Source organism: Myodes glareolus, chromosome X (genome assembly GCF_982192425.1).
Source record: "Myodes glareolus chromosome X, mMyoGla1.1, whole genome shotgun sequence".
In the NCBI taxonomy this organism is placed as follows: domain Eukaryota; kingdom Metazoa; phylum Chordata; class Mammalia; order Rodentia; family Cricetidae; genus Myodes; species Myodes glareolus.
This window is the reverse complement of record NC_142053.1, coordinates 113,334,310-113,622,667: the sequence shown is the minus strand read 5'-3', so window position 1 is coordinate 113,622,667 and position 288,358 is coordinate 113,334,310. Positions and strand designations below refer to the sequence as shown.

Here is a 288,358-nt window from a genome sequence, read left to right as displayed (position 1 = left end):
AAAAGAAAGCACTGAATTTTGCACCTCAAGAGGAAAGGCATACTTCTACCATGGTCACAGGACCTATACCAACAGCCTACTCCTTCTACCCAAAATGCCTTACTTCAAAAGGCCATCAGAAACAGTTGTCATTGGCCAGGTGAGATGTCACACCTTTAATCCCAGGGCTTGGGCAGTAGTGGCAGGTGAATTTCTATTAGTTCTGTGCCAGCCGTATAGAGTTAGGCCCTGTCTCAAGAAGAAAATCATTGTTTGAGAAATGTCTAAATCTGTCACTTTCCAGACAAATATTCCGTCCCCTGTAGCTCCTTTCTCGGGAACCAGTCAAATCATGTTTCTGTCAAAACCACAGTTCTCACCTCAAAGGAATAAGAGAATTTATTCTAGAATCAAATTTGAGTGACCATAACCCAGGAACATATACATTCAAGTTGTCTCAAATATTTCCCTCCAACATACTAATAGTTTTATGGAAGTTTTATAGTTAGAACAAAAGAAAGTCATAAATCAAGACATTTCAAATACATTGATGGCAACAGGTAGATAGACCCAGAGGGAACATTTCTACTATAGGTTTCATATGCTGTCTGATGACAATTTTAGTGGAAGGCAAGCTTCACTACCACCAATAAGGCTTCCCTTCTGCAACTGTAGCCCCACCATCCTGAACCACCACCGAAGCTATGCCTGCCAGGCCTTCCTCCAAATCTTTTCAGTAAGTTTAGTTCCATTCCACCATTAAAGACAGAATATACCCTTTTGTCCTCTGAGGATACAAAATGGCAAGAATCCCTGGCTTTGCAGAGACAACATCATTGCTCTCATCAGTTGGGCATGTACTTTTGATGCAAAAACACGACTTTCATTTTTGGGATTGCTTATTTTCTTTGATTGCTCACTTAAAAATGGGACTTCCTTGGTTTCCCTCCAAAAAAAAAAAATAACTGGTCCTAGAAAGCTCCAAAAGTAAATATTTGGGGTTTTTCATAGACTATATACAAATAAATTGGCATGACTGTGTTCCAAATGAATTGGAGAGCATGATGTTAACTTAAATAACTCAGAGGCAGACGACAAATGTCACATGCTTTCCCTCATATGCAGAATTCAGACTGAATATTCCATCTCTGTCTCTCCTCTCTCACACATGACAATGAAATAGAAAAGAGATTATTTTCAACTTTTGTATTTATCTATTTTATCTTGTGTGTATGAATGTTTTGTCTGCATGAAAACAACGCTATTGTCAAAAACGGACACACCATACTTTCATTCCCAAATTCTTTATCTCAGTTCTGGATTTCCCACAAATCCTAATCTGCTCACTGAAAACATTTTTACTGCTTTTTAAAAATTCGGACTGGTTCTCAGAGACTGTGGCTCATGTGCTCTTATCCCTTTGTGTGCAGACCTTGACTTCCAGGACGTCCTGTGAGGCTGACAAGAAAGTTGCTTTGGCCTGTCCTAAATCTGTATGGAAGGGAAGAGATGACCATTTGAGGAAATGAAAAGACACATGTGTGTCTGCTGTCTGATATACAGGTTAGCAAAGGACATTGAAAGCCCTGGAGTACAGACAATTCTAAGTCACCATGTGTCTGCTGGGAACCAATCTCAGGTCCTCTGAAAGAGCTGCCAGGGCTCTAAGCCCTGAGTCATCTCTCTAGACAAGCCTGGGCATTATTTAAGAAGAGGAAATGAAGCAGGAGAGCAGGAACAAGAGAAAGGATTGTGGATGAATATGATCAAAGTACATAATACGCATATGTAAACATAATGAAGCCTGTTTTGTGCAATAAATAGAAACACACTCATATATATATATATATATGTGTGTGTGTGTGTGTGTGTGTATGTACATATACACACTACATGTATTATTTTCAGGTATTGAACATAGTTTGCTAAGCCACCTATCAGATAATATGTGTTCAAATACTGGTTAAACACGTGAATATTTTTAAAAGAATTTTTTTACTTTTATTTATATGTATCTATGTAAGTGTATGACATGGTTCATGGGTACCTATGGTGGCCAGAATAAGGGATTAGATCCCTTGGAACTGGAGTTACGGGTGGTTGTGAGCTGCCTAATACTGGTCCTCTGAGCTTGGGTCCTCTGAAAGAATAGCAAGTGTTTTGTGGGGTTTTATTCGATTGTTTTACGTATATGGGTGTTTTGCCTGCATGCATATAAGTGTACATATATGCCCTGCCATCACTTCCCTTGGAACTGGAATTACAGACATTTGTGAGTCACTACATGGGCGCAGGAAATCAAACCCAGTGCTATTAATTGCTTTGCCATCCACCTTTCCAGCCCAATGTGGATATGTTTAAGGGCTGGAAGTTGAAGACTAAATTATTTTAAAAATTACTGCACGAGCTTTCATTTCCTCAAATGGTCATCTCTTCCCTTCCATACAGATTTAGGACAGGCCAAAGCAACTTTCTTGTCAGCCTCACAGGACGTCCTGGAAGTCAAGGTCTGCACACAAAGGGATAAGAGCACATGAGCCACAGTCTCTGAGAACCAGTCCGAATTTTTAAAAAGCAGTAAAAATGTTTTCAGTGAGCAGATTAGGATTTGTGGGAAATCCAGAACTGAGATAAAGAATTTGGGAATGAAAGTATGGTGTGTCCGTTTTTGACAATAGCGTTGTTTTCATCAGCTTCAAGGCCCTGCTTGCGGGAAAAATGCTGCAAGATGTACCCCAAGTTCAGAGGTGTCAGAAAGAACAAAATAAGTGCCAGAGAACTGAGGAAGATGACAATATGTTCATTTGTCCAAAAACAAACTAATGTAAAGGACTATATAGAGATGACCCATAAGTCCCCAGTCCTTAAGGACTTGAGCACAATCTGAGTATATGTATGCAGTTCCCACATCCACTTAATTGGTTCATTGTCCTATTTGCTTATAGAGAAGGGACTACTGGGCAGAATAGGTATTATAATACTATGTGCAATGCCTTAGGGAAGAGAATGGCCTGGTCAAGAAGCTAAATATGGTTCATAAGGGCCATTCCCTGTAATTGATGGCCCCACACAGACTTCAGACATCACCGAGTGCAGTTCTCAGTCCTTTGTTCTTTCCCCCCCAAAAAGAATTTTCTGATCACAGAGTTCATGTTACTGCAGTTCAGAAAACTGAATCTCCACTAAATGTAAGACACACATATCTCTACTAAAGCCTGATCCTCTGTCCATTATCCTATCCATCACTAGTCAGGCAGAACGCATCACCCCAACCATCCCAGCACTCCAGAGACAGAAGCAAGAGGTTTGTCATGAGTTCAGGGCCGTCCTGGGCTCTATAATAAAGTCCAGGCCAACCAAAGGCTTGTTTCAAAAGAATAAAATAAGGCTGGGTGCAGTGGCACACACCTTGAATCACACCATTGAGACAGGTGGATTTCTGAGTTTGAAGCCAGCCTAGTCTATCTAGTGTGTTCCAGGGTAGCCAAGGCCATATAGGGAAACCCTGTCTCAAGTAAACAAAGATACCCAATTTTACATTGTCAAATATGGGTCACATTTGTTATGGTGGTATGTGTGCTTGAAACTGATAAAATCTGTACTTTGATACCCGACAGTGATTTTTCAGCAAGACTTGATATCTGTGCTGAAAGGGGACACCTACAATGATCGTTATCTCATTCATTATATGGAATGAGATAGGAGAAAGCTTGTCCTAAAGAATATTCCAGGTGAAACCGCAAGTCATGTTGTCAGCAGCGGCAGCCTGAGAAATTGCTTAGACAGGGACCTCCATTCAGGTAGAGCTAGGTCCTTGACTAGGCTATCAGAAAGAATTTCTGGATGAGTTCAGGTGAGATGAGAAATAGTGTGCAGCTGAAGTTTAAGCATGGATATTTGGCGATGGAGAGGGAGGAGAAACGGATGCTTAGGTGTCTTTGCAGTGGCAATATAGAATTCTGTAGTTTTCTAAAGTGGCTTTCTTCAAAGGATGTAATTCACAAGGATCAAAGATGAAGCAAAAATTCAGTGTAAAACTACAAGTTGGTTTGGTTTGGCAGTTGGGAGAGCTTGCTGCTCTTCCAGAGGACCTGAGTTCAGTTCCCAGCACTCAGCTCACACAGGTCTGTAACTCCAGCTGGCCTCCAAGGGCCCCTGGACACATAAGTAAAAATAAGGTAACTTTTAAACGCAAGGTGGTTTACTTTTATTCCCTGCCCCCCTCTTAAACCGGGTCTCACTATATAGTCCAAGCAGGCTTGAAACATCTTATGTAGAGCAGGCTGGGCTACAAGTGAATCAGAGAGATTCACCTGTCTCTGCCTCCCAAGTGCTGACAAAGACTGATATATGCCACCAGACTGTTCCCTTTTTCTTTTATTTTAAAGAAGTTTCTGTGTGGTGCACACCTATAGTCCTGGTACTTGGGAGACATAAGCAAAATGATCACACCCAAGTTTAAGGCCAGTCTGGTCTCTGTAGTGAATACCAAGCAAGCGAGGGCTACATAGTGACATTCTACCTGTGATCCTCTATCTAAAAAAGCACCACAAACAAAAATGCATTTTTTTTCTTTTGTGAATGAAAATGAAGGGTACATTGTTTAGATCCGAGGAAGAGAAAGGAGTTCTGATGTGTTTAAACTCAAGGCCACAAACACTGTAGCCTTAAACAAGCATAGTTTCTTTGTTACTTCAACATTCTTGCTGGAGATATCTTGGGAAATGAGTGCTCCAATGGAGACAAAGATGATTTTTTTTTTATCCACCCTGTTGAAGTTTCTGACTCCCAGCCAGGTTCTGGAGTAAAGGGTGTCTCCTTGCCTTGTCCCTGTAATTTTTCCCTGCCTCAGTGGGAAAACTTCTTATCAGAGAATGTGAATGGTGGTCAAATCTGGAGAGAGGGTGGGGCAGCGGGGAGGTCAGCTAAGAGCTAATGCGGGCATGTGAAGTCACGCAGCAGTCAGTTGGAAAGTTCTCCTTTGAGAGCCCCAAAGATGAGTTAACTCCTAAGCAAAGCAACTTGATAGACCCTGGCCAGATCTACAGTTCAGTGAGCTACAAAGACCACAGATTGGGGGGGGGCTGCTATAATAGGGGTAAGAGGCTACTTTTCTTCCTCCTGGGACCCTCTTTCCTCTCAACATGTGTTACAGTTGGCAGCCACAGTTCATCCAGGCTCAGCACCCACTGGACGTTCTGAGGACTCCCTCTTCCTTCTTTCCATACTCAGTCCTTTCTTCAGAGCCAGCATTTGACACTCTGACCCTCTGGAGCAGGAGGGAGCAGTCCGTGTTTCTGGTAGTGTCTGAGCCCGCTGTTTTCCCGCTTAGCTAAACGCTTGACCTGACACAATTGTAGGTAACCAAGTTTATGCTTTGTCTGGGGTTATGAGTCGGGCTTCCACCACCCCCTTTTCTTCTCACAACTGATTTGTGGCCAATTCTAGCTTGTGAGGATCCCCTTAAAGTCTGTCTGACCTGAACAACCAGGTAGCTTTGGCTCCCACATGAAACTGAGCTTTACCTCCACCAGTCAAGAGAATCTTTATTCTCAAGGAACGTCCCACTCTAAGGGATGATTTGAACCAGTGCAATGACCCTTGGTCTCACAACTGACCCTGGGGAGGATTTGTCTTTTAGGGATACCTCTTTGATGAACATGGCACTTCTAGTCATACTAGAGTCTTGCCCCTTCACCCCCCCCCCCCCGATTCATTCCTGGGATGTATGCTCAAAACTGGGTCTAAATTTGATCTTCAGACCCTCAGCTGTGAGAAAGATGATTACATACGGCCATGCCACACCATCTCCCTTACACTCAGTCCCCAGTGATATCCTTGGTTAATCTTCCCTTTGTGGTCATTTGAGTTCAGGCTTAACCTCCAAGCTTCTCTACCACCCTTCTACCTGACAACTCTGCTCCCACCTCCCTGTCTGTCTTTGCTACTTGTCTCCCCGTCTTCCTCTCCATCTCAGACCCTATACCCAACAGCTCCTCCTCCATACCCAGATACACTCTTTCCCTAATGTACTAGCTCAAGACCTTTGTGTAGGGGATTAGTTCAAACTCAGCTCCCCCTCTCGGAGGACATCCTTTCCCTTTGCGGGGTCACTAATGGAGACTTCGGCGTTATCCAGCGATGGTATCCACACTAACAAATGCTTTCTGTGCATCCCGCCATGCATACTCCCTGCAGCAAGTCTCCCATTCAGCCTACACTTCTGGACTTCCTCTTCCCTACCACTTAGGCCTTCAGAAAAAAAGGGATCCGTTTGCTGCGTATCATTTTCCAGGGGAGCAGATGCCTTTGGCACCCCAAACTGCAATTACATACAGGATTTGGAAAGAGAGATTTTTTGACTCTCTGTGTACTTTTTTCTGTCCTGCTTTTTATTGCTTAGACGAGACGGTTTGCTGCCCAAGGTCATTGGGAACTTTGTTATCTTGGCAAGTTCTTGCTGGAACGTGAGATTTTGTAACTCTGGGGCTCATCTGAAACCGTGACGAAAAGGTCTAAAAGAGCCCTTTAAAAAAAAATCCAAGCAATAATAAAGTCTGCCCAGCACCTGCAACAGACAAGAACTTTATAGTTGAATAGAGTGTTGCGGACAAGTTATCTTAGGTTGTTATTTTACATCGTGAATATAAATTTCACTCCCTTTCAATAAGTTACTGAATGTGTTTGTTCGGCTGCACGGGCTGTATTTTTGAGAAGGGGAGTATCGCATGGACCTGTGTGCTGTGGAGACAAACACGGGTCTAGTCACTCTAGCTAAGGTACTGATGACAAACTGAAGCAACTGTCCCACTCAAGTCTAGCTTGGTAAGCCAGTGATTCCAATGAGAAGAGTTGCCTGGAGGAGGAGGGGTGAGGGATCATTTACAGGACAGTACACAGGTGACTACACGCAGGTGTCTACACTACTGAAGAAAATGTCAGGGTCATTTCCAGCAACCGTTGGTAACTGTCAATAGACCTTCAGGGAAAGGTGGTGCCTCCTAAGCCCCTCCTGCTAGCAAACACTAACTGCCTACACATCCTTGGAAGATGAGCAAGTCCCATGAGCCTCTCCCCTCTCCAGAGTGGCCCATTAATGGCTCAGTATCACACAGTTTTTATGTGGGTAATTATAAATGTTAAGAATTCAAACAGACAGTGGCCATTGTGTGCTCAGAGGACAGCATTCTACAATATTCCACCCCTTCCTCCATCTCTTGCATGCATTGACGTTCCCTGAGGCTTGGAAGAGGCGACTTAGATACCTTCCTGCTCTGGACCAACCTAGAGCTAAGGGGGCCCTGCTGTCACCTGCTGTGCCTGCCCAAGAACTCTGATCCCAAGCTGCAGCTAACTACTGCCTCTTGCCATATTTACTTTGAAGTGACCTACACAGGCCCCTTTGTCTGCCTTTTCTTTGTCTCAGTCCTTCTTGGTTCCTTTTGCACTTTCTGATACCAATTTACATGCCAGCTGGTACCATTCAGATCTGCCAGGGTCTCTCCTATCTTGTAAAGACCTTGACCCACCTGTGCTAGTTAGGTTTTAGTGTTTGTTTTTGGTTTTGTTTTGTTTGTTGGTCAACTTGAGAGAAACTAAGGTTATCTGCGAAGAGAGACCCTCAATTAGGGAAATGCCTCAGCTGGGCATGGTTGCTCATGCCTTTAATCCCAGCACTCAGGAGGCAGAGGCAGGTGGATCTCTGAGTTCGTGGCCAGACTGGTCTACAGAGTGAGTTTCAAGGCTATACAGAGAAATCTTGTCTCAAAAAAACAAAAAAAAAGAAGGAGAAGGAGAAGGAGGAGGAAGAAGAGAAGGAGGAGGAGGAGGAGGAGAAGGAGAAGGAGAAGGAGAAGGAGAAGGAGAAGGAGAAGGAGAAGAAGAAGAAGAAGAAGAAGAAGAAGAAGAAGAAGAAGAAGAAGAAGAAGAAGAAGAAGAAGAAGAAGAAGAAGACAGAGAAGAAGAAGAAGAAAATGCCTACATCAGATTGGCCTGTAGGCAAGTCTGTAATTTTCTTGGTTGTTGGTAGATGTGGAAGGGCCCAGCTCAGTGTCTCAGTGTAGGCAGTGCCGCCTCTGGGCAAGTGGCCCTGGCAGGGGGCAGAGATATAATGAAGATACCTGAGTGTAAGCCTGGACCGCAAGCCAGTAAGCTGCATTTCTTCATGCTTTCTGCCTCTGCTCCTCCTCGAGATCCAGCCCTGGATCATGCCCCGTAATGAAATGTGATCAGCACATGTAAGACAAATAAACCCTTTCTTCCCTCAAGCTGCTTTTAGTCGCGCCGTTTATCATAGCAACAGAAAACAAACTAAGACACCACCATTGGACTCAACAAAGCAACTAAAAGCCTCCGTCAGTCTCAGGATGCCGGCTGAATTAACTATGTTCCGAACTGTCCTGTGGAAATGGGCTACCCTGTCTGTAGCTCTGGACATCTAGTCCCACCTCTCTCATGACAAGTTTCCTCAGTAATGCCTGACTGCCAGTTCCTGATATTTATGGGTCCCTCCACCAGAGACTCTTATGAGCTAGTATATTATGTTAATTTTCCTCAAAGTGTCTCAGGCTATACAGCCTTTGTCTTAACGAGGGATGGGAACTTAGATTGCTCAGTTCCTCCACTTCCACAGCACTCAGATTGATCCCATCTGCCACCATGCCCCATCATGAGCCAGGCTGTGAGAGGCTTACTCATTTCTCATTTCAAGGTCTTTCCCAGTTTCTGAACTGGGGCATTACTAAGGTCTCCATTTGTTTGCCGTAACATGGACTTTCCCCTTCCTTAGTGTTAAAGGTTGGTCATAAAGGTTGCTCCTACCACTTCCAGTGATCTTCCTTCTCATGTCCAATCCTTTCCATAGGTCCCATGGTGGGGGAGGACCCAAGGAAAGTCTGTTTAGCACAGATCTAATTTGACACTCTTACCCTTTTTCCTTTATCCTCCATCCCCTCCATTACCTTGCCAGCTATAGAAATAACAACCTGGTACCTCCATCTCAATCTCTCTGGGTTTTTTTTCCCTGCCAGTTCAGAGGTTATTGCAGAGGCTAGCACCCGCACCTTCCCCTTTGTGTAAACAAATTCTCTGAAGGCAAACAGCATAGTCTGGTTGCATTCTTACTGCATTGAGCAACAACCATGTGACTACCAGCACAGAATGCTTAAGATCCCACGCCATAGTGCTATTTTCACAAGCTGGAATGCATTTTCCAACCCATCAGCCATTTTGAGGGTGCCCCCTATGCTTACTGGTAGACCACACACAAGGAAGTTTAACACTCACACCACTTAGAGGAAGATGGTCCTCTTGAGGTTCCCACCTTCAGAAGGTGCAGCCTTAGTTGCATGTGTTTCTCCCACAGCAAGGACAATACAATTGCCACTGTAACAAGAAGGCATGCCATTCCACACAGCAGAGAATAGGGCAGCACTATAGGACTGACCCTGAGGACACGCCACACTCACACAACTTAGCTTCAACTGTGTGTCTCATCGCTCACAGCAGAGACAATGCAAGGAAGTGGTCCTCCCCAACTCATCTCTGGTTCTGTCCTGCCCCACTTTGGGTGCTAAGTATCATGCGGATCTTTGCTTGAGCCAAAATGTCCATTCACCCTAGAAACGTCACTAGTGACAGGCCAATGAGACAATTCCACTTAAGTTTATTTCGGTGAACCATTGAGTTTAATTTGGGTTACTTATAGGAGCAGAAGTGGGGGGGGTTATTACAGAAACATGGGCAACTTACAAGTGGGCACTGTCGTGGGAGTAAAAAATGTCTCTTTTTTCTTCAGCAATTGTTAATTGCCTCTACATCCTCAGAGATGGATGGGGACTAGTAAATGCCTTCTTCCAGCAATAGTTAATTGCTTACAATTCTTTGGAAAGGGAATGAGGCCTTTGCTAGCGATAGTTAACTGCTTACAATTCTTTGGAAAGGAAATGAGGCCTTTTCATCTGTCCATGATTGAGTGTTAATGGGCTCGACCTTGCTCAGTTCCTGTACAGGTGATGACTACTTCAGGAGTTCAAGGGGGCAATGGCCATTTTATGAGTAGAGAAAGGAAAACGGATTCTTTTTTTGAATGAAGACTTTTGGATGGGAAAATAAGATTTTATCCTAGGATAAAATGGTTGACCAAAATGGAAAAAGAAATATGAAGGCAAAACCAGAAATCTCAAACACATTTCAGAAAGTCTGAGCAAACTATCCAAGATTTGTGAAGGATAAAACTTAAAGGTGCCCTACGTATGATAATTAAAGGTAAATAAAATTTCTAGAGTCAAAATCAGATACATTGATGTAAAGCTAGAATCTGGTTGTCTGTTTAACAGTGATGCCCTCTTAAGCTATTGATCTACCCTTGGGAACTTTTACAAAAATGACTGTAAAGAACAAGGATTTGGAGGGTGTCGAGGCTGAGGACCCCAACACAGGTGTGCTCTGAGACTCGTGTTGCTCTCAGTCTTCATCAGAGACGTTTCTTTTTGCAGTGGGCAGTGGCCAATGCTGAGACTCACAACCGGTGAAAGCGAAAAATAAGTGCTGGTTGCTTGGCCCTAAACTAGACGTCTGTATCTCCACGTCAGAGACTCGGGGACCATCCAGAAGAAAGAAAAGGATGAACGTAAGAGCCAGAGGCTGGGGAGGCTGCTTCAGAGTGTCTTCTCCACACTGTCCTCAGGAACTCACTGCTTCTAAGGTTATCTGTGCAAGATTAGGCCCATCGCCATTTTGTCATCCATGAGGTCATGAGGGAGAGAGTTATCCATGTTTCGATAAATAAGCCCCCACACACTTACACCCAGGCAAGCAACCATAATTAAACTCAGTATGCCAAAAACCGAGATTTACCAAAGCCATGACTTACTTAAAGGCCCATTTGGGCTCTTTTCTAAGCATTGTCGAACTTTTTTTACATAAGACAAAACTATAAATCATGTAAAAACTATTCTTCTGCATGTTTAACAACCAAAACAAAGAAGACGAAGTCAAGGGGGTATATAAGGGACTCAAAGAACAGCAAATATGTTGTCCACATCCCCATTAAGTCAGACGGGAATCAGAGGACTTTGGGTCTCATCTAAAGAGGCAATTCCAGTAAACCCACACGCTCTCTTGATTAGAGGCCAGGAAGATGCTGGAGGCTGGACCCTCCCTCCTGTACATCCTACAAAGAGGAGGGCCATTAAAAGGAGAAATGTCTCCTTTGCCTCCAAGGAAAGCCACATAAAAAGACTCCAGTCCATCATCCCTTCAGATGGCACAATTGGTGGAGGAAAACCTAAAGAAGGCAAGGGGCTCCTCCCAAGTCCCTAAAAGTAACCCCTAAGTAGTTTTGACTGACTTTAACAATAAAGGAAAAGGGTTAGTTTTTAGTCACATACCTGGTCTTGAACACCCAACTGAAAATGCATAATTCAAAATATGACCCGGGTCAGCCAGGGGATCTGTTGCTCATAAAACCCCGCAGTCCTTCAGGTGACAGGCCTCCGGCCATTTTAAAGGGATAATATTCCAATGGTGATCAAACTCCAGGGAATTATTTACTAGGTTTATCTCTCTCTGATAATGCTCTATTTTCCAGAAAGTACTCAAATAAGAGATGAGCGCCCTATTGAAACAGTAAACCAACTGAGAACTTAGGCTTTCTCTTCAAAAGACACCCTAAGGGTCAACTTCAGGGAAGTCCATGGACCCACGATTCACTATGTTTCTTTTTTTTGCTTGGTTTGGGTTTTTCGAGACAGAGTTTCTCTATGTAACCCTGGTGGTCCTGGAACTTACTCGGTAGACCAGGCTGGCCTCGAACTCACAGAGATATGCCTGCCTCTGCCTCCTTAGTGCTGGAATTAAAGGCACGCGCCACTACCATCTGGCTTAGGAGATGTCCTAAGAGCACTTCATGTCACCCTTACCTGTGTCCCACCAGGCAAATCACTACTTTCCCGCCATAAAAAATCCTTTCAAGGGACTGGAGAGGTAGCTTGGTGCTTAAGAGCATCTGCTGCTCTTGTTTTATTCTGAGCACCCAGGCGTTTCAAAACTGCCTGTGACTCCACATCTGGAGAATCTGATGCTCTTTGGGCCTCTACAGGCCCCTTCACACAGGTCACACACAACACAACATACACACACACATTAAAATTTTAAATTGAAAAAGAAATAAGTTCTAAAACTTCCTTTCAGCAGTTCTGATCTGTTGTCAAAACAAAGCTGTGTGGATCTGAGATAACAAAACTGCAACCCTCTGCTGGTTTCTCGTCTGTTGCTAAAATCCTCATGGTAACTCTTGTCCTCAGGCTTCTCCTCAGCCTTGCCCTAGATTGTCTGTACGTCAGTCTTTAGTATATAGCCCTCAACTCCTCCTATGAACCTAGAGCCCGTCCAGCATAGGGAAACTAAGATGGAGAAAGGTTGGCAGATAGATTTCACTCCCGTGCCTCCATGCAAGGAATTCAAATATCTACTAGCTCTGGTGGATACTTTCCTAGGATGGATAGAGGTGTTCCTTGCTGAAACAGAAGGGGTCTCAGAGGTGACACTGTCTTTATAGAGCACATTATTACTCCTTTTGGGCTCCCCTAGACCCTAATGTCTGAAAATGGCCTTTTATTTCCAATATCACCCGGGGAGTAAGTAATGCTCTCAAAATTAAGTCCTTGGCACCATCAGTCTTCTAAAGGATCAAGGCAAAATAACTCATGACTCATGCCCTAAGCTCCTTCCAGATTCAAGATTTCTTGGCCTGCTCTTCTCCCATTTGTACTTGAAGATCCTGCATTAATCCCACATCTGCACTCTACCTCAACCCTTTCACGTGCATTAGAGTAGGCCCATCCCCCAAGAGGACTTCTTTTCCATCCAGAGACTCATTAACTGTGTTGGTATACAGCAATGGTACAGAGTGTCAAGCCATCACCGAGTACCAAGATTAGTAAAGTCCCAAAGCTCTTTGTGATGTCCTCAGGGCGTTAACCTGGAAGATTAAGTCTATCTTGCTGTCCCACAGCATAAAAGGCTAGCCGAGGCTATCTGGACCGAACACTATCAAGTCCCATTCCCATCCCCAACTGTAGTCAGTTTATAAGGCTGTCCCATGAGTTAATTTGCTGTTTCTTCCCCCTTTCAAACAGCCTATTCCTGTGGACCCCTTGAAGAAGACCTCCATCTCCTTTTTAAATAGTTGTATTTAACATTTATTCATTTGTGCTTGTATCTCTCTCTCTCTCTCTCTCTCTCTCTCTCTCTCTCTCTCTCTCTCTGTGTGTGTGTGTGTGTGTGTGTGTATGACTTGAGTGGTTTGGTTCTCTCCTTCCACTCCATGAGTTCCATGGATTAAACTCAAGTTATCAGACATGCATGCAAGGGTTTTTACCCACCAAACCATCTCACTCATCCTCCCTTTCTATTTCTGATGCAACTCAGGTAAACCTGATCCTCATGAACCTCCAGACCCTACCGACTAATCGCAGTTCAGTTTCTCCCACCTCTCTCGGTTTTGTGATATAATTCTATAAAGCATTCTCTTCCTATCCTGTGGATGTCCCGCAGTACCTAACTCTTTCCTTGGAATTTTAGCCAGGACCTGTTCCTCTAGGGAAACTTCTTATATTACTATTTCACCGTGACCAACACTCACCTCAAATCATGGAACCTGCCTTTGCTTCTATTGCCCAATACATCCGGGCACCTATATTGGATCTAGGGTTACTCTGCATCCTGATAATCACTGTCTTTATGTTCTTCACTTGCCATCCCTAAAATCACTCTGAAATGACATCTCTGGTGTTTTCTCTGCTCTTCTTTGTCTTAGCACTCTCTGATTTGCCCTAAAGGATAACTAATATGGTACTGTAATGAGAAACCTCCTAATAACTAATTACTCTCCCAGGAAAGCCCCCTACTTGTTCGTTGCTTGAATCTGAGACAAAGTATCCCAAGACAGAAATTTGCCACAGTTTGCCTATCCTGAGTATCTTATAAACTGTTTCAAGTCCTAACCAATCGTAAGCCCCCCCTGTGCCACCTCCTGGCACTCCCCCCACATTGTTGGTATTTTCTTGCTACAGCAGAGAGACAAGAGAAACTCGAACACAAGGGCTTAAGTCAAAAGGCAGTTCTGAATCCTTGACTCATAAATTCCAGGAAGCTTTTCTAGACAGATTTGGAGTTTCTTGGGAGCTATATTCACCTTCTTGATGAATTTCTGCCCTGTGTCTTGAGGCCCTGTTTACTTAGCCTTCAAATAGATACGATTGCTATCTTCCCAATACCAAGACTTTAAGCTGTCCCAAGTGGTAAGAATATCAACATTCCCACTGACATCCATAACTGAACTCTGGCCTCCTGCAATCACTATTCTTGCCTTCTCTAAAGCGCGTCTAAAGCAGTGGTTCTCAACCTGTGAGTCGTGACCCCTTTGTGGTCAAACCAGCCTTTTGAACCTCTGCCTGAATGACCACATATAAGCTACACACATGTACAAAGGCCTCTCAGAAAGCTTCTGTACTTAGAATTTCTCTTTAATGTCTTGTCCGATACACTGTACTAACGTCTACTTTTCTGCCTTTTAACTCATGGGTACCTGACCTGTCAAAACTACCTCTGCACAGAAGAAAAAGGAGAAGAGAAAAAGAAGAGGAGAGGAGAGAAGAGGAGAGGAGAGGAGAGGGGAGGGGAGGGGAGGGGAGGGGAGGGGAGGGGAGGGGAGGGGAGGGGAGGGGAGGGGAGGGGAGAAGAGAAGAGAAGAGAAGAGAAGAGAAGAGAAGAGAAGAGAAGAGAAGAGAAGAGAAGAGAAGAGAAGAGAAGAGGGAAGAAAGGAAGGAAGGAAAGAAAGGGAGATGGAAAGAGGGAGGGAAAAAGGAAGAAAGAAAAGAAAGAAGGGGAAGAGACAGAAAGAGAAGAGGGAGAAGACAGGAAGAGAGAATAGGAAAAGAAAGGAAATCTTGGACCCAGTAAAGCTAAGGAGGTTTTGGCCATGGAATACGGTTTAGGAATAGTAGATGGTTGGTGGTGCTCACAGTTGCTGGGAATCTTGGTGCTATAGCATGCAGTCATCACAAAGTGTCATTGTGTCTTAAGAGGATTGTTCAGGCTGCACTGTACCGGTATGTATGTCTGCGCTGAGGTGGCAAAAGAAATGCCTTTTCTAGTCTTGTCTCCTACTCACTATAAGTAGACATGAAGCCCAGAGCGTCCTTATATTAGGGCCCAAGAAATTAACCCAAGCTAGAAATGAGGCACAGGAACACCTCCAACGAGAAGACGCGAAACCAGACTCTGGTCTATTCATACTCTTCATAAGGGCGGGGGGGGGGGGGTGACAAGCGATCACTGACATGGGCTAGAAGCCCTGTAGAAACAAAGTCCTCTAGCAATGAAGATCATAGGCTATATTAGTCTAGGTTTAAGGACAGGATGACAAATTAAGGATAGACGAGTGGAGCCTGAATGAAGCACAAGTAGGTGGGACTTTGGGAGCTTGATCTAAAAGGGAACCAGGATCACACACACACACACACACACACACACACACACACACACACACACACACACCTGTTCTTTTGTGGTGCCGGAGATTGAAACCAGGGCCTCATGCTAGCACATTGCCACTGAGCCACTGAACTATATCCCCAGATGAACAAATTTTGATGTCCACGAACACTTTCTGGATCTTTAAATATGGGCCACTCAGTTAATAGTGGATTCCTTTCAGAGCACTCAGAAAGCAGTAGGCCTAGCCTACTGGGAAGTCCATCCCTCTGCCTCACTCTCCCAACTGCCGGGGAATCCTTAGGGTGGCAAAAGAAGCCAATGCAGACTTGGAGGGCACAGAAGATGAGTGCCTGTTAAATGAATGGCCTGGCGCTGAGGAGCCAATAGCGACCTCCGAGTGGGATGGTCACCACCCAGCAGCGAGTACACCTGCGATTATTCCATGGCAAAGCTCATTCTCAGGACTAAAAGGATAAGACGGGAACAAGCTATCCAGGCAGAACTGGGCAGACAGTACCTGAGACAGTCGGAGGAGAAAGTAACTTGTATGGATGAACTTGAGGAAATGCACATGAGAGTCTGAAGAGATGGAGCCAGAGCCAGAGTGTGAAGAGAGTTGATGCTGAAGCTAAGGGCTTGACGAGCTATGAGAAAATACTGCATGGGGGTAAGCAAGAAAAATGTCCTAGCTTTGTCTATTCATTCATTCATTCATTCATTCATTCATTATTACCACAAACATTTATTTTGCAAAAAGTTGAAAGGAAAATGTCCTTGACTTGTTTTTTTTTATGCTATAGTAAGATAGGCCCTCCGCAGTGGGAACAAGAATTGCTTTTTTTCTCACATGGCCACTATTCCAATACTGTTCCGATGTGCACTAACTGTCATCTCCACGCATTCCATCACACGGTGCAGAAAAAGAGAGAAGTCCCACTATATCCCTTGGATGTCCATCTCAACTTCACGTCATGAATCCCCAGTCTCTCCTGTGTGCACACATTGGCAGCTCTAACTCTATCATCACCACTAAATCGATGCCTGACATCAACTAACGTGATGTTTGTTTCTCTCTCTCTCTCTCTCTCTCTCTCTCTCTCTCTCTCTCTCTCTCTCTCACACACACACACACACACACACACACACACAAATATGTTAAAGTAGGCTTTTTCCACTGGGCACTCTTAATGGTGTAGGATCAGCTGATTCTTTGCTGGGGGTTGTCTGTGCGCTCTAGGCTATTTAGCAGCATTCCTATCCCCTAGAGATGCCAGATACCAATGATAGCTCCCTCCCCAGTTGTAACCAACTGTCCAACTGTCCTTTGGGAATCCCTTGGCTCCTTTCTAAAAACTTCCTGTGCTTTGTTGAAGATGCTGTACCAGCTAAAGCCAAAGGCACATATTAGCCAACTACTCGCCCGAGGGAGGGGGATTCTTTTGTACATGTAAAATAAACAAGTCAATAAACTTCCATTGGGTTTTTCTTTTTCGATGTCAACATCAATTTTGTTCAAAGAAACCTTTCCTATTTAGAACCTATAGAGGTGATTCTTCTAAAGTTATATTTGAGGTGCCTGTAAGACTGTAAAACTGAATGGAGAGATCAAACAAGCATTTAGAGAAGCTCAGGATAATTATTCTGGATAAGAGTTCTGGAGTTACCAGTCAATATTCTAGCAGGTAGTACTAACTGGACTCAATGGGAGAAAGGAAGGAAGGAAGGAAGGAAGGAAGGAAGGAAGGAAGGAAGGAAGGAAGGAAGGAAGGAAGGAAGACAAAAGAGGGAGGAAGGGAGGGGAGAAAGGGAGGGAAAGAGGGAGGGAGGAAAAGATATAGGAGGGAGGGAGGGAGGGAGGGACGGAGGGATGGAGGGAAGGAGGGAGGGAGGAAGGAAGAAAAACAGGAACAAAAGGCATGAAGGTGGGAGATACATGTGTTAGGGGTGTCCAGAGGGAGTGGGAGGAGGCAGTAGGTTGGAGAGACTCTAGATACGTTGTATACATGTATAAAATTTCCAAAGTCTAAATACATTTTTTTTTAAATCAGGAGTTCAAAAAGTCTTCAGGGGTCTTGCCACTACAGGGAAACCTTTATGACAGTTATGGGGCTAACTATCTGCTTTCTGGTTGAATTTTAGGGAGAAATCCATGCCTGCTAATACAAACTTAGCAAAAGCCCACATGATAGGCCTGGGTGGGGGCTACTACTACTGTTTTGCTCTATGTACATGATGTCAAACCTTCTGAATGTTTGTGGTTATACCCATAGATCGGTGCTGCTCTCAGCCTTGATCGGGGAAGCTTCGGTTTGAAACAGGCAGTGACTAATGCAGACTCATAATGGGTGAAAGTGCTGAAAAACCTGACTAGTGACCGCTCGTCCCTGAATGAGACATCTATATCCCCTCCTCCAAGGTCCAGAGAACATCTGGAAGCGAGAAAGGAAAGGAGGTAAAGAGTCAGAGGATGAGGAGGAGAGCTGTAAGTTGTCTTCTGGGGATAACGTGGCTGTTGTACCCAGCCACTGTGGCGACCTTCATAAGACCTGCACAAGGCTGGTCCCATCGCCGCTTCAGCTATCCACGGCGGGGAGGGGCTCATAAGCGCCCTCCCTCAGGAGTTTCAGGCAGTTAATGGTTACCATGGAAGAGGAGTCATAGTCCTCAGTGATAGCCACTGACTGATAAATTGCCACTGCTGAAGCAAAAATCCCCCACCCGGTCTCAGGCAGGCAACCTTAATTAAATGCGGTGGACCAAGCCAAAGAGACAGGAAAACAGTAAGAGCACTTGTAGGGAAGAAGATGTTGAGGGGGTCCTGGAAGAGGATGAGGGGATGCTAGGGGAGGCTATGAAATACATTGCATCTGTATAATGAACTTGTGAAAAAAAATAATTCTTTAAACAAGAAACACATCCTGGAGTTCAGGGCTAGAGTGTGCCTCAGTAGGGAGATGCTTGTCTAGCCTGCACAAAGCCCTAATCCATATTCCACTCCCAACACAGGATAAACGGACTATGGCAGGGCATACCTGTAATCCCAGTGCTTGGGAAGTGGAGGCAGAAGGACGAATTCAAGACCAGCCTCAATATAAGAAGCCCATGCAGTTTACCTAATGGCTCGTGTTGTTCCCTGTGCCTCAGACAGTGGAGGGGAGAAAGGGTAAGGGTAAACCTTCTGAGTATCTACCAGGGCAATTCTGGGTAGGATGTTTGTTTGTTTGTTTGTCTCACCAAAGGCCTTTCTTTATAAAATCAGCCTTATTAGAAGGTGGACTGAAGAGGCAATCAGCTGGAGGGATGAGGGTTACAGTTAACTATAGTTAACTATAGTTAGCCCTCAGAGGTACATTTGGGAAATTTACTGTTTGTTGCCGGTTTTGATGGTATTTTTTAAGTTAACGTTTAAATTCACAGACAAAATAATGCTCCTCATCAAAACATTTTCATGATCAGACGTCATTGTGCTCCTCACCCCCCCCACACACAATACCTTCCTCTGTCACTCCCCGCTTCTTTCCATGTCTCCCCAATCCCTCCTCCCTCTCAAACCCCCTCATCCTTTCTCCCCATTCCTTCTCACTTCCATCCCTCCTCCCCTTTTCCATTCATTTTCCTCCCTCCTCCCTACCCCTTCCCCTCTGCTCATCCCTGTTCTTTCTCATCTCTCCTCCTCCCCTTTCCCACTCACTACCCTCCCTCTGCCCTGCCCCTCCCCCTCCTTTCATCCCAGTTCTTTCTCATCCCCCCTTTTCCCCTTTTCCACTCACCACCCTCCCTCCTCCCTGCCCCTTCCCCTCTGTTCATCCCTGTTCTTTCTCATCCCCCTCCTCCCCTTTCGCACTCACCTCCCTCCCTCCCTCCCCCTTTCCCTCTGCTCATCCCTGTTCTTTCTCATCCCCCTCCTCCCCTTTCGCACTCACCTCCCTCCATCCTCCCTGCTCCTTCCCCTCTGCTCATCCCTGTTCTTTCTCATCCCCCTCCTCCCCTTTCGCACTCACCTCCCTCCATCCTCCCTGCCCCTTCCCCTCTGCTCATCCCTGTTCTTTCTCATCCCTCCCCCTCCTCCCCTTTCCCACTCACCTCCCTCCATCCTCCCTACCCCTTCCCCTCTGCTCATCCCTGTTCTTTCTCATCCCTCCTCGTCCCCTTTCACACTCCCCTTCCTCCCTCCTCCCTGTCCCTCCTCCTCCTCCTCACATCCCTGTTCTTTCTCAGCCCTCCTCTTCCCTTTTCCCATTTCGCCTACCTCCCTTCTCCTTGGACCACCCCTACTCCCACCTCTATTCTCTCCCACCCCCTCCTTTTCCATTCACCTCTTCCCTTCCCCTTCTCCCATCATTCTTCCCTAATCCCCCTCCCCATTTCCATTCCTTTCCCTCTTCCCGTTCCCTCCCTCTCCTCCTCTGTTCCCCTTCTCTCCCACCATCCTCCTCTACCCCTCCTCCCCACACCCTTCCCATCCCCTCTTCTGTTCCTCCCCCTTTCTGATCCCCACCCTCCTTTCTTTTCCCCCATCCCTCCACAATCCCTCTCCCTCTGCCCACCCTCCCTGGTCTTCTTGTCCAAAGGACTAAGTCTCAAGGTAGCGCCTTTGATTTTCGATAAAAGAAATACTAAAATAGGTCAGACTGATTACTTTTATTTAAATCACATCAAGTTATTGAAAGGATGATTTCATGTAAATTGTCCCTTAGGAGCAATTGTAGAGCTGAGGAGAGTCTCTCTAGATGTTGAAAGACTCCTCAATAGCAATCTGGAACTGAGTTTCCTCGTCCAGCTGAAGATTCACGAAATCTCCATAATCAAACTGATGCCTCTGGTTTAGATGACTAACGAAATTTCTGGTAAGTTGAGTAGGGTTGCCCCACGGAAGAGAGAGGCAAATCGGGCAAATGACAGGAACAATCTGAGCTCTGTGGTGGCTGTTGCAGTGGTCCAGCAAACGCTGTCTGGTCAGGTTTACCTCTTCGCACAGAGGACAATCAAAGGTAGGCTGATCAGTTGGGTTCGCGTTTGCTTCCTCTTGATAAGCCTCGGCATTTTCTGAGGTGGACGCCTCACTGTTGCTGTTGCCCACGGACTCTGGAGACAGTTGGAAGCTTGCAACAGTTGAAGAAGTCCCGAACTCATCTTGGTACTTTTCGCAAGTTTTGTAATGTTGTCTCATGCGATAGAGTTCAATGCGTTCAGAACAGCATCGGCAATTACCAGGAAAACTTCTCATGATTGTCTCGAGGTCCAGGGCCCTCTCTGGACACGCTCTTTCTCTTCTGGTCACATTTCCACGGCACAGGGGGCAATGATGCCGGCTCTCCTTCATTGCAGTCAGGAAACATTTCCTGCAGAAGACGTGCTGACAAGCCGTGACCCGAACCGGCGTCTTGAAGACTTCTTGACAGATAGGACAGTAGAAATCATCTTCGGTGTAAGACGTGGAGGCAGACCCGTTCTCAGCCATGGTGGTGACGGGTGGGGAGGCCCAAGGCGATGGCGGCTGTCGGCTCGCGGCTGCCGAGGTGGCGGTGGCGCCCGGAGCTCGACTCCCTCGGAGCCTCCAAGCGGCGCGCGTCAGGTCAAGCTGCCTCTCTCAGCGGCCGATCGGTAGACAGGTGGCCCTGTGCAGCGGTCCGATTTCAGTCCGCTTCTGTCCTGCAGTTGACTGCGCTTTAGAGCAGTGGATCCCCAGCAAATGAAGGGTGGCGCTCTGTTCTCATGGGCCCCAGAGCCTACCAGACCCCAGGCTCATGATAATGGGGAGACCTCCCACTCCGCGGGCAGCTTTCCTGTGGCTGAGAGCCGGCTGCTGCTGCCTGCCTAGCTGGTGGTCACTGCGGAGTGGATAGCCACACAAGAGCCGGAGGCGGGGTCACTAGGACTGCCTCCATAGCAACCAGCGCGTCGCGCCTTCAGCTGGTTGTGACGTAAGCTGCCAGGTCCGTTTACTTTACCAAGATTTTTTTTTTTTTTTAAATCTAACTGGGCCTGGTGGCGCAGGCATGTAATCCCAGCCAGAGAGGGAAGCTGAGGCAGGATGATCGCGAGTTCAAGGCCAGACTGGGAAACTTAGGGAGCAACTTAGGGGAGCCCTTGTCTGGAAAAAGTAAAACGAGGTCTGCGGATAGAGCTCAAAGATTCCGTTGCATGTGCAAAATGCTAGGTTTAATCCCTAGCACTGCATAAAGTCCCCTAAGGCCCTAAGTGTTTCTTCTGTGTGGCCAATTAAGGACCACTGTTATCAGGCTACTGTATCTAACAACGTATTGGCTCTCTCATCTACACCAAGTTTCTTCACTCCTCAGCTACGCGCGCACACGCACGAGCGCGTGCGCGCACACACACACGTACTCACATGCGACTTTTAAAAGGGCCAACAGAGAAAGAGCTAAGTGCATCATTTAAAATTCCTATTGAGGCTATTACCTTCATTAATTCAGCTTTCCAGTCCTTTCCTTTCATTGATGGGAGCTGAAAAACCTATCAGCCCTTAAACTTGACAGGTGAGACCTCTAAGTCCAAGGCAGGAATCTATGCCCTAAATAGCTGACCTCTTATCAGACCCCTGCTTTAGAGTTTTCCCATCTGTACTGCAAGCCCAAGCAAGGAATTGTGTGAACTTTAGAAATTATCCACGCTCAGACCCAGGCAGGTGAAGTGCTTTCTTTCATGCCACCCAAAACGCCAACGATGTCCTAGCTGCTTTAACAACATTGGCAGCCTGACTCTTTGCCATCAACTTGCATTTCAGAATAGAATCAATGTCCTTAGTCACCTGGAGCCACTGACAGTGTCAGCAGACGTCTTCGGAAGATTTTAATTTTGTTCACTTAAGAAATTCCCACCCAAGCATTAGGTTAAAACGTCCCTTTTACCTTCAACATTGCTGCCTGTCTTTCTACGCGGTGCCAGCTCTGCTCCTGGCCACTCATGTGAGGGTGCTCAGGTACACTAAATCCACAGAGGGAACCGTGGGGGAGGGGGTGGGGAAAAGGGTTGGAGTACAAAAGACACTAAAAGGACAGGTGTTTCTAGTCCAGATCTGCCTCATGCCTCTGATCACTCATCTGTGTAGTGGCACCATGAGCAGTGATTGAAACAGTTCACGGACTTCTGGAAATATCAAATGAGATCGTGCTTATGAAGCTACCCCAAACCTCTCCTTATATTCACGGTGCTTGTTGCCTGTTTGGACCAGTTACTAGATGTGCCTGTGAAGTCAAGAGAAAAGAACAAAGCCAGAGACACACCGACGGATGCTTTCTCTGGGGAACCATTTCCTGGACAACAACATCATGTTAACCAGCTACCCAATATGCTGTAACATATATTCCACAATTTTCCCACTTGCTGTAGGATGTCTGGAACAATTGGCCTGTCATATTTTTCAAATGCCTTTCAGACATCTCTGGATGTACAACATGCATATGTATTTCTGCAATGGAGCCCGAGTTCTCACAGCATCATGCAGTCTCCAAGACTTCAGGTTTCCATGACTCTTTCTTTCATAATCACAAGCCTTGTTAGGAAATGCACGTCTCTAAGCCTAAGGGATGGGAGCAATGCTCCGCTGTTAACCTGGAGAGGACAGCTTAGTGGCCATTGATAATACACTTGGGAGTTCTCTTCTCTGGCTCAGAGAGTAGAGATGGTTCCAGATTTGCTGTTCAACTTCAGTAAGGTGGTATTGCTGCCAACACTATGTTAAGTGGCAGTGCCAAAGGAGTTGTTCTAGCCCAGTCCAAAGGGAGCAGAAAGAAGGAGAGCTGGTCCTAGTGGACAGCAGAGGCAGGATCTGCAATTGTTCTAACCCTTGGCTGCTTGGACATCACAGAGAACACAAAGCGAACGCTTTTCTACAGTTAGATGACCCAGCTCTGGCCCATGAGACAGAGTTGAATTTTTTGGCTTCTTTTCCTTTCCATAGGGCATATGGCAATAAGAATATATACTCAGACTACCCTGCTTTAAAGTTATTTGAATCATTTCTTCTGTCTGTGATCTTACCCCTAACTTACTCTAGCTGAATTTTATTTTATGTTTGGGGCTTTGCTGTCAGGAAAGAGTTTGTATATTTTTTAGAGGTGTGAAAGTAATTGCAATACTCCAAAATTAGATCTACAAAGCAGGGTATATGAGATAGGTCAGGTTGGGGCTTTATCTCCCCTACTCAGTTTCCTCTGCCCTCCTTTTAAAACGTGTTTTCCTGAGCTGGAGAAATGGCTCCGTGCTTGAGAGGACATACTGCTCTACCAGAACCCATGTCGGGCAGCTCAAAACCAACTGGAACTCCAGTCCTATTCCTCCTCTGGCCTCCTCGGGCATCTGAACACGCGTGGCACACAAGCATACAAAAACACATAAACATAAAAATAAATCTTAAAACCTTACAGAAAATGTTTCTGATATGGGTCTTACAGTGTCGCTCTGGCTTACCTAGTCCTCACTAAAGAAGGCTGGCATCAAACTTGTGAAAATCCTCTAGTCGCTGCCACCCAAGTGCTTGGATTACAAGCATGTATCACCATACCTCAGCCTCAGGCCCTTCCATATTTAATCAATGGAAATTTTATGGAAATGTTTCTTTTTTCCATTGATTATTTTATCAAATATGTCTATCAGCATGGACTTGTAGAAAATTATTTCGCTCATTGTATTTTATTCTGTGATTGTTTGTTTAACATCTCATATTGTCCCCCAGTAGTGTATTGAAAGCTTCACCCAAAGTTCAGGGACCTCAAGGCCGTAGGCATGGACACTTGTCCCAGCATCTCAAAGAGCTGTGCGTTGGTGAGGAGCAGAGAAAGGAACATAAACACGGCTACATTGAGAAGACCAGATTAAAAGACTCAGTGGCTCCCAAGTCTATCTTTAAAGGGCTGACAGGAAATGTAAGATTTTATAGGTAAGAGAAATGAGAGATAGTTTCTGTCGGCTGGTGGTTTACTGGTCACTATTGCATTCTCCAAGGGGTTCAGCACAAGCTGTTGTCAGTGTCATCATTTGACACTTGCTTAGCTTGCCAGAAGCTCTGGGTTCCATCCCCAGTACCGAAAAACCAAAGCAAAACAAACAAAAAGCTGGGCACGGTGGCACACTCCTATAATTTCAACACTTGGGGGGCTGAAACAAGAAGACAAAGAGGAGGAAGGGAGAGAGGGAAGAAGGAGGGAGGGAGGTAGGCAGAGAGAGAAAAAAAAGGAGCAAGAGACAGGACAAGAGAGAAAGAAGCCTCCTGCGGCGCTAGAAGAGTATGTTAATAGTCACAGTAGTTATGGGACTGTCAGATGTACTATGTCACGGTAGTTACCTGTGTTTGTCAAGTCTTATAGTCCAAGACACCAAAAGGACTGAAATTTCCTACATATAATTTGCTGTTCGGGGGAGAAAAAAAAGACAAAGAAGGCAGCAGATAAGAAATACAATCCGTTTCTAAAACTACAAGCCAGATTCTGTCTTGTAAAATGCTGCCCACAACGCTGTAATTATCCAAACTTGTTTATCTATAAGGACAAGGATGCCTTTTCCGGTACTGTGACTGTGGGCCCTGAAATAGCCTGGAAACATCATGTGGACAAAAATCCCCTGTGTGTTTGGGACAGGGTTTTACAAGGGAGGAAGAGCAGAGAAGCCGCTTGTCTACGCCTGCGAAAGGTGTAAGACGTCAACCCTGTTAGCAGGCTGAAGGCCAGAGCTCTGGAAATCATTTCAGAGGCACAGGTGGGCTGATGATGTCCTCTGAATAGAAGGCAGGAAATCTTGCCCAGCTTTGTTCAAGCCGGTGAGTCATTTCGAGTGAATCTTTTCAGAACAACAATTCCTTAGGGCAACGGGCATCACTCATTACCAAGGCTGCGAAGAGATGGCAGCCCACTCAGAGGAAGAGCTTTCTCCTCTGTCCCCTTGAAAACCTGAAAGCGAGCATGTTCTCATCCGTCTGTCTTTCTCCCTTCCTCCATCAGCCTCTCTATCAAGCACAGATCCCTCGAGCCCCTTTTGTACTGATGAAGCCAGAGACTGATCGACTGACTACAGTCTTTAGAGACAAAAAAGGACAAAGATAAAAGCAAAGCCCCCACTATAGCAATGGAACCCTAACTGCTTGGAACCTGACTCCGTGACCCATGATGCCTTATACAAACAGCAAGAGCCTAACTCCTAGTGAACTCTGTTGCCTATCCCCAAACAGCCAATCCCAAGAAGGAGCCTGGGGGATTATGAAACTTGCTTCCTGATACCTGCAAGATGGTTCAGCTGATAAAGATGTTTGTAGGCGAACCTGCATTGCTAAGTTAGATCCCTGGGTCCCGTGTGGTGGGAGAAAGAGGTAGCAGATTTCGAAAGTTGTCCCCTGACCTCCACTTACATAAGGCAACGAATAAACATAATTTTAAAAGCAAAGAAACTTATTTCCTAACAAGGTAGTGAGCTACCCTCGCTTACCTCTTCCCTATCCAAATAGACCCACACAAATGATCATGAGGTAAAGCCAGGTAGTTTTATTATTATAAAAAGACCCCCATTACTCTACTGGGAGGAGACACTCACTCTCTCTGTCTCTTTGTCTCTATCTCTGTCTCTCTATGTCTGTATCTGTCCGTCTCTAAATGTGTGTGTGTGTGTGTGTGAATGTGTGTGTGTGTGTGTTTCTGTACACAGTGCCCATTTGTTAAACTTACTTCAATTCTGGTCTAGTAAACATTCCTACCCTGCCTCTTACTTGGGCTCCCCTTTCCCAGCCCAGCATTTGGTGGCTTGGCCAGGAAGCTGTCCTCTTGCTCCCTTTAGATATATGTTATGAGGTATGTTGACGTGATAAAGTTCCCCCCAAAGGGTTCGGTTCAAATAGGTCTCCATGCTTTAAAAGCTTGCAAGTTTAGTCTAAATTTCTTTTAATTCATGACTTAAACAAATCTAACAAACAATTTCTTTTAAATGTGTAAAAATAAGATAACTCAACCTCATACAAATGATGTCACTAGACAAGTTAAATCTTAAAGAGACATGACCAGTAACTGACAATATAAGCTTTAATACCATTCTCCCGCCATATCTATTATATGAAAGACAAAAATGATCATTTGTGCCCTGTGTCCAAGCATTTTCTGATTTGAAGGTAGTTTTGTTTTGTTTTGTTTTGTTTGTCTGTTTGTTTGAGACAAGGTCATGTATATATATATATATATATATATATATATATATATATATATATATCCCTGGTGGTCTGGATTTTGCTATATAGACCAGGCTGGCTTTGAACTCAGATCTTTCTACCTCTGCCTCCCCAGTGGTGGAATTAAAGGTATGCAACATCATGCCAGACAATGTTTTTGGTTTTTGTTAATGTTATTAAGTTTCAGATTATATTAGTTATTTTTAAAAGAAAAGTAAGATAAAGAAACTAACAAGTGTGAAAAAGAGATACAGAAATTTCAAGAGTAGAAATACAGTTCTGGTTTTAAAAAAATGCTTTGAGATGAGAAAGGATTTTACACTTTATCAAGATTATTGCTTATAGTTTGTACTGAATTTGTCAGGCTCCATACTAGTTAAGGACATTGAGTCTTCACAAACTCAGGATTCATTTTAAAACCTCCTCGGGTTTGGTATCTGTTGTTCAACAGCTAAATTTTAAACCACATCAAGTTTTCAAGACTTGTGTAACTTGCCCTGAGAGTGTTCAACAGTCATGTTTAGAGGCCAAAAGCAATTCAGATAAAAGAGCTAAGAGAACGTGAAGACTTTGGCCCTTGCCTTCCAAGGTCAGCTGGCTCCTAGGCAACCAGGCTGACAACAGAATATTTCTCAAAGGGTCCTGCAGCTTCAGTGAGTCACCTGTTCTCTTGATCAACCACGGGGACTACTGAAGAGTATTCTGCCAAGAGAAGAGTCATTACAGAGAAAATCTTCACAGTGCTTCCAGGGGAAGCCACATGGTCCAAAAAGCCATGACCCCTTCCAAGAAATGACATGCTGGAAGGTAATCCTCATGGAGCCTTAAATGACTAACAAAAAGAAATGAAGTTTTTTAGCAATCTACATGGCCTTCAGCACCCAATAGGAAAGTACAACCAGTAATAATATTATAAAATAAAATTCTACCAGCCCCCAACATGAATTCTTAGACTGGGATGGATAAGCTGGAGACCCAGTTCTCTTAAAAACCCCACCAATACGGTCATTCAAGCAAGCAAATTTGGCCAGTTGAAAAATAATACAGGCCTTTTCAAGTACTCAAATGGCTGCCAAACTCTGGGGAGTTACTAAGTATGCTCATCTGTCCAGAATAAAACCTCTATTTATTTTATAAATCACTCAAAATGAGATATGAGGATACCTTATTAGAGCACTAAACCAGCCGAGGACTTCCATTCTCTCTTCCAAATGATCCTTTGAAACATTTTCCAATTATCCAAATCAGAGATGTCTAGCTATAGCTTAAGGTCACCTTTATGTAAACCTAACCAGAAAAATCCTCTCTTCACCATCAGTTAAAAAAAGGATTTGTCTGGAGAGATGGCTCAGTGGGTAAAGGTACCTGCCACCAAATCTAACAACCCAACTTCAATCCCTGGGTCCCACTTGGAAGGAGAAAAATGACCTCTACCCTCCACCATGTGCACACACATACACACACACTAAACAAATAAAATGTAACTGAAAATTTTTTATGTATTTAAAGCTATCCTGTGGGGTTACTAATGTATTTGGGCTCTGTGTGCATAAAATTACAACGCTAACGTTTCCTCTACCCACTTCCACAAAAATGTCCAGCGCAGCTCTTAACTTCTTCTAGGTAGGTGACTCGGATCCCAGAAGACTCCACGGGGCCCCAAAGCACCACTGATAGATTCTAATGGATCATTTCTAAACCTTTCTCCTAGGTTCACTGTCTCTTGCCTCATAAAAGCTCCTGAAAATAATATCCTCTGCCCTATGACACCGCAGGTTCTGGCCTTCCTGTTCACTTCCTTCATGGGTTAAACTTTTCTTTCCCGTCAGGCCTATCGCCCTGTCTTCGTGCTGCCAGTGTTTCAAACATAGTTTAGACAAACGTGGCCACAGTTTGTCTCTCCCACCATGCATATTCATTATTAAAACTTTTCTGTCAGCTCTAGTCTGATAGATACTTTTATCCCACACACTGGGTTATTTGTTTTGAGCAGAGCACAGCCCAAGGCCACAACTTGTCTGTTCCCTACATGTCTGTGCCCTCTGAGAGAAGTGAAGGATTTTTTTTAAAAAAAAAACATTTTAATGACTGGAAAAACATCAAAGAACAATAATACTTTATGAGATGTGAAAATTATGTGAAATTTCAGTTCTGTTGTATGTAAATAATTTTCCTGGAACAAATGCATACATACTCATTTCTGTACTGTGTGTGACTGCTTCAGCAACATTAGAGTCAATGGCAAAGTTGAGAAGCTTCTAGAGTCCAGAATCTAGACAAACCACTCAGCTAACAAAACCTAAAATGTTTATCTGACCTTCTGTAGTTAAAAAAAGAAAAAGGTTGCCAACTACTGATTTGGGCATTCTCATTCTGTTGTCTCTGTGTTGATGTCCATACATTTATTTTAAAAAGTCTCAGTGGCATCTTCTCCGTGTTCTATCATGTTACCATGATGTCATAATACCTGGTTGCTCCACCACAATACTTTATGCTGTGTCTAAACAGGATAAAGACACATAGCCCCACAACAGAGAAAGGAAGAATTTGAGGAATGCAGCAGAACCCTTTGTGTTCATGGACTGTGTACCAACAGCTTCAAAAAAATATTGACCAAAAATATTTGGAAGAAATTTGCCTCTGTTCTAAATATACACTGCCAGGACTCCCTAAATAAGAGAGCTATATACACAGCATTTACTTCATAGTCAGTATTATAATTCATCTAGGTAAGAGTTAAATTATAGAAGATATACTTATGTTATACCCAAATGTTATAGTATTTTACATAACGGACTGAAACACCCATAATTTGAGTATGTTCAAGGGTCCTGGGACCAGTCTTCTGCAGATCCTGAGAGATGACTGCATGGTAAGCACATACCTTTTTTTTGGCAGTACTTGGGATTGATTTTAGGGCATTATACATGTGAGGCAAGCATCCACCATTAAGCTACTGCCCCAACACTAGTACACATTCTTACAAGAAATTTGTAGTGCCCTAAACTACAACTATTCACTAAATATTACTTGGGTCACTCAACTCAAAAACAGTCCATCAACTCCAGAAGTTTCGCGAGCTTCCAATTTAAATACAAGTGTCACAACCATTTCCAAAGCTCTGAGAATGAATTCCATCCATTCTAGGCGTTTGTTCACTCACCGTCTTACACTCTTTCTGTGGAATATTATTTTAAGATGTGTTGCATTTGTTTATGCTCGGCAACGTTTGTTTAATGATGCAAAAATTTGTTGCATTCTTTTATGATTCATTTGTTTAATTCTGTGACGCTGTGTTACTTTGTCGAACACACCTGATTGGTCTAATAAAGAGCTGAATGGCCAATGGCTGGGCAGGAAAGGATAGGCAGGACTGGCAGGCAAGGAGAATAAATGGAAGCAGAAATCTGAAAGAAGAGGAAGGAGCAAGAGACCAAGGAGAGGAGGACGCTAGGGGTCAGTCATTCAGCTACACAGCCAGCCACAGAGTAAGAGTGAAAACAAGGTATACAGAAGTAAGAAAAGGAAAAACTCAGAGGAAAAAAAATAGATGGATAATTCAAATTAAGAGAAGCTAGAAAGAAACAAGCCACGCTAAGACTGGGCATTCATAAGAAAGAATATGCTTCCACGTGCTTTTATTTGGAAGCTGGGTGTCAGGTCCCCTAAAGCGTAAAGAGTAAAAACAGCCTACAACAAACTCTAGCATCACTCTCATTTTTTCTGATACTAATCACATTATGAAGGCAGATGGTACAGCAAAGAATGCTGCATCTAGGATAGTATTCAGAATCTAAATATCTACATTCGAATCTTGGTCCTACCACTTACGTTGGATGAATTCTAAAACATCTTAAAGCACTGGTGTCGATGTCTATGGAATTGGAATGAAAATCACATCTTATGGGACTTCTGCAAGATTGTAATAATTATATAAATGCATTATGCTTAGATGATGATGATGATGATGATGATGATGATACTTGTTTTCATCTTATCTCCTGGCCGCTTTCCTTTCCTCAGCTTCACTAAAATAGTTTAACTGCTGTTGGGAAAGCCAATCTGTTAAAGAGTTTTTCTCAATCAGTGTGGACAGGAGATCATTAAAAATATCAATTGGTTGAACTTTTTGATTAATTATTCCTATATGCTCACTTGACTAATATTTGGTCCCCAAGCAAAGACTAAACAGATTAGATTGCTTTCATTCTGTGTTAACAAAAATAGGCTCATTTTCAATTAGCAGGGTCAAATATATCTCACTAACCAGAGATGATGATCAATTAATTATGAGCTACATTGCTATAAGGAGAAAATCTTTGCTTCCTTTCCACAGTCTTATTATCTTTGAAAAACATTATTGGTCAGGCGTGGGAGCTCCTGCCTGTAAGCTCAGCATTTGGAAAACTGACATAAAATGATCACCAGGAGTTTAAGGCAAATCTGTGCTGCGTAGTGAGCTCCTGTCTCAAAGAAAACAAATAAACAAAAACAAGCAAAGACTGATGGGTTTTATGAATTTGAAACAATTTAAAGTTTGATTAACAAGTTCCATGAAGGGGATGGCAAGATAGTAGGAGCAGGTAAAAGTGTTTGCAGCACAAGCCTGGCAACCTGAGTTCCGTTCCTGGGAGCCACCCAGTTAAAAGGGAGTTGACCACCCAAAGTTGTTCTCTGACTGGCTCTACATGCAGGCAGTTGGCACCCGTGCCACACAAACATCTCTCTCTCTCTCTCTCTCTCTCTCTCTCTCTCTCTCTCTCTCTCTCACACACACACACACACACACACACACACACACACACACAATAATGAGTTAATAATTCTTCAAAAAAAAATAGCCAACGAGATGCCTCAGCAGATAAAAGCATTCACCACCAAGCCTGACAACCCGAATTCAATCCCTGATACCCACATGGTGGAAGGAGAAAACCACTGACATCCACACAGACCCTGGAGTATGTGCATGCTCATAAACATGGTAAAGAGATACAATAAATAGGTTAGTGAAATGCAGGAATTTAAAATAAAGAAAAAATAATCTCCTTTGAGAAAATCCCCATTTAGGGCCATAAAGGGACAAATACAAATAGATGGTGGCATGTCATTTACTCGCAGCTGCTAAGAAGGCTGAGACAGGAAGAGTGTAAGTTTGAGGCTATGCCGGTTAGTTTGGGGGCAACTTTACAGATGCCAGGGTCTTCTGGTAAAGGAAATTTCAATTGAAGAAACACCTCCATACGGTTGGCCTATAGACAAGTCAGTGAGAGGCATTTTCCTGATTGAGGTGAGAGGGCCCAGTCTAATTTTGGTGATGCCAACCCCAGGCTGGTGGTTCTGGGTGCTATAAGAAAGCAGGCTGAGCACCCAGTAGGCAGTGTTCTTCCATGGCTTCTGCTTCTGTTCCTGCTGCCAGGTCCCTGCCCTGCTAGAGCACCTGTTCTGAGTTCCCTCAGTGATGGATTGTGATCAAAATATATATAAGCTAAACAAATCCTTTCCTCCCCAAGTTGCTTTTGGTCATGTTCTTTATCACAGCCATAGACACCTCACTGACATAGAGGTTACCCTGAGCAGCCAAGTAAGACCTTGTCTCAAAAAAAAATTAAATTAGGGAGTGAATAAATGAATGGGTGAATGAGGGAAGAGAAAAGAAAAGTAGTAACACAGTGACAGAGAATTTACCTAGCATATCCCAGATCTTGCATTTAATGCACAAAACCAAAACAAATAATAAATAAATGAAAATAATAGAAAAGGGACAAATAAAATGATCTAGTTGCTGTGCACATAAGTGCTGATTTGATTGGTGTTGGGAAATAAACGTAACCATTTTATATTGAGAACACTCACCTTTCTAAGCACTCTTCAGAGCGTTTTCTTCGATAACTGATTTTTTTGTTTGCTGATCTAGAGTTGTTTGGTTGTCTGTTTTTAGAGACAAGGTTCTCTGTAGCCCAAACTCATAGTAATCCTCCTGCCTCAGCCTCCTAAAATGCTGGGATTGTAGGCATGAATGAGCCAAACGACCACAGTGGCTTGATTATTGATTTACTACTGGAGTCCTATTACAATGGAACATCGGTTTGCCCTTGACAAGACTATAGAAAAAAATGGTGACTACATGTGCCCAGGCTTCCTTCCAAAGACTGTACCACAGATAGAAGAGATATGTTAATGATGCCAGGTAGATCCGATTGGGAAGCTTGTTACAGGTAGCAAGTTCGGAGACCAATTACACTGTCACCTTTGGCCAGTATATTTGTTCAAATGTCTCTGATGGCTTTTTAAAATCCATTCAATAACCGTTCCCTGAATAGCTACTGGATTTTAGGCCATGAGATAACACCAGGGACAGACGGACACTAATCTGGGAGCCAGCAGTATGGGCTCTGATCCTTGATCTGGCACTAAGCAGCTGTGTTAAAGGTGGTTTTGAGCTCACTAACGTGCGCTCATTTCAATGCAACTCTTTACAGATAGCTTTTGACTGCTCTTGACCCCAGTTAGGAGGCCATTTTCTTCTGGTAAAGCAGTGACTGAAAGTCTTGTCAAATGATGTCCTCTGGGCATAAAATGGCCATTGCCCTCTTGAACTCCCAATAGCTATGATTCCACCTACAAGCACTGTACAAGATTGGGTCCATTTGTGTTCCATCATGGGAGGGGAGCGGGCGTGTGAAGCCTCTTCAAGGATATGCCGTTAACAGTTGAGAGGAAGGAGACTCACAAGACCCTGGCCCTTCCAGAAGATATAAAGGCAGTTAACTGTTGTTAGAAGGGAGGGGCTCACGAGGCTCCGCTCCTCCTTGAGAAGGTATAAAGAGCTAACTATTGCTAGAGTAGAGGCTCATAAGTGCCCCCTCACGATATATAAGCAGTTAACTATTAGAAGCAAGGGATTCACGAGGTCCTGCCCCCTTTTGAGGATATATAGGAAATTAATAGTTGTTGAGAGAGAGAAATTTTCTTCTCTGATGTAGGCACTTCTAAGATGCCCATGCTGGTACATCAAGCCTTCATTCATGCTTCTGTAAACTGCTCTAACTCAACTCATTGATTCACCAATGTAGACCTGGGTGCAATCAGTTCTTTGGTCTGTCTCTGGTGCCATCCCTGGCGTGACTAGACCCTTGTTCATCTCCCTGGTAGAAATTCACACAGGAGTTGGCTCTCAGTGTGGGCCACAACAGAGCCAAAGATGAGTTGCAGAGGAATGTTTATTTGCATTGGCTCTGCTGTGAGTGGTGAGACTTGCAGCTGAAGCGAAGCTGCGCGAGGGTGGAAAGTCTGCAAGAGCAGTCCCTAGGGATGCCTTTTCCCTAGTTGCATGGGCTTGCATGTACTCTTGTTGCAGTGGTATTTGTATTGTCCTTGTTGTGGGAAAAGACATCCAACTAAGGCTGCTCCTTCTGAAGGTGGGAACTCCAAAACCAGTAATTTTGCTACTGTTATAAGTTGTGATGTAAATATCTGATGTGGGGGATGTCTAATATGAGACCCTAAAGGAGTCACGACCCACAGGTTCAGAACCACTGGTCTAAGTCAGATGGCATCATAAACTTCTCTGACAAAAACAAGCGAACATGCTGACTTACCTGGACTGGCTGTTGGACTGGAAATGAGTCAGATTCTGTGAAAATGGCACATACGGGGTGCGATCTTAAGCAGGCTGTGATGTCAGTCACAGGACCCTTGCTCTGGGCAGGAAGAATGCACCTGAGGCTGATGTGTCTGCTCAGAAAATGCTTGCCTGCGTGAGGGGAAGAAAGGCATGGCGAGAACAAAAGATGAGCGGATGCTGTTCTCTGCATTAGCCTCTGAGCTGGCAGGAGAAGCCAGCAGGAGAGAGAGAAAGAGAACGACATGGAGGGAATGGCTTGCCATTTTTTAGCAGGGGGGGGGGGAGTAACAGAATGAGTAAAATTGTATTGGTGCCAAATAGCCTTTTCTGGGACTCCTGAAGGCGTTGGGAAGAATTAAACAGAAAAGATGGGGAAAGTCGGGTAGAGCTAGAAGACTTTGGAATTCTAAAGGACAGTGGTCAGAAGCAGTTAGGGCTTTTAAAAAAAAACAAGTCTCTCTTACTATACTGAAGATTTTATATAATGCAAATCTGATAGTACTCATAAAATCTCTCAGCCATCTGCTTGTGAAGTTTCTTTGCTATAATTGGCGCCTCTGAACCAGTAGCAAATACACTACCCTACCCTCAGTGAAGAGCATGCTCCCTATTTGAGCCTTAGCATCAGACAAAGAGATCCACTTTTTCATTTCTTTTTTATTATTCTCTCATACAATACATCCCTACCACAGTTTCCCCTCCCTCCACTCCTCCCAATCCCCCGCGACCTCCCCTCTCCCTCAGATCCTCTCCTCCTTGTTCTTTAGTGCCAGAGATGATTCAAAGTAATGACCTCTGAGAACAAAAAAGAAATGGAGGAGGAAAAATTAATAGGATAAAATTCTGAAGGAAACAGATATGACAAAATACTCAGGTGGAGATTCACTGCATATAAAAATATATTTTTGCAGAAAGAAGAAAATAGTAAGAGAATAAAAGAAATAGAATAGAATTCTAATACGAAGAAGGCATTTGAAGTGGACAGAAGAGGAAATGACTGGTTTCAAGCTAATAGCTTATCTTTTCCTGGAACAGGTAAGAAAATCCACTGAAGTCAAGAAGTCCATTAGTGATAAAAATGACTACATAGTGAATTGTATAGAGAGCCTACACAGTGTGACTGAAGTATTTCCCCTTCCTTTCTCCTTTCCTTCTTTTTTCTTTTCTTTAAAAAGATTGAAGTTTTTACTCTAATTTACTCTAAGTGTGTGTGTGTGTGTGTGTGTGTGTGTGAGAGAGAGAGAGAGAGAGAGAGAGAGAGAGAGAGAGAGCAAAATAAAGTAAAGGTGTACCTATCTCACATCTACTGCCACATACAACAAAATTTTAGTCTATCCAGATGCACCTGTAGAGCCCTTTGTGTGAGACTTAATTACGATGTCTGTCACATGACGTAGTCAAGGTCTGAAGTAACTTTGCTAGTTTTCCCTAGTAGCACCTTGCCATGTCTTACAGTAGACAGCATCTTTTATGTCCTTTTCTACACCTTGCCTTGTCCAACTAATAGTCTGATAGTCTAGTCATATTTTGGACAAAAACATTTAAATAATAAACCTAATGCAATCCAAGGCTAAGAATTGGTCTCAGTATTATAGCCAATGATTCACCTTTGCTTTCCTGCTCTCTCTCCAATGCATAAAATCATATCCAAACCTAGTATGGTAGCACATGCCTCTAATTCTATCACTCAGGAGATGGAGGCAGAAGGAGCAGGGCTTTCAGGCCAGCCTCTGTTACATCAGTAAGTTCAAACCAGCCTGGGCTATATGGAAAGATAAAATATAACAGAATAAAATGAAATGTAAGCTCCCATGAATATTTCAGTGGCCACCAAACCATTCAGCGCTGTTTCTTTAACTGTGAGGTGTTTGTAGCTACCAGTTTTAACACTACAGATTATTTTTAAGTCCCTAAATTGCTTTAGGATTTCAGCAAGGGCTCAAAAAACCGGCTCAACCTTGATGTGGTGCCAAATGCAATCAATTGAGACTTCCAGCAAGTCACAGCATTGTTGACCAACACCAGGGCCTTCTCAGCAAGGTTACTCATGAACTATCTAAATTTCTATAGAAGGGCATCTTTCCTTCCTTGCTTGATTCCTTCCTTCCTACCTCCCTCCCTCTGTTTCTTTCAGTTTAGACAATATCTTACATTACTGCCCAGGTTGGCCTGCAGCTTGCTATGTAGCCTATCTAGGCTAACTTAAAACTCCACAGAATCCTCCTGCCTCGGCCTCCCAAGTGCCGTAATTACAGATGTGGGCCACTATACTCTGGTAATATTTCCCCTTAAAGCTTATTATTACTTAAGAAAATTTGGTTTCAGATTGGATTTTTCTTCAGTCTCTTGCACAATGATGCCCAAGCAAAGAACAACCCAGGGTTCCCAATGTTACTAAATTTCTTCCTGGCAGTGGGAAAGCATTGAGCTGGTGGAATAAATAGCTCAAATCTCAGAAACCTATTAGACTGACACGCACTCCTGTATGCTCCACAACCCTAATCATCAACTCATTTATATTCTCAAGGATTGAAAGAAGCACATTAAGGAAGGACATTCTTGCCCTGAACAAAACTGTTCCATTCCAATAGCAAGAAAGATTGAAGACCCAAGAAATATCTTGGAAGCAGCTGCTTGATTTCTTGAAGCACATCAGTGATGCCCAGAATTTATCAAGGTCACGGTTCCACATCTCAGACTTTGAAATCGACTAAGCAGTGTGCATGGTTTCGAACATTTTTTCTGTCTTATATTAGGAATAATTAATTGTCATCAAGAACACATAGCTCAACTCAAAGTCAGGCTGAGAAAATAGCTAGTATGTTTATTAAAAGTGAGATAACAATCAACACAAAACCTTCAGAAGTCTTTTTTTAATTTTATAAACTTTATTATTAAAAACAGCTTGCAAATAAATAAAAGTATCACTCACTAAAATTACCCAGACCCAAAGTCTACACAACTCAAGGAACGTCTATGTAGGCAGAATTGACATTCGGATCAGAAGCTGCAAAGCTTCCCAGAAGACTTTCTACAATGTTGGACAGATCAGAAAAGTAGTACAGTCTACCTTTAGTAAAGTCTAGCTTTAGCTCTTCCCCAAACACCCATGTGATGGCTCAGCTGTCATTCCTGCAAAGGCAAGAAGCACCCGCAGGAGCAAAATGGCTAACGAATTTGAACAGCTGGAGAGGGAGGGAGAAGGAGAAAGAAGGAGAGATTGATGAGAGGGAGAATAAAAAGCATGAACTTAAGGTATCAGGGGCTGAAGACACCATACAACCTTTGCTGAAAGCTCAATTTCTTTCTTTCATATCAGAACACCAATGCAGAGACAGAAAACAGGACATTTTTCAACCAGATAAACCTTACTGGACAAAATAATGCTGAGCTAAATTCACTCTCAATGACCTTAGACAGTGATTGGAGGAATGCAAAAGAAAAATTACTCTATCAAATGACAGTGCTCCCTGACATCAGTTCCTCCCGTGGCTAACATTAATCATGAGCTACTATCCATAGAGGATTTTTAGTTAACAGCAAAAGAAAGCAAAGCCACCTTACCTTAGTGCCTTGCCAGAAAGAGGTTTCAGAATTCATTGGCATGGACTACATGCTGAGTCAGGCACCCTGAACTTGATTTTGATGTTGAAAGGATTGTAAAGAGTTGTCACGACAAATCAGAGGAGGGAGAGACTTTGAAATAGAGGCTGAAGCAAGATTGAAGGTGATTGTGTTCCTCTGACTCTCCCTTTTCATCAGCGTCTATAAATTATTGGTCCCAGATACATAAACTCTCTTAGTGACCAGAGAAGAGTTATTTCATCCTAGTCTCTGTGACTTTGATGGGTTCCAAAAAGATCTAGCTGAGGAGTCAGTGTTGAGGGGCTGATAAGGTGACTCAGCAGGTAGAGGTAGGTACTTGCTGTCAGGCTGGATGCCTTGAGTCTTATTCCCAGAGCACATATGGTGGAAAGAAAGGAGAGACTCCTGAAACTTGCCTTCTGATTGACACACAGGTGCCATGCATGGTATGCAAGCAAATATACACACCCCACACAAAAATAGGTAGGCAGACAGACAGGAGTGTAAAAAAAAAATATTTTCTAAAAAAGAGAAGAAAAAAAAACAGTCAGTGTAGGCCTAATAGGGATGGCACTCCCTCACGATTCTGCACTTTTCACATCATTCCAGGAGAAAGATTTGTCCATGAACTTGAGTAACCATATCTCCCAGCCCTGGTATTCTCTAGGTTCATGTAGCACAGACTCACAGCCTCAGTAGTAGGAGGGTGGGCCTATCATAATTTGACTTCAATTGCTGGCAGAGACCAATTCATGTTAAAAGAGTAAGGAGAAGCCAGAGATGGCAGCTCATGCCTTGTGCTGATTAGTTTCTGTCAACTTGACACCAACTACAGTCTCCTAGAAAGAGGGAACTTCTGAGGAGTTGCCTGCATTAGATTGACCTGGAAGTATGTCTGTGCAACCTTTTTTTTAATTAGTGATTGGTGTGGAAGGGCCTAGCTTCTGCATTGTATAAGAAAGCAGGCTGAATGAGTTATGGAATAAAACTAGTAAGCAGTCTTATTCCATAATTTCTACTTCAATTCTTACCTCCAGCTTCTTTCCTATAGGTTCCATCCACTCTTTCCTTCCCTTGATGGTGGGCTGTAACCTGTTAGGTGAAATAAGCTCTTTTATCCCCAAGTCGATTTTGGTAAGTGTTTTATCACAGTAACAGAAACCAAACTCTGACACACATAGAGTCCCAAAGCTTGAGCTCAAGAAGGATCAGGAATTCAAGGACAACCTCAGCTGTATAGTGAATCTGAGGCCTCAAAACAAACAAATAAATAAAAAGAACCAAGGATATAGCCTGAGGAGTAGAGGACTTGCCTAGCCTCCGCAAGGCTGTGGGTTCAACCTGCAGCACCGCAAAAAGCTGTGCAAAATGGCACCCACATATAACCCCAGAATTTTGAAAGGGGAGACAGGGCAAGCAGATGCTCAAGGTGATCCTTGGATATATAGCAAGTTCAAGGCCAACTTGTGGTACGTGAGGCCATGTCTCTAAAAAAAGGAAAGAAGAAATGTAAAAAGAAAAGATTCATGAACCAAGCCATAACGGCAGCATCTGTGGAGAGAAAATGTAAACAAATGAGCTCTTAAAGCATCTAGAAGGAGTAAAAACTCATTGGGGATCCTGACCTCCAGACTTGCAAGGCAGTAAAGTTGTGATAAAATATGCATGAGGAAGTGTGTCACTTTGGGGACAGGCTTTGGGGTCTCTTTTGTTGTGGGGGAGGCTATCAGTTGACTTCCTGTTGCCTCTAAGTAAAGATGTAGCACTCTGAGCTCCAGCACCACGTCTACCTGCTCCCTGCCATGACGATGCTAAACTGAACCTCCAAGTGAGCCACCCCAGTTAAATGTTTTCTTTATAAGAGTTTCTGTGATCTCTCTTCACAGCAATGAAAACCCTAGCTAAGACAAGAGAAAGGAAAGCCCAGGTTTTTCTAAAACTTTCCTTATTCTTCTACTGCCAATTCACTCCTCTCATAGTTCCTGGGCTCCGTCTCTCCACACAAGGGACCACTGCTGACCTTGCTGCTGGTCACACTTGCTCTCAGGACCCGATTTCTGTGCCTTCCTGCTCTGCTCGCTTCTATTCCTTTGCCCAGAGTGTGGCTATGATCACCATCTTTCATTCCAGAATGTATCCTGAAATAAGACAATAATAAAGAAAGCAGTAAGTCAAAAGAGTAATCAGTGACGACAAAAGTGTACATTGAAGAAGGTAAAACATCTTAGAGATTCTCACACATGATTTAGGGGAGGTCAACCCTGAGGAGAGTAAAGTATGTTCTTTGAGTGAGATGTGGTCTTTTCTCAGCTCTTGGTGGCCTTAACTCCAAGAGCTTAGAGTCATGGTAGCCACCAAAGGCACCATAACCAGTGGGTTTTGAATTCAATTTCTCAGGTCCAAGAAAAATAAGAAAACTCAGACAATGAGTAAGTAGAACAAATGGGTTTACTTTTAAATATTTATTTATTTAAATTTATGGGTATGTATAGGCTCGAGGAAGCCCTTGGAAGTCAGAAGAGGCATTGATCCAAACCCTTGGAACTGAAGTTAGAGGCAGTTGTAAACCCAAATGTGAGTGCTGGAGACCAAACACATGTCCTCTGCAAGAGCAGCAAGCACTCTTAAACATTAAGCCATCTCTATTGCCTTAAACATAGATTTATTTAGGAAAAAAAACCCTGAAATACTCTTTTTTAAAAAAATTAATTTTTCATACTAGCCCCAGTTCTCCCTCCACTTCTGTCATCTCCCTCACCTTTTCCATCCCATTCCCATCTACTCAGAGGAGGGGGTAAGGCCTCCCTTGGGGAGTCAACAAAGTCCTGAATAGCAAGCTGAGCCCTCCCATATCAAGGCTGAACAAGGTATCCCACCACAGGGAATGGGCTCCAAAAACCCAGTTTATGCACCCAGGATAAGTATTAGTCCCACTGCCAGCCCCCCTCAACAGATCAAGCCATATAACTGTCACCTACATTCAGAAGGTTTAGTTTGGTCCCATGCAGGTTTCCCAGCTGTCAGTCCAGAGTCTGTGAGCTTCCCTCCCTTCAACTAAGCTCCAGGAGCTCAGCCCAGTGCTTCACTGTGGATCACTGCATCTGTTTCCATCAATTACTGTATGTAGGTTCTATGATGACGGTTAGGATAGTCATCAATCTGATTACAGGGCAAGGCCGGCTCAGGCACCCTCTCCACTATTGTTAGGAGTCTTAGCAGGGGTCATCCTTGTGGATTCCTGGGTATTTCCCTAGCACCGGGTTTCTCCCTAGCCCCATAATGACTCCCTCTATCAAAATATCTCTTTCATTGTTCTCCGTCTCTGCCCATCCCAGCTCTGCCATCTCAAGCCTTTATGTTCCCACCCCTATCCCCTCCCTTCTACTTCCCTTCCCAATTTACCCAGGAGATCTTAACTATTTCCTTTCCTGGGGTCCTCCTTTTTGCCTAGCTTCTCTGGGGTTGTGGGCTGTAGCCTGGCTATCCTTTGCTCTGTATCTAACATCCTCTAATGAGTGAGTACCTACTGAATGAGTGATTGTCATTCTGGGTCTGGATTACTTCCCTCAGAATGGTTTTTTGCTAGTTCCATTTGCCTGCAAATTTCATGATGCCACTGATTTTACCACAGAGTAATACTCCATTGTGTACATGTACCACCTTTTTCTTATCCATTCTTCAGTGGAGAGCATCTAGGTTGTTTCCAGGTTCTGGCTATTACAAATAGTGCTGCTATGAACATAGTTGAACAAATGTCTTTGAGGTATGAGTGAGCATCCTTTGGGTATATGCCCAGGAGTGGTATTACTGGGTCTCGAGGTAGACGGGGAAACAATACTCTTCGGAGTAGGAGGGGTTTCAAAGCAGTCACCTTGACCCACTAAGTGGTCTTTTATGGGGTTTATAGTGGGAATTGGATGGATAAGTAACTCCCTCTTTAGGATGAAGGAACATGCATGGAACATGTACACACCTTACTGGCTTGTTATGATGAGTTCAGAAATGAATAGCCTCAAAAAAATAATGAGTGGGACCTCAACTTCATCCTGACTCCACTGGAAAATATAAAGTACAAATTTCTCTAGAAAACAGACTTCTGGAAAAAGCAGAGGGCCACTGTTATCTGTTCTTCACTGACCCCAGTCATTGGCAAATAGGGTAACATTAACTCATAGAAAAAGAGGCTCTCTTGGTGAGAGCACCAGAGATAGCTATGAGCTGGAGACAGACAATATTCTCGGAAACTGATGAGTGCACAGACTTTTCAAGGGACTCTGACTCAGCACCAACAGTATCTGTGACGATGGCATATAACTGAGCTCAAAAGTGGTCCTTTAAGAAGTGCTATGAGCACTGCCAGAAAGAGCAACATCTTACTCCGCTTCTCGTTCTTGCCCCATATACTAACAAAGATGTTTTTGAGTTGCCTCTTTTTCCTGGGGTCAAAGAGCTTCCTCCATTAAAAATCTCACCTTTGGCTGGGCAGATGGTTCGGCAGTTAAAAGCACATGCTCCTCTTGCAAAAGAACAAAGTTAGGTTTCCAATACCCACATCTGGTGGCTCATAACCACTTGTAACTCCAGTTTCATGGAATCCAATGCCCTCTCGTAACTTTTGCAGGTACCTTCACACTTGTGAGTGTACCACACACCCTCTATACACACACACACACACACACACATGTGTATACATAATTTAAGCATCAAAAAAATAAATAAATGCATCTCCAAATCTTTGTTTTTCAAGGTGATTTAGTGTTCTCACTCTCCTATTACCCCAAGAAGCACATTGGAACACAACAGCTCAAACATTACTATGTATTTCTAAGTCCGACTCACATAAAAATGAATTATATGAATGTGCAATGCCAAAGGCCCTATTCATATTGAACCAAGTTCATGGGCTCTGTTCGATTCAGGGAATGATTCTTCCTGAACACCTTCAGAGGTGACATAGCTCTATGAATACCTTGATTTGGAACTTTTATAAGTAGAAGAAATAAACTTCTGTTGTGTTAAAAGCCCACATGGTTTGTGGCAATTTATTTTAGCCCCTGAAGACAATTAATTCATAGGCTTTCTTGCTTTTTCTCTAAAAGTCTTAGGAAATATTTTTATGTATCTGCTTGAATATTCATAAAACACCTCTGGAAATTTAATCAAGAAACTGACAACACTAGTTGCCTTTCAGAAAGGGAGCACAGTACATGCAGGATAAGGAACACTTGTCCTCAAAAAAAAAAAAATTCAGTCGTGTGATGTTATCTGCTTTTAAAATAAATGAAATGCACATTTTGAAAATCTTACATTCAAAATCAAGCAGCCTCCCAATTCTCGCCACAGACTGCATTATTTCATTTGTTGTCATTATGAACTTGAAGCAGAGTACATTTGAAGAAAAGTTTATCCTGGCCTATGGTTCTGATTGGAAAGTTAAGAAGCTACACTGGCCATGACTTTCTTCTGAAAGAGTCTCAGCATGGCACAAAGCTTCGTCTGGCAGAAGACAGGGGGCACAAGTGTGTCTTTCTGATGCTCTCTTCTTGCAATGAGAATTGCAAGCCACCAGGATTCAATCATAGTGGGGAGAGGCAGGAGGTGAATTACAACTTTAACCCTAACTGCTTTCCAAAGGCCGGACACCATAGTCATTGCTTCTAACTTCTTACCACCTTACAATGGGGGTGGTGTTTCATCACATGACTCCTTGGAGAGAGCTCTAAAGCATATCAAGCATATCCAAACCATAGCAGTACATTCCGTTTTGATTTGGTTTCAAACAGGGTCTAAACACTGTAGCTCATGCTGGTATTGAAACTCACTATATAACCTATGCTCGACAACTTACCAGTGGCTACACCACTAAAAAATAATGCCTCCCCATCCCAACTCCTCTGGTTTCATTCCTATGAATGCTGGCATTAGAAATAGCCGCCAACGCAACCAGTCTTTTTTCTTTCTTTTTCTTTTTCTTTTTTTTTCTTTTCTTTTTTTTTTTTTTTTTTTTTTTTTTTGAGACAACGTTTCTCTGTGTGTAGCCCTATCTATCCTAGAACTAGCTCTGTAGACCAGGCTGGCCTTGAACTCACAGAGCTCTTCCTGGATCTGCCTCTCAATTGCTGGGACTAAAGGTGTGTGCCACCAGCAAGTAGACCATTCCATTTTGGTAACAAGAGGTACAGTTCTAAGAAGCAGCTCCTTTCGTCACAGAGATCCCATGGTTCATATAGCCATTTTGCTTTTTTTCCACTAAAAACATGGGAAGACAACTGTCTAGTCTTATCAGAAAATATCTTTACTTGTCTTCTTTCAAGTTATTACTTGAGAATAAAGAGCTCATGAGGGAAAAAAAAAGCATACTGAAAGCTGAGATAATGTTGCTATCCACAATGTCATTTAATGACTGACTTAATAAAAATCCATTGTCACATATCCACACCAAAAGACATATTTTATGGGTAGAGAATTTATAGGGATGATTTAAAAACAAACTAATCAAACAGTTTGAAGCTAAATCTAAAAAGAAATGCATTGCTAATTACATCTCCAGAAGTGTTAGACAAAATGGGCCCAAGGGTCTTTCAAAGTCAAAGCCACCTATGGAGGACATGATGTAGCCTGTGTACTTAGGTAAAACACTCCATAAGACAGCTTGATATACTATCAATGATCAATACATGTTTCATGGGTTAAATTAAATTAAAAATATAAAATATAGAGCTAGAAGTTACTGGAGCTATCAGGCAAGCTGTCCCTGTAAATCTCTAAAAATGGGAACCAAGCCAGGACTGGTGGCACATCCCTGTAACCTCAGCACTCAGGAGGCTCTGGCAAAAGAACCAAGAGTTCTAAGACAGCCTTTACTATTATTATGGAACACTGCCTTTGGGGTATAACATGACCATTAGCCATCTTAATCAGTACAGTGGTGATGCAGCTGCTCAGGGATCGCCCAGACTCTTATAAGTAACCTGGTGATACGATGCTGTGCCCTACTTCAAGTTACGCCATATCCTGTAAAACGATGGCTTTCTTAAGTTTCACCTTACCCTGGGTGACTTCACATTGCAAAGTAGCACTGGGCTCATTCTAAATGCAAACACAGAGGCAGGATGGCTCGGTGAGTAAGGCGGTTACTGTGATAACACGAGCACCTGAGTTTGGATCCCTAACATACAAGTAAAAGCTGGGTGTGGCAGTATATATCTTAACCCCAGCATGAGGAGTGTTAATAGAAACAGGAGGATCCTGGACACTTGCCGGCCAAACACTCTAGCTCAGAGGTTCTCAGCCTGCAGCTCGTGAGCCCTTTGGTGGCTGAATGACCCTTTCACAGTGCTTGAACATCAGATATGCTGCATATCAGATATTTGCAGTATGATGCCTAACAGTAGAAAAACTACAGTTATGAGGTAGCAATGAAAATAATTTTATGGTTGAGGATCACCACAATGTAAGGAAATATATTAAAGGGTTGCAGCACTAGGGTATTGAGTACCACTGCCCTAGCTGAAACAGCAAGCTCCAGATTCGATGAGAGACTAAAAACTGAGGGGTGGGTGTTGATGGACCCCGTCTTGTGCAGGTAACTATGGCTGCTTTGTATGCATTCATGTTTGCAACGACCATGTCATATCCATAGGTAGCATGTCTTAGCAATCCTCTGCCCCACCCTCCAGCCCCCACAATTCTCCCATCCCCTCTTCTGCAATGCTTCCAAGGCCTTGAACTATGTGATCCAGATGTCCTATTTAGGGCTGATCATTCAACAGTCACTTAGTCTCCGCACTTTGATCATTTAGATGTCTCTGCAGTAACTGTTTCAGAGTGCAAAAAGAAGCTTCTCAGACGAAAGCTGAAAGTAGCTTTAATCTATGGCTATAAACATAATTATTTAGAAGGCAGTTTGGTGGGCACAGCGTGTCCATTTAGCAAAATAACAGTAAAAGCTTCCCCAGCGGGGCTTATGACCTCCCAAACCACAGGTTTGGAGCCAGGTTTATAGCACCAGGAACAAATTCCTTCTCTTTCAGGAGCTGAAGCCCTGAGACTGTTGCTGGGCTCCAGTGCAGAGGAAACAGGAGGTCTCCCTATAACACATAGTGCTAGGGCTTGTCTCTTTCATAAAGGCCGTAAACCATGCCTCCCACATTCTTCCATTCACAAGATCGGGGCTCGGTTACCCCCTCATCACTCTGCACCACCTCTCTAGTGCTAGGACATGATTTCTTGACAGAGCTGCTTCCTCAGCCCCACCACTATACACCTCAGGCCTGGCCAGCCTTCAGCCCTGCTTCTTCTAGGTGTTAGTTCAATGACCCTTTATCGCAAACCAGCCTCAAGGGACCCAACCTTCTTCCTGTCTCTGCATTTTTCCCCCAGATGAAAGCCTTCTGTTGCCTTGCGTGGGTCCTAAAAAGATATCAGAAGCCCCTTTGAGCCATTCCACTCTATTGGCAGCCTTGGCTGTCAGGAGGGAACCCAAGACTTTAAAAGATGAAATCCTGGTGACCTTTATTTTCAAATCTTCAGAATGGATCCTCTGCTTTTTTACCCAGGAAACCCCCCTCCCTTCTATTATGAAACTCCAACCTGGCCTCTGGCAAAACTACAGGCCTTTGTCAGGGGATATAGCTTAATAGCTCCTTCTTCCTTATAAGGGCTTATGAGTCTTTGTCCCTGTTGTCCAGATGTTTTAAGATACCATACTGGTGACAGGCCTCTGAGCACAGAGAGGAACTGCATTGTTCTGTGGTGACTCTTTCTTGTCCCCAGCACCTCATCCATTTGCAGACGACTAGCAGAGGCCTAAGTCGCAAGGATCTCAGCATTCTCCCACACCGGGACTAGAACACCTAGGAAAGGGGACCCCAGATTTCAGGGAGAAATTCTCTAGGTCTAAAGCTTATCAGTAATTGGACTACCGGATGATCTGGAGTAAAGCACAGGCAAATGGAGGAGGGGATCAGGGATCTGGCAGGAGTGATCCACGGTCAGACCAGTTGCCTGTGTATCACAAAGGAGGATCATCTATCCCAAAAGATGCCTGGAAGACTCCAAATGATGCCCTTAAAGAGGCCCAACCATGTACAAGAGGGGTGTGCCTAACCATGGAGGCCCGAGTAGAGAGAAACACATCCAGCAGGCATTGCCTACCCTGGTGATTCCTCCTCCGCCCTCCCCCGTCCCCCACTCTCCCTTCCCACCCACCTGTCCACCCACTTTCAGATAGAAAATTAGGCCTCCATCTTACCAAGACACCCCTTTGGGCATTTCTAAAGAACTGAGCAAAACTTAACCTAGACTTTCTCAAAACACTGGTGTACTATTTTCTTCTGCAATACAGCCTGACCACAGTATAACCTAGGAGATAGAGAAACATGGTCACTAAGTGGCACTTTCGACTCTAACACCATGTAACAGCAGGCTTTGTTTTGTAGGCAAGAGGGGAAACAGAATAAGGTCCCACATGTTCAAGTTTTTTATGCCTTGAGCAACCAATCTGCTCTGTCTCTCAAATACTGGATTAACTCCTTATTTATGACCACAAGGGAGACCCCTATACCATCACCCTTACCCTCCATGTGCCTGGGAAAAGAGGCCTAACCCACTGAGGAACCCTTGAAACCTTCTCAACCGTCATTTCCACCACCCTGGTCTCCTTCTCCGGGGGCTCCACAAAACTTCCATCTCTGGGAATCAGAAATTGAGTTGGGCCCAATCCAAGGATATATCCCGATCTCCTTAAAAGATCTAAAGTGCACAAAGCAGGACCCAAGCTGACTTCCAGACAACTCTGACAAGAACATAGAGGTCTTCCCCATTTAACTCAGGACTTTGAGTTGACTTGGAAGGATACTACTATTATTTTAGGATCGATCCCAACCAGATCTGCAAGACAATGGATCTTGGAGGCTGCCCAAAGGTTTAGGGATAACTTAGATACTTATTATGGATTCCAGTATCTGCCCAGAGAGGGACACAGAAATTCTTTCCAAGGACCCTGATTAGGACTATAACCAGTAAAGAGACTTCAGAGAGCTTGCCTAGCAGAAAGACTAACAGACTAACAGATAGCCAGGCCAAGCCCCTTAGTTATAGTAAATTGTCTACCATAGATCATAGGACATAAAAGAATCTCACTGCTTTCCTGGGAAGGTTCGAAGAGGCTCTTATAAGACATGCACCACTACCTCCTGAGGGTGTAGAAGAACAGATAATTCTTAAATATAAATTTATCACCCAGTCAGCTCTGGACATACACCAAGAGCTCCAAAAGTCAGCCTTGGATGTGGAGGCTTCTCTTGATGACCACTCTGTTTATTCTAACTGGAGTCATGAAGAGAAGGAAATAAAGGCTCAAAGTGAACGTACGAGGGAAAAAAAGGCAAGCCTAACTCTCGGTCATCCTGCAGACAGGAAAGGTATCACCTACACCCTCCAGGCAACTGCCAAATACACCACAGATCAGGCCATTAAAATATGTGCCCAAATATGGCCAAATGGGACGTTGGCAATGGGGCTGTCCTGAGACCTGAATGATGCCCAGGATGGACATGATGATGACCGAGTTCCTTGTGACCATCCAATAAGGCCTATGGCCCCTGCTGACAGCAAGTACTCCTATTTCTATCAACAGGGAAGAGCCAGAGTTGACCCTGAATGTTATAGGTAGGTCCATTATATTCTCATATATGAGTGCCTCCTACTCTGTTTTTGCTTTTCTCCTAAGAAACTGACCAAAGTTTCTCATCAGGTCATTGGAGTTGAAGGAAAGCCCCAGACTCAAAGCTTCATGGTCCCTATCTTTTGTCTCAAAGGAGCTTAGAGTTTTACTCCTTTTTGGTGATGTCACAGTGTTGTCCCACTCATTGGCTAGGGGGTCCTAACAAAGTCAGGGGGAATTTGTTTTCACAGATGTTATGAAGGCATCTTTCATTTTTTTCAGACTTTGGCTCAGATGCCATCTCCCCTCCTCCCCACAGTGGAGAAGAATTAATCGGAGGTTGATGCAGCTGTCTAGGATACAGGAATCTCTGGTAAGGCAAAAACTGTGTCTCTAGTAAAAAATCAGCTGAAGAACCCTTCTGTGTTTCCCTCAAGAAATAGTGCCTTTTAAGTCATAAACCATAGCTGGCATCCAACTCAAGCAACCTCTTGCCAATCAGCTTCTTCAATATGCACTTTTGGTACCCTGTACCTTTCATGCAGCATCCTCATCTTAGCAATAAAGAACACTAGTATTCATTGGTACAGGATCTCAAGATTGTCAGTGAGAGTGAGAGCATTATTCTCCTCTTCCTAGTGGTATCAACCCTTAGTAGGAAACCATTGGCCTTCAATATTTATCACACCTGAAGGATGTGTTTTTCTGAAAACCATTATGCCCAGATTCTTAATATATATTTGCCTTGAGTCATTTTTGCTGGAGAATGCCAACACATGACTTGGATTGTCCTGCTGCGTAGGTTCCTGGATAGCCTTCACCTGTTTATACAGGCTTTCACTCAAGATCTGAGGAATATGTCCCGACTGGATGAGGCTTACTTTTTACAATATGTAGTTCACCTTCTGATTTATTCACCGTCGTGAGATCTGGTCAAATGGCATGCGAGATCACCCTCAGTTTCCTGGCTGATTGAGAGTGCTGAATCTTGAGGGGAAATGACCAATTATTGTCTCAAAGAGTAGCATACGTGGGTCTTGTCCTCACTCCAAGAAAACGAACAATCTCTCCCATTTACATCCAGGCAATTCTCCAACTGTCATTCCCCAACTTAGGGCCTTCCAAAACCTGACTGACTACTGTCACTTGTGGATCCTGGAATCCATAGAACTGACAAAGCTACTACAAGAAGAGGAAACGGACTCTCTAATTTGAATCTCAGAACAAAGTTCTTCATTCAACCAACTGATAAATGACTTTTGCCTGGCCTGACCCTTTTATGTCCCTGAATGAAAAGGGGTGGCCCTAAGTGTTCTCGCTCAGAAAGTGGAGCCACTTCATAGCATGTAGGACACCTATCAAAGAAGACTCTGTGGCCATGGTTAGCAAGACTTTGTCTCAAGACTTTGGCAACGGCATCTCTCTTTGTGGGGAGTCCTTGACTATGTACACACACCATCGTGTCTCTGACCTATTAAAAGCTAAGGGAATAATCTGACTTGCTGATAGGCACAATATGAAAGTAGAAAACCCAAAATTAACAGTTGGAAGGTATAATGTCCCCAGTCCATTCATTCAGCCTGTTTCTTTTCCCAGAGGATATAGAGTCGCCTCTCTATGGTGGCCTGAGGTCTTCAGTATTGCCTACGTCAACAGTCTGGACCTTACGGAAATACCTCTTCTCAATGTATACTATGTCTGCTTTTATAGCCAGAAGCCATCTTCTTCAGTATGATGTCTGCAGAGTCGGCTATGCAGTAGTCTCGTTGGCTGAGGTCACTGAAGCCAAGTTTCTGCTGGGGAAACCTCTGCACAGCTGGCTGAAAGGATTGATTGCTCTGACCAGGGCATTTTTTTCTTCAGTAAAAACAAAAGAGTCACTGTTAGAACTGATTCTAAGTATGCCTTCCTGGTCTGCCATGCCCATGTTGCCATTTGGGTGGAAAGGGGTCTACTAAGAACCCAGCTAGAAGAACCTTTGTAAAATCTGGGCCTCACAGGCATGGGATTTATTACCAATGTATAACTAAATTAATAGAGCAACAAACTGTCTTCTAAATACCTATGCTTCTATATAGACAAAAGAAGCTCCTAGTCTTAACAAGAGAAACTTCTCCTTAAATAGAACTTCATTGAATGTAGAGACTCATGGAATGCTAAGATGTAAAAAAAAAATATGCCATGATTGTAGATACAACCTTAAAGAAGACATTTATACTGCTCTCTCCAAGGTCCAAAGAATATTGTATAGCAGAGTCCAGGAAGTAAGTAGGAGAGGAAACCCGAGCTGGGCAGTAATGATGCATGCCTTTAATCTAAACACTCAGGAGGCAGAGGCAGGCAGATCTCTGTGAGTTCTAAGCCAGCCTGGTCTACAAAGCTATTTCCAAGACCAAAGTTACACAGGAAATCATGTCTTGAAAAACAAAACAAGAAAATGGGAGACAAAATGAGGAGCTGCAACATGCTATTCTGTAGGCTCCATATAACCATCACAATAACCATTATTGTGGTCACCTGCAGTGGGCCATACATGACTGGTCCTTTAAATCATCAGTCTTGAAAGGGAGAGGGCCTCGCAGGGCCCTATCCTTTACCTCTGAATGACTATTGTCTCATGACAGATGCTGGGTGAAGGGGAGTCATTGTGTGCCCACTACTACATCCACCAGTCTCAAAGAGATACTTTCAAAGCTGCGGTTTCATGAAGGTGACCCTGCTTAAATTCAGTGGATCACAAAACAAAACAAATCATGAATGTAAGAGAGATTTATGGAAAAAGAAGGCAGACATTGGGTGGTAAGGAAGTCAGTATGTACTTCCTACCTGTGCAAAGAACAAATGTATTTAGAACAGATTTCATTGATAAAATATTTTAAATGGGTCTCAAATTGTTGAGCTTCTCTGGAAAGTAGCCATTCCTATCAAAGCATACATTGCTGAAATCATTGAAATGTGGACTTTGAAGAAATTCAAGGCAACCATTGAGCTGACAAACTACCAGAAATGCAGTAATGATCCCCAAAGATCCAGAAATGTCTCTTATCTATACCAGTCCTACCTAGTTATACATGCCAGCTTATACGCCAGAAGAAGACTGGGCCACCGTGAAGGGATGTCTCCATTCTCTGACAGGGTGGTACCAACAGTGTCAGGTTCTCCCTCAGAACTCACAGTGGAAGATTCTTAAGGCAATCCAAAATGGCTGATATTTCATGAGGGAAAATCTGCAGTCTCTGTAAGGGGAAACTGTCACCGAAGAGTTCTTATAACGTTATCAATCAGGTCTTTGAGGCCTTTGAAGCTTGTGCAAAAAATAATCACAGCAAGGGAGGTCACCTCTCCTGGTGTCCCTGCCAAGAGACATGGCCAATACCCAGGGGGAGACTGACAATTGGATTTTATCCAAATGTCAACTTGTCATGGATTTGAATACTTGTTGATGACGAGCGATTCCTTTACTGGCTAGATTGAGGACTTTCTCACCGACAAGAGAGGCTTCAGAAGTCATAAAGACCATTTTTCAGAAAATTAAACCTCATTTGGCCTGCTTCTACCCACTTCAGCTTGAGAATGGGCTTGCCGTTGGCTCTAAAGTCACACAAGATGTTTCTAACTTTGGGCTTACCTTCTACTCTTTACACTCTCTTCTGGTGGCCTTGGTCTTCCAGTAAAGTAGGTCAATGAATCCCTTAAACACCAAATAAAAAAGAAATTTGACTAGAAATCTTTCCACCCTGGAGAAAGTTGTTCCCCCTGGTCTTACTCAGGACCCAGATTGTACTTTAGCCCCTAAGAAGCCCTTTATGGGAAGCCACTTCTTAAAACTGAATTCATCACTAACGAGTAAGAATTGATCTTCATTCCATTTGTCAAAAGCTATAATAATTTCAAAAGAACTTATAATAATATAGGCCAAGGAGGGTATGTGCACAGTAACAAAACCTGATGGCTTACTTCAACAACTCTAGTCAAGTAAAAATATCAACAAGATTTCATACTGTTAATATCAAACAGTTATTATGGCTAGACCACTGCTATCAGCTAACTGATCTCAATGTTATCTGGTCAACCATTTGAGTATCCCTACTTTCCTGTACTTCGTTTCTGTCTTCCTTGGGGTCTCTGATGGCCATCACTTTTATCACTTTCTATTCCCTGTTTATTTAACCTAACTATTTGATTTTGTCTCATCTTGCCTCCAGAAGCTCCACCTTCAAATGGTACTTTACAAAAAGGACACCTGGCATCCTAATATTATAACGACATCTTCTCCAGCAGAAAGTAGCCAAATGAGTCATACCTTTATTCACTGAAGGATTCAAGGGCCCAGATCCTAATGGGTGGAGATATTGGAGGTTGGTGCTAGGAAGAACTATCAAGAAAACTCAACAAAATAAGACATGAACAATGATGGTTGGTAGTGACCAACCCTAACTGAGCCAGCTCAGGGCCCTCAAAACAGGACACAAAGAAAAATAGTTGGTGGTGATAAAATTTAACTGGGGCAGTTAAAACTGGCTTCCGAGAGAGCATGTACAGCATACTGTTACCCTCTCCCTAATGATATTTTCAGCTTTAGATGTTCTTAAATCCAAATACACAATCTTGCATTTTATTCATTTATCTATAACAGACTGAATACTAAGTAAAATGGGCATCAAAAAATCATACTCCTTCCCTGGAAGTACCCACCCTGGGAGAGACACCGATTTATCAGGAAATTGGGGTTCCATTTTTGAGTTCTTAGTCTAGTTGATAGAGTAATTTTAAAATGAACTCAAAAGTGAGCTTGGGCAATTTTTTAGAATTTGAGGGAACCGTTGCAACAGAGCAGACTAAGTAAATCTTGACAGCTTCTGGAAGGAAGGAGAAGGAAAAAGGAATACAGAAAGCCATACCCTCGAGTTCATGCCTGCGAGGATGATCTTCAAGTAGCTGTAGAAAAGTTTGGGAGGGTCTTCAGAGATGTGCTTGAAAACATCCAAAGTGTCAAAGCATGCATGCTTAGGATTTGTGCTGGTATCTAAGGAAGAGCTGAGAAAGAAGAGGGGAAAGTTTTCCTCTGAAAACTCAGGAGGGCAGGCTTAGTAGCAAAGACTGGCAAACAATTGCTTTGAGAGAGGGACTTCGGGGTAAAAAGGATAAGTATTCATCCCATCTCCTTAGTGTGCCTTCTAGTGAATCAGCTTCCCCAAGGGGTCATGTCCCGGGTCCGTGATTGTTAGGACTAGTTGGAGTAACTCTTAGGGAGGAGATAACACTAAGCAATGTTCAGGGCAAATCAGAGCACCCTGTCTCTGCCCAGGGCTGAAAGTAGGACTCAGAGTCTATTTTTTTTTTTGATCGGGTGGAAGTATTTTTCTCATAATGGGCTTGAACAAAACCCTGATACTTACACCTTTTTCATTTTTTTAAATCTTAAGTGGGAGAAATTGTGATACTTTCCTTTCTACTGTTACCAAGGAAACAGAAGGTGGCATCCAAAGCTGATTATGAGGGAGGGGATTCACCCTTATCATCTCTAAGCCTACTAATGCCTGCCTAACTACCCAACAATAGGGGAAGAGATAGCAGAGAGAAAAGAAATAAAAGCCTCCATAACTGTCCAGATTTGTGCCAATGCTCTTTTCCTAAAAAGTATATTCTTGCTTTCTTGTTTGCTCTATTTAAGCTGGCTGTTTGCTCTACTATTGTGGTCTATATGAATTCTTCTCTTTTGGGAGTTCAAAAACCAAAATTGTTTCTGCCTTCAAGACAGAGGAAACTGGAGACTTCCCCATAGCATAGCCAGACCCCCATCTGAAGAATAGGCATCTACTCATGTCACCCCAGGAAAATGCACATACTTTTTCTTTGGGAACCTTTTTCTGTTCAGATGACTGACAGGCCTATTTGGATTAATTCTTAAGGGATAGGACAGTAAAATGACATGTTCTTTACCAGAAAGTCTCCTGAGCTGGATAGTTATTCTATAACCTTCCAGAGAGCTCAGAAAGTCATGTATCCACCCAGGACCAGGAAGCAACTCAGATCCCATTATTTTTTATCAAAACTTAGGAAACAAAACAGATTAAAAAGAAAAATTAATAACTGGGCATGGTGCCTCCCACCTTTAATCTAAACCCTGGGAAGATAGAGGCAGCCAGATCTCTTCAATTCTAGGCCAACTGGCCTAGATAGCAAGTTCCAGGCCAATCAGGGATACACAGGAAGACCTTGTCTCAAGAAAAAAGGTACTGTCAGTCACATGAGATCTGGCAAGAGCTGGACCTGGAGAGATGGCTCAGCAGTTAAGAGCCTATACTGCGCTTTGCAGAGGAACCGAGGTCAGCTCTCAGCATTCACATAAGACGGCTCCCAATTGCCTGTAAGTTGAGTTCCAGGGCATCTGACACCTCTGGCCTCCTCAAGCACCTGAGGAGCTTAAGTGTGCACACGTGCACACACTCACACACACACTTGAAATTTAAAATAATTAAAATTTAAATTAAAAAAGAAAAAAAAACCTAAGGCCCATAAGATGGCTCAGTGGGTAAAGGCTGTTGCCACCAAGCTTAACAAGCTGACTTCAACCCCCAGAATCCACATGATAGAAGAAATGAACAGACTACAATAAATTGTCCTTTGACCTCCACGTGAGCACCAAGGCACATATACATGCATGCATGCATACACATGCACATGACCCCACAGCAAAAATAACACAAAGATTATTCTCAGCACAAGTGCACAGGACCACACCATAGCTTGCTTGCATACTCTTTTGGAATACACACTGACTTCAAGACTGGAGGGTACACCTCTGGTACTCTGCTGTCTATCGTATACCTCCCTGAGTTCTAGAAGGATCCCACTCTCATGAGAACTACAGGTAAAGTAGGCCCCTCATGCTCCAATGTATTACGCCCTGTGTCAAAATCCAATAAATATAGATCCCAAATAAAAGAAACAGCAAAATCCAAGCAAACAGAGAGGCTGTACTTCAAAGTCCAGTTAGACCCAACTGAACACCACACAACAGACCCATCCCCTAGTGCACACTGCTGAGAGAAGGAGCTGATTATATTAAGAAATCAAATCAGCCTCAGAAAGACAAACATTCCATGCTTTTTGTCATTTGTAAGACCTAGTTGTCAAAAGACACATAAACTCCTATGTGAACTGATGACACGAACGTAGATAGCAAACTGTGGAGTGGAGCAAAACATAAGCAGAGCCAATGAGAGGGGGAAGGGGAAAGAAAGAAGAGGACCAGGGGGTGCTGGGGAAAAAATATACGCAAGGTATGTCACTTGCATATATACTTGCATAAAAACAGCATCAAATAACCCAGTGTAATCAATTAATAATCACAAGTCCATAGAGAAGGCTATTCCCAAAGAAGGTCCTCACATAAAAGTACAGCTATCTGTCCAAACAGATGTAACAGAAATCTCACCATAGACACGCCAGAAATATGGACAACTCATACTTCAAAAGGATGAGGTTAAAAATAGTGGACGCATTCAAAAAGGGTATAAGTAAACAGCTGAGTGGATTAAAGAAGAAATTAATCCAAAATCTCAAGAGCAGCATGGAGATCGAGAGTCTGAAAAGGACCAAGCAAATTTTGGAAATGAAAGGCTGAATAAATGAAAGCCTCAAATAAAAGATTCCCTCAGAGATTAACTGAAACAAAGAAATTATATGAAGGCTTAAAGTCAAGGTTTCTCAAGAAGGATATGGCTGACTGCTTTGAAGGACTCTGCAGGTAACACATAATACTAGTTTTATACCTTGTTAACAGGGGGGTCTATATTCCTTTATTAGAAATTTAAGTCAACCACCATGAGTGTAATCCCAACACTTGAGAAGCGGAGGCGAGAGGATCAGAAGTTCAAGGACAGCTACGACCCCATATCAAAACAAAATGTAATAAAATAAAACCTGACAAAAAATAATAGGAACTCTACCAATCTGTCTTGGACTATGCACTCCTGGAAAAAGCATAAGGTAGGGGTAACAACCCTTCCTTCTAACTGTCAAGATGCTCAGGAACTTAGTGAGAGGGCTTTGTACCAGAGACTGAATAGCTCTCGTCAGCCCTACTCACTAGTACAGGTTAGCATGCCTATGAGAGCGTGCCTGTGTGTGTGTGTGCCTGTGTGCACGCATATATGTGTGTGCACGCATATGTGTGTGTGTGTGCCTCTGTGTGCATGTGTGTCTGTGTGTAACAAGATGGGAAGCAGGAGTCCAGCTTATTGGCACAACACAGGTTCCTCTCTGATACTGAGGAACAGGACAAGCAGAAAAGATTAAAAACAAAGGAGCCAAACAAGCTTAGAGAGGAGGCTGAACCTGATAGTGCAAGCCTGCAACCTCAGCTAATCAGAAGGCCGAGATAGTAGGACTGTATATCCAAGGCCAGCCTGGACAGATTGTCCAGACCTTGCTTCAAACTGGAAAAGAGAAACAAAAAGGACAGAGATGTTGCTGCCTGGTAGAGCTCTTACCCCGGATGTGGGAGGCCTCTAGACTCAATCTCCGGTACTGCCCCAGATGGAACAAAATAAGAAAAGATTAAAAGTGTTTCTTCTTTCTAGCAGATACGAGAGACAAACTCTGGGATCGCAGAAGGCTGGCCTCCATTCAGGCAGAGGGGCAAGAGGAAGGAATGAGTACCTTATTCCCGAGAAAGGGCTTCCTCACTAGGAGAAGGGCCCCCAGAACAAAACTTCCAAATCAATGGTAACAGACTGGAAGTCCAACAGGACAGAGATGAGGACATTTGAGCAGAGACGAAAAGAATACAGGCAGCAGGCAGAGTAGCCTTTAGTTTCCAGAAATCCCAACACTGGGACTCTCGCTCATGAAGAATTTAAGCTACAATGTTTGGGATTTCCCACCTGTTTTAACTATGGCTACCCACAATCCTGTCTTGATGAGAGCAGCATCTCAGCCTCGAGTACTCAGCAAAGTTGTCATATTACTGGGGACAAATTCAGTGACATACTTGGTGGGTTGGGGGGTCATTTTGTTTTCCTTTGTTTTGCTTTGCTTTGTTTGAGACAGGATTTCGCTATGGATGCCTGGCTGCCTGGAGCGCTCTACTATGTAGACCAGGCTGACCTAGAACTCTCAGATATCAGCCTGCCTCTGCCTCCCAAGGATTAAAGACCTGAGCCCCCACCACTCCTCTTTTTCAAAAAAAAATGAATTTGGGAATATGTAAAGGGTTGGGAAATTTATTTGTGGATTAGGGATTGAAATTTAGGCTTCACACACACCCGGGAGTCACAGCACATGTATGGCCATGTTGGGCCTTTTACATGGATATTGGGGATTTAAAGTCAGGTCTTTACAGTTGCACAGCGAATGGTCTTACGCACTAAGGGATACCCATTTTGATAGCCTTTTAGGAGAAATCTTTCTTTGAGGATTTGGTTTGGGGTTTCTGTTTGTTGTTTGGGTTTTGGTTTGCTTTTGGGGTTTTTTAGTTTGTTGTTGGTTGTCAGAACCAATGAATAATCTCAGGGTCCTACAAAGGAACATATGACGAAAATGAAAATAGCTTGGCAAGGCAATTGCTTCTTGTAAAAAGGTTTGGCTAGAACTCAAGCCCAGACAGCAGGCACATTTGGACAAGATGGCTTCTGTCTTTCTTCCCTGATGTAGGTGGTGACCGCATCCCATGCTATTGTGGGAACTCAGCTTCACAATCTGACATGGTTCGCTAATTGACACAGGGAGAAGAGGAAGGTTCAGAAAATAAGAGCCCTGCCAGAGATACTACTTTTCACAGAAAAAGAAATGTTTCTGACAGTTTATAGACAGAGTCTGTGGTAACTCAGGCACATCTCCAACTAGCCATGTAGCTAAGGATGACCTTGAACTCTTGATCTTCCTGCCTCTGTCTCCTAGGTGCTAGTTTCATAGGCAAGTGCCAACCTGACTGGCAGAAAAAGCCTTTCTCATGATCTCAACGTCTCTTCTGGATTTTTCTTTCAATCTAGCTTACGGCAAAAAACACTGAATACTGATATTAAGTAGTAAATTCTATGAGATGTTTCCTCTAATGTGCACTTGCTGCTTCTGGGCAAGTGTGCCGCCTTTCAACCAGCCTACAGTTGATTCAGTCCTACCCCAAAGTTTGAGAAATAGATAGATACAAGGGAGAAAAAGACACAAATGAAACACTAGGGCTGAAATACAAGAGCAAATCAATTGTTTCACGTTGTTAAGGTGTCAACACGAATAGGAGGGCCATTTATAAAAAAAAATTTATGCTGATCTTGGCATGGTGGTGCAGACCTGTAACCCCAACCTTTGAGAGGTGGAGGCAGAAGCATCAAGAAATCAAGGTCATCCTTGGCTGTACAGTGAGTTAGCAGTCAGCCTGGGCTATAGTAGACCTTGCCTCCAAATAAACAAGCAAGCAAATAAGCAGACAGACAAGGTGATAATCCGGAGAGTTAAGTATGTTGCCATATTTTATAGAGAAACACAAATGAGAGCTGTAGTAGTGTGGAGAGGACAGTACCATCTGGAGTGAATCACTGGTGCTCCCATCACCAGACCTACAGGACCAGAAGAGGCCATGGCAGATCACAGAAGTCGGAGGGAACTCCCAGCAAAAGACTTAATTTCCTCCTTTTCCCAGGACACATGCCAGAACAGTAGGGAAATTGGCGGCAGAAGCCAATATCTCCCCTTCTCCACCCCCCCACAGAGTTCCAGGTGGCACCTGCTACAGCTAGCGGGATCCGACAAGGTTCCCTCTCAACTCATGAAAGCTGTGCTAGCAGTTCACTGTATAAATCCGTGCTGCTCTCAGCCTTGATCAGAGAAGCATCTTTTAGCAATTGCCAGCAGTTAATTCAGAGACTCAAAGGGGTCAAAGTGCTGAGATTAAGTGACCGTGAATGCTCACTGATAAATAGGATGTCTATATCGTTCACCAAAGCTCAGTGAACAGGGTGGAAAACAGGGTAGAAGGAATGAAGGAATGCTTCAGAGCTAGAGGATAGGGAAAGTGGCGCATGACCATTGGACTCATGAACCCACCATAGCTCCACAAGACCTGCAGAAGAGTAAGCCAGTCAACGTTCTGGTATACAGTGGGGGGGGGGCTAAGCCCCACCATCACTGAGGAGCTACTGGATGTTGAGAGCTGCTAGGAAAAGAAAGGTTTTTAAAGAAGGTGTAACTCTGGTAAGTTGCCCATGCTCCAGTAGAAGGTCCCACACCCTTGTGATTTTGGACAATTTTGGTGAGTTATAAAAAGAAAAATAGAGGACATGCAGTAAGTTGGAAAGGGTGTGTTGGGTGGGTGGCCAGGAGGAGTCAGAGGGCAGAGTGGGAGAAGTATGTGATCAATATTGTATAAACATACGAAATTGTCAATGAATAAACAAAAATATTATTTCTAAGTGTGAGATACTTAATAGATACCAAAGACTCTACACATATCCACTAAGAGACAAAAATGAGAGTTTCATTCACCAAATATTCATTAATTCCTAAGCAAATGGCAAGCATCGTTTTCAAGAGCACAGTGGTTAAAGTTGAAATTGCCTGACTCCCTGTTTTAGTTACAAAAGACTTTTAAAATTCCAATTTAAATTCCCTCAAACTGTAAAAGGGGAAAAAAAAAACCACAACTACGAATGTGCTTGCTTTCTTGTTTCTTCCATGGTGTTGGCCACCTCTTCAAGCTTTGGTGATAATCTCAAGTCTGACCTTCCATTGTAGGGAAAGGCCAAGTCAAATCCCAACCTTACATCTTTACATGTAGAATAACCTGCTATGTGTCTGCAGTCCTATAGTAACACAGTCTCTCACTTGCCTTCTGGGTTTCAGCACCACAGGCCCAACTCTGGCTTGTGGGGTGTGCTGTTCTCACTTTCATGGAATGTGGTTCCCTATGGCATAGTATTTCCAAGCTTCACCTTTTTAAACTGACCAGAGAAAAGGACCATTTCATCTTCACCTACCAAATTTCAGCCCCTAGTGTCTCCTTTCAAAGTACGCTTTACCATTCTTCTGTATAGGCATAGGTTCAAAATGAATGTCGCCCTCTTCCAGGAGAAAAGAAACCACACCTAGTTGTATTCATCATTGTGCCATCAGTATCAAGCCAGTGTCTAGATAGTGAACAATCGATAAACATCCGCTGGATGGGTGAATGGATGAATGAGTGGCTGGCTAGGCAGACTTAGCTTCTAAGCCCCCACATTTATCTAATTAGCTGGGCAGCTATCAGTTTTCGGAGACTCGGTTCTCTAAACTGTGAAATGAAATGTTGGACTGGTTGATATTTGAGATCCTGTCTGAATTTAAAGTACACGATTCATACAGTGTTACTGGCAAGTGAACTTTTTAGATTAAAAAATGTGTGTGTGTGGATGTTTTGCCTCCATATGTGTCTGTGCACCATGTGTGCCTGGTGTAGGTGAAGGCCAGAAGGATCCCCTGGAACTGCAGTTACTGGAGTTATGAGCTGCCATGTGGGTACTGGAAGTTGAACCCGATTCCTCTGGAACAGCAACAAGGGCTCTTAACCATTGTGCTGTCTCTCCAGACCTTTACATTATTTGTTTATTGGGATGTGTATTGTGTGTGTGTGTGTGTGTGTGTGAATGTGTGTGTGTGTGTGTGTGCGCACGCGCGCGTGTGTGTGTGTAGACCAGTGGACCATGTGAATTCTCAGGCTCAACAAGTAAAGGTACCTGTCACTGAACTATCTTGCCAGCCCTGGAAGTGAATTTCTTGAGCTGAAAATACTGTGCCTATAAACTTGAAAAGACTACCCTTTTGAAAATGTCATCTTTAATCAGGTTCTGACTGGGCGGTCTTGTGCAGTAGTTGGCAAACTGAAGTCACTGGGCTGCCACAAGCATCTGGAGTTGCCAAGTAGCCAACATGAGTTAGAAAAACTACATGGTGATAGTCTGAGAATATATTAAATTAAATGTTAAAAATGTGACACATGAGCACACGGGAGGCTGAGACAGGTGGATCTCTGTGAGTTCGAGGCCAGCCTAGTCTACAGAGAAAGTTCCAGGACAGCCAGGGCACTTACACAGAGACACCCTGTTGTGAACCCTCCCCCAAAACAAAGAAAGAAAGAAAAAAGAGAAAAAAGAAGTAACACGTTGTGTCCTTCACCTCCATTCATACCTCCATCAAAAATTTTCAAAGTAGATGCTTGATTAGATTTAATGCAATGCTAAAAATAAAATTATATCTTTGGTTGATGTCTAATACAGAACATTATTATCATATCAAAACTCTTTATTCTGAATTTACAAAATGGCCTTGTTTGAGCTGGGAAGATGGCTCAGTGGATGAAGAGCTTGCCACACAGCGTGAGAACCTGAATTTGGACAGCTGATACCCACATAAGAGCCAGGCTTGGACACGCCCACCTGTAACCTTGCTGAAATAGTCTAAGTTGAGCCATAGACCCTGTCTCAAAAAGCATCGTGGAGAGCACTAAAGGAAGTCACCCAACACTGACCTCTGACCTCTGACCTACTAGAGCGCACATGCGCATTTTCCGGAGTTATACTCCCTTCATCACCTGACAGTGTCAACTATGGTTATATAACAGAATCATCTGGAGAATTAAATGTGTATGTATGCGTGTGTGTGCGCACACACATACACACACACGCACACACACACACACACACACACACACACTCCAATTCATTAAAATCTAGCTAAATCTTACACTTATTTTATTTAGAGTACATCCAATTCATAGCCAAGGCTTGTCTATTCATGCATTTAAAACGAAAACAGAATTCGTCTTATCACTCGACACGCCTATGAGACCCAAGATTCAAATTCCCTACCTGTCCTCCCATTCAACATCTGGATCTGAACTAGATCCATAAATAAGAAATGAGAATTTTCATCAGGCAGCTTTGCAATCTGTTCAGCATAGTCTGGGAATGCTTGATGGCATCACAAATCTCTACGTAAATTAACTGATGTTAAGACAGTTTAACTATTATAAAATACTTTATTATATTCCATATCCCTTTAAAATGGATACTTTCTAATGAAGTAAATCAAGCAAAGTGTGGACTTTAAAAGCACAGCATGAAACTGTCCTTGTAAAAAGAGACTACTCTGCTCTGGAGAGTAGATACCATTTATTCCTTACAGGTCCCCTTCCAATGCCTGGGGCAGGACTAAGCTAACTAGTCCCCCATAACCATTTCTATTTCTCTTTGGCTCTCAAAAAGCTTGGACTTCCCAGTCTCCCTCTTGGCAGATTCCTGGCCTGTGGAATATATCCCAAAACAATGCTCTCTAAGTGGGGTCTGATCCACAAAAGGAAACAAACAACAAAAACTCCCTTGCAGCCAGGCACCAAGGGGACACACCTGTAGTCCCAGCACTGGAGGAAGTGGAGGCAGGAGGCTAAGAAGTTCAAGGCCAACCTTGACTACCTGGAGAGTTGAAGCTCAGCCTGGGCCTGCAGGAGACTCTGTCTCAGAAAGCAGCAAGCCTCCCGTGTAAAACCCTCAAAGCTCCCTAAGTAGCCAAGAATGACCTTGACCTTCTGATCCTCCTGATTTCCCTTCCTGAGTGCTGGACTGACAGACTATTACCACCTTCGCTTTACAAGGTGATAACTGGCCGGGGCTTTCTGTACGCTAGTCAAGCACTCTCCGAACGGAGCTATGTCTTCAGCGTCAGGTGGTCGTTTTTTCTTCTCCACTTTTCTTCATTTTATTTTATTTTTTAATTTTTGTTTGTTTGGTTGGTTGGTTTGGTTTGATTTTGAGACAGGGTATCACTATATAGCCTCGGCTGGTCTGGAACTCACTATATAGATCAGGTTGGCCTCAAACTCCTGGAGATCCACCGGCCTCGGCCTTCCTAGTACTGAGATTAAAGGTTTGTTAGGATGCTCACCTTTAAAGACCTGTATGGATGGGGGAGGACCTTGGACTTCCCACGGGGCAGGGAACCCTGACTGCTCTTAAGACTAGAGAGGGAGGGGGAGGTAAGGAGGGGGAGGTGAGGAGGGGGAGGGAAAAGGGAGGCAGGGAAGAGGTGGAAATTTTTAATAAATAATAATAATAATAAAATAAATAAACAAAAATAAATAAATAAATAAATAAATAAATAAAGGCATTAACACACCACACCCAGATCATTTTCTTTCATTTGAAAGAGAGGTGAGAGATGGAGAGGTGGCGCCCTGACTTTGCATTACATTTCTCCCAACAGCCATCAATCCTTGTATATTTGAATGCACAAATTAGACCAGCCGCAATAATGGGGGAAACGCTTAGGGGCAGCAGACTGTTCATTTGCAGGTGTTTTAGTAACAGACCCTGCCCACTTCAAAGGAGTGTGTCGGCCCAATTACTCACAAAAACGGGTGTCAAGATGGAGTAAGACAGGCAAGGATTTGCCTGAGAAACAGGCCTAGGAGATGAAGTAAAGGGCAAACCAGAAAGACTAGACAGTCACCAGATCAAAATACAAACCCGAGCCTGGAAGAAGAAGACGGGAAGGAGAAACTTGGGTGCTAGTGTCTGAAGCTGCCATAGGCTCTAAGGAAGGTTTGGCAAGACCATCGCCCCTCCAAAACAGGCATTCTTGTCACCACCATTCTGCCATTAGGTGGGATCTGGGATTGACTTATAAAGCCTCAGCTCAGATAAGGAGATGGTTTCGGGGCCCAGCAGGTGAAACCAGCAGACAGTTTCCCTCCCCGCAGTTCTTCAGGGCTTGTGTTTCTGAGCTCTGCTGAGGTTATCCGTCTCACCTATATTTCATGTTGTCCTGACAAATGTCAGCCCTGGACGTGATGAGACGCACATCTGTAACCCCAGCACTGGAGAGGCAGGGACAGGAGGATTGCCATGAGTGTAAAGTCATCCTGGGCTACAGAGGGAGACCCATTATCAATACACACACACACACACACACACACACACACACACGCACACATGCACAAATAATAATCATGATAATAACAACAATAATAATAATAATAAATAGACCTTAACATTTTGGAAATACAGGACCAGAACAAATCCAGCCCAGTGAAGGTTTTTTTAATTAACATTTGGGGGTGCTAGGTATTGAACCCATGGCCTTGTTCAGTGTTCCCAATTAAACAGGGATTTCTTGCTGGAGGTGGTGGGTGGTGGTGAACACCTTTAATTTCAGCACCTGAGAGGCAGAGGCAAGTGGATCTCTGTGAGTTCAAGACTGACCTGGTCTACAGCGTGAGTTCCAGGATAGGCAGGGCTACACAGAGAAACCTTGTCTTGAAAACAAAACAAAACAAAACAAAAACAGGGACTCCTTAGCTACTTAGAACTTGTATTTAGCTACTGTTCCACAGACTGCAGATTTTTTTTAATGGTTTAACCAAGAAGTTTGTTTCTCTTTACTGTAAGTGTGTAAGTAAGCAAAATGGTGGGATGGTCCACGGGGTCCTCCTGGGTCAAGGTACTTCCCATCTTTATATCCCTCTATTCTTAGAATATAACTACCATGTTCAAGGTTATATTATTTTCCAAAATGGATGTTGGAGGTTCTTCATCCAGGAAGAAAGACAAGGAGTGGTGTTGGAATAACACCAGAGGCCGCTCAGGGGAAACCTGTCATCTCCTAACCAAAACAATGAATCTACCTGTAGATGGAGACTCCTGTTATTGTCCCCTCCCTCAAGGGTTAATCCAGTTGGACAGGTCAAGGACCTGGCTATGGGACCACCCCTCTGAAAGGCAGGCTCACCTTAAGTCATGCTAAAGAGATAGGTGGACTAACTATCCCTTTAATGAAAGTTTGCCTTCCCAGAATTCCAACTCCCTGGCACAGTCCCTACAAGCCTAGGGATTCTGTTGGCTCCAGCCCATCTTTCTGAGTCCTGCCTGAGAAAGGCCTAACTTTCTTCTCTGCCCTTTGGATGCTCGCCAGAACCTAAGTATGCTTTTTCTCCTACTTCAGGCTTCGGTCCTCCCTCTGTACAGGTTCCCTCCCCACCCTGTGAATGGCTGCCACCATGTGGCTGACCTCCATTACCATCTCAGCTCTGGAAGCATTGCTGCTTTCCCCTACTCTTCTTCCATCCTTCTCCTCCTAGTGGCCATTGGTCAAAATTCCTAGTTTGCTTGCCCTGGGGCTTTTCTTTTAAACACTAATAAAACCATCCTCAAGCTTCCATTCGAGTCTGTTCTTAAATTCTTCTTAGTAAGACTTAAGAACCCCAAGGGGGGACCCCCCACCTCCCCACTATCAGTAAAGCACACAAAAGGTGTTTGCTAACTCTGGGAACCTTTGGGGGAACAGAGCTATCCCTGTGAAGTTGCAGCCCTTTTCAGCATCCAGTTCCTTTGGTGACTCCCTGCTCTACTGGAAGCTGTGAAATGCATTCATTTGCCTGTGCCGGAAAAACTGCCGAGACTGCCTGCATAGACGGGGAGAATAAATTCGGGGACTGCATTCTTTGTCCCAGGCATTTCTTGAGCTCATATTTGAAAAGGTTTTAATTAAAAGAGACTGATGAGGTTTACTTCCTGTGCTACCAAATGAATGAATATTTATGAGAACCATTGATCCAATTCAGTGGCCATCTATAAATTTGCAAGTATTGTTTATTGGTTGCCTTGTGTGTCTGCCTCTTTATTTTTTACTTTCTCTTCTGGGCAAGAGGAAATTTTGCTATTATTTCTTTTAAATTTTATTATAGACCTTCTGGGCTATCTGCTCAGCCCACAAGTTTCCTTCTCCGAGAACTGCTCTCCCAACTATTAGTCCTCAACAGTCATAGTTAAAACCACCTAAGGCATCCCTTGGCCTTCAGCTATTGGGTGGCAGACAGGAAATAAGGCAATCAGAGCAAACCCGTTTCTTCTAAGACTCTCCAGCTAAGCTGAATGTAGCAATACACACCTATACTATCAAAGAGGCTGTTACAGGATGGTTGCCAAGAGTTTGGGGCCAGCCTTAGCTACAGTGTGAGACCCCCATGTCAACCTGTACTACTCTTAAAAAAAAAGAGAGGAGCATGAAGAGGAGTTAGTGCCAAACCCAGTCTCTATTGTTCATTTAACCAGACATGTCAACTCAGAAATAATGGGGACAAATCGTCATCTGTCATATGTATAAGATCAATGAGAGCCAGTTTCTGCACAGGGGAGAAAGAAAACTCACCACCACCACCACCCTGCTTTTTTTTTTCTGTAGTTATGTGGATCACTGCTCTCCATGGATATTTTCCCAAACGTAATATTCAGATTGGTGAACTGGAAAGACCATAAAGAGCTGCTGTGGCCACTATAAAGTGCTTTCCAGTGTACTTTCATTGTTATGACCTAAGTGATACAATTCCAAGCCTGTAACTTTGCAATCCTTTCCATATGTGGCATACTGGAGTCAATATGAAAACTGATAAAGTGATGTGTGGGTTCACCAGACCCCAGAGCGGCAAGTACATTTATGAGGGGGAATGGTACTTCCTGATGACAGAGCTATCCTACTTTTGTTTCTTTACACAGGTACTACACGTTAAAGGTGATGCTTAGAGTTGGGGGTCATCGGTTTGACTTATTAGACTGATTTTGAACAATTGGACTCAATTGCTGTTCTTCATGCATTGGTCTGGAAACTGCAAGGATGAATAAGTCATGGATTCTGCCAGGAACTTAAATGATTTGTGGCCCTCGGACTCTAGTGTTCTCTATGCATGACAAGCCCTATCTAGCAAGAAAGAGTTAAGACTTCTCGGTTGAAAGAAGATTCAGTAGTCTAGAGGCAGAGCAGGGGCAGCAGGGGCGGAGTGCCATTGATTTCTTCCAAGACAGAAACACATTCAAAGGGATTTTATCCCCTCCCTGGTCTGGCTTTACCTATTCCCTTGTGTTCGTCTGCACTCGGTGTTTAAAGATAGCTCTAAGAAGGAGGGGAGAGAGAGAAACAACTCACGTAACTACTTTTAGGTAGTTTCCAAGTCAAACGCTCAGAATTATGTCAGGTTATGAAAAGCCATAAAAATTTTAGTACAGGTACAAGAAAGAGCAATAATTTTTCCTAGCCTTTTCCTTTCGCTCTGGTTTACCCTCCTATTAAAAGAAAAACAAACAAAAATAAATAAAAGCATTGAATCCTCTGCCTTCTGGAACTTTCTATCAGCAGGAGGTAAGAAATCACGCAAATTGCTGAAAACAAATGGTAATGGGCAGTCATTTCTTTTATAATGGACCATTAGATTATTGTATTTGCATGTATCATTAAAATTTATTGCAAATTCTCTAATGGAATGACAATTCTGGAGATATAGCCTGCCTGATACAATTAGAATGTAGGCTTGTAGGAAAAGTTGCTGTAGATTCCCCTTGGGCAGGGGAATGTGTATCCTTGCTATGAAACTATCAGTGAGAAGAGAGAATCGATTGTGAATGCTTTTGTCCAATTTAACATTCTCCTCTCATGGAAATCGTAAGATGATTTTTCACATTAGCCAGTGATTTGAAGCCTAGCATCTTTTGAAGTGAATCTCTTTCTTTAATACAAAACATGAAATAATCAAGATCAGGTACGTGAAATTTTTTATTCTTTGATGAAAAAGGCAAATAATCCTAGGGGCGATTATCAATGAATTCTCAATACCAATTGGTAAAGGATGTGTGTGTGTGTGTGTGTGTGTGTGTGTGTGTGTGTGTGTGTGTGTGTTTACAGCTTTCGGGAATGTGTTCCTTCCGTCTATCATATGGATCCTGAGAATTGAACTCAAGTCACCAGACTTAGCCACAAATGCCTTTACCCTATGAGCCATCGCACCAGCCCAGGAACTGTAGGTGAAATCGCTTGAGCAGTGTGTCTTTGCAGCAGAGGAGAATCAGAACTGGGCACAAGGGCATAGGTTTCCTAGTGGGGCAGAGCAAGCTCAGCCTTGTTCAGAGATTCCCAGGCATCCAGCATACAGGTTTGATTTCCTAGGACAAATGCCTGATTTAATCTCTCTCTCTCTCTCTCTCTCTCTCTCTCTCTCTCTCTCTCTCTCTCTCTCTCATCTCTATGTGTCTGTCTTGTCTCTTTTCTCACCTCTCTGTCTCCTTCCTGTCTCTCTGTTTCTCTCTCCCTCCGCCACCTCCCCCTCCCCTCTCTCCAGTATCTCACTATATAGATCAGGCTAGCCTTGAATTTGCAATGATCCTTCTGCCTCTCTCTCCCAGTGCTGGGACTACAGGTTACGGGTTCCACATGTCACCGAGCCTGAGAAAAACCTCCCTTTCTCATCAGTGCTTTCAATTATTGGTTCATCACTCCCTATTTCCAATGAATTCTTAGATCATGAATATTGTTCCCTTCTATTCTTGAAAATGAGATAAATTTCTCTCCACTCCTTGCATTGTTATCACTTGATCCAGGAAAATTATAAAACTACATGAAAGTCAATTTCAATGTCATTCTGCATCAAGAATAATCAGGAAATATCTCCTGAAGCCTGTAATTTTATACTAATTTTTAAGTGAGCCTAAGAATATTGAAGACTTTATTTTGCATTGCTATATTAGCTCAGCACATTAAGTATTATGCATATATTGTATAAAAGGCAAGAATAATAAACAGGAGAAAGAAAGCTGGATTAAAAAAACAGTGCCTTTAACACGTATTTTAACTAGATGAATAATTCAAATCTGTCTCCTGGCACCAGAAATATATTCCAGAATATTTTTCAGAGATGCATCTTGGTTTATTTGATATTTCATGACACAATAAGTCTTAGCAATATTCAAATGGTTCATTAAAAGTGAAGGATGACTCGCTCGGGGGATGCCAGAACCCCAGAAGAAAGACGTGACTTAAGAATATGTGCCGCTTCCCCCACAAAGTCAGATGTAAATATTTTTAAAGTTATACTTGAAATGCCTGTGGTGTACTATATAACAAATGAGGAAACGAAGTGTGAAATTAAGTGAATTGCTGAGTGATCAACCAGTTTAAGTGTGTCAAATGGAATCTCCACCAAACTGATAATATAGCATTAATTACTCTGAAGAGAGCTGTCCCGGATTTCATACACTTTTCAATCAATGCTGAAACATGCAAAGCTATGTGGATCAACATTTTCTGCAGATGTTTTCCCCAAATATCAGATCCAAGTAAATGAAAGAATAGGACCACAGGCAATGGAGGGCCTGCTTTCTGCTGCTTTTCCAACCACCCATTTGGAAGATTGGATTTTAGTTACAATGCAGGTCATCCTCAGCTGTTATTATCTTTATTATCATCAATTTTCAGCCATTATCCAAAGAGAGTGATTGATTCAGTCTCCTGAAGTGTATATGGATGAATTTGAATTTGAAAGATGTCTAGGCTGGCTCATGAAAAGAGAGTAATAAATGGGAGCTATGTTTTCACCTGAAAATGTGTTGAGTTAGCAGCAAGAACCATGTTTGTTAAGTTGTAGACATAGACAAACAATGAGTAAGATTCAAGAGTAATTGTAAAGTATCCATGGTTACAATAAATGTCTCGTCAACACACATTGTTCTATTTATACCTTGGGAAATAAGTCATCGGGTTTCTATAAATAGAGTAGAAATTCATTCATTTCCACCCTAATCTTGTAAATCTCCAATTTTCACCACAATAAAGGGACTGGACTCTGGAGGATAATGGGGGAATGTGTCAGATATATAGAATGGGCCTTGTGTCTGGAGAAAGTGTCAACATGGTTAAAAAAGAAAGATAAAGGGGTAATAATGGGGCTCCTTAAAATCTCCAGCTGGCGACTTCCTGGGGAAGAGAGACCCCAAAAAGCTGAACAACATTAAGCTACTTCTAGGACATCCACTGAATTTTAGATACAAAACAAAAGGAAAATTTTGGTTAAATATATTGGGGAGTGTTTTCTGTTTGTTTGTTTGTTTGTTTGTTTAGAAAATCCAAAAAGAATGAGTTACTAAACCACACAGGTGGATCAGACCTATGATTTCGACAATTAGGGAGGCCAAGGCAGGCCAATGTCAAGTTTAGAGACTGCCTGGGCAACTTACTGAAACCTTGTCTCAAAATCTAAAAAAAAAAAAAAAAGAATTTCTAAGAATTCAGCTGGGAAGTGATGTTACATGCTTTTAGTCCCAGCACTCGGGAGGCAGAGGCAGGCAGAGCTGGGAGTTTGACACCATCCTAGTCTACATAATGAGTTCCAGCATAGCCAGAACAACACGGAGAAACCTTTTCTTCAAAAACAAAACTAATTCAGAGTGGGCAAAGAAAACGTGAATTCAAGGTACCAAATTCCCAGCATGCTCAGGGAATCAGAGTCATCAAGTATCCATGAAGATTAAATGGTAGAACCCTGAGGAACAGCCATAGAGGAGAGCAGGGATGCTCTGCTACAGAGGAGGGGTTCATTGGTTACCACACTCCCAGAAGTGCTATTTCCCAGCCCCTTCTCCCTCCTGGCTCTTAAACACCTGGCAGCTATGCATTGACTTTGAGTGCAAGAAAATGACCTCTGACGGAAGCCTATGAGCCCTAACATGTGGAGACTGGCAGTGGAAGATCCAGGCCCTATATGAAATAACTTACACTAAGACCCTTCCCTTGACAATTTCACATAGGTTTCACTAAATAAAGCTTTATTGAGAGCTGGACAGTGGTGGTACATGCCTTTAATCCCAGCACTCCGGGAGGCAGAGGCAGGCGAATCTCTGTGAGTTCGAGGCCTGCCTGGTCTACAAGAGCTCGTTCCAGGACAGGCGCCAAAGCTACAGAGAAACCCTGTCTCAAAAAACAAAAACAAACAAACAAACAAACAAACAAAAATTTTATCGAAACTCTGTTCGTAGATTTATTTAAAGGGCCCAGGAATATTTCAAACACATTGCATACTTTATATCACTTAATCTTCAAATTAAACCTATCAGAATTCTATAGTTATCTCCAATTAAAGTTAACAAAATGAGACAAAAATGTAGAAGGGGAACTATCTGTGAAGAGGACAGACAAGAGCTGGAGGGGACAAGACAGAACAATGGGAGGGAAATATGAACAAAATGCATTATGTACATGGATGAAATTATGAAAATGAATAAGGATTGCTATATCCTCTCTCCCTGCCCCAATTCTACTGTGAGCAAACTCCTGACTTTTCAGCATCCTAGGGACTTGAGCACATAGAACCAAATAAAAAAAATCTTAGTTTATTTGGCAAATAGTAGAGGCTGAAATGGAAAAGGAGATTTAAGTTGGGGTGATAATGGCCAAGCTCTCTATGATCAGGAAATACACAAAGAAACTGGCTAGATCCCTTCAGGGGAGGTAATGGCTCCTGTTGGATAGTTAACAATCTCTCGCCTCTTGACCTCCAGATGTAATAGAAGTAATAGCTCTACTTGTCTATTCTTGGGTACTACAGTCTCTTGTTCAGTTTCCTATAATTTCTTCCCCCTCTGCAAACACTTACTGTTAAAAAAAAATTCTCATGAAATTGTCGAATTTCATCATGCCATCCACTTCCTCCCAGAACTCTATCCACATCTGATTCTCCACTGACTAGAAAGTAGATTATAGTGTCCAATCACTTTTCCTTGCTGTGACAAGATACCTGACAAGACCCCTTGATGAGGGAGGGAAGGGTCTGTTTTGGCTCCCGGTTTCAGAGGGTTCAGTTCATGTGTAGCTGGCTTGGGGTGAGACAGAAAGGCATGACAGAAAAGATGGAGTAAGACAACAAAGTGGAGCAAAGCTGCTTCACTTCAAGGTGGCCAGTAAATAGAAACCCAGCGGGGGCTCAAAGATAAGACACACCATTCAGAGCAGGGGCTCTCCCTGACTATCTGACTGGCTTTTGGGAACCTATTCCTCATACTGGGTTGCCTTGTCCAGTCTTAATACAAAGGGAGGCACTTAGTCCTACTGCAACATGATATGCCCTGCTTTGTGGATACCCATGGATGGCCTACCCCTTTCTGAATAGAAACAGAGGAGGGGGGATTGGGGGTTGGAAGGGAGGTGGGGAGAGAGAATGGGAGAAGAGGAAGGGGAAATGGCAGCAGGAATGTAAAACAAGTGAATAAATTTAATTAATTAAATGGAATACATTCAATTAATCTAAGAAGATATATCCTTCAAAATCATATGCTGGTTCTCCAAAACCATAACCCAGGTTCTCCAAAACCCCCATCCCAACATCTAGCTATTAAATCATCAAGGGATTAATCCCCCAGTGGCCTACTTCTTCCAACTTGGCTCCACCCCTCAATAGTCCGTTCATATTTGTTGGCAAAGTAACAGTCCTCATGATCTAATCAGCTCCAACAACACCCCTAGCTGACCGCTAAGTCTTTATGAGGAACACCACATACAAACCAGAACAAGCATCTTCTTCACTAATAACACATACACGCATCTCTGTTCACTCCAAATCTCTAGAATCGTATTGTTTCGAGATGCCCCTCAGGTTAAGATAATTATATAAAAATTGAGGGGAAAAAAGAAAGAAATGAATCACTAGGTGATTTCACAAGCCTGAGTCAACTGATGATGATATTTTGGTTTGAAAACCTACAACCGAGTAAGAATTTGCCACTTCCATAAACAGATATCCTTTAGGTAATGTTTAGTATGTGTGGATAGAGGAGGCAGTGTAGGAGAAATGCGGGACATAAGGATGCTTGGCGCTTCTAGCATCCTCCAGTATGCTCAGGAATGCAGCTCCCCAAAGTCCTGCCCTTCACTCGGCTGTATTTTGAGTCTACCATCTCCACCTTCAAGCAACCATTCTGAGTATTCCTTTCAACCACACATGCTGCTATTTGGGAGGGAAAATCTGCAAACACAGTTTTCTTCACCATGGCAATGCTTTGAAGGACGTTCCAGTGCTCTGTTGCTCTCTCGCCAATGTATTTCTCAGCCACTGATACACTGGGCAAATGTCCACACCTCCTTTCACTCTGGTACCAAAGCAAGCATGGTAATAGGAGATCACTTCAATGTAGTGGGGGTGAAAGCCAACAGAAAGTAGGATGCTCAATCTTCCAGTTATCCTATGGCAGTGCCAGCTGGTCTGGTTTCACAGTAACCTCCACAGACGTTTCTCTGTGAAATGTTCAACAAAAAAAGCATTCATTTTTATTCATTGCTGGTATGAGAAGAGAAATTTTTTAAAAGTGTTTACAATGAGTATATATGTCCACTTGAATGTGAGGAATGGTCTGTAGCTTAATGAACCTCGTGGCTAGACTGCACCTACTCCCTGGGGGTGGGGTGGGTGAAGGGGACTTGCTCAATCTAGGGCTCTCCCACTGGTTAACAGTACAGGTTGTTGCTAAGAGCACAGGAGCAATGGTGACATCTTGTGTCGGGTTAAAAAGTGACAGGATCTTGATTCCTCATGGGTCTCCTGGGAGCACCTCGGATGAGCTTGGGCTACAACTCATCTGTCTTTTTATCTGCTCCTTTTAGCTGTTGATCAAATAAAGAAGACAAAGCTGTTTTCAGATGCGGAGAAGAAGACCTGCAGGAATGATGGGGGACTCCGTGTGGCACCTGACTGGTCTCAGTGCCACCTCAATAACTAGACACCTAGGAGTTCCATTCTAATTCAAAAACTCGGCCTTTCCATCATGCTGAAATACCATTAGCTCTGGACCCAACTACAAGTCAAGCAAACACATCCAGAGGTAGCTTCAGAGCCATGAAAAAAAAGATGGTTCTATTCTACTGCATTGGCAACTTTCCCCATCTCATTTCTTTGCCAGCCTTTTAGACATTCATGTATGACATGGCTGGACCCTCTGGAAGCCAGCAAGTGATGGATAATGGGGTGATGGGAATCAGCTGAAAAGCCAAATCTTTTGTTTCTTGTGCTCTCCATCAAAGTGGTACTTCTGAGCATCTTACACCGGCATCAATACTATACCTGAACCAAGTGCAAACCAGTGAAATTGCAATTTACAAGGGCTGAGCCAGACAGCCTTTTGAAATCCCTGTCTAACTGCCTCCTTCCTTCCTTCCTTCCTTCCTTCCTTCCTTTCCTTCATGCCTTCCTTCTTTCCTTCCTTCCTTCCTTTTTTCCTTCCTTATACCCTCCCTCCCTTCCTGCCTCCCTCTCTTTCTCTCTGTTTTTTTGAAACAGAGTCTTACTTTGTAGTTCTGCTGGAATCCAGTATGTAGTCCAGGTTGGCATCTAACCCATGGTGATCCTCTTGTCTCAACCCCCCAAGTGTTGAGATGGCAATCAAAAGCCACCACATCTAGCTGATCCTAGTTTTTGCTTTCTCGCCCTGGGAACACAGCCACTGTGCTGTGAAGAAGCACATGGCACATGAAGTGGCCATGACTCTACCCTGTCTGATGTCCCAGTTAACATTATCAAATACCAAAGTAATGAATGAGTGAGCCTTTGATAATTCAGATCTACAATCATCCAATCACCCCAGTTAATGCCACAGTAGATCAAAGGCAGTGCATCTCCATTAACTTTCCAATGTTAAGGTACTGAAGGGGGCCTTCACAGCACTGGATAGTTGGAACAATTTCAGCCCTGGTTTTAGATGAAGAAATGGAGACAGCGAGAGTAGAAGTTAAGCCACCTAAGGTAGGCGGACAGTAAGAGGCAGAAAGCAGAAGAGTCTGGATCAAGAGCCTAGGCTGTATCACTAGAATGCAGCTCCTGCTAAGCCAGCAACTGAAAGCAATGGTCTATTAAAAAAAACTCTGCAGAACTCTGAAAATGACATGATTCCTTGTGCCTTCAAACCTGGAGCAACCCAAGAGGAAGAAGGGGAGAAAGGTCTGTTCTTTCCACCACTCTGGGTTTTTTGTTTGTTTGTTTATTAATTTGTTTGTTTGTTTTGTATTTTGAAAAAGGGTCTTACTGTGTATTCATGGCTATCCTAGAACTTACTGTGTATATGAGGCTGGCCTTGAACTCACAGAGATTTGCCTGCCTCTGCCTCTGAATGTTGGGATTAAAGTCATGTGTCACCACTCTTTACATAAACTGAGGGAAAGCCTGGAGAAATGTCTACATATATTTTATAATGTTCATATAATTAAGGTAATACTGTGCTAGAGTCTGTTTTATTTTGTACTTAATTCCTTGGGCAACGATTGTCTATTTTACCAGTAGTCTTTGAAAGAATTGATTTGAAAGACTCATTTATAAAGGGAAAGGACTGCATTGGGGCCAGTGAGATCGCTCAATCAGTCCAAGTCAGGAGAGAACCAATTCCTGAAAGTTGTCCTCTGACTTCCACAAGCACATTGTAGGATGCACACACACACACACACACACACACAGAGAGAGAGAGAGAGAGAGAGAGAGAGAGAGAGAGAGAGAGAGAGAGAGAGAACATAATTTTAAAATACTGTATTCTCCATTGCTTTTAAATTATCTCTTTTGAGGTTATGTTGTGTTGTGTGCTTTTGTGTTTAAAGATTATATACCTTTAGAATTATTAAAGCATAGTTACTGAAACAGAAGAATCTTTTTAAGGTATTAATTCAAATACTCATTTTAAGAGTGACTAATTCAAATATCTACATTGTTTTCTTGTAATTATCTGCTTATCAAGGGGGAGGAGAACAGGCATATCACTCTAGACACATGGAGGTCAGAGGGCAATGTTGTGGAATCAGTTCTCTCCTTCAATCATGGGATCGGAGATGGAAATCAGGTGACCAGGACTGCACAGTAAGTGCCTTTCTCTGGTAAACCATTTCATGGACTTATTTGTTTATTTTAAATATGCTTGTTGCTAACTTGGTGTCCAAAACCTTATTCTGGTCTCAGCTTTCCCATCTCCTCTAGTTTCTCTTCTCAGTCTTTGCTCAATTCTTCTCTTTTTTGGAGTGTTTCAAAGCTCAGTCCTATCTCGTTTCTTCTCTGTCTCTCCCTCCATGACCTCACTCTAATTCAAGACTTCAAATTGCACATGCCTAACCTTACCTCCTGCTATATCTCCACGCACATTTCTCTCCAACATCTAGGTTCTTCAGTCCAATCACATACTTAACATGTGTGTGCAACAGACATCTCAGCATCTTAAACCATCTTCCCTAAAACATTTCCTCTACCAGTAGCCTTTCCCATCTCAGGCAATAGCAATAATTGCCTTCCAGTTACTGAGGCACAGCAACTTGAGACTTTCTCATGTCCACCCTACTCATGAAGAGACTTTGAGAATTTAATGTTGAAAATTTCCACTCTTACTTTACTTCGCCAGGATTGCCATGATCCAAGCACCTAGGCCCTTGCTTGGAAAACTGCAATAGTGCCTCTCTCCGGGATGTCTCCTTGCCTGAAGTTATCCCTGCCCCATGCTTTCTAGTAGCCAGGATGGAGCTTTCTGTAGCCAGGATCTTGTCATGTTCTCAGCTCAAAATTCTCCAATGACTCTCCTTTCCTTCCCACACTCAGTGTCCCTTATCCCATCCCACACTTTCATGTTTCCATGGCCAGTACCACTTTTTTTAAAAAAGGGAGTTGTATAAACATTTCATTTATTGATCTTTGGGGGAAATTTGACGCACCATCACTGTATGCCAATGGAGCCATTAATCTTGTAGGTTGGGTGACATTAGCTGCTTCGTTTTTATGGTGCTGCTAAGGAATCAGCTTTCTGCAGAGGCCCAAGAAGATGGCCTTTGGGGAAGTGGGCAAGTTCCTTCAAGATACTTTCAAAACTTCTGTTCCCTCTGCTCTCTTTTTCATCATTTACAACGTTTATCTTCGTGTGATTAGTGCTAACGGTTTGGGTTTGGATTATTATTATTATTTTTTTGCCTTGACACCTTTTTGGCTGGCTATATGAAATACATTCCTGGACTTCTGCCCTCTTAATTTGTTCTAAGTCGCTGTCTTTGGTATCCCATGTGGCTACTCAAGCTCTCGGTGGGACAATCTGTGGGTATAGGCAGTGCCACTTTTTAACATGTTATATGGTTTATATTTTATGTTTATGCACCTTTTATTTGTTATATTCTTGACTAGACGCTCCATGAGGGCATTTTCTTCTCTCGTGTTCCCCAAGACCCTGTGCTATTTGTTTCATAACTGGCAACAAATGAAAGAAAGGAAAAGTACTCTGGATCTTAAAAGCTCTGTAACCTATATGTAACCTAGGATGGTTAGCGCTCACTGTCAACCTCATAGAATCTACCTGGAAGAAGGCCCTCTAGGCATATCTGTGGGTGATTATCTTTCTTATGTTAATTGAGGCGGCAAGACACACCGACTGTAGGTGGCACTGTTCCCTAGGCAGGGGATCCTGAACTGCACGGTAGAGAAAGGGACTTGAATACCAGCAAGTGTATGTGCGGTCCTTTGCTCTCTCCTGAATGTGGATGTAATGGGATCATCTTCTTTACCTTCCTACTGCCTTGACTTCCCCACCATGGTACCTTGAACTACAAACTACAAATAAACCCTTCCTCCCTTAAATTTTCAGGGGAAATTTTTATTAGAGCAACAGCAAAGACATAAAACAGATAACACAACCCTATTCACCCCCCACCCCACCCTCATGAATAGGGTATTGTCTACTGGGTCCCTTACCTCTCCATATAAGCATAGCTTCTGTCCAGATACTGTCAGTCTGATGTGGATACCTACAAGTTGTCAACAGCAAAGTCTCAAATTCAAATAATTCTCATTGAAAATGTTTGTGCTGTTCGATTCTCTTTCTCATGTCCTTCCTTTGAGCCTCTAGATCAGTGGTTCTCAACCTTCCTAACGCTGCAACCCTTTAATACAGTTCCTCATGTTATGATGACCCCCAACCATAAATTCTTTTATTGCTACTTCATAACTGTAATTTTGTTACTGTTACGAATCGTAAATATCTGATATACAAGATATCTGAAATGTGATCCCACAAAGGGGTGTGGCCCACGGATTGAGAACCACTGCTCTCGACTGAGAGGCAAGCGATAGGAGTGGCTAAATTCACACAATTTATGAGCTCATTAATTATTACAACATCACTGTCAGAAAGTGTCCAATACCTCACTTTTCACACTGGATAGATTATATACACTGCATATCCGTTAAACTGAAGCAGACATGAATGACACTATAGACCAATTGGACCCAACAGACTTGCACAGAAATTTCTATCTAACAAGAGTAGAACAGAAATTCTCCTCAACTTACATTGGGGTTACATCCTGCTGTCCTCATCATAATCTGCATACGCCACACAAGTAAACAATGCACTCAACACACCTAGCTTACCAAATATCTACGTTAGCCTAGCTTGCCTTAAGTGTAATCAGACCACATTAGTCTACCGTTGAGCAAATTCGTCTAACTTCAAACCTGTTTTATAATAAAAGATGGACTATTTCTTGTAACTTACTGAATATTATACCAAGTAAAAAATAATAATAATAGCCTGGCGGTGGTGGTGCAAGATTTTTAATCCCAGCACTTGGGAGGCAGAGGCAGGAGGATCTCTATGAGTTTGAGGCAAGCCTGGTCTACAAGAGCTAATTCCAGGACAAACTCCAAAAAAATCTACAGAGAAACCCTGTCTCAAAAAACACCAAACTAATAATAATAATAAGGTAAGGTAAGGAAAAATTTATCTAAACTTTTTGCATACATATATGTGTGTGGTGTACATGCATGCTTGGGAACACACATGGAAGGTACATGTGCACAGGTATGCACATGCATATGGAATCCCAAGGCTGATATCATGTGTTTTCCTCAATCAGAATCCACCTTATATATTGAGGGTTTTATATAGTGAGGGTCTCCCACTGGACCTCAAACTTGCCATTTAGGCTAGTCTGGTTAGCTAACTTGATTTCCTAGCTTCACTTCCCACAGGATGGGATTACAGGAGGACCACGCCCTCGTGGCTTTAATATGAGTTCTAGGGATCTGAACTCCAGCCCTCACATCTGCAAAGTGTGATAGTTTAAATAGGTATGGCCCCACAGACTCATGTGTTTGAATGCTTGGCCCATAAGGAGTGGCATTATTAGGAGGTGTAGCCTTGTTGGAGTAGGTATGTCACTGTGGAGGCAGGCTTTGAGGTCTCATACGCTCAAGCTACACCTCATGTTATAGTCTCCTTCTGCTGCCTGCCGATCAAGATGTAGAACTCTCAGCTCCTTCTCCAGCATGTCTGCCTGCATAACAACCAGGTTTCCTGCCATGACAATAATAGACTAAACCTCTGAGACTCTAAGCCAACCCCATTTAAATCAATTAATTGTTTTCTTTGTAAGAGTTGTTATGCTCATGGTGTCTCTTCACAGCAATAGAAACCCTAACTAAGACACACGGTGCAGTGGTTTGTATGAGAATAGCCCCCATAGATTCATATATTTGAATACTTTGTTCCCAGTTGGTAGAACTGTTTGATAAGGATTTTGAGAGGAGGCCTTGGAAGAGATATGTCAATGGGGCCAGGCGACTCATGTAATTCCCAATGTTCTTCGTCCCTCTGTCTTATGGTTGTGGATCAACATGTGAGCTCTTAACTGCTCCATTACTCTGTCATCATGGACTCTAATTCTCTAAAACCATAAACCAAGTTAAATGCTCTCTTTTATAAGTTTCCTTGGCCATGGTGTTTTATCTCAGCAGTAGAAAACTACCAAAGATACATGGCAAACATTTTATCAGCTGATCCATCCTACCCAGCCTACTTTATCAAAATTTTAAAATTATAAAGTTCAAAACTGAACCATCACAAGTCAGGGACATCTACATACATTTTTCTTAAGTGCACATGGAATATTCACTGCAGTAGATGATAGAATAGGCCTTGTGGTGGTTTGGATGAGAATGTCCCTCACAGACTCAGATGTCTGAATATTTAATACTCAGCTGGTAGCACTGTTTGGGTAGGTTTAGGATGTGTGTCCTAGCTGGAAGACATATATCACTAGTGGTGGGCTTTGAGGTTTACAAAAACCTCATGATTTTCCCAACTCTCTCTCTCTCTCTCTATATATATATATATATATATATATATATATATATATATCCTGCTTATGATTCAAAATATGAGCCATGCTATCTGCCAACATGCCTTCACTTCTCCATCTATCTTTAACTCTCTGACACTATCAATCCAAATAAATCCTCTTTCCTATAAATTGCCTTAATCATGATATTTTGATAGTTTATCCCAGTAATAGCAAAGCAATTAATACAGACCACAAAACAAGTTTCAACAGATCTAAGAAGGTAAAAACCATATGGCATTTTCAACTACAATGCTATAAAACAGAAACCAATAACTAGAGAAGATTCTAACAAAAAAAAGTGGAAATGAAACAATATATTCCTGAACAACCAACTCATCAAAGAAGAAACCAAAAGGGAAATCAAGAGATATCTTGACATAAGCAAAAATGCAAATACACCAAATCCTGTGGGATACAGAAAATGCAGTTATAAGTTTATAACAATGAAAAAAGAAAGCTCTCCCATAACCTAACTGTGCACCCAAAAGAACCTGGGAAAAAAACTAAGCTCAAATTAAGGAGAAGGAAGAAAATAAGATCTATCATGTCAGGAAAAAAAATGGAGCAGAGACCACCCCACAAAAATAGAAAAGGTTAATAAAATAAAGAGGGGGGTTGAGAAGATAATATTGAATTGACAAACTTGCAAATGAAGAAAAAAAGAAAAGTCTTGGGAAATAAAATTACAAATGAAAGAGAAGACAGAACACCTGACTACAGAAATATCAAGGCTTAGGAGACTACTATGAACAATCATAAACAAAGAAACTAAGTTAGAAGAAACAGATAAATTCCTAGAAGTGTATAATCTACCAAAGCTGAACCAGAAGGACAAAAAGAATCTTAATGAATAAAATATAAGTAAGGAATTTGAATTTGAATTAGTGAACATAAGCTTCCCCCAAAAGGACGGCTCATGTCAGGCATGGCGAGGCATGCCTATAACTTCAGCACTTAAAAGGTAGAAGTAGAAAGTTCAAGAGTTCAGGGTCATCCCTTGGCTACATAGAGTTTAAGAACATCCTGAGATACATGAGATCCTGCCCCCCCAAAAAAAAGCAAAAAAAAAAAAAACGGGCAAACAAAAAAGACAACGGAAGAGAGGACAGAAAGAATGTCAGAGCCAGGGAGGGAGGTAGAGCAATGTGGAACACTTTTCCTGGTGTGATTTGCCCATTGCAACTCTTGAACTCTCAGCCACTGTTAAGAACCTGCTCAAAACCAGCGTGAGATCCTTTCACAGAACAGGAAAGAGCTCATGAGGCCCTGCCCCTCCCTAAGGACTTATAGGTAGTTAATAGTTGCAAGAAGGGGAGGCACCTGAGACCAACCCTTCTCTGAGGATCTATAAGCAGTTAATGGTGGCTATGGAAGGGAGGGACGTTTTCTTGGGTGATATAGCCACTGGTAAGGTGCTTGTGCTCCTGAAAATAATTCCTCACCCATACTCATGCAAGCAACCCTAATTCAACTGATTCAAGTGATTCAACTCATTATATCACACACACACATAAAAACAAACAGGAAAGTAGAGGGAGGACTGGTTAGGAAAAGGAGGTGAATCAGTGGGAGGGGGAAGGGAAAACAGTGTAATGGGGTAAATATGTTGAAAATATATGTGTGTATGTAATTGTCATAATGAAATTCATTATTATATATAATTAATATATATTAATAAAATTTTCTTTAAATGGGAAGTGAAAATATAACTACCATATAACTCAGCAATCCTCCTTCTGTGTATTTTCCCAAAGAAATGGTGAACAAGATCTTGGGATAAATGCACTTATGAGTTCCTTGCTACATTATTCTTGCTAAACAAAACATAGACACTTAGGCATCACCTAAGTGTCTATCCATAGTTAAATAAAGAAAATGAGGTGTATGGGAGCTGAAAAAGATGACTTAGTGGTTAAGAGCTCCTACTGCTCTTCCAGGGGATCCATGTTTGTTTCTCAGTATCCCTGCCAGGTGGCTCACAACCACCTGTAACTCAAGTTCCAAGGGATCTGATGCCCTCTTCTGGACTTCACAGACACTTGTACTCATGCGCATATATTCACATGTAGACACACACAAACACACATAACTTTAATATAATAAAAGTATGGATTCAAAAGAGAACATGAAGTATATACATACGATGGAATTATCACAGCCTTTATATAAAAAGGAAAACCCTGCCATTTTCAGCAATATAGATAAACACGACTATCACACTTATATACAGAATCTAAAAATGCTCAAACTCACAGAAGCAGAGAGTACAAGTGTGGTTACCAGAATATGGGAAGACGTTAGTCAAAAGGTGCAAAAATCCCAGGAATGTCAGAAGCCTCAATTTTAGAAGTCTAATGTACAGTATGGTAAGAACAGGTGACAGTTCTATACTGCATTCTTGGCATTTGCTAAATATGCAGATCTCAGTGCTCTCATTACAAAAAAAAATGAACTATGTGAGGAGTTAGATATGTTAATGACCTTGATTATGGTGATTATTTAAGTTATGCGCATAACAAGTTATCAAGTTGTAAATCTTATACATGTACAATTAAAAATCAAGCCAGCAATGGTGACACACACCTGCAATCTCAGTACTCAGGGAACTGGGGCAGGAATATGGTTAATTGAAGTCCAACCTGGGTTACACAATAAATTCTAGGCCAGCCTGGACTATTAGAGTGAGACACTGTCTCAAAAGAATACTATTAATATTAATGTGATAATAATTTTTCGAAATAATGTGCAATTGTACGCGTGACTCAGTGGTATATACTTAGCACGCATGAGGCCCTGGGTTCAATTCTTAGCATTAGCACCACCACAATAATAATAATAACAATAATAATAAAGATAAACAGTGACATAGCCAGTGACTTATGTTTATAATCCCAGTATTTGGGAGGCGACTGTAGGAGGAGTATCATGAGTTCAAAGTCAGGGCTACATAGTGAGTTATACATTTATGACCAGTATGAGCTCCAGTAGCGCAGAGCGTGTGTCAAAATAATAATAACGGACATATACATTTCAAAAATAAATGCTATGCAGGGCCAAATATAAACTCTCAAGAAATGTCAAGTCTCTGTCACTCAAGATTTGGAAAACAAAATCAAAACTGAGGAGATGGTATTTGCTGAGCAAGCATGAGAACCGAAATTAGAATCCCTAGAACCCATGTAAGGCCAGGTACAGCAGCACACAACTGTAATCGCAGGACTCCTGCAAAGAGATGGTCAGTAGAGACAGGATAATCTCTGGAAGCCTGCAGACCAGCTAACCCAGCAGAAGCCTAGTGGGAAGAAAAAAACAAGATGGATGGCAAGGACCAACACCCAAGGCTGCACAAATTTCCACAAATGTACACATGCGTGGACCCACACATGTTCACATAAGACAATAAAAGCAATTTAATATTAACACTCAGAAAGGATGAAAAAGATGGATCTGATTTACTCATCCATTCACCAAATACTTATTGAGTAGCTAGGGGCAGACATTGTGCTAGGAGTTGTAAGCAGAGTAAATGATCTCCAGTCCAATACCTGGGCTTAGATACTTTATTTAGGGCTGAAGATGTAACAGTGGCTAGAGATTTAGCACATGCAAGACCCTGGGTTTCATCCCCAAGTAGCCAAAACGAACAAAAATAAAGTTTCCTGTAACAATCCTAGCATGAATTTACATCAATTAGCTTATGCTTTTCTACAGAAGAACCAGCATGCTGGCCTCAATTATTAGACACTATGAGTAGGTCTGTTTCTTTGCCAGGCAAATAGAAAGCACAAAAGAATTTTTTTAGGATCCCAGCATGAAAAGGCTGTTAATGCAAAAGATAGGTTTGGGAAAAAAAAATCTGACCTCCGAAGAAAAGCCAGTATATTTCGATACTGTTAAGTCAATGGAGGATTTTGGTATTCCCTGTTTGACCAGAAGCATACACAAAAATGTCAGAAATCTCTCTCTCTCTCTCTCTCTCTCTCTCTCTCTCTCTCTCTCTCTCTCTCTCACACACACACACACACACACACACACACACACACACACACACACACACACCAGAATTGGCCTGTGTCTGCTCCATCTGAACTGATCTTATGGTAGGATCGTGAATTATGAGAATCAAGCTGGGAGCTCCCTCTGTTTGTTATTTTATAAGGTTGCAACTGAGCCTTTCCCGTATCTCCCCTGCCGTATTATCCCACATTGTGAGGGAGGCTCTGTTCTGTCCATTTTGCAGATAAAGAAACAGAGATCAGAGGAGTCGAGTGAATTTCACAGGCCTACCTCTACTACAAGTGCTGGTACTAGCATTTAAAACCCTGAGCCACCTGCTTCAGAGTGAAAGAGTTGCTGTTTCTTGGTTAACAAGGATTTGTTATATATTTCTGGCAGAGAAGTTTTAGCTATCTCATCCCACTGATAGGCCATTGTGTTTAAAGCTTATGTCTTGGACTTCAAACGGCCTGTACAGTTCCCATCTATAAAGTACTGAATCCCAGAAGTAAAAAGTACCTATTCCTAAAATATTGGATCTTTCAGAAAGATAAAAGTTAAAAAAAAAAAGCCAAGATCCCTGAATGTATGTTATTTTCACTATAACACACTGTCTCCTGAATCCAAAGCATTGTAAGAAGCTGGAGAGATGACTCAGCAGTTATGAGAACTTGTTTCTCCAGAAGACATGGGTTTGATTCCCAGCATCCACATGGTAGCTCACAACAGTCCTAACTCCAGTTCTGACAGATCTGATGCCCTCTTCTGACCTTCATGGGAACCAGGTATTCATGTGATGCAAAGTCATATACATGCAGGAAAATACACCATATACAAAAATAAAATAAAATAGAATAATAATTGTAAAAGTTTAACAAAGTTTTGTGAGATCAAAATCTACATTTGGAGAGGTGGGGTAGTTGATAGAGTGCTTACCTAGAATGCGAGAAGCCCTGGGTTTGATCCCTAACTAATGTGTTCCTTTAATTTTAGCACACCAGAGGGGGGATCAAGAGGATCAAGAGTTTGAGGTCATCTTTGGCTACATGGCAAGATTCAGATAAGCCTGATGCTGTGGATAATGCTTTTGTACACTATAAAGATTTGTCACTCATGTTGGTTTAACAAAACACTAATTGACCAGTAAAAGGTATAGGCGGAGCAACCAGACTAGGAGAATTCTGGGAAGAGGAAAAGCAAGACTGAGTCACCAGCCAGACACAAAGGAAGCAAGATGAAAATGCTTCCCTGATAAAAAGTATCAAGCCATGTGGCTAAACAGACAAGAATTATGGGTTAATTTAAGTTGTAAGAGCTAGATAATGATAAACCTGAGCTAATAGGCCAAACAATTTATAATTAATGCAAGCCTTGTGTGCTTCTTTGGGACTGAACAACTGCGGGACCAAGAGGGACATGAAACAACATGTCACAAAATAAAATAAATAAACATCTCTCTGAGTGTAATAACAGAGTGGAAGCTGTTCTTTGTTCAGAAAAGGAGAATCAAGAGGAGGGAATTAAACTTAGGGCCCTACACATGCTAGTTCTACATCTGAGCTACATTCCCAGCCCTGGAATTATTGACGAGAATAGAAATAGCATCAGTGACAGTGGAATAGAGTATCAGCAAATCACATTTTTTATTGCATCCAAGTTTCTTGGGGTGATAAATGGGAAATGATGAAACAGATAAAGCTCAAAGGAACGCTAGACAAATTAATCTAGTGTTTATGACAATTTGACAGAGGAATACTAAAAACGCTCATAGTTTTCATCTATGTTAATAAGACTATGGTGCAAACACCCAGGAACAATAAATATTCAAAATATTCATAGACAGGACTATGGACAAAAGAATTGTGTGTCTTCTCCAAATGTAATGCATTAGTCGAAGAGGATGGACTTTAGCTACTGCTATAGTTTGCATCTTCAAGTCCTCCAAAGACCCACGTGACATTGAAGCCTTTGGAAAGTATGAGCAAGTGAGATGCTTTTAGTTCATTGGAAATGTGACCTTGTAGAAAATAGTAGGAACCAAGCCCTTTCCTCATTTTTTGCTTGCTTCCAGTCAATAAAGTGAGTAGTTTTGCTTGGCTCCCCACTCTTACCAGGATATGTTCTCACAAGGCCAACTGATTATGAACCAAGAGCCCTAAAACTGTGACCCAAAATAAACTGTTTCTCTTAATAAGCTGATTCTCTTGGGGTTTTGTTATGGTAACAGAAAGTTGACCAATCCAACTACTACCAATATAGATAATGAGTTCCAGACCAACTAGAATTACATATGGAGACCACATCTAAAAAAACACAAGCAACATGAATGATTCAATAAATGTTAGAAGCTTGAATGAAAAGATATTACATATTATGCCATGTTTTATAAAGTTCAAAACAAAACTAAAATTGTTTAGAAATATATGTGCTAAAGGTATTTTGTTTTAAAGAAGGGTAATGTAAAATTCAAAATACTCAATATTTTGGTGAGAAAGGAAGAAATTATGAAGGTGAGCCTGACTTCATATGTTTATGTTTTAGTATTCTTCACAGCCTACATATTGATTATATGTTGTATTTATTACTTTATATATAAAATATCATCTGGTAAAACTTTCAGAGAAAAATATATTTTCTTCCATTCTATTGTAGGGCAAATTCTCAAAAGATCCTAAGAATGAGTAGGGGTTGTGGCTCAATGATCAAGCATTTGCTCAGAGTGCATAAGGTCCTAGAGTCAATCTATAGCCATTGAAAGAAAATTCTTAGAAATGATCTGGATTTTTTTCACAATAAATTAAACATTTATAAGAAGTCAGATAGCTCAGTGGTTGAGAATTGTTACTGCTCTAACCGAAAACCTGAGTTTGGTTTCTAGCATCCATATAGTGGCTCACAAAAAACTATAACTACAACGTAGGGGATCTGACTCCTTCTGACCTCTGAGGGCTTCAGCATGCAGGCTACACATACATACACTCAGGCACACACATACACACATAAAATTAAAGAAATATTTAGAGGAAAAGATTTGAGATGCTCTGAACATAGTGATGCATGTCTGTTATTTCAGCATTTGGAAGGGGAAGACAGGAGGATCAGGAGTTCAAAGCCAGCCTTGGCTACAGCAGGAGTTTGAGAAAAGACTGAGCTACAAGAAACCATTTCAAATACACATGCACAGAAGGGGGGGTGGAATTGAGAAGCCAGACATGTAGGTAAAGTCTAAATTTTGGTGCATTGAATCAATAAGGCATTTCTGCAGCTAGCCTTTAAAGCAGCCCTCTGCGCTGACACAGCAGCTTCTGGCAGTCCCAAATCACCCTCCCAATTCTAATCTGGGCATGTTAGCTAGCCAGCTCCCTTTCACCAGATAAGACCATTTGACAGTTCAAGTGATCACTTTGAGAATTTATCTTTTGATTCACCAGAACAAATCTTCAATCTGGAACATGGGCCAGGTATTTTTCAAAGACTGGGAAAATAACAGCATCATCCACAGCTGGCACCATTCTTGGTGTCCTTGATGCTCCAAGGTAAGAGTTCATAAAATAATGGGGAAGTATTAGCAAAGCCTTGGGGGAATATGAATTTATGATGGAGAGTTTTCCTGAGAGCAATTCCCCACATGGTTATGATCCATTTTCCAGGAGCATTGGGACTGTCTGATGTTGTTTGACTTGCTTTTCCATCCTTCTTGTCCATATGTTAGTCTCAGGGTCAGTGAAAGTGAAAGGAGAAGGAGACCAAGGAGGAGAAGGAAATGAAGACAGGGTTGGGGGTGGGAAGAGGGAGGTGCCAAGAAGAAGGAGGAGGGCAATAGGGAGAGGGAAAGGGAAGGATAGCGGAGACAAAGCGTGGGAATGGGAAGGTGGGACCATAAGTCACCTAGACTGAATGATCACATTTCCATAACTTATCTCACTACAATCTCATTTTTATTAGGAAGGTCAAGAAGTTTGGACCCACCAAAGAGAGCAGTTCTAGAGGGCTGGGATGTGACTCAGTGGTAGAGTGCTCACCAAAGTCAGGCATGGGATGAGAACCAGGCCTGAATCTCTAACAGCAAGTGAGAGAGCGGAATGAGGGGAGGGAGAGAAAGAGAGACTGACTTTAGAATCAGCTTTAAAGTCACACAGTCAATATTTGATTATCTTAGGGTTTTCAGTGCTGTGATTAAACACCATGACCAAAAGCAAATTGGGGAGGAAAGGATTTATTTGGTTTTTAGGTTATAGTCCATCACTGAGGGATGTCTGAGCAGAAAGTCAAGGCAGAAACCTGGAGGCAAGCATGAAATAGGAGCCATAGAAAATGCTGCTTACTAACTTGCTACTCGAAACTTGTTCTTTCTGGTTTTTTTTTCTAATTTTTTTCTTTCTGCTTTTTTATACAACCCACAACCACCTGCCCAGGGATGGCACCACCCACAGGGGGCTGAGCCCTTCTACATTTTTAATCATTAATTAAGAAAATGCTGCACAGACTTGCATACAGGCCAATCATATTTTTTCTCAATTGTGGTCCCCTCTTCTCAAATGACTCTAGCTTGTGTTAAGTTGATTGGGGGGTGGGGGGACAGTGACCAAATTGAACTACAGCTCTTTCTTACTGTGAAGCAAAGGTGCTTCTACCACCCACCTGGGGAGAGCTGAAGTTCCAGAATATAAGACAAAATCCTTACGGACTAGCGGTCTGTGGCACAGAGATGAGAAGGGATCCCAAGAATTTGAACCCCCAAAACGCTCATCTTGGAAGAACGACCATTTCGAGTAGTTTTGCTCACAATTCTACCGAACAGGATGTGGCCAACAGCAATGGGACAGGTGGTTCTGAACTGCTGAGGACAGTCAGCTAAACAGAATCGGGATGAACTTTTGAAGAAAGGGACTGGCTGCCTGAAAACCTGAAAGGAAAGGAAGGTAAAACTGGCTTCAAAATGAGAAAACACGGTGGGCACTGGAGAGATGGCTTAACACTTAAGAACACTGGATGTTCTTTCAAAGGACTCCAGTTTGATTTCTAGCATTTACATGGAAGCTCGCTACTATCTGAAGCTCCAGTTTCAGGGGATCTGGTGCCTGCTTCTAGCCTCCACAGGTACCAGACATTCAGACAAAACATCTGTACTCATAAAAATAAAGTTAATGGAGAGGGAGAAGGAGAGGGAGTTGGGGGAGTGGGAGGGTGTTGGGAGGAGGGGTGGAAATGGAAACTTTTATAAATTAATTATAAATTAATAAACTTTTATAAATAAAAAATAAATAAAGTTAAACTAGACAACAAAGAGAACCCTAAGAGAGACATACATGAATCTACATGGAAAGAAGAAAAAGACAAGATCTCCTGAGTAAATTGGGAGTGTGGGGTTCACGAGAGAGGGTAGAAGGGGATAGGGGAGAAGGGAGGGGAGCAGAGAAAAATGTATAGTGCAGTAGAAACAATCAAAGAAATTTAAAATTAAAAAAATCAATTTCAAAAGAAGAAAGCACAGTTCTACTGGTTCTGTAGTAGCTGTACAGTAACAGAAAAGCTGGGATCAGCAGACTCTAATACAGGGCTCTAAAAACACACCCCTAATTATCTAATGAGAATATTACAAGGTCCTTTTAAAACCACGAGATCGGATCTCACACTATGGCTCAGGCTGGCCTCAGACTCACTGCAATCTTCCTGCATCCATTAGAGGCATCAGCTGCCATGCCTAATGCCTAATGCAGTTTAAAACTAAAGTAGAAGAGAGCGCAACAGCGCATGCCTGTGCTCTCAGCACTGGGGAGGCATTAGTTCAAGGCCAGCCTGAGCTACATAGTGGGTCCTAGGCCAGCCAGTACTACATAATAACATCTGGTCAAAGAAAAAAAATAGAGGAAAGATTCAAGAATTTTTTTCTGTGAGCTAGTATTTGAAAGATTAAAAATGAGTACAGGTGTAGAGAAAAATACCACACCTACATTTGAGTATGTCTTATTGTTCCTCTAAGCATCTCTTTCTAGTAACTTCTATGGTTAAGATCTATGCTTAAAATGTCGTGTGTGTGTGTGTGTGTGTGTGTGTGTGTGTGTGTGTGTGTGTGTGTGGTTTTACAAGACAGGACTTCTCTGTAGTTTTGGAGTCTCTTCTGGAACCAGCTCTGTAGGCCAGGCTGGGCTCAAACTCATAGAGATCCTGCCTCCTGGGTGCTAGGATTAAAGGTGTGTGCCACCCCTGCCCAGCTTAAAATGTCTTTTAATAAATCTCCAAATCCCACCCTCAAAAATGAATGAAAAGATAAGAAATGTCCCTGAAAAGATAACCTGTCCCTGACTCCTTGTGACTCCATAGAGAGTGTCACTTAAAGACAAAGTAAGGGCAGCTGTGGAAGAGCATAAATCCTCTCTCATCTCTTCTTTCCTCTGCTCTGATCAGAATGTCCCACTTAAGTCCCTGTCTGAAGCTGCTCCTCAGTGGTCACCAGTGTGTCTTGGCCTTGAGGTGAAGGAGAAATGGGAGCTCTTGGCCTTTCAGTACCCATCCCAGGTTCTCACTGCGGATGAGCAATCCCAGGGAGGCAGAAGAGGCAAGGCCTGGCAGCATGATTCATCACCTGGAGTCCTGCCAGGAAACATATGGAACACTCCCAGAGGTGAGCGAGAAAGCTTCAGAAAGAACTCTCTGTAAGGCCAAGGGAAGCTAACAAGGTATTGTGCAGTATCTTGGGGTTAGCAACTCCGGAGGAGGGAGCTGTGGGAGAGGGTACCCAGAGGTACCACAGGTTCCTGTGTGCCCTGGTACCACTGCCATTTATTTAGGAATCAAAGTGACAACTATGAGGATTAATCTTTTCTTTTCTTTCTTTCTTTTTTGAGGCAGGGTCTCACTGTGGAGACCAGGCTGGCCTCAAGCTCACAGAGATCTGTCTCCCTCTCTCCCTCCCACATTCTGGGATTTAAAGGCATTGGTTACACGACCATGCCGGGCTGGTGATGCTTAATCTTGATGGTCAACTTGGCAGGATCTGGAGTCACGGAGGGGATTCCCCTCTGCAGGTGTCTGTGAAGGAGTTCCCACATTGGGTTAGCAGAGCTGAGAAGACTGCTACATGTGAGTGGCAAGATCCTGTGGGCTACAGTCAACAAAGAAAAAGAGAGGGAACTCAGCAACCGAATTCATCCCCCTTAGTGACTGGTTGGATGCAGTGTGACCAGCTGTCTCGTGTTCCTGTTGCCACGTCTCCCCTACCATGATGGACTGTACCCTCAAACTTCCTTAAGTCACATTTGCAGGTGTTCTGGCATAGCAACCAGGAAAGCTGTACAACAGCCCGCAAGGAGGCAAGGCAGGAAGCATAGTATATTATCTGCCTTGCTCTACCATGCTTCCATCATGTCCTGTGGGAGCTGTCCATTGCCTGAGAGCAAATAAGCCCAAAGATACCGTTCGTGAAGCAAGGCAGATAGGAATGGAAACTGGGAGACATGGGGCGGGAGGGGCGGGAGGGCAGACAGAGAGTAGTCAGCATAATCATTGGGAAATTATGTGTAAGTAAGAACCTAGCTATGAGGATATTCATCACAGCATTGTTTGTAAAGGTAAATACATGGAAATTACCTAAATGTTAGATGGGAGAAAGAACCTGTGATCCTCACAGGAGGTCAGAGGCTGTCTTACCTGTTTTTATATATAAGCTCCAGAATTGGAACAATGCCTTCCACAGAAAATACTCATCAAACATTAAAAATGCAGGTGTGGGGCTCTGATTCCTGACACAGAAAAATACTCATGATTCAATTTCTAAAAGAAAAAGAAAAGGTCACAAAATTATGTGATAATGATCCCATTTTCCTTCTGAGTTTGCTCCATGCACAAATACAGGATAATGGCTTAGGACAGCATACATGGAGACAGAATGACGGCTAATGTTCTGCAGGAACGAGGAAGGCTATTTTGTTTTGCTTGGGGTTGGCGTGTGCATTTGCTTTGTTTGGGGTTTGTATGTGCATGTGCGTATGTACAATTTTGTTTCTGACTTTTCTGTGCTATACAAAGATTGCTTTTGTATTAAAAATGCATCTTTTTTCCTCTTTTATTCATAAAATGGTGTTTGTTTTCCTTTCCATTTCCTGTGTCACCTCTTGCTCCATAACCTTGAGAGTGGCAGCAGATGGTGTGGCAGGCATGTAGATGGAGGGAGGGGAGGGAATCCCACCATATGGAAATCATGACTCACACCTTTCGCATCTTGCTGAGTGCCCAGGACTGAAATACCAAAGAATGGCAGGGGCCTAGGAAAACCTGCTGTTCCCAAGGCTGCAATCCTAGGAAGCTTCAAATGAAATTACACACTGTAAAATGATGTTAAGTGAGTTTTTATTTACTCTTTGATGTTTTGACAATTCTATATATGTTTATAACGAATTTGGGTCATTGTCTATCGCTCCACTATTCCCCCGACTCCGACTGAACCTCTTATTTTTCCTAACAAATCCTTCTCCTCCTATTTTGCTTGTTGTTTTGGTTTTGTTTTGTTTCGTTTTGTGACCCACTGAGTTTAATTAGGGTTGCTTTCATGGGCATGGATGGGGGCATATTTACTGGAGCATGGGCAAGTTACCAGTGGCTACACCACTGGAGAAGATGATTCCCTCCCCCTCGATGGCCATTAACTGTCAATAGCTCCTCAGGGACACTTGAAAATATTTTTAGGCTGTATAGGAAGCAAGATAAATAAGAAGGGAAGAACATCGCTGCTGGGGAAGATGTCTCATTACCAAGTAGCGGAAAGGAGAGCCCTTCATTTCCTGTGCTGGTTTCATCTCCATCATAAATAATCCTTTCGCTGGGCAGTGGTGGCGTACGCCTTTAATTCCAGCACTCAGGAGGCAGAGGCAGGCAGATCTCTGTGAGTTCGAGGCCAGCCTGGTCTACAAGAGCTAGTTCCAGGACAGGCTCCAAAGCTACAGCCAAATCATGTCTCAAGAAATCAAAATAAATAAATAATGTTTTCATTTTTTTTCCTTCTCAATCACCACCACCATAACCCTCATCCCCATCATCATCAGCAACATCAGCAGTACTGTTACCAGTGTAACATCTTCCAAAAGTACCACCATTATCCCTAGGCTCTGTTCCCAGCAGTAATGTTCCTAAGAACGATAAATATGCCATCTGGGTGTATATGCTGGAACACCATGCACATGGCCCTTTGTAGCTCAGTAAATTCGAACGGAGCTAAGCAAGAGGAAGACATTCTTATCAAATAAGGGGATGACGTGATGTTTGAAGGCTAACTTACTAGACGACAAGTTTATGAAACATTGTTAAAGAAAGGGTAGGCACTTCTGAATAATGTAGCACCCGATATGCTTATACATATTTATTTGTAAATTTTACACATTCTATTATTATAGCACAAGGGTATATGCGTGATAATGGACACAAAAGTTAAAAGGTCTCTCTGTATAGTCTGCATGGGAAAGTAAGCACTGTCCTGAATGAAAGTATCAGAATCAGTAGTCTTAGCAACAGATGTAGAAAAGGAGCTAGAAGCAACTATAGAAGAAGATCAAGCCTTGGGTTTGGATTTCTAACTGAGTACAGTTCAAGGAATTTAACAGGCAGGTACTCTATTGTCATGCCAGCATACCACCACCAGCTGACCTCAAACTCTACTCATTTAACATGAATGGACTGAGCAATAAGCAGCATTTAAAGAAACGCTAACCTTGACAATTACTCAAATGCACCAGATGGTGCCCCGTTCCCTCTACTATTGCTGTTTAGCATTGCTGTATTAAATTACTGTATTTTCTTTCTAGGGAATTCTTGGAACAAAATAAGGTTTCAGAGGGCAGAAGCGGTATGTGCCTGTTCCCATCACATTTGGAAATTGCCTTAATACCAAGGCTGGCAGAAATTCTCTCAATTACCCTGGAGAGTCTGCTTCTCATCCCTTTGGAGACCTGTAGCTTACTCTGGGCTTCGGGTTATTAACCACAAAAGGGGCGGGGTGGGGGAAAGGAGGCATCCTTGTTGATTCCCAGTCGCATTTCCTTTCACAACTCATTTACATTGATGCCAACATTTTCGATCAAATTGTAAGTTTTAGATAGAAATTGTTATCACCAATCAATGTTACCTCCCCATACCACACCTCCCAGCAGATATAACCGGGACAACCAGAGTGTATTTGAAGTAAAATAAACTTAGAGTTGTGACAGCTTTCTGGAAAGTGGTCTGATGATGTTGGAACTCCTAAAACAATACCCAGAGGGTGGCACTTTAGTACGATGGTACTTCACATCGAAAGAGCTTGAGAGGATGTAGATATAGGGGTAGGCTTTCTCGTTAGTTCCCCTAATTGCCTAATGGCCAGAGCTTCCAGATGATATTTAATGAATGACTTAGAATCCGTTCTCCTAATACTTGATCAACAAGCAGAAAGTGATGAATGTGGCAGAAAGGAAGGGTAGAGTTGACACCACACCCATAGCCCAGATAGATTTTTGTCCCCGATCACTGTCCATTCCTAGGGCCCCCTTATCACACTCAAAAGTCATTAATTTAATCCACCTGTAGATTTCATAGGCTCCCTACCACTTTTTCCCACCTAAGAAGTGACTGTAAGCAGGTTATAACTACTTTACTGTGGTGTTCCCATGTGTGTAACCAATTTGTATGGCCTTTCCCCTGTTAAACAATTGTCTTTTCATTTCCATAGACTTAATCTTCTTAATCTGAAGATTAATTTTAATCTTCTGAAGAAGATGGAAAGTTTCCCCCACCCCCAATCCCTACAACAAAGTCAAAGAATGAAAACTTGGGAGTCATACAATTTTAGGATGGCCTCTTCCATCTGGCATTGAGTAACCCATGCAAAGTCTCCATGATGAAAAGCAGTTAGTGAAATGCCATAGTAGCAGCTTCTTAAATTGCAAGCCTGCACCAGAGCTGAAGTTGCGTAACAGACTGGAAGGGCATCAATTTTTGAGAATAAAAGGTTTCTGGATTCACAGAGACTGAAAACCCGTTTGAAATCAGACACATCGTGAATCCAGCGTGTTTCTGGCAGCACTCACCCATGCCGCATTGCATAGCTTCACTGCAGCCTTGGTTCTGAACAGACACAGAAACATACGAACATGTCGTACTCCACGTACTGTCACACCGTGAGACACCAAGGATGCTTCCTGAAACATTCTTACTCAGAGTTGAGGCTCAGTATGTCATGAATTTCAGAGTTTTCTGTCCACACACAACATTTTCTGCCCTCATAGAAACATAATGGTTTAATTATAGAAAACAACAACTGAACATTTCCCGACTATCATTCCTTAGCTTGTAAGTATCCAATTAGCATGACTATAGTATTGTGTTAGAATGATTTTAAAAATTGCTGTTTCAGTTGCTGACTTGAGTTTCATTAAAAAAAATAATCTTAAGAATTTTGTCTTGGGATTAGGATAAAATTTCCAACAATTCTGAAATGGCCCTAAGTATACCTCAGTCATATATAACTTTATGTTTATGTTATAACATAACATATAACTATATATTTACATGAGGCAGCACTCTCAGCAGTGATTATTATGAAAACAAAACACCCCTGGTCTAGAGTCCCAGCCTATAAGCAGGAAGCAAGGGGACTTACAGGGAATGGTTGGGATTGGTGGCATGACTCTGGGGTCCCTACCAGAAGATGGAGGGGGTTGGAGGAAGAGCAGAAAGATGGGTAGGTGACATGTAGTCCTCAGGCAGGCCACAGAGATGGGTGGAGTGCCCTCTGTGTGTGTCTAGGTTTCCTACCTGGAGAGCTAGTCGTCAGGTCCCACACACGCCCGGGAATAGTTGACTTGGCAGTGTGAATTTTGTCCAGCATCACATTCTTGTAGAGCCTCCTCTGAGCATTATCAGGGTACTGCTTCTCCTCCTAGGTGAAGGCCGCAGACAAATCCCCAGACTCCACAAATGTGCTCTTTGAGTTCTGTAGAGGGCTGAATAATCACAGCATGGCACTCGGTGGTCACCTTCCTGTGGACTCCAAACTATGATCCTACTAAATACACATAGTATTGAACCAACTCCTAATGACTGATACTCATGAATTAACACATCTCTCAACCGTCATCAAAGAAGGTTCTTTTACGACAGATGGTGGTTAACACAGGGGCCCACAACTGGCGAAGATGCAGAGAATATGAGACTGGGGAGTGCTGAGCCCTAAGTGGAAATTCTCTATCACACCCTCTTTTCCCAAGGCTCAGCAGTCATTTCTGAAGAGAGGGTAGAAAATTGTTAGAGCCAGAGGCAGTGGGTGACTACGAAGACACAGTGTCTTCCGGGCATAGCAGGGCATGTGTGAGCTCACAGCAGTTGTGACAGCATGCACAAGACCTGTGCATGCTAAAGCCAGATAAACGTCCCAGCATGGAGAAGGGAGGTGGACACGAAGTATCTCGCCTCTAGCTGAGTATCTATTGGCAATGATAGTTACTGGGAGAGGGAGTCAGTTTTCCTTAGGGGTGTGGGCCCTGGTAGGGGAGAGAGAAAGAAAGCCCGCATATCCAAAAATAATATGGACAGCACAAATTGGACTTGGCATGTGTTTTTACATTATTATTTCACTTTTATTAATTAAATTTTCATTTGTTTTACATTCTGACCACGGGTCCCCCTCCCCCATGCTCCCAGCCCCTCCCCCACCTTACCTCTGCCCATCCCCAATTCTCCTCCATTTCTGTTCAGAAAGGAGAAGACCTCCCGTGGGTGGCAACAAAACGTGGCATGTCAAGTTGAGGTAGGATTAGCACTTCCCCTTGTATTAAGACTGGGCAAGGCAACCCAACATTAGGAACAGGCTTCGGGACAGGCCCCACTCCCACTACCAGGAGTCCCACAAGTAGACCAAGCCACACAACCACACAACCACACAACCATCACACATATGTCAAAAGCCTAGGCCAGTTCCATGCAGGCTTTCTAGCTATCAGTCCATAGTCTGTGAACTCCCATGAGCAGGCCACTTGCTTCTGTGCATTCCCTTATGATGACCCTGATCTTCCTGGCTCCTACAATCCTTCCTCCCTCTCCACAGGATTCCCTGGGCTCTGCCCAGTGTTTGCCTGTAGATCTCTGCATCTGTTTCCATCAGTTACTGGATGAAGGTTCTCCGATGGCAATTGGAGTAGTTACCAATCTGATTACAGGAATGACCAGTTCAGGCTATGGTTAGGGAGTGGGAATGGATCTGGGAGGAGTTGAGAAGGAGGTGTGACTATAATCAAAGAATTAATAAAAAAATTAAAATTTCTCCATCAGTTCTGAAAAACATTGAAACAGCTCTGTCATGCAGTATCAAACATTTGCAGTAATAAGCAAACAAGCCACTCTCATTAGTATGCAAATTTGCTTTCATCTTTGATAAATGATATGAATATATATATCCATATATATATATATATATATATATATGGTTATATATATATATATATATCCCAAAGAACCGTTTTGATTTTGTCAACCTTTCCTCAAGAATGGTTGTAAGATACATTTCTTTATGATTTGTTGACAGTAAATGTTTGATTTTGTTAACTATTTTATGTACCTATATATCTGGGATTACATAAAGCTTTCTTGGGTAAAAAGGAGTCATGAATGTTTGAGAAAGCTTGAGAAGCCCCATTGTAATATCACTGAGTATTGGTAACATTTGTGGGGCATGAGGCCCAGGGTCCAGGCTCATCATTCGTTCACTTGCTCTTGCTAGTGGATGTGCGTACCTGAGGCATATGTTAAATATACAGATTCCTGGGAGTGATAAGATGGCTCATTTGGTATAAGCACTTGCTGCACTTGCAAAGGACCTGGCTTTGATTCCCAACATCCACATGGTGGTTCTGGTTTGAAAGGAAAATGGCCCCAAAGGGAGTGGCACTATTAGGAGGCGTGGCCTTATTGGAGGAAGTGTGTCACTGTGGGGGCGGGCTTTAAGGTCTCCTTGGCTCAAGCTTCCCTCAACATGACTGTCAGTTCTTCCTGTTGCCTCTGAGTCAAAATATAGCACTGTCAGCTCCAGCACCACATCTGCTGCTCCCCGCCATGATGATAATGGACTGAACCTCTGAAACCGTCAGCCAGCCCCAATTAAATGTTTTCTTTTACAAGAGTTGCTGTGGACATGGTGTCTCTTCACAGCAATAGAAACCCTAACTAAGACAACAACCATCTGTAACTCCAGTTCTAAGGATTTCAATACCCTTTTCTGGCCTCTGCAGGCACTATATGCACATGTGCACATACATAGATGAGATAAGACACACATATGATAAAAATTAATAAGATTTTTTTATAAAACTGTGGATTTTCAAGCTTTTCCCCTGAAGACTAGGATGCAATAAACCCATGGATAGTCTCTGTTTCTGAGGAATTTGGTTTGTGGTTGCCATTGTTTATTTATTTTAGACAGAGTCTCATATAGCCCAAAATGGTTTCAAAGTCATTATCCTCCTGCCTCTGTTTCCCGAGTGCTAGGATTGCTGGTGTGTACCACCATGTCCAAATAGAATCTGTATTTGTAAGGGCATCCTCTTCCTCCCTTAGGAACCTTTCTATCAATAGTTATTTACTTACCATTATTGTGACCATTGTTATAGATAGTTTTATTTTCTGTACAACTCTCCCTCTCATACAGTTCCCTGGCCCCAGGGTACCCTGGTTATAGATTCTACTCATTTTCTTCCACCCAAGGTGCTGCGATTTCTATTCCACTTGGCCCTCCCATGCTCACTTACCAGCCTGCCTGCTCTCTGCCACCTGTCCAGTTTCAAAGGACCAGGTGGATAGAGTCGCATGGAAGCTTTCACTGGAAATCAACTTGGGGAGTTACCTATAGGTGCCACCCAGCGCTATTATCTAAGACATGATAGAAACTAGGGAACACCATCCTAAATAACCACAGGCCTAGCCAGGTAGGGGATGTGTGGAGAAGAGAAAACTCAATGACTACCATTGCCTACTCTGTTATTGGAGATGGCGTTAAAATGCATGTTCTGTGCTCAGATCTAAATAAGACACCTGTAACCCTCATTCCACAGGCTCAGGGAATATCTCAGAAGAGGGTATGGGAAAGACCTGAAGAGCCAGAAAAAGTGCTACCATATTGGGGAATGTTGTCTTCTGGGCTTGACATGGCCATTGTAGTTGTTAATTCTTAACAGTTGTGATCACCTGTACAAGACCTGCATTAAGTGAGAGGGCACCATGACTCTGGCTCAATTTCAACACTTCAGGGCCTGTCTACAATTGAAAGACACAGGTCCACTATTGTTTTCACTTCGAAAGTAAATGAAGGTTAAATTTCTTATCTCTTTTCCTATTTAGAAGCCACCTGGGGCTGACTGCACCCTGTGATTCTAGCTACCCCAACAGCTACCAAAGGGCCTGAAAGCAGATCCTCACTTGGGGAGGATCCCAAAGGATGGATGCTCTAGTGGCCCCATTAAGGGAGTCTAGCAGACCTTGGTTTTGTCATTTTAAAAATCCCCCGTGTTCTGGCTTCTCCTGGTTCCCTGCCTAGGATTTGCAATACTAATAATGCATGCCTTTCCTTCTCACACCTCTCCCCAGGCACCAGACAAGGACTTCCTTCCCTCCCTCCATCTGGCAGTTACACAAATGAAACCACTGATGCACTTAGGGGGTCTTTTAGATAGGCTCACTAAAAGGGTTACCCCAAATGCTACACCCAATACCTTCATTTACCTCAAAGAAGCCAAATCAATCACCCCAATTCCCTAAAGGCATCCTCTTCAGAGGGGAAATGATAAGAACGGGAGGTGGAAACCGGACAGTCAGCTCTTGGCAGGAAGCCCAAAGCAGCAGTTCGAGAAATATCCTTGGTTCTCTGGCCAGGAATGCCAGAATGGAGCCCCGGTTTCCCATCTCCTCCTCAATGAGCACCCTGCCTAGAGGCTCTACGTGTGGGTGGATGTGTGCGTGGGGACCCGACCTCCAGTGCAGACGTTGATCCCTTCTGATGGGCAGCTTCGGAACAGCCTCTCCAGATTTTCATGATAAAGTATACCAATTTCAGTCCATCTCCTAAATGATTTTAGGGTTATCCCTTTGGGAGAAAGATATTGTCTCCTCCATTAAGCATTAATCTATTCGAGCAGATCCGTGACAGGAACACAGGCGTCCTACCAGAGTTTACATCACAGGAAATATCTCCTCCTTAGCCCCTGGAAAGCATTAACTTATACCTATAGATCTTAGACAGCTTGTGAGGGACCACCCCTCAGGAAGACAGGACCACCCCTAGGACTTTAGGCTCACCTTAAACCATGCTAAAGAGATAGGTGAAGCTTGATATGAGATGGTATTACATTTCCCTTCCCAGAATCCCTGTCCCAGCACAATCTCTTATGAATCTCCATGGAATTCTTCTGGGTCAGCCCACCCTTCTGAGTCCTGACTCAGAAAGACACAACTTTTCTTTTTTCTGTTTTTTCTGTTGTGTGTTTGCATGTTGGATGATGTCCAAAGGTCAAGTATGTCTTTCTTTTACTTTGGGCTCCCTCATTCTTCCCCTAACTCCCTGTCCTCACCATGTGGTGGCTTTCTCCCTTTCTCTTCTCCATTCTCCTCCTTCCAGGAGCTTCTGAGATTTACAACTTGCCTGCCCTGGGATATTTTCCTTCAGCTTCAAATATATATTTCAAACAAAGAGATTGAGCTCATCAGCAGTAACAAAAAGAGGAGGGGCCCAGGAGGCCCCACCCTTTCTAAAAATTTGGAGGCAGTTAACAGTTCCTAGGGGGAGGGGATCACAAAGCCCCACCTCTGTTTAAGGATCCACAATGGTTGCCAGGGGAAACATTTTCAATGTTCTAACCACTGGTAAGATACCCATGCTCCTATAAACTCATTGTATCACCCAAACAAAAAGATGAGGGGCTGGGGAAAGAGCTTAGTAAAGTGTCTACTGTCAAACATGAGGTTCTGAATTCTGGTCCCCAGCACCCATGTGACAAAGTTATGGAGGATCCTACATATCTATAAGCCTACTGTGGTTGGGGCAGAGTCAGGAAGATCCCTGAAGCTCCTGGCAAGACAGCAAGAGCTGGGTTTAGTAAGAGATGCTGTCCCAAAGGTAAGGAAGAAATTGATCAAATTTCTTGAATTTGATATCTGCCATTCAAATGCACTTTCATACACAATTTTATTTTTGAGAAAAAGATAAAACCATTAAAGAGACCAGGTGGCAAAAGGAAGAATATCAGTGGGAGGGGAACAAAAAGGAGAAATAGGGGATAAATACGACCAACTATATCATATATGCATATGAAAATGTCATAATGAAGCATATTATTATGTAAAATTAATATAAACTAGATTAATTTATATAATACTAAATTTATATATATACTAAATTTATATATACTAAAATTAATATAAAATATGGCTTTTTTGTTTTGTTTTCACTTTTGAAAATGAGATCTTCCTATAGCCTAGGGTGACTTTGAGCTCGCTATATAGCCTAGGCTAGCCTCAAAGTCACAATTTTCCTATTTCTTCATGAATGCTGAGACATATGCTAAAGGTGTGTGTGTGTGTGTGTGTGTGTGTGTGTGTGTGTGTGTGTGTGTTGCTAGAGAGTAAATCCATTGTATTGTATCTTATGTCTTGTAAGCAAGCACTCAACCAATGAGAAACACACCAACCCAGATTCTACTGCTTTATACAGTCAGGCTTCCATACCCATGGCTTCTGCATCTGTGAATCCAATCAACTGTAGATAAGAACTCTTGGAAGGGGGAAACTGCACCTGCCCTAAACATATTTGTAGGCTTCTCCTCCTTGTCTTCGTTTCTTAACCAATGCAATAGAACAACTACATTCTTAGTGCTTACACTGTATCAGGTAATACAGAGCAACCAGAGATGACATAAACGCTGAGAGAGGCCATTCATAGGTTCTGTGCTAGCAGTATGTCATTTTACAGAAGGGGACCGTCTGTGAATTTGAATATCCAAGGATCTTGATAGGTTTCCCTAGAAGCTATTTCCCCATGTAGACTGAGGTATGATCATATAGTGCTGGGAGGAGCGCGTCTGAGGCTGCATTTCTTTTACAAAATGTATTTCTTATTTGTGAGTATGTGTTTGCACTCATGCACACGCACTTACGTGTGCACATGGGTATGTGCACAGACATGCACAAATGCAAGTGCCCCTGGAGGCCAGAGGCACTGGATCCCTCTGGAAATGGAGTTTCAGGCAGTTGTGAGCTACCCTATGTGGGTGCTGGGAATCAAACTCCAATCTTCTGGAAGATTAGCACTTGATCTTAACCACTGAGTTATCTTTTGAATGCTTGAAAGTGCATTTCGAATAGCCTCAGGGTAATGGGAGTCTGGTGGTCTGAGGCCACTGGGGCTGTCAAGGGGTGCAAAAGGCGAAGCGAGAGCATCAGAAACTTGCCAATATCTAGAGTCTAAAGTGGTTGTGAGTATGGAGAGCATCCTACTCTATTAAAGCTCCAAGAAGTAAGCCTGTCCTTAGTGCATGAACACCACCCTTAAACACCAAATCTTAATCCTTCAAAATGCCAAAATGATTGTTTCTCATAAGGCAAGAAACAGATGACAAAGAGCTTCAAAGCTTTGTTTAGGTTTGGTTTTGTTGAAACAGGGTTTTTCTGTGTAGCTCTGGCTGTCCTGGAACTCACTTTGTAGACCACATTGGTCTCGAACTCACAGAAATCCACTTGCCTCTGCCTCCCGAGTGCTGGGCTAAAAAGGATGTGCCACCATAGCTGGCTATTTATTTATTTATTTATTTATTTATTTATTTATTTATTTATTTAAAGACAGGAGCTTCTGTTTCCCAGTCTGGCCTTAAACCTCAGTAAATAGCCAAGGATGATCTTGAACTTCTAATTTCCCTGTCCCCAACCCTCCCCGCCACACACACAGGACTGGGATTATGGGAGCACACACCACCACACCTGGCACTGTAAATTATGCCTCAGAGCCAGAGAGATAGCTCAGCTGTTAAAGGCTAGGCTCCCAACCAAAATTATACTTTGATTCCCATAAAAGGTAAGCAAAGGTAGATGTGTTTGCCTTACACATGGTCGACCATGCAAAATCACCAAGATAATGGTTGATAACACAGTGTCCCTGGAAACACGCGACTTCCATTAGTCCGTACGGCACGGTCAGCTCCCCTCAGTTTAAAAGGTTTTGAAAACATCCGACCGGCTACTGCTGCTAATGTTCTGTCAGAAGTTAAAGCACAGTGTGAATCGGTGAGAAATGAACGGAAGAGCTAGGGACAAAGGAGCAGTTGTGGGATTCGGAAATTCAGGCAGTAACCTATTCATGAGCCCCTGGTCTCTACAAAGCCACCGGGTAGTCAAAAGCTTTTGAAGGTGCTAATTCCTCAGCCACGATTTTCTTTCAGAAGAGTTCCACCTTGGGTGTGTGAGCTGGAAGCTTCTGGGGATGCTGCTATTGAGAATCACAAATATATTACCTCATTTTTCAGCTCTACCCATCACCTTAGAAAACCAGCTCTGTCGTTGCACAGATCCAAAGCTGCTGACCGGAGCAGCTGGAATCTTCTGGAACACAGCACAGTGTTTGTTTACCTTTATATTTTGACTTTTTTTTCCCCTTTGGTTTGGTGCTACAGTCTTTGTTTGCAAGTCATTTAAAACTGCCACCTCTCTTGAGAGAAGCCTAGTTATATGTCTGGGCTTGAATCCACATTGCTCCCCTGCTCAGAAAACTTTCCCTCTCTCCCTAGAAACCTGGCTTTTTAGCCTCCGGCCATTAAGCTACCAGGCTGGGAAACAGCATCAAGCAATGTCAGCCAGAAATTTTAACTGTGTCTGCAGTTTGGCCTATGCCTCTGGGAAGATAATATTATACTCAACTACAAGGCCACTCTCCTTTGTACACTCTAACTCATTAGATTTTAACCTTTTGTGACTTTTTGAACTACAGAGAATGAAGAGTGACCTGTTAGTCTGTCCTAGGCAGTGCCCCACTTGTATGGCTTATCGCCTGTGTTAAATGCATCGCTCAGATTTTTTTTCTTTCTGGCCTTAACTTTGTGTGTTTCTTTTTTGGTTGTTTTGGTTTGGATAGCAGCATGTCTTGTATGTCTCAGGCTGGCCTTGAACTTCCTACATAGTCCAAGGGTAACCTAGAGCTGATCCCCCCCCACCCCGCCGCGCGCCTCTTCTTCCTGGGTGCTGGGATTGTAATGCTGTGACATCATTTTCAGTTTACAAAGCACTAGATACTAAGCCCAGGACTTGGCGCACGCTAGGCAAGCGCTCTGTCAACTGAGCCACCTCCCCAGTCTTCAGGCCTTACTTTTTGATTGACTTATAGATAACGAATGCAAAGGAAACAGCACAAATTGTATATGAGCTGCTGAAGTAATACTTCCAAACTGACCCCATTCATTGAATTTACAGCGAACAGGAACTGGAGCATGACCGCATCCTAAAAGCCCTTTAGTCCCTGCCTCCCTGGAACAGAGAAATGACGATCCTGCCTTTTAACAACCCATCGTTCGTATTTTTAAACTTGTAAATTCAAAGGCTGACATTTTTTTTTGAGGCATAAAATTAACAGATAATCATGGCACTGGCTCTTTGAAAGTTGAGGGGGTTTATGTCGTAGTAATTTGGGGGCTCTAAAATTGAAGTGTCTTTGTTAGACTAGTCTGATAGTGGCTGTGGGGCGAACCGGGCCCCTTCTCCCTCATCCCTGTGCTCAAGACCCAGATTCCCAGTGTAGATTTAGAGTTAGAACCACGATGATATAAGAAAGTTACCGGTCATAAGTGAAGGGCCCTAATCAGAGAAGATTGTGACCATGAAAGAAGAGAGGACAGGCCAGACATGGTGGCACCTGCCTTTAAATCCCAGGAAGGGAGAGACAGGGGGAGTTCGAGGCCATTCTGGTCTACAGAGTGAGTGACACACAGAGAAACCCTATCTGGAAAATCAAACGAATGAACAAACAAAAAAACATGTCTCCGGGGCAGTGATGGCACGTGGTTCTCCTTCCTCCTCAGGGTTCATTGACCTCCGGTCCTCAAGCGGGGAGGGAACAGAAGCAAGTGAGCAGAATTGGAAGGCTTGTGGATTGATAGAGAGAGCTCTTCAAGAGACAGTTTAAGTGATACAGCTCCCTTTATTCCAGAAAGAGAGGGGGATATAAAGCCTGGGGACAGTGGCTGGATCATCGCCTACTTTGCATTAAAGAGCACACTGCTATCATAAAGCTCCTAGTACAAGTCATAGTGACCATATGGGCAGCAGTGGGGGCAGGGTGGGGCTAAAGCAGGGAACTATGCCAAGGGATTCTATACAAGAGATAAATCAGGCATCCAGGCATAGGGACAGCTTTCAGATAAGGTCAGGCCTCCGGACCTAGAGATCTTTTCTAAATAAGGACAGGTGGAGAGCAAGAGTACCGCCCCTCCCCCCCCCCACCCCGTGTTGCTGAGCTGGGAGAGAACTGCTAAGCCTTGATAGACTGTAACCTCTGACCAGCTAGGCCTCCCAACAGTGACACACACCTTTAATCCCAGCACTTAGGAGGCCGAGACACATCTCTGAGTTTGAGGTCAGCCTGGTCTGCAGAGCAAGTTTCAGGACAGCCAGGGCTATACAGAGAAACCTGTCTCGAAATCAAAGTGGAGGCAGAGGACAGAGGGAGAAAGTGACAGTCTCTGTTATACTAGGAAGACAGCCCTCATCACAGACCGAATTTGCAGATGCCTGGGCCTTGGAACTGTGAGAGGGGTTTCTGATGTTTAAGCCACTCAGTCTAGTGTTGACTGCAACATTGATTTTTTTTTTCATTTTTTGGAGACAGGGTTTCTCTGTAGAGCCCTGGCTGTCCTGGAACCTACTCTGTAGACTAGGCTGGCCTCAAACTGAGATGAGAGATCCGCCTATCTCTGTCTCCTGAGTGCTGAGACTAAAAGTGCGTACCACCCACTACCTGGATGTTACATTGATTTTCTTTTTTAAAAAAAAGCAATTTTACCTTTTTTTTTCCCCTTGTAGCACTAGAGATAAACTTGGGGCCTACCACATACTAGGTAATCATTCTAGTACTGGGCTGTGTAACAACTCAACTTCTATTTGTGTTATATTTCCTCCTAATATTATTAATAGCTCCTATCATTATATAGATAGATAGATAGATAGATAGATAGATAGATAGATAGATAGATAGATACTCTATGACTGGTATCAAATACAGAACATAAATACAAAGTTTTGGCAGCAGCCTATGTCCTCCATGTATTGAGTATGCGAGAATTGAGCTCAATGAGTCTACAGACAACTTCAGTGTTATTCAATCCAGGCTTTAAGCTACAAAAGCACAATACAGGAGAGAAGGACAGAGAGGCAAGAAAAGCACACTGCATATTTTTATTCACCCAATGACACGTGCATGATTTCTTATTCATTTTTATACTCATTCACCTGGTCCTTGGTGTACCCCATGTGCCAGAAATGGAGAAGTACCAAGAATACTAACCCTATTCCCAACCACCTGGGCTCAAACAAGAACTTTATTTTATGATTCTGGGGATGACTCCCAGGGCCTTGTGCCCGCTGAGCAAGGATTCCACCACTGACGTATCCCATCAGCCACAAGTGGGAACGGTGCAGTGAATTTTGCTCCTGAAGACCACTCTCTACAATTTAAAATAATACATTGAGATTTTTCTTTTTTAGCATTTAGTTGGCACACAAAAAAATCTATTTCATCCTATCCAATAAGAAAATTAGTTTTACTAGAGCTGGGAATGTAGTCCATTTGGTAGAGTGCTCGCCTAGCATGCAAGAAGCCTGGGGCTTAATCTCCAGCACCACATACACTGGGTGTGGGGGGTGGGGTGCACACCTGCAGGTTCAAGACTTTTGAGGGTCAGAGGCAGGGAGAGCAGACGTTGACGTTCCTCTTCTGCTACAAGTGGGTTCGCCTGGGTTACACAAGGCCCTATCTCAAAAAAGAAGGGAAAATCAGTGTGATTCGGTAATCATTAAGAGACCGCGGTGGTTTCAAAATAATGAACTGGCACAGTGGCGCATGCCTGAAAGCCCAGCACTTGGGAAAGAGAAGGAGAAGGATCAGAAATTCAAGGTTATGCTTGACTACTTGGTGAGTTTGGGGCCAGGAAACCCTGCCTCGAAACAAATAAATGGTGAGGTACAAAGACAAGAAGCCAAGATCTGTCTCTTTTACAGAATCCACAGTGTACATCGCAAATTTCAATTATCCCACATCAACGGCAGGTATAAAGGCCATCTCTTAATGTGGGTTCGGGTGCTTTGACTCTAAGGACGCGCAATCAAATCCCGCCGTTGCCGTCGCCTCTGAAATCGGCAGGGTAGCTGTGGTGCTTCACAGTGAAAGTAGGCATCCAACACGTGTTGTTGATTAAAGAGGCGACTGGAGGCTGCAGGAGTGAGAGCAGTGGCGAGAGGTGGCTCTCTTTAATTAACACTCTGTTGGGAAGAATCCCAGGCTCCCACTGGGATCACCCATGCAACCCAAAGGGAGCCCAGCGATTCTATTTGCAAGCCAGTGTGACGAGAAGTGTTTCCACTGAGTCATATCTTTCAAAAGCCATCGTTTTTCCCCTCCTGTAAACAAATGCCAATTAATGTGTAGGCTGTGACTTTCTTAGAGCCAAATAAAAATAACTCGGCGACTGGGTGGTAGGCAATTTGCTACGTGTGCTTTGAATTTACAGACCCGGTTGCCTGCTTGTCGCTCGTGTCAGGCAAAGGGACAGGAAATAATTAGAAAGTAAACTAATGGGGGAAGAAGATATCTGTGATGCCCAAGTCTTCCTCAGAAGCAGCAGACATGCTGTTTGCTCTACCACATCCAAATACCCAACAAATGATGTCTCCAACCTCAACTATTTAGACTGGAAATTGGCCAAAAAGGCAGCTGACACTAGCTTCAAAAGTCACTTTCTCAGCCAGCTCTGACTCAAACAGAAACCTTTTTTATGAACACATTTCTTCATCTCAAGCAGATTCTTATTATTCTGTTTCAGCTGCACATAGAAAGGAAAGCAGCATCTTCTGGCATGACCATTTGCTAGAAATTTAATGTCAAATAAATAGATGGTGCTCAACTAAAAATATTAGTAGGATATTGACTGCAAAGTTCAAGTCACTTCAGTGTCTGTTGTCTTTAATCTTTTTTAGCAAACGAGTGGTTTTTTTTTTCCCTAAGCATATGACATCAAAATGTATAGTGTATTCATTTGGAAGGAGAGTTGAACAAAAGCGGTTCGCATTTTTCTCCTGTCCCCTGTGCATCTCTAGGGGCTCTTGACATAACAATAAATAACATACACTGCTCGTTGTTTACCTCAGGAGCCTAAGATAAATCAGGATACAAATGTTAAAGGCACCAATCCCTATTACTGGCTGATCCTCTTGCAGTGAAAGGCTGAGGCGAACTTCCTGCGCCTGAAGACTCCAGTTCTATATGGCCAACTTCCAGGAAAGTGTGGATACAGACTGAAGGGGGAAAGAGCTGGTACAACAAGATCCCGTTTCCTGATTTTTCTCTGGCTGCTCAGTGGTAGTCTTATCCCAGGACCAAAATGTTGTGTGATATCTTGATTTCAGTCTGACAATAATGTTTGCTTTCAGTCAGAGGGCGAAGCTAGCCACCGGCTGACCAAAATTAACCACAGTGGTCTTGGATTGAGGACAGATAGGAGACAGGAAGTAGTGAAGTTGGGGCTGAGAGAGGATCTCAAGCCTTCTGGGGTGAGGAATGGATGAAAGAGGGGGTCACTGGTGGCTTCTCCTCTTCTCCGATCATTCAGGTTCTTACCCCAATATATGATTCCTGATTTTTTTTTTATTAATGACTACTTAGGTAAATGCTTCACCAAAACCACAGTAACTCTTGATACTTACAAAGGCTCTGTGATTCAGAGGCTGGGTGAGATTTGAAAGCTTGGTCATAGGAAAATGGTAAGATCCAACCAGCTCTGTCCACAGTCTGCTTCGGCCAATTAGCTGACTATTTTCCTTCTGGCCCTGACCCCAGTGCAAGGGAAAACCTTCCTTCAGCGAACATAATGAAAGGCACAGAACTGATGGCAGTCTATTGTGATACCTGCTGCTAAAGTCTTTTGCAAACTGAGGCTATTCCTGCTGGTGACAGCAGCCACAGCTGTAAATTAACTTGTCCACATTCGTGGCGTTGGCATTGTTTCTCTGGGAAATAAAAAGGAGAGAGGGAGACAGACAGAGAGAGAGAGAGAGAGAGAGAGAGAACTTCTTGCCTAGTGTGGTGGTAGAGACCTATAATCCCAGAACTCAGTTTAAGGACAGTCTGGACTACATTGTGAAACCCTGTCTCAAAAAGAAAAACCAAATGCGTAGTTAAATTTTAATTTTAAATTTCAAGTAAATGACAAATGATTTTTGGTATAAATATGCCCCAAATATTGCTTAGTGTTTAATCTGACAATCTTATTTTCAGAGAAGCATGAATGCATAAATTACTCCGAATGAATTGCTGGAAACAAGATTAAACAGAATGACGAGGGCAACAAGGCTCATAGTCAGTGGATTCCAGTGAAAATAGCATGGACTTTGGAGCAGCCCAGATCCATAACTGGAACCTAATTCTTCATTTGTGCAGTTGTGAGCATGGGGAGGCTAACTTAGAGTTTTCATTTCCCCTTATCAAAGAAGCAATGGGGGTTGAGAACGGAAGAGGGACTTACCCTTCTTTCACCGGTCACTGGTATGTGGGTTGTCTATGTAGCTATTTCAAGATGAAATTGGGGCCGGGAATTGTGGCTCAGTGGCTAGAGTGCCTGCTAAGCATGCATGAAGCCCTGGGGCTGATCCCTGGCACTACAGAAAACCGAGTGTGGTAGAAGTTCAAGGCCAGCCTGGGCTGCACAAGAGTGTCTCAAACACAAAATTCTTATTTATAGATTCTAGGCCTCTGTGCTCTGTAGATAAGTCGCGCTGTCACTCGGGAGTCTAAGACCTAACATGAGCATATTACTCATGCAACACCTGTTGGGGTCAAGAGGGGAAGAAGTGAAACCCAAGGTTGCTTGGCCAACAACAGCTAGAATATCCTCTCAGGACTGCTGGAACAGTCCTGAGCAATCACTGAGCCAAGCAGCAGGCACAGACCCAGAAAGAAAAAGGCGGGTCTACACGGGCGGTACAGCAGGACTGGAGATTGCTTAAGAGCTCTGCTCTTTGCTGGAGTTTTCCACCTTACAACTGGTATAATGATGTAAAAAAATGTGGTATTGCCCTTTTTTCTTCAAAGCTACTTCCCTCCCTCTCCATTTCTTCATCCACAGAAGGAAGGGGTGGAGTAGATGAAGCATTTCAGCTTCGACAAAATAGCTAGTTCCTCCTTTCCCAGGCCTGGCAGAAGCCTGGCCTCTTGCTGGAAGGCTCTGCTCTAGATATCTAGAGGGGGCTCATCTCTCTACCTAAACTAAAACAAAGCATTCCTTGAATGTGCCTCAGCAATACAGCCTTGTCTAGCCTGTGTGAAGCACTCCAACAGCAGAAAAAAGGGCACAATATGAGAAGAAAAAAAACAAGCCATGCTACAGACCTACAGAAGCTCAGTCTAGCATGACAACAGAGAATTTTAAAGGGTGCAATCAGGCTAGTCATGGCTCAGGAGGTAAAGGCAGTCGTCCCTAGAACACACATGGTAGAAGAGAACCAACTTCTACAAGCTGTCCTCCAACCTGCTTTGGCACTTGCACCCATACACACACACACACACACACACACACACACACACACAAATAAGCAAATAAAAATTAAGAGATATATTAGCAATTAATAAACATGAAATGATCAAATTTAAAATTTTTAAATATCTTATATATTAAATATTGTATATATTACTGTTCTGATTTTACAGAACAAACTTAGTGTCACACTGTCAGGTGTGACTATATATGCCTTTAATCCCAGCACTTCAGAGATGGAAGCAAGCGGAGTTCTGTGAGTTCAAGGCCAGTCTAGTCTACATAGATGGTTCCAAGACAACCGGGGTAACATAGGGATACTCTGGCTAAAGAAAAACAAATCTATCACGAACCAATTTGTTTATTTAAAAGGTTATATTATTTGTATAAAGTTTGTGGAATAATAAAAGAAATAGTTGTCTATCAGACAGCTGCAGAACTGTTACAGCTGCAGAACTGTTACAACTGGTGCTTTTAGGGCCCCTTTGCATGCTACCCACCACCTGCAGTAGCTACTTCCTTGAATGTTGTCAATTCTCTTTTTATTACTTGCTTCTTATAGCTTTTGTCGTAAGCCTAGCCTTTAACAGCTGAGCCTTCTCTCCAGCCCTTATTACTCACTTCTTTTCTTCCTTTTTTTTAGTCTTTCAGTGCTGTGAAATTGAACCTAAGTCCTTGAACCAAGTGCTTCATTGCTGAACCCTCTAACTCCCAGCTATGTTTTAGACAGTTTTATAGCATTCCTAAAGAATATTGCATGGAATCACTCACACAGAAATTATATATATATATATATATATATATATATATATATATATATATATATATAAAACAAGGTGACATGGGATTGGAAGATCCTGGTTGAAGAATACCAGGAGGAATAAAAACAAATCTGAACGACTGCATGATGAATACAGTAAATTGCAATGCCTTATGGTCTTTTGATTACTGCACCACACATTTGAAATTTTGCAGTAAATAAATAGACATTCACTTGCAATCAAAAGTCAGCAGAAATGCACGATGGTTTGGGGCATAGGGTTCTGCTGCTGGTGATGTTGCTGTCCTAATAGACCTTCCTGATAGTAACTTACCAGGGTCAAAATTCACCATCTGGAGTTGAATGTGACATAAAAACCTCGCTGGAGCAACTTATATACTCCCACAGCTTAAAGAAGAAACTTTCTGACTATTTTTGGCAGCAGTGTTAGATTGTTTTTCTTAGTCTTTCCTTTTATTTCTAATATGTGTTCTGCATTTACCAGCCCTCACATGATCACAGGCGGTAAAAATTTGTCCTCAAACCTTGAATCTGGAAATGCGGCACTGGAGCAAGTAATTGGCTTTCAAGATGACAAAACTATCTCAGAATTTCCACCTGCATCTCAGCTTTCATTGCATTCACACCAATTTCGGCATCTTCACTGCAGAAAAGTGATAGCGGCATCTTCCCAGCGGCTCCCGTAGGAAGCCTTGCAGGTCCAACGCACATCGGTCTAGGTAACTGCATTAGCAGCTTCCAGCCAATAACCCACTTTCACTGTGAGTAACTGTCATTTGTTAATAAGCCTCGCTTTGTCGGCATCATTAGCTGCAAGGTAAAGAATTAAGGTCTTTTGTCCAAGTAACATAAACATTTTTCTCATTTCTTTTACTCTTTTATTTATTTATTTACAGAATCTCATGTATCTGAGAGTGACCCAGAACTCATCTAGGAGCCAAAGGTGACCTTGAACACCTCATCCCCCTGTCTCAACCCCCAGAATGATTGCAGGAATATGGCATCAGATGGAACCCAGAGCCTTTTGCTTGCTAGGCAAGCATTCTTCCAACTGAGCTTCAGCTCCAGCTCACCCAATAACATTAAAGAAAAAATGCATGGGTGTGAAGAGATGGCTCAGAGGTTAAAAGCATTTCTTGTTCGTGCAGAGGACCTGGCTTCAATTCCTAGCACAGACACGGTGGTTCACAACCATTCGTAATTCCAGTTCCAGAGAATCCAGTGCCTTCTTCTGACTCCCATGGACACTAAGCATGCAGGTGGTGCACATAGATGCAAGCAGACAAAACATGCATGGAGAGAAATAAGGTGAATAAATCTTTACATTTTAAATTAAGTTTTAAGTTTTAAAAAGTCAATACTGAGGCTTTTATCTCTTGTCTGATCTGCACTGTCAACAGCACCTTTGGCCACTCACTGGTAAAGAAGGAGTTAGTGCTTATTAAATACAGCAATAACTCAAATTAGTGTTTCCTAAGTTTTAGTGATCCCAAGATATCCTCCTGACTGGTTGCTGAGGGTGAGCCTCAAGAGTGTACATTTAGACATACCCGAACACATGCCCAAACATGGGTAAGTATAAGGAACTCGGAACTACGAAATTACTTTGTCTCTGCCCACCGTCTCCAGGTGTGTGCCTGCCTTGCTGAAGGGGTGTTCATGCGCTTCTCTTCCTTTGTAACTTTCTAAACTTTGCCGAGAAACTACCGAGTTCTCAATTTTTTTAGCTACATAGTATTTCTTAGAAAGTAATTGTTTATTGTTAGTGTGTGTGTGTGTGTGTGTGTGTGTGTGTGTGTGTGTGTGTGTGTGATATGTGCTTGTGCCACAACATTTGTGTGGAGATAAGAGGACAAGTTTTTGGAGCTTGAGTCAGGATAGAAAGAGAAATTATGGCACTTGAGAAAGAGAGGTCCTAGAGTCTAATTAAAGCCTCTTGGCAGTTTAGAAACCAGCACACCAACAACAAAAGGATGCCAACACAGAGTATTGTTTTCATATGTAGATATTCTATGTTGAAGTTGCAAAGATCCAGGTCTAATACATAAATGCATATGACCTTGGGTAGAGCCTTATTCCTTTCCTGACACATTGCTGGAGCATCTCAAACGAAAGTGTTTATAGTAAAGGTATCCTACTGCCCTATATCCCTAAGAGTTAGACTTTTTCCTCATCTACTGCAATTCTGTTGGTGCTTTATGAATCACCCACCAAATAATCCCATAGTACTTCATACCAAAACCCTGTATGTGGTGATTGTAAAACAATGAGCTGTGACTCTCCTCTAGGGAGCCTGTACTTGGATGTGACTGATCTTCCTCTAAGAGGCTTTTTCTTCCAATATTCATGCTTAAATGAACAAAATCACTTGTCAAGCATTGGTGTGGGAGGTCCTTCTGTCCACGTGATGCTTTTATTGGTTAATGAATAAAGAAAATGCTTTGGGCCTGTAGCAGAGCTATAGGGGAACAGAGACAGGCAGAAAAAACTAAACTGAATGCTGGGGGAAAGAAGGCGATACACAGAGAGAAGTCATGTAGCCCCCCTGGAGCAGGAAGGAACTTTATCCAGTAAGCCACAGCCCCGTGGTGATATACAGATTAATGGAGATAGGTTAAATTAATATGTAAGAGTTAACCAATAAAAAGCTAGAGCTAATGGCCAAGCAGTGATTTAATAAATACAGTTTCTGAGTGATTATTTCAGGGCTGAGCAACTGAACCAACAAGCGACCTCCTTGCAACAGGGCATCTTGGCACAAGCCTTTGATTCCAGCACTCAAGAGGTAGAGGCAGGTGAGTTTGAGACCAACCTGGTCTACATTGTGAGTTCCAGCACAAAGAGAAACCCTGTCTCTAAAATTCATATATATATATAATCTTTAATAAAAATCTCCAGACCTGCCTGCTTCACAAACTGACTTGTCCTAAAATAATTGAAGTCATGAATCTTTGTTTTTGAGTAAGTTGAGGTTCTCTCAGGTTGCTGAGGATGGCAGTGAGGAGCTGTGCCTCCTTTACCGATATCCCTAAGCTCTGAGAAAATCTTTCCTTCTATTTTTGCGTGGGTTCCAGGGACTGAGCTCAGGCTTCCAGGCTAACTTATGTGCTGAGTCATCTCACCTCCTTCTTTTTTTAAAGAACGACATTATGGAGAGAGAATTGGAGAGAGAATTTTCTTACCATACTGTTTGCCACTTGGGTAGTAGTACATGTTAGTATTCTGTTTCGTATATACATACTTATGCAACTCTGTTTGCTTGCTTTTCGTGTAAAATTCAGGTGTTAAAGCTTAATAGCCACAGTAACAGGATTAAGTAAATGGGGTCTCCAGTCATGGATCTCATCGTGACCACGTCCAATCTCACCTAACTCAGAAACTGAACAGAGTCAAGCTTGGTTAGTACTTTGATGGGTAGACTAAGGAGAAGAGCTTTCAAGAAGTGACCAGAGTACTAAAAGAAACTGCTGGAAAGCGGGGGGCATCTCGGAGTCAGGTGAAAACCTGGCACAAGGGAATAGCTCAAGAATTCACAGAGATGATCTCAGCTAAGACTCCTAGCAGAGGGGGGGTGCCTGAACTGGACATCTCCTGTGACCAGATTGGGTTCCTAGCCCAACTGTGATCAGAGAGGCTTCATCCAGCTTCCATCAGTTGATGGAAACAGATGTAGACCCAGAGCCAAACATTAGGTGGAGCTCAGTGAATCCTGCAGAAGGGGGACAAGGATTGTAGGAACCAGAGAGGTCAAGGACTCCACAAGAAAACCCACAGAATAAACTAACCTAGGCTCTTTGGGGCTTACACAGACTGAACCGACAACCAGGGAGCCTGCATGAGACTGACCTAGGCCCTCTGTATATGTGTTACAGCTGTTACAGTTGTTCAAGTTGCATATGTGTTACACATATGCTTGGTCCCCTTTGTGGGACTCTTAACAGCAGGAATAAGGGCTGTCTCTGATTCTTTTACTAGCTTTTGAGACCCTACTCCTCATACTGGGTCACCTTGGCCAACCTTAACACATGGAGTGGAGCTTATCTTTCGTTTTGTTTTGGTTTGGATTGGTTTTAGTTTTTTGAGACAGAGTTTCTCTGTAGTTTTGGAGCTGTCCTGGAAACTAGCTCTTGTAGGCCAGGCTGGCCTCAAACTCACAGAGATCTGCCTGTCTCTGTCTTCTGAGTGCTGGGTTTAAAGGCGCGAGCCACCACCACCGCCTGGCTGAGGTGCTTAGTCTTAGTGCAACTTGATACGCCAAGTTTTGATGATACTCATGGGAGACCTGCCCTTTCCTAAACAGAAACAGTTGAGGAGTGGATTTGGGGGTTAGAACAGAGGGGGGTTGTGGGAGAGGGACTGGGAAATTGTAGCCAGGATATTATATATATAGTGATTAGAGATCCATGAGATAGTTCAGCAGATAAACGTGCTTGCCACCAAGTCTGACAGTCTGAGTTCAAACCTTGGAAAGCATGTGATGGAAGGAGAGAACCAATACCTGCAATTTGTCCTTTAACCTGGACATATGTGCCTACACACACACACACACACACACACACACACACACACACACACACACATGCCCGAGGTGTGGGGAGAGAAAATAGATCTGTAAGGGTCCCTCTTTTAGCAGTGATTTTAGTGCCGTTGTGAAAGAGGTTTCACACAGCATCTGGGCCCTCTTGCCCTCTTTACTTCTGCCACGTAGTCTCAATAAAACCATCATCTAGAGGATGGCTTTCTCATCAGACAACTGAACCTACTCTACTCTTGATCATGGACTTCCCAGTCTCCAGAACAACGAGGAAAATAACTTTCGTTCTTAATAATTAACTACTCTGTGTTATGCTTAGGCTACTTGGCTTGGTTACCTTTATGCTTCTGTGACAAAGCACCACGACCAGGGAAACTTCCAGCAGAAAGAGATTATTGGAGATTTACAGGTTCAGAGGGATGAATCCATGACCATCATGGTAGGGAACATGGTATCAGGTCGTTGTGAGCACACGTCTGATCCACAAGGCCAAGGCAAAGAGATAGCTGCATGGGAATGATATGGGCCTTTGAAACTCAAAGTCCATCCCCAGTGATACACCTCCTCCAACAAGGCCACATCTCCTAATCTTTCCCAAACAATTCCACTAACTGGGGACCCAGTATTCAAGTATATGAACCTATGGAGGCCATTCTCACCACACCAGTAAAAGTGGATTAACACAGAAACCATTACCATAATTTTAGAAGAGTTCCATCACCGCAGAAAGAACTGAATTGCTAGGGTTAGAATTGTGGTTTGTTTCCCAGCGACACATGTGACAAAGAGTCGGTCTTCAGTGTTATGGCATGGAAGAGAAGAAGCCTTTAAGACAGTGGTTCTCAACTTTCCTAATGTTGTGAGCCTTTAATACACTTCCTCATGTTGTGGTAACCCCCAACCATAAAATTATTTTCCTTGCTACTTCATAACTATAATTTTCTGTGATTATGAATCCTAATGTAAATATCTGTATTTCCCAATGGCTTAGGCAGCTCCCACAACCCACAGGTTGAGAATCTCTGCTTTTTTTCAAATGATTTTTTTCCTTAATTCATTTTACATACCAACCACAGTTCCCTTTCCATCCACTCCTTCTACTCCCTCCCACCCAACCCCCATCCACTCCTCAGAGAACGTATATCCTCCCAGGGAGAGTCAACAAAGCCTAGCATATCAAGTTGAGGCAGGACCAAAACCCTCCCCTCACATTAAGTCTGAGCAAGGTATCCCACCACAGGGAATGGGCTCCAAAAAGTCAGTTCATGCACCAGGGATAAAATCTGGTTCCACTGCTAGGGGCCCTACAAACAGATCAAGCCACCCAAGTGTCACCCACATTCAGAGGGCCTAATTCAGTTTGATGCAGGCTCCCCAGCTGTCAGTCCCAAGTCAGTGAGCTCCCGCTTGCTTGGGTCAGCTGTCTCTGTGGGTTTCCCCATCATGATCTTGACCCCTTTGCTCATATAATCCCTCCTCCCTCTCTTCAACTCCAAGAGTTCGGCCGAGTACTTGGCTGTGGATCTCTACATCTTCTTCCATCAATTACTGGATGAAGGTTCTATGATGACAGTTAGGGTAGTCACCAGTCTGATTACAGGAGAGGGTCAGTTCAGGTTCTCTCCCCACTGTTGCTAGGAGTCTTAGCTGGGGTCATCCTTGGATTCCTGGGTGTTTCCCTAGCACCAGGTTTCTCCCTAACCCAATAATGACTCCCTCTATTAAGAAATTTCTTTCATTATCCGTTCTTCAGTCGAGGGGCATTTAGGTTGTTTCCAGGTTCTGGCTATGACAAACGATGCTGCTATGAACATAGTTGAGCACATGTCTTTGTGGAACAATTGAGCATCCTTTGGATATATACCCAAAAGTGGTAATACTGATCTTGAGGACGGTTGTTTTCTAATTTTCTGAGAAATCGCCACACTGACATCCAAAGGGGTTGCACCAGCTTGCATTCCCATAAGCAATGCAGGAGCGTTCCCTTTACCTCACAACCTCTCCAGCATAAGTTGTCATCAGTGTTTTTGATCTCGGCCATTCTTATAAGTATAAGATCAAATCTCAGAGTCGTTTTGATTTGCATTTCTTTGATGACTAAAGATGTTGAACATTTCCTTAAGTGTCTTTTAGCCATTTTAGATTCCTCTTTTGAGAGTTCTCTGTTTATGTCTGTACTCCATTTTTCATTGGATTATTTGTTCTTTTGAGGACTAATTTCTTGACTTCTTTGTATATTTTGGAGATTAAACCTCTATCTGATGTGAGGTTAGTGAAGATCTTTTCCCATTCTGTAGGCTGTCGTTTTGTCTTCTTGACCATGTCCTTTGCTTTACAGAAGCTTTTCAGCTTCAAGAGGAAAATGTGGTACATTTACACAATGGAGTACTACACAGCTGAAAGAGATTATGACATCTTGAATTTTGCAGGCAAATGGATAAAGCTAGAAAACATCATTTTAAGTGAGGTAACCCAGATACAGAAAGACAATTATCACATGTTCTCACTCATAAGTGGTTTTTAAACATAAATAAAAAAAAACAGTCCACAAATCACAATCCCTGAGAACCTAGACAACCATGAGGACCCTAAGAGAGACATACATGAATCTAACCTACATGGAAAGTAGAAAAATACAAGATCTCCTAAGTAAATTTGGAGCATAGGGACCTTGGGAGAGGGTTGAAGGGAGGGCAGAGAAGTAGAGAGGGGAGCAGAGAAAAATGTAGAGCTCAACAAAAATAAAAATAATAAAAGAAATTCCTTTCATTGCTCTCTCTCTCCTTCCCTCCCTCAATTATAACCACCCCATTCCCCCATGTTCTCATACCTCTTCCTTTCCCCTCTTTCCCCCTGCCCCCAGTTTACCCAGGAGATTTTAGCTATTTCCCCTTCCTAGGGTGATCCATGCATGTCCCTCTTAGTCTATGGCCATACCACCATGAACGCTCCTGATCTCGTCTGATCTTGGAAGCTAAGCAGGGTCGGGCCTGGCTAGTACTTGGGTGGGAAAACCACTGTTTTAAGAGATGCGACCTGGAGCTGAAGAGGTGGCTCAGTTGTTAGAGCACATACTGTTCTCTTAGAGGACCTGAGTATAGCTTCCAGCCACCACATTGGGCAGCTCACAACTGCCTCTAACTCCAACTTCAAGGGATCCGATGTTCTCTTCTAGCCTCTGAGGGCACCTGCATAAATGTGGTGCGATCTGGGCAAGCAGGTGCATACACACGCACATAAAAATAAAGTTTAAAAAGCAAAACGGGAGAGACCTACTATAGGCTAGGGTACTAGAAGTGAGACCGCTGTAGAGATAAGGTAAGCTCACACAGCAATGAGTTGTTACAAATGAGTGAGCCTAGCCACCACCCCCCCACCCCCAGCCCCAGTGCTGCCTCTGGCTTCCTGCCTTGCCATGTGATTCCTCTCAAATGTAATCCTGCCATAATGTCACCTACCATGCGTCCCCCACCAGAGACTGAGCAAATGGGACTATTGAACACTGGACTTTCAGTTTCCAAGATAAACTTCTCTATACGACCCTACCAGATCCTGGCAGTCACTAGTGTTTGTTTTTGTTTGTTTGTTTGTTTTTCTGTCTCTGTGAACTAGTGTCTTCTGGACATTTCATAAGAATGGAGCCAGAAAGGAAAGGAGGCTCACGAGGCCCCACTCATCTATGAAGATGTATAGAGGCAATTAATGGTAGCTGGGGGAATGGAAGGCATTTTCTAGTATAGTCACTGGTAAATTGCGGAGGCTTCTCTAAACTACTGTGGTAGTTTGAATGTAATTGCCCCCATAAGCTCATGTGGGGGGAGTGGCACTGTTAGAAGGTGTGACTTTGTTGGAGTAGGTATGGCCTTGTTGGGGGAACTGTGTCACTGTGGAGGAAAGTTTTGAGGTTTCATGTATGTTCAAACTATGCCCAGTGTCTCAGTTTACTTCTGTTGCCTGTGGATCATGATGTAGACCTCTCTGCTCTGTCTCCAGCACAATGTCTTCCTGCATCCTACCATGTCCCACCGTGATAAAAATGGACTAAATTGAAGATGGATGCTTAAAAGAAATTCCACACTAACTCAGAATTGAGAATAATAGAGGGTTATTTATTTAGGGATAGACTCATAAATCAATATCCTCTGCTGGAATGAGGAACAGCAACCCAATCCTGCAGCCGGAAATAAGGCCGGACGCACCCTCACATAAGCAGAAGTAGTATAGAGGCAACATCCAAGTGGGCAGGTAACTTAAAGGCTACTGGGGGTAGGAATTTCTACAGTACCTCCCCCCTTTTGTTTAAATAAGAGAATTCTAAGTCTAATACAAAATTCTTTACAATAAGAACAAATATATTCAATAATTATCCTATCCTAATGAGTTTAAGTCTTGTACAATAAATAGCTTGGCCAAGTCATGAGAGCAAAGTAACTACAGCTATTTAGTCTTCAGCCCCATTGAAGATCCGAGAAGGGAAAGAATATTACTTGAGTAAGCAGGAAATGTAATCAAACAACTTCCAAAAATGTACAACAAATGACAGAGTGTGATTATTTCGGGGCTAAGTGGCTGGGAACAAACTAGTGAACTGCAAGCCACTCTCAGTTACGTGTTTTCCTTTATAAGAGTTGCTGTGGTCATGGTGTCTCTTCACAGCAGTAGAAACCCTAACTAAGACGACTATCCATTCATGCTCCTATAAGCAGTCCTCATAAAACTTACTATTTTATTAAAGCACACAGACAAAAATGCATGGAAGGGGAAAGGGATCCCCAAGAGTGTGAGGGGGCAATGCCAAAAAGAGAATAACATTGTGCATCAGGAATACCATTATCAGAGCTGTGCGGCTGTGCTGTGCACCTGTACTTCCAGCACTTGAGAAGCAGACGCAGGTGGATCTGTGAGCTCGAGGCCAGCCTGGTCTACAAGAGGTAGTTCCAGGACAGCTAGGGCTGTTACACAGAGAAACCCTGTCTCGAAAAACCAAAAAATAAAAATAAAAAAGAATACTATATCAGAAATAAAAGACAAATACGAGATGGAAGAAGAGGAGGAGGAGGAAGAGGCCTGTAAAGAGTTCAATGAGTAAATGTCTTCTCTATGAGCACGAGAACCTCGGTTCAGGAAGGGCAGCATTTGTCTGTGACACCAGTCCTGGGAGTAGGGGGAGGGGGACAGAGACAGTCAGATCGATGGAGTTCATTTGGCCAGCTGCTAGGGTGGTTTGAATGAGAATGACCCCCCATGGGCTCATATGTTTGAATGCTTAGTCCACAGTCAGTGAAACTGTTTAGGAATGATTAGAAGGTGTGGCCTTGCTGCAGAAAAATGTGTCACTGTGGCTGGGTTTTGAAGTTTCAAAAGCCCATAACCTTCCTAGTTAGCTCATTCTCTCTGCTGCATGTGTGTGCCTCAAGATGTGACCTGTCAGCTACTACTCTAGCTCCAAGACTGCCTGCCCGCCTGCCTGTTGGCATGTTCCCCACCATGATAGTCATGAATGCTAACATTTGGAACCATGAGCCCCAAATTAAATAGTTTTTTGATAAGTTGCTTTTGTCATGGGTGTTTTGCCATGGCAACTGAAAAGCAACTAAGACAAATATCCCAGTCAAATCAACGAGCTCCAGGTCCACTGAGAGGCCCTGTCTCAAAACTGAGGATGCAGAGTGATATTGGAAGATACCAACCATCTGACCTCCACATTCGCACATACTCATGCATGTATGTCCATATGCACTCACATGAACATGTATCGTGGCTGAAACCTGCAGAGAGAAGTTGAGATAAGTGTGAAACAGAGTATTGAGGACAGGGGCATCACCATCTTGTCCCTGAGCTTCCCAGGGTAATCCTGTGTCTTGCTTCCCTGAGACTTGGCTTATTGCTCCCATCCTCCATTTTGGGAGGGTGAAGTGAACCTCAGGCCAATATAAAGGCTCAGATCCAAAAGAGGGTAATACATTCATCTTCAATATCACCAGTCTTATGGCAAACAGGGGTCATGTGCACAATCTTGTGCTCACTTCTTATGTCTGGTAAGTAGCCATGAAGCTACCTGGGCTCTCTGGTGTGACTGAACGGAGCTAAGAGAGTATAAAGCTTCCATGAAGAAAGGGGAATGAGTGTTTCCCCAAGTCAGTCAAACTCTCACTCTATGCTCACCATCACCTGAAGATCTCTTGGGGACCACAGATGCCAGCTGTACTGTCTCCTCTTGTGTGAAACTGTTGTGTGCAGCTAAATATCGTTACCTCTTACTCTCAGAGAAAGAATACTCCTTTATTGTGTCTGTGAGCATCTTTCCACCAATCACATCAGCATCCTGCTGAGATTGCTTTGCAATGAGTTGCCCAAAGATTCTTTCAATAAATCCCCTTTTATCTAACTGTCCTTCAGTTTTGCTTTGTCATCTGCTATGAAAAGTTCCAACTTAAACAGCAATGATGTTCAGAAATCTAACCATTATCTGGCATATGCAACAACAATGCACTTACTATACTTGGTTTAAAATACAAATAGATATTACCATCTTCACATGGAAACTCTAAACTGCACTGTAAGGGTTTTTTTTAAAATTAGGATTGGCTTGCCTAACTGCTATTTAATAACTCTACTTTCACTTAACTCCATCCTCTATGTTCTTATGAAAGATGATTACCTTTTTAAGGCTAGCAATTTTTTTGAAATTAATTTTATTCCATATCTTTGAGGTAAACAACATGGTATCTTGATAGTCATATATGTGTATATATGTTTATGTGTGTAAACAATGCAGTGAAGTGAGTACTACACAGTCAAGTATGATGATATCCACCATTTCATGCATATTCATCTTTCTCCTATAGTGTCAACACCTAAAATCTACTTTCTTGGCAAATTCCAATTATACAACATAATATTATATTATGAATTGTATCCCCCATATTAGACATTAGCTCACAGATTACTGATTATACATTATTACAACTTTAAGTCCTTTAGTCTATATCTTCCTTTGTTCCTGATAACTACCTTTTTACTTTCTATTTCCATGCATTTAATATTTTAAGGTAATAGAAGGTAGAAATATTAAAATAGACATAGTGAAGTAGAGCCAGAACAAAACAGTGTACCATGTTTTTATTTTATTTGTATGTGATGCATGTGGGTGTTTTGTCTGTGTGGATGTCTGTGCATCACCTGCATGCCTATACCCACAGAGGCTAGACGAGGGTGTCAGATCCCTGAACTACCATGTGGGTGCTGGGAATCGAGCCTTGGACCTCTGAAATAGCAACTAGTGCTCTCAACCACTGAGCCATCTCTCTAGCTCCCTGAAATACTGTCATATGGACAAAACAGGTCCACTACACGCATGATCTAACAGTAGCTACGGTCGCCTGCACAAGATCAGGTCAGTCAATACTTTAGTATGAAGTAGGGAGGAGCTCATGTCATGAGTCCCCAACCACTTGTTTCCAGAGAAGGAAAGTCAATTTTCTTTAAGGATGTGGCCCCTGGTAGATTGGCCCTCCAGTTGATGGTTTCATACTCTTGAGTATAAGGGCAGCATTATTTGGATTTGGTGGGCTTGTCAACTTGACTACATCTAGAACAACTACAATCCAATCATTTGGGCACATCTGTGAAAATTTTCTTGGTTGGAGTTTTCGAGGTGAGAATTTCTGCTTTAAATCTAGAACACATACAGAAAGTGGGGGGGGGGCTAGAGAGATAGCTCAGGGGTTAAGAGCACTGACTGCTCTATCAGAGGTCCTAAGTTCAATTCCCAGCAACCACATGATGGCTTACACCCATCTGTAATGAAATCTGGTGATCTCTTCTGGAGTGCAGGCATGCACGCAGGCAAAACACTGTACACATAATAAGTAAAAAAAAAAAAAGTCTTACAAAGCAATCTGGGACACACCTCCTGGTGGCACCCTATTAAAACAACATGGAAAAAGCAAGCTTTTGATTTTTGCCTGCTTGCTCATACTCCTGCTAGCAAGTCCATCCAGCGTCACGCTGAATTTTTCCTTCAGTGATTTTAGAACCTACTTCTTTGGGTCTCCAAAGTACACTGAAAACCAGCTGGGATATCCAGTCTAATGAACTGAACAACTATCCAACTCTTGGCCTTTCCACCTAGAGACAGTCATTGTCGGACTAGCTGGTCGACAGCCTATAAACCATTCTAATAAATCCCATAGATGGATAGATAGATAGATAGATAGATAGATAGATAGATAGATAGATAGACAGACAGACAGACATATTGTCAGTTCTGTTCCTCTAGAAAACCTTGACTAGTATAGTTGGTTATATTTTTTTTAAAGAGGACATGAAGTTGAGGGGTATGGGGGTGGGTGGATAATAGATCTGGAAGAAATTAGGAAAAGGACGGGGGTGAATATGATCAAAAATTCATATGCATGTATGAAATTCTCAAAGAATTAATTAAAAGCTATATTTAAAAATATTCCACATGTGAGAGACATTGTATATATTTTTGTCTGTATCTGGCTTAGTTCACTTAGCACAATGCCCTTCAGTTTTGTTCATGGTGTTGCAAATGACAAGGTCCCCTGATTTTAAGGCTAAATAATGTTTGCATATAATTATATTTCATATAAACATAGATATCAATTTTTTGCTCATTCATCTATAATGAAGGCAACTTGTTTCCATATCTTGGCTTTTGTAAATGATGTTCCAATGACTATAGGAAAGAGCTATCTCTGGGAGAGGCTGACTTCACTTCCCTCCAGTGTAAACCCAGAAAAGAATTGCTGACTCACACAGCAGTTCATTTTGGATTTCTTATGAAATGTCACACTCTTTTCAACAATGGCTTTAGCAGTCTACATTCCTACCTCCTGTGTACAAGGCTCCTTCTTGCTTCACTCCCTCCAATACCTCCTACCTCTCGTCCTTATAAAAATGGCTCCATTAAGAGGACTCACATTCTTGATGGCAGCCTAAAGATTGTAGAATTCTGTCTCCTCTAATATTTGACTCTTTCTTAATTTGACAAACTTACCATTCTTGAATCAGAAAAGAAAAGATTAAGGGTTTCATTTGATTTTTGTTATTTGGGTGGGAAAGATCTTGATTCATTTTGTTTTTATTATTGTTATTTTTAAAGCAAGGTTGGCCTCAGACTCAGTGTCTAGCAGGGGACGGCCTTGAACCCCTGATTCCCCGTTTTCTAATCCTAGTGCTGGAATTATAGGTGTGCGCCAAAATGACTGGTTTATCCAGTGCTAAGGATCATCCCGTGGGCTTCCCCTGTACCCTGTGCCCACTTCCTCCGGAGTTTCGCCTAAACAAAGTCTACTAACTTAGCTACCTCTCCACCCCAAGAAGCTGCCACTTGTTGACAGAGAAAACCGTGAAGTGTACCTCAATGGCTCAGTCTCTGTGTTGATTTAGTCTGTTTGGTAATTGTTTTTTAAATTATTTTATTGGTGTTTTAGCCTGTATGTATGTCTATGTGGGGGTGCTGGATCCTGGAGTTACAGACAGTTGTAAGCTACCATATGGGTGCTGGGAATTGAACCCAGGTCCTCTAGAAGAGCAGTCAGTACTCTTAACCACTGAGCTATCTCTCCAGCCCCTATTTGGTAATTGTTAAATCTACTATGTAACCAACGTTGCTGGTGAAAGAACATAATGCTATCCCAAAGTAACAATCCTCTAGTCGATGCATAAATAGCTGCTTTGAGTGGTATACTGAACATTTGTTGAAAGGTGATTCTAGATTTTATCTTGATGCATAGAATCATATTGTACAGATGACATGAAAGTAGATGTGAAACTGCTCAGGATTAATGAGAGATGAAGTGGAAAGGAAGTTAAGGAGGGATTGAGGTCTATGAGAGAGAATATGCTCAAAGTGCATTATATTATATATGTGAATGAAACTGGTCTTGTGAAGCCAGTATAAAAACATAAAATTAACATTCAAGTAAAGAACTAAGGAGAAGGGGCAGGGCACCTGTCATTATCCAGTTCACTATTATTTGTCTTGGCAGAGCATAGTGGAAGGCAGAGGATGGTAGAAAGTTCAGGGGATCTCACACAATACTGCTAATTTGCAAGGTGTAATACTCAAATATTTTTCCACTTGTGATATTATTTTTATAACCCTTCTATGACAGTCACTATTATGTTCTGAAAATAAACTGCTTCCAGAAAAAAAAAGAACTAAGGAGAAAACTCAGTCAATAAAGCACTTGACATGAAACCATAAAGACTTGAGTTCTATCCCAGCACCTATGTAAACATCCAACATTGGAGGAGCAGAGACAGGTGGATCCCTGGAGTTTACTGAGCAGTCAGCCTAGCCTAATTGGTGAGCCCTAGTCCCAGTGAGAGACCCTGTCTCAAAACCCAAAGTGGATAGATAGCTCCTGGGGAGTGCCCATCTAGACTGATCTCTGGCCTTCACACACAAATACACACCTGTGCACATGTGCCTGAATATACACAGGATCCACATACACACAAACACATGCTTGCTTGCTCTCTTTCTCTCATCTATCTCTGTCTCCATCTCTCTGTCTCTCTCTGTGTCTCTGTCTCTGTTTCTCTCGCGTGCACCGCACACACACACTAAATGAAATAATTACTATTAAACCAAAATATTTTCCCAGTACTTGCATGTCTTTCCAGTCAGGGCTTAAACTCCACTTGGATGCCTTTTAGGAGGCCTGACTCTGCAGTTTCTGCTTACTGTTGGCAGGGACTGGCTGTCAGGCCATGCTAAATACATTCCGAAAGGAGCCTTTCTTTGTACTGCGGAATTTTAGTCTATTAGTGATTTTCTTGTTTTCCTTTCAGCCCCTTGTTTGCTCTCTTACGTTCTTTCACGTTTCCTCCTGACAGTAAATTAGCTGTGTATCCTCGCGCCACCGCCCTCTCCATCCACGTGGGAGAATTCGTTTCACTTGCCGGTACATGGGGACCCACTGGCACTTTTCAGAGCAAGTTGTTCAGGGCTGGAGTTGTGAAAACTGACACTGAGCAGGCATGTGCATGTAATTGTACATGCTTGCCTTGCGAGCAGATGTTTTCCTCAAAGAAGTCTGTCACATAGATATGGTACTCCTGTTTTCCTACAGGGGAAACTGAGCTCCAGGGAGCGCGCACTAACTCAAAACTGCAGAGCTGCTCAGGCCGTGAAGGAACAGATACCCAGGCTGCTTGAATCCAGTTTTCCAGTTATACTCCCTTCATTACCTGACAGTCTCAGTTTGGGCCATATATCAGAATCATTTGGAGAGTTAATGCACACACGACATGCACACACATGCACACACACACACACACACACACACACACACACACACAGAGAGAGAGAGAGAGAGAGAGAGAGAGAGAGAGAGAGAGAGCGCCTTGGCTTCAATCCTAGAAATCCTATTTCATTGTTTTTAAAATGACATTTTGGTGGAGAAGCCTTGAGGCAAAGACAGGCAGATCTCTGAGTTCCAGGCCAGGGGTACATAGTTTGAATCTATCTTTGAAAAGATGACATGTTTGACCCACAGAATCAATTGACCAGGACTCATGGGAGCTCGCAGAGATCAGGGAGTCTGTTGGAGGCTGACCCAGACCCTCTGCATGTACATTATGGCTGAGTAGCTTGTTGTTCTTGTGGGATTCCTAACAGAGGGACTGGGGGTGGTCAATGACTCTTTTGCCTAATCAAGGGACCCTTTTCCTCTTACCTGGTTGCCTTGCCCAGCCTTGATGTGATGGTTTGTGCCTGGTCTTATTGTAGCTTGCTATGTCATATTTGGTTAATGTCCCTGGAAGGCCTGCTCTTTTCTGAGGAGAGACAGACGGGGCATGGGTCTGGGGAAGAGGGAGGGGACAGACTGGGGGAGGAGAACTGAGGTTGGGATGTAATATATGAGAGGAATAATTTTTAAAATGACATGTTACATACATATCATTGTTCCTTGCTCTTATTCTGCTTTTCCACGGCCCTCTCACATCCCTTCGGCTCCTCTCTACAGTCCTCCTTCTACATTTAAGTCACATATATATGTATATATTTAAATGTATAGTCTCCAGATGAGAGAAAACATAAAATATTTTGCATTTCTTTCGCATTATCTTCCATCTCCCCCTTCTTTTCTCCACATAGAAGCCTTTCCACTTTATGCTCTACCTTCTTTCCTATTTCACTCAAAAGTCCACATGTGATAGAAAACAGATATTTGTCTTCCCGAGTCTGGTTTATTTCACTTAGCATGATGATCTCCAGGTCCACCCATTTTCCTCCAAATCACAACCATTTCCCAACTGAATAAAATTGTCTTGCATTCATATCTGTACTTTTCATCCATTCATTTGCTGGGGAGCAGAGCGATTCTATTTTGAGTGGGTGGTGCCTGCGCATCTGTATTTTCCTCCAAAGTCCTTCAGATGTTTCAAATGAAACCCCAGAGTTAGGACAAATTATGCTAGTATGTGCTTCCTCTCAAACCACAGCATGAAACAGCAGAGGCTGCATCTAAAAATAGCTCCCGAGGCACCGTCCACAGTGTTAAAGGAAACGCTGGGTAATTTCACCTAGGGTGCTTCACTCGTCTCAAGTGTTTATGATAGGCCTGGGCCAGGACAAACAACACTCATCAGCTCCAGAGACCAGACCTTGGCTCTAATGAGTCTGCACCGCCTAGCCAACTTGGCACACACCAAAAATTTCCTTCCCCACATCTTGACCCATTTCGGGGTCATCTGTGGTGATTGGAAAAGATTGTCTGGCACCTGCAGACAGCTCTTCCCTCAGGCAACCGCCAGTGTCTCTCCATCTGCCTGTGGCTTCTTTAAATACCTTTAGAGCTGCCCATCTTGTGCCCACGCTGTCCAGGAAATCCCGAGATTTATCACCTCCAGGGTAAGCCCTTAACCAGTGAGGGACCAAAGTCTGTGGCTTAAGTATCTCAGCTATCTCGTCCTCAGTGAGACGGTTTGGAAACTTAGCTTCATTTACTTCCTGATTATTTACTCATTAGCGCATCCTTTTTTGTGACATCTTGGCTTGTGTAACCTGCTCCCTCTGTGCCCCAGGCTTCCTGGGCTCACCTCCGCAGTTACCTCACGGCTTTCCAGGCTGAAGCTCTGAGTCTGTTCTGCAGAGCCCAGACGAAAGCAGCCTCTGGGTGGCTCCTTCTGACCTCAGCTCTAAATAAGCATCGAAGCAAGGAAGGCACTAATTCATCGGTAACTAGTCTCCGCTGGGTTACAGAGAGCCTTCCCCAGCCGTTTCACTCTGCTCGCCAAAGGAGGGGATAGCACTGTCACAAGAGGGTTTTAGAATGGATGCCACGGGCTTGAATTCTTCAGAGGAATGTATACTGTTATCATAATGAACACAAACATAGATAAATTTTTCCCTGAATGCATATACTTTGCTGTTAGCAGGCTCCTCCCAAGAAAAATGGCCTACTCCAGGAAACATTAGGAATAATTCTATTGTTTAGGCACAGGATGTTCAAGTAATTATTGCAACAACGTCAGGGCTGTTCTCTCTTTTCTTCAAGTTCTATCAGGAATCCATGCTTCATTATGTAAAGTCCTGTGTTAGAAATGTGTGCCACGGAAACATTTTTCACTGAGTGGGGGACAAAAACAATTTAACATGGATCACGGGCTAAGGATGACAGAGAAATTCAATATTTTTTCTGTCCTGTCACAATTTAAATAAAAATGAAATCGAAAGGGGAAGATCACCGGGGGTTGCATGACAAAAAAAGCAATATACTTTGCCATTTCTTTGCTGGGTATGATAGCTTATAGCAGTCTTAGCGAGAAAGAATTTGAAATAAAATTGGCTCAAAGATGGGGATATTATTATTTTGAGAATAAGAATGAGCAAAAATGTACAGCTCTGTCTGAGTTCAAATCCCTAATGGAATGGATAATCCCACACTAGCAGAATTTGATTTGAGCTGTGATAACCTCTTTCATGGTGTGCCAGAGCTAACTACCTTCCATGTCTCTTCTCACAAAGCAGGACTCTTTCCTAGTATAATTACAGCTTTTAGGCCTCTTTACTGCAGCTTAGATGCCTCGTCTTTGTATTTTATGGAATTTTCGAGTGTTTCCTTGAAATCAAATTAATACGGAATATACCATGTTAGCCAGATAGTGGCCATTGAACTTTATATTTACTTTTAGTTTTAGGTTTATTTTTTCAAGAAAATGTAGATCATGAAATGTCCAAACAAATGATGTCATAATCGTTTAGAAATTTTTCCACTTAATCCTCTGGTTCCAGACTTTGGTGAAAACAAGCAATTTCAGTCCTATTTGGGGGTCAGGACAGGATCAAGATCATCCTGACAAAGGGGGTGCGACCCTGGGTATTTCCTAATGGAGTATGACAGTGAATGAGGGCAAATTGCTTCTGGGGGGGAAGAAAGAGAGGAAAAGGAACCTGGTACAGGTAACGCATGGCTGAGGGAGAAAACAGACCAGATAACAAAGAAAACATCCAGAGAATTCTTGGTGGCCAACCCTGCCAGGATCATCCAATAGAAGAACATGCAAACTGAAAAGGCGGGGTTTGTTTTTTTTTTTTAATATGAAGAATAAGGTATTCAGGGAAATAAAGACATTGAGAATTGGTGGTGCTCCAGAGAAGTGCTGTTTGCAGCTGAAAGCACCTGATCACCTCCTCAGCTCGGTCAGCATTTCCACAGACAGTTCCACTTAAATGTGGTCATCCTGTGCCGGGAGAGCAGAGACTTGGGCTGGTTCTACAGTCTAACGTTTTCATTCCTGATGGCGGTAGTGGTAATAACAGGCATGTTCATATATCAGTGAAAATTGTAGCACTGTCCAGATCGTGATGCTGATCAGTCTGGTAGGCCTAAGGATCAACCGCCACTGCAAAAAATATATATATATACGTAATAGTAGGTAAAGGCCCTTTGCAAGAGAGCCTATTGGCCCGAGTTTGAGCCCTAGCATCCAGGAAAAGGTGAAAGGAGACAACCAACTCCAGGAAGTTAGCCTCTGAGCTCCACACAAACACTGTGGTGTACACACCTACATACACATATCATACACTCATAGTAATAATAAGGAATAAAAATATAAACATAAATACATATGACTCGTCTGTTTTTCTGACGCCAAATAACGACATCTTTTGTTGTTGTTGTTGTGAAATGGAAAGATATAATGATCCTTCCAGTACTTGTGTGGGCCCTTCTGTAGGCTACGGAAGCACTCTACCCTACTCCCCCAGCCCTCAACATTTTTCTGTTGAAATTTCATCTTGGTCATTGATTTGCCACTTGTCATTGATCATTTGTCAACGAGCATAGGTCTGGGTGGAGGACATGAGCAATACACACATATCTTTTGGGGGGCAAAGTTTGAACTGGATGAAGTGACTGTTATCCAGCATCCCCAAACTATTTGTTAGGATTATTGTCCTCACATGTGCTGACTTTTCTCAGTTAGCAAAGAGCATCAGACTGGTCTGCCAACAACTTCAAGAGTGGGGAACCACGTTGGAAATGGGCTGAGAGTGAGGGCAGTTTCCATATTTCTTACCTGAAATAATCCTGAGACTTTCTTTAAAATTTCTTTTCTTTCGTTTTTTTTGTTGTTGTTGTTGTTTTATTTTTGTTTTTGTTTTTGTTTTTATCGGGAGTAGATGTGTGTATCTGTGTGGAGGCCCATAGATGTGTGAGGTCAGGTGCCTTCGGGGTCCACAAGAGGGTGTCAGACCTCCTTGTTGGGGTTACAGGCACTAGTCAGCTGCCCAGGGCGGGTGGGTGCCAAACTGGGTCCTGTGAAAAAGCAGAATGTGCTCTTAAGCACTAAACCATCTTCCAGTCTTGAGTCCTTGAGACTTTGCTTAGTTCTTTTAGATTCTTTATTAATAAGCTCTCTAGGCCGGGCTGGTCCTGAATTCCCTGTAGAGCCAAGGATGACCTCGAACCTCTGATCCTCACTCCTCTACCTCCTGAGTGCTGGGATCACAGGTGAGTGTCACTGCAATCAGTTTGTGCGGAGCTGGGCTCCACCAATGAAGCCACCTCCTCAGCCTCCCGTCAGTTTAAAGAGTCTTTTTTTTCCTGTGTCTGGCTAAGTGTTAGGTCTTCAAATATCTGGTAAAACTGTCAAAATTAAAGTCATTTGTTCATGTTTAAGCCAGGAGAGTCATTCTTAACCTGAAAATCTCTACGTAGGAGGCTGTCAAGGCCCTAAGGAGCCAATGGGGCAAGCATGACTTCAGAAGAGCAGCTTCCCATGGGGAAACAAATCACTCTTATTGCCTTTTCCTTTTCTTTTTTTTCCATTTGCAATTTGTAGACTCATAAATATTACACATAGTTAAAAATTGAATGGAATTCTATGATTTACTTTTTCATAAATCTTTTAGAGAGTATTTGCCTTGTTCTCTGATGTGATCATGATATTGGAGATGAAAATATTATATAAGCATTTTGATAGATTCCAAAGTTTTTTTGTTTTGTTTTGTTTTTAGTGTGGGCCAGGAATATGGCTCAGTTGGTGGAGTGATTGTCCAGCATGCTCAAAGCCCTGGGTTTCCATCCTCACCAGTGCATAAACTGGGCACAGTGATACATCCTGTCAAACCAGTACTTAGGAGGTGGGGGCAGGAAGAGAAGGGTGTTGAGGTCATTCTCCATCATATTGGAAGTTCCAGGCCAGGCTGGAACACACGACATCTGTCTCAAAAAAGGTTTTTTGTTTTTGTTTTTGTTTTTTTTTTAATTGGTTAAAAGACCCAGGAGTAATGGCACAGACCTGAAGTGGAAGCAGGCTGATCAGGGATCCAAGGGCAGCCGAGGTTACACAGTGAGTTAGAAGCTGACCTTCGTAGGCTACATGAGACCCCATCTAAAATGAAATGAAATGTAAAGTAAAGCGAGTTGGGTGGGGCAGCACCTGTTCATGATCCCAGTACTTAGCAAGCTAGAACAGGAAGACCGAGTTTCGGACCAGCCTGGACTGTATCGAGAGACCGAGAGACCGTGTCTCAGAAGGAAAAAAGCAAGTCATTGAAATGGAAAGGGCTGTGTTCTACGGAGTTTGCCACACTCAAAGGAATATAAACAAACCAAAAGAACAAAGCCATCTTAAACTGTGCGGAGTGGCCATCCAGCCCACCCACAGGGATACCAAGACCTTGCCAAGTGCAGTGCAGACGTCTCTGCATCCTACTTGTACCACTTTGCTTTGATCAGCCAAGCATCTGGGGAGGTACAGGTGAAAGGGGAGCTAGTGGCATAATGAGATGGTCTTTGTGACTCCAGTGGCCCAGCTCCTGCAGCTCACTGACATCCTGTGCGGCTGCTTGCAAATCATTCTTTGAATATTGTAAATTACTCCCTGGGAATAATAGTGTACTCGCTTACAGGTGACACCTGTCTGCTTCCCAACTGCCTCATCTGTTCTCCTCTGCTCGCTCCGCTCCAGCAAGGATTCTTTTTTCTCTCTCTCTCTCTTTCTCTCTTTCTTTCTTTCTCTCTCTCTCTCTCTCTCTCTCTCTCTCTCTCTCTCTCTCTCTTTCTTTCTTTCTTTCTTTCTTTCTTTCTTTTTTTCTGGTGATGAGGATCCAACCCAGGGTTTTGTGCATGTTCAGGCAAACACTTTATCATTGATCTATACCCCAGTCTCAAACACTAACATTGACATTGTTTCTCCTACTCGGCTCCCAGACTCAAATCCCTCTGACGGAAAAGCTTACAGTGCACACTTTAGCCCTCACCTTTTGGCCGTGGTGTTGGGACTGGAACCTAGGGTTTTATGCATGTTAGGCAAGCACTCTAGCATTGTGCTACAAGCCCAGCCACAAAGCATCCTCCTGCTCCATGCTTTTCAGAAAACTGATATCATCATACTCACCATGACTGGGTACCCTCACATTCTTCTCGTCTATGCTCAAATATCACATTGCCCTCTTGGTCAGGGATGGCTTCCCATAGCACTTTATCCAAAACAGCAACGCCAAATGGTGTCTCTTTTAGCATTGTTGTCTGGCTGTTTCTATCTCCTGGCCTATTTATACATCTGCTTATTGTGTGTCTCTCATTGTCCCTTCTGTCCTCTTACCTCTTGGCATGCCTCACTCCGACATATTTATGTGTTTATTTTTTTTTGATTTTCTAGATCCCTTGGCCCACTATGGGTTTTCAGTAGTTATTAGTGTAATAAATCAAATTTTGGGCTTGAACTCCCCTTACTCAGTCAGTCAAACAAGAATTACTGAGCAGTGTTGATATCCTAGACACTGTGTGGCCATCCAAAGAGCTGGGCTATGCTGAACATGGAAAGGCTGAGATTTTCTTGAAAGGCCAAGGAATATTTCCATGGAAATTCCCACTCACAGAGGTATAAGAGATCACAGCTTCTTCTGAGACCCTCAAAATTCTCAGGCAGGGGCTTTACCTGCCCTGGGGGAAAACAGGTAGCACTTTATGTTCCCTCATTATTTGTTTATCAGCTTATTCTCTTTCCCCTCGCCTCTTGGGTTTATTCACCTTCAGATCAAGCTCCAAGAGCCTGACCCTGAGAGGCCACCACTCAGAGTCTGACACCTATGGGCACTGAACAATGTGACTGATCAATGGGACAGAAAGTGAGGGGACAAGGCCGAGAGCCAGGCCGAGAGCCTGGCCGATAACGATATTTGTACAAAGCCCACATTATCCCTACTTGCAGATGGCCACGGTACTTAAGAAGCCTGCCAAGTCAGATTAAAATCAATCAAGAATGTAGAATATGGGTCTCAGGTTCAACAGACAGAACTACCGGCGAGGGAGTAGTTGCCAGACAAAAGCCTCCCTGTCTCGGCGTAGGTTGGAGCAGGGCAATGTTCAGGGAAAGGCTGGTTAACCAACCCAGCATGTAATTGAGTCTGTCCTTTTCTCTGTTCTCCTAATGATTCATTAAGCAGACTGTACCGCTCACTGCGATCCAGACTCATGACTTCAAATCAAACAGAGGAGGCCAATTTCTGCAAAGTGTGGGAAGGAAACAGTCAGCGCCCTCAGCTTGACTAGGGCAGGCTACGGAGGCAGGAACCCTGCAATTGCTTCTCTCTGAGCAGAGTATTTTTGGAAAACTACAGCTTCTGGCCTAAACAGAACACAGGTAGTTTTTAAAATATGCCCTTGGTTACTGATAAATACATGCCTTAGACTCAGCTACCATTACGTCGATTGTGCTTTAATGAACCTATCAGTAATTATGAAGTGAGAAGATTTTAGCTGCAGGTAAATGGTCACATTCGAGAAATAAATGCACATAGGCACGAAACAACTTAAATATATAGTGCTAAGAAATTAACTTTAGCATATTATTTTAAGGCAATGCTAAGAATTGTTGGATAGCAGGGAGTTCATAATAACATTTGATTTTCATTGTATGCCTGTTGAATACTAAGTGTTATGATAGGTACTTGGCAAGCTTCATTCTATTTCATCTTCAAAAGGCTTTCTGGAATAAATGTATGCCATTAAGCTCATTAAATAGATGAGGAAACTGAGTTTCTGAGAAATTAAGCAAGCTGACCTAGGAATATAAAGAAGCCAGGACTTAAAGCCTGGGTCAGTCTGACTTGGAGGGCACACTGTTTTGTATTGTATTTCCAAGAAACTTGTTCAGGCTTTTGTGACAAAGATCAGGTGCCCTTTTTCTTATTTTGTTCAAGACAGGGTTTCTCTGTGTAATAGCCCTGGCTGTCCTTGAACTACTTTATAAACCAGGATGGCCTCGAACTCACAGAGATGTGTTTGCCTCTGCCTCCTACGTGCTGGGTTTAAAAGTGTGTGTCACCACAATCTGGCAGATCAAGTACCTTTTCAAACAAAGTCCGTGACTGAGGGTAAGCCAATGGCAAAGCACTTGATCAGCCTGCACAGTGTCCTTGGTTCCAGCTCGACACTATAAAAGTCCTGTCAGAGGGCCAGTCAGATGGCTCAGCTGTACAAGCCTAGTTCCCTGAGTTCAAGTCCCAGATCCCAGGTAAAGGTGGAAGGAGAGAAGTGACTCCAGAAAGCTGTCCTCTGACCTCCACATGTGCACCCTCATACACACATCACACAAACATGAAAGAAATTAAAAATAATTTTCAGAAAAAAATGAAAATGAAGAAAGTGTGAATCATATTGCTAGAAATCATATTGAGAAGTAATAGCTTTTTTTAAGTAGTTGTGAAAACGAGTAATTCTCTACTCTTAAATAAATTAGGAGATGTCATCCCTCAGAGAACATCAAAGAAGAGGGGGCAGAAAGAATGTAGGAGCAGGATGATGGAGAGAAGTCTGTGAAAAGCTGTCTTCCGGGTCTGATAAAATCAGTCCTTGCCTAAACTCACAACAGCTGAGCTTCCCTGCACAAGAGCTATGCAAGACGGGCCCTTCAATATCCCATCATGCATTGGGGAGGGACCGTTGGCAGTTGATGGTTATGATGGGGGGGATGAGTCATTTTCTTCAGTAGTGTAGACACTGGTAAGTTGCTGGTGCTCCAGCAAATAACCCCACACTCAGGCTCACAAAAGCAACCCTAAATCAAACTCAATAGGTCACAAATGATCAAAACCAAAACCAAATCAAAAAGACATGACAGTTTAAAGTAGGGACTTGTTGGGAGTTCGAGGAGGATGAGAAAAGCTAATGGAGACAAAAATGACCAAAATCCATGATATATATTATGAAATTGTCAAAGAATTAAAAAAAAAAAGACTAGGAGATATCCACTGGACAGAGAAAGATTGGAGGGAGATTGTAATGAGTCTTTCCCTGTCCCTCCAGACATCTCCCAAATAATGACATGACAATGTCTTATTAATTATGAAAGCTCAGCCTATAGCTTAGGCTTGTTTCTAACTAGCTCTTATAATGTAAACTAACCCATTTATATTAATCTATGTTCTATCATAGGGCATTACTCCTCTTCCATCTTGCACCTCCTGTTTCTCTCCATGTCTCCTGTGCACCTAGATTCTCCTCCTCTTCCTTTCTCTCCCCTGAAATCCTGCCTAAACCTCCTGCCTAGCTATTGGCCATTTAGCTCTTTATTAAACCAATCAGAAGGTACCTTGGCAAAGACGCATCTTCACAGTGTACAAATATTCTGCAACAAATGACCTTCAAGAAGATGAAAAGCACTTCAAAGCTAAATCATGAATATAAATAAGGCATGCAATATGAAGGCATTTTCCCCAGGCAGTGGTGGCACATGCCCTTGATTCCAGCACTCTGGAGGCAGAGGCAGGCCTATCTCTGTGAGTTTGAGGCCAGCCTGATCTACAGAGCTAGTTCTAGGTCAGCCAAGGCTGTAACACAGTGAAACCCTGCCTTGAAAAACAGAAAAAGAAGGGTATTTTCATGAGCACTACAAAGAAATCTCAACAAAATGAGCTCCTTCCTTGAGGACTTGCATATTAACAATCATGGAAGTAATTCTAAGGAAATTTCTAGACACTGGCTTTCCAACATGTTTTGCCTGACCGTCTCCAGTGTTTCATCATGAAACACTTAGAGAAATAGTCTCCCCGTCACACACAGCCAAAGAGCAGTGTATTTGGACTGGGCTTTTAGGAATCACTGAGTGAGAAGTCTCTCTTAGGTTCTGGCTGGCCAGCCTTTCCTGAACATCTCCAAAAAACAAAAGGTTCACCTCTGCTGCTCCAACTCCACACTCCTAATTGCTTCTCAATACTTGTTTATTCTTGATCTGAAAATGTCTAATACCTTGTAACTTTCATCCTTATTTAGAATTAGAGAGAAGCCTATCTTCCTATGCTAACTCCAAAAGGACCTGCCTTGTGCCCCTAAATATTTTATTTCCTGAGCAAACCATCCTCATTCATCCATCGGTTGCTCGTCTGTCATGATTTATAATGCTGTATGATGTGACTCTTTCGGAGGAGGTGAAGTTGGTCTGTGTCCTCATGAAATATATTTCCCAGAATTGAACATAATAAATCAAAGTGTGGTAAGATGCATCATCAAAGCACAGAACAGTCAGAATGCTATATTTCTGCTTCAACGGCCTAGGAAGGCTTTGGTTTGGATGTCCCTGCACCCAACCTGTATTTTGAAGTTTCATATTGCTTGGCTGCCATTGAATTCAGGCCACTAATGTCCTCAAATTATTTTCTTTTGCATGCTGATATTTACCATGCTCTTTATACAACCTTAACTTTTGTTCTAAGGATAGAACACAAAACTGGATACAATTTAAATTTCACCTTGGGCTAGAGCTATATCTCAGTGGGAGAGCACATGCTAGCGTATGCAAGGTCCCAGATCCAATCCCCTGCATCATGAAAACAAATTAAATTTTACCTTTATACATGTATACATTTTTACATTTATGCATGTATCCTGCTTTATTCTTTAAAAGATACTGGATGGCCAATATATCACCCCTGGGCTAATGTCAGCTTGGCTAATGTCTTGCCTTACAGGATGATTAATTCACACTCCCTCACAGCTTCCTGATACTTCATATATTGAGAACCAAGTCCACTCAGCCCCTCTCCAGGTTACTTAAAGAGAGATTGGGAAAAGACTCGTCTGGGAAAATAACCCTAGTCCGTACAGACTGTTGAAGAAATTTGCCAAATTTGATCAAGATAAATGTGTTCATCAGCACTTAGGCCTTTTCTATGGGATTCTAAGATAGGTTTTGAAAATTCCTTGTGAACATATGGAAACTAGATTCACGGGATTCCTGTAGTCTACTAAAACAATAAGAATATCACAAAAGACCCCAATACCCATTTGTCATGTTTAGTAAAATAATCCCTTCTACAATGGCATTCCTCTCATTTGATTTCTCACTGCAAGATGTTTGAAGCCAGGACCTTGCATATGCTATGTTAGCACTGCACCACTAAGCTATAGCGTTATCCCTGAAATAAACTGAGAGGCCAAACAACTACTGTATTTTAATAGAGAATTAACGGTGCAATCTTATGATCACATTTGTATCATCCACTGTCTTTCCAGTTTTGAAAAGCAGTGCATTTGCCATTTCCTTTCTCCAGGGATTTTCTATTTCCCATAGATTGCAGGTGATATTTTATGGATCTAATTGAAAATTGTTTCCATATTCTTAGATACGATTTACCCAAATCTGAAGATTTATATTCTTTCAGGTGTCATTTTGTTTTCTTTCCTTTTGTTGTTTGCTTGTTTATCTAGCAGGACTAGGGATGGAACTCAAGACATTGCATATGGTTGATTAGTGTTACGCCACTGAGCGACATCCCCAGCCCAAATATGAACTTTGTAAAGGACAGTTCCAGGTCATTGTTTTTGTTTGCAGCTTTGGGAGTGGACTGGTGGTGGTGGGAGGAAATCACAGTACCCGTCTCAAAAAATTGTTCTCAAAATGAGTTAAGGATACTGAGCAAGCAAAATAGAATTCATGGTGGCAGTAAACCTACAAAAAGACACCGTCCTTTCTAGTTGGACTTTCTGAAATTTCGGTTCCAAGTCTGTGCGGTTCTTGTGGTTTGAATCTTTGGCTCCCATCTCCCTCTTCCCAGACTTTTATGTATCTTACAAACTGAGCTCCTTAGAGTGCCTAATCCCTAGCTCCCCAGCAACTTCGGGCTCCTGAGTTGTTTTCTCTATGCTGTGGACTTAATGTACATGTCCTCTTCAAATTCCTATGTTGAAACATTAATCCCTGATATGATGATAATTGGAGATGGGGCCAGAGGGATGTAATTAGAGTCTGATAATCAAGTCCGAAAGATGGGATTAATGTTCTTATAAAAAAGAGGCTCAAGAGAGTTTGTGTTCTCTCTCCCTCTCCCTTCCTGACCTCTCTTTCCTTTTCTAGAATACAGTGAGAAGACTGGCTGCCTACCAACCAAGAAGAGAGCTCTGACCAGTTACTAAATGGGCTGCCCTATAATCTTGACCTTCCCACCCTCCAGAATTATGAGAAATAAATATCCTTTTTGTTGCTGTGACTGTTGTTGATTTAGGGACTTGGGGGTCATGGACATTGAAGCTGGGATATGATATATACTAAAGCATGATTTTACCACTGGACTGCACCCAGCCTATCATTGTTTAAGCCACCTAATCTATGGTATTCTGTTATAGCTGTACAATGGAAACACCCCACTATTATTATTAGGGTCTCTAGTATCTTTGCACAGATAATTCCTTTTGCTTGTTTGTAACACACATCTCTTGGAAACAGATGCATTCATTCAGGTTTATTGCTTTTGGTAAGCTCTGATGCTATTTCCACAGTTCCTGTTACCAATGTGGTCGAAAATTAGTTTGAAAGCAGAAAAGATGGAGTCATTGAGGTCTTCTGAGGTCAATAGGCTGGGAAATAAATTGTTCCATTTATCAGTGTGAGAACTGAATCCTCCTATTAACCTTCCTAATTGCTTGCTTACCTTGTTTTTATACTTTCTAAGTGAACAGGAACAAAGCCACTTGCTGCTGTTCTCATTAACACTAATGATCAATAAGTAGAAAAATGCTGATTCTTATATTTTGCTCAACATTATGTATGCTTAATTTAGAGCTTATTAGGGCATTGCCAGTTTTGCTCATTATGTCTTCGACAAGATGAATGTGTTTCTTCGGCAAGCAGTTAACATGAAGCAGCCATGACTGACTCCGGTTTTGTAATCAAGCAAGGTTTTCAGTTGTAGTTACAGCTGGGAGTGGGGAAAGAAGACGTAAACATGACCGTTTAATATTGTCTTCTTCTCTTCTCAAGAGACAAAGGTACCTGGAACTGTTTAGCATAGAGGATAAATAGCCAGAGCTAACTTGTAAGTATTTGGCCTTGCACCCTTCCCTAATTTCCTTGAGGTTTATTCCATCCATTAAAATCGTGCCATGATGGACTGGAGAGTTAGCTCAGAAATTAAGGGCACTTGTGTTCTTGTACAGGGCCTGGTTTGGTTCCCTGTGTCTACATTACAGCTCCAAACCATCCATAGTTCTAGTCCCAGGGGATCTGACTCCCTCTTCTGACCACAAGTGCCACAGACACAGTGTAGTTATGTGGTATGCACATAGCAGGCAAAATACTCATGTGCATAAAATGAATAAGATTTTAAAAACACAATCCACAACACCAAATACAAGTAGATGCTACAACATGGATGAACTGCAAACCCCCTTTTAAGAAGTTAAAGAAGCCAGTTACAAAGGATCAAGAGTTGAGACTCTAGAAACTTTTGTAGAATGAGTATTGAGTTGATCTAGCTACTTTTAACTGAAATGGAATATAAGAAGTTTTAGGGTTTTCATTTTTGCTGACCTTCAGCTTTGGAGGATGATCAAGGGGATCCGAACAGATGGAGTCAGGTTGCCAGAGGACCATCTGATGGTGAATGAACAGCTGCTAGGTACATGAGGTCCAAAGACTGATAGAATCACTACAAGGATTATAACACATACAACCCATTCCCACCATGAAAACCCAGAGATCCAGTTCTAAAAACTGCAATGAAAAAGATGACGGTATCTGATATGTTCTGAATCTGATTTTGTAGCCTGCATAAGGCAATGAGACCTTAGCAAAATTATCAGGACTATATCCACAATACTTAACCTTGTTCCAATGACATCCTCTAACCCAATAAATGGTATGAAATTAGGAGCTGGGTATTGTGCTTATGGAAAACACTGAGTCCAGCAATGTTGTAACATAGGTAAGTTACTAAGGTGATCTAGAGTTTTTCATCTTCGTTATAAAGAAAACAGAAGTAAAAGACTACCTAGAAATAAAGACAGACCCAAGAAAGGAAGAAACAGTGAAACTTTCACAGCTTTATTCATCTGACAGGTATTTAAGATCTCTTAGGTGTTGACTCTCCCAAGAGTCTATTGTAACATGAGGGTCTGTTTGTTAGGATTTCTGTCCTGCCCAGTTCCCCAGCCATTTAGCCCCAAAGAAAATCATACAGAGGGTTTGCCTAAGTTATAAACTGATTGGCCCATTTACTCAGGCTTCTTATTAGCTCTTATAACTTATATTAACCCATTATTCTTATTTGTGTTAGCCACATGACTCAGTACCTTTCTCAGTGGGGCAGCTCACATCCTGCTTCTTCGGTGATCTGGGCAGAACTGCAGAGGGAGCTTCCTCCTTCCCAGAATTCTCCTGTTCTCATTGCCCCACCTCGACTTCCACTCTGGCTGTCCCACCTATACTTCCTGCCTAGCTACTGGCCAAGGAGCGTTTATTGAAAATATAGTTGACAGGATACAGAATTGTCCCGCACCAGTCTATGGGAGATTTTTCGTCAGGAAGGTCTTCTTCGCAAGGTTGAACTGAGGAGTGATGTGCCTAGTTAGCAATTCCTGAGAACTCAACGACTGTAAGAGAAGGTGGAAGTGCCGTTGACCCTGAGGACCTTTCCTGTTAGGTTTAATTGGCACCTGTTCTCCCAGTTGAAAAAGAGACTAATATTTTTTGTTGTTGTTTTGTTGTTTGTTTTTTTTTCTCCATGGGTTAGGCAGCCTCTGTAACTCAGATTCTTCGAGATCTCATTGGAATTCAACGAGTCCAAAGGTAAACACTAGTTTTAAGGTTTCGTCATCCACTATAGAATAGGGTGTTCATGAAGCCCCTTCAAAGGCTTAGGCTGGGAGTTGAATGAGGCCGTGTGTGAACTCTCTATAGAGCTGACGGTACGCTTGCCCTCCCAGAAAACTGTGTCTCCTGGCAAAGGTTTTGTTTTTGTTTTGTTATTTTAAAGGGTTTTTTGTTTGTTTGTTCATTTGTTTTTTGAGACAGTGTTTCTCTGTAGCTTTGGAGCCAGTCCTGCTGGAACTAGGTCTTGTAGACCAGGCTGGCCTCGAACTCACAGAGATCCACCTGCCTCTGCCTCCTGAGTGCTAGATTAAAGGTGTGCACCACCACCACCCAGCTTAAAGATTTAATTATTTATTAGATATACAGTGTTCTGTCTGCAGGCCAGACCAGAAGAGGGCATCAGGACTCATTACGAATGGTTGTGAGCCATCATGTGATTGCTGGGAATTGAACTCAGGACCTCTGGAAGAGCAGCTTGTGTTCTTAACCATTGAGCCATCTCTCCAGCCCCCGGCAAATGCTTTGAAAGGACTACCTTAGGGGTCTCAATGTTATATTCCAATGTTCCAGAGAACTGAGGTCTTCAAGAGGAATGAAAAAGTACGTAATTCTCAATTAGCTACATACTAAGCAAACTGAGAAGTAAAGGAAGGACCACTAATTACTGCTTTGAAGAGATCTTGGAAAACCAAATTGGAGAATAATTTAAATGGCTGGGGTTGGAGTATTGGAAGTGAACAGCAGGAGGTAAAAACTCATAACAGGGGTAAGTTACTGATTAGAGTTTTAAGTTTCACTCACACTTTGGGCCAGAGAAAACGTTCTTTATAATTAGGAAAAGCATGCGAGTCCCTTAATCTGATCGGAGAGATGGTTGTGATTGCCCTACCTGGCAAGTCAGCAGCCCATACTTGGGAGTTAATGAGGATGCCTGTAAGGACTCAGTCGTTGCTTACCTCTTCAGTAGAGGTGATCATGGCTATTATTGTGGGATTTTGTAGAGGGCTGAAGATAATTTAGGCTCTTGTTTTTGTTTTTGCTAGGTTTCTGCTCAATAAAGTAAAAGGATATTCAGGGATTAGAATATGGAGAAAGAATACATTACTAAGACTGGTAAAGTGCTTACTGTGCAAGCATGAAGACACGAGTTCAAATCCCCAACAGCTACTTACAAGCCAAATGGCAGTCTATACCAGTAATCCTACTGCTGGGAGGGGAAATGGAGACAGGTAGATCCTTGGAGCTCATTGGCTATACTGGTTAACAAATCAGTAGGCTCCAGGGTTCAATGAGAGATCCTGTCCCCCAAAAATAAGGTAGAAAGTGCTTGAGGAAAACACCCAACACCACCCTGGGGAGCATGCATGCAAATGTGCATGTACATGCGCGGGTGCACACACACACAGAGGCATGCACGAACGCACAATGCACGTGTATGCACTCATGCACACACCATTCCATAGACATCATAAAACAGAATAAAATATTTGGTTACAGGAGTCCCACTAATGCCTATTGTTTGGCAAGTGTTGGAGGCCAATTATCTATAATATTAGATATTATAAGAGTAGGAGGCTTCAGTATCCAGGAGAAAACACATGGTCCTATCTGTGGCTTACCCAAGACTCCATTTCATTGATGTTAATGGTCAGAGGTCAAGTGGAGCTTGTTCCATTGACACCTGAGGCTCTGATAGGTAGCAAGTCTTCCAGTGTCTTCCTTGCCACTTTGAAGGCATGTGTCCTTAGGAAGACATCCAATATCTGGGCAGTTTTCTGCAGTGACCCACCTACCAAGAGACTTGGCATTTGCTTGTCAGTTGATTTTTTGCAGGAGCAGAGCCAGTGGGAGATCTTAAGACCTTATGCTGTGAGAAGTTCTGCCAGCCTCCTTTTATCAGTCCTCTTCCTCTTCTAGATCCTGGTCATAGACAACAGGATTTGCTGTGATGAGTGGGCCATCATTGGGAGTGTTAGGGCCCAAAGATGATTTCTGTCATTTCCTTCAGAAAAGGAAAGATTGAGGACCAACTCCATCTTGGGAAGGATATGGCCTTCATAGAAGAATAAATCATCCAGAGTGGACTTTTACATAGCCTCCTCAGAGCACTCTAAATAGGCAGAAGGTTTTTATCCCCCACACTGGGCCTCTGGTCAATAGTTGCCGGTTACTGGTCATATCTCTCTAACATCTAACTTAAATTGCTTGGTTATGCTTGTTTGTGCAAGGCCTGCTGGCTACGTAGCAGCTATAGAACAGGGGGGCTTTGTTTGTTTTTGCTGTTGTTACTGTTGGCCTCTCTTCCCTTCCGAGAGGATATACTCAAGCTCTTCCAAGTGGCCTCCTCCGTTTCAGCAGGGGAAAAAAAGAGAGAGAAAGAGAACTCTCTCAAGGCTGGAGAGATGGTTAAGCAGTTCAAAGCACCTGCTGCTTTTGCAGAGAACACAGGTTTGGTTCTCAGCATGGTAGCTCGCAGCTGTATGTAAAGCTAGTTCCAGGGGATCCAACGCCCTCTTCTGAACTCTGAAAGAGCCAGACATGTATGTAGTGCACAAACATACATATATATGAAAAATACACTCATATATATATATATATATATATATATATATATAATAAAATAAATCTTAGAACTTTTTAAAAAAATCTGTCCCTCGTTGTATTTCTTTATGCTTCAAATATCTCATACTAAAAAATCATCCCCACCACTTTGTGTGCGTGCGTGTGTGTGTGTGTGTGTGTGTGTGTGTGTGCACAAGCAAGACGGTATAATTGTCAAGATCGGAGGACCACTTGTAGGAGTCTGTTCTCTCCTTGTACCATGTGGGTCCTGAGGATTTGAACTCAGTTAATCGGGGCTTGGCACCAATCACCTTTACCCTCTGAACCAACTTGTTGACCCCCAATTATTTCATTTCTGATCAACCAAAGAAAACTCTGTTTTCAGAGAGCCCCATATGATCAGGTTAAGACTACTTGGATTAACTTCTCTACTTTATGGTCAACTGGTTAATAATCTTAATCACATTTGCAAATTGATTTTTTGTGAGTAGTAAAACAGAATCACCCCAGCAATCTGATAGGAAATATGTGGGAACCAGCTAATAGCTTCGCCTGTCGTGGTCCTTTCAGATGCATCATTGTGTCCATACTTCTGGAGTGGTCTCATCTTTTGGCCATTTCAAAGGTGCTGACTACCTCTAGCTCCTAACACCACCCCGGTGTCTGTAGATATGCATCAGCAATTCTCATGGTTCCATGTAGAGTTCCTACTTGAAACTCTACATGGCATCATTCCCCCACCAGCGGGACCTCTTTCTAGCTTCCTTTCCCTCAAGAAATCATTTCTCAGCAGCAGTATCCTTGGTTTTAAATCCATTGACCCTGCTGCTTGCAACTGCCTTACTTTTCCCACTGCTGTGACTTAAGGGGAGAAGGTTTTACTCGGCTCATGGTTCAAGAGGCCAAAAGCCCTCGTGGTAGAGGAAGCGTGGAAAGTTTATAGAAGTTGGGACTATGTGCCAGAGACTCTTCACATCGTAAGAGGTCAAGAAGCAGAGAGGGTGGGGGTGGAGTGCTCACGCTCCGCTGACTTTCTTCTTTCATCCAGTTCCTGAGGTTGTTGGGCTTCTATCCAGAGCAAGACATGCCTCCTAGATTAATCTTCGCTAGAAAATGTTTGGCAGACGTCTCTGAAGATGTGCCTCACGTATGCCCTTGGTCTTTCTTTTTTTTCCTACTTTTTTGTGTTTGGTTTTTTGAGACAGTTTATTTCTGTGTAGCCTTGGCTGGCCCGCCTCCCAAACTCTGGGATTCAAGGCGTGCACTACTACCTCTGTGCCATCCTTGGTGTTTCTTAAGCCAATCAAATGGAAATTTGAAATTAACCATCACAGCAACATCTACCAATCAATCCCGCCTCCAAATTTCCCCAACCTGCTTCCATCTCTTTACTCTCAGCTACGGCTACCTTCACCTCTCGCGTGAACTGTTCGGCAGCCCCATAATTCATCTCTTCGCCTTGACCTCTATAGAGCACATGGCAGATTTCCACTCTAACCTCCTTTCAGCTCCTTTTAGCAAACTGCATTCCTTAGCTAGGCTTCTGGTTGTGATATACAGTTCAACAATCAAGTACACCCATGCAAGATCTAGAAGGTGGAAATGATGTATCATGACCAGAGGGCCTTGCTTCTGCTATTTCCATTGGCAAGCAGAGTTATAGAGCTATTTGGCCCTTAGTGACTGCTGTGGAGGGAGTGTCCAGTGCCCAGGCTCTCACTACATGAGTGAAAAGAGCACTCAGTTTGCTGGATGATTTCCAGACCATGGCAAAGAAGAAAAAGTCTTGGAGCCAGCCATTGTGTGGAGACAGTCTTAATATTCCAGCTCACTGATCACAACAGAAGCAACAGATTTCTGGCAGCCAGGCTATTCTGAAAGGTTTGTTGGAAGCTCAGTCTAGATTTTGCTCCCCTAAACAATTCCAATTGTTTTTATACCGCTTGTATTTGTACCCAGGCGGTCTATTTTGTCAGCACCTGAACTCTGACTACCACATCACCTACAAGCAGCCATGTCTCACCCACTGTGATATTCTTACACTCTGAAATCCCAAATCAGTGGTGGCACTACCTTTCCTTAAGCTTTTCCAATAGCTCCAATATTCTTTTAATCAAGTTTGAGTCTTGTTTACAAGATGTATTTTTATTTATTTGTATATGTTTGCATCTGTGTGGTTGTATGTTTCATGTGTACAGGTGTCCTCGAAAGCCAAAGGAGGGCATTGGGTCCTCTGGAGTTAGAGTTACAGGCACTCATGAGCCCGATGTGGATGTTGAGAACTTAAATTGGGGCATCTGGTAGAGAAAAATGCTAATTTTCATATATATATACATATATGTATGAGAGTGCCTGCCGAGACCAGAAGAAGGCATTGTATCCTCTGGAGCTGGAGTCACACGTATTTGTTAACCACATGACACGAGACCTGGAAACCAAACTCAGGTCCTCTGGAAGATCAGGAAGCACCCTTTAACGATCGAGCCATGTCTCTAGGCCTCTGAGTATTTTAATCCTACATGAAAGGTCTTATAACTTGATCCCCTTATCCTCTGCAGACTTGTATTGACCCATTCATTCTCTGGCCATATTTGTCTTCATTTAGGTCCGCAAGACAGCCACGAGCCCTCTCTCTTTGTCTTGGTTCATGCTGTTTTCCCTCTTACCCTGTCTTCTCTTGGCTAAACTTCTTTTTTTTTCAGTTTTGGCTAAAGGAACTATGTTCCCCAAGAAAGCTTCTCTGACCACACCATCATTATCACCCAGACTCTGGGTGAATACCCTGCCATGTTCTCACATAGCATCCTACCCGCTACCTTTGAAGCACTCCATTGAATTGTGATTGCCAATTACAAACCGTACTCCCTTCCCAATTATGCCACATTGGAGGGTCATGTCTAAGTTGCTTTATAGTCTCGCAACTCAATGAGTACCTGGCCCAGACTTGAGTCTACAAATTCGATGAACTAATAAAGAAATGGAAGCTTTTATTTTATTTATATATTTATTGTGATGGTATTAGGAATACAATCTAGGGTCTCACACATGGTGGACAAGTCCTCTAACACTGATCCACAATCTCAGACCCAAATCATAGGATTTTAAGCAGAAGGTCTAATCCTTTTTGTATCTGTGTCTTAGGAAAATACACACTCACAAAAGGAACTGGGGTGGGGTCATCTGGAGGGCAGGGGCTGAGACAGAAAGTGCAGTCTGCTGGTCTGACATAGTGCAGTATCCGTGGCAATGAAAAGGAGACTATTTCAGAAAACTGTAATTTACAAGAACTAGAACTGGCAAGGTGGTTCAGTGAGTGAGCAAAGGTAGAGAGAACAGACTCCCATAAGCTGTCCTCTCCCCTCTGTATGCAAGCCATGGTGTTTACACACATATACCCCCCCACACACACACAGTAAGTAAAAGTAAATAAAAAATTAAAACTAGGTTATATGATAGGGCTTTATTATGTCTTTTGACATTTCGATTTCATTTCATTCATATTTTTTGAGTACTTACTCTGTGCAAAGCTTTCGGCTAAGTTGTGAGGCATTGCAATTGCTAAGACAGCCAAAACCTGGTGGTTGCAAGGCTTTTGGTTAGCATGCTGGACATGTAAATACTTTAACATTAAGCAGAGAAATCAGAAGTGGCAGAACTGAAGAGTTTATGTTGTGAGACTTTGTGGGCTTTTAAAGTTTTCGTTTGTTTTGTCAAAAGTTAATGGGCTAGGAACCAGTGACACTAGACATAGTGTACCTTCCTGGGAAGAGTGTTGACTGTCTGGAGGGAGAACATAGGACTCCTTAATTCTTCACCTCCCACTGTCTGGTAATATGATCTTGAACAAGTTGCTCAACTTCTCTGGACTTTAATTTCTCTCATCTGTAGGTGGACTTTTTGAATGAAATGACCTTAAGAATTCTGTTATTTTATATATTTGTCATATTTAAAATGTGAAGTAGCTCTAAAACTTTTTCAATCATCTGATTAGAATGTCAGCACATAAGAAATAATGTCAATATCATTTTAAGTGTGCTAACATTTCCTGTAGTGTTTAGAACATAAGGACATAGCATGGCCACCGACTACAAGCTTTGATTTCTTGATTCTAAGAGATGAATGATAATAGCCACCTTTGCCAGTTTGGGAACAATTTGCTCAAATGTGTTTTCCGCTCCACTTTATTGGCCCTTCCAGTCTTATGATTTTCTTTTTCTTTTTCTTTTTATATATTGCCTAATAGGAATGCTAGTCTTTGCTAGAGGAATGCAAAGGAGAACTTCAAATATGCGATTTTTTTAACCTGCTTTGATAAATGAGTCGTTTTAAATTCTGGACTCAGATGTGAGGCAATTGTCTTCAAATATCAGTGGAAGGAAGACATATGAAGGCACACGAAAAATAGAATTAGAATCATGAAAAGAGCTATTTCATCACCTGATCTTCTCTTTGCAACTAGGCATGCAAAAGCTTACAAGAATGGTCAGGAAGGTTAGCAGCTGTTAACAGATGAGCCCAGAAAGAGCAGTGACTTAAAATAAAGCCATTTCTCTTTCATTTCCAGTACAACTGATGGCAGCAATGATGATGGTGGTGATGTCTGCCTGCTCCATGCAGTCTGTCATTCAGGATGGAGATTCGGATACTCTCATGCACAATCCATGACCTTCAAGGACACCCAAGGTATTAACATTCAGATATCAAAAGCAAAGTTTAGGAGGGCATGAGGGAGGGGGAGTCTTGTTGGATATTTGCGGATTAGTGGTAGTGGTGGGTTGGTGCGGGAGAATTGTCTGTATTCTGTCAATCATGTTTTAAATAAACGATGATCGGCCAGGCAGGAAGTATAGGTGGGTCAACTAGACAGGAAGTAGAGGCAGGGCGATGAGAACAGGAGTATTTTGGGAAGCAGGAAGCTCCCTCCGCAGTTCTGCCTAGATCGCCAAAGAAGCAAGATGTGAGCTGCCCTGCTGAGAAAGGTACCGAGCCATGTGGCTAGCATACATAAGTATAATGGGTTAATATAAGCTATAAGAGCTAATAAGTAGCCTGAGCTAATGGGCCAATCAGTTTTATAACTTATGGAGATCGCTGTGTGATTTTCTTTGGGGCTTGCCGGCTGTGAGGAACTGGGCAGGACATAAACCCCAATAAAGAGGCCCCATCATGTTACAGTAGGTTTTGTTTCTTTTGTTATTTTTTTTTTGAGACAGGGTCTTAACAAGTAACTGGCTAGCCTGGAATTCACTAGGCTGTGCCAGAGATCTCCTGAGTGCTAGGGCTTAAAGCCAGGTGCCACTGTGCCCAGCTGCTTGCTGGATGTTTTTGTGACTAGTCTCGGTACTGTTTCTATCCTCATTCTGTTGGTCTGACCCCAGCAACATGGGCACACATAATTGTAGCAGAGGCTAAGGAACAGGGTCTAGCTCTTTGCTAATGGAGGAAAATAGCAAATTTTGATTACTACAAGCTAGTCTTTGGGCTCTGCCTTATGCAAAGATATTGATTCTTTATAGATATTCCCTCTAGGCTTCCTCCTTCTACCATGTCTACACTTGCTGATAAAATATTTCAGAGTTGATTCTAACTTGCCATGAACAATTGAAAACTATTTGGAGTGTTGCTATTCATCAGGTAAGCATGGTTTTCGTGGTACAAGCTTCAGGCTTCTCTAAGCACTCTAACTTGTGCCTTAGAGTCTTAGTATGCTACTTTGTACAAGGTATACAGTGACCATACATCACTCTGGATGACACACAGATTTAGCTTCAGGTCCATAAAACTAGTAATATTGCTTGCTTAATGTTATCAGGTTTAGGAGGTCAATGATTAAAAAAGAAATTGGACTTCCACTTTACTTTAGGCCATTTATCTAGGAAATTAAATCATAGCTGCCGACTTTAAGAATTTTCTTATAAGATACATAGCTTTTATTTGATGTGGAGTAGTGTTTCTCAAAATATGGCCCCTGGAGTAACATCAGTACTGTTCAGTAACTTGTTGGTAATACAATTTTTCAAGTCTCAGTTCAGCCTTTGCTGCAGTTTGGGTAATAAGGCCCAGTAATCTGCACAAGTCTTATAAAAGAATATTCTAGAACCACTAAATAGTTATTTAGTTGAGTTGTACTATTCGTGGGGATTTTATTTCAAGAACCAAGTCAAAATACTATTTCAAATTGTTTTTTGTCTTTTGTATAGTGTGTGTGTGTGTGTGTATGTGTGTGTGTGTGTGTGTGTGTGTTGGCATGCATGAAGAGGTCAGAGGATAACTTTGAGGATCAGTCCTCACCTTTTACCTTGTTTGAGACAGGGTCTCTTGCTTGCACGGTGCACCAGGCTAGCTAGCATGAGAGCTTCCAGGCACTGTGTCTCTGACTTCCACTTCCCCCTAGGAGCACCAAGATTACAGATACATGCTACCACTTCAGACTTTACATGGGTTCTGGGAATTCAAACTGAGGTCCTCATCTTTATACAGCAAGTTCTGAACTAGCTGAGTCATCTTCCCAGAAAACAAACAAAATATAAACCTTCTTCCTCTTTGCTCATAGTGCTGTGAATTAAGATTGATGTAGGAAATTCACAAAATGAAAAGATTGCTGCTCTTAAGAGTCCTGAGACTTGCCTGAGCATCAGAATACAAAGCAGCCATACCAGTCAGCCCTACAGGTCAGACAGTGGTGGTACACACCTTTAATCCCAGCATCCACACTAGTTAGCTATAGAGGCTGGGTGGTGGTGGTGCATGCCTTTAATCCCAGCACTAGAGAGGAATAGGAATATAAGGTGCTCTCTTTTTCAGTCTGAAGATTTCACACAGGTAAGAGCTCTCTAGTGGCTTGACTGCTTTGCTTTTCTCATCTTCGGGTTGAATCCACCCCTTAAAAAAAAAAAAAAGAGTCCTGTGACATCACAAGGGCATAGCTTCCAAAAATGTCAGCCATAAAGATGTAAAGTTCTAATGAAGCATGTCTAGCAGCTTCCTTAAAAAAGCCTGTAGTAATACATGTGATTCATGACTGCTTCTTTGGTCGTTCAGGGTTTGTCTACAGATGATGAACACGGAAGTTCACAACTATAATGCCAGCAGTAGGGAGCATGGGGCAGGAGGACTGTTGAAGTTTCCAGACCAGACTGGGTCAGTGAGTTCAGAGACAAATGTGAGACTCTGAATAAAATGAAAAGACAGAGATGAGGGAAGGCAAGAAAGAGAGAGCAAGGAGAAAGAAACTCGAATTTCTGTTTGGGTCAGAGATACATAATGAACATTTCTGATGAATGAATGGGTAGCCATCTCATGAATTCAGGTGCCGTTGGCTACTGCTCTGGAATGGGGTCAGTTGTTTTAAATCACATTTTGCTCCTTTATTCTAGCTAAAGTTTTATTAAAAGATACTGAGTGCCTTAAGTATATGGCCAGCCTTTTCTTTACTTTACGATTTTATCTATCAAGTATTAAGACTAATACCTTCAGTTCCTCTGAGAGACACAGAAAAAAGCTTTCGATGAAGGCTGTGCTGTTCCATTTCTGGAAATGTCTATAAAAGATCTACCGCACGTTAACATTTGCTATGACTAAGACAGGCTTTGTTCTCCTAGTAACACTGACATTTGGAGCGGGGTCCTTCTTTGTTGTGGGGCGAACATATATGCTATAGGAAGTTAGGCAGCACCTCCCATCCTCTGTTTGTCCCCTGGATGCCTATAGCATCAAGGACTCCCAGCTGTGACAAGCCAGATATTCCAGACACTGCCACGGGTGCCCTGTTGAATAAAACTGTCCAGTGTGAGAGTAACTTCATAGTAATTTTGTTCAAAGCCACAGAAAGAGCATAGGTTCGACATTTTCCTCTAGATCACTGGTGAGGACTCTGGAATGGCAGAACTATTTGGAAAGGACCCACTTCACAAATCCTCATCATTTTAGGTCCATTTTCTCTTTGGGACAACTTTATCATGAGATATACAAATGTATAAACTCTAAGCATCATTTCTGCATATAACTTATATACTGATTTAATACTGAGTTATAATATTGTGTAAAAGTAATCAAAAAGCTGACTAAAGGAACTTTGTAGAAGACTCTACCAGAGAGTGCACTACTAATTGAATGCACCACTAATTTTCTAGCTACTCCATGATAATACTTAAGTCATTTAAAAATCAAAATAAAATATATTAATCCCTCTGGTTATATTCTACCACAAGATTCTAACCATGGAAATTCGCCATTGATTCTGGAGTCTGCTTCCTAGAATGGAAGAAACAAGCTAATAATTCAGCTTCTGGGTTTCTTTCAGATGTCGTTTACTTCAGCATTACTGTAACCTCTCCTTACTTCTACATGAATTTTTCATATTTTCAGTTTGTCGACTTTTTATTTAAATCATCAGTCTTTAGATGATATTGTACCTTAATATCCCTATTGGCCTTCTCATCATCCTTAAGGTTCCATCTCATCATCCATGTGGGCATGTTTTAGTTATTTTTCAAAGTAACTTTTATCACATATATTATATATGCTTTGCCTACATGCATATCTGAACATCCCTTTGTGCCTGGTGTCCAGAGAGGCCAGAAAAGAGTGTCAGACCCCTGAGAACTCAAGTTACAGTTATGAACTGTCATGTGGGTGCTGGGAACTGAACTTGGGTCTTCTACAATAGCAGCCAGTGTTCTTAACCAATCAACCATCTCTATAGCTCTATGTGGGCATATTTTAAACATTGTCCTTTTTCCCTTTTCATTTAGTCATATTTTAATATGGAGCAGACATAAGAATGTGCATCTATGACAAATTTAACAGGAAACTAAAATTATTTTTTTTAACTTTAAGTAATATAGTATCCAAACTTTATTGCTAAAAAATAGAATCTCTATTTTACCCTCACATCTTGTAGCTAGCATACATGACAGCAAGGCACTTTTTAAAAAAGTTAACAAACACATACAAATTCTGGTTATTAATTTTTCACACATAATTTTGTATTATTAACATAAGGCAGGATCATTCTGAAAACAAAGACAAAAGAATAAAAATGATAATGCATTGGCATAGCAGTTGAAAACGATATTAGGTCAGAAGAAACATGTATACAACAAAGCCTACAATTTGAGAAATGTGGAAATCAAAGTCAAGCTAGTTAATTACTAACAAAGATGGCAGCCGTGTTTCTTTTTGTCTTTCACAGTGAATGCACGATTAGCACTTAGTACTAAGGCTGGGGAATAAACCATCTATAATCTACTGAAAAAGACCATCTGCTTCTATAAATTTTGTTCTCATATACTTGCCAAAGGAAGAGAACATATTAACAAAATAATGGGCCCTGCTCTGTTAATTGTAGGTTGTTTGCAGTTTTGCTATTGCTATTAGAATTTAATAAGCCATTCCTTCTGCTAAATTAATAAGCAGCCAAGATTATGTAATAGCTGCTTTCAGCTGCTAATTATTTTCCCATAATTCCTTCTCTACCCCCAGCCCTCCCCACCTTTTTTCTTTTTTTTTCTTTTTTGGCTAGAAACACAGAGATGAGACTGCCAATATGTCATTAGCAAGTCTCCCATCATTTCCAGAGGTACAAACCAACATTAGTAACATATCCAATGAGATTAGACTTGGGAATTGGCTATCTCAGAAACCTTGAGGACATAGGTGTTTTGTATACAAAAAGAAAAGGCAGTGTCTTGAATCAGAGGGTAGGCTTTCATTGTGTAGTATTAGTGCTGTCTTTAAACTGGCTAATGACATCTGTTTCCTGTATTCAAGGAGAAAAAAGACATTGGCATTTCAGGGGCATGTTTGGACAGGAAACAAGAGAAATTTGGGCAGGGGGCCTAAAGACCTACCAAAAGCCAATTCCACTTTCTGTTAACCACTTTCGTATTCCAGTATATATCAATCACACACACGTCAGTAGGAACCTTTCCAAGCAGCATATTATTGCTGAAAGGGGAAGAAGGTATTCTAGTGTTATTTTGCTAAACAAAGGCATCATAAAATGACCTCAAATTCCTATCATATATTACATTGGCACTGTAAGGCATAACCATGAACATTATCTCTAATAAGGGATTTTTAAAAAATTGAGTAAATACAACTTTGTTTAAAATGTAGCATCTTTTTCTTACATTGGTTAATTTAAAATTCATGTTTAGTAACCTCTGCAAAGGAAGGCATGGCCCAACAAATGCTCTTTTGGCTTCCTTTGTAGGAATAGAGGTGATTGGAGTACTGAAGAACATTTGACATAGGAAATCCACGACTGTCCAAGCAAGGTCACCTAATCCTATGGGTCTCCACTCCCCCTATCTATAAAAGATGAGTTGAACTAGATGATTCATCCATTCTATCATTCAAATAAAACATGGACATCCATTATATGCCCAGAACTAAGTCAACATTTCAGCTTTTTAACAAGTCTATCATCATTTCATAATTTGATTAGGCAACTCACATTTATCAGTAGTGTTAAAGACCAGGCAGGGAACTAGGTTCTTAAACGAATAAAATCCAAGATGCGCTAAACAGAAGCATGTGGGTAAAAGAGGGATTCGTTGTTCCGGGGCTTTAGGGTGAGGCTTCAGAGATGTGACATTAGAGGAAGGACATGCCAAGAAGAGCGAGTCGTCAGCAAGGCTAAACTGGAACCCGATCGGGGGAAGGTGAGGGGCGAGACCGTGAGAAGGAAGCGGGATCTGGAGGACTAAGCGCCGTCTGGGCTTTTGCGCAGAGAGCGGACCGCAACTCCTCCAGTCCGCCGCACTGCTGGGTGAAGCAAGCCCCGCAGAGCGTCTCTTGCAAAGCTTGGGGCGAGAAGTGTCTGGACTAGCTAGGGCTGGAGCAGTGCACTGGAAAGGAGGGGCCACCCTGCAAACGCGGGCACCACGAAAGCGCTGACTTGTTTTCCCCAGAGTTGCAGCACTCCCGTCCTTCCTCCCACCATCAGCACCGACTGTCACACCTCCCCGCCCAACCCTCTGGGGACCCGGAGAGTCACTGGAGCTCGAAGTCGGCTCTTTGCAGTGCGGACCATCCTTAGCCTGCACCACGGGGTCAGCTAAGGGCGCCGCGGAACCCCATCCTCCCGCGCCACTAAAGGAGCCAGGACAGCCCCGCGGGCTGTGTCCCAGCGGCACGGGGAGAAATACGCAGGCGCGCCCCCCCACCCCACAGCAAAGCCGCTTCCGGGTCACGTGGCCAGACTTCCGGCCCTCGCCACGCCTCCCCGCGGCCATTTGACCAATCGGCTTTCTCGCTCTCGCCGGCAACTGCGAGGATACTAGAGGCGGTTGGCGCCCCCTCGGCAGTTTGGCGCTCGTCCTCCGGCCCGCCTCTCCGCTCGCCGCAGCCCGGGCTCCTCCTCCGTCCAGCCTCCGGGGCGGGGACTGTTGGCTCGCCCTACCCTCGCAGCCTGAGCCTGCCCTCCGCCAGACGGGTCCCCTCCCGGCGGCACCACGGCTTCCCTTCAACAGCACGGCGACGGGGGCTTCCCCTCAGCAGCCGCCGCTGCCTCGGTCTCCGCAGCCGGCCAAGCTCCGCCGCGTCCGCGGCCCGCGGCCGCCGTAAGTGTCGAGGGGATCCGCCGAGGTGGCAGGGATGGGAAGAGGGAGAGATGACCGGGCGCGCCCCCCGCCGCCCCGTGAGCGCCCCGACGACCCCACCCCGAGTCCTCCCGGGGCGCCGCGCCCCAAAACTCACTTCTGGCGGCGGTGGCGCTCCGCTCTTCACTCTGCGGCGCGCCAGTGATGCTGGGGCCGGTCCTGGGTTCCGCGGGGACCCCGAGGCACCTGTGGTTCGCCGATCGCCTCAAGTTTGGCGGGGCATTTTGGGGAGGGGCCGGGGGTGGCAGCGACCGAGGACTTGGCGCCCCTGGCGGGCCAGCGGATGCCATTGTCTCTGCTCCGCTCTTTGCCGGTCACCTCTCCGGGCTTTGGGCAGTGATGGAGTGTGGTCCCGGGAGGAGGGGAGGCGTCCAAGACTGCGGGACCCCAGGGATGCTGGACCGGAGCCCATTCCAAGGCTAAGCCTATTGTTGCTTTTTGTTTTGTTTTTGTTTTAATACTAATCTGAAGAAATTTTTGTCCCGAGATTTGTGGCAAAATCGAAGCGAAGGAAAAGGAATACTTGTGCCAGGGCTTTCGTCCCATGTTAGCACATCATTTGTTTTAAGCAAAATGCGTGGTTTCTTCGTCCTACAAAGTGGTAGGGCGGATACTGGACCCTGCTACAGATAGCCTGGAGCACACTCCTGTCGTTAGCAAACCCTCTCCTGGTCACCAAGATTTAAGAAAACCCAATCGTTTCCTTCCCCAAGTTCTAGTAACGGTTTGCGTTGAATGTCCAGTTGCTGCTTCACTTGTCCTCTTCGAATGCCGCTGTCTTCAGAACTTACATGGGCAGCACTTTGCTAGCAATGAATTATATAGCGTCTTGTGTGTGGGTAATAGCCAATTTTAACTTTACTAAAGTTAAATGGCTACGCCATAAATTTCCGGATGTTTTCTTGATGCCTTTTTGGGATATTGCGAGGTGAATTTCCTGTTGAAATTTAGAGCCAGTTTGATTTTATATTAGTTACGTAAATTCCTCTTCCCGATGTTCAAATTTAAGGTGTAGTGAATATTAAGAACCTGCCTTGGGGTCTCACTTGCACTGTCGCTGTTAAAGGAACTGAAAAGGGTTAAAAGAGAACACCTACCTGAATTTTACCTTCAAATTAGCTTTACAATACAGCTTGTTCTTATCAGTTGAATTATAAAATACCTGCTTTAGAAAACGTCGCCTGACCAACAGCCATGCAAATGCTAAGTAAATCCGTACAAATTAGCTTCAGTATAAAAACACACTAGAATCCAGCATACATTCAAATGTGTTCTTTTTTGTTTTAAAATAGGTATTCTGTGAAATGTCTCAAAATTTTGTTGTTTATTTTTTTTTTAATTTAAGTACTCTATGCCCTGTCTCAATATGAGTAACTTTTGGCCAAGCTTTTTAGACTTGCATTCTCTTTCATGTACATTAACTCAGTTCTTGAGTGCTTATTTGTGATAGTTGGATTTTATAACAGTGAAATGAAAACATAAAAATCAGGCTTTTGTTAAGAAAAATGTGTTGTTTGTGATTAGTATTCTGTTTTGCTTAAAATATGCTAGCATAAATTGAGGGGGGTGCTTTAACTGATGAGTAGCCTGTCTGCAAGAAATTCAGCCTGAAACTAGAATGGCCTCGGGGTGAAAAACCATAGGTCTCCTCTTTCCTAGAAATGGCCCTACAGCAACTACCTGGTGTCTACAGTTGTCTTTTGATGCACAGAGAGTGTGGAATGTGTAACAAGGGAGAAAATTGTCTCTTAAATTATCAGAGTTCTTGTTCTTCAAAAATTTCACTCGAGCTTACCACCTGTTCTTATTGCCAGACACTCTCTTCCACACTTACCTACGAAGCATTGTAAGAAGACCTTTCCACAAGAATTTTCTGTTGTTATAACCTGCATAGAAATGTTGATGGCTTACTAATCATTTGGCAGGGTGTTTAACTGTATCCCCAAAGCAGCTCTGAAAACCATGTGATCTTAACAGTTTATCCTAGGTAATTGTATGTAATCTTGATTTTATTTATCTTAACAGATGCAGTTTATGTTGCTTTTTAGTCGTCAGGGAAAGCTGCGGCTGCAGAAATGGTATGTCCCACTCTCAGACAAAGAGAAGAAGAAGATCACAAGAGAACTTGTTCAAACCGTTTTAGCTCGGAAACCTAAGATGTGCAGCTTCCTGGAGTGGAGAGATCTGAAGATTGTTTATAAAAGGTATCATTTTTTAAAATTTATCAGAAAGGTGAAATATGACCAAATGTTAGCATTACTTCAGATTAGGACATTTCAGACTTTTTTGTTGATAAACAAGGATTAACAAATATTTAAATGAAATAAGTTTAAAGGAAAACTTTCCATATAAAAATAATGGCTGTTTTGATTGCTTGCCTTAAACAGAAGTGCTAGCAGCAGGGGAATCATTTTTAAATTAATTATATAACTAAAGACAAATAATTATTCGTGCTTCGTCATCATTTTAGAAAATAGTCAATGGATTCATTTCATTACAGGGTTAATAGGGTCAGTATTTTAAATTTTTAAGTAAATTGATAAATTCAGGCATGTATAGACTCTAGTATGATGATCCTTTCTCTCAACAAATCCATGAAGATTTATTTATCAAATAACTGATATTTGGCATTCATTTTATCTGACTTTTATAATTAATCTTACTTATAAAGATCCTGGGCACATAGACCATTTCACTATACAGATGTTTAAATACTTGTGTATATACACGATCTCTTTGCTAGTAGTATTTATTAATTTGAAATAGACTTGTTGATGTGGAGGAGTTGGGCTTAGATATGATAATTTTACCAGGTACAGATGTTTTTTAAAACGTGATGTTGCAAAATAACTTGTAGGTTAGCTTTTTATACAGTTTCTTTTTCTTTAATGCTATGCACCTTTATTTTACAGAATGTTTCTTGAGGGAACATTTATTTCTTCCCCAGTTCTGGTCTCCTTTGAATAATTTAGTGCATTTAAAATAAAAGCATTTCCGCATATAACACTGTCTTGATGGTGTGTGCAGAGAACAGTATGGAATGCCATGAAGGTGAAGAATCTTATCTAAGACAAGTAGAAATCCAATTGCTTTTGCGGATCAGAAAAAAGAATCCTGTACTCTGGCTCAATTGGCCTCTGCTGTCTGCACTAGAGATGGGTCTTGGATTTGCAAAAGACGGTTACTGTTCAAATTTCAATTTATAAAAGATGAGAATTTGTAAATAGGTCATATACTGATGCTGGACATGGGGCTACAACTTAAGGTTTAAGTGTGGAGGCAATGGTTTTAAACAGGTGTGGAAAGAAATAAGGTTAGATTTGCATTTCTCAAAAGATTGCAGTGAAACCCTGGCTGGGGGAGTGAAAGGGACTGAGACTGGCACCTGCAGGATCAGTGGGGGACTGCATGATAATTGGATCCTGAGCTGAGAGGCTGTTACCTAGGGAAGTCTGAGAAAATTTGATCACCCCAAGAAGCAGAGAGAGCAGCGAAAGAAAGAGGGAGTGGTGTCACCTCCACTTCTAGAGTTTGGCTTATGGGAAGAAAGGTAAGCTAGAGAATTTGGTTAATTTAGGGACAAGTTGATATGGCCATATTTGTTCACTTGGCTCTCTGATGGGATGCGGTAGGCATAGCCGTGAAGCTGGAGGGTGAAAATTAGACTTTATGTATTAAATCACCAGCATTCTGGTGCAGGTGGAAGGGCTGAAGAGGGGGCCCACAGATCGAAATGAGAAGCAAAGGAGTGCTGTTAGGTCAGTAGTCAGGAGCAGAGAGATTTGAGAGTAAGAACACACTGTTGTGTGAAGTTCAATAAAAGTGAAGAGCTTTTTAGAATCTTATAGTGAGCATTTCATGCATTGCCTGTTGCCAGAACATTGTCAGTGAAGTAGAGACAGGATTTTTAATGTAATGAGGTGAAGATGGAAAGGTAGAGAAATTGAACCTGCATGTATAGAATATTTGGGAGAGCTTTGCCAAGGACAGAAGAGGTGATAACTGCCCATAGACCTGGATTTTGGAATCCTGGACAGGGTTTATAAAAGGTGTGAGATGTTTAAGCTTATTTCTAAGATAGTGAAAGGAGTCCCCCGTGTGGAGGAAGAAAATCCTAGCAAGAGAATGGAGCCCATGAATGGGCCATTCAGAGGAAAGGAAACAGCAGGTTGGAGCTCATACACTTGCCACTCAGCCTCTTCCTGTAGATCTCCCTGCCTTTATCAGAAATTACAAAAGAGAACTCCAACCTGATCTGATATTTAGATCAAAGGTTTTTTTTTTCCAAATAAAATTTAGATTTAACAAAAAGAAAAAATAATTTTATTGAGATGTTTCATATACAAAATGTAAAATGTTTCTGTAGGCCCCTCCTATTTCATACTGAAAGCATCAATCATCTATTTCAAACTTAACCGTGTATTTTGTTATTATCAGGTGATGTGTTTTCCCTGCTCCGACTGGAAGAGATAAGACCTTTTAAGGCATAGAACTTCTACTGAGTTCCTAATAAATTCTGCTCTAGCACTTTCAATGTTTCTCTTAGTATGTGTTTTTTATATTGTCTTTGTTTATTTGTCCTGTCCACATTCTTCACCCCTAAGCATTTGACATACATATTTTCCCTTTGTGGAAGGAAGCGGTGGGGGTATAAGGGTATTGTAGTTGAGAAGACAAGCTGAAAAATCTGAAGACTTACAATATGTTCCCATGTGCCATTACCTAGTTTTGTGACTTTGAATATTTTGATTTTTTTTTTGCCTTTGTTTCCTCATCTTTAAAATAAATGCTCCCAAATATCCACTAGAGACAGAACATTATATGCTTAGTGGGGCAACATTTTATAGTAGAGGCAATTGAATTTAGGTCTTTTAAAATTAATTTTAAAATGCATCCCCATGTTACCAGCTTGAGAATTTGTTGAAGGGTACTTATTGATTTTCTTTACTAACAAAAGAAATTTTAACGACATACCAGTGGGTATTGAGAATAGTTTAGATACATTCATGCACAGTCAGCTGATATTTAGCTGACTGCAGAGAAGTCATGTGTTTTGAATATAAGAATAGGCACTTTCAGACGTTCTGAGTGCCAGTAATTAGAGTAAGCCCTAATCCATGGTGCTAAAAATAACTAAACATACCTCTCTTCTTACTAGTCTATTATTAATTTTACTAAGAGAACAACATGAGCTCATATTGAATTTTAAAGCACCATTTGGTCCTAAAAATAGGGAGTACTCTTCAGGTTTTCTTAGTAATCTTTTACTAAATCTGTATGGCATTTTTTGTCTCTTTTGCTTTCTCAAAGCTCTTAATATATTGCATTGAGCATATTTTAATTTTAGCCAGGTGCAGGATTATTTTTAATACACTTCACAGCTGTGGTTTTTAATTGAAAATTTGGGCTCCAGGGTCAAATTTCTGTTCTCATCCAGTTACTCAAGCCTGGGTCTCCTATAAATGCAAGTAATAATGATATCTTGATAGGAATGTTATGAGATTAAGATGGTAAAATATGCAAAAGCCTTCACTAACATTTAGCACCTCATGGATAGTGAATCTCTCTGTGGTACCTGCTGTAGTACTTCCCTAGCTTTCTGAAGAGGTGTTCCTATCATGCTAATAGTTGTCTATTCACCTGGAAGAAGTAGTTCTTTAAGTTGATGCCTTTTCCTCATTCTTAGTGAAGTAAACATTTAGAGGATTGAAGCTGACAGTGAATGCTATAGGAGATACTGAATTTGATTTCTAGAATGAAAAGAAAAAACTCAAATGAAATACTGTTGAAGGAGTTCAATTTTTTTTTTCTTTTAAAAGTATTTTTGGCCAGGCAGTGGTGGTGCACGCCTTTAATCCCAGCACTTGGGAGGCAGAGGAAGGCGAATCTCTGTGAGTTCGAAGCCAGCTTAGTCTACAGAGCTAGTTCCAGGACTGGCTCCATAGCTCCTGAGAAACCTTGTCTCAAGAAACAAACAAACAAAAGTATTTTTGGTCGGTACCTAGATATATCAGTCCTGTTCATTTTTAAATTCATGATCAGTATACTTCAAGACCTTCAACTATTTAGTTGGTATTTAAATATCATTTACTTGTAAACAAAGAGGCAGTACTGTGGATAAAAAAAAGCAAGGAGATATATACTGGATGCCTAAGAGTAGCATGGGAGACATTTGCAATAAAGAATGTTACTCCACATTTACTATTAATAATCTCTGTAATATGATTATTTGTTATTCTCTTCAGTTCATAGAAACAACTTGTATCTGTCTTTTGGTCTGTCATTTTTAAATATGTTCCTTTGATCTTTAGTTTTCATAATTCAAGCTCCTATATCAGTGTTTCTCAACCTGTGGGTCACAACCCCTTTGGCAACACTCCACCTCCAAAAATATTTACATTACAATTAACAACAGCAACAAAGTTGCAGTTATGAAGTAGCAATGAAAATAATTTTAAGTTTGGGGGGTCATCACAACAAGAGGAACTGTATTAAAGGGTCGCAACATTAGGAAGGTTAAGAACCTATATCATTTGTGCCACTCTGGAGATGCTGCTGAAGATCATGGATTAGGGAGGGTGAAGAGTTGGAATAGTCTTGCTTTTTAAATAGATAAACAAATCAAGGCTATGATGGGAACAAGAGGAAGATCTTTGCTCAAGTTAGAGATGGTGCCCTGTTTTGTCTTTCCAGTTTCTTTTACTGGGGATGAGGGAACACATTGAAATGTCTACTCTGAAAGACCACAGGCTTGTAGACATGAGATTTTTGTGTATACATTATTCTTCAATGACATGTTCTAAAACAATGATAATTTCTTCAATAAGCCCTTCAGTTGGGATATATTGACAGCTTGTTTTCTCCCCGTTTGCTTGTAGTTTGAATCAATCACACTGTATATTTGGTTCTAATTAAGTAAACTAAAGAAAAACTGGCTCAATTATATTTTTAAATGCTCAGAAAGCAACCTGAAAAGAAGAGCAAGATCAATTACTTCTTCTAAGAGACATGATTGAGTTATCTCTTTTTCTCTTTTCTTTTTGCCTGTATTTTTCAAAATTTCTCTTGTACATTTATTACTTTTATAATCCAGGAGAAAACCAATTTATTTTAAAAGAAGAATAAATGTAATTATAATAAGCATGAGGACTGGTACAACAGGGCATGGAAAATTTAGAGAACATGATTATAGGGGTAACATTTTTTCTGTGATTCTGTTTCATTACAGATATGCCAGTTTATATTTTTGCTGTGCTATTGAGGATCAGGACAATGAACTGATTACCCTGGAAATAATCCATCGTTACGTGGAATTACTTGACAAGTATTTTGGCAGTGTGAGTAGTAGTAGATTAGTTTTTATCTTGTCTCTGATAAGCTTATTATTTGGGGATTCTAACTGTGAGGAGAGGCAGGACTGACTATTTATTTATCTGGTTGGTTGGTTACAGTGATATTTCATTTGTATTTTAATAAATAAAACTTGCTTGAAGATCAGAGAGTAAAATAACCCCACTGGTCAGCCTTACAGACCAGGCAGTAGTGACACACACCTTTAATCCCAGTAGCCACACTAGTTTGCCATAGAAACCAGTTGTTAATCCCAACCCTAGAGATGAATAAAAGATGGGAAGAGACAGCTCTTAGACACAATCTCATTCTGAGATTCCTGGAGGCAGTATCACCATTTCAGACTGAGGCAGAAGTAAGAGCCAGTGGCTAGCTGCTTTGCTTTTCTGACCTTCAGGATTTTTTACCTTCTGGGTTTTTATTAATTGTGCTGCAGTTAATTAGTTGTTTTTTCCAGACAGCGTTTCACTGTGTAGTCTTGGGTATCTTAGAACTCACTCTGTAGACCAAGCTGGCCTTGAAATCATAGGAATGCACCTGCCTCTGCCTCCTGAGTTCTAGGATTAAAAGGTGTGTGCCACCACCACCCTGCACTGACTCTTATTTCTTGTCAGTGCATCTAGTCAACTTTCAGAATCTCTGGCCCCACAGATCTATTCATTTAATTATAATAGTGAGAATAAGTTTTAAAATAGTAAAATTGAGGGGCTGAATAGTTAGCTCAGTTGGTGAAATGATTACCACACACGCATGAGAACCTGAATTTAACCCTAGTATGCACACATAAAAAGCCAATACTGGCTCCTACTGCTGCTGCTTTTTAAATTTTGTGTATGGGTGTTTTGCCTACATGCCTGTCTATGCGTCACTTGCACTCTTGGTGTCCACAGAGGCCAAAAGAAAATATCAAATCCCCTTGAAGTAGAGATACAGGTGCTTGTGAGTTATAATATAGGTGCTGGGAATTGGACCTTGACCTTCTGGAAGAGGGGAGCCAGTGCATTTAACTGGTGACCCATCTCTTCAGTCCCTAACTTTGACTTTTATTTCCAGGAGGATGGAGGCAGGTCTCTGGAGCTCACAGACCAGCCAGCCTTGCCTAGTCTGTGAGGCCTAGGTCCCAGTGAGAGACCCTGTCTCTAAAAAGCAAGTAAATGACTCCCAAGAAACAACACCCATTTGGACACCTGTACACCAAACACACACACACACAGACACACACACACACACAAACACTAGTGAAATAGAAAAGTCCTATTGCTGACATTAGCATTTTGGAAGTGTGAAGTATAGCTTTCCGAATCATTAGCAGCTTAATCACATTACTCAAGAAATATGTACTTAAAGATTGGTTTCTATGAGTGGAAAATTATTAGGTTGACTACATAGGGAGTGTGCAGAGCCAGATTTAACTTGTAGGCATTGTGTTGTCAAGTACTTGAGATTTGAAAATTAAAGCTTATTTAAATCAATGGTGCTTAATTAGCAAGATTTCCATGAAAAGAATTAAGATCAATTCAATCTGATCAGATTTTATTCATTACCTAGTAGTGAATAAACATCTTTAGCTCAAGTTTTAACAGGCTTTGTTTGTTTTGTCTCATTTTGCTTTTGCTTTTCAGGTGTGTGAACTTGATATCATCTTTAATTTTGAGAAGGCCTATTTTATTTTGGATGAATTTCTTTTGGGAGGAGAAGTTCAGGAAACGTCCAAGAAAAATGTCCTTAAAGCAATTGAACAGGCTGATCTCCTGCAGGAGGTAAGCTACTTAGGCTCCTGGAAAGAAAACTAGCATGTTTTGCTTTTGCTAGGGAAATCTCAGTCATCATTCCTACAAGTTTCAGAAATTACTTCAAAGCATGCTTGGTATGTCGTGTTCATGTTCAGTTTGACTGGAATATGTGTCAGTCACATCAACTCAGTTATCTATGGATGGATGGTTCTCTGTAGAGATGGCCTGCAAGTCAGGCTGGTTTAGACGACAGAATACTTGAATTAAAATATGTAAATGAATAAATAGATAAATAAATGTATATATTAAAAGGGGGAACAATTGGCCAAAAATAATAACATTGGAGAACTCCTCATCCTTTGTTTTGAATTACTTAAAATCCCCCCACCTTTTTCATTAGTGTGGATAATTAGGAGTTGACTGTGAGATTATGGCATTTCCTTTCCAAATTGGTTCATGTTTTCATTTCATGTCCATTAAGTGCAAATGTAGCCAAGCAAATGTTAGTGTTTTCTAATTATGCTTTTTATAGAACCCTCTGGCTTTGTGTTAACAAAATTAACTTAAGATAAATTTGTACTTCTGTTTGTTCTTTTGAAATAACTAACCATGTTCTGTAAAAACTATTATATTCCTCCTATCTTAACTTCCATATCCCAGAATATAGCAACCCCTTTCTCTTCTAAATGCCTTCAACATCCTGAGCTAATCCATGTGTTTGATGCTTAGGTACCAAATTAAATTATGGGTTAGAACTAATTGTGGTTGTTACAATTTAGAAAGTTTAGCATGAAAATGGGTTAGTAAAGAAAAAAATAGGTATTTTCATTAAGGTGTGTGTGTGTATACATACATCCAATATAAATGAATATTTGTGTCCCATGGGTTCATTTACTAAAGTGTTGAAAGTAGATTTGTATTCTTAGTTTATTTTAACTTTTTATTACATACTTATTATGGTTTTAATTAGTAAAACAGACTTTAAATTAAATTTTTTTCTAGCATTTCTGAAATGACTAGCTTTAAAGGAATGACTAAGGGGAGGAGAATAATTTGACTTCTCTGTTAAAATTTCTTTACTTTTGGTCTTAGTGGTGGAGGGAACACCTAGTGAATCCTCTATCAGTCAGCTGTAGGGCCTGTGTCAAGTTGTGTTGATATCATCCAAAGTCTACAGCTATTAAACATGAGACAGTGAACTGTGTGTTTAATGGTGTTGTAGTTATCAGAAAAATGGTTGGTGAATGTAAAACTAGTATTTCAGTGACAGCCCCTCATGCTATCTGCTGTTTGGTAGTCAAATGAGCACAGATCTTTTCCTTGTGTGCACAGTTTGCCATGGTGGTTTATTAATTGATTGCAAACATGTCATTTTGGAGGTTTGTAATTTTAACATCAGGTATGCTGACTCCAAGAGTACATTCTACTGTTGTAATACTGGTTTTAAAGTTAGCATCTCTTTTTTGTTGTTTACTAATCAAAGTTAGGAGAAAAAAACAGTATCAAAAAAGATGTTTAGGTCAAACTGGGGGTGTAATGTAGCTCAGTTGGAAGAGTGTTTGCTTAGCTTGCATGAAGCCGTAAGTTCAATCCTCAGCTTACATAAACCAGATATGATAATATGTGCCTGTGATTTTAGCACTTGTGGAGACAGAAAAGTCAGGAGTTCAAGGTCTAGGGTACAAAGTAAGTTTTGAAGGAAGCCTGATCAACCTGAGGCCCTGCCAAAACATGAAAAATAAAACTAACCAAAAGATAAGTCCCAGGATTAGGAATTAGAAAATATTCATATTTGAGTCTTGTCTTAATAACATTTAATTATTATAGAGCTATAATCTCTTGTGTTAGAACTTGGTATTTCTTCTGTTTTTCACCATTTTCTGGTTAATTCTTTGTTGTTTTTAAGACATTTTTAAAGCCATTAAAACTCAAGTTTTGCTTTTAATGTGTTCCTAGAGAGTAATGCTTAGGGCACTGATATCTTCTTGTTCCTGAGTTACTTTATAAGTGCTACTTGGAAATTGCTCTATGCTTTATAATAAGACAATAATAGCATAGTGTGTATTTACCCTATGAGGGGATACAAAGCATTATTGTAGCAGTGTGTGCTATTACTTCGTAGGCCTGAGGATATTCACTATTGTCATTATCAGTAGTTTGAACCCTTTATTGAATATGTAGACTTATAGACAGTATTTTCTCAAAAGTCTCCTTGTTAAGATTTGTCAAAATATCTAGGTCTATAACTTCTAGATCTTATAATTTGAAATATAGTACTCACTTCGTCAGTGTCCTCAGGTGATTTTGTTTCTAAAATTGTTTAAGTATAGCTATTTTAGCTAAATGTATCCTAAAATTTGCAGTAAAAGTACTAGAAACCTAATTTAAATGTAATTTTTCATGTATTACAACTTTTCTATTTAGTGTCAAAATCTTTATTTAGAGTATTTTAAGCACTAAATATAATTTTAAATTAACAGTGAGCTTTATATGTTGGCTTAATAGTCTATACAAGTTATTTTGATTTTATATATTTTTATAAAATTTGTGAAATATATATTTCTATTCTTAATACTATTCAGAAAATTTATTAAAATTTTGCTTTTGCCCAATTTATATAAATATGAAATTTAAGTAGTCTTGCATTTTATGGGCAAGCAGGGCAGATGTCAGTGTTTAAAGTAGATTTTCTTCTGTTAGGCTACAATCAGTAATAAAAACAAAACAAATGTATATCTGAGTAATAACTGCAAAAAATACTAATAAGCATTGTGGTTTAATAGTATATTTTTCATATTTGATATTTGTAGACCAGTTCTGTGTTTAGACCTTTTGGTTGCATGAATTCATTATTAGCTTTTGGAGGGAAAGCCCAGAAATTGGCCCATTATCCAGTTTTTAATATTTGACTGTTGGAATTTAAAACATGTCATATCAAAATGCCACTGGTACTGAAGTTGATTTTTAAATTAAGATATGACATGCTAAGATTAATAAAGTTATATTCTTTATAATGCTTAGCATATTTCCCTCCCTACATACCTAGTTTTTGGGTGGTAAGGTGAGTTATAATGATGCAGCTGAACTTATTTTATAACCACATATATTGATAATTCCCCTGTGAAGTCAGGCACTTACCAGCTTTTCTCTGCTCCTTAATTTTGTAGAGCCAGAATGAAGAATGGGGAGGTTTGTCTGAGGATATCTTATGATAAAGAGCAGTCTAAGACTTTAGTTCCTTTGACCCCCAACTTATTTATTGGTAACTATTACCATTTTTGTGGCATGGATAAAATGGCACTATGCAGAGACTGTTGCACGTGAGATGATTTCAAGTCCTTGAAACATTAGGCGTTGGGCTTGTTATAACCCTAGAGGTAGATGCATGATGGTGTTGATCAGCGCTTTGAGATGTGTTGACCTTTTTTTCTTATACTAACAGCATCATTTTAAAATTTGTGGGGATTTTTTTCTTTTGAGCTTTGTTTGCTGTTGGTATTGTTTCTCACTAAAGTAATCCATGAAATGGAAAAGAAGTGAGGTGCCAATGCAAGCACTGTACTCATGAATTTGCTTCTACTTGAAGATGGTCCACTTTATGAACAGATTCACTGGATTTGCAGATGTTTGTCTGACTTGTCTAGAAAGCACTAGTCTATGGAGAATTACTCCTGCTAAAATTGATTTATTTTAGTGCTGAGGCCTGCATGAAATATCTTAATAGTTTTGCTATGTCTTTGTGAAAGTAATCAATCTGTGGGACTGCATAAAAATGGAAAGGTAAGATTCTTGAGAGAAGAATGATTTCTTTAAAGAAATGAGATTTTTATAATAACACTAGGCAAATAAGTATTTCTTGAAGTATTTTATAACATGAAGATTTAAGTTTTTCAAAAAATTAAACCTTGCTAATTAAGAATATTTAGGCATGTTAGTGAGATTCATAGATATTTTAATTGTTTTAAAAGCATAGATTTTTCAAATATATACAATATCATTTAACAGCAAAACACATTTTGTTATAAATATTTTTCTGATTTGCTTTAAGAAGACAAAACCCCTGTAATTATTTTCTAATTACCATTCATTCATGTTATAACTCTTAAGCCTAAACTCTTTCTTTAATTGGGTTAAAAGTTAAGGCTATAGTTATTACTACAAGAGGATTTAAATGTAGTTTGGGGTCTGCTAGAACAGATTCTGGAAAAATGAGGTTTTATTGATGCTTAAAATATACAATCTAGAAGCGGGCAGATACACAAGGCATAATAAATCTCCTCTAGCTTTACTTTTAGTGCCATACTATATGACTAGTGTCATTGGTGTCTGGTTTTCAGATTGTAATCATTTTTATTCTATATAGTTTTAGTCAGTGTTTTTCTTTGCTTGTTCTTTGGAATTTTGACACCCAACCCGCCCACTTGTTGTTTCTTTTCTAACTCACAGTGAACCAGCTCTGGCTACTCTGAGCTCTTTGTTTCTTGTTTGTTTTTACAGTGCCTGGGGATAGAATTCAGGGTAGCACTTGTGCTAGGCAAGCCCTCTATCACAGACCTGTATTCTTAGCTCCACTTTGCTTTTTCTAGTCATTAAAAGCCTAAATAATTTAAATATCAAGTTATTGTAAATTTGATCTTGAAACGATTTTTTCACTAGAACCCATAGTAGTAAATGCAGTTTTATATCAAAGGGCATACCAAGTACAAAACAAAAATTATTGAATAATATTCCCATTTCTGGCTTTGTTCTCTCAGTTTTTCTATTTTGTTTTTTTAAATGCTAATCTTAATAATTGATTTCATGATCCCAGGTTTAGGACCTGCTAAGCGCATATTCCAAATGGTCAGTTTTTTTTTCATTAAACAGTACTTGATAAAAATTTTAGGTTTGATGTTATACTGACATTATAATTTGTTTTGTTACCTCTGTGCTTAAAAATTAATCCCCATAGTAGAAAAATTAGTAAATACAGGCCAACACACTAGAATATAATCTTACCCACCAAGTAGAGCCAATTAGATAAACTCATAGATTCTCCTAGGAATGAGATGGGGCAGTCGTGCACATTCAGGGTACATTGGGCTATGCATGCCCAGACAAATTCCTGGTTGTTGAAGTGCACTGTGACTGGCATCTACTAGGCAAAGACCAAGGACACTGCTAAATATCTTATTCTGCCCAGGACACACCCACCAAAGAATGATCCAGCCCCAAAAGTCAGTTGTATTCAAGTTAAAAAACCCTGACTTAATTTAACACCTTGAACTAAAATTTCATTTTCATTTATAAACTGTTACATCTTTTTAATAGTATATGTAGTATTCAATATAAATAATGGTTGAAAAATAATCAGAAATGGAAAGGAGTAGAAAAAACTTTAAAAATGTGAAAAGAACGTAAGTTAAAGAACACATAGATGGCTATTTAAAAAACCATCCTTGTGATTCATATAAATTACCTTTGCCTGGTAACTAGCAACTGGGGAGATAATGTATGGGTGCCTTTAGAACCTGGCCCACAGAAAAGCTTATGGGATGTCACTGAATAATCTAATTTCCTCAACAACAACTAGATCTGTTCACTTCTATTAAGGTAATTGAGTTTTTATGTGGAAACAAGATTGAATCTACCCTGCAGGCAGGCAGAACACTATTGAATTTTCTGCCGATTTCCTCATCCACTTTTAGATGTGATCATTTCTTAAAGGAAGAATAAAGTGACCAGAATTTACATATACAGACTTCCTTTTGTTACAAACTTTTTGTTCTGCCTCACACTGTTAGTCTTGAACAGTTTGTTTGCAATTCTGATTCTAAGAAATCATATGTTTAGAAAACTGATTAAATTTAGGATATTTGAAGGCAAATACATCTATACTAGAATAAGCTTAAAATATTTTAGTATAAGCTAATTTTTCTGTTGTTTTATTTTAAAAGTATAACTAGATGCCAGAGAAAGTATTTTGTCCTTCATATCTTATTATTAACAGCTTTAAGAGTAGCATTTTAAGATATAATAAAAGTTATTCCACTTATTTTTAAGGCAAAAATAATAGAAATAGATGAGTAGACTGGGAGGAAAGAGCAGAGGATCTGAGTAAGTCAAGGATGAAAAAACAAAAAAGTCTTTACCAAGGGAATACAAATTAAAATACCAACTAGCCCTTTTTAATTTTTTTATTATAACAGTTGTATTCAAGTTAAGAAACCCTTAACTTAATTTAACACCTTGAACTAAAATTTCATTTTCATTTATAAACTGTTACATCTTTTAATAGTATATGTAGTATTCAGTATAAATAATGGCTGAAAATAGTCAGAAATGGAAAGGAGTAGAAAAAAACTTTAAAAATGTGAAAGGAAGAACATGTTAAAGAACACATAAATGGCTTTTAAAAACCACCCTTGTGATTCATATAAATTAAGTATAAATCCTTAATCTTGTATTGCAGTTTGAAGGAATGGTTTTGTGGTGTCTATTTTATGATAAAACGTATACTATACTTTTTGTCACATTAGTTGCATATCTAAGAATTTTATCCAATTGAGAAATGTGTGTGTGTATACACACACACACATATATGTATGTATATGCACCAAGACATAGGCTCAGCATAATATTTAGCCATTGGAATTTACCCAAATGTCCATTAGTGAAGAAAATTACAGCACAGTCATACCTGCAATTGCTAACATAACTCTAAAATAAATAAGACTAAATTTCTGTGTAATGATATGGAAAGATACTCAAGACATATGAAGTGACAAATGATCAAGGATCAGGATATTGACGCTATAAAGCTCCTCACTCCATTGTTCTACTAAAGAGAAAAATGGGCATGTGGTTAGTATTATGAATTTTTGGTAGAAGAATGCTGCTGTTGAATGAGGGTTCACATTGTGTTGTCACAGATGGTAAAAACCTGAGCAGAATTTGCTAAAATAAAGGTTCAGCAGACAGAGTAAAACACTGAGCTTTTGTCCATTTTATACACTAACCATCTGGAGCAGCCATAAAGCTCTTGCTACTCCTTAGTAACTTAATGCTAGAGAAAATCAGTAGGGGCCTGGAGAACTGGCGCAGTGCTTAAGAGCACTTGCTATTCATCCAGAGGCCCTGGGTTCAGTCCCCAATACATACATCAGTATGTAATGTATGTAACTCCAGTTTCAGGTTAATCTGACATCTCTGGCCTCTGCGAGCACTTGCACTCATGTACATACTTACATGCAGAGATTCATGCCTACATATAATTAAAATAATAGAAATAATTAGAAATAAAATTCCAAAGAAAATCAGTAGAGGTTCTTATTAATTTACAAATGTTCATAAAGCAGGACTACATCATGAGCCCTATCATCTAAAAGGTGCCTTATGAACTGTTCTCAATTCTATTTTTAAAATTTATCGTCTAAAATAGATCTTAGTGAACTTACTATATTGTGTGGACTTTGGAACTTCTAACTCAAATAGACAAAATGTTGAGCATAAGAAATTTGCATGCTTTGCCATAGAATTCAGTTAGGGTCAATAAAAAGGAGCATTGTGTTATAAAACATGAGGCAAAACTACTATTTTATAACACAAGAAGTATGAGCAGAAACTCCTTTAAACATTGCAGTAAGGTGATAAACTTGAAATTACACTTCCATATATTTGTTTTTCACTAAATAGAAACCATTTTCTCTGAAATTCTGTTGAATAATCTTCTAGGTACCAGTGAATCCAAAGCTCAGATGGTTGTTCCCCGTGGTACAGTCAGTGTCACAGTTAGCCGTTCAATCCTGAATAACTAACACCATTAAGCTGACTTAAGCATCTCTCAGTTCAGCAGTAGTTAAGCCGATGCAATTGCTAGTTTAAGAGTCTTTAAACTTTCTTGTTAGTTTTATGGATGATCCATGTCATAAGCTTAGCGTGGTGAATAACTAGGAAATTTCATGGTAGTAAGGTTTGTCTTTTTTTTTTTTTTAAGACAGGTGGTTTTGAAAACAGATCGAAATTGATTCTTGTCTGCTATGTTTGACATCTTATCATGCCACACTACATCTAGGCTTTCTTATAGTTTGAGAATGAAATTATTCTCAGTGCAGAGGAAGTTGAAAAAGCATATGTATTGGGAAGGAGCTCATGCAAAGAGTGACAGCCATTAGGAACAAAGGGAAAGTATGCTATTTTGAAAGGGGGATAGGGACAGAGGCTGAGCCCTGGTTTTAGAAAGAAAACGTTCCCTTTGTTATAAGGCACTCATGGAGTAAAGCTGGAGATTGAGTTTCCTCAGGAGCTAAATGAGCAAAATTGAGAAAGTTCTTATTTTCTTGGACTTGAAAACTATCATCTAGAGGAGAACTATTGAGGACTGGGAAGAAGAGGAGATAGTAAGCAAAGTATGGGACTTGGCAACAGATTCAATAAAGAAAAATTAGTACTGAACAAAGGGATTGCACAAAAGTGATGGCCCATTTCAGGTTGAAAATAATGCATTTCTAATCCTTAATCAGAAAAGTTGATCTTGGCAAAGAATCTGCAGTAAGGAAAATTGGTGGTTTATGCTTATATAATGCAACTAGATTACATTTTACTCAGTACTATTCTAGCCTTTATTCCTACTTAATTTAAATCACCGAAATTTTAGTATATTCATAAATTCAGTTTGATATATGTTTCCAAAGGAAGAGTAAAATAGTAGACCAAGCTGTGTGGGTCTCTTGTATGCTGTGATAAGCTCTTACCATTACCTCCCTAGTTCTACATTTTTTTTTTTACTCAAAAAATGTACTGGTAGTTTGAAGGTTCAGAATACTTAAGTTCATGTTGAATTTACTGTATATCTTTTGCATATGAAAAGAAAAAAATATTGATTGCAGACATAATTAAATCTTTTACTTAAAAACCCAACTTTAAATGTTAAGTAGTCATTAAGGCTATAGCAGTCATTATCTATAGCAGAACTTCAGATGTTAAGTCTGAACTGGACCTTTCCTAGTATCCTAAAGTGCCTAAAAGATTTACTATATATACCTTCACTTGTTTTTACACATTTAAAGGCCATTTTTTGCTGCTTTTCCAATGAAGAGGGGTTTCTTCCTATTAAGAATATTATTGACAATTGATGGGTACTAATTTCTTGTTTAACTACAGTAATATGAACCTTTGGCTTTAAAGACAAGTTTGACTTATTATCAACCATTTTGCTTTCCAAAGGGTAATTTAAAAAAACAACCAAAAAGCTGTTACTTAAAAAGTGATGGCAATGCCTGAGGTGGCCATATTTCAAAATTGCTTATATAGAACTTTTGTTCTTGTAAGTTTTCTCTAGGAAGGAATGACTGTATTTTATTATAGTTTTTATTTTATTAAACTATTTTATTAAATTTTATTTTATTATTTATTATATTCAGCCCTGTTGGAAAACCACATTTCTCCTTCAATGTGCATAAAACTTTTCATTGGTTGGTTTTCATATGATATGATATTAAAGTTGAGAAATCAGAAAGTTTGAAAAACTGTAACATAAAGGCAAACTGGTATTGAAGTATAAGGTTATTTGAGACTTAAACTTTTCTTATTCTCTCTCCAGAACACAGAGACTATGTATCACAGCAAGAGTTTCATTGGGTTTAAGAAAGCGTACTAGAATACGAGCTGGAGTAGACATGCATCAAAATGTAGTAGGCTGTATGAATTCAGTTTTAATTATAATTTTGTCAAGTTTATTATTTGTATTTTGGCATTATTTGGAAAGTTAATTGCATTTAAATCCCAACGGATAGCCCCTATTATTTCATTAAATTGATGCTTTGTAGGAAAATTTTCCCTATAATAACCCATAATTGGGATTACTGATTTACTGCTGAGAGTCACTGACAAAGTGTTTTTAAATACAGTAAATCATTAATGCTGTTAGTACAGAATTAGACTTTCCCTGTGAGAATGAAAGCTTCTATAAGGAACTGAAGCACTGGGCATTTGTTACTAATATTACGTTTCTTGCTTGTTTTATCATTACACTATTCTAAATGGTAAAGGGGAAGCTTTTATAGTTTCAATTTTAAAATCAATCTGGATGCTAGAAAGTTCACTTAAGACCCTAGCTTGGGTTATTTGTCACTTTTTGGTGTGAGAACACCCAATATTTTGTTAGATATATTTGGAGGCACAGACATTTAACAAATTTGGGAAATTCCTTAGAATAATTTTGAGGACTTAAAAATTAATCTTTAGCCTCAAAGTCACATTTTGTTTTAGCTAAGTCAACAATTAAAAGCTTTCCTAGATACTTAGCAATGCCATATAGTGACTAGTTTTAACTTGCTCTTGGGGGAGCTTTTCTCTGGGATCTCTCCTTATTGTAATAGGACCCTAATGAATGTAACACACTGGTGAAAAGGGAGTATTCTAACTGAACTTGCCACTAACTAGCACTGACTTAAACTGGCAATCTTTTCAGATTAGTAGTAAATACAGTGCTTTAGGATTCTGTAGAATGTAGGTCATTTTGTTTACTGTTACATAGTGTGGACTTGAAAAAAGGTAAATCTGAACTGGGCATTTTTTAAGAACATAAATGTTCAGCCAAAAACCAAAGAACAAAAGCAAACTTGATGCTTTAGATAACTTTACTGTGAACTAAACAATCTCAAAATATGATTGTGTCTCCATCAGCTTGTATACTGTGTATAAGAATATATGCATTTCTTTTGTAGCCACGCCATGAATATTTTAATGTCCCTGTGTACTAAATGACTGCTCATCGACTATGCAGAATTTCAGAGGAAATAGAGAACTGATATACTTATGAAAGAAAATGTCCTCAGCTTGGTGACTAATTCTCCTGTAAAAAGATAAAAAAAAATCTTAGAGCTAGTACCTTTGTGACTGTATTTTTTTTGTGCACATTCCTAATTCCATTTTCATTCTGTATATGATATTGATATGTAGTTTATTTCTGTCTACCACTGTTTCTTCTTGACAAAATATGACTGTGAATATTTTAATATCCTAAACACATACAAGTTTTCATTAGGAAACCATCTGTAATTAATCTTACGAGAGTATAACAGAAAGGCTGGGCAATCACAAATTTACCAAAGAAAATACAGTTAAGAACTCAGGCAAAATTAGCAGTATCACAGTATTTAGTCCACTGTTGAAGAAAACCAAGCTTTATTTAACACTAAGATTATCTTACAGTTTGTATGAGCTAATATGTTTAACTATCATAGAAAAGTGTATGTTGAAGCAATAAAAGAAAGAAAAGATCAGTTACAATTATATAAGGCGTAAGGTTAAAACATTGAATTTTCAAGAAATTTTGTAGTGTCAATATATGTTGAACCACATTTATGCAGTGTCAAACAGGCCCTTTAAGAACTACCGGAAAGCTATGTCAAAAGTCTCCTGAAATGTCTGTTGCTCAGTAACAACTCTTTTAAAGCAGTAATACTGAGCCTACTTATATGATACAAAAATTCTTATATTCATTTTCAATATCCAAATATTTTTATTTTATTAGTTAATGGCTTCCTAATTAATATATTAAGCCTTCTAAACACTCAGTGCTGTGTTAACTATGGTTGTATATTTTTGAAATACTAAAAAATTTTAATAACACTTAGCATATTTTATTATAAAAACTACCAGATAACTCACTGTTCAGAGTTTAAAGCCTAAGTAAATTATCATTAAGCAATAACTTCAGAGGCATGGTAGTGTATACCTGTCATCTTAGTAACATTTGGGAGATTGAGGCAAGAGGAAGATGAATTACTATGCTACCTAGAGGGTCCTTGTCTCAAAAGACAAAAATTAAATATGCCAAAAAACTACCCAAACCAGTTTCCCACTAAAAGATCTGTGAAAACATTATAAGAAATGTAGTTATTAGGCAGCTGTATAGATGAACTATCTCCATTACCATCTGAAGCATCACAAAACATTGGTCTTTCATTTCCATTTTTTCCCATCCTCCCACCCTACATGTTGTTCATCTGATTTTAATGTTGCATAAATATGCATTGTCTCATGCCTGTTTGTTTTGGATGCTGTGTGCTGAGCTGTAACAAAATGTTGCGCTTTTGGGGGTGGGGTATCTGTATACAGCTGCTTGCTTCAAATTAGCAGATTCTGAAATAGCTTTACCTGCATGTCTAAAATAAAGTATTGCATGTACTTTGTCTGATGTGAATGACTTTTTTCTACTCCATCCTTTTTGATAAAATAACATTTTATATTTTCATTTTTCCAGGTAATTTTAAAATTGTGATTTTTTTAAAAAAATAACATAGAATTCACTATTTTAACCATTTCTGAGCCTACAATAGTGATAAGTATATTCATATTGTACAAACAGATCTCCAGAACTTTTTCATCTTGCAGAACTGAAATTACATAACTCGTCAGCCAACCACTTCCCATTTCTCTCTCACTGAAGGAAGGCCCTGGTAACAACCATTCTATTTTAATCATTTCCCTAAATAATTTTGAACTACAATTTCAGTGGGAACTTGTAAAAATTACATTTGGTATTATTAACAGTTAAACAAACATTCAGCTTATCCAGTCTTAAAGGAATAAAATAAAAAGGGTAAATTAGGTCTTTTACAAAGGACATATATTTTAAATAATGCATATTAGAAAGCAACATTATTCTCTTCAGACAATAGGCAGTGAGCACCCTAGACAAATCTGATTATCCAGGGAATAGTTATGGGCCATTTTTATCTAGATGGGCTGAGACTATAAACTGTATAGAATTCAGTGTAGGAATCCTTTAACATATTATAAGATTGCATGAAGTTTTACAATGACTTAATTTTAAATTCACATGTACTTTGTCTCATGTGAATGACTTTTTTCTTCTCCATCCTTTTTGATAAAATAACATTTTCTATTTTCAAATTGTGGTTTAAAAAAATAACAGAATTCACCATTTTAACCATTTCTGAGCCTACAGTATGGAATAGTTTAGTGATTCAGATGTCACTCTCCATGTATTTGTTAAAGAAAGCCAAGCATTTTTAAGCCTAAGAGATTGGCATCACTATTGTTCCACTGCCTTAAGAAACTATCATGAAAACTGACGAGGCAGAATCCCATAGAGCACTCACTTGTCAACTTCACACCCACTGTGTCCATTTCATCGCTAATGCTTCAGTGTGTATTCCTAGCAGATCAGTACCACACCAAACAAAATGGAAAGTCCTTCATTTTGTTTTGGGCCTGCCTCAGCTTTTCCTAATTATCAGAGGGGAATAAATGCCTTCTTATAATTTGTCAAATTAGATCCAAAGAAATTTTATATTGGATGGTTCATAGGCTTTTTGTCACAACTTTTAGCAAGCCTGTTGTTTTTGTTTTTGTACTCCTTGCCATCAAAAACAGAAATGGACTTTTTGATGCCATACAGTTCCCCCACATTCCTATTTAGGTGATTACATTCTTGTGGCAATGTTTACCTTTTTCTTTTCTCCTCCATCTTAGATCTGTAACTTGATCAGATTGAAGTTCAGTTGGGGGCAGGAGCAAGTGTACTTAATAGATCATACTACCTTTTGGAAAAATGTCCTTTCACTAAAGCTGATTTTCACCCATTTCTCATTACTAGACAAGCATACTAACAGGCATTCTATGAACTTTTTTGGCTATAGTATTTAGTACTAAATGCTAAATCCCTTCATTTAGATTTCAGTTGTCTATCAGCTAATATACTTAGAAGCACTTTCTTTAACTCAGGCATTGAGCCTTAAACTCAATCTCAACACATGAAGGTAAGTACTCTTTTTGTTTTCCAAATATGGAGACAACAGATTTTAAGTCATTTAAGATTACTATGTAGTGCATTTCCTGCAATTCAACCTAACATTCTAAGAATTCTGATGTAATATCCTTTCCTTGTTTTGTGCTGTCTCATGATTAGGATGCAAAAGTAAGTTTATTATTGGATAACAAAATCTTACATTGTTTTCATCTATTAAAGGAACAATGTTGATTTTTAATTATAAAATTGCTAGTAATAGCTAATCACTGACCTATGTGGTCCCTTTTTTATTTTTGTAGTGTACAAAATTGGCCAGTTTGGAAATTTTTAACATACTTTTTTTAGATTTGAGTGATTTGGCTTTGACACTTAAAAACAAGTATTCATTCTTACACTAAGATGAAAAAGCTTTTTGTTTCATAGTGTTTCTTCTGTATGTCACCTCCACCAGTACCAGTGCTTGCCCAAGGGAAGACTAGAAAGGTGGCTGTTTCTAAACCATTTGCCGTAAACAGTTAAGAAAACCTAGACATTTCTCTAGATAATGTGTGACAAGGCAAAACTTATCAAAGTGCTAGATGACTCACTAGACATTGTAAAGAGGGGCTTTTATTTGGGAGACATTTTGAATTTCAATATTTTAGATAATATTTTCTGTATATAATTTCATACATTACTAGTCAGTTTACAATGGGCTTGATTGCTTTTTGTTATTGCAATGATGCCTAGCTCACTGGTCAGAAATTAGGTATTTAGTAAATGCTGAAAACATTCTTCAATGTTTTAGGCATAAATCTTTGAAAACCACTGGCTGTCACTTAGTAGATTGCTCCTGTGATCCTGAATTGCCTTCTTCATTCTCTAAAATGAGCATGCCCTTCATGTGAGCTTTTCATTTCTTAAAACTCTCCCTGTATCTGCTTACCAGAGTCTCACATTTTTCCTCCACAGGAAGCTGAAACCCCACGTAGTGTTCTTGAAGAAATTGGACTGACATAATTGTCCTCCCTTGCTGATGACTTCTTGTGGCATTTCACATACTGTAGATGGTCACTGCCTCTCATGTCCATGTTAGCTAATGGTGTAAGATGATGTCTTGTCAGTATTACTGTTTTGCTAAGCTGCTTCATTCAGGCCTACCCAATTTTTTTTAAAGGGAACTTTGGTTAATCAAATGATAAATTAAGGGACATAAATACAAATTAGAAAGATGTAGAAAAAGTAACACTTTTGGACATTTTAAAGTTTTAAAAGTCAGTCTCATAATTATGTGCATATATAAAAATGATATGTCTATATTCATGGATATCCAACAATCTGGCAAAATACATTTACTACTATACTTGAAAAAGGAAACTTAAATTCTGTGAAACCTGGTTTGACGAAACCAAAGACTTGAGTAGTATTTCAGTATATGTAAGAAGAAAGGAAATCTACACAGCACGCATCAAATGAAAGTTTATTGAAAATTTAAGCAGCCAAATTTGTACCAAAAAAAACCTTATTTGGATTCAACACACATTAAAACAAAGGGAATCGATGCTTTTAGAGGACTAACTTAGAATGATGCTATTTTACACTAAAATGAAGTATTCTGAATAAGTGGGACAAGGAACAAAGATTTTCCTAATCTTGAGCACATAATTTTTAAGGCCAAGGAACATTCAACTCCTGAGGTGAAGTTTTAGTAATCACAATCATGTAGCTACTAAATTATGTTCAATGCCCCAAACTAAGTAGGATGGTTAATTATCAGGTATTCTTCATAACAGTATGTTTCTCTCCTCACAAAGTGTTACATAAAGTCATGATCTAAAGCATGAATGTTCCTTCTGGAGTGCTTGTTAAAGCTATTTTTTTGCTTCCCCATTGCTTCCTTTCAATTAGAAGTGCTACAAACTTGGCAGCAGCTCCCTTTCCTTTCATGTCCCTACCTAGTCCTCGGAAGTCCTACAGAAATTAAGATACCTTTCATAGAGCAAAGTGAGAGTTGAGTGAAGTAAAATGGCGTTAGTTGGCCCTATATTTTTTCAAGCTATATAAATGCTCGGCATCACTTTTATACATACTGACACACACCTGAACACATCTCCCTGATTTCTACTTTGCCCTGTATATGCTAGGCTGGAGTAAGCTTTGCTGTGATTGTGAACAACTTTCAAGCCACTTGAACAATGTCTTATCACATCACCAATTAATAGTAATAAATGTTCTACAAACACTGTGGTGGTTCTTTTATCTCTTTCCAAAAGTTTTGTCAAACTAGGGAGAGCTGTTGAAAGAAGGGTTCTGCTTTTTCGATACAGTGCTGACAATCCCTCTCATCTGACACCCCACTCCCTGCACTGGAATGTGATAGTGCTTGCAGACACACACAAAAATGGCAAGAGTCAAGGAATTTCCATGTACATCAAACTCATTAAAAAAAAAATCACACGAATTCTATGCTATCAAGAACTTACAACACATTTATTTTCAATTAATAAATGCCACTTTTAAAACCTTGATGCAATTGCCTTCTATACGCTTTCTGATTTAGCAACTCAGATTACTCCAGATAATCAAATGATATCCAAATGATGAATCCTCACCTCCTACATATGAGGAAGTGCTAGCACATAGAACAGACTAATTTACTGACTGTGCTGCCTAATGTAAGCAACAAGTCAAAACTTCCAGTTACAATAGTAATATGGTTATGGGGCCTTCTGCTACTGCAAACAGAAATTGGTGCATTCTAAGCCTGAGGTATTTAAGAACAAGGAAAGGATTCTCAGCAAATGAACTTGAAATAGTCATCTGTAGATTTAAAGGGCTTTTGTGAGTGCAGCTGTTCACTGAAAAGCCTGTGGGCTTCTGTCAGTAATGTGGAGTTGAGTCGTAAGTAGTTTATCACAGACACACACAGGCATCCAATCATTATAGTAAATGTAAGCTTAAAGTCACTATCATGGTAATGATCTAGTCAGAGGTTTTCTGAATTTCCCCTGCAGCCTGTACTGGCCAATTAACATTTGAGGGGAAAGTAATCACTTGTTCAGTTGTCTTCATTTTCCATCATGATCTAAGAATATTTAGCTTTACGACCAGGGATGTACCTCAGTGGTAGAGCCCTTGCCTACCATGTTGGAAGCCTCAACATCACACATACAAAACAATCTTTACATAATCTTGGCTGAAGTTTGAACGGTATTTTTAAAATACCAAATTTACTTAAAACTATTCAGCATTAATGAACCTAGTGAATCTAGAAATCCATCATTTTTAGTGTGAAGCAGGCATTTAGAATCAAAACAAGTTGCATTTTGTTAAACATTTTTAATATTTTGTGCCTTTTTTTCTTTCCTAAAATGAGGCTGAGTCTCACTGTGGCCCTTATCACTCAGCCCCCCAATTGCAGGGATTACTGGCATAAGCCACTGCATGCAACCTGTATGCATCTTTCATGAATTTTCAAATGTCAGATTGCTAAATACCACGTGACTGAATCTCAAGGTCCAGAGCATGACAGTAAAAGCCTGAGAGGAGAGCATCTTGGGAAAGCTAGGGATAATATACATGATCCTACATTCATTTCTCTTCGCTGATCACTCTTCTGTGATTATTATACGAGGACTATTTTAACAGTGCACGGAGTCAGTAGTGACTCTAATTTTCTGGGAAATGACAAAATGCCTCTATATAAAGAACTTTCACAACACACTATTCAAAAAAGATATATACCACAACAGCCCCCAGGTGAAGGGCAAACAAATCTAAGAGGGTCATCTTTAAAAATCCAACAATAGGGATATTGTCAAATAAATGTAGATGTATTCTCTATGTGGTAAATAAAAATAAGAATTATGGGACTACAGAATCAGGATTGATGAAATGAGACAATTAAGTGAAAAACATTAAAGCCATATGTGACCTTTGAGTTAAAATATAGTGTGTTGGGCTGGAGAGATAGTTCAATGATACTCTTCCAGAGGACCTGAGTTCGATTCCCAGCACCCAAATGGCAGCTCACAACCATCTATAACTCCAGTCTAAGGGATCTGACACCATCTTCTGGCCTCCGTGGGCACTAGGCACACAAGTAGTGCACACGAATACATGTAAGCAAAATGCCCATTTGCATAAACCAAAAATAAAGGGTATGGACACTTAAGAATAACAAGGTGGGCTAGCAAGATGGCTCAAAGGGGAAAGATATTTGGTGAGAAAGCCTCATGACCTCAGTTCAATCCCTGGATCTCACTGTGTAACTGACCCCTGAAAATTGTCCTCTGACCTCCATACTTGTGATACATTTACACACAGAGAGAGAAAAATACAGAAAACGAAAAAACACTAAAGCATTACTCCAGTGTTAAAGGATGCTCTCAAAGTTAGGATTACAAGTAATTTCATGTTATTATAAATACAATTTATCAAAAAGTATGATTTACATGATAGTATTTAGCTAGCCTTGTCAAACTATACAGGTGAGTAGCTGCCATAAAAAGACAGATTGATATTTAAAAACAACCAAGTTTATTTAGATTTGGGACTCTGCATGGTTTTGTCTCTACTACCTGACTTCCTCCTACCATGACTCCTGGACCTTGATGAGCTCCGGCTCCTACTTCGGCTCCGACTCCTACTTCGACTCCGGCTCCTGCGGCTCCTGCGGCTCTGGCTCCAGGGACCTGGACTGTGATCCCTCCTTCTTCCTCTGCTCAGTGAACGGCGCCTCTCACGACTTTTTGTCCCATGTCGGTGAGACTTCTTCCCCCTGTGAGTACTACTGCTCTTCCTGTCAGACTCACCATTTCTCTTGTAGGAGAGGTCTGGACTCAGGCTCCTTCGTCTTCTTGACCTGCTGTAGTATTCATCATAGTGGCTGGTCCTTTCCCTCCTCTCTAAATTCTTACCGAAGGAGGAGCTAGTCCAATCTGAAGACAGGTAGATGTCTCTATTAGCGTCCCTAAATTCATTGTTGGGGTTTCTGAACACGTGAAGAAAGTTGCAGTGTTTTCCTCTTGGACACTGCTGTACTTCAAATAAGCCTGTGAGGGCAAATGAAGAGGCAGTCATTATCACTATGCATTGCTGTAAGTCATTCTTCTCCTGAAACCAGAAGATGAGTTTCTGAAGTCTGGGTATGTCTGCACTGTTTCTTACACTGTAGATAAACTCATGTCCTCATTTGTTGCCTATGATTGCAAGAACACTCAAATGCTAAAAGATACCCTCAAAAAGGTCACCAACTAGTTTTAATTAACCAGAACATCTGTGTCTTGTGGTGTCAACAGAGTGTGCAACTGAACAAATGGTGACATCATTCACTGATTCAAGAACTGGACTTTGGAATCCATATATTAGCATTTTTTCTGAAAGCCTATGTTGGTCAGGAAAAAGTCCAACATAGGTGGGGGATCCTGCAGTGTTCTTTACATAAGAACATAATACCCAGGTATGATGGCACACTAATGTCCACAGCCTGCAATACATGAGGTCCTGTCTCCAAACACACAGATACAAAGAAAGAGAGAAAAAAAAGGGGCCTTTGTGGCTGAAGGTAAATAAAATAAAACAAGCTAGCATTTGTAGACGGCCTCTGTGATCAGGTACTGGTATATATAGAATCATCAAGACTTTCTAGAGCTGACTAATAAAAAGATGTAACGTGATTAAAAATGGGCATCTATCTAGGGATCTCTCCAAAGAAGATATTTCTGAAGTTTAATAATAATAATAATAATAATAAGTAATAATAATAATTGTTATAAATGAAATGAGACTCCTAGTTTGGAGGTTTCAAAGTTATACTCAAGCACATCGCTAGACACACACTACACCTTGAGGAACTAACAAAACTAAATGCCTGAAAAAATACACTGCCATCTTGTTTATTTGCCCAACCCTTAAACTTAGGGTGTAATGGTGGTTCTTGTTTTTAAATCCCATACACACATACACACACATTTTCCCAAGACAGGGTTTCTCTGTGTAGCACTGGCTGTCCTGGAACTCACTCTGCAGACCAGGCTGGCCTCAAACTCACGGAGATCTACCTGCCTCTGTCTCCCAGGTGCTGGGATTAAAGATGTACACCACCACCGTCCAGCTCTATTTATTTTTAAAATTTTAACATTTTATATATATGTGTGTGTGTGTGTGTGTTTTGCCTGCACTTATATATGTGAGCCATATACGTGCCTGCTACCCATGGACGTCAGAAGTAGTCAGAATCCTTAGAACAGGAGTTACAGTCAGCAATGAGCCAACATGTAGGTGCTGGGAACTGAACCTGGATCCTCTGTAAGAACAAGTGATCTTAACTACTGAGCCATCTCTGTAACCCCTGCTTTTTGATAGCTGTTAAATTAACCAATTATTTATTTTAAAAAGAAAAGGGTCTCACTATATATAGCCCATGCTGGCCTTGAACTCACAATCCTTCATCTTGGCTTACCCCAATTTTGGAATCGAAAACGACATCATCCATGCCCATCATAATTTTTTTTTAAATGACAGCATTTATTAAGGGCTGCTAAATAATTACTTGCTTGCTAAAAAGCACCTGAGAAGGAAGAGTGGTGGAACACACGGAGCAGGCAGAAGCACACCCCCGAGTTAAGAGCGCTCTGTGTCTCTTCACCTGGGGAACTTCCACACTTCTTTGGCTAAGCATGCTTTTAGAAGGCAGAGCGTGGTGAAACCTTCAAAGCGGCTGGTTACTCTCAGCAGTGCTGAATCATTTCCTGGTTTGGCTGCTGAGCTCAGATGAGTCAGTGGAGCTGAGAGCACCCAATGTACAACTTATCTGATCCACACCTACTAACAGTCTCAAACGCACAAGAGCATGACTTCAAGTAACGTGGGAAGTGTTAGCCACGGGCAATGTTTGTGGTGTTGATGGTGGAAGATTCCTTATGGACCAAGATTGAAACTTAGCCAGCTCAAGTGAGGAGAACCAATGAATAGAAAATGCCCTGGAAACTGCAATGCAGATAACGTGGGGATCTTTAGACATTGCACTGTCACACACAGAACCCACGACTGAGGGTCTGAAGACTGAGATTCAAGCCGCAATTCTGTCACCAATATATTGTGACCTCAGTCATTCCAACCATAGAGTGACCCACAGGCCCGTACAGATCTAAACTATGGTGTCCTTTATATAACCACTCTGCTCATCTGTAGTATGAGACAAAAAGTGTACTTCATCCCTTTAAAATATTGTTTTCTTCCTATGAAGACCCCTTTGTATAGTGCAGCAGTGGGGGAGGGGTGTCACTACATTGGCTTTTACCACAAATGGCCATTTTCCACCGGGTCACTGGGCAGAATTCGCACTGAAGCTGTCGTCCTGCATACCATCGTCCATTAAAAAGAGAAAAAGCTGCTTGACAGTCTTCTTCCCTTGGAAGCAAAAAAAAAAAAAAAAAATCAAAGGTTGTGCTTTTAACTCTCATAGGGAGAGCAAACCTATTCTGAATTAGCCTTCTTGTCCATTTACTGTAGGACTACCAAGTTCAGGTCTTGTACTGCCTAGGAAGTCTTCAGAGTATTCAGGTTCCCACAGCCTAGTTTATTGGGGGACCTTTGTCATTAACCCCCTGAAAAGTCTGGTCATAAGGAAAGTGGCTGGTATCAAAGCTTCTTAATCTGCATGATTAGACCATTAAATCTTATTTATTATTCTTATTCTTCTTATTACAATTGTTAATTAAAACCATCAGTCATGGTACCACTTAGAGAAATGACAATAACATCCAGGAATGATACAGGAACTACACGGCTAGCTGGTCAAATGCATACTATTTGGAGTTTTAACCCCTTGTGCCTTAGGTATTTTCTACTCTACTCTAATTAGCCCTTTTTCAGTTTGTATTTTAGTTGTGAGAATTATAAAATATATATAAAACCATATTTATAAAAGAATCAAAACTACATAAGTATACAAAAAATGAAAAAGTATTATTTTCAAAACTTGGCTATTTCATCATGAGCTCTTCATATTGACATTTTAAAAAATACCATGCATAGGGAAGCTAAATATTCAGCAACATCAAAAAAACATACTACTGTAACTATGATGAAACATGAAGATGCATGTATGTTTACAATACTTACGACTGGTACTGAACATACACATTGCCCCGCAGATGAGGTTCCAAGTTGCAGCTGACCTAAGGAAAAAAGAATGATGTTAACAAAATTTTAAAAAGTTTCCAAAAGAAGCCAACTATCAAATGCATCTTGTCCAAGCTTAGCCCCTCAAAGAGTCCATGGTAGACTAGCACACTCGCTTATCAACTCAAGACATATCTAAGCACCTAACAACATTGCAGACCTTAACTGCCTGATCTCCATTGAGCCTTGTCTGTCATTTTTAAATCCTAAAAGTATGAAATGCTTCACATATATATAAAAACAGAGTACAGGAAACATGGTTCAACAGTTAAAAGCATTTGTGATGTGGGGGCATGGGATGTGTCTGTCTGGAATATATATGTATACTATATGTGGAGATTTCTAAGACAAATGTACACATTTAGGCATACATAAATTATGTATGTGCCAGATAAGGAAAATACATCATATACATAAATATATAACTATATACTAACCAAAATAGTATATATAATAATTATACATACTGATTCAGGTGAGTCCAATATATAGCCTCCTGTGAGCCACATGTTGACAGTTATGAACGTGGTAAAACACAAAAATCACAGTTCAATAAATCCTTTTGTTTTTGTTTTGTAACTCAGTTAGAGTTCTCAGGCATGAACTCTGCAGATGACATTATGCCACAATGTCAAAGGTCTAGACACACTTGCTGGTATTGGTTTGTACCTTTGAAATTTTTTAACTTTGTTTTTGAGACAGGGTCTCTCTACATAATCCTGGCTGTCCTGAAACTTACTATGGAGACCAGGCTGGTCTCAAATTGACAGAGATCTACCTGCCTCTGCCTCTCAAGTGCTGGGATTAAAAAGGCAAGCTCCACCATGTCTAGCTCTAAATTTTTTATATAGATTGTATTTTTATTCTTTTTCAAAGTGGTAATACAAGCCTAATGATTCAACTACTGTATACTAGCTATATCAAATCACATTTCTGTAACTGCTCATGACTATGCAAAGTGCTTCCAATCTCCCCCTCACAAAGCTGTCTCTGTAGGTATAAAAACCTCTACAGTCTTCGTAAACAAAAGCATGCTATTTATAGGTCCCTAATTCACTAGGCAGTGCACAAACTGCTCTGAGAGGGAGCTGTACTGTCTTCTGCCCAATGGTGAAATTAATACAATTTATACCATGTAGGTGTGAAGAATATCTCATTTTCATGTGTTGCCCCTACTATAAGTAGGGTTAAACAATTGATCATTGCTTTCAATTGTATAAAATGACATATAAAAAGGTCCTTAAATATTCCTACCATGCCAGGTGGTGGTGCATGCCTTTAATCCCAGCACTTGGGATGCAAACGCAGGTGGATCTCTGAGTTTGAGGCAAGTCTGGTCTACAGAGCTAGTTCCAGGATAGCCAAGGCTACAGAAAGAAACCGTTTGGAAAAACAAAAACAAAACAAAAATTCCTACTAGTGTTTAGCTTTTATGTTCATAATGAAGCTACAATGTTTTGTTTCAGGGTGTTGTCATTAGAACATCCAAATGGAGACAAGACTCCTACTCAATTTGTAATACCAGCTTTAGAAAGAAGAATAAAGGGCCTTAGGAGTCTATGTCAACCATGTCTAGGGACCTTAAAATTCACGTAATCTAGTCAGGCTTTGTGGCACATGCCTAAAATCCCAGTAATAGCGAAGTGGAGGCAGGAGAACTACTACAAGTTCAAGACCAGCCTGAGCTGCAAAAATAAAAGTGGTACAGCACTGTTGCCCAGCATGTACAAGGTCCTAGGTTCAATCCTCACGTAATGACAATATTAATAATTTAGTTCCATGGTTTCCAAAGAGCCATTGATTTTCCATAATGAATTTGATGTTCTGATCATTTCTGTACCACAAATTTCCTAAACAAGTTTCTTTTCATTTGTAGCAGTCAATGGGATTAGTATGACCTCTATCATCCTGTTTGCTTTCGAGAAAAAAAAAGTTGTGGTGGGTGAGCGGATGCAGCCTGTTACACGCAATAACGCAACTTCCACTAACCTCCTTGAAGCCCACTAGCCCTACCCTACTGCACTGGGGACAGAACCCAGAGCCTTATACATGCTAGGTAAGCACTCTCTGACTGAGCTACCGACCTGAAGTTCTGAATACAATTTCACCATTACCACTTCACAGAAGCAGGAAGATTCAGAGGGTCGTGTGAGAAACCACAGCTGTAAGCCAATCTCACTGCTGAGAGGCACACAGAGATAAAAAGACATCTAAAGAGCAAACTTGCTTCCACGTGAACCGCGGCAGACAGGACCACACACTTCCACTTCAGTGGGTATCGTTTGCTCTTAGTAGTGAGAAGATAGAAAGGCACATGCCACAGAAATAAAAGTTTAGAGAAAACTTTTAACTTGTTTTACACTTTTATTTGTATGTGCATGCTGTGCTCATGTGTGAGTGTGCAGGGCAGAGGAGAGTTTGCAAGGGGCAGTTCTCTCCTTCCACCATGTGGGTCTTGGAGACTGAACTCGGGTTGTCAGGCCTGGTGGCAAGTGCCTTTACTCTCAGAGTCATCTTGCCAGCCCCAGAGGAAAACACATTTCTTTTCATTAATTTAAATTTAATTTTTTTTTAAAAAAAAGCCTATTCTAGTTGCCCTTTTTCTCTTTATAACACTATGTGTTATTTCCCCTTATTTGGAACACAAATTTTAAAGAATGTATTTTAAATCTGTAAAGTAAATTGTAATCTCAGATTTCTTATGTCTATGGCCCTTGATTATTCCAACTCTATACTTCATTTCTGTTGTTTTGTTTTATTTTTTTGTTTTTTTTATTTTTTTCGAGACAGGGTTTCTGTGTTGCTTTGGAGCCTGTCCTGCTCTTGTAGACCAGGCTGGCCTCGAACTCACAGAGACCTGCCTGCCTCTGCATCCCGGGTGCTGGGATTAAGGCATGTGCCACCACTACCCGGCTTATACCTCATTTCTGACAGCAAGAAAAAAAAAATCCTACAGCTTTATTCCTACTTTTCTCCAAAACAAGGGACATTTCCTTTGTCCTCATATAACAAAGTTATTCAGGTTCAGATATGATCAAATCAAGATAAGCAGGAGGCCTATGTATTGGGGGTCCCTCAGAGTGTCCCAGGAAGAGCAGCAGCCAGACCTCGCCTTACTGAGTGAAACTGAATGACGGGATATATAACATTGTTCTAGGTGGACACTGAAAGGAGAGGAAGGATCCATGTCCACTGCAGACAGCAGCTAGGTGAAGGCCTAGATGGCTAGGTACGCAGGCCTGACAATCAAGTCAAACTGCTGGAGGGAGCTGCATCGCAAAGGCACTAACTACAGAAGGGTCCTTCCTGACCCAGACTCAAGCATTCCATCAGCATGCTAACACAGGTTCATGACTTCCTGTGGTATCTCCACGGCATTGGCCAGAGTGGGGGTGAACGGGAAGAGACTAGAATGGCATGCTCAGCCCCAGGCCAGACATATACTGATTAGCACATGACTCCAGCCAGGCTAACAGCCTGAGCCCGAGCTCTGCCCCTGTATGACAGGGTATTTTATGGGAAGGTGTGCCTGGCCCCTTCCCAACCTGTGCGCACCTTAAACTGAATCACTTTCCCCACGTTCTTGAACTCCGGCAGGACGTCGTGATAGAAGTCTAGGAACTGCTGGTAGGTCTCTTCCTCACTGTATTCCAGGCTTGAGTCGGGGTCATAGTCATCCCTCCTGCACTGTTCCATTCCAAACGTTGTAAACATGCTCTTAATAAGCAAGGTGGGGCTCGAGGTGGGGAAGTTGTGTTTGCGTGAACACCTGCGGAAGAAAGCGAGCAAATTCATTTGTCCAATAACTAAAAGTCACGTTAAAAATGTACCATAAACTCTGAGATCAAGAATCAAGTAACGTGGTTGCTTAGACTTAACTGTAGGACAATGAACACCGGCTTGGATATCCAGTTACAGCACACAAGAAAACTGTCCTAAAACTGTTTCTCACTGAAGTAAAAGATTGAGAATGGTTTCTAAGGTCATATACCATTCAGGAGCCTTTGATTATATTCAGAAAGATTTCTCCATGCTGAACCATAGGAAAAGGAGGTCCAATAGTGTAACAGACTGCAGTGACGGGAATCGGAAGCTGCACGAGAGACTCAAGGTGAGAATTAGCAATGTGATTTTGCTTGTACACAATTTTCAACTGATTTACATACTTAGGGAATACAGGAATCTGGACCAGTGAGACGGCTCGGTAGGTAAAAATACTTGCTACATAAAACCTGATGATCCGGATTTGATCCCTGGATCTACTTATCCTCCCTCCTCCCTCTGTCTCTGCCTCACACACACACAAAATAGTAATAATAATTAAAACATTTTTTAAGCTGGGCACGGTAGTAGGCAGTTTTAATACCAACACTCAGAAAGCAGAGGTAGGCAAATCTCTGTGAGTTCTACGACCACTTGTTCTGCATAGCAAGTGCCATGCCAGCCAGTGTTCCAAGGTGAGACAGGCCCTCAAAAATAGACAGACAGGCAGACAGACAGACAGGGCTGTCAAGTCTGAGGTTATTCTCTGAGAATGTCTGTGCGGGGAAACCTGCCTTAATCATGGGTGGGACTATTCCCCGGGCAGGGGATCCTGAACGATCTAAAATGGAGAGTTCAAACTGAGTACAGACATGCAAGCATGAAATCCTGCTCTCTGCTCTTGACTCTGGCAGTAATGTGACTGGCAGCTTCAAGTTCCTCCCACCTTGGTTTCTGCACAATCATGGACCGTAGCCTGGAATTGTGCGCCACATAAACCCTCTCTCCCTTACACGGCTTGATATTTTACCACTGCAACAAGAAAAAGAGTCAAAGCACAAAGGCAGCTGAAACCTAAAGAAGCACACATCCCCAAATCATGTGACTGAGAAGAGCCTGATCCTAGAGAGCTGGGGGTTAATCTGGCATGTGGTCATTATAAAGTACAAAAAATATAACTTAATTTTTTATTCACAAAAGTTACCCAATAACTGTGAAGAACAAGTTCTTTTCATAGTTTAAAATGAACCAAAGTAAAGCTGATTAGGCTATTCCAGAGAAATGTTTTTAAAAATCATATATATGAGTTCATTTTCTTCTTTTCTCCTTTCTCCTGAAATGTACCAGTAGGAGGGGCTAAACAGTGCAAAGTTCTAAATAAATTTTTCCTGGTTAGGGTTCCCATTAAAAAATCAGTAAGACAGGGCAGTGGAGGCACACACCTTTAATCCCAGCACTTGGGAGGCAGCCTCTATAGAGTTTCATCAAGGACAGCCAAGACTACACAGAAAACCACGTCTCAAAAAACAACAACAACAAAAAAAATCAGTAAGACAAACTTAGGGAAAGAAAAACTTAGGAAGTAAGTTATAGAGTAGCGAACACAGTAAGGGCCAGAGTGATACAATGGCCCTGGCCTCAACAATAGCCATCCTGATCTACAGAGAGGTCTAGGCCACCCCAGACTAGAGTAAGACCCTGTTGCAAAACAACAAAGATATAATTAAGGTGTCTCTGCAGCCTAGCACCCAATTAGTGTTGTTCTCAACCTTAGTCAGAGAACCTTCTTTTGTGGTGGACAGTGGTTAATAACCGGCCAAACTGTGGAGCAGAAGTGCCTGCTGAATGCTCAACTCCCAACGGAAAGGGGGATGGAAAAAATGTAAGAGCTGGTAGATGAGACTGAATGGTATGACACACAGCTTCCAGCACACAGCATGGCCACTGCATTCGTGAAGTCAAAGCAGCTATGGTTGGTTACCTTTGTAAGACGTAGTAGTCTGAATGAGAATGGACCCCACAAACTCACGTAGAGGTCCCTAGTTGGTAGACCGTTTAGGGAAGGATTAAGAGGTGTGTCACTTGGGATAGGCTTTGAGGTTTCAAAAGCCCACACCAAGCCCAGACTGTCTGTCTCCCCACCCCCACCCCACTCCTCCCTCCCCCGCCACTCTACCCCTTTTGGTCTCTGGATCAGGATATAAAGCACTCAGCTACTGCTCCAGCACCATGTCTGTCTGCTTCCCACCATGGTGATAATGAACTAAACCCTCTGAGATTGTAAGCAAGCCCCCAATTAAATGTTTTCTAAGAGTTCTCTTGGCTAGACCATGGTCTCTTCACAGCAACAGAACATTAAGACACCGAGACCTGCATGAATTCAAGCACATCAACATTCTAGCATTGATAGGGGTGAGGTACTTAATGCCTTGTCTCTAGCCATCAACAGCTGCGGGGGATAAGGGACTTCGGAATGCAGCTACTGGGAAGTTGCCAATGACCCAGTAAATGACCATGCACATACAAGCAAAACTAATTAAACTCAGTGGATTACTTAAACAAGAAAAGACATTATTTAAAAAAGAAAAGATATGACAACAGAAAGAGGATGTATTGGGGAAAATGGATCCAGGGAGTGGGGGGGGGAATAAGACAGTAATGGAGGTGAATATGACCAAAATACAGTTTAGACGTGTATGAAATTGTCAAAGAATCAAACAACAACAAAAAACTATAACCAAAAAGTTGAACACACAAAAGCAAGCCTCCAAAGTGTTTCTCTGCCTGGCATGGTGTATATATGCCTGGAATCCTAGCTACTCAGGAGGCAGAGACAGGAAGATGACAAGTTCGAATTCAGCCTGGATTATGGACTAAGACCTCCTTTGGTTAAAAAAGGAAAGAAACAGAGGCATTTCTTTGGCATCTGCCAATCCTTAACAGAGATGATCCAGCTATGCTATTTGGAGCAAATGATCCAGCCTCTCCACCAAAGGGAAACACTACAGTCTATTTGTATGAAAGGACAGCGCTGACTTTCATAAGCACTAACTATGCAGTTCTATGCACCTCAGTACTTCACAATGCAAATAGGCATGTTGTTCTCATACTCTGATAGTGTAATGGTAAACTCTCATATGCCTTATGACAATGGCAGAAGCGGTCACAAACTAATCTCACTACAGCCTGTATTTTTTTCTTTGAACAACTATCAAAGATGGAATCTGACAGGCCACTCCCTTTTCCACAAGGGATTATCTGTCCAGTATTCATAAAACTATTCAACGCACCTGCCCTCTCACGTCCAACAGGGGAATCCTGAATCTGGCTTCCACGGGCCTTAAATCTCAAGGAAATTAGAGATACACCATAAACCTTAAAGGCAGCTTGGCTCAACTACCCATGCAAATGTGAACTAAAGCTGGGGCTCATTTCTCTCTGGAAGGCCATCTGTCCAGCATCTTTCTTTAGTAGGAGCGCTTTTATGCAGACCACTATTTATTTACCGTGTGCTTGAACCCATGCCACGGTACAAGTGTGAAAGCCACAGCAACACTAATAGGAGTCCGTTATCTCCTTTCACGACGTAGATCCAGAGATGGACTTCAGGTCCCCAGGCTTGACAGTAGGCACCTTTACCCACTGGGCCATCTCACTGGCTCATAAGCAGATCACGGGTTACTATTTCTTTTTGAGACTGAACTTAGAAAAAAAAGGTTCCTAAGGTACCAAAGGGAGGGTAACCTCCTTCCCTCAGTTCCGCAGATCCACAAAAAGAAAAAAGAGCCTTTCTACTTCTTACCAGACTCTGAGCCCTTTCTAGGATATTCTGGCCACTCACAATTCCAGCCATCAAATCCAGAATCTAAAGGCTCCTCAAAACTAGTTACCCTAGCCTCTGAAATCCCGATTCAATTTGAAGTGAGACTGACTGATTTTATCCTTTTTTACTTGCTTCCATTATGTGTCCAGAGAACTACTATTCTCTTTTAATTTTTTTTAAAAAATCTTAATACTATTTATGTGTCCTTGTGGGGGGTATGCATGAGTCCAGGTGCCTGCTGAGGTCAAAGAAGAGTGTCAGATCCCCTGGAGCTTGAGTCCCGGGACACTGATGTGGGCTGTGAGAACTGAACTCGGGTCCTCGGAAAAAGCAGTATCTGTTCTTAACTGCCAAGCCATCTCTCCAGGCCAAAACTATCATTCTTGAAAACGAAATGATAAACTGGGCATAGCGGCACACAACTGTAATCTCAGCAGTCAGGAGGTGGCGGCAGGATGAGCAGTAGCCCAAAACCAACCTTGGCTACAAAGAGGGTTCAAAGCCAGCCTGGGCTCTATGAGACTATCTCAAAAAAAAAAGAAAAAAAAAACAAATGATTACTGGGTGTGGTAGCACATACCTTTAATCTCAGAATTTAGGAGGGAGAAAGAGATGGATCTATAACTTTGAAGGCAGCTACACAAGGAGACCTCAAAAACAAAACAAAACAAAACAAAACAAAACAAAAGCCGGACGGTGGTGGCACATGCCTTTAATTCCAGTACTTAGAATGCAGAGGTAGGCGGATCTCTGTAAGTTCGAGGCCAGCCTGGTCTACAAGAGCTAGTTCCAGGTCAAGCTCCAAAGCTGCAGAAAAACCCTGTCTCGAAAAAACAAAAAAAGAAAGACAAAGATTAAGATTATACCTTTTCTTCCACAGAACAGGTATACAGAAACTAGACTATGCCTCAGATAGAGTTGCTTACTGTTAGCAAGTATTTGCTTCCTCTTCTTTTTTCTTTTTTTTTTTGGTTTTTCAAGACAAGGTTTCTCTGTGTAGCTTTGGAGCCTGTCCTGGAACGGGCTCTTGTAGACCGGAGTCTGGCCTCAAACTCACAGAGAATCGCCTGCCTCCGGAGTGCTGGGATTAAAGGCGTGTGCCACCACTGCCAGCTTGCTTACTTTGAATTATGCAGTCATACTATAAAATATCATCCATCATTACCTGGCGTATAGTAGGCTTCAACTATATGCTAAATGACTAAAGACATCAATACTTCCATGTGTCTTATCATAAAAAATAAAAAGGCAGGAAACATAAATACATGAGAAAACGGGAACAGTAACAACAAAAAATATGAACAATAAAAATTCATGAGCCATGCATGCATCCCTACGTGTTCCCCATGCTCGTCCCATTTAAGGAGTCTCAAGTGTCCTCAAAAAGGTATGTTTCATCTTCATTTCATAGATGAAGAAATTAAGATGTAAAGCTTAACTTTCCCACTGGCCACAAAAGCCAGTTTTTGAACCCAAAGGGTCTGTTCTTAAGTTGACCGATGGCAGTGAAAAGTCTATTCACTAAAACCCTATCTTTCACAAACATCCCTAAACACACGCCAAACGGGAGAAGACTACTTGAGGCACAGTTTATCCTTGAAAAGATAGTTCTGGCTACTCTAATCACTTCTAACATGTAATTTTCCCCATCCAAGTTGTCCTCTGAGGACTCATGGAAGTTGGTTTCTCATAGAAGAAACCAAGAAGTAAACAGTCTTCCTTGAGTCTCACCGGGCATATAAACCACTTAAAAGGCAGGCCCCACGTCCACCAGTAGATGGTCAACACAAAACAAACTCAGTAATATTTTGGAAGGTTTTTTTGTCTCACAAGGCTTTGTCTAGGCATTTCTTTTACTATGCAGACCTTTTGCTTATATAATGTGGTTTCTTGTTTTGTGTTTTTATAGGATTTCTGTGCGTGAGAATGTGTGTCTCTACATCTGTATCTGGTTTTTTTCCCCCTCTGGCTCTTTTTTTTTTCTGTTCTTTTGTACTATTCTGGCTTGTTTTTAATTTACTTTTTAGATGTCTGTCTGTTTTCTAAGGAGAGAAAGAAAGGCTGTAGATTCTGGTGGGTGGAGAGGTAAGGAAAGATCCAGGAGGATCTAGGGGAGGAAAAGTCATGATCAGAATGTATTATGTGAAGAAAATCTTGTTCTCAATTTCAAAAAAAGAAAAAGGGTTTTCTTACGGCTATGGAACGCAAAGGATCCACTCTGTTAAACCTGTCTAGTAGGCGGGGCAAGGAGGTACCACATACCTTACGGAGAACATCTCACACAGAAGCCTATGCCTCTTCCACAACTCCAACACTTTCCATCATTTCATTCTGACACAAAGCAAAATCCATTACCTATCGCCAAATCTGCAAGCTCCCGTTTTAGTGTAGAATGGACAATTGGCTCGATCTTTCTCCAATACTCTTACATCCGTGGGCGGTTCTGGGTTCTGCCAGGTGCCACCATTTTCCAACTGTTAAAAATAACCATGACTTAACTGATGATGTAAAAGCCCACCAAAGACTTGCTTGTCCAAATAGTCAAATATTTTAATCAAGAAGAAAAATACTTTCATATATAAACATGCATAGTTAAATTACAATCAAATCTTAAGGGCAATTGTTAGAAACATGAGCTGTACTTCTTTCTTGGCTCCCAGTCATTTTCCTTGATTGGGGGGTTACTTAATGTCACCAGATACAGTCATGAAGGTCTTCTTTCTATCTATCTGTTCCGAAAGGGTCCACGGTCATAGGGAGCCACCAGAGAGAAGTACAGTTATTCTGAATCAAGGTGCGTAAACCAACCATTTGGAGCCGGTAGTATGTGATGTAACTTACATACATTTCTAGAACTTAATACAAGCAGAGCCCATGGGGTGATGTAATACTCTTCTACTGTAACTGCAAGGTCACACAAGTGATTCCAGGTATCCAGAAGTAATCAAAACAAAATACCACAAAACTCATGGTTTTGGAACTATTATTGTTCCTAATGAAATATCAATTGATCTCAAAATCTTTAAGGTGGTGTCTCTCCAAGTAGCCCAGGCTAGCCTCAAACTTGTGGTTATTCTCCTGCTTCAGCCTCCCCAGGGCTAGATGACTGGAAGGTGCACCTCTACCTATCTCAAAGTCTTAATTGAAAGGTTGTGAAAATACCTCATTTTCAGCCTGATCCAGCATCTTCTGCACAGCTTCCTATAAGTGGTGCAAACATAGGACTAATGAAAACCAGGATGTCAGGTAAGTCATGTCCGGTTTCTCTAGTTATGAATCTCATATATGACACCCCACACGTGAACACACATACAAAAGGCTTCTGATTCTGATTTCCTTTCTAAGCATATATCTCCTAAAAAGCTTTCAAAAGATATATAGCTTAGAATTTTTATTCAAATACAAAATTTGAATAGAGCACATTGCAAATATTTAAGTCATAATAGCTTCAGTAACATATCTGTACATAAATACCATGTTCTAGCTCTTGATATATCAATGACTATATTTTAAAAGTTAGGTTAAACATCACAAATATTTAACAGAAGCAAAAATATGACATAGTAAGTAGTAATTAGGATTTAAGAGAAATCTCAAACCTTCAGTAAGATAAAGGAAGTCCAACAAGGTAGCAATAAATCTCTAAGTAGTTGGATTTAAATACATATAGTCAGGTACCTTAGCGCCTTAAAACCATATATACAACTGTGTTTAGCTGCTTACTTGGTAAGTCTGCCTGGTCCTGGCAACTTATATCATTGAAGCAGTCAGGTATGGTGGCACAGGCCTTTGATTCCAGCCGTGAAAGGCAGAGGCAGGTGGAGCTCGGAGTTCTAGGCCAGCCTGGTCTACAGAGTGAGTTCCAGAATGGTCAGGGCTACACAGAGAAACCCTACCTTAAAAAACCAAACCACACCAAACAAAAAACAAGAAAAACAAACCAAGGCATCATAGTTTAATGTGACCAAAACAGGTTCTTTTGGCTTTGGTTTTGGCTGAGGGTTAGAAATCAAACTCAAGGTTTTACTTTTACCAGTAAGTTATACCCCAGCCCCTAAAGAGACCTCTAGATCTCCACCTACTCACCTTCATCCTCCAAACCTAAATATCCCCAGTAACTGGCACTGCCATTTTCCCATTTGTTTAGAAAAACAAACAAAACAAACAAAACCGACACCTAAAACATGACTTCTGCTCCTTTTCCTTCTCCCTGCCATGCAATTTGCGATCTAGTCAGCCCTGTTATCTGTCTGAAGCTGTCCTCGTCCAAGCCAGCGTTATCTCCGGTTCATTGTAATCGGTCATCCTATTTCCTCTCTGGCCCCTGTTCTTTGTAGAGAAATCAGGGTGCTCTGCTGGAGGTGACATTGCTAACAGGATGAAGTCACCCCTTGTTTAAAAGCCCTCATCATAGTATGGTAAATAAAACCTAACTTTTCAATCTAAGAGGTTTGTGATCCTCCTGCCTCCGCCTCCTTCAGCAAATCCCACAGAGGGTGACACCAACACAGTAATCTGGGCTCAAATAACCTGGGCACAGAGACTGACGCGGCAAGCAAGGGGCCTGCTTGGGTCTTCACCAGGACTTCTGCACCACATTGGCTGCTAGCTTGGTGTTTCTGTGGGACTCCCAACAGTGGGAGCCGGTGTACCTCTGACTCTTTAGCCTGCTCCTAGGACTCTTCCTCCTATTGGGTTGCCTTGTCCAGTCTGGATGAGGGCTTTTGCCTTGTCTTATTGTGTCTTATTTTGCCCTGTTTGACTCCTGTCTCTTGGAAGCCTGTTCTTTCTGTTCTTCTCTGAAGAGGAAACAGAAGGGGGGTGGGTCTGGGGAGAGGGGGAGTGGAGAGAGGGGAGACTAGTCTAGCTGTATTGAGAGAAGAATCTATTTTTAATTTTGGAAAAAAAAACCTAAGAGGCTCTGCATGATCTGCCCCTTCCGTTCCTCTCTACTTTCTCCCACGCCCCCAGTCTCCTGTGGTCTCTAAGTTTCAGGTGACCCCAGAATCCTTCCTCCCAATATCCCTACACTCGGGTGCTAATTACCTCAAACACCACTTCCACAGAGACTTCCTCGGCCAGGTAATCCAAATAAGTATCTTGATCCCCATTATTCCACTATCCTTTCTTTCTTTATAGAGCCTACTATCCATAAAATGTGTTTTGCTGACTGCCCTCTGCCCCCCCCCCATCTAGAAAAGGTCACTCAAGGAGAGCTGAGACTGTGCTTTTCACTGCCTGTCTCTGTCCACCCATGAGGTGTCCGGCACGCGAAGAAACACACGTCGCACATTCCTTTATATGTGCTTTATACATGGATTTCATTTTACCCACTTCTCCTGAACCGGGCTCCCTTTAAAACAAAAGCATTTAAAAGAAGCCTTAGCTTTTAACTGATCCCTGAAAGTTGGAGAATATTCTACTATTAAAACAGGACTTGGTTCATCTCTGTAAAGTACCAACAATCTAAACTGTGCCCCTAACATCCCCATCTGGATATTGCCTCATTTGGAAGGCAGTGCCCAAACAAGGGTGCCAACACCCTGTACCGGATCTGCCACCTGAGACACAAAACTGGTTGTGGAGACTGCCGCTACCTTTCCATGACACATATATCTCTTCCCATTCTAAGATGAGTGACTACGGAATATCATGCCGTTCAAATTTGGTGATGCTAAAGAAAAAAAAAGAATAAAGAATAGCCTCATGAATCAGTCAAGGCAAAATGAGCCGTGTTATATTTGAAATAAATACACTGTTGAAGGCCAGCAGGAAAACAAACCAATCTTATAAAGAATCCCATAAAATGTACACGAGATATGCATATACAATACAGAATTTCCTTTTTTGTAAGCAATAGTGGGGGTTATTAAGGAAAGGTTTTTAACAAAGATTTAAGCATAAGCATTAAGAGAAACATGTAAGAAAAGGACAGTAGCCTATGTCCTAGAGTGCGCACAGGTTTCTCAAACAGAAGGTCCCTTGGAATTTCTTAAATGACTGCCATTTGCTTTGACAACAACGTTAGATAGAACACCAGATGCAATAACAAAACTATTTAATTCCTTAATGACTAACATCCTGATTCTATGCAATTAATTCTTGTTGAGATGCCATTAGCTGTTAAGTCGCATATGAATTAGTAAGCGTGCAAGCTATTCAAGATACTATTCTTCTGGGAAGAAGTCAACACATATACAACAGAATCATAGGAATGATTATTAGAATGTAGAAGTTAACACTTGCTACAGCGCGGTACAGAGTGTAAAGCAGGGCCAGATGCCCGGTTTACAGAAATGGTTTACTGGAACCCAGCCACATCCATTCATATACATACTATTTCTGTCTGCTTCAGGGTGCACTGGCAGAGCTGGATGGCCACAGAAGCCATACACACATCACAGCTAAAACACTGATTATCTGCCCCTTGGGGAAAATGTTTACCCATCTCCAACATAAAAGGTAAGGTAACTTGGGCAAAGGAATCTGCCATTGCACGGCCCAAAGAAGAGAAACATAGGGAAGCTAGTCTAGAGTCTTCCTAACAAAAACTGACACTTTCCAAATGAACAGAGCACAAGCAAAAACTAAAACCAAACCCCAGCCCTGACATGCCCACTGCCGATTCCGCAAGCCCGTCACATGCACACGTGCACACTAAGAAGATACGCAGGGCTCTATCCTCCCACGATAGAAGTCACCTCTCTTTCTCTCTTCTCCTGCTGTCTCTGCTCCTCTTCCTCTCGTTCTTTTCTCTGCTGCTCTTCCCATTCTGCTTTTAATTTTCTCTTTAAAGGAAAAAAAGAGAAAGTCATTTTTTTTCAAACTCATGCTTAAAAACACATAGCCTACAGAGTAAATGACTGAAAAATTTTAGAACGAGACCATAGAAAAAGAGATAATATCAGGTTTTTTCTAAATGTTAACACATGCAGCTCCTTTTCTGTTTACACAATGTTGAGGCTAGAACCCAAGGACATGCACATGCTGGGCTAGAGCTCTCCCACAGAGCTATATCCCCAACTGCAAGAAAACAACTTCTTTTTTTCTCTCTTTTTTTAAATTTGTTTTGTGTTTGTTTTGTTTCAAGACAGGGTTTCTCTGTAGCTTTGGAGCCTGTCCTGGAACTAGTTCTTGTAGACCAGGCTGGCCTCGAACTCACAGAGATCCGCCTGCCTCTCCCTCCCAAGTGCTGGGATTAAAGGAATGTGCCAGAGATTTTATTTGTGTGTGAGTGTCCCTGTGAATGTATGTACATGTGAGGGTACACATGCAGCAGTCAAAACAGAGCACGGAATCCCTCAGAGCTCAAGTTAGACAGTTAGTTGTGAGTCACATGGGTGGTGAAACCCAGGACCTCTGGAAGAGCAGCCAGTAAGTGCCCTTAACCACTGAGCCATCTCTCCAGCCCCACAAATAACAACTCTATTTAATGTGTATTGGCGTCATGCCTGCATGAATGCATATGTCTGCACTATGTGCATGCCTGGTGTCCCAAATACCAGAAGACCCCCAGAACTGGACTTGTGGATGGTTGTGAGCCACCTTGAGGGTGCTGGAAATCAAACCCAAGTCGTTTAGAAGAACCAGTGCTCTGAACAACTGCGCCATCTGTCCTGATAAACAGCTCTCTATGAGACTTACTTCAGTTAAGTACTTACTCAGTTAACAGGCTATTTAATACTCTACCTCTTGTTCTTCCTTCCGTTTTCGAGCTGCCTCTTCTTTTTTCTTCTTTGCCCTGAATTCCTCTTGTGCCTTCTCTTCCCTCCGTAACCATTCTTCATGCAATCTTTGCCTGTTAATATAATGATGTAGTCAGTAAAAACAAATGGGAATTTCTAGAATGTATCAAAGACAGGAAACCAAAATACGACATGAAAATCTTAAGGTATTTCTGTAAAGCAGCGAGGAGGCATGGGTTTTGGAAAAGCAACTATCTTCCTGGACAGAAATAAGTGACAATTACTATTCCCTTTCAATAGAATTTATGGCTGTGACATCTTTTCTTTCTGGAAGAAGGTAACAGTGACTTTCATGTCAGGAAAACATCTCAAAGCAACATCTATATGGGTTTCCACACTCATATGGTATTATTCTTCCGGGTCTATGCTTTCTTTGCCCAATACCATTACTAATTCCTCCTCCTCGTTTTTTTTTTTTGTTTTGAATTTTTTGAGTCAGGGTCTCTCTATGTAGCCCTGGCAGTCCTGGAACTCACTATGTAGACCAAGCTGGCCTGAGACTCAACGATTTGCCAGCCTCTGTCTCCTCAGTGCTAAAATTAAAGGTATACACAACATCTCACGAAATCTACATTTGCTAATTTATTTTTACAACTTTTCATCTTGTCTTAAAACTTTCATTTGTATGTGTATGAACATCCGCTGGCATCTAAACATCGGTATCACATGCATACCTGAAAAGGCCAAAAGAAAGCATCGGATACCCTGGAACGGAAATTACAGATGACTGTGTGCCAGCACATGGATGCTGGGAACAGACCTGAGTCAAAGTAAGCGTTCTGACTCACTGAGTCTTCTCTCCAGCTCCCTTAAAACTTTTATGACATGCTCATGACCCACAGTGGCACTTCCCCCCCCCCCCAGCAATTTAAATAGTCGAAGGCAAATCACAGGAATCCCTTAACTCTATGGAATAGAAACTCAAAGATTATAGAGAAAGACGTCAGGACTTTTAACGTTGTAATGATGAAACTGACTTTTTAAAGGCACAGACTAGCCAGAAGGTACATGTCGATGGTCCCAACAACTGGAAGGCTGAAACAGGATTACAAATTCTAGGCTAATCTGGGCTTACATAGTGAGACCCTAGCCCCCCATAAAACAAACAACACCCCTCCCCCCAAAAAGATAATGTTACCATAAATTGGTACGTCCCAGACATTCAAGAGCACAAGCTTCTCATTTAAAATCTTCATTGTCAATGTGAGTAGATTTGGAATCATCTAGGAAACGCTGCTCTGGGCATGCCTGTGAGGGAGTTCCCGGGAGTATTAACTGACGAGGGAAGACTCACCCTAAGTATGAACCCGTATCTTATAGACTGCGGTTCCTGGCTGAATATGAGCCTGTATCTTATAGACTGTGATTCCTGGCTGAGTATGAACCCGTATCTTATAGACTGCGGTTCCTGGCTGAGTGTGAGCCCGTATCTTATAGACTGTGGTTCCTGGCTGAGTAATAAGAGAAAGGGGGGAAAAGATGAGTGCTTACTCCCTGACTAAAAGAGACAACTGGAGCCAGGTTGTGATGGTACATGCCTTTAATCTCAGCACTTGGGCAACAGAGGTTACCCTGATCTACAGAGTAGCCAGTTCCAAGACAGTCAGGGCTACACAGTGAAACCCTGTCTTGAAAAACCAAAAACTATAAAAATAAAAATAAGAAAAAAATTGACAATTGGAACAGCAGTTTCTCGTTCCTACCACCACAGCCAAGAGTAGTTACCATACCTTCCCCTGTCTGATGAACTACAGAGGACTATAGATTATGAACAAAGAATTATGCTACATCCATATAACACATAGCGTCGTTAGAATTAGGTCTTTGTGTCAACTCTAAAATATAAATGTGTTTATTTACCAATTAGAAAAGCAATGAAAGCCGGGTAGTGGTGGCACATGCTTTTAATCCCACCACTCAGGAGGCAGATGCAGGAGGATCTCTGTGAGTTTGTGGCCAGTCTGGTCCACAGAGTGAGTCTGAGGGCAGCCAGGGCTGTTACACAGAGAAACCCTGTCTCTAAAAACAAAAGGAAAAGAAAAGCAGAGCAATGAATAATACTAAAAAAAGAAAGAAAGAAAAAACAAACAAACAAAAAAACAGTATGAGGATGGCATGAGCCAGTAATTCCAGCATTCAGTAGGCTAAGGCAGGAAGGGGAGACCAGCCGGGAAAATAATAACAAAAGAGAAAGAAAGGGAAAAAAGACATCTAATTTTAGCCTGTCGGCTAGAGATTTAGTTTATAAGAGGTATTTTTTTTTTTACAGTATTTTATACAGAAAGCCTTCCCTAGCTGGTAAGGATGGATAATATTACAATAACCCAACAGTTGACTTTAAGTGCTTCAGTTAGTCCTGACCTCTCTTCCTCCATCAGCCTTTCTTCTTCCAACCGTTTTTCTTCAGCAATAGGATCTTCTTCCTCCTCGTTCTGTGCCAATTCTGTAGAAATTCACACGTTTTATTAAACTGAGTCTTAATTCATGGAAAATGCATAAATCTCTAATCGTTACAATGACGGTAAAAACTTAAAACTAAGGCAGTGCCACACGCCTTTTATCTCAGCACTCAGGAGGCAGAAGCAAACAGATGTCTGAATTTGAGGCCAGCTTCATCTACACAGTAAATTCCAGGGTTAGAGATCCTACCTCAAAAATTTTTTTAAAAATACTTAAAAGGGATAGTATTTTCATCTGGGAGTGGACCCCTCATCCTCTGGAAGAACAGCCAGTGGTTTTTTTAAAAAACTTTTGTTCTTTCATACATTACATCCCAGGGGCAAGTTCCCCTCCCTCCAATCCTCCCAGTCCCTCTCCTGCACCTTCCCTCTTCCCCAGAGCAACTCCTGAGTCCCATCAATTAAAAAAGAACAGGCCACCCAGGGATAGCCACCAAACAAGAGAGGACTTTTCTGTGTAGACCAGGTTGGTCTCAAATTCAGAGATCTGTTGGAGGAGGCTGCTTGTTTATTTCCTGGCCACCCAGATTCCCGAAATAATTACACAGAAATCTGTATTAATTGCTATACTGTTTGGCCAATAGCTTAAGCGTATTTCTGGCTAACTCATATCTTAAATTAACCCATTTCTATTAATCTGTGTATCACACCACGTGGCTGTGGCTTATCGGCAAGGTTCCAGTGCCTATGTCTCCTGCGGGCAGTTACATGGCTTCCCTCTGACTCCGCCTACTCTCCCTATATATCTTTTTCAGCCTGGCTATATTCTGTTAAGCCACTGGCAGAAAGCAGATTCTTTTATTCACTAACCAATAAAAGCAACACATATACAGAAAGACTGCCCACACCAGAGATCCACCTGCCTCTGCTCTCAAGTGCTGGGATTAAAAGCATGCAGCACTAGCTGCAGTCAGCGTTCTTAACCATCGCTCCAGCCCCAAATTACTTTTTTTAAATCAGCGGTTCCATAATGATACTCAGGCTGTGCAAAGGGTTCAGAAAAAAACTACTTAATCATTTGGCAAATTTATATGAAGCATGAATATTTCAATGTCCTATTTTTTTCAACTTCTGTACATTGTAATATTTTCAAAAATAAAAACGTGGTAAAAGAGTTCCAATAGAAGAAAACATTATATCTTCTATTCAAAATTTCAATTTGAAGGTGGGGGAGGCAGTGACAATGAAGACAAAGTAAGCTTAAGAAATCGTTTAACAACTCATCTTCAGGCTTCAAGGAAAAGGATTTTGTCATCAATATCAACAATTTACCGTTGTTTTTCTTTTCATCCTTGACATGACATCCTGTCTCTCCTGGGTTAGTTCTTTCTCAAGGACTGTTAAGCACGGCCTCTGTGGTATGACTGGTAGCCATAACCTAGAACTGCTGTGCGATTTCAACCCTATTGCCTGCATTTATACGTACTAAGTTTACAAATCTACTAAATTTATAAACCTAAATCATAAATATCGGGTTCTGTCCCTTGAAAGCCAAACAGCATAGTGGCTAGCTGCACAGATGGCCTTCCACCTCGGGTTTGTGCAGGAAATAGAGGGAGCTGAGGATGCCATGTCTAGCACGCAGCAAACAATCAGAAGCAACTTGGCATGGTGACCGCACTCCTGTCACCCCAGAAATGGGGAGGGGGAGGCAGGAGAATCAGAAGTTCAGTCATCCTCAGTTACACAGCGAATTTTAAAGCCAGCCTATTCGAGGCCATAGCTCAAGCGGGGGTGGGAGTGGAGCGGTAGAGGGGGCAATTTCATACCCAGAAGAAAGGTTTCTAATACCTGCATCTCTCAATCTGGCGAGCTCCTGTCGCCGTTTCTTTCGTTTCTCCTTCTGCCGAGCAGCCCTGGACTTCTTATGGCTGGAAGATTGGAAAACGCACACGCACGGTGTGAGCCACGGTGCACGGAGCGCAGCACCCTCAGCTCCGGGTCTGCCAAGGACAGCACTCGGAGGCAGAGGACGCAGGCGGGCTTCCAGTGCTGTCATCCCGACTCCCGCCATTCAAGTCTCCCATCCCCGACAGCAGATGCCCTCCATCTCCTTCCCTCCTCGCCTCCCCAAACCACAGCTGCCCAGTACAGTCAGGGATTCTGGCCAAAAGCAGATTAATAATCGTCCCCACGCGCGTGGCGGCGGCCTAGGTCGCCTCCGTTCGTCATCGTTTGCTGTGCTATACCTCATTTTCACTGGAAGCTCAGTCGGCTCCAACGTCGCCATGTTGCCGCCTTCTCCTCTCCCACAACAAGGTCTGAGCGGAAGAAGCATCACAGATGACGACACTTGGTCGCCCACGCAGCGCAGCCAACCGGATGGGCTCAAGACGGCAGGAGGGAGGTTTCCTCCCGCAGCTAAGCAGGCTGGCAATGCAATCTGAGAAACTGTTTCCTCACCGAAGCCGCCTCCGGAGCTCTCCCTCCCTCCATCCGGACTCGAGCCTTTGCTTCCCAGAGCTTCCTAGGTGCTTTAGCACCGCCCATTGCCCTCTGCGCCACAAGGCGGTGTCCAGAATTCAAGGAGTTAAAGCCTGGCCCCGCCTCCTTTCTTCCACCAATCTAAATTCCCATCCGTGCAGCCTCGCTGGTTTCCTTGGAGACGACTCCAGGCCCCGCCCCTCGCCGCGGGTCCACCTATCAGAGTCTCAGGCAGAATTTAAGACCCTCCTCCTCTTGGGGTGGCTCAGGCTGCAAAGGCATCGGGTTTGTCACCTGGTTCTCTCCCAGGACTTGGAGAGGGACTGACACCTAGGTTATAAGGTGCAGATGAAGGTGATTTATTGCGCTGGCGCTTGAGTTGAGCTTGGAAGAAATATAATCTTTACCAAGGGATGGAAGAGAAAGAACGAAGTTCAAGACCAACCTGAGCTACCTAAAACCAATCAAGCGGGGCAGTGGTGGTGAAGGCCTTTAATATCTGCACTCTGGAGGCAGAAGCTGGAGGATCTCTGTAATATCTAGGCCATACTGGTCTACAAGAGCTAGTTCCAAGACAGGCTCCAAAGCTACCGAAAAACCCTCTCTTGAAAATCCAAAAAACAAAACAAAAGACAAAAAAAAATGTGATACTATATCACAATAATATAGGTAAGGTGTGATGAGGAACTAGATGGAAAAAGTAAGAAAAGGACTGGCAAATGGTTATGCATGTAAAGGTGCCTGCTTTCAAGCCTGAGGACCTGAGTTCAATTGTCTCAACCCCCAAAGACCCACATAGCAGGAAAAAAGCTAATTCCCACCAATTGTCCTCTTACACATGCTTTCACACAAAATAAATAAATGTAAAAACAATAGAAAAAATCCTTACTAATAATAGAAACAAGGCCAAAAAAACAGAAAAGAAAGTAATGTTTCTCCCAAACTCACATTAACACCCTCCATCTTTAGAAGGAATTTTCCCTTGATTTATCTTCGTACAAAACAAGTCAAAATAAAATTTTGGAGATGTAGGGACCCTTGTTTAGCAGCTTGGATTTTGTGCCCTTGCAATGCTTGTCAAAGGCCTTTACCTCAGAAACGAGATTCTTATTGTTGTGACAATTGATGAACACTTGGTTCCTGGGTTGTTTTCTGTTTGTTTGTTTGTGTGTTTGTTTGTTTTGCTTTGCTTTGGTTTTTTTTTCAAGACAGGGTTTCTCTGTGTAGCCCTGGCTGTCCTGGAACTCACTATTTAGACTAGGCTGGCCTCGAACTCACAGAGATTCTCCTGCCTCTGTCTCCTGCGTGCTAGAATTTTAGGTGTGCCCCATCACCGCCAGGCTGGAAACATTTTATTCTGAGGATTGCATAAGATAGTCCATGCTATACACGAAAGGAAAAGTATTAGCTCAGGACCCCAAGACCAAGTTCTTAGCACAAAAGAGATTGATTTGCCTGAGAAGTACAGCGGGCAGGGAATAGAGACAAAGACAGGAGATCGAGGACAAGGGACAAGGGAAGGGAACAGAGGAGATGGAGGAATATTTGTCCTGCAGTGACAAAGGACTGCCTCTGGATAGAGAGGAGACGGATGTGGCACATGGGCAAATGGCGGTTTATAAAGGTAAAGGGGGAAGCCCCTGTTAGGATGAGGTGTTTAATTTTAATTGGGCATGTTAATTAGGTGACCCAAAAGGGGCTTTTGATTGGACTTCAATACTTTGGTAGCTGGACCTTGGTAGTCAGTCTCAGGAGGAGGAAGTGGCCAAATAAGAGAATAGACCTTGGTGGCCGGTTTTAGGAATGTAATATACGGCTTTTTTTTTTTCAGCAAGGAAGAGGGAATGGGGGAGAAGGACAAGGCCTGCCAGAACCATGTTTACCATGGCCAGGCTGACTGGAGTCCCTTCGATACATGCACACAACGCTTAGCAATTGTATCCCCAAACTTAAGCCACGAAAATGTCTATCATCATCATTAGTGTGAAATTTTCCTGACTCTCCCACCAAATGTGGGGTATCGCTGATGGCGTCACATTCCCATCACATGTATTTCCCACCTACCCCGCAATGCTGGCCTGCCTTTCTTCACTTGCAGGCCTCTTACATTAAACCTTCTCTGTTACATTTTGCTTCTTGCCAACAGTGTCTCATGTAGTCTCATAACCACTCAATAGCCGAGCATGACTTTGAACTCCTAATCCACCTGTTTCTACATCCCAGGTGCTGGGACTATGGGTGTATGCTACATGCCAAGCCCTTGCATAAATCTGAACTTTTTGTGAGATTTGGAGAAAAAAAATAGCCTGAAACTACAAACAGCTCCGGATGGCAATGATGATTGCAGCTGTGTGACTCCCCGATTGTACAGACCCCCGTGACTAGGATTTACACTTCAAATTGCTGCCATCCGGAAAGCATCAGAGTTTGAGTGGCTGCAACATGCGTTGCGTGTGGCTGTCATTTTAGAACAAATAGCGCATCCTCTGGGAAGATGCTCCAATTTTTACAAAAGACACAGATGTAGATTTCATTTTATTATGATTGATAAATGAACGTAAATCTCCTTCGATTGGAGTAAGACATTTATTTTCAAGTTAACTACTGAATTCATTTTCAGGAAACAAGCTTGAATCGCTCAAGCTAATTTCTTTACAGAAGGCGCTCTGGAAGCCAATTCCATTTCCAAACTAAAATTACTACCATTTGAATCCAATAAAGAAAAGGGGGAGAGATGCATAGACAACCTTATCCTAATCCATGCGCAGGTGACATTTAACCTACCCAGTTCTCCCTCCTGTCTTGCCTATATTTCTTTAGAGTAATTGCAGAATCTGCTGGCAAAGCATGACTGCCCCAATTAACCTGGACATTGTTCCGGCCCCTCCTTTAGAATGTCCCGTTTCAATTAGGGAGGAACTACTCTGGACAGTCCAAAATTGATTCCACTCCATTCAAAACAGGATGACCCTTTCATTTTTACCTGGTAAGTCCTACAGCCCTTGGGGTTTATACAACATGGAAGCAGCAACCTTTGGTGGGGGCTGTAATAGAAGCAAAGCCGATACTGCCCAGCTTCTATCTACCCCAGGGAGCTTTGGAGGACCAGCTCACAAATGACCCTAGAATTCTCTTGTGCCTTGTGAGGAATATGCCTGGTTTGTCAACCTTCCCTAGGAACTTGCTCTGTCTTAGCACTTAGATGAGTTGGGAATGTCTGTGCAGTAACCCTATCCCACACCATGTAGTCCTGGGGAGAAAGAATGGGCCTAGCCGCCAGCCTCGTCTAGTGACTTCTGAAGATTGTGTGCTGGGCTGTGCAAGAGGCGAGCTGTGGGAAACTGGCTGGTTCTCCCCATTGTTTCTCTAGTAAATCCCTTCTGAGTTTTCCAGTTGCTCTCTCATCTGTTAAAGGGTGTCTCATTGATTTTTTTTTTTAGAAATCATACGTGTCCAAACAACTAATGAGAATGAAAACCCATTAAAAACCATTAACATTGTAAATAATAATAGAAGAGTGGAGGGGCTCAGTGACCTACTACTGCTTAATGGATATGAGCAACAATTTTCGTGCAAAACTCTTTGGCTAGGGAAGTAGTTCAGTCGGTATTGTGCTTGCCAGCAATGTACAAGGCACTGGGTTCAGTCCACATGAAACTGGGCATGGTTATTCTTGTGGCTAGAATGAGAAGTGTCCCCCACAGGCTCCTGTATTTGAACACTTGGTCCCCAGTTGTTGGCACTGTTTGGAAGGGCTATGGACTGAGCCTTTCAGAAGTGGAGCCTCGTTGGAGGATGTTCACCACTGGGGGTGGACTTTGTGTATTTATAAATCCACTTTCCCTCCTCTCTCTACTTCCTGTGTCAATGGAAACGTGATTAGCCAGCTTCCTTCTCCGCTCCTGCCACTATTCCTGCTCCACCGTGGGATCTATCCCTCAGGAACCAGAAGCCAAACTAAACCCGCTCTTCTCTAAGGTCAGGATAGTTTTTCACAACCACAGAAGAATAAGACAGTGACACACACTGTAACCCGAGGGCATGAGAGGTGGAGGCAAGAATATGAGGGATGTGAGGTACTCTTCACCTACGCAGACACTGGGAGGCCAATCTGGGATACATGAGATATGAGATACCCCCCCCCCCTCTCTCTCTCTCTCTCACACACACACACACACACACACACACACACACAATACCTTGGGCCAATTCACGTTTAGGAAGGTACAAACAAAAGATATTTTAAAGTACAAAGTCTGTAGTGGTTTGAATAAGAATGGGCCCAAAGGCTCATATATTTGAATGCTTAGTCACCAGGGAGTAACACTATTTAAAAAGGATTATGGGGTGTGGCCTTAATGGAAGAAGTACGTCACTGGTGTGGGGGGGCGGCTCTGAAGTTCCAAAAGCTTACACCGGGCCACAGTGTCTTCCTCACTCTGCATATGAATCGGGATGTAGTTCTCAACGGCTTTTCTAGTACCCTGCCTCCCCTGCCTGCTATCATGCTCCCCACCGTGATGATAATGGACTAACCCTCTGAAACTGCTTTATTTTGTAATAGTTGCCTTGGTCACCGTGTCTCTTCACAGCAACAGAACAGTGACCAAGACAGGGGCTCGCTATATAGCCCTGGCTGGTTTGGAACTTGCTATGTAGACTAGACCACAAGCTCACAGTGATCCACCTGTTTCTGCTTCCTGTGTGCTGGGATTAAAGGCATGCACCACTATGCCCACTCAAATAAAACACCTTTATTTATTTATTTATTTATTTATTTATTTATTTATTTATTTATTTTTTTGGTTTTTCGAGACAGGGTTTCTCTGTGTAACAGCCCTGCCTGTCCTGGAACTAGCTCTTGTAGATTCACTCTCTCTTCCTTCCAAGTGCTGGGATTAAAGGCATATGTCACCACTGCCCAGCATTAAAACACGTTTTAAAGACATAAAAGGGGGGCCCAGAGGCTGGGTGGCATGTTGGGAGATGCTCCTACTGTGACACAGGGCTTTCTTCTACGAACAAGACTCAAGGTCTTGAGTTGGTGGCCCAGCTTCCGGTGCTGGTCAGCTTCCCTTGGGACCAGCACTCTGCCCAGCCAGCCTGGTTCCTCAGCCACAGGAGTGGTTGTCCTGTGAAGGACTCCCAGAGCTGAGACTGGCAAATCGTACTAGTCTCAAAGTTAACATGGCTTTATCTCTAAGGCAAGAAAACGCAGAAGACATTTGTGTGGTCAAGATTCCTCAAGAAGCGGCCTGAGATGACCTGTGAGGATGTTTCACGACTCCCTAAACCCAGAAAGCCTATCAAATCATGCAAATCAAGAAATCCGTATCTTCATGTTCGTTTTAAGAATACCTGTGAAATCGCCCAGGCTGTCAAGGGTATGCATATTCAAAAACCCACCAAGTGTCTCAATGACTTCGCTTTAAAGGAGCAATGTGTATCATTCTTGCTGAATGAAGGAGTGTGTGGCTGTTCCCTGACCAAACAGTGGCAAAGACAGAGTGTCTATGGCCCCCAAAGAGGGTTTGAAAGTAGACTGTCTAGTTACTGATCGTACCCAATGAACAAAGCACCCCAGATGTCATTGAACTTATTGAGCTGATGGTAGGGCTAACCCATGTGTCAGCTCCCCTGCCACATTGAGATAAACCTCAGTGAAGAGGTGTCGCGTCCGCCTTATCAGCAATGAAGATGCAACACCGGACTCTTCTTAACTGCGGTTTATTCAGGCCCTTAAAATAATCTTCTCATCCTTTCACTATCTCTCGTTACCTCTTGCTCCTTCTCAACCTCTCGCCCCGGGGGGAAAAGCCAGTCTGCAGCTTAAATAACCTCTGGGTAGCCAACCCCAGCAAGCCACATGGGAGACACAGATAGGTCCAGAAACGCGGAAGCAAGCCAGATCTTAGCGTTAGCCATATATGGAGTTGTTACACATCTGAGAACATTCACCGTGGGAAAGGTGGAAGGCAGGAATCAGCGCCACCTGTAAGGCGTGGCATCACATGACTCTCTACAAAGAGGAACAAACTGTTCCAAAGCCAGAAGAGGAGGCTACACAGAAGAAAAATATAACCCAGAAGAAATAAAAGCCATAGCAAAGAAATAAATTCAGAATTAAATAAATGTAAATAGTAATTTTTTAGTATTATTTTATGTGTATGGATGTTTGGCCTGTGTGTATGTCTGTGTACCAGTTATGTATCTGGTATCTTCAGAGGGCAGAAGAAACCTTTGATCCCCGGGAGGTTACAGTTGTCAGCCATCACCTGGGTACCAGGAATCAAACTTCTGGAAAAGCAGTCAGTGTTCTTAACTGGTGAACCATCTCTCTGTCCAACAAATTAATTTTTTTTTTGCTTTTTTTTTTCGAGACAGGGTTTCTCTGTGTAACAGGCCTGACTGTCCTGGAACTTGCTTTGTAGACCAGGCTGGACTCAAACAGAGATCTGCCTGCCTCTGCCTCCCAAGCGCTGGGGTTAAAGGTGAGCACCACCGCCACCCGGCAACAAATAAAATTTTAAAAAGAAATTTTATTTAAATAATTATTTTTAATTTATTAAAATTAAATAAAATTTAATTTTAAATTTTAAAATTTTAAAATAAAATTAAAAATTAAATAAAATTTTAAAAAGAAAATTTTAAAAGGAGGGTTGGCTGTGGATGCTCAGCGGTAAAGAGCATGCTTAGCATGCATGCAACTCTGGGATCAATCCTTGGTCACACATAAATTTGTCATAGTGTCATAGTGTCACATGTCTGGAATCCCAGCACTCAGGTGGTGGAGGCAGAAGGATTAAGAATTCAAGGTCATGTCCCCTCAAGATGCTGAGGAGCTTTGGCCAGGAGCACCTGCCTGTGTCCTGCCCAAAGACCTGTGTTCCAGCTGTGCCCTGGACATCCAGGGAGGACAATGGCAATGCCCTTGCCTGGCTAGGGCACTCCTGTGCTTCTTAAGCACAAGCTGACAGGCACCATGCGCATCACCCAGTTCATAAAGTGTCGGTGTGGGTGTCAGGTTGGTACCCAGGATATGGATGGCTTCCAGGCCGACACAGAAGGAGATGAGGAGAAGAGGACAGAGACTATGATCATACATGTGCTAGATGTTGGGGTCATCTGTGTCCACATTTTGAAAATTACAGGTGCCATTTTGATAGACCCAAGAACTCTGTGAGACAACCATCCAGGCGGCAGAAAGTGAAGTGTAGGTACCCAGAGCTCAGTGCTAAGAGGGGGCAGAACCTGGGCAACAGTGATCAGCACCTCCTTCTCACTGTGGAAGATTCCTCCTTTGGCAGGTGGGGGACTAGCAAGAGTGGGGGGAAAGGAAACTTCAGTCAGAATGAATTGAAAATAAAAAAATAAATGTGTGTGTGTGTGTGTGTGTGTGTGTGTGTGTGTGTGTATGAGTTTACATGTACCACATGTGTGCAGAGACACCTGAAGGCCGGAAGAGAGCAGCAGATCTCTGAAACTGGAATTACAGGCGGCTGTGAGCTATCATGTTAGCGCTAGGAATTAAACTCAGGTCCTCTGCAAGAGCAGTAAATGCTCTTAGCCACCAAGCTATCTTTTCAACTTCCTATTTTTAACTCTTAAGGTAGCTCCTCTTCATGTTTTAAACTGAAGCCTCTTGTGCTGGCTTGTTTTCTGTCAACTTGACACAAGCTAGAGTCGTTAGAGAGGAGGGAGCCTCAACTAGAAAATGCCTCCATAGGATCAGAATGTAGGCAAGGCTGTAGGGCATTCTCTTAATTACTGATTAATGTGGTAGGGCCTAGCCCATTGTAGGTGGTGTCAAACCTGAGCTAGTGGTCCTGAGTTCTATAGGAAAGCAGACAGAGCATGCTGGTAAGCAGCATCCCTCCATGGCCTCTGCATCAGCTCCTCCCTCCAGGATCCTACCCTGCCATCACTGCTCTTGATGATGAACTGTTATACGAGCTGTGAGTGAAATGACCCCCTTCCTCCTTGTGTTGCTTTTGGTCTGGTGTTTCACGACAGCAACATAACCTACCTGGGACACCTCTCCTTTCCTCTAAGGCCCTGACATGTTCAGATCTCCATAGATTGCATTGTTTCTATCAATTTTCTGCTTCTCACCTGAAGGCCCTCTCTCCCATAATGCATCTTCTCAGGAGAAGTGTGTCAGCTTCCTTTCTCGACTAACACCTGCTGTTTTACCATTACCTAATTTATTATGTTCAACAGAAAGGATTGAGGAAGGGGGAGGGAATGAGGAGGGAAGGACGGACAGATTTGTCTCTCTGTGATATAAATAAAGGCAACTCAGTTATTCTTTACGTTGGTTCTTATTCCAATCTGGAAGAGTTGCCGCTATACAGTGTCCATAAGAAGTGTGTAAGAGGCTGGGGGACCTCGTGTACCCTGGAAAAGAAACTTTTTGTGTTTGCCCTTTGGGGAAAAAACAGAATTTGGTATACATGAATTTTATTAAGTTAACAGAATTATTTTTCAAGACGCTTATTTTTGTGGAGATGTGAATTGAACCTACGGCCTTGTACATGCTAGGCAAAACACTGTACTACTGAAAAACACCCCCATTTCCTTTTATCCCCCCTTTCTCTTTCTCTGGAGTGTGTAAATGAGTGCAGGTGTGTGTGGCACAGCTTGCATGTAGATGCTGGAGGACAATTTTGGGGAGTTGATTAGCTGGCCTGTGAGCTTTGGAGAAATTCTGTTTCTTTCTTCCATCCCCCAGTAAGAGTGCTGAAATTACAGATGCACACTATTGCACCTGGTGTGTGTGTGTGTGTGTGTGTGTGTGTGTGTGTGTGTGTGTGTGTGTTAATGTAAGTTCCTGGGGTCAGAACTCCTACGTTAGGCTTATACACTTTTACCAACTGAGCCATGTCCCTCTACCTTACATAATGCTTTAGTTTCATTTCTGTTGCTGTAATAAAGCGCTCTGACCAATAACTTAGAGGAGGAAGGGTCTATTTTAGTTCGCAATTCCAGGCTACAGTTCATCATTGTGGGGAAGTGAAGCTGACAGGAACTTGAGAGAGCTAGTCACATCACTGCCACAGTCCAGAGCAGAGGGAATGCATGCACATTTCTTAATGCTCAGCTTGCTCTTCACTTTTACACAATTCAGGATCCCTTGCCTAGGCAATGGTGGCACCCACGGTACACTAGGTTTCCTCCACAGACATGTGCACAGGCTAATTTGCTCTACACAATTCCTCAATGAGATTCTCTTCCCAGGTGATTCAAAGTTGGGTCAGGCTAACCATGGGAACTAACCATCACACCTGCTTTTAATCACTTTAAGCATCTTTTGCAAGACATGCACAAAAGTCTGCTTCTACTTTTCTTTAGAAAAGAGATATCCCCAAGATATGTATGTATACCACCAAACTATCTTTAAAACTTAATTTATTTTACTTCCATATTAACAGTTTTTAGTATTTGCCATCCTCAGTCTTTGTTAGTATATAGTTCAATAATGCTAAATATATTCACATTCAACCGGTCTCTAGAACGTTTTCATCCTGCAATGCTAACACTCCATCCATTTATGTTAGACTTTTTGTTACTATAATGAATAATTGAAAGAAGAGGAACAGTTTAAAGAAGGAAGTTATTTCTTTTGACTTAATGTTTTAAAAGTCTTAGGTATGGGAGGTAAGGAGAGCACTAAGACAGATTGCTGGGGCTAAAAAAATATGTATTCAAATTTTTTAATTCTAAGGGCAGTCAGACAAATAGCCACATAACCAGGACTCAGGATTTCAGGCCCCAATCATGACAAATAAACAGCATGATGGGATTCTGAAATCAGGTCCTAGAGAGGAGACAGAGTGGGGGTTCCTTATAGCTCTCTGAGGAAGTAGAAAAGGCTTGCAGCATGAGCCCTCAGCCAGACTTTCTGATCCCCCAGTAGATGACAGGGGAGAGGATGAGGAGGGTGGTATGTGCTATTGGTAGCCACCCATATATCATTGATGTTTCTGAGTCTGCAAATCCCTCAAGTAAGAAATCAGACCCCTGGGAGTTCATTAGTTAGACAGTCATAGAATTGGTGTCAATAGGTTGCCTGTCAGTATCTGTGGGCTAGCAAAACGAGAGGGACTATTGCAGGTATTGTGGCTTGAGCAGCAGCCTAGTCTGAAGTCTAACAGGTTCTAGTCCATGGTGGTTCCATGTGTCTGGATCTGGAATGAAGCAGTACATCACTGCAGAAGAGCTTGGTGGAGTAAAACTATTCCCTTCAGCAACCAGGAAACAGAGAGCACAACTGATGGAGGAGGATCATCTGTCTATGTGTTACTTTCATTGGTTAATAAAGAGACTGCCTTGGCCCTTTGATAGGACAGAAAATTAGGTAGGCAGAGTAAACAGAACAGAATGCTGGGAGGAAGAAGGCAGTGAGGCAGTCGCCATGACTCTCCTCTCCGAGACAGGCGCAGGTTAGGATCTTTCCCGGTAAGCCAGCACCTCGTGGTGCTACACAGATTACTAAATGTGGGTTAAAGCAAGATGTGAGAGTTAGCCAATAAGAGGCTGAAACTAATGGGCCAGGCAGTGTTTAGATGAATATAGTTTCCGTTTAATTATTTTGGGGTAAGCTAGCTGGGATCCGGGTGGGAATGCAGCCCACCGTTCCTTATTTCTACAGTAAACAGAAAAAGGGGAAATGATGGAGAAGGGTCATCTATCTATGTGTTACTTTCATTGGTTGATAAAGAAACTGCCTCGGCCTTTGATAGGACAGCAGCTTAGATAGGCGGAGTAGACAGAACAGAATGCTGGGAGAAAGAAAGCAGAGTCAGGCAGATGCCATAGCTCTCCTCTCCAAGATGGATGCAAGTTAGAATCTTCCCGGTAAGCCACCACCTCGTGGTGCTACACAGATTATTAGAAATGGGTTCGATCAATATTTAAGAGTTAGCCAATAAGAGGCTAAAGATAATGGGCCAGGCAGTGTTTAAATGAATACAGTTTCCGTGATTATTTCAGGTAAAGCTAGCCAGGCGGTCGGGGCCAGGTGGCAGGAACGCAGCCTGCTCCTTCCATTTACAGAGTGGCGTCTAATTAATAAGTGAGAGCTAGCCAGGCGGTGGGAAGCAGCCCGCCATTCCTTTTACAAGTAACAGAACTCAACCATGACAGAGCAAAGCCCGAATCCAAAGACACACTCTCAGTGATCTACTTCCTCCTGTCAGGCCATACCTTCTACAGTTCTACCACCTCCCAGTAAGTTATGGAACAGTCAGGGGTACACAGAGAAACCTTATCTTAAAAAAAAGATGAAATACTCTGAAATCAATAAATGCACACCTAACCTTTGAATGCCACTTTGAGGTCACCAGTTCCAAATGATGGTAGCTAAGATTGGGACCAATACTGTAAGATGAGACAATTTAACAGTTTGAACAAAAGACTGATGTCAGTCAATAAAATTCACAAGAACCTCTTGCTGTGGGTTTGTTAAACTCCTGTATTAGGGCCCAAACAGAAAAATCAAGATGGATTATTTACAATAAACTTCCATTTTACCAAGCAGAAACTAAACCTTCTTTGACTTTCTGAGAAACAGAGATCAGAGAAATTTAACATCAAAATCCCTAACTGGCCATTTCAATTGATGTAAAGAAGATTCCTTCGCCTTAATCCTGTCACAAAGAAAGGTAACCTAAGGTAACCTGATGTTATTTGGTTATGGTTTTTTTTTTAATTGTTTTGTCTCCAAGTCTTTGCTTTACAATGGTACGAATTTTAAAATGTTGTTACAAAAATGGAAGGAAAGAAACATAAATGTATACATATAAGTATTATTAAATGCAGCATTTTAAAATAATCTAGTTAAGATTTTAAGCGAATATACATTAAAGGAAGATGCTGTCTAAAATATGAACATCTTAGGGGGTGACTTGGTTGGCTGCTGGCTTGGGCTTCACTTGTATATTGAGCACATAATCATGGCGGAAGGACGAGCGAACAGTACGGTTCATCAGTGGCTGCAGCGGGCGGAAGTTGTCCACCATTCTTTTCTCTTTCTCCCCTTCCGAAGTGACAAGCAAGGTTCGAAACTGCTCAAGCTAGGAACCAAAACATAAAGAATACCAATCATAAACGAGCTTTAGTACATGGGTAAACTACCTTCATTTTGTTTGTTTTGAGACAGAGTCTCACTTAGAACTCATTACGTAGACCAGGTTGGCTTTGAACTCCCAGAGATCCACCTGTTTCTGTCTCCTAAATGCTATGATTACGGACATGCACACCTGGCTTACCCTCACTTATAGAGTTCTACAATACTTTGTCTCTAACTGTATTCAGAAAGAGAACCTATTTCTGGGTGAGATGTCTTCACTACTTGGCAAATAGTTTAATGCCATGTTGTTGGCATGGTTGTGTGACAGCAGCAGAAATTGGGGGAAACCAGCCAAGCTTTTGGGATCTGAAGATTAGGGACAAAGGCCCTGGTCCCCACATAGTAGCTGTTTGCCAAAAGTGAGTTGCATCATCTCTTTGATTCTGAGGAACGTCAGTGGAAAGAAAAAGCTAAAAAAGTGGTATGTACAAAATGGTTCCATTTTGTCACAAAATTGTATATATTATAAAAATAAAAGATCAGATGGATTTATCCAAATAATGAACAATACTGAGTATGAAAATAACCAGTGATTAGGATTATAAATGACAGGTAACATTTTAAATGCTTCATTAGCCTACATTAATTACTACTAATAATGAGTTTCACTATGAAATTTTCTTACACATATATAATATATTTTGATCCTATTCACTGCTACTCTCTTCCCTGTTACCTCCCACTTCCAATCTTACTGATTCTTTTTAAAACAAACCATCAGCTCACCCCTATCCAAACCAAAAATGATGGCATCCTAAGAAACTATGGCAGGGGTTATGAGCCAGGGATCAATGGCCTTTTAACTCCAACAAGTTCAACATAACCAACTCACTCAACAAATCAAGGCTGATCTGACACGGGTACAGGACAGCATAAAAAAAACCCTCTAGACTTGGGGTTGAAGATATGGCTCAGTGGTTAAAAGCACTGGCTGCTCTTCTGGAGGTCCTGGGTTCAATTCCCAGCATCCACATGGCAGCTCACGACTGTCTACAGCAGTAGTCCCATGGGGTCCGATGCCCTCTTCTGGTGTGCAGACATGCATGCAGACAAAATACATGAATATTTACTTATCTATTTATTTATATTGTTTTGTTTTGGTTTTGTTTGTTTGTTTTTTGAAACAGGGTTTCTCTTTGTAGCTTTGGCTGTCCTGAAACTCTCTCCGAAGACCAGGCTGACCTTGAACTCACAGAGAGCCCTCTCTCTCTCTGCCTCCCAAGGCACGTGACACCACTGCCAGCAAGTCTTTAAAAAAAAGAGAGGAAGGAAGGAAGGAAGGAAGGAAGGAAGGAAGGAAAGAAGGAAGGAAGGAAAGAAGGAAGGAAGGAAAGAAGGAAAAGAGAAGAAAACAAAAACTCCACCCTCAGATGGACTCCCTGGCAGCCACAGGGACTAGACCTCATTATGGAAGCCAAGCAGTGGTGGTGCACACCTTTAATCCCAGAACACAGGAGGCAGAGGCAGGTGGATCTCTGCGAGTTCGAGGCCAGCCTGGTCTACAAGAGCTAGTTTCCAGGACAGGCTCCAAAGCTACAGAGAAACCCTGTCTCAAAAAAAAAAAGATCTAATTATGGTAGAAGGGAGGGATTTATGCTATGCTATGCTATGCTATGCTATGCTAGTCAAGAAATATTGTTTCTATGTGAATTTATCAGCTGTCAAAGAATAGAATCACGAGCCAGATAGCCACCATCAGGCTGGACAGGTTTTGGGAGCCCTTGGAGTACATGAATAACACGAATAGCCCCATTTATTAGGCCCCTTATTATGATGGTTCTAGGTCTAATTTTCAGTCTTTATGTTTTAAAATTCCTCTCTAATCTGTTGCAGCAAGGAGTTCAAGCCCTCACCTCCTCGACTATAACTCAACTCCTCCTGACTGAGGACTACCAACTCCTCAGAGTCCTGGAATCAGAGATCCCAAAAAGCCATATAGTCTCAAGGAATCAAGATACCTCTAAAGTCAAAAGACCCTGGGAAAAACAAACAACCAACCAAACAAAACCCACTTTTTTCTCTCTCCCTTACAATGATCCCCCCAACAACACTAAACCGTTAAGAAATCATTGCTGACCCCGTCCCTCACTTTCTTCTACGCTTCAGGGTCTGAGATGACAGAGGACCTGGATGTAAAAACAGGATTTCCATGAAATTACCGATGTCTGTGTTCTCATCCTTCTCTGACAGCCACAACCCAGAAGAGAATGTTTGCTGAACAGCTTATCTCCCCAAAAAATCTGTCTGGCTTGGGCAAACAAATTCAGGAAGGAGAGTCTGCAGACCTGCACATAATCTCCTAAAGCTGCATCAACTTCCTCATTCCCAAACCCTGCCCCCAATCTCCATGAAGGGTCCCAGCGAGCTTTTCCCCTACAGAAAACCTCTACCCCATGGGAAAGTGCCTGTCTTTTTTCTGTTTGAAAGAAACAGTCTCATCCTTTGAGATGACATCGGGTCAGACTCTGCTCTCTTTCCCGCCTTCTGTCTCTTTACTCTGTGCTCCAAAATCTAATACTTCCCTCTTCCCAATTTTTCATGTCTTTAAAAAAACATTATATGACCCACTTAGATTGATTAGGGCCACCTATAGGAGGATGGGCACCTTACCAGTGGCTACACCACTGAGGAAAAGTGTCTCTCCTTCCCCCATTAACCATTAACTATGTAGAAATCCTCAGGTAACATTGCCTTAATTACGGAATTATCTATGCAGACGGGTTGTATTTTTTGTCATCCTGACAAAAACTAGAGTCAGATTAGCACATAGGCAAATCTTGAGGGGGGTATTTTCTTGACTAATAACTGATCTGGGAGAGCCCAGACCACTATGGGCGATGCCGCCTCTGGGCGGGTGCTCTAAGAAAGCAGACTGAGCAAGTCACGGAGAGCAAGCAGTAAGCAGTGCACCTCCATCGCCTGTTTCAATTTCTCTGGTTCCTGCTTGAGTTCCTGCCCTGGCTTCTCTTAAAAAGGGGCTGTAAGCTGTAAAAATGAAATAAATCCTTCCCTTCACAAGAAAACAGAAAGCAAACTAGGATACTATGTTATAAACTGTACTGGAAATTCCTTCCAAAGGCCACTGACCCTCTGGTTTTCTTTTCAGAGTTTTTTTTATCAGTTTTTAAATATGAAGGATAGCAGTATAGCAAACTGAATGTGTAGGTCACAAAGGCCAACCTCATGAGCAGTCCAGCTCTGGACTTTGCCTAATGTTTGTAAGTTTCCTCGTAAGAAATGTTGAAATGTAGTCTAACACAAGTTAGAGGGCTTGTGTTTCTTCAGACCTCTGGTTTCTTTTGTAGTTGAAAGAGCTCCATTCTGCTTGCAGTCTGGAAGGATTTCTCTATGAACTTTTATGTTGCTTGCCTGTTTCGCAGTACTGAGGGTTAAATGTGGGGCCTCGCGTATGCTAGGGAAGCACTTTACCGCTGAGCTGTATCCCCAGCTCCCATTATGCCATTTTGTACATTTAATATATTGTGTAAAGTTTGAATGCTAAATCCAGCTTCCCTTTTACCACCAAGCATTGCCCTTACAATGTATTTTATAGAATGCCCTGTCCTTTTTCTTCACTGGGTTGAGATGCTGTGAGAGTCAAAGTTACATTTTAAGTTTTAATTACTATGCTTTAGGGATCCAATAAACAAAAATGCCTGTGATCTGCAAGGACAGACACTTCCTGAAACGCTGGAGGCTACTGCTTATGGAAGATAATAAGCCACATGTTTCTCATTCCCCTAAACAAGTGTATTAGGCCCATCTGCACCAGATGTGCGTGAGGACATGTGGGAGGTCCGTAGGCAGGACCTATGTCAGGATATATGCTTGCCCCCGATTGGCCCCCATGGCAAATGCAATGAACTTTGCAATGGTTTTCCTTCTTAAGCCCTTGCCATACTTGATTCGGGGCCATTTCCTGAGGAACCTGGGTATGGACCTGGCCAGATCCCATCCACCCGGCCAGTATTTCATTAAAGCTTGCTTCTAATTTGGCTTCAAACTGTGGTAGTGCTCTGATTCTCCACTAGTGGGATTAACAGTACCACCTTCGTTCATCATAAAGTAAATTCTCATATGCACTTGAACACATTTTTGAACTTCCAACTTTCTTCTTGCAAAGGCTGATTTTCTCTATCAATGAGACCGGGGCTGTGCGGATAGTTGCGTTAACTGTTATTTCTAAGTATGTCTGTGAGGGTGTTTCCCACAAGAGGTTAGGATTTGAACTGGGGGACTGAGTAAAGCAGATGGTTTTTTTTTTTTTATGAGGGTGTCAGCCACTGTGGAGAGACTGAATAGTACAAAAAAGTAAAGGGTTAACTTTGCTGTCGATAACTGTCTTTTTGTTTTGAGAAAGGGTCTTAAATAGCCTCGCTGGCCTTGAACTGCTATATAACTGAGGGTAGCCTTGAACTCCCGATCTTTCAGTGACCACCGCCCAAGTGCTGGTATTACAGGCTGTACCACAACACCTACTTTGTGTGGAACTAGAGAACCGACTGTATTAGGTCCCAATAGACCAACCTAAAGATCAAATGGAGAAGCTAGGTGTGGTGGCTCCTCAATCCCAGCACTAGAGAGACAGAGGACAGAGGCAGGCAGATCTCTGTGAAGTGAGACCAGTCTGGTCTACACAAAGAGTTCCAGGTCGGCCAGGGATATATAGTGAGACCCTGTCTCAGAAAAAAAAAATCAAGATGGAGTCACAATAGGCTTCCATTTGACCAAGGGGAAACTAATTGTTTATCTAATTTTCTAAGAAACAGAGATTAGAGAAATTTAACAGTGAAATCCCAAACAGGCCATTTCAATTGGCCTTGTAATGATGATGCCTCTGCCTTAATCCTGTTACAGGAAAGGGTAACCTGAGATCACCTGATGTTTTTTGGTTGTGGATTGTTTTCCTATTGTTTTGTCTCCCTTTCTGTGCTTTAGCAACACCACCACGCCTGCCTTTTTTCTGTCTTTACAAGTCCTGCCATGACTGCTTTTGAACTGAGCCACCAATCTGCCTCTGCACTGGGAGCCCCTAGTTCTCAGGCCTTGAAGCCTAGACCAGAATGCTCACTGTTGGCTTTCCAGGTCTCAGGCCCTGGAGCTCACCTCGCAGGTAAGCTTCAGGCTGTAGATGGTTGGTGGACCTGCCTGAGGAGCTGCAGTCAGCAATGGAGCTTCTGAGCGACAGCGCACCAGACAACAAAGCTACATTGGGTACACGCTGGAGAGAGATTGCACCCAGCAAGCCCCTTTCTTCTGCTGTGCATTCTCCTGCTTGCTGCTGCCATGTTCCTGGTGTGTTGGGCATGGTGTGACTACCATGTGAAAGGATCCCACTGTGCCTAGGATAGTGTGATTGTTTCATGGGAAAAATCCTGCTCCTCACTGAGCATTTTACTTGCAGATCATAATGAGGATGATTTTTTTTTATAGGAGCAATGGTTAGATCCATGATTTAAAGATACAGGTGCTTAAGACAGAAAAGATGATTAGGGAAACGGTTTAGATTAGTCTGCCAATTGCTGTAATAAGACATACAAAAAAGGGCAAAATTAGGCTAGAAGTCACTTTCCCCTTTGTTAGAAGTGAGATTTGCCGAGGATGGAAAATAACAATAAGGAAGTTTCAGTGCATTATAGACCCATGAACTCTGCCTGTGGGCAAACAGGCTGATGATCAAAGAAAGCAGTTATGTCCCCACACCCAGGGTTAGGCCTGAGGTCCCTGGTCATGTAGCTTACAGAATTAATCACAGCCCCGGTGTGCACCTTGAAAAAACAAAGCTGTGAATGCCCCTATTGTGTGTAAGGGAAAATAGATGGTGATCTAGACCTCTTGTTTAAAGCATTGTAGGAATCTGCTGCACTGAAACCTCAAACAGCTGCGTGCCAATACAAAGAAACTGGCTGCAATGCACTGGCTTGCTTAGACCTTTGCTAATAATGAAGAAATCATTGCTTTGGGATAAAGATGTTATGGCAGGAAAATTAATACAAAGAAAAATGTGTAACTACTTGTTGGCTTCTAAAAAAAAAGCACATGTAAATTTTGATTATGATGTGATTTCTTCCTGTGTAAAGATTTTAATTTGTTTCTGGAAAATATGTAATTGTGGTTGTGAGGTAATCTTTTCTTGCATAGAAACTTTTGGCTTAGGTGGTATAAAAGGGATAAGAAAAAAATAAAGAGGCAGAAGAAGAAAGAGAAAAATAAAATGAACAATTAAGTTTTGCCCTCTCAGATAAACCTCCTGTGTATATGTTTAGAAGTGGCCAATTTCTCATCTCTCCAGTTTCTCTAACCTGCTGAAGCTGGTTCTTCAGTAGTGGACAGCAAACCAGAAGACTTCTCAGCCCCCATAAGCACATGAGCATAAGAAGCCCTACTCAAAAGAACCCAGGCTAATTCATTCCCAGTTTCCCCTCCTTCCTTCCTCACTCCTCTTCACTCCTCTTCTCTTCTCTTCTCTTCTCTTCTCTTCTCTTCTCTTCTCTTCTCTTCTCTTCTCCTCTCCTCTCCTCTCCTCTCCTCTCCTCTCCTCTCCTCTCCTCTCCTCTCCTCTCCTCTCCTTTTCTCTCTCTCTCTCTCTCTCTCTCTCTCTCTCTCTCTCTCTCTCTGTCTCTCTCTCTCTCTCTCTGTATATCTTTTATTGGCTTTATTTCTATTTCTAACTGCTTTTCTTGATTGTTTGTCCTATTCCTGTGCCAGTATCATGACATTTAGTTCTTAAAGCTCTATACTTTTGTGAATCTGATCACTCCTTCTTTGTTCTTTCAGAAATCTCCCTGGCTATTTATGCATGTCTGTTTTGACTCAAATTTATGTCTAGGGGGCTGGAGAGATGATTCAGTGGTTAAGGGTGCTTGTCATTTTTTCAGAAGATCCAAATTTAGTTCCCAGCACACATGCTGAGCAACTCAGCCTCTAATTCAAGTTCAAGTGGATCTGACACCCTTTTCTGGCTTCTTTGTGAGTGCACACACACACACACACACACACACACACACACACTTAAAAACAGAATGAAATGAGGCTGAAGACATGGTTCTGTGGTTAGGATCCCTTGCTGCTCTTGTGGAGAACCCGAATTCAGTTCCCAGCACATGCATGGAGACTCACAACCATGCATAACTCCAGTCATAGTATATCCAAACCCTCTTCTGGTCTCTTTGGAAACTAGTTACACATGTGGGATATACATATACAAATATTCATATACACAAAATATTTTTTTAAAATAAAACCTTTTCAAAGTAATGTGGTCACTTTAAGTCCTAATGACATGTTTATTGGAGTTGCATTAAATTATGGAGACTAAACAATTCATGGAAAATACAACAACTTAGGGAAAAGTAGCATCGTTATGATGTCTGTCTTCCTGGCCAGTAATGAAGTTAATTAAGTCTCTTTCTGTGTCCTGGAAGATTTTTAAGCTTTATGGTTAGCATTCCTTGTTCAAACCGCTCAAGTGTATTTTTTTCAGTTTTATGCTGATCATATCTATGACTTTTTAAATTATATCTTTGTGTCATTATGTCTTTTAACTGACATATAGTTGATATATATCTTTATTTCTATATATTAACATACTGCACCAACTGTTAAATTATTTTATTTTTGCATTTTTAACTGTTTTCCCCACATAGCTTTATTTGTTGGTCTGATCATATGGGCCATTTCTACAATGTTTCCTGTCTTTTGTTTTTGAGACAGGATGTCACTAGTGTTGGGATTAATGGCATGCGCCAACATACCCAGCTCTATAACATATTTTTTAAGGGAGAGGAGTAGTCTTGATATACTGCTCAGCCCAGTTTTGAACAGCTAGGTTCAGACAATCCTTCTGCCTCAGCCTCCTGAGCAGCAAGGTCTGTAGGCATGCACAGTATATAGATAATTCTAAAGTATAATTTAATATAACATTTAATATGGTAACAGTTATTTTCAGGTGTACCTATAATCCCAGCATTTGTAAGATAGAGAAGGGAATATCAAAAGAGTTCAAAGTCATCTTTGGCTACATTGTGAGTTGGAGGCTAGAGTAGGGCTACATGACGCAAAAAAATACTTCCATATAAAACATAATTATTGTTATTCTGTATCCATGGGTTCCACATAAATATTAGAAAAATACTGCTGGTACTCAGGAGTCAGAAACAAGAGGATCATTGTAATTTCAAGGCCAGTTTGGTCTACACAGTGAATTCTAGGCCAGCCAGGAAACTGCTTCTATTGACCATGTACAGAGGCTTTTCTTGGCATTACTCCCTAACCAATACAGTAGCAAGACTAGTTGCATAGTATTTCTACTGTATGGCAATATAATATCAAAAAGTAATATACGGGTGATTTAAAGTATATTGTAAGGTGTGTGCAGGATACATGCAAATGTTAAAATCATATGCAATTCCACATAAGGGACTTGAGCAGCTGCATGCTTCCTATATTTGGGGTTCTGGAGTCAGTCTTCCACGGTTACCAATGGATGACTGCATTTGTTCTCTAATTTTTTTATTCTATTTTTATTTATGAGCAAAAGAGTATGCTACTTGTGTGTGCTATCTGTGTGGACCAGAAGAGGACGTTCAATGCCCTGAGCCTGAAGTTACAGGTGGCCGCGAACTGTCTGACATGCCTGCTTGGACCTGAACACCTGGCCTCTGGCAGAGCAGCAAGTGCTCTTAAGTCCTGAGCCATCTCCCTAGCTCCTGTATTTACTGTCAAACTAAGATCACCATGTTAAGGAAGTCTCTATTCATCTGTATTTTAGTACAAATTATTACGGACAGAATAGAACTGGGCAAAGGGGCACATGCCTTTGATCCCAGAACTCAGGAGCCTGAGACAGGAGGATCCCTGGGAGTTTGAGGCCAGCCTGGTCTACATAGTGAGTTCCAGAACAGACAGGGCTAGATACCATATTTTAAAAAACAAGAAATGAAACTAAAGACTTTTACAGCTATCATTAAGAATCTGCAGAAATGAGGACCAGGGATGTGGCTAAGCGGTAGACTAATTGCCTAGCATTCACTAGGTTTTAGGTTCAATTCTCAGTACCATTTTTTTAAAAGAGTCTGGCTGGGCAATAGTTGTGTATACCTTTAATTCCAGCACTCAGGAGGTAGAGTGGATCTCTGCGAGTTTAAGCCCAGCCTGGTCTACAAAGCAAGTTCAGGACAGTCAGGGCTATACAGAGAAACCCCTGTCTCAAAAAGCCCAAATAAAGAAGCACAAAATTCTGGCAATGTTAATGTTTTTCTTGAGGTAGAGTCACTGATACCATGAATTTTGTTACTATAATAATAAACAAGCATTCGGGGTTGGCTCAGCAGTTAAGAGAGTTTGGGACCAGTAACAACCATCCCTCTGCTTCTGATACACTGCTGGATTCTGTTTCTAATATTGTATTTTACCTCTTTCCCTTTCTGATCAGTCTCAAATTCACTTTGGCAGGGCCATCGCTGGTAGTGTCAGTTATACTGACTTCATAAAAAGTTTGGAAGGTTTTGTTTATTTCTTGTGAAAAAGATTTGTCATCAATATATATCCCACACAGCAAGTATGAGAAAATATTAGAAATGATCTGTTTGGAGTGTGTGTGTGTGTGTGTGTGTGTGTGAGAGAGAGAGAGAGAGAGAGAGAGAGAGAGAGAGAGAGAGAGAGAGAGAGAGAGAATAGGGAGGTGTTACAGGGGATTGAACCCAGAACTAGGCTAGATCCCAAACCCATGTGCAAATATCATTGCATTTTAGTAGTAAACTAAACAAGACTTTGTGTATAGGTATAGTAATTATCACTTCAACTGATTTTTCTAAGCAAATATAGACCACGGGTTTAAATAATATTCAGTTTTCTTCATAGTCATTGTTAAGTCTCCTGGGCTTTTACTGCAGAATTCCCTTGAGTATTATAAATGCTCTGACATTTCCAGCTCACTATTTATTCCCTTCACCGGGGTCTTGATTTTACATAGAGATTCACAGTTACAGAGGAAGCACACAATTCATAAGCAAATATAAAAGCAAATACATAGCTATGTCCTTCTGTGCTTTAAGTCTTGTTCCTGGTTAAGGCTAGAGATACAGGAGCAAATGCTTGCCTAGTCTGTGCAAGGCCCTGACTTCAATCTTTACCATCACAAGACAATAAAACAAGCACCAAAAAAGTTCCTTTAAAGTTCCAGGCCAGCCTTGGCTACATGAGATCCTACTTCTCCCAAGACAAACAAGCAAAACTGATGTTAAGATTAGAGCCAAGCTTGAACAGACAGACTGGTATTTCTTTGGATGGAAGATGCGCAAGGAATACCTGATCATGATCAACCTCTACTGGCTGCTTCTTAATGATCCAGGTAACAGACTCTGAGAGGGGTGGTGTAGTGAGAGACCCAGAGTAGGTCCAGTAATCTGGGCAAGCAGGCATCAGACAGGAAGGGTCAAATGATCCAAATTCTGCCAGGGTGTCCTGTCCAAGAGAAGGAGTTATTATTTATTGATCAAAGTTACTCAGGTATCAGAGGGTGAGGGCAGTGACTCTCATGGATTGTCCAGGGACCAACAGTGGTCCAGGGGATGTCCAGGGACTAAAGATAGCTTCTAAAACAGCCATCACTGCTTCACACAAAATCACACTGTGTATTTCTGATAGTTCTCCCTGAGGGAAAAAAAAAAACAACAAACACGTTTTCTCCTTTAATTCTGTTGGGAGGTATTAGGTAGTGGCTACTCATAATCAGAGAGGTGTCTCTTCTTCAAGAGAAACTAACAGATTTGTCCTTGTAAAACTAGCCCAGAGCTGAGGTTGTAGCTCAATGCTAGACTGCTTGCCTAGCATGCTCAAGCACTGAGTTCCATCCCGGCAGTGCAGTGAAAGGGAGGGAGGGAGGAAGTGGGGAGGAAGAAAAGAAGGAAGGAAGGGAATGCCAGAATCCTGGACTAAGAAGAGAAAAAGAGGAAAACAAGAAGGGAGGGAGGGAAGGAGGGGAATAGGAAGACAGAGAACAGAAAAATAGTGTACTGATTTCCGGGAAGCAGCCCATTAGGGATTCTGAATACTGAGGAATTCATCTTGGCAGTTGGACAGAGAACATAGAGCCCTTCACTCTAGACAAGTTAAGTTTCTATAAAACTCTTCTCTCTGCCTACTCGTGGGAGGTAGCTAGAGAAAAGAAGGCTGCTCTGAGTGTCCCTACAAAGATGGAGAAGGAGTTGTCAGGAAAGAGTAGATCCCCAGTTAGCAAGCACTCAGCAAAACCAGAAAGCTCCACCCAGGTAATTTCTCCTGTGCCCCACAGTGTTTAACCACAGGATGACCATCATCAATGCACCCTCATCCATGCCAGGTCTCCTCCTGCAGCGGTGTGAACAGAGACCTGAATATAGTTCATTTCATTTGTCTTCCTGCTTCTAAGTGCATTATCTACTCCGAGGTTCAAATATAAGATAGACTTCAAGGGGCGTAAGGTTGAAGATTACCTTGTGCTTAATTGATGGCAGAGTGTCCACCAATTTCTGTAGTTCTTTGTGATGTTCGCCTAGCTGAAAAGGGGGAGAAGAAGTATTACAAACAATGGCCATCTCACTGTAGAAACTCAAATAGGATGTGAATCAAAATTAACCACCTGGTGGTTACATATAAACAAACCACAGGGCTAAGACTAGATTTCAGCTGGTAATTGCAAATATTATAAACAACACTAAATTAAATTAGACTTAGAGCAAAATGAACAGGCTGTTTGCTGGCAAGAGCAAGTCTACAGAGAAAGGTGCCTTCTGTTCCCATTAAGTATCATTTCTTACACTGCATTTTAAATGAATGAAATTATAAATTACCCTGCATTTTCACTAACCTCGTCCTGGAAGACAGGGTTTTAGCATGTAGCCTGGACTGGCCTCAATGTCTCAAACTAAGAATATTTCAAGTGCTCACATGCCCCAGATGACTTGTGCCTTCTCTATTTGGCTATGTATTTTTAAGACCTATTTTATTTTTTATTTTTATGTCTGTCTGTCTGTCTGAGTAGGGATCTGTGTATGTGGGGCAGATGCCCATGGAGTACAGAAGCGGGTATTGAATCCAATGGAGCTGGAGTTACAGACAGCTGTGAGCAGCCTGGTGTGCATGCTGGGACCTGAATATCACATCAGCAAGCACTCTAGAGCACCAAGCCATTGCTCTAGCCCCTGTAGCACATTTTTAGACCATTTGAAATAGACTCATAATAGTTACTGATTTTTAACTACTGCTGATTTTTCCATCTATATGTAGAACACATATAATTTTAGACAGTCTCACTACATAGTCCTGACTGGCCTCAAACCCACAGAGATCCACCTATGTGTACCTCCTGAGTACTGGAATTCAAAGTGTGTGGCACCACACTTGGCATGGCACTAATACTCTTTTTAAAATGTTAATTATGCAGGATAATGAACTCCCTTGTGAAATTTCCATACAAATATATCTTATACTTCAAGTATATTCATTCCCCTTCCCCTCCCTCCTCCTCACCTCTCCTATTGATCCCAATGTTCTGTTTGTTTATTTGTTTTATTTTTCTCTGTGTAGCCCTGGCTGTCCTGGAATTTACTCTGTAGACCAGGCTGACCTCAAACTCACAGAGATCTCTCTGCTCTTCTGCCTCCTGAGTGCTGGGATCAATGGTGTGCACCACCATGCCTGGCAGGACTCTTAAACGCTGAGATTTCTCAGTAGTTACTCTTCTTAAAATTTTTTGAGACAAATTCTTATGTTGTAGCCCAGGCTAACGTTTTAATATATCAGCAATGCTACTACCTCAGGCTTCTGAGTGCTGGGTTTAAAGGCATGCACCACCATGCTTGGCCCAATGGTCTCTTTTTTCTTAAGATTTATTTTTATTCGTTTAAGTGTGTGTGCGTGCATGCGTGTGCATGAGCATAGGGAGGGTTGATGTGCATTTGAGCGAAGACATCCAATAGCCCTGGAGCTGGACTCAGAGGCAGTCATAAATTGGTGGATGTAGGCGCTGGGAACTGAACTGGGATCAACTACGTGGGTAGTACATGTTCTTAACCATTAAGCAATCTGTACAGATAGTTTTCCTTTTAGTTCTAAATTTTCTTCAAATAAGTAGCTTATATTGTAATGTTCTATTGTTTCAGTATAAGATACAATAAACCATTTGAGCTTGGTGAGATGGTTGGCTTGCTTGCTTGCTTGCTTGCTTGCTTGAAGCAGGGTCTTTTTATATAGCCTGGCTGTCCTGGAACTCATTATGTAGACTAAGTTGGCCTGGAACTCACAGAGTTCTGCTTGCCTCTGCCTCGCAAGAGCTGAGACTGAAGGTGTCCCACCGTGCCCAGCCTGCGCGTTTGTTTTTACCTTTAAAAATACACCTATCACAGCCAAGCCATTTTCTTCCAGTGCTGCATCCTCAAAGCTTTCAAATTTGACTGCATTCCAATGTACCAAGTGCAGCTGAAACAACAGGAAAAGCGAGGTTTATACGAGACCATGCAGGGCTGCACCAAACTAAACTGACAGCCCCATCCAACATGGAACATTTAATCTCGTTTCCGCTCCTAAAATAGAGCCACTGAGAAAAGTATATGGCAGTCTGGTGCAAAGTGAGATCAACATAAAGAATGGGAAGGAGACATTGTGGCAAGAAGAGCAATATTACTTTGAAAGAGAGGGATTTGTTAGGAGAGAAAAATAAAATTCATAGAGGAAAGTAACTTTGCAATGACGGATCAACATTTTCTTCATTCCCATCCTGATTTGCATGAAATACTAATATCCCAAATCCATTTGCATCACAAGGCAAGAAGATGTTTATATTAAGAGAAATAGATTCTCCCCTGTGAAAATTAGATGGGAGCTAGAGACAAATTTCTTCTTGGAGGGATGATCACTTAAAATATTTTCATTTTTAGCATCACATTTAAAACTAAATTGAGGGAAAAGTTGCAAGAAGAAATTCTATTTGCAAAGAGAAAATCCTATTTCCTTGTGCTCTGCGTGCATTTCCATAGCAATCATTCTTCGCCCACCTTTCTCGAACCAGTGCATTCGCATCACCTAACCTCCCACATGGACCACTTCAAGGTCCCAGTTAGCTCTCCGTCCTGAAGACTAGCCCAGCTGCACGTTCTGGTGCCTTGGCACTCTGACTTCAGAACCCTTCGATAATCGTCCTGCTTCTCTCATTCTCTCTTGCCACCGCCTTGACTTAGGGCCCCACAATTTCCCACTGGGATCAATCAGTTTTACAACTCTACAGAAACTTATGGCTTTAGGAATGACTGCACCTAACTCAGAATTCAGAAAGAATTCCATTCTAATTTTCAATATTTATTTCTTTTATATCTTATGTGTCTGAGTGTTTTGCCTGCATGTATGTCTGTGTATCATGTATGCACCTGGTGCCTGCTGAGGTCAGAAAAAGGCATCAGATTCCCCTGAAACTGGAGTTATAAATGGTTTTGATACCATGTGGGTGTAGGGAACTGAACCCAGGTCCTCTTGCAAGAGCACCAAGTGCTCTTAAGCGCTGACTGGTCTCTCCAGCCCCAGAATGCAGTTTCAGCATCTTAAGGTTCATTTCAGGTATACTATTTCAAATGGATATAATTTTTACATGTATAAGACGGGAAGGCTCAAGCCTGTCTCCAGCAAGCTAAGCAGGATTTAAAGCGTCACCTGGGACTTCTCGGTAATCTCTTTGAACTAGAAATCCAGAACTATTCCCACTTACACACACCCATTGCTCTTTGGGACCTTTTCAGCATACTTCTGCTGTTCCCGCTGGGTCTGAATATCTTTAATCCCAGCACTTGGGAGGTGGAGGCAGGAGGATTTCTGTGAGTTCAAAACCAGCCCAGTCTACATAGTGATCTCCAGGACAGCCCAAACTACGGGAAGACCTCACCTTTAAAAACATTAGAGAATGAAAGGAAAAGAAACATACCTCTGCTGGGTAGCATTTGTTGTCCACAGTGTGCTCGGAACCCCAAGCATCAATGGCCCCCCAGTGAAAATGAAACTGCTTCAGTCGGTAGCTGTGTTCCAGGGGTCCTCCCTCAATCACTGAAATGACACATCCAGCGATTCAGGAAATGTGGAGAAAGGGGGGACCCTGTCCTTTTATCATCTGGAGCATACCATATCACATACAAGTATTTATAAAACTGATTTCCACAAAGTAAACACTGTAATAAAGATTCGGCCAAATAATATCAAGACTGAATCACGTACCAAGCAACATGCAAATGGTAAACGCTAGATTTCAGGTTATTTTAATTAATTTAATTAATTAGACACAAGTTTTCATGTATCCCAGGCTGGCCTCAAACTCACTATGTAGCCACGGATGACCTTGAACCTGAATTTACATTCACCTTCTGAGTGCTGGGATTACAGTTTGACTTATTTTTCATCTGTAGTCATTGGGCCTAGTTTCCATTGTGTGAAATAAAAATGCAAATTTCTCTTGGTGTATTTATCCAATGCAAATGAGATAAAACTAAACTATGTGGACAAAAGATATTCAAAAAAGATTTTAAATTCACTTCGACCAGCCTTCCCTCAAACTAGGAATTAGTTTGGCTGAGCCTCCCAAGAGTTGCCTTTAAAGGTGTGTTTCGTTCTCCTTCTTGGAAAAAAGTGAATGCATTTGTGTGTGTGTGTGTGTGTGTGTGTGTGTGTGTGTGTGTGTGTGTCCCAGACATCATAAGGCTTGGCAGTATACATCTTCACCTGCTGAACCATTTCACCAGCCCCGTTCTTTTTTTTTTTTATACACTAACACCCTCCTTTTCAACTTTTGGGGTTTTATTTTTGAGCCAGGGTTTCATTATGTTACCCCGGGTGGCTAGCCTGGTCAAGGATACATGATACAACATGGGCACAAGAAGGGAAAAAAGTCACTCTCCCATCCACTTTGAGCTGAGCTGATCCCCACCCCCAACTTTGCTAAAGCATTCTCATTCCTTTTGTCTCATCAGAGTCTAGCAACATCTGTCCATGGTCAAACCAATCCGGCAGCACTACAAGCACCCAGCTTGTGTTTCTTTTTTATTTAAAAGGTTTTTTTTTTTCATTTTACATATCAGCCACAGTTCCCCCTCCCTCCCCACCTTCCTCCCACCGACCCCCCCCCAGCACTCCTCAGAAAGGATAAAGTCATGATCTTCAGCGTGTCCTATGTCGTCAGTCGCAACTTCTGTGCACAAGTGATGAAGTCTGGCAACCCCAAGGACCAAATGCACTGCTGTAGCGGGCAGTGGTCACCTCTGTATCTTACTGTCCTCTAAAGTTTCCTCACATGATTTCTTCTTTTGAAAAAAAAAAAAACGGTTTTGCCAAGCATGGTGGTACACACCTTTAATCCCAGCACTCAGGAGGTAGAGGTAAGTGGCTCTCTGTGAGTCTACATAGTAAAACGCTGTCCGAAAAAAGAGTGGGAAGCGGGACAAAAGACACTTTTGTTAAGAGGCAGGTAAAGCCACCAAGCATGATTTTTCTTTGGAGGGCAGGGGTGATGTAGAGTTAATGGCCCGAAACATAATTTTAAAAGGAGCAATGAACTGAAATAAAAATGCTCTCTTCCCCGGAAAAAAATTACTGCTTTTGAAATTGGGTTTTATGTAGTAGAGGCTGGCTTTGGTTTCTATGTAGCAGAAGATGGCCTTGAACATCTGATCCTCCTGCCTCCACCTCCCAAGTGTTGAGATTACCCGTGAGTGCCACCAGGTTTGTGTGTGTGTGTGTGTGTGTGTGTGTGTGTGTGTGTGTGTGGTTTTGTTTGCTTGTTGTGGTGCTGATACTTGCTTGACTTTGTGTATGCTGGGTAAGCATTCTACCAAGTGAGCCACGTGCCCAGCTCCATTTTTCTAAAGCTCTAAACTGTGAACATGGTTTTGTCAAATATTTAATCTAATCTTCTGAATAAAATTGAAGTGCTAATCCCAAATTAAGTGGCACAGAGGAAAGGGCCCGTTTTTTTCTCTTCTTTCCCTAGGACAACCCTGAAAACATATCCTGTACTTTGACTGCTTGCTGCCTCCAAAGACGATGAACAAAGCAGAGAGGAGATGTCACCAACAAAGTGGCTGTGAGGAAAATGAAAGGCAGAACTGGCCTCAGGGTGTTCCAATTTACCACATAGCACTGGTTCACACCACCCTAAAGACATTTTAAAATTCGAGTGCCAAAATTTCAAGCTGGAAAAGTTCAGGGCTGGGATGGTAACTCAGTGGTTAAGCTGCTAGTGGCCAAGTGTGAGGACTAAAGGTTGAATCCCCAGAACCCACGGAGAATGCTAGGTGAGTGGGTGGATGAGGTGACTCACCTGTAATTCCACCCTAGGAAGCAGAGACAGGAGATTGCCAGAGCAAACTAGCTAGCAAGACTAGCATCGGCAGCAAGCTCTGGTTTTGAGGCTAATCAATAGGGAGGAAGAGCAAGGACCCCTGACATCAACCTTCGGCTTCCACATGTACATGTGCTACCACGAGTATGCAAAAACCGTGCACACAGCACACACATGAAAACTGGGAACAGGAAACAAATTAAAGCTGGACAATTTCATACAAACATACGTATTTTCAACCTGACTTGCATCCGTGAGACTCCTCTGGCCATGATGGGCACACAATCTCATTGGACAGCAGGTTGGGGGTGAAAAGGTTGCCCCCTTGGTGTAGACCCACCTGTTCCTCATTGCTACTGCTTCCTTCAAACTCTACCGGGCTCGCTAGTTCTCATTAGCTCCCTGGCCTGTCGATACAGCCACACTGTGAGTCCTGGGAACAAAGGTTAGAGCGCTAGCATTGGCTCCGGCACTTTGTAAATTACAACCCCCTGGGTGTGCTTAGCATCATATCTGTGTAAACTGGACAACGGGAAGAAGCAATGCAGACAAGGGGTCTACCACATAATACAGTGGAGAAGATGAACTCTGAGGGGAAAGAACCTTGGCTTGAACCCGTTGCCTGTTTGTAATTGAGACGCAGTAGGCAAGGAGTTAGATATGAGGTAACCAAGGAAACAGGCGCTCCCTTGTTGGGAGTTGTGTCTCTTGGTTAAGGAGGGAGGTGAGATGTGAAGAAAGCAATGAAACTGTGACTACACACTGGGAGCTTAGCCTCCTATGACTCTCAGGGCCCTGTTGTGGTTAGACATCCTTGAAGCTGCGGTTAGGTCTGTCCCTGTGTATCAGAAACCCAGGCCACAGGAAACAAAGGGACCGGCTTTCACCCTGCTTGCTTGCTTGCTTGCAAACCTGATGGAGCTTGCAAGGAAGCGGAGCTCACAAGGTAGCGAACTCTTTGCTAGTAAACATGCTTGGTAACTGAGGAAGTTCATCGGTGATATCACTCTGTAAGTTTACCAAAAATAATTAATTTCTGGTTAATGTAGAACCTAAATAGGGAAGGGGAACTGAAAAGGTTTTGGAAAGCACTCTTACTAGATTCGCCACCTCCTGGTGCCCATCAAAGTATAAAGTGAGGCATGATTGGGTAGGCAGCACCCTTAGGAGAATAATGGGACCCTCCTCTCCTCCTCCTGAGTGCCAGTCAGAATCTCAAGAAAGTTGACTAAGTTGATGACAGGGACCGTCCATGTCAGCCCAGGGATAATGCAGTATCCTCCACTGTTGTGGAATATTACCTTAGCTATGTAAAGATGTGTTACATTTGATTATGTTGCGGAATATTACTTTAACTATGCAAAGGTGTGTTGCATTTGTTTACACTGCATTTGTTTAGCTATGTAAAGATGTGTTGCATTTGTTTTCACCTTGCCTGCCTAAGGCACCTGATTGGTCTAATAAAAAGCTGAAGAGCCAATAGCTAGGCAGTTAAGGGATAGGTGGGGCTGGTGGGCAGAGAGAATAAGCAGGAGAAGGAATCTGGGACTAGGGGGAAAAAAAGAGAAAGAGAGGGAGCTGCCCAGGGCCAGCCAGCCAGGCAGCTGCCAGTCAGTCAGACATGGGAGAAGCAGAAATAGTAGGACAGAACGAAAGAAAGGTAAAAAGCCCCAAGGCAAAACATAGATGAAGAGAAACAGGTTAAATTAATTTATATGTGGGACAAGTATACAATAAGGCCAAGCATTCATAAATAATAATATGTCTCCAAGCTATGATTTGTGGGCTGGTGGTCTGAGAAAGACCATTACACTCCCCCACACTTTGTCATAATCACCACACAAACTCATTAAGATCAGCTAACTGTGTGTGGCCTTCTTAGAGGGTATGATGGTTGGACTTTTGCTTTTCTTTTTATTTTGAGACAGGGTTTCTGTGTGTAGCCCCAGCTGTACTGGAACTCACTCTGTAGACCAGGCTGGCATTGAACTCAGAGATATGCTTGCCTCTGCCTCCCAAGTACTGGTATTAAAAAGTGTGCACCCCTGTACCAACTTATGGTGAGTTTAAAAGTCAACTTGCTACAACCCAGAAACACTTGCGAACGGAGTCTCAGTTGATAAGAATAGAGAAAACTAGCCAAAAAGAACCAGCAAACAAAGATCCAAGCATTTCTCTCTCTGCTCTTGACCATGGGTGTGAAGCTTTAAATCTCTGCCTTGCCTTCCCTCCAGTGACAGACTGTAAGCTGGAGCCATAAGCCAAATAAGCCCTTCCTTCCCTGTGTTGCTTTTTGTTAGGATATTCTCAGAGCAACAGAAATAAAATTAGAGCAGGGACCCGGCTAACAAAGCCATACTCTGAAGAGGACAGCAGTGTGGCACTCACATGCCTTCTAGTCTAGAGCCGTGAGTTTCTGGTAGGTAGGCTGTGTTGCCTCTTCAGCATCTCAGGGTTTTTTTTTGGGGGGGGGTTTCAAGACAAGGTTTCTCTGTAGCTTTGGAGGCTGTCCTGGAACTAGCTCTTGTAGACCAGGCTGGCCTCAAACTCACAGAGATCCGCCTGTCTCTGCCTCCCAAGTGCTGGGATTAAAGGCATACACCACCACTGCCTGGCTCATCTCAGTTTTTAATAACGTCTTCTTTAATGTTTTCTTGGTCCATCTAATTGAACCTTTGTCGATTCTGTTGCTCCTTCCAGAGAACCACTTGTTCATTCTGTTGATTTCTGTTCAGCTCATTATTGTGGCCTTCTTTCCTGCTTTGGGTTTAATTTCTTCTGGTGCAGTTTCTTGGGGTGGGAAGCTAAGTTTAGTGATGGGACAATGCTCTTCTCTGTTGTGCACCTTTTCATCTATGGATTGTCCTCCAAATGCTGCTTTAGCTGCTCTCAGACCTGGTAGGATGCTTTATGTCACATATCTTCCTGGCCCTTTCCCTTCACTTTATTCCAGATTATACAACACACTCTGCAGCAGCATTTCTTAGGGCATTTTCGTTTTTATTGTATTTTGAAACTCATAAATTAGATATTTTCTCCCTAGAACTGTTCCTTGCTTTTCTTCATTTCTAGCATGTCTTTACTTGCTTTTATTATCTTCTTTACTTTTGATGCTTAGGTACTCTATTTTTGCCCCTTTTGGAGTCCTGTGGATTTATTTTTGAGACAGGATAAAGAAACAACAATGAAGAATAAGCAGGAATTAAGAGGCAGTCAATCTCTCTCATTTTCCGAAAGGAAAAATGAGAGAGAGAGAGAGAGAGAAAGTACGGACTTAGTAGAGATTGATGGCATTCAATAGGAGATGATAATCAAACAGTATAAAAGAGCTATCACTTTCAGTCCATTCCGAGAAAGGGAAAAACAAGCAATTTCTCAAGAACTTTTCTTGCATGTTTATAAAAACAGTGTGACTGAATGCTAGGGATTGACTCACTCAGGGAAACAGCACCAGAGGGGTGTTAGTCAGGTAGGTCTGTAGATTCTAAACATCCGCTATGATGGAAACATGAGTTCTTTGGTTTTCATCTGAGATTACCCATGCAAAAGAATAGAATAGGACGTCTTAAATCTACAGTTCAAAAGAAAAAGAGAGACTACAAAATTTTAAAGCTGCTATTGAAGCCAGGTCGGGGCACACATGCAGTACCAGCACTTGAGAGGCAGAGGCTGGAGGATCAGGAGTTCAAGATATCCTTGGCTACACAGAGAGCTAGAGGCTAGTTTTGGCTACATGAGATCCAGTCTCAAACAAAACAAAGCCGTAGCTATTTAACTCTGAACGCTCTTGGGCTTAACTCATTTGGTTCAGAGTGTCATCGGACAGCTTCCTGTGATTCCTCACTCAACACAGCTTTCAAGGTTGACCAACACCCTAGCATCTGTAGCCAGAAAGAAAATTACCAGGAACAGTGCAATGACTGACTCTGAAGGGACTTCGAGGTATATCCAGAGCGAATGTGTGCGGGTAGGCACCCACAGCTAGACAGAGCGAATGTGTGCGGGTAGGCACCCACAGCTAGGCAGAGCGAATGTGTGCGGGTAGGCACACCCTACCCTAGACAGCTAGGTCTGCCTATTAGGCCAACAGGGATAACAACAGAGCGCCAGCACAGTTACAGGGAGCATAGGGATTTAGTTTGCTGTTTTGAAATTTCCTGGAATTCTTACTGAGCTTGCAGTAGAAATGGGGAATACATTCTAAGTTTTGGGGAAAGTATGAGAAAAATGTTCACAAATCTGTAAGGAAAAAGAGCAAATTCCTTCTTAGTTTGAGGCATATTAAGTAACATATTAGGGGTTTGGGGGAGGGTCTGTATTGTACTATAAAGAACGAAGCAGAGAAGAGTGGAAAGATGGCTCAGTGGGTAAAAGGATTTGCTTTGCAAGCCTTAGGACCTGGGTTTTAATCCCCAGCACCCATGCAAAACTGGGCATGGCCACACATGCTTGAAACCCCAGACAGAAAGAGAAGATAGAAAGAGAATCCCAACATTGTAATGACTGACCAGCCTAGATGAAATGAAAGCCCTGGGCTCAGTGAGAGACCCTGTCTGAAGGGAAGAAGGTGGCTGGCAATAGATGAAGACACCTGACAGCTTTTTGTGGCTTCTGCATGCACATGCATGGGTACATATATTTGCATGTACTACATACGCCTACATATACTACACACTCACATGCAACCACATAGGACAAAGCAGAGAATGGGGGATGTGGAGACATTTTAGTACAAAAGGACAGGTTTGAATACTGAATCATAGCAGAGAAGGCTGCTAGAAGGAAGATAATGGGAGCCTCAAAGTTCTTGCCTTTAAGACTTCTGTTCAGGGTTCAATTAAAGATGCCAGGATAAACTAAAGGGGGGACTAAAAATCTGAGGGTAAAGAAGTCTACTCACAACAGGTTCTGTTTACCCATGTTATTTACTCTCTCTTCAATCCATCATTTCCCATTGTTCCACCTGATCCGAACATTCCTGGTCATGTATATTCTTAAAACCAGCAATTCCCCAGTCCTAGTAGGTTCCAGGGCTGGAATTCTTTTGCCCCATAGAAAATCAGATAAGAGTTTTCACACACAGACACACAGATCCGTACATGTCTGATGACTCCTTAAAGGAGAAAGTTAGTTAAGAAAGGAACTAAAGGACAAAGGGGAGGGGGGAGGAGGGAAGGGGGGTAATAAAAAAAAAGAAAGGAACTAAATCATCAGGGAATTCTAGAGGAGAAGTGTGCTACGGTACATTTTTAGGGGGTTAGAAAGAGCCAAAAGGTTTATTTTCAGTACAATTATGAATAGGGCATGGGGTTGTTTAAATCAGTATGCCGCTTCTTTTTTATCAGCATGCATGGAATTGGGTAGCCAAGCAACCTACATAAACAGTCAGGGAGAAGCTGCTGGCTCTTTATCAGAAAGCACGGACACCAGATTGACACTTCAGTTTCTATGGGCCCAGGTCTGGAGTTTATACTTATTGCTCAGTGTTTTTTTTTTTTTTTTTTTTAATACTTATTGCTCTAGGCAGAAGAAACAAAGAGGACACCCAGGCCTCTAAATTATCAGTTCTGGGGTATGCTGCTATCACCAGCTCTGGGTGTGGGGTAAAACCAGAGCAGCAGCTTGGGTAAGCAGTAATTCTATGTCCTTGGATATTTGTGACTATCTTAAATAGAATGCTCTTTGTCTGGGCCCTAAACACTGACCAAATGCCTGCTGATAAAGATAATTGCAGGAAGGCAGATCTCTGCATTTACCTGGGAGAGAGGAATGAAGCCTGGCAGTGGGAAACTGTTCTGGACTAGAGAATTAATTCCTAAAACTGTAACAGAAAGGGTGTTCAGCTACAGCAAAATATCTACGGCAAAAGACAGCCACTTTATTCACAAAGCAATAATGCCAAAAAGCCTGCATTTTGGTTTAGCCTTTACCAGATCCCTTGGTTCTGATAAGTTGTTTGTGAAGTTGGCTGAGCAATTACTGTGTAATGTTGCAGCTTGCAGCAGGAAGATAATGAGAGAGAGAGAGAGAGAGAGAGAGAGAGAGAGAGAGAGAGAGAGAGAGAGAGAACAGGAAGAGTGGTCTGTTTGCAGTCCAGAGAACCAAAGAGGCCAGAGCACCATATCTAAGCATCAAAGAGTTACAGGATAAAACAAAGGAACAGCTCAGATTTCCAGATTTCCAGTTAAATATGTCAGTGCTTTTAAATTACATGTTTTTACCTTACCCAGCATCACTGTCATGGACCCACCTTCTCATATTCATGAGAGAAAGCCATTTTCCTTGAGTTCAGGAACTGCCAACATCAGTTCTAAAGCTATCTAAGGCCTGCTTGGTGTTCTGTGCACCATAGGACCTTCAGCACCATTCCGGTCTAAATGCTACTTGTGTTCACCTTCCCCAAGAGTTGAAATACCCAAAGGTGTCTACAGAGTTTCCGGAGAATCCCCTGTGCAGGGTCTGGGGGAGGAAATGGAGCAATGGGAGGAAGGTGTCGAAACTGTGGTGGAAACCACCACATTATCTATACTATTTTGAATAATTGTTTCAAAGTAATAATTACTGGATATCATCGAATTCATAATGTTTTCTTTGAGAGGAGATCGCTCTGTGTATCTCTGGCTATCCTGGACCTCAGTCTGTAGACCAGACTGGTCTTGAACTCACAGAGATCCACCTACCTCTGCCTCCTGAATGCTGGGATTAAATGTGTGTGCCACCACACTCTGCAAAACTAAGTAATACTGTTTAACAAAACTAGCATGATATAAGTTTCTTATTTCTCTAATATGTGACACACCTTAAATAGTTAAGACCATAATCTAGCAACACACACACAAATATTATTTTTGGCCCATTTCAGGTATATTGCAATCTGATAAGTTAAATGTGATTAATAATATTTCTGTTTAATATGCTGATTCCTGTAAGATCAGCAAGCAGAGAAAAAATTGTACCAATTGAATATATACATACAAAATAAATTTCTAGCAAAGTTAAATTTCACATATTCTCTTCTATACTGGTTATAGAATTTATATGTAAGTAATAAAACACCACTTCTATTGGATGGAAGAAATGATCATAAAAATATTTTACATTTATTCAAAAAGTAAAACCAGTGAGTTTTACATCATTGTTAATAAAGAAGTCACTAGTATCACGGAGACTGCCTGTTTTGGTGTAACATTGGTTCTTTTCACTTTGCAAATGTCTACCAGATCTTGCTTTTACCTGATTTATCTGTAGAATCTTCAAATTCCACGAGGAAAGAGTACCCATTATTCCAAATGTGGAGGCAGGTGCTGGGGTCATAAGAGATAGTGAGCGGTTTTAAGCCAGGGTCATAAACACTGTCCCTCCATCGGATGTTGATGGGTGACTGTCGATCACCCGCAGGAACAAGGTCCAAGTTCTCCCAGAGTGGAGGTACTAGGAGAGAGAAAAACCAGGCAGTTAGCAAGAACAACCACTATCTAGCACCACATATAAGACCATCTCATTAGGGAAGAAACCAAAGAGGGCAAAGACAGCTCACAGTCTCAGAAACTTGGGGCCTTAATCCACTGCATAAAGCAAATCAGGGCAGGCCAGAGAGCACCTTGCCAGGGCATCTTCATTCGGTCATCTCAGTAAAACCAACCCACCTCAGCCTGTCTGCTAATGTGACCTGAAGCCAGTGTCATCCATTCTGTGGGATCAGCAAAATACATAGGGATTGGAGTGTGGAAATGGTTTTCACAAATGCTGCTCTTTGTCTCGTTGCAGTTTCTTGAACTCCAACTACTGGTTTCAAATACAAAATCAAGTGAACCTTCAATAACACACTTTATCTCAGCAAAGGGAACAAGGTTAGAACTGTTGGAAAGCAAACTTGAATTCAGTGTTGTCAGTTTTCGAGTGGTTGGCTGGTATAGCCTACGTCCTCGAAGGTGACTGCACCATATATGTGTGCGTGCCAGGTTAGCCTCTGTAAAGAACTGTGAGGAGCAAGTAGCCACTCTGTAAGGCCCGGATAGACACCAGCATTGCTGAGGTCCCTCAAGCCCACTGTTTGTCACAAGACCGTGGACATAGTCTTTTAAGGTATATTACATAGTTTGTCCAAAACAGGCACTGACTATATGGCTTGACCTGTTCCTTCCTCCATGGAGCCAAGCCCAGGTCTTTGTAGCAATACATACCAGCAGACTTCCTGATGGTGACACAGGTCGACCTGTTAAGCCACCCAGACATAATGAGCAGAACCCACACCTATTAATTTGGGGTGGTCTGCCTGGTCAAACTGGATGATTGCATGTAAAAGAACACGAACAGATTTACCACCCTGAACAAAACTCAACTCCAAATAAGTCAAAGACGTCAGCATAAAACCAGATACAGCGAGCTCGGTAGAAGAGAAAGCGGGGAATGCCTTGAATGAATTGGCGCAGGGAAAGACTTCTGAACAAAACACCATTAACACGAGCGCTAAGATCAACAAATAATGACTAAATACTACTGTTCTACTGAAAGAACATAGCAGTAAAATGGCTCACAGATTAGTGCCTTGCTCAGTCATTATCAGAGACGCTTCCTCCTGCAGCAGAAAACAAATACAGAGACCTACAGGCAGACAACATGCAGAGAGTAAGAGACCATGGAACATTAATCCCTAAATGAGATGTGTTCATCAAGTCCCTCCCCTCGGGGCTCTGGGAACCCTGTAGAAAAGGAAAGAACCAGAGAGGATGGAGGACACCAAGGAAACAAAGCCCAATGAATCAACATGACTGAAGCTCATATGAACTCAGGGACTGAGGGAGCACGCACAGGGCCTGCACACATTGGCACCAGATGGGGCCCTAGAGCTAAAAGGAAAACTGGGCACGTGTCCCCATTCCTAACCCAGCAGTATCTTCAGTTGATAACCCCTTGCAAAGGAAAATTTCGTTATCTCAAAGTAAGTTTCGCTGGGAAACAAACTACTCTTAAGGGTAGGCTGCCTGCCCAGCAGTACGTGGCCAAAAGAAAGCGAACAGCTGCTTTGGTGGTACCTTGTCTCATAATACTATGACAGGGATTTTTTTTTTTAGCCTTTTCTTTTGTTTTTTTGTTTTTTTTTTTTTTTTGAGATAGGATTTCTCTGTGTAGTCCAAACTGTCCTGGAACTCGCTCTATAGGCCAGTCTGGCCTTGAATCTGCCTCTGCCTCCCCAGTGGTAAGATTAAAGGTGTGTACCACTACTGCTCGCCTTATTTTTTATTTTTGTATTTTAAATTTTTTTCTCCCCTTTTGTGCTACAGATCCTTTGTGTATATATTATGGCTTACAGTTGAGTGTTTTTATGGGATTCCTGAGTGTGTGAACAAGTGGATCTCTTCATCTACATCTGTGTCTTGTGTCTTTTCTTGGGTTCTTTTCCTTCTTTTTGTTTTGTCCTATCCCAACATGTCAGTTTTTTAATCTATATATTATATTTATTATACATCATTCCTTAGAAACCTGACTCTTTTCTTAGCCTGCATATGTATACATAGTGAGTTCTAGGACAGTCAAGACTATATAGAGACCCTGACTAAAACATAAAAAGAAAAAAATAATAATAATAGAAAATTGTTTATTTTCTAATGAGAGACAGAAAGGGGGTGGATCTGGATCGAGGGGAGGTAGAGAGGAACTGGGAGGAGTAGAGGGAGGGAAAACAGTAATCAGGATATATTATATTTTAAAAAACTGTTTTTTGTGTTTGATTTTTGTTTTTGTTTTTTTGAGACAGGATTTCTCTGTGTAGTCTTGGCTGTCCTGAAACTCACTCTGTAGAACTCACAGAGATCTGCCTGCCTCTGCTTCCCAAGTCCTGGCATTAAAAGCATGCGCCACCACCACCTGACAAAAAACAATCTTTTTTTTCTCTTTGCTGCAAGCTGCATTGAGTGGGCTAGCCTGGGCTGCATTGAGTGGGCTAGCCTGGGCTGCATTGAGTGGGCTAGCCTGGGCAGTGCTAGAGACCTCATCTGGGTAGTGATGATAAGGGACAGCTGGTGACCTGACCAATCCAGCTACCAGCAAGGCCAGAACCAGGGCTATGTGTTGCCCCACCTCAACATCTGCCTCAGCTATGAACTGTTAGAGCAGGTAAAGGAGATGAACCTACAGATCTAAAACAGCAGGACCTCTATGACGCAGGACGACAACCGGATATCCTAGAGGAGCCCCATTGGGAGCCCACCAACAGTGGCATAGAAGAAGTCAGAATCCTCAAGCCAGACTAATGACTTGTGTCGATGAACACTTGCAAGTAACGATGACTGAACTAGGGGCTGGAGAGGTTGCCCCATGGTTAAGAGCACTGACTGTTCTTCCAGCAGTTCTGCGTTCAATTCCCAGACTCACATCGTGGCTTACAACCATTCATAATGAGATCTGGTGCCTTCTTCTGGCCTGCAAGCATACATGCAGACATAACAAATTTTAAAAAGAGAGATGAATGAACTACAGGATAAACTGTGTGACTCAAGGGCCACACTACAGCTTCCATGACAAGATTCTTCTCTCTCTCTTTTGTTTTGTTACTTTATTTTGTTTGGGTTTTGGTTTTTCTTTTAAATTTGGGTTTGTGGGGGGGGTTGCAAGGGGACAGAGATAAGTGGGATTGGAATGCTTGATGTGAAATCCACAAAGAATCAATAAAAGTTAGAAAAAATAAATTTTGGATAAAAGGAAAAAAATGGAAGCATCAAGAATGGACAGAATCAAGGCCAACAAGAAAAAGAGGAGAAACACGGGGCAACAGAGATGGCTCACTGGTTAAGAGTGCTTGCTACCCTTGCAGAGGATCTGAATTTGGTTTCTAGTACCCACATGGGGGGGTGGCTCAAACACATAAACCCCCAGCTCCAGGGAATCTGACTCCCCCTTCTGGCCTCTTCAGGTTGCTGTATAGTCACATACACATGTATGTATATAAAAATGAAAGTCATAAAAAAGCAGGAGTAACACAGATGGCCAGAAGTTAGCAGCAATGCCCTGCACATCTTGCCCCTTCGCCGACTCTATGGGTTTGGTAAAACAGCTGTGTTGTTAACCAGGAAAATCTCCCATGTAAGTTGGCGTCATCCTCATTCTCCTACTGACACAAAAACAGAATCTTGTCTAGGGTTCACTATTATAGAGAAGGTAATTCACCAAGTCTTATCTTTTGTTTGCTTGATTTTATTTTATCAAGTGTCCTTGCAGATATGGAGTCCTCCTGAGAGTGTTGACCTCCTGACGGTTCTCAACAGGAGGAAGAATTCAGTCCCCTAAGAGACATTTGAGTTTCCAGAAGACACAAGACAAAACTAGCATAGGGTTCTACTGCCCTCTACTGGATAAGGACCAGAGATGCTGCACAGGATGGACAGGCTCTGCAAAGCAAGAATTATCCTACAGGAGGAAATGTCCCTGGTGCCAAAATCGAGAAACCTTCACCTAGAGCCAAAAACTACACACGAACTCAAAGTTTGGTTCACAGCCTAGTCAGTTTCAAAGATTCCTGGCCCAAGGAAACCTATCTTGCACTTCTGACATCCTCAGACTATGGCCGATAACCTGAGAAGTCATAAAGTTAAAAAGCCAACAAGTCCAGCCTGGTCTGCAGAGCAAGTTCCAGGATAGCTGGGGCTTGAAACCAGAGTTCCAGAGAAACTGTGTCTCAGAAAAACAAAACCAAAGCCAAAGTCAAACCAAACCAAACTAAAACCAACAAACAAAGCCTATCAGGTGAGTGTCCTGTGAAGATCATGGAAGAACTGGAATGCTAGTTATCAGGTCCCTAAGATAATGACCTCAGTCACCTTTAATTCAGAAAATGGGAACTATAAATTCTCACATCCACGCAAGCGATCAGCAGCCCAAGAAAACCAGGTTGGGCCTACTCCTTCAACTGCCCTTTACGATTATAATGCTAGACTCAGCTGCTACCTTTTGCTTTACAAGTTCAGCTTCCATCAGACTTCATCTCATCCCATTCCCCTCCCCTTTTACTGATCTAGACCACTGAGAGCGGGAAGTCCTGGTCATTGTCCTCTTAGACAGCTTTTGGTCAAGAGCTTGTTTTCAAAAGATGCACTCATATTTTTCATCCTCCTCTCTCCCTGTCTTTCTCCTTCGAAACTAAAGGCAGATGGGGATAATTTGCTGGTACTTGCTGATTTTTCCCTTGAAATAGGAAGATTATGTTGCATGCTGAGAGGTTTTTATCTTCACATATTTCTTATAGAAAATAAAGCAGCAATGATTGTGTCAAACGCAGCTCAACTTAGTAGAGTCAGATTGTTCATAGGATCTGTAATTACTATGGTGTTAGCTCAGTGTAGAATGTTCATCTCCCAGGCATGATACTGTAGGTTCGATGCCCAGAACCCCCCCTCTGTGTGTGTGTGTGTGTGTGTGTGTGTGTGTGTGTGTGTGTGTGTATTCTGCAGCTGATAAACATCAACACTTAACTTTTCTAAAGATCTTGTCTTAGGGTTTCTATTGCTGTGAGGAGAAACCATGACTGCAGTAACCCTTATAAAAGAAAGCATTTAATTGGGGCTGGCTGGGTCAGAGGTTTAGTCCATTATCATCATGGCAGGGAGCAAGGCAGTGTGCAGGCAGACATGGCGCTAGAGAAGAAGCTGAGAGTTCTACATCTTGATCCACAGGCAGCAGAAGGAGACTGCCACACTCGGCATAGCTTGAGCATATGAGACCTAAAAGCCCACCTCCACAGTGACATACTTCCTCCAACAAGGCCATACCTCCTAATAGTGCCACTCCCTATGGGCCAAGCACTCAAACACATAAGTCTATGGGGGCCATTCCTAGTCAAGTCACCACAGATTGATTTTTTACTTTTATACATATGGTTGTTTTGCCTTCATGGCTGTGTACCACATGCATCTCTTCAGACCCTCAAACTTTTAGATTCCATGTGAACCACACATTTGGCCTCAACTTCTATTCCTGTAGCTTTGATGTACTGTGGGCTCTGGCACTGTTTTACTCTCTCTGGGCTCCTGTAACAGAATATCATAGAGTGGGTGGCTTCTAAACAAAGGGAATAAATGTTTTCTCACAGTTCGAGAGTTTGGAAAGCCCAACAGAAGGCACCCGCAGATATGGTGTCTGTTGAAGGCTACTTTCTGGCTTGTAGACAGCTGTGTTCCTGGTGTCATCTCACTCTGGTCTTCATAAAAGGGCACTCATCCCATACATAATGGCAGAGTCCTCTTCATCTCATTGCCTCCCAAAGACCACATCTCCTACATCATCATCACTGGGATGTCAAGAATTCAACGTACAAGTTTAAGGGAGAGGCACTCAGTTTGTTGCAATCAGCTATTTCTCCAGCCTTAAGAGTATTGCTGTTTCAGTCTTTGGAACATGAGAAGCACACTCATGCCTTAGCCCCTTTGTTCCTTCTACAAAAACTAATCCCCCCACCATTCAGCTCAAGGAATGACTCCTATTATCTTTAGGTCTTGGACTTAATTGCTCCCTCCCTAGCAAAGTTTCCTCTAGTTTTTTATAAGAGGATCATCCCATATCTTTTTATAAAAACAGGGTTTCACTATGTAGCCCTGGCTATCATGGAACTCACCATATATCACAGACCAGGCTGGCCTCAAACTCACAGCGATCCACCTGCCTCTGTCTCCCCAGTGCTGGGATTAAAGGTGTGAGCCACAATACCCAGTTATTTTTAATCACAACATTGACTTACCCTTCCAATCTTCATTCACAGGTATAGTTAGCATTGTATGCTTAACTATCTGCCTCTTCCACTATTCTGCAAGCCAACCTGGCTTTCAGTAGTTGTGGCTCAAATGAATAAGAGAAAGAGCATGATGAAGGTCATGAAGGTGGCACTCTCATGGATGGAATTAATTATTCATGGCTTGAATAAGGATGACAACAATAGACATGCTATAGTGGACACAGGGAAGCTCACAAGGTCTCAACCCTAGATAAAGATACAGACAACTAAGGAACCCTGAGAGTGGGAGAAATTGTTTTCCTCAGGAAAGAGCATACCAAGTGATTATCCAATACCAGATGGTCATCCTGAAAACATACATACAAGTAACATAATACAGAATGAGGCAGTTGAACTTACACATTTAGGAATATATATATGACCATGAATTTGAAAAATAGCAAGGAATATATGGGAGAATTTGGAGGGAAGAGGCAAGGAGGAAATTATGTAATTATAATCTCAAATACAGACATATGAGTTTTTAGGAATTTTTATAGTTTCATAAAGAATATCATTGGTACCTTGACGGACAGTCATTAACTGTAATTTGCTTTGGATAATATGGATGTTTTTGCAATAATAATCTCCCAATCCACGAAATTAAAAGGACTTTTCATTTAAAAAACTTAAAGATGGAGGGGGGGGTGTTACAGCTGTTGCCCAGAAGGAAAGCAGTCGTGGCACAAGTTGCTGAATCCTCCTGAAGCAAGGCTTGATAGCAGTTGGGAAACTGTCTGCAAGAAACCCAGAGTATTTTAAGAAATGAAAACATGAGGAAGGAAATTATAAATTATTGACACCAAACCTGCCAACTCTCCTACCTTCCATCCTTAGGCTCTTTATGATTAAATTTAGAATAGCTCCAGTTATTGCTCTGGTCCCTCTTTGTAACTGAGGTTTTGGTATGATACCCACTTAGCTCATGCGGCTAGTGTAAACTGAGATGTGCTATGAACGAATGACCGTAGGGTCTTTGAAAGCTAAGCACAAAATCATGCAAAAATCCATTTAGAGTTCTAATAGTGATTTCAGGTTAGAAATACAATATTTTGATATATTAAGTTAGCTAAAATACAGTAGAAGAATTAACTTATCTATTTATTTGTACTTTTAAATTATTTATTATTTATTGAATGTATATGGATGCTTTGACTGCATATGTGTCTGTTTTGCCTACACATATGTCTGTGCCCCGTGTGCATGCCTGGTACCTGCAGATGCCTGAATAAAATGTTAGATGTCCCAGGACTACAGTTATAGATGGTTGTGTGCCACCATGTTGGTGCTGGGAATTGAACCTACACCCTCTAGAAGAGCAAGCAGCCAATGCTCTTAACCACTGAACTATCTTTCTAGCTTTTGTTTGAATGAAGTCATTTGAAAACACAGAATTATCTATATGGCTCATATTTGTGGCTCACGTTGCACATCTATTGAATAGCACTATTTATGAATAATCCTTAGAGTAATTACATGTTAAAGACATCACCATCCAGAATATACTGGATTAAATAAAATATATCACAAAAATTAATCTGTTTCCTTTCCCTTTCCTAACCCATTAGAAACTGAGAATGATCTTTGTGGCTTCTCCCTGACCTGCCGGGCAGCACTGCTCTCCACCCTCACTGGCTTTCTAGCCTGTCTTTGTCCTGAGGGCTGTGCATTTCCTACAGAACCAAAGACCATCTTCATACACTTTGGCCTTATGCAGGGATATATAGGCTCTCCTTAAGGCCTTATGCAGGGATGCACAGACAGGCTCTCCATAGGACATTACTGCAGGGATGCACAGACAGGCTCTCCATAGGACATTACTGCAGGGATGCACAGACAGGCTCTCCATAGGGCATTACTGCAGGGATGCACAGACAGGCTCTCCTTAAGGCGTTAATGACAGTCATAGGAGCACAGGTGGACCTGCTGGACTATCAGGGTTGTGGTGGGAAATGCTGAGGCTGAACTGACTAAGCAGTGGAATCACAAGCCATGATTAGTACAGGGAATGAAGCCTGCATTTTCTGTGTTTAGCTCCAGGACCTCTTGTTAGTCCCAGGGAGCTGAAGATAAGCCCAAGATCACCAAGAGATTCCAAGGAGCTCTCAATCTCAAATCCAGTTTGAAATATCCGGGCCTATATCACCCAGGAGTTAGCAGTAAATTTTTGTTTGGTTTGTTTTTGAGCCAGGGTCTCACTATGTAACTCAGGCTGACCTGGATTCATAATCCTCTAGATTTCTGAATGCTTGTGTTAAAATTACAAGTGTGAGCCATTATGCCAAACTTTTAAAAAATTTTAAATGGGCTGGAGAGAAGGCTCTAAAGCACACTTGCTATTTTTTTTTACTTAAACTATTTTAATTTTAATCACTTCCTTTTTAATATACTAAAATATTTAATGACCTTAACACAGAACTGATGTGTATATTGAAATATAGACATTTTCCTCAACAACTCAAGGTAAGTGGTTTATTTAAACTATTTTAATTGTAATCACTTCTTTTTTTACTTCATTATTTATTCAGTTACAAGATATAGTCAGGAATATGTATCATCCCATATACATAACACACATTTGATCCCGTACAGGTCTGCCAGGTCCTCTAGCACAAGGTAATGGAGAAATTCATCAATTAATGATTGGAAATGTGCTGAAGGCCTCAGAATTTCATAAAAAAACATCACGTCAATACGCTATTCTTGCAGAGGACTCAAGCATGGTTCTAAGTACCAACATCTGGCAACTCACAACCACCTTAACTCCTGCTTCAGCAGATCTGATTCTGTCTTTTGGTCTCAGAGGGCACCCACACATGTGGCACAAATACACATGTACACATAAACAAAAATAATAAAAATAAAGGTAAAAAGAAAACCCTTAAATGTGTTTATTAATTCTTTTTTGTCTATTCAATTTGTTTGTTGATTCTGGGGTTACTATAACCAGGTCTTTTACATTGCCCAGCAAAACAAAAATTTTTAACAGAACTGTATTTTATCAAAAGACGTTTCTAACATAGATGATTATAATTTTCTTGGGTCAGGGTCTTGCTATGTAGCCCTGGCTGTCCTGGAACTCTCACTCTGTACACGAGGCTGGCCTTGAACTCCTACAGATTCAATGCCTCTGCCTCCTGAGGGCTGGAATTAAAGGCATGTACCACTACTCCTAGTTTAACATAGATTTTTAAGTACAGAAAAAACAAGGAAATAAAAAGACATACTCAAGTGTAGGTATGAATTTCTTACAGGAGAGTCACCTAAACAACCCCCTCAAATTGATTTACTTATTTCATTATTTTTATTCGTGTATTTGTGTCTATGTCTGACATATGCGGTATTTGTGTGCCTGAGGAGGCCAGAAGAGGGTGTCAGGTCCTCTGGAGATGGAGTTATAGGTAGATGTGAGCTCCCCAACATAGGTGCTAGTCCCCTGCAAGAGCAGCAAGAGCCCGGAAGTGCTGAATAATATCTTCAGTCCCCCTAAGCAAGCTTCATAAATGTTATTGTTGTTCAGGCTTTGTGTTCTTCAAAATTAAATAGAGAAATAATAGAACAATGTTGTAAAAACTCCATACAGGAATGTTCAGTAGAATTTCTTCTGAAGATGGAAATGTCCAGCGTGGTAATTATTAGGCACACATGGTTATAAAATCTTAATGAATTTAAATTGATTTGTAAATACATGAGACTAGTGACTACATTTTTTTCCTTTCCCTGTTTGTCTTTTATTTCTTTTTTTTGTTTTTAATCTTTGTAGTTTCATATTTTTAGTGGCTATATTTCATACAATGCAGTTTAAAAATTCAAATGTTTCTCTTCCTTATATAAAAATAAAGAAGCCAAATGTGTTGATGAACAGATGTAATCCCAGCACTCAAGAAATGAAGACCAAAGAATCAAAGGTTTAAGGGCAGCCTCAGCTACAAAGCCAGCCTGTGCTGCATAAAACCCTGTCTCAAAAAAATAGCAAACAAATAAATGTAGGAAAATCAAGGACATTAAGCATCATTGATGTAATAACAAATTTGTACCATTTTTATTCTCCATCATCTTCTTTATAACTTTCATTAAATTAAAAATTACTAAATCATCAAATTCATTTTCCTATGTTTTAAGATATTATGCCTAATTTTTTTTAATGAAACAATTAGGCTAAATGGGACGCTGAGTGAAAGTGATTTTATTTTCATCTTGGGTAATGGGCATATAGCTTATTAAGTCCTCAAGAGTTACTGACTGCATCTGGGGAAAACAGCACACGGTAATTTGAATAAACAGCCTATGACTAAACAGAGAAAAAAGGTGGAAGGCAATTAGCACAGTGCTTCTGAATTTGCCACAATCTCCTACTTCCTTTTTATTCCCTGTTCTGCTTTACATTACCTTAAAATGGTCAGATTTGAAAGCTGGGTGTAGCAGTGCATGACTGAATATTGGCACCCCTGGTGACTAAGACAGGAAGAAGAGCAAGATTTCAAGGCCATCCTGGGCTACGTAGTGAGCTGGAAGTCAGCCTGTGTTACACAAGACCAGACAAACAACACATCAAATGGTCAGATTTGAAGATTTGAGATAGCACCGAACCTATGATGATGACAAAGACGACGAAGATAAGAATGGTCACGATGGGGTCTAGGGAAGTGGCTCGGGATCAAAGAGCACAGGTTGCTCTTGCATAGGAACTGGGTTTGCTTCCCAGCACCCACATGGTGGTTCACCACCATCCGTAACTCTGGTTCCTTCTTCTGACCTCCAAAGACATTCCCCAACATGCATGTGCTGCACAGACACACATGCGGTCAAGACACACCCAAATCAAATGAACAAATCTTTTAAAAAGGAATGCGCATGATCCTAAAAGGAGCAGACAGAACTGAATGTCTAGACATTGCCAGCCTCTTGTGTCGGTCTAGGCAACCTGCTGTGGGGCTCCGAGCTGTCAGAAACAATGAGTATGGTCTTTACAATTCACAACTAAGCAGGGGAAGGACAGGCCCACAGAGGAGGAAATTTGCTCACTGGGGCAACAAAGGCCACAATATTCTCCTGCCTGAAAACAGTCTGGGGCAGTGCTACATGCCAAGAGCCAAACAAATGGAAAATATGCCCCATTTCCCCCTCCACCAACTTAAAAAAAGAACATTAATTTCTCATTTATTAAGATAAATGAGAGATTAATCAAGGGAAGTTGACTTTCTCTGCCACTTCTGCCTGCCGAAAGCTGTCCGAATAACAGGCAGGCAGGATTGTAGATGGTTAACGTTCAACCTTCGGCTAAAACGAAAAAAAGGAAAACTTTAATAGCTGGATCAATATGACTAATTTTTTCCATCTTAGGCCTTAGACCACAAAGTACCAGAATTCATAGTAAGCCAGTCTGGATAGGATGTGGGCATGCTTGTAGGAAACCACACCCAGCAACCAGAAATTTCTTATGACTCAGGCCAATTTCTTTTAATAAGAAGACACCCAGTGCTGAAGGCAAGGAAGGGAACTTACAGTTAAAACACATTTGTGGAGCGGTTTCAGAATCCTGGCCTTAAGCTAGATTAACACCATCTTTGGCAAGCATTTTCTTCTTTGCCCATCTTTTAATTTTATATATATATATATATATATATATATATATATATACATATATATATATATATATATATATATATATATATATATATATATATATATATATATATATATGGGTTCAGGGAGAAACCTAGATCTCAGTGCAGGCCAACATTCAAAAAGTCTGTGTGAGGCTTTTTTTTTTTTTTTTGATAGTGGAAATTTTCTCTTTAGTGCTATACTTAGCTACTTCATCTGCCCATAAACAGAAATGCACACACCATCTTTCCTCATTATCTCAGTGGTTCTTATCCAGGGGGGCAGTTTTGTTCCCTAGAAGTCACTGGGAAATGGCTACAGACACTTTTGGTTCTTATAACTGGGGTGGGGGTGGGTTGTGACTAGGATCAAGGGAGTAAACACACTCCCCCACAGCCCTGCACCCACGCCAGCGGGGAGAATCCCTGCAACACCATGACAGGGACAATAACGTGCGCCTCCAAGGGAGCCACAGTGCATTGAAAGCCCATCTGCTGCCTCATTTGAGCCCACGTGTTTACAGCAGAGCGCACCCTTGCAAGCTGGCCTGCTAGAATTAACTCTGGGATTTCTAACTCCAGACAGAATATTTCATTCAGAGCAAGAAGACAATGACCCACTTGCAAAACTTAACATGCAAATCCTATAAATGTAAGACCCACTACAACAGTTTGCAGTCTGTGTGTCAACCTTAGTTGTTTTTTTAAAAAAAAAAATTCTAAGATATCAGCCTTCAAGACATCTGAAATTCTCATAGCCCTGTCTACTTTCAGCGTGACATCATTTAGCATAAAGATCTAAAAGAACTTTCTATGTCTACTGCCATTACAGTCATGTTCACAGGTTTGGTTTTGTTTTTCGCGACAGGGTTTCTCTGTGTAGCCTTGGCTATCCTGGAACTCACTCTGTAGACCAGGCTGGCCTCGAACTCACAGAGATCTGCCTACCGAGTGTTGGGATTAAAGGTGTGCGCCAACATCGCCGGAACATATTCATAGTTCTTAACGTGTATAAATTTCGGTTTTTTCTGCCGACCTTTTCACTCTTAAAGGACTGGAGTACTCACAGGCTCGGTTCCGGGTTCTGTAAGTGCAGGTATAGAGACTGCAGGACCTCCGTGGCGTAGACCTCGGAACCTGGAACCTTCTCCACAGCAATGTACACGGAGATGTGCGCAGAATCACTCTCAGGTGATTCATCAGTGGCATCGTCAGCTTGGAATCTCCAGCAGTGGCTACACACCTCGACAGAGCCTAGAAACCTGCAGGACAGAGGAAGGCAAGCTATACACAACAGGGAGTGGAAAGCCGGAGGACAACTCGGAGAGGACCGCTGGAAAACTAGTTCACACCCCGATGTGGGGGTGGGGCGAATGGGAGGCAAGAGTTGATTCACTCCTGTTTTTCAAACTGAGTGCCTTGGTGGTATGCAGGGTTCAGAGGACTGACTCAGGGTTTGGCCATTCCCTCTGAGTTGGCAAACATTAGAGGCCCAGAGGAAGGATTCTCCTTCACACACATAAATAAAGACTGGTACCTACCGTTTCTCAAAATTAAAAGAAAGTTTATTCCCTCAAATCCTAATTAGTTACCCAGTATGGTATTTATATGCAGGAAGAAGTCAACGATTAATACACCTTTCAGGCAGTCTGAATTTTTTTTTTTAATTGTTTCTGGCTTGCTTTAAAAAAAAAAAAAAAGGCAGATACATCCTGCCAAAACAGCTCTGGCTAGTTTTGAAGTCTACATTTAAGTATATCTGTGGCTCTTGCCAGTTTTTAGTGTAACACTGGCTTGGGAACACAGACAAAACGAACAATGGTGAGCCTTCAACCTTGTCTCTACCACACACAGTCACAGTGAAAGGCGCTCCGAAGCAATGCTTTCCAAGGTATTCACCAAAGCCCTCTTGCTGGACTCCATTGACACTATATGCATATAACACACAGACATACATGCAGACAAAATACCTGCACACACAAAGTTTAACAAAAACAAAGCAAGGAATTGAGGACCTGAGCAGGTTTGTTTGTGGTGGAGAATTGTAGATCCTATTTTTTATTTTTTGTTGTTTTTTGTTTTGTTTTGTTTTGTTTTTTTTGAGACAGGGTTTTTCTGTAGCTTTGGTGCCTGTCCTGGAACTCACTCTGTAGACAGGGCTGGCCTCGAACTCACAGAGATTCACCTGCCTCTGCCTCCCAAGTGCTGGGATTAAAGGCGTGCGCCACCACCACTGCCCGGCTGTAGATCTTAATTTTAAGAACAGAGAATTATGGCATGACAGTAAGCACATATTGGAACGGTAGTAAGGGTCGTCCCTAGTGTTCTTTTATTTTATTTGTTGCAGCATTACATATCCCAAGGTCTCAAGTATGCCAGGCAAGTACTTTGGCACAGAGACCACGCGGTCTCTTGTCTATATTTTTGATATACCTTTTCAGAGAAGCATCTCCCTGTCTCTTCTAATAGAACCTAAAAGACCCCAATCGAAATTAGAAGCCACCAGTCTAGGCACTGAAGGGTGGGAATTCTCCCAACATTTTGCTGCTGTTTCAACATTTATTATAATCTCCTTTGTTCCAGATACTATTGTTGGCTACTGTGATTCTAAGGAGGGGCGAAAGTCACTAAAACAATCTTGATACATGCTATATGTTATGCTGCCGGAGGGAAAGAAACCTGTTTCGTCCCTGTTGCTGTCTATTTCCGCTTACACTTCCAGAGTACAGGTCCATAATTGAGGGGACTCAGGGCACGAACTCAAGCAGGACACCATGGAAGAAGGCTGCCTGATGGCCAGGCAGGCAGTATAGGTGGGAAAGCCAGACAGGAAGTAGGGGTGGAGCAAAGAGACTGGGAGTATTCAGGGAATGGTTCTGCCCACAGTCGGCTGGATCCTCTGGAATCAATTAATAGCCAAGACACAGGGACAGACACAACCTGATCAAGACAAGTGAGACTCACTTCTCAGGTGATCCTAGTCTGTGTCACACTGACAGGAAATGCCAAGTAGAGCAAACTTACATATAAAGTTCCATATTATTTAATCATTCAATCACCACTGCTGATTAGACAAGAACAAGAAAATACGCCATTAGTATATGTTTGTGTCAAATAAGGAAATTGGGGTGAACAAATACATTTTTCTAAGGAAACGGCCTTTCAGTTCTCCTTCAAATGCATTCTGTGCCAGATTTGTGAACGGTATGACGTGCTAAACATCTGTTGGGTCCGGAATATTTTGAAGACTGAAAAATATTGATCAAAGCCAGGGTAATGCTTCATGCCTATGATTCCCAACACTTTGGAAACGGAGGCAGGAGGATCAGAAATTCAAAACCTGGACTACAAGAGACCCTATCTCAAAAAGATAGATAGCTCAGGGGATGAAGGTACCTGCCATACAAGCCTGGAGACCTGAGTTAGATCCCTGGAACCCACGGTGGAAAGACCAAACTGCATTCCAGAAAGTTGTACAACTTGTCCTCTCACCCTGACACGTGCGCGCACGCACACCCAGGCATCACAGTAATAATAAATAAGGATGTAAAATAATCTTGCTCAGAATGACTACCAAAACCCAACCTAACATCAGCTGCATGTCACAGCTGAAACAGAGTAGGGGGAGCTTCTCAGCTACTGTAAAGTAAAATGCACTGCCTTATATAAAGACACGAAGCACATGCAGTACTGACAATAGGAAACTAGAGAAACAGAAGGCAGACTACTGGTTGCTAGGGTGGAAGTGAAAGGGACAACAGCAACTGGCCACTTACTAGGTAGGAGGGTTTTGGTTTTTTTTTTACTTTTTTTTTTGAGGTGATGGAAGATTTTGGAACTAAATAGAGGGGGCAGTTATACAAAACTGTGAACATTCTAAATGCTACTGTGATTTTCACTTAAAGAAGTTAGTTTTATTTTGTGTGACTTTTTTTTACCTTAACAATTATATCTTATAAAGCACAGGAACAGGGAAAGATGCACCAAACCCTACAGTTTCTGTTTCAGGTGGAAAAAACAGCTCCCGACAGTTTGGTCTTGACGAGGGAGCAAAGGCACAAAATAAGAAGAAAAGCTGGGAGATTTTCCCAGATGTATTTCACTACAGACTTGAAAGCTTCTTCCCAAGAAAAGTATCAGATGAAAAGAAAAGTAAAAATACACACACAGAAAACTGGTATCAGGACCCACCCACTCAGTGCCAAAGCAAGGAGGCAAAGAATGTGATCTCAGCCTCTTCTCCCTCTTCAAGCACATCCCTGCCATCCAGAGGCTAGGAGCTGGCTGCTTTCCTCTGTACCGCTGTCCTTGATCTTGTGCCTTTTGAACTAGAGGGAAGAAGGAAGACTACACGAAAGTAAAAGGAGACAAGCGTCACACCAGCAGTGGCAGTGCGCCCAGTGAGAACAGGAGAGAGGAGTCACACCAGCAGTGACAGCGTGTCCAGTGAGAATAGGAGAGAGGCGTCACACCAACAGTGACAGAGTGTCCAATGAGAACAGGAGAGAGGAGTCACACCAGCAGTGACAGCGTGTCCAGTGAGAACAGGAGAGAGGCGTCACACCAGCAGTGACTGTGTGCCCAGTGAGAACAGGAGAGAGGAGTCACACCAACAGTGACAGCGTGCCCAGTGAGAACAGGAGAGAGGCGTCACACCAGCAGTGACTGTGTGCCCAATGAGAACAGGAGCAGTTACTTTCTATAGTTACTCTCCAAGTTACAATCATGGGTTCCAGGCAGAACAGTAACTGTCATCAAGCCATCTCCCAGATGGTTAACTGATTGGGTTAACTCACCCAATCCCCAGCATGCAGTGTACATTACTTTGTCAAATGCACCCCTTGGAACAGCAAAGTGCATCCATCACACAAGAGGAGAGAATGATAAGATGTTTCTGAAGGCGAACGAGATCCTCACTTCTAAGCCTGACTCTACCTAGGCCTTTTAGGCAAGTGATTTCTAAATTGTGTACAAACTTGCTCAAAAGGTATTTGAAATTCTCAAACCAAAGTTAAAATCAATTTTGTTTATATTTTATATGTATTTGAGTGTATAGTTTCTTAGATAAAGCATGTATGCAAAGCCCTACTCATTATTTAAACACAATCTTGTAAGAAATGTATAGGAAGATTATTTTGCTAGGGGGTGAGGCGATAGCTCAACCAGTAAAGTGTTTGGTATGCAAGCCTGAGGATCTGAGTTCGAATCGCCAGTACCCATGTAAAAAGCCAGGTGTCACAGAACGTGCCTGTAATCTCAGCACTGGGGAAGTAGAAACAGGAGGATCCCGACAGCTTGCTGAACAGTCTAGCCAATTGGTGAGTTCCAGATTCAATGAGTGACCCTATCTTTTAAAAAATGCAGTACCTAAGGATGATACACACACATTATCTCGCTAGTGCCTTCAAACAAATAATATCTTGTTTACAAATATCTTCTTTAACTGAATTAACAGAACAGTCTTACAAAATAAGAGCTTACTGACCACCTTAATTCATTGTTTGATTCTGCTTTCTTTTCTTAATTTTTTATTATGGAAAACTTCAAATTTATCTCGTGGGCCCACTGTACAAGTGCATGCATAGATTCAGTCAAACAGGAATCAAAAGTATATGTAAAAAAATTGTACCTGTTTTGGACACATACCACTTACTTTCAGTTTGCATTGTCTTTTTTGTAATTTAAAATTGTTTTTCACTGGGTGTAGTGGTACAAACATATAATGCCAGCACTTGAGAGACTGAGGTAAGAAAATTTCTAATTTGAAGCTAGCCTCGGCTACCTAGTGAGACTCTTTCCAAAAAAAGCGGCATCAAAATAAATAAATGAAAGTATTTAACACAAAGACACAAAACTGTGTATATTTATGGAGTACTTTATGATATTTCAATACATGTGCACCTTATGTCACTGGTATAAAAGACAAGCATCTTCAGATTTGGTTTCTGAGAAGATCATGGAATCATTCTCCGTGGATATTTAGGGATGACTGTATAGTGAAAAATACTGTCTTAAAACCAGCTATGTGCTGTACAGTTGAAGAACACTCTTTTAATCCAGGCACTTGGGAGACAGATGCAAGTGAATCTCTGTGAGTTTGAGGCCAGCCTGGCTTACAAAGCAAGTTCTAGGACAGCCAGGGCTACACAGAGAAACCCCAGTCCTGAAAAACCAAAACCAAACCAAACAAACAAACGAAAAGCCGGGCAGTGGTGGCACACGCCTTTAATCCCAGCACTTGGGAGAGGGAAGGTGGATCTCTGTGAGTTTGAGACCAGCTTGGTCTACAGAGAGAGTCCCAGGACAGGCTCCAAAGCTACAGAGAAACCCTGTCTCGAACCCCCTTCCCCCCCCCCAAAAAAAACAAAAACAAACAAAAACTAACCCAATAGCAACAGAAAAAGCTATGTATTCAGCATTTCATTTCAACAATTATCTATCCATTAATAATCATGTCTTTATTAATGCCCTTGCTTCCCCTCCTTGAGTAATTTGGAAGATTTGTTTGCTTGTTTCTTTTGTGTGTGTGTGTGTGTGTGTGTGTGTGTGTGTGTGTGTGTGTTGGGCTTTTTTGCTCTTGTTTTCCGCTTGTTTTTTTGTTTATTTGTTTACTTGAGACAGGGTCTCACTTTGCAGCCCTGGCTGGCCTGGAACTGGCTATATACACCAGAATGACCTTGAACTCATAGAGATCTACTTGCCTCTGCCTCCAGAGTGCTGGGATGAAAGGCGCGCACCACCACCGCCCAGTTAGCCAATTTTAATTCTACAAATTCAATACATTCATAAAGTTCTGTTGTCATCACCCATACTTGCGCTCAAACCTTTCTCGCCATCCATTCTCAGTGTAAACTCTGTACTTAATACCTCCTTCCCACCCCTTGCTAGTCTCCAGTCTACCATAAGTCCCCGTGTATCTGCCTATTCCAGATACCCCGTAGAAATGGAATTACAGCATTTCTTCTGTTGTGGCTGCCTTACTTCATTTAGCGTAATAGGATGGGACCCTCTTAATTGAAGCTGGCTGCAAGGCTAGCCACAGGGCAGTGCAATGAGAACACAAGAGGCAGGGGCTCTAAGCTTTAGGGTAGAGGCATCAGGATGATTCAAGAGGAGAGGTAAAGATGCAGAGAAGGAAAGGGAAACTGGGTCCAGTGATGCATGAGGAGAGTGAGCAGGTACGAAAGCCAGAGGGGCCAACTGAGGTTGAAATGGGCAGGCTTAGCTTTATCCTGTGAACAATGCCAGTGTCAGGGGTGATATGGGCAAAAGTTCCACAGACAAAGGACTCTTTTCTTGTTTACAGGGTGAGTGGTATGAGAGACTTAGTAACTTTCAGGAAGATAATACCAAGTTCAGTGTGTACTCATCAGAAGGAGAAAGTCAGCTCGGCCTTCAAATGGACGGTTGTGATAAGGCAGGGCCAAGGGCAGGCCTGCTGGGCACAAACTATACAAACAGGTGGATGGCCACACACGTGACCAGAGTGCACATGTACTCTCCAGAGGTCTTAAACGTGTTAGCATGGTTCCCAGAGAAGTCTGGCCTATGGCTTCGCTCCCCACAGTCTTTGGGAATCCCTGAGCAGAGGCTGCGCTGTTTGGCAAGCTGAGAATAAACATAGGTGAATGCCTCACGCTCCACAATCACCCCGTCATATAACAACATCTGGGCTGATGATCCATAACCTGGCCCAGAAGACACACTTCCTATGTGTCTCAAGACTAGCTTCTTAGGGCTAGGGGTCAGGAAGGCTCTAGAGGACCTGATGTCGTCCTTACTCGGTGACGCTCCAGAAGGGTCTGTGGTGCTCTGGAAATCTGACCCCTGAGGCTTATCTCACTGGAGGGGACCCTGACTTTTCAGACTTTCTTTTATGTTACATGAACAAAACAAAAGAATAGTGGGGACTAAGGATATGGCTCAGTTGGTACTGTGCTTGCCTAAAATCTATGAAGCTCTCTGCTTGACCTCCAGCACCCCATAAACCAGGCTTGGTGGCTTAGGTCTATAGTACTCAGAACTCACAAGGCAGAGATAGGAGGATCGATCAGAACTTTAAGGTTAGTCACACAGGAAGTTCAAGTCCAGCCTGACTTTCAAAAGATCATATTATTTTTTTAAAAAAATCCAAATACCTGTTTTCAAACCAGGTAAAGAGATATCTGAACCTCGTTCCTGCCATCACAAGCCTTCTATGAATACCTGTAATGGCACTGGCTTAGCAGACACCCGGGCATGCAGTGGAAGGCAGGGATGGATGAGGTTCTGGGATTCATGTGGGAGAATACAAGTTTTCAAGAGCCAAGGAGCAGTTTGAATGTCATTCCATGTAACGGATGTTTCCTGGTAGCTCTAGCGGAAGAGCACAGGACGGGGAGCAGCAGGCCGAGTAGAGCCAAACAAGTCAGGGAGGTGAGTATGTCAATCACCCTTCATTCAGTTTTAGTTTCTTCAAGACAGCAATTGAACACCTATTAGAGGTCGGGTACTCTAGGTGCGGGAACAAAGTCAAGTTCCTACCCTTGTGAAACTTGGGTTTTACTAAGGAAAACAGATAGTAAAGAAGTAGTATGATAAGTTAACAGTAAAGGTGATTAAAGTATGCTCAGTGAAAGACAGATCCGGGTATAGTGAATCTGGAGCGCCACTGGGGTGGGGGTAGTGTATATTCGGCCTCATTGACAAGGTGATAGTTGAGCTAGGCCTGAAAGGGGACAAGAATTTGTTAAATAGCATCTAAAGAGAGGGCATTCTAGGGAAGGCAAAAATGTTTGTGTACAGATCCTAAAGTAGAATAGAACTGGCATATTAAAGGGATAGAGAGGAGGCTAATGTGGCCAAAGCAAAGCAAGCAGGATCAAAACAAGAAGCCGATGAGATCCAGGGGCAATGGATGCTGTAGACTTCCAGACTATAATAGTGATTCTTTCTCTAAGTCAAGGCTTCTCAGCCTTGGCATTGTGAACTAGAAGAGTCTTGGTTTGGAGGGGCTGTCTTGTGCATTGTGGGGTATTCACCAGCATCCCTACTAGCTAGGCTCCAGTAGAAGCTAATAACATCTACACCAGAGCTGGAAAAAACAAAAGGTTTCTATACAGTGCCAGATGTGGCCCGGTAGAAAAGGTTGTCCCCAAGTGAAAACAGTGTTCTCAGTGAAAGGAGGGAAAAACTAGGGATTTTTGATTAAAGGAGTAACAATCTGATTTATATTTATATAAGATCACTCAATATTGCCTATTAAAAATTCCCTTGGAGCTGGATGTGGTGGTACACATCTCTAATTCCAAAACGTGGAAAGCTGAGGCAGGAGGATCACGGTGAGTTTGTGATCAGCCTGGGCTACAAAGCAAATGCCAAACCAGTCAGAGCTAAAATCAACCAAAACAGCAACAAAATGGCCCCGAGAGGGCTGAGAACACAGTTCTGTGGTTGAAGGCCATTTTGTTATTAAAAGAAAGGCGGCAGTGTTTCCACCGAATGAACAAACAGAAGAAGGCATGGTGACTACACAGCAGGTAGAATAAGAATGAATCCCTCAACAGAGAAACAGACCCTGGCATGAGAAACAAGGAAGCATGGTGGGCTCGCCATTTACTGTACTCGACCGGAGACACCAATGGAAGAGCCAAGAGTAATGGGTCGGGATAGCAGCAATGCCGTTGTGGTGTGCAGGAGCAGTTACAAAGCTAGACAAAAAGGAAAATCAGCCCCATCCAGGAGAGGATGGCAGAAAGGGACAATTAGCGGTGTAGCCAAACACAAGGGAACAATGAGTCCAGAAAGAAACTGAACATGGAGGATCAGGGGTGAAGAGAGTTCCAAGAAAATCTGAATAGTTAGAAAACCCACTTTAACTAATGCTAGGCTACAGAATCTATTACAATACTTGAGTTTTTTAATGTTCAGGTCTAGAATCAATCTTTTCTTTAAACTGAAATAATTTCTTGAGAGTTGGTTATTTATAATGCATTTACTGAACTCCTGTTGTCCAATCTTGTTAAGCAGTAAATAGTGTTTAACTGTCAAACATGCCACATCTCAATGACCTACCACTACATATTACCACATTTCATGAACAATCCACCTGTATTCGCTCATGGAGATGCATGTGCCACAGGGAAGCTAAATGTGTGTGAGAAGGAGAAAATGTGAAAGACTGTTAAAGAGTCATTCATCAATTGTGTAGTTGCTGTGATAAGCAGTTTGAACTCTGCCTGATTAAACTTTCTCTGTGCAAAACGGACAGCAGAAAGAAAATGTACTCTGAATAAAGGTTATGATCACACTGAAAGAAATTGTTTGTTTCTCATCAGATTGACTCTTGATTTCAAAAGGAAGCAGGCCTTTTGCAACTCCTCAAATCTGAATTAGAGATTATCTTGCCAAATCTCGATGGAGAAAGCTTAGCTTCTTCCTCTCACCCACTTCTTCCCTGAGAGCATGACTCCCAGCTGAGAATGGTACCCTTGCTGTTTTGGACCTTCAAGGAATTCAAGCCTGATTTGAAAGGTTGTGAATGAAGGAGGTAACTCCTAAGAAGTGGAAATGTTTCCCACTTTCAACAGACCTGTGAACATCGGCTACTCTGAGCAACGTGCAGGGACCGCTGAAGGATCCAGGGCAGTTTCACTCACAAGAAAAAGTGGTGTTACTTCTGTTCATAATTCAACCCAGCTTTTAAACAGCAACCAGTACAGAAGGCGCCAGAGCATCAATAAAGGGAGACCAGGAAGCAGAAAGCAAAGCGGTTTTCCATGGCCAAGAAAGGCACAAGTGCTCTCCGAACTAAGGTGTGCCCGTTAGCTCTTAATGTTTCTCAAACCTTCCCTGGGAAAGTACACGAAAAGGGAGGGCACTGACATTAATATTAACAAGCTGTCACAAGTTTTCTCGGGAGTAAAATATTTAACAAGGAATGCTGCAAAGAATGGCAGCCATCAACCATTCTGGAGTTTGGAGGTACCTCTCCTCTAGGTCTTGGGCAGGGCACAAAAGTTAAGGCCAGAAGGAGTAATTTCAGAGTAAAAAAGTTTTTGATTTCTGTAAGCACAGCTGTGACAGTACTCCACAGCCTTGGGATGGCTGTGAGTCTGTCCCCAGCTCCTGTCATAGTGGGGGTGGGGATGAAGAAGAAACACTTGACTTATTGCACCTCAGTTTCTGAAGGAAGTCTCAGAATCTGTTAGCCTTTACCCTCGTCTCCAGCTGTTTCTTAGCAGGCTGGCCTTTCTTATTGAGATTCAACCAACTCTGACTGACGTGTCCTCACAAGGGACCTGCTCCTCCTGTGCCCCCACAAATTCTCTCAAGTGCAAAAGAACTATGAAGGGGTCTTGTGACTCCCAATAGTGAAGAAGCGGGGCTGAAGCAGAGAAGACGACGCCCAGAGAGGCCCGCAGGAACTTAGGCAAGACTCGCAAAACCAACAGCTGTCGCTACTCGGAGCCCGGGATCGGTGGGGTGGAGGGTCGTGGGCAGGGTCGCGGCCCTCTCGAGGTCTGTCCACCCTCCCTGAGGCTCCCATTCCATTCGGCTGCCCATCCTTACCTGGACGAGTCTCAGACAGCACTTAACAAGTGCCACAGGCAAGTTAGCTTCCCAGGACCTGCGACTGCGGAGTGTCCATCAAAGCCTCGCCCGCTGGCGCCCGCGCCACGCCCCCTAGAAGCCGCGCCCCAGCCTTTCGAGCTCCGCTAAAGCCACAGGGACCGCCCTAGTCTCGCCCCTTTAGATCTGGCGTGCCTCTGCTCTCTGCCTTGACACACCCCTTCTACGTAGGCCACGCCCCTAAGCCCGAGCCCCGCCTCTGAGTTCCTCACCCCCTCACACTCGGTCTCCCTCTCTCTATGCCCGCGGCAGGCAATGTTTCTGGGATAAAAGCAACATTTCTTGGATAAAATCAGGCTGCTGGCCTAAAAGCCTCTAAATCTAAAAAGTGGCTTTTCTCAAGTTTCGCCCATCTCTGAGCAGCATGATTTTGACATGCTAAGGTCGAAACGTTGGATGTGTTCCTTCTCACTACCTTTCAGCTCAATTTACCCAAGTTTCTAAACATCCCCTGAACTTGAACTGTGGGTTCATGTTCCTTTCAACCAGTTTTCATATCCTTTAAACCGGGACTGTGAAATTGTGCTTCTAGCCCTCTGACCTTATCTGATTTTAAATGCAAGGCAGAGGTACCAAATAGGCACTCTCTATTTCCTGTAGTCTCTTAAAGATAATTTTTCTTAGGCAACCAATGCCCTCTTGCTATGGAGGGACTGAGCGTCTTGACGTTAATCTCACTAAATCGGTTGTGAGAGTACATACTCAGTTATCGTTTCTCCTTCCCGGCCAAGAACAATGTGGCCAAGTTATGACCAGCTTGCTGTGCTTGTTCTTACATCCCTGACTCATTCATTCAAATCACATTTATGGTGTAGATGGTCCTTGGGAAAGTTAGACCAACCTCAAGGTTCATATGGCTTAATGTTGCCTCAGCTCTGGTTGAGATGCGCTCCCTCTCCCAAAAAATAAATAAAATCCAAAAGGGAAGATGTAGCAAGGAGTTAATCGGTGAAGAGGACTTAATAGTCATAGGTCCTCCTCCTCGTTACCATGAATAAGCATTTCTTTCCTTGAGATATTTTCTTAAGATTAAGAATTTCTTTTTCATGTGTGGGTATTTTGCCTGAATGTATATGTGACCATCACATGCATACCTAGCTCCCATGAAGGTCAGAAGAAAGCATTGTATTCTCTGGAGCTGGAATTACGGATGGTTGTGAGCTACCATGTGCGCTCTGGGAACCAAACCTTGGTCTTCTGCAAAACCACAAAGTAATCTTAACCTCTGAACCATCTATTCAGAACCTGAAAATACATTTCTTTAAAAGAAAAAAAACAACTTTCAGGTATACCACACAAGAAGCAAACAGGTTTATCTTTTTTTAAAAAAATGCCAAGTACAAGAGGCTTGACTCTAGAGGGGTTCCCTGGTGTTCACGGGGATGTTCCCAGCTAGGACCCTGGGCTGTGAAGGAGAGGGTGCCTGAACTGACCTTGTCCCGTAGTCAGACTGATGACTATCTTGAATATCACCATAGAACCTTCGTCCAGCGACAGATGGAGATAGAGACAGAGACCCACGTCAGAGCACTGGACTGAGCTCCCAAGGTCCAGTTGAAGAACAGAAGGAGGGAGAACATGAGCAAGGAAGTCAGGACCACGAGGGGTTGGCCCACCCACTGAGACAGTGTGCCTGAGCTAATGGGAGCTCACCAAATCCTGTTGGACTGAGACTGAAAGAGCATGGGATCAAACTGGACCCTCTGAATGTGGCTGACAATTGAGGCAGACTGAGAAGCCAACGATAATGGTACTGGGATTTGTCTCTACTGCATGTACTGGCTTTTTGGGATACTATTCTATTTGGATTTATACCTTTCTAAGCCTGGATGGGTTGGGGAGGGCCTTGGACTTCCCACAGGGCAGGGTACCCTACCCTCTCTTAGGACTGGATGGGGAGGAGGGAGGGGAACGGGGAGAGTGGGACGGAAATGGGAGGAGGGGAGGAAGTGGAAATTTCGAATGGTATTATTTATAAAGTAATAAAAAATTATTAGAAAAAGGAAATATACACAGTAAAAAATGCCAAGTATCATATCTATAGCCCACTCCTAATTATAGCTACTTTTTCTTTTGTTTTTTCACGACAGGGTTTCTTTGTGTAGCTCTGGCTGTCCTGGAACTAGCTCTGTACAAGTAGGCTGGCCTTGAACTCACAGAGATCTGCCTGCCTTTACCTCCCAAGTGCTAGGATCAAAGGCATGCGCCACCACCACCTGGCATATAATTACTTCTTAAAACAACCGTCTTTGCTTACAAATAGAGTAGTGGGCGATGAAACCTAACATCTCCTATGTTTACAGTTCATAGTAGAAGTAGTAGAAGGGAGCTTAGAAAGATTCCCAGGCCCGTGCTCACTTCGGCAGCACATATACTAAAACTGGAACGATACAGAGAAGATTAGCATTAGAACGTGAAGCATTCCATATTTTTTACGCACAGAACCAGCAGTCTCCTGTTTCCTGAGCCAGAGTTCCAGGAACACTGTGGACACCTTTGTTTGCAAAGGATCAAGTTGAGAGGCAGCCCCCAGTCTGTCCCATCTCGGTTTGCAAAAAGCACTGACATGTATCTCTTCTCTATTGTAAGCTTTCCATTTAGTTTGCTTCCAGTGATTAAATCTAAGTCACTTGGAAAAAAAAAAAAGATTCCCAGGCCCCCTTGGATGGAAGAAGGAGAGAGAGGAGGTCATTGGTCACTTCCCCGCTGCTTCTCTGATCAATTGGTTTTAACCCCAGGTTTTATTTAATAAAAGAACGATGGAAGTAATTGTTTCAAATACATATGTGAGGAATTGTCTTGATTGTTAGTTGATATAGAGTCAAGCTTACTATGGACTGCACCATTCCCTACGCAGAAAGCCAGCTAAGCAATTGAGCCAGCAATCAATGCTCCTCCATGGTTTCCTCTGTACTCTCTTGGCTGTGAAGTAGTTTCTTGGTTGAAGGTAATGCTGTGTGGAATAGCGAGTAGGCATGGCTTCAGGTTCCTGCTTGAATTCCTTCAGTGATGGGCTGCACCCTGCAAATAGAAACCACAGAGATCCTTCCCTCTTCTAACTTGCTTCTGGTCAGTGTGTTTTTCCACAACGAATTAAACCCTCCAAATCTGGGGGTGAAAATAACTCCTCTCTTAAGCTGTTTCTGTCAGATACTGTGGTAACAGAGACAGTAAAACCAATACTGTTTAGAGGATTTGGGGAAGTACATGCTTCTTAACCTTTTTTTAAAAAGATTTATTTATTTATTTATTTATTTATTATGTATACAGTGTTCTCTCTGCATGTATGCCTGCAGGCCAGAAGAGGGCACCAGTTCTCATTACAGATGGTTGTGAGCCACCATGTGGTTGTTCCAGGACCTCTGGAAGAACAGTCAGTGATCTTAACCTCTGAGCCATTTCCCCAGCCCCATACTTCTTAATCTTAAGATTATTATGTTGTCTTCATGTACCTCTGCATAGTGGATTCCATTATCAATGACTGTGTTGTAGATGCCATGTAGATGATGGGAACTGAACTCGGGACCTCTGGAATTGCAGCCGGCACTCTTAACCACTAAGCCATCTCTCCGGACTCTTCTTAAGCTTTAGTTCAGAGAAAAAAAAATCTCAAACTCTAATGAGGATGATATTGTGAGCTAAGCAGAAAATATATCTCCTACAGAGTCTCAAGCGTGGCATGGTGGCTCAGTGAGGAAAAGGCTTACTGTGCAAACCCAAAGATGCGGGGTTGATCTCTGGAACCCAGAGCGGAAGGACAGAGCTGACTCTCCAAAGATCTGCACATGGGTTTCTTCCAAGTATACCATTGTTACAATCACAAAGCACACGACATGAAGTCAACTCTATGTACTGTCCAAATGTTCCTGCCTAATTTAGCAGAGTACACAGTGCAGGGTAGCATTTAGATTACTGTCCCTTAGGATGGCAAGTAGGTTTCAATTCACATTTCAGCTTTGCTCTGCCTGTGTAAACTGCGCTGTGAAATTCGGCGAGTCTAGTCTCAGAAGGAAAAAGTTCCGTGCCTACTGGGGACTGGATGGGTGGGTAGTTGCACAGAGCAACCTATCTAGCATCTCTGACTTGAAGTCGCAGAAATTTGGTATGACATCATTTACTGTCCTCACAAACACTTCTCATCATTAGGCTGTGGACAGCTGCGCCACGGCAGAGAGCTCAAAACCAACATAACTGGCCAACAAGTAAGGATGGAAATGGTGAGCTACTAAATAATTTACGTCCTTTATGTGTCAAGAGGGAGTAATTTAAGGTTCTGTTCTGAAAATGAGAGGATCTAACAAAAAAATATTTGGCCTGTCCTAATTACTTTTCTATAGCTGTGAAGAGACACCACAAACAAGGCAGCTCAAAGAAGAGTTTAATTGGAGGTTTGCTTACAATTTCAGAGGTTTGGTCCATGGCCATCATGTTGGGGAGTGTGGCAGCAGGCAAGAAGGCATGGCACTGGAACAGTAGCTGAGAAACTACATCTTGAGACGCAAGCAGAGACAGAGTGAATGGGCTAACTGGGCTTTTGAAACCTCAAAGCCCACCTCCCAGTGACACACCTCCTTCAACAAGGACACACCTCCTCCAACAAGGCCACACTACCTAACCTTTTTCAGACAAGTTTTGCAAACTGGGGAACAAGCATCCAAACATATAAGCTTACAGAGGCCATTCTCATGCAAGCCACCACATGACCTAATCCATCCAACACTTCTTTATAAATACAGACAAAGTTAGAATGGGCATGGCTAAACACTTTGGAGTCATCTCCAACAGTATGCCAAATTAGTTCTTGTAGACAAAAACCCCTGCCCATATATGTATAAATATTTTAATCAGAGGTAGAAATATATAATGCAATCCTAAAATTATATCAATAAACAAAATATCTTAAACAGAGGGAGAAACGTGCATGCAAACAATATGACAAAATAACTTTGCATAGGTATGTAAATATTGTAGACAGAAATAACAAATATAATTTGAACTTGTATCAATATACAAGAAACTATTTCAGTGTAATTATCCATAAATAATAGTTCACAAGGATTCACTCTATTACTCACTATTATTAGTGTGAATAAGTTCACACTAAATTACCTATTATCCCATTCAGTCTTCCCTTTTTTTTTGATTTCTAGGCCTGTATAATTTCCACCTCAACCCCCAACCCTATGCAACTAATAATCAACCCCTAAATGGTATCTTTAACTGTGAGGATAAATTTTGTTGGGAGAGGGGACGCCACTTTCTAGAATTTCTTCCTGCTGTCATGCAGGAGATGTTTTTTTCTATGGGATCCTATAAAAGTAAAATGATGGTTAAGTTTCAAGATTGCTGTTTTGTATAATTACAATTGCTGAGCAGTTGATAGGGTCTTTTTGTTTGTTTGTTTTGAAGTTCTTATTTGGAGTTTTGGGCAGAACATTATAAGAAGATGTACCATTTCTGAAGCTGGTACCCAAAAACCAGTCTCATAGTAGCACTATCAGCATCATGACGTCATATCAATCAGATGGAGTCACTGTTGTGGGGCCCCATCTTCCTCCTGGAAGCTTCAAAGATTACTGCAGGAAAATCTACTGTTCATTGCAGAATACTTAAGCATTATTCAAATAAACATATATTCAATGAAAGATATGATATAAACAAAATGGGCATGGAGAAAAATAAAATATTTCCTTAAAAAAATCTATCTTCTTTCTGTCCCATACCAGATGGCTCTTGACATGAGACAGAAATTCTAAATTTTACTTTGAACAACATGCTTGGATTTATAGAAGGATAGCCATTGTCCAACGCCAAAGTCTGCTCTTATTTTTAAGTAGAGATGGATACGTGTCCAAATAAATTTTACTATGCAGATGATACAGCATCATAAGGCAGATTTCTCTTTGCTTGTTGATTCTTTCTAGATAGCTATCTTTTTATCTTTAGGCATCTAGATGTCCAAGATCTCTCCAGTCTTTGAAGATAAATGTTTTCCTTCAAGGACAAGAACAGAACCCTGCCCCAACCCTTCTGAGGTTTTCTTACCACCTGTATGATTGTCACCTCTGTGGATGAGCCAGCATTTCTCTTCATCAAGAGGTTCTCTTTTTCAAACCAAATCTTTATCAATTTTGATGGTATCCATAGCTTTTCTTCTCCTGTTGAAACAAGTGCAAAACCCCTTCTCCAACATAGCACATCTCCTGGTTTCCATTGTGAGGTCAGCACATCCTGAAATACACTGGCTGATTTAATTCAGAAGTTTTTTTCAATTATCCAATGTCTTTCTGCTGCTGTTGTTCCTTTCTCATTAGCATTAAGAAAATTCAAGGTTAATAAAGCATTATGCGATTTATTTCTGGGGGTATTTTCCATCCCTTTCTGTTTGTTCAGCATATTCTTTATAGTTCGATTTGATCTTTCTATAACTGCCTGACCTATAGGATCATTTGCTATACCTGTAATATGCTTTATATTATAATAAGCAAAAAACTGTTCCATTTTCTTAGACACAAATGCTGGACCATTGTCTGTCTTTATTTGTGCAGGTATACCCATGATAGCCATAACTTCTAATAAATGTATGATTACTGAATCAGCCTTTCTGAGCTCAAGGCAGTTGCCCATTGAAAACCTGAATAAGTATCAATGGCATGGGCTGGAGAGATGGCTCAGCAGGGATACATGACGACAGAGCGCTCACATGTAAAATATTGTTCCTGGTCCTCATTTCTTTAAAAATAAAAAGTATCAATGGTGTGGTTTACGTATTTTAATTTTCCAAATTCTGTAAAGTGAAACACATCCATCTGCCAGATCTCATTCCTTTGAATACCCTTTTGGTTACTCCCTGCTGGTAATGATATTTGGCTACAGAAAGGGCAAGTAGGGCATCTCTTTATAATCTCCTTAGCTTGTGGCCATGTAATAGAAAACTCTTTCTTTAAACCTTTGCTATTGACATGATGTGCCTTCAGCACACGTCCAATCAATAATTGATCAATTTCTTCATTACCTTGTGCTAGAGGACCTAGAAGACCCATATGGGATCAGATGTGTGTTATGTATATGGGACAAAGCCTATTCCTGATTATACCTTGAAACCGTATGAATAATGAAGTCAATTTTGTATCATCTGGTATAAATTCAGTGGTTTCAATATGCAAGACAACACTTTCTACATATTGTGAATCAGTAACTATATTCGTTAGTACCATGACAGTAGCATATAATTCTGCCTTTTAGACAGAATTATAAGGGCTTTGTTCCACCTTACTTAATTATTCTGATTTGTAACCTGCCTTTCCTGATTTATTTTCATCAGTATAAAATGTATGGACTCAAGTTACTGGTGCATCACGTACAATCAGGGAAGAATCCAAGTAGTTCTCTTTATAAGGTTAAGTCTATCACTTTTGGGATAATTGCTATTAATTTCTCCTAAAAAATTAACACTTCTAAAGCAGCTGAGGTCTGTTTTCTAGGACCTCTGAGATTAATTGAAACCCATTGTGTCAGGTAGCCTTAGTGCTTGAAGACCACGTTTTCACCATTTCCCTGACAAATGGCGAATGAAGCCCATAAGAAACTACTGCTTGTTTTATTTCTTTTAGATCATTCATACATATTGGTTCCCATGCATAGTCTTTGACTACCTTAGCGTACTTAGTGTCAGGTGATCTTTCTGAGGATATTATTGATATCTGAGGATAACTGGATATGCAGTTGAAACTCTGTGTAAGTCATCCCGTGGTCTGGCATGTACTGATGAGGCTAAATCCTGTCCTTGTACCTTCTGTCCCTGCTCATCAATTTCAATAAATTCCTCAATCTTTTCACATCTTTTTACTACTGCCTTTTTTTAAAGTCTGATTCTCCTGTCTGGTGTTCTGTTCTAATGTCATCACTGAGGATTCCAACTTGTCCAGTAAAGATAATGTCTCATCCTTGGATATATAACTTTTCAACAGATTCTGACAGTTAGATCCAACAGCACAAATTCTTTCAGAAAATTTTATCAAATTGATGCTATCCCTCTCCATAGTATTGAACTATTTTCAATGAGAGAATATTGAAAACAAAGTTAATACCTAGAATCAAATAATAGGAAGGAAAATAGTGTAAGTCTTGCACAATGCCTTCCATAATATAAGCAAAATAATTACTGAACTCCTGGATGTTATCAGTCATTTTTTTGAGACTTAAAGGTTTTTCAGATCTTACCTGTCATAAAGTAATTCCAATGGATTGCTGTAGGTGTAATCATCGTTACTGGCCAGCAGGTGTCGCAGTTGCAGCCATGTGGCCAAGAGACACTAGCAGCAGTGAACAGCACATGTTACTTACTCGTGTACTGAAAAAATATGTTTTAACAAATTAAGAACAGTTACTAAGGCAATCAAATGATTCTAAGAGTTGGGGCCCAGGATAAAGAGAAAACCCAAAGTTTCACATCAGTGCGAGTTGTGGACTGTGTGCACTGCAGGGATTGCAGGCAGCAGTGTGTGGGCTGGCGTGTAGGTCATGAGCCAGGGAGCATTGAGCAGCAGCCTGGTGCATCTGAGAGTCAGCTAAAGCCGTGGGTGGGAGAGTCAGTGCCCAATGTACCACATGGCTGGAGGACTGATCCAAAAAAGTGTGAACTAAGCCCCACATTGGGGAGGCCAGATGATGGCGGAAGATACAAAATAATCCCACACTAGTTCAGAATTACATATAATAAAGGGTTACCTATTTAGGGAAGACTTACAGATTACTGTCTTAAATCACAATCCTCTGCATAAACAGGGGACAGGAACAGAGTCTAGCAGCCGAAGTGAGAGCCGAAAACAAGAGAGCGAGTGTAGGCTTTACAGCTGCATTTATAGTATGAGACCACACCCAAGTGGGCTGGTATCTTAAAGGCTATTGGCTGAAGGAGCGCAAGGATCTCACACAGCAATGTGCTGCATACATTTATACAATGGAGTACTACACAGAGGTAAAAAAAACAATGACATCTTGAAATTTGCATGCAAATGGATGGAATTAGAAAAACCCATTCTGAGTGAGGTAACCCAGACTTAGAAAGATGAGCATGGTATGTACTCACTCATAAGTGGATACTAGCTGTAAAGCAAAGGATAATAAGCCTATAGTCATTATATACACATATATACATTATATATACATATATGCATATATCTCCAGCTAAGTAACAAGGAGATCCTCTGGGAAGGGGAAACAGGCAATATCTCCTGAGAAAATTGGGAGTGTGGGGATAGGAGAAAGAAGGGAAGGTGGGAGGGGAGGAAGAGAGAAGGGGAGGGGGAAGGAGAACTTGAGGGAATGGAATGATTGAGATGGGGGAAAGATAGACATGGTGAGCAAGGAGAGACTTATCTTGATTGAGGGAGCTATTGTGGGACTAGCAAGAAACCTGGCACTAGAGAAATTCCCAGGAATCCACAAGGATGACCCCAGTTAAGACTCTAAGCAGTAGTGGAGAGGAGGCCTGAACTGGCATTGCCCTGTAGTCAGATTGATGACTATCTTAAATGCCTTCATAGAACTTTCATCCAGCAACTGATGGAAGCAGATGCAGAGATCCACAGTGGAGCACTGGGCTGAGCTCCCAAAATCCAATCAAAGAGTGGAAGGAGTGAGAATATGAGCAAAGAGGTCAAGACCATGATGGGAATACCCTACTGAAACAGCTTATCTGAGCTAATGGGAGCCCACCAACTCTAACCTAACAGTGAGGGAAACAGCATAAGACCAAACTAGGCCCTCTGAATGTGGGTGACAGTTGCATGGCTGAGGCAGACTACAGGGTCACTCTTAGTGGCACCAGGATTTATCGCTATGCTTGCACTGACATTTTGGAACCCATTCTCTTTGGATGGATACCTTATTCAGCCTAGATAGTGGAGAGGGCCTTGGTTCCGCTTCTTCAAAGCAATGTGCTAGACTTTGTTGCCTCCCCATGGGAAGCCTTACCCTCTCTGAGGAGTAGATAGGAATGGGATGGGCAGAAGGTGGAAGGAACAGGAGGAGGGGAGGGATTAGGAACTGGATTTGGCATGTAAAATGAGAAAAGATAGTTTTTTTTAAAAAAAAATAAATTAAAAAAAGAAAGAAATGTGCTGCAGACCAGGGCCTGAACCGGGGCTACTGGATGGTGGTGAATGAAGGTGCAGAGGGGGGACAGTCTGTCTACCATATCCATCTCCATGTTCTCGGGGGTCGGCAGATGAACTGACCTCCTGCTTAAGCAGGTTGGGGCTAATTTTCCCTTCTCTAGGTATTGATTCAGTTGCCATGCTTCAGTGTGCTAAATGGCACACATAGTTTTACATGTGTATGGAGAAACTGAAGAGATCATTTAAAATCCTGTGCCTAATAAAGGACATTGTTGCAAAAAAAAAACTCAAAACAAACAAACAAATTAAAAACTAGCCAGGACACTGGGTATGGTGAGCACATGCTTTTAAATCCCATGACTCAGCAGACTGAGCGCCATACATGTGAGGTCAGCCTGGTTTACATAGTGAGTTTTAATACAGCCAGGACTATGCAGAGGGACCTTATCTCAAAAAACAAAAACAAAATAACAAGCAAAAGAACATAGTGTTGGGGAACGAGAAATGGCTCAGAAGTTAAGAACACTGGCTGCTTTTCCAGAGGACTTGGGTTCAATTCCCAGCACCCATATGGTGGCTCACATCTATCTGTAACTCCAGTTCTAGGGATTCCCATACCCTCTTATGGTCTCCAAGGCACTGCACGAAACAGTTGCACAGATATACATGTAGCCAAAACACTCATACATATACAAAACAATTTCTTTTTAATTTAAAGATATAACGTTGGCAAAATTACACTCGGTTTGTCTGAGTTAATTTTTATTTCCAAGGAGTAGTGATTAACTTTCCATGAAGTAAACAAAAAAAGTCTGCAGGGGAGAAAAATCAAAGTTCATATTGGTCATGCCTGCCTGCCTGCTGACATGATCCTTGCCATGATGATCATGGATTAACCCTTGGAAATTGTAACCAAGCACCCAATAAAAGTCTGCAGAGCGCTGCGGCAGGGCCAACATCTCTCTCACACACCAATTTCAGCTCCTTCAGGGATATATATATATATATATAAAGGAGTAGTAGGAGTAGTGTAACCGGATCACAAGGATGTTCTGGTTTTAATTTTTTGAGGAGCCCGCATTGTTTTCCAGGGTGTCCTTGCTAGTTTGTATCCTTTCCAACAGCGTCTAAATCTCAGTTCCCTTGTCTCCATCTCTATGTGTAAGTGCTATCAGTATTTTCACAACGGCTGTTCTAACTGCAGCGACGTGAAACCTCATTTTACCTTTGGATTGCAATGGCTGAGTGGATGCCAGGGCCGCAGGGCCATGGGAAGCACTGACTTTCCTGCAGCCTCCACCAGCCCTGCTGCCCTGCTCTGTCTTGTAGTTGAGCTTTGCCCTCAGCTGGCCTGGCTGTCTTACTTTCCATCTGCCCCTTCATGTGCATCCCATGAAGATGGCAGGGTTATTACTATCCACTAGATTTCCCATAGCCAAAGCCCTAATGGTCCTTATCTGCTTTCTCTTCTCTTTTTGCATATCCAACTCTCAAGGTTAAATGTATATCAAAAACATTCATCGAAACATGTGGAAATTCATCTGAATCTAGAATATTTATGAGAGTGAAAAAAGAAATGTTTTTCTAAACAGAGTCTCATTATAGCTCATGCACTGGCCTTGACCTCCCTCTATAGCCTACCTTAGCTGTGAATTCAATCCTCCTGCCTCCCACACGCTGTACTTCAGAAATGTGATTGAAGAGCAGGAAAAAAATGTCTGTGTATCTAACAGGCCTTTGTGCCCTGGTTGAAATCTTTGTTAAGTCTCTGTCCCTGTATGGATTGACTCTTCCTTCTGAAGACAACTTCACTGACTTTTTTTTCAGGGTGGGAGTAGTTAGGTCAGCTCTTTGCTTAGGGAAATTCCCATGGCATCTAACAGGGCCATTGCTAGAAGGGCTAGGCTGGTTGCCTTTCCTCTGGGACAGCTTTTCCTCTCTCAGTGCCCTTGGTGCCAAAGTGGAGAAGATGGTAAGAGCCTTCCTCAGGTCGGCTGAGCTAACAGAAAGAGGCCTTCTCCAACAAAATCCCCCCTTACTATGTCTCTCAAAGTGCTACAGAAGTGTTCCTGTTCATAGCTTTCACTCTGATGCTTTAAAACCCAGATGCCCCACTTGACATTGGAGCCGTGCATGCTCATCTTCCCATTCCTGACCTTCCATGAAGAAAGTACATAACGGGAGGGAGGGAAGCCCAGGCATAGAAGCCAGGAGATTTTTATTGGCACTGTTGGTGGGATGCCCACCTGGGGAGAGCTTTTCATCCCTAGTGTCTCAATCCTCAGAGTATCTCAGGGCCTGCTTGTAATTTCAGTTTTGACCTATTAGGTCTAGATCTTCTTCTAATAGGATTTGACCTATTAGGACACAGGCTCAGTATGATGGTGACAGGGTTCCAGGTAGGTGAGGGTAGCTGGGAAAGGGACAGCCATTGCTCTCATGCCATTGCTAGACAACCTTAACATCAGATCAATAATCACCTCTATCTACTGACCACCATACTAGGGTAGCACAGACACTATTGTCTATCGGTGAATCAATCCCACACCAGTTATGTTTTAAGGGGTTATTTATTTTGGGGGGTAAAACTTACATACACCATAAACCGTCAGGAAGGGAGCCTAGTCGCAGGAGCCGGGAGCAGGAACCAGGAGCAAGCACTGGAACCAAGAGCCGGAACCAAGAGGGCCTGATCCGGATCTGCTTCTCTTTTTAAAAGAGAAATATACCACGCCCCAGTGGGCTGGTATTTCAGCAGCTATTGGCTGACGGAGCAGAAGTCGCTCCCCGCTGCACTGTGGGCTCGTATTTCAGCGACTATTGGTTGAGGCAGCGGAAGTTACTCCCACAACACCTCCCCCTTTTGTTTAAGTAAGAGAGTTCTAAGCCTACTACGAAATTATATACAGTAAGTACAAACCTACACAATTATATACAATAAATACAAATATCCTATTCTAACTAGCTTAAGTCTTGTATAAGAAATAACTTGGCCACGTCATGAAAAGAAAGTAACTACGTTTATATAATCTTCAATCCCATCAAAGATCTGAGAAGGGAAATAATGTTACCTGAGTAATTAGGAAGTACAATCAAACTTCCAGAACATGTAACAAATCACAGAGACAACTGGCTCCCTGGGCAAACACCCAAAATCACGTTTGCAGCGTTGAAGCAACCAACTTTGGCTAAGGCCTAACGTAACTGACATACCATTTTCAAAGGCAAGGAACTTTTCAAAACTATCTTACCCTGTCTTGGCAGGATATGACAGTCCTGTTTTATCCATTTACGGATACTCTATAACTCTGTCAGTAATTGAGGTATGGACATTTCTTTACCCAAAGGCCAGTTCTGCCAAGAAGAAAGGCTCCAGGTGGAGTGTCTTTGGTGCTCAACATTCTCTCGGGAATAGATCAGTGTTACCAGGAGCGATTGTGTCTCCCTACCACAGAACTCTGAGTTAGATTAAAGGCCATTTTCTACAGCTCTTTGAAGAGGTTGAAGATTATCTATCTATACTGAATATAATGTCTATGTATCTAAAGAACCTGATTAGTCTAATTATAAATGACAAACTTAGATGACTATTGATCTATATTATTCTCAATATCTATCTAACTTAAAGACTGAAATAGTAAACAACTGTGCAATAAATGGGGACAATATGACCTCCAAATATAAACAATGTGCAAGTATACATTGCAATATGGTAAATATATATATCAATACATAAACAATATATAAGTATCTTAATCAGAGGTAGAAGTGTACAATGCAATATGGTAAAATATACATATATCAATACAATATATATATGTCAATACATAAAAATGTTTTAAACAGAGGTAGAAGCATGCATGCATAAAATAGTCAACATAATTTAAGTTTGTATCAATATATAAGAATCAATACCAATATATTTGTCTAAAAACAATAACTCACAAGTACAAAGCTATTATCCCATAATCCAATTATCCCTCTTTTTTTTTTAAGGATTCCTGCGCTTATAAAATTCCTCCCCCAACCCTCAACCCTATACTAATTATAACCAACCCCTAAATGATGTCCCTAAACCCAAGGACAAACTTTACTGGGAGAGGGGACGTCGTTCTCTAGAATTACTTCCAGCTGTCATGGGGGCGACGTTCTTTCTGGGGGATCCTGTGAAAGCAAAATGATGGTTAAATTTCAAGATCAATGTCTTTTAAAATTGCAAATAGTCTCTGAGTATTTTGTGGAGGACTGGCCAGAATGTTGTACAAGATGTGCATCATTTCAGCTAACCACGTTGGAATCGTCTTGTGCAGCTGGTACTCAAAACAGGTCTTGTAGTAGCGCTATCAGTATCATGATGTCATATCAACCAGGTGGAGTTGTTGTTATGGGGGCCCATCTTCTTCCTGGAAACTTCAAATGTCACTGCAGGAGAAACTTATTGTTCATTGTGGAAAACTTAAACATTAATCATATATATTAATCATATATTAATCATATATTAATATCATATATTATATGATTATAATAATATATAATCATATATTAATCATATAGACATATACAGACATACATATATTCAATAAAAGACATGATAGATATATTTAATGAAAGGTATGATAGATATGAAGAAAAATAAAGATGTTTTCTAAACTCATATTCCTTTCTGTCCCATATCATGGCTCTTGACATGAGACAGAAACTCCAGAAACTCTGGGTTTTTCTTTTAATAACAGGCTTGGAATTAGAGAGGGACTGAGCCAGAGTCCAACTCTAAAACTAGCTCTATAAATTTAGAAATATGATTTAGTATATTTTACTTACAGAACCTATTCAGTTTTCTTGATAGTCCTTATTGGGCCATTATTTTCCATCTGTCAGTATTCAGATATCCAGGGTCCCTTGAACTTTTCAAAAATCAGTGTTTTCCTGTGGAGATAAGAACAGAACCCTCCCCCCATTCTATATGTTTTTCTTACCAACTGTATGAATATCATCATTGTGAATGAGCTGTCATTTCTCCTTTCCAAGAGGTTTCTCCTCTTCAAATCGAACCTTTATTAATTTTGATGGTATCCACAATTTTTCTTCTCCTGTGGAAACAAGAGCAAAACCCCTTCCCCAACGTAGCACATCTCCTGGCCTCCATTGAGAGGTCAGCACGTCTTTGAAATAAACAGGTTGGTTTAGTTCAGAAGTTTTTTCCATTATCCAATGCCCCTCTGCTGCTGTTGTTCCTTTCTCATTAGCATTAAGAAAATTCAAGGTTAATAAAGCATTATGCAATCTATTTCTGGGGGTATCTTTCGTCCCTTTCTGTTTGTTTAGCATATCCTTTATAGTACGATTTGATCTTTCTATAACTGCTTGACCTGTAGGATTGTATGGTATACCTGTAACATGCTTAATATTATAATAAGCAAAAAATCGTTTCATTTTCCTAGATACATAAGCTGGACCATTATCTGTTTTTATTTGTGCAGGTATACCCATAATGGCCATAACTTCTAATAAATGTGTGATTACTGAGTCAGCTTTTTCTGAGCTTAAAGCGGTTGCCCACTGAAAGCCTGAATAAGTGTCAATGGTGTGATGTACATATTTTAACTTGCCAAATTCTGGAAAGTGAAACACATCCATCTGCCAAATTTCATTCCTTTTAATACCCTTTGGATTAGTCCCTGCAGGCAATGGTGTTTGGTTATAAAAAGAGCAAGTAGGGCATTTCTTTACAATCTCCTTAGCTTGTTGCCATGTAATAGAAAACTCTTTTTTCAAGCCTTTGCTATTGACATGATGTTTTTTATGAAATTCAGATGCCTCCAGCACACTACCAATCAATAATTGATCAATATCTGCATTACCTTGTGCTAGAGGACCTGGCAGACCCGTATGGGATCGGATATGCGTTATATACATAGGGCAGAGCCTGTTTCTGATCATGTCTTGTACCTGGATAAACAATGAGGTCAGTTCTGTATCATCAGGTAAAAATTCAGCAGTTTCAATATGCAAAATAACTCGTTCTGCATATTGTGAGTCAGTAATTATATTAAGAGGTTCTTTAAAATCCCTAAGCACCATAAGGATGGCATATAATTCTGCCTTCTGGACAGAATCATAAGGACTTTGTTCCACTTTACTCAATTCTTCTGATTTGTAACCTGCTTTCCCTGATTTATTAGCATCGGTATAAAATGTATGGGCTCTGGTTATTGGAGCATCACGGACAATTCGAGGGAGGATCCAAGAAGTTCTCTTTATAAAGTTAAGTCTCTTGCTTTTTGGGTAATTGTTATTGATTTCTCCCAAAAAATTAGCACAAGCTCTTTGCCATGGTTCATTGTCTTCCCACAACTTTTTTATCTCATCAGCAGTGAAAGGCACTATAATTTCTGCTGGGTCTATACCTGCTAATTGACGAAGTCTCAATTTTCCTTTTATAATCAATTCAGAGACTTTTTCCACATAAGTTTTTAATTTTTTACTTGGTTTGTGTGGTAAGAAGATCCATTCTAAAATAGTATCTTCCCTCTGCATTAAAATTCTTGTAGGAGAAATTTTGGAAGGTAATATAACTAGAATGCAACTAAGATTTGGATCCACCCTATCTACATGTGCCTCCTGTAATTTTTCCTCAACTATCATCAGTTCCTTTTCTGCTTCAGCTGTTAACTCTCTGGGACTATTCAAATCTTTGTCACCATCTAAGGTTTTGTTTAAATGAATTATTAGATCAGGTGTTATCCCAACAGCTGGTCGTAGACTGGAAATGTCTCCCAATAATCTTTGAAAGTCATTAAGAGTTCGTAACCGGTCTTTCCTGATTTGTGCCTTTTGAGTCTTAATTCTTTGTAAGCCTATTTTATAACCTAAATAATTAACAGAATCTCCTCTCTGAATTTTTTAAGGAGCAATTTGCAATCCCCATTTAGGTAATACTAGTTTTACTTCTTCAAACAGCCTTTCTAAGGTATCTTTGTTTTGATCAGATATCAGGATATCATCCATATAGTGGTATATTATGGACTTAGGAAATTGTTTGCGTATAATTTTCAATGGTTGGCTTACAAAATATTGGCACAGGGTGGGAGAGTTCAACATTCCCTGTGGGAGGACGGTCCACTGGTACCTCCTTGCAGGCTGAGAGTTATTATAGGTAGGCACTGTGAAGGCAAACTTTTCTCTATCTTTTTCTTGTAATGGTATAGTGAAGAAACAATCTTTCAGATCAATAACTATAAGAGGCCATCCCTTTGGTAACAGGGAGGGCAGAGGAATTCCAGATTGCAGAGGGCCCATAGGTTGAATAACCTTGTTGATAGCCCTAAGATCTGTCACCATTCTCCATTTACCAGATTTTTTCTTAACAACAAACACAGGAGAGTTCCAAGGGCTGGTAGATTCTTCTATATGTCCAGCATCTAATTGCTCTTGTACCAGCTGTTCTAAAGCCTGTAACTTTTCCTCAGCTAAAGGCCACTGTTTAGTCCATACTGGTTTCTCAGTCAACCATTGTAGAGGCATGGCTGTTGGTACCTCTGAAGAGCCATCAATTGTGTTGTGTTCTTGTATAGCTCTAATGGCTGGTTTCCGCCATCTGTAATATCTTGTAATATTGTCCTCAGAAATATAGGCTCTGGAAGCAGCAGGAATGTTAATTTGGGTGTTCCATTGCTGCAATAGGTCACGGCCCCATAAATTCACTGCAATATTTGCTACATATGGCCTTAGTTTTCCTATTTGTCCATCTGGACCTATACAATTGACCCATCTCGTGCTTTGTCTTACTCGAGATAGGGTTCCAATTCCTAAGAACTGAATATCTACCTCCTGAAGAGGCCAATGCGGATGCCAAGACTCTGGTGTAATGATACTTACATCCGCACCTGTGTCCAGTAAGCCAGTATTAAGTTTGCCATTTACACACACTCTTAGCTGTGGTCTTTGTTCATTTATAGAAGTCTGCCAGAATATTCGTTTACTTTGTCCTCTTAGATTTCTTGATTCATTCACCACATTTAACTCATCCTTCAGGCCGTTATTGCTTTTAACAGCAGGCATGGGGCATTCTAATTTCCCTGAAGAGGCATGTTCTCTGCAGTGATCGGAAATGACTGGACCACATTTGCCATGGGGGCCTTTGAGAGGCCCCCTATTGAGTTTCCCGATGGCAATGGGTTGCCCTGTTTATCTCTTGTTGACCTACACTCATTCGTCCAATGCCTGCCCTTTCCACATCTCCTACATAAACCTGAAGGCTGAGTCCTCCTATTCCTGTTATTCCTAGAAGAGGCATTATTCCTGGAATTCCATTGTCTGCAGTCCCTTTTCATGTGTCCCATTTTGCCACAATGAAAGCATTTTGTAATCTGATGTCTCCTTTTACCTTTGGAAATTGCTTCTTGTACCCATGTTTCATTGCCATAATCAAATGTATCAACATTCATTGTATGTAAAACCCATTCGTCCAAAGGCGCTGATCTGAGCTTTAAAGGCCCCAGGATCCTTTTGCATTCTACATTGGCATTCTCATAAGCCAAAGACTCAATTACTATATTTCTTGCTTCTGGATCAGGTATCCCTATTTATACAGCCTTAGTTAGTCGTTGCAAAAAGTCACTAAAGGGTTCTCTCTGACCCTGTTTGACCCTGACATACGATTCTACTCTCTGACCTGAGTCTTGAACCCTGTCCCAGGCCCTTAGAGCTGCTGTAGCACATATGGATAAAATGTTTTCATCATAAAGAGCTTGTTCCTGAGGATCAGAGTAAGGTCCTTCCCCTAGAATTTGATCTAGAGAAACCTCAATTCCTTTCGCTGATTCTTGTTGTTGTAAAAGTCTGGCCTCTTGTTTGAATAGGCATTTGAAATGCCATAAAGGTCCGTTCTCAAGGACAGCTGATGTGAGCTGGTTCCAATCTTGAGGGGTGGCCCTGTTGCTCAGAGCCCAGGATTTTAACATCTCCCTAACAAAGGATGAATGTAGTCCATAATTCACAATTGCTTGTTTAAATTCTTTCAGATCATTCATACGTATAGGCTCCCATGTATGTTCTTTAATGACCTTAGGGGTTTTGGAGCCAGTTATCTTTTCTGATATTATTACTGGAAAGGCAGGTATAACTCTATGTAGACTGAGAGTTTTTTGAGGTGAAGGTTGCCTTTCTACCTTTTGCTCCTGTTCATCAGAGTCTATGATTTCCTCAATCTTATTAA

The 288,358-nt window shown here is 41.9% G+C and overlaps 3 protein-coding genes and 2 pseudogenes across 7 annotated transcripts; 2 read left to right on the top strand and 3 right to left on the bottom strand.

The window, feature by feature from the left end:
- Window positions 1-20,105: 20,105 nt before the first annotated feature.
- LOC125404592 (E3 ubiquitin-protein ligase RNF138 pseudogene) lies at window positions 20,106-20,978 on the bottom strand (annotated as a pseudogene).
- A 136,167-nt stretch (window positions 20,979-157,145) lies between these two features.
- Window positions 157,146-182,402, top strand: Ap1s2 (adaptor related protein complex 1 subunit sigma 2). 4 transcript variants are annotated; one of them, XR_007233328.3, is made up of 6 exons: window positions 157,146-157,299; window positions 159,364-159,542; window positions 164,567-164,675; window positions 166,311-166,448; window positions 169,589-169,683; window positions 181,132-182,402. XR_007233328.3 is itself a non-coding variant. In XM_087902833.1 (6 exons), the coding sequence occupies exons 2-5, from the start codon at window positions 159,364-159,366 to the stop codon at window positions 176,056-176,058; spliced, it is 483 nt and encodes a 160-aa protein (XP_087758959.1). In that variant the 5' UTR covers window positions 157,146-157,299; the 3' UTR covers window positions 176,059-176,099; window positions 177,128-178,592. The 4 variants fall into 4 exon arrangements, 3 of the variants coding, with proteins under 3 accessions (XP_087758959.1, XP_048296595.1, XP_048296594.1); XM_087902833.1 differs by lacking the exons at window positions 169,589-169,683; window positions 181,132-182,402 and adding exons at window positions 176,002-176,099; window positions 177,128-178,592; XM_048440638.3 differs by lacking the exons at window positions 169,589-169,683; window positions 181,132-182,402 and adding an exon at window positions 177,128-178,592.
- Zrsr2 (zinc finger CCCH-type, RNA binding motif and serine/arginine rich 2) lies at window positions 181,626-208,605 on the bottom strand. Of its 2 annotated transcripts, XM_048440633.3 has the most exons (11): window positions 208,325-208,604; window positions 207,927-208,006; window positions 206,038-206,119; window positions 203,621-203,729; window positions 202,633-202,719; window positions 199,094-199,132; window positions 198,287-198,405; window positions 191,902-192,115; window positions 188,287-188,342; window positions 187,463-187,572; window positions 181,626-185,213 (listed from the first exon to the last, which is right to left on the bottom strand). In XM_048440633.3, exons 1-11 carry the CDS (start codon window positions 208,411-208,413, stop codon window positions 184,699-184,701), a joined length of 1,500 nt encoding a protein of 499 aa, XP_048296590.1. In that variant the 5' UTR covers window positions 208,414-208,604; the 3' UTR covers window positions 181,626-184,698. The 2 variants fall into 2 exon arrangements, with proteins under 2 accessions (XP_048296590.1, XP_085540674.1); XM_085684548.2 differs by lacking the exon at window positions 199,094-199,132 and having other exon boundaries at window positions 208,325-208,605.
- Window positions 208,606-217,950: 9,345 nt separating this feature from the next.
- Window positions 217,951-269,112, bottom strand: Ca5b (carbonic anhydrase 5B). The gene is made up of 8 exons (XM_048440632.3): window positions 268,961-269,112; window positions 258,478-258,672; window positions 245,276-245,473; window positions 235,640-235,758; window positions 234,052-234,147; window positions 232,164-232,226; window positions 230,998-231,153; window positions 217,951-220,633 (listed from the first exon to the last, which is right to left on the bottom strand). Exons 2-8 carry the CDS (start codon window positions 258,617-258,619, stop codon window positions 220,454-220,456), a joined length of 954 nt encoding a protein of 317 aa, XP_048296589.2. The 5' UTR covers window positions 258,620-258,672; window positions 268,961-269,112; the 3' UTR covers window positions 217,951-220,453.
- Window positions 269,113-271,370: 2,258 nt separating this feature from the next.
- On the top strand, window positions 271,371-271,453 carry LOC125404672 (U6 spliceosomal RNA; annotated as a pseudogene).
- Window positions 271,454-288,358: the final 16,905 nt, after the last annotated feature.

Bases quoted from the DNA above. Each gene is read 5' to 3' on its own strand.
- Ap1s2 (XM_087902833.1), top strand. From the start codon at position 159,364: ATGCAGTTTATGTTGCTTTTTAGTCGTCAGGGAAAGCTGCGGCTGCAG. The intron at 159,543-164,566 runs GTATCATTTTTT...GTTTCATTACAG, and splicing joins CTGAAGATTGTTTATAAAAG to ATATGCCAGTTTATATTTTT. The intron at 166,449-176,001 runs GTAAGCTACTTA...TTCTCTCTCCAG, and splicing joins AGGCTGATCTCCTGCAGGAG to AACACAGAGACTATGTATCA.
- Zrsr2 (XM_048440633.3), bottom strand. From the start codon at position 208,413: ATGCTTCTTCCGCTCAGACCTTGTTGTGGGAGAGGAGAAGGCGGCAAC. The intron at 203,730-206,037 runs GTCAGGACTAAC...TTATATTAACAG, and splicing joins AGGCTGATGGAGGAAGAGAG to GCAAAGATTGCATGAAGAAT. The intron at 187,573-188,286 runs GTAAGTATTGTA...TTTGCTTCCAAG, and splicing joins GTGTATGTTCAGTACCAGTC to GGAAGAAGACTGTCAAGCAG.
- Ca5b (XM_048440632.3), bottom strand. From the start codon at position 258,619: ATGCCACTGATGAATCACCTGAGAGTGATTCTGCGCACATCTCCGTGT. The intron at 235,759-245,275 runs GTAAAAGCAAGA...GTGTCATTTCAG, and splicing joins AGATTCTACAGATAAATCAG to TGATTGAGGGAGGACCCCTG. The intron at 232,227-234,051 runs GTAAAAACAAAC...CCCCCTTTTCAG, and splicing joins TGATAGGTGTATTTTTAAAG to CTAGGCGAACATCACAAAGA.